Source organism: Macrobrachium rosenbergii, chromosome 37 (assembly GCF_040412425.1).
Source record: "Macrobrachium rosenbergii isolate ZJJX-2024 chromosome 37, ASM4041242v1, whole genome shotgun sequence".
Lineage (NCBI taxonomy): Eukaryota > Metazoa > Arthropoda > Malacostraca > Decapoda > Palaemonidae > Macrobrachium > Macrobrachium rosenbergii.
In genome coordinates this window covers 29729037-29954036 of record NC_089777.1, presented here as the reverse complement: position 1 = coordinate 29954036, position 225000 = coordinate 29729037, and the positions used below count along the sequence as shown (strand labels likewise).

At 36.7% G+C, this 225000-nt stretch overlaps 3 protein-coding genes across 8 annotated transcripts in view; 1 reads left to right on the top strand and 2 right to left on the bottom strand.

Annotated features, from left to right (window-relative positions):
* Window positions 1-3413: 3413 nt before the first annotated feature.
* Window positions 3414-29728, bottom strand: LOC136825443 (peroxisomal targeting signal 2 receptor-like). Of its 2 annotated transcripts, none has more exons than XM_067081893.1 (8): window positions 29651-29728; window positions 26359-26503; window positions 24909-25081; window positions 23791-23904; window positions 13476-13584; window positions 6735-6925; window positions 6403-6488; window positions 3414-4096 (listed from the first exon to the last, which is right to left on the bottom strand). In XM_067081893.1, the coding sequence occupies exons 2-8, from the start codon at window positions 26477-26479 to the stop codon at window positions 3922-3924; spliced, it is 969 nt and encodes a 322-aa protein (XP_066937994.1). In that variant the 5' UTR covers window positions 26480-26503; window positions 29651-29728; the 3' UTR covers window positions 3414-3921. The 2 variants fall into 2 exon arrangements, with proteins under 2 accessions (XP_066937994.1, XP_066937993.1); XM_067081892.1 differs by lacking the exon at window positions 29651-29728 and adding an exon at window positions 29613-29639.
* A 962-nt stretch (window positions 29729-30690) lies between these two features.
* LOC136825442 (uncharacterized) lies at window positions 30691-128953 on the top strand. 3 transcript variants are annotated; one of them, XM_067081890.1, is made up of 41 exons: window positions 30691-30828; window positions 38436-38546; window positions 39338-39467; window positions 41784-41931; window positions 49819-49928; window positions 52920-53143; window positions 57763-57892; window positions 59917-60088; window positions 60572-60681; window positions 65334-65532; window positions 65823-65950; window positions 69048-69188; window positions 71835-71969; window positions 74073-74232; window positions 77471-77700; window positions 79586-79775; window positions 83638-83865; window positions 86269-86438; window positions 87929-88056; window positions 89783-89879; window positions 90250-90375; window positions 92343-92448; window positions 94274-94441; window positions 97915-98105; window positions 99121-99313; window positions 100606-100769; window positions 102805-102991; window positions 104151-104263; window positions 106077-106296; window positions 107885-107991; window positions 108426-108540; window positions 109717-109931; window positions 110194-110374; window positions 113028-113185; window positions 115812-115918; window positions 116657-116820; window positions 117190-117311; window positions 121415-121525; window positions 122037-122195; window positions 128155-128319; window positions 128691-128953. In XM_067081890.1, the coding sequence occupies exons 6-41, from the start codon at window positions 53064-53066 to the stop codon at window positions 128856-128858; spliced, it is 5538 nt and encodes a 1845-aa protein (XP_066937991.1). In that variant the 5' UTR covers window positions 30691-30828; window positions 38436-38546; window positions 39338-39467; window positions 41784-41931; window positions 49819-49928; window positions 52920-53063; the 3' UTR covers window positions 128859-128953. The 3 variants fall into 3 exon arrangements, with proteins under 3 accessions (XP_066937991.1, XP_066937990.1, XP_066937992.1); XM_067081889.1 differs by lacking the exon at window positions 30691-30828 and adding an exon at window positions 33014-33105; XM_067081891.1 differs by lacking the exon at window positions 30691-30828 and adding an exon at window positions 33095-33180.
* Window positions 128954-138095: 9142 nt separating this feature from the next.
* The window catches only part of LOC136825441 (sodium/mannose cotransporter SLC5A10-like), a 405606-nt gene continuing 318701 nt past the window's right edge, over window positions 138096-225000 (bottom strand). For 2 of the 3 annotated variants that reach the window (XM_067081888.1, XM_067081886.1), the window contains 12 exons: window positions 222103-222162; window positions 165117-165221; window positions 163460-163649; window positions 163116-163327; window positions 159874-159982; window positions 157518-157803; window positions 152713-152881; window positions 152490-152609; window positions 152058-152153; window positions 150673-150784; window positions 143482-143567; window positions 138096-140103 (listed from right to left, as the gene is read on the bottom strand). In XM_067081888.1, coding sequence (XP_066937989.1) covers window positions 139885-140103; window positions 143482-143567; window positions 150673-150784; window positions 152058-152153; window positions 152490-152609; window positions 152713-152881; window positions 157518-157803; window positions 159874-159982; window positions 163116-163327; window positions 163460-163649; window positions 165117-165221; window positions 222103-222162 — 1764 coding nt within the window. In that variant the 3' untranslated portion in view covers window positions 138096-139884. Of the gene's footprint in view, window positions 140104-143481; window positions 143568-150672; window positions 150785-152057; window positions 152154-152489; window positions 152610-152712; window positions 152882-157517; window positions 157804-159873; window positions 159983-163115; window positions 163328-163459; window positions 163650-165116; window positions 165222-176907; window positions 179398-183249; window positions 183339-198339; window positions 198452-198790; window positions 198887-200692; window positions 200813-203364; window positions 203534-209897; window positions 210184-212050; window positions 212160-216320; window positions 216533-217365; window positions 217556-219168; window positions 219274-222102; window positions 222163-225000 lie in introns of those variants that run through there. The other variant, XM_067081887.1, reaches the window with a different exon arrangement.

Sequence of the window (225000 nt, the reverse complement as noted above, 5' to 3'; positions counted from 1 at the left end):
AGTAGCTGTCCCGTCGTACAAAAGAAGGATACTGGAATCTGCTATCATCAATCAAACCAACAATATGAACCTGTCAGGAGGACATTGGAAATCGGATGACATCAACACCTTAATCCTCAAATCCCTGGGGCGAAGAAGATGACCCAGGCTTGCGATGATCGCCAGATCCATTGCCAAACGGAGCTAATGAGGCCAAAACCACAGGGAATTTGGCCATTCTCCTCCTTAAGAAACGCCACCTCCATAGCATCGGAGGACTAGGGCCACACCTTTATGTTTTTGTATATATACCATTGTAACTTTCCACCTGTCCATATTCTACAGTGAAAGGGGCAGAAGCTAGTTGAAATATATGGTTTCAACGTTTAAATAGTGTTTTATGGGCCTTCTTATATTCATATTACACTGTAGTATTACAGGAAAAGACATTCATATATATATATATATATTTTATATATATATATATATATATATATATATATATATATATATATATATATATATATATATATATATATTATATATATATACATATATATATATATATATAAAATATTACAAATAATCCAAACATTTAAACAATTACAAGGACAAAACTGAAAAAAAGTATAAATTAGAGATGCACAACAATTCTAGACATATAAAGTATAAGACTCCTGGACACAAGAACTTTTTAAAATACAGAAGATATGAAATGCTACAAAAACTAACATAGCAAAATGCTCCACCAACCACTACTATCACTGCCACTACTAGACATGGAAGGGACTGTGACAAAACTTGTCCATTACAATCGCAATGGTGGGGGAAGGGAATTAGGCCATGGAGGGTGCAACCAATACTGTACTCATAAAACACAAAAAGAAATCCATTTAACATGCAACCGATACCCTTCTATCCTCGACTGACCTACTAATTCCCACAAGGACAAAATATAAGCGCAGGAATCTCGACACACAGGTAGATTCTATTGACAGGATAGGAAAATGCGATGTAGAAATGGGAGATTCCAACAAATGTAATGAAGAATAAGATCAAATTGATCTTACTTGTGGGAGTGGGGTGTGGCATTTTCCGGTTAACCCAAAGATCTTTGCTTCAACAGCGAAATATTCTACTGATCATTATGTCAATCTCAAATGAGCACGAGCATATAAACTTTATTTGTCAACCACAAAACCATACAGGTGTAGACAAAATCTAGTTTGTGCATTTGTTAAAAAATTCACTATAATTTTACCATTGTCAATTTTGGAAATAATTCGTCAATCACATAATAACAAAGATGAACACATTCTATCCTAAATATTACTTATACATCCCTGGAACTGCATGAGCATCGGTATATTACATGCGTAGAAAATATGTGTAGTCTTCCTACCACGAAGGAGTATTCAATTTTTATTGAGATAAAACCGTTAAATGGTTAAAGAATTTTTTTAACGCAAGCGCAGTCTATTGGCAATGGCCAAGGTACAATATGGGTTGAGGATAAATTACAGCTCAAAGCCAATATGGAGGAATCCTAAGAATACAGCCACTTCCTTAGAGAAAGAGTTTGTTTTCGCAGCATTTTGTACAACAACCACGGAGAAGATCGGTCTTATTTCGTATGACCTACCATCTGGAAACTAGTTCCATATCTACCTTGTAAAAGTTTAACAGCCGGTTTCAGCTTGCGCTGAAATTAATCCTATGTAAAGACCAATGGTTTTTATTCGTGTAGGAACAACTAACATTGGTCAAAAAATACATCAAACATTCACATGGACTCTTAGAAAACAAGAACATATGCTATGAGAGCAACAAAGACCTTGTGGATAAGGCTAAGGTAAGGGGTCAAGATGACAGCTCAACACAAGAAGCATGATGGCTCTGGATTTATTAAAGCATCAGGATGAAGACATAATTTCATCATTTTCTTCAACTGTGATATTATTGGTTTCCAGAAGGAAATCTTGGCCTAACTGCTTCTTCACTCTGGAGGCTGACTGAGACCCAAAGATAAAGTACATATTTATACTGTACATATTTTTTAAAAATCTGGCATGTTCCTTTAAATGTGCTTCTGAAAATGCATTACCATTAATGGAAGGCTTTAAATTCCCAAAACCTGTAGTATAAAAATTGCCTACATAATACACATTGACATACAGTATATACTGTATATGTACAATACATACTACACACAAGTGTTATACAGCAGCCCTTAATTTATAACAAATATGACTATCCATTTTAATGACTATTTAGTAGTCTAATTACCTGCTGTAAGATGGCACTGAGTACATGGGAATTTGTAGCAGTTGAGCATCTTGTCAATGAGCTTCAGCAATTTTCCCATTAACTGCTTTAATTCATACCCATACGCCTCTTTTGGTATGGACAACTCAATGCATGTACACATGAAAGGTTAACAGGTGATGCATGGTGTGGCAGAAGTCAAAATTAATTACCTAATTCTTATTTATTGCAAGTTTGGTTGATAGAAATATTTGCACAGTTTGACAGTGGATACCCAGAACTTTACTGTATGCCAATCAGAGAAAAGAAGAGGACTCCCTGAGTAAAAATGACTAGTTTGTATTTATGGAAAATATAATCTTCATAATAAAACTTCCCTACTGTTAAGGATAACTTACCATATATCTCCTTGCTTGTCGGTGTGGAGATATAAAGCTACCTTCAACAGTAGGTAAGATTCATCCTAAATACTGAAACTAAATTTCTCATATTCAAAAGATTTACAAACCCAATAATGCGAATCTAACGTTTTTATGCACTTGGTGAGAGATAACTCCTAAAGTCTCAAGTTACCATATTACTCATTTCTTTACGTCAACTGTAGATAATAGCCTCCTATGGGCTTCATGCCCTTTAGTGTGTTTATTGGCTGCAATGAGCTCCAACCTGTTGAAATGCTATTTCTTAGTGTGACATGTTTCTCATGTCAACTCCCTCATTTGACAATCCTTGTAACTTCGGGTATGCATAACATATACATAATCATTGCCTCTGAAATATCACCAAATTATGAGAACATTTTCAGCCACATGACTGACTGTTTGTTGACAAGCTCTAGATAGTCTGTCAGTTGCCCTAGTCTTTGCTACCTTTGTAACCCTGCTCCTCCTGAGAAATACTAGGAACTACCTTCAGCAAAAGAAAAATATCAAGTATAAGCAACATTGAAGGCTGGAAAAATACCAATACATTTGTAAGCAATTCTACATGCCAACTGACAATCTGTCAATTATAACTGAGCGCAGACATTGGAATATGGCACAGGTGGATGGGGGGGGACCTGGGCATGTGCTCCCCCCATGAAAAATAATGATAAAATAATAATATTGAAGATTTTGATGATAACATAAATGAAGAAGATAAAAATGAGAAAGAAATAAAAAAATCGGTTAAAGAAATATATATATGTATAATATGAAAATTGGTGTCCCCCCATCAATATAAAGACTTGAAAGAAAAAAGAAACAGCAATTGGGCATCCTACTTTATACATCCCAACAAAAGAAACATGCATCTACTCAAACCACACAAAATACTCTGTATTTTTATTAATTAAAGTATATGAACAATTTCATGACTGAAATGCTAACTGAAAAATAGATTAAAAAATATATGGTTACAGAAGGTCTGATGAAGAGCACCTCTCCAAAAATTGGCTAATATAAATAGTAAGAAAAAGGGCAAATGTTTTTGGCGGAGGAAGGGGGGTCTTTCTAGAGGGAATGTCTCATCCACATTTCAAGTACCATTTCATTCACAGGACAGTACCTTATAGAACTAAATGTCATTGAAAAGACTAGTTTTGCATTCTGGAATAATCAACTTTAACTTACAGTTAGAAATTAAGGACTGGCTTTAAAAATGTAAAACCATGAAAAATGTAAAACAATGAAAACGTTAGTTAGATAAAGTTGGTGCGGCAGGTGGAAATTTATATATTCCAACAGTTTGATCCCATGCACAGTCTGCCATGAGCCCTTCTTCATGGTTTGAAAAATCTAAGCCATAAACAAATTCTGTGTGTTTTTTATTAACTGTTAAGCAAGGAGCAGGTAGCTTGTAGTCCCACACTCTGAAAAGAAAGTACAGTAATGCAGTTAAAATTATGAAGAAATCCTTCAATCACTCAATTTAAAGATTTAAAGAACATTACAAAATGATCATACTGCCTCTTTAAAAGCTGAACCACACTGGTAAGCAAACACCTCGGTATTCCAACATAGTAATTTATAATTAGGACACTGTTGACTTACCCCAGCCTCTTGGAATATAAGCTATTTGTAAACAGGGGAATGTCTACCTTTGATCACTTACTTATGATGTACATTCATACATATTACTAATTATATTTATGCAAGAAAAACATACATACAGTCGGTCGACGACCGGTACCCGCGGGGGATGCATACCACTAACCCCTGCAAATAGCTAAAATCTGTGAATACTTATAACCCCTCTAAAATGTTTATAACTGCCTTTTGATAGTTCAGACCACCAAAAAACCCCTTTAAAATGGTTGTACCTGAATATTTTAATAGTTTTATCACAAAAAGTGCATCTAGTCACGAAAATGATATGAAAATACAGTAATCTGTGAATATTTCTCTATGAAAAATACCACTAACAGGTGAATTTTCCACCAATAAAATATATATATGTTCCACAGAGAAATCCGCGAATAGCTGAAGCCGTAAATCCAGAACTGTGAATAGGCAGGGGTCCACTGTGATAAATTTTTATGAATCACAGCATAGCAGTCCTTCAAAGGGCAATAATTTTCTTTTCTGCAGCAACCTCTCTAAAATAACAATCATTAAGCAATTATTACTAAAAGCACTGTAACAGTCTTCTGAATTGTTATGAGAGATAAAAATCATTGATTTATGTATAAACATCCCATTATTATCTAGATAACTTTTATTAGTGATAAGTTCACAATTAATCCCACAAGCTTGTGAGATTACATTGAACATTATATTATACCCAAGTCTGATCCCCCTACTACTGTATTTATATTGCATATGCTAAAACATTAGATAGCCCAGTGTCCTATCCAGTGTCTGTTGGAAGAAACAATTTTATCCCATGCAATGACTTCTCTAACTTCAACAACTTACCTTCTGAAAGACAAAGACCTCAGTTTGTTTGCACAAACCACACTCCACCATTCAATAAAGCTTCATTCTTCCATGCCAACCTCAAGCACATTAGCCATGAGCAACCTGAACTGCAATTTAACCCTTACAGACTAGGCTAAAATACACATTAAGAACACCCGAAGACAGGGCAAACTCTTAAGGTTGACCAATTTATAAAAAGACACACACATCAGTAGAAAGAAGAAGATATGCAAATGCACATGGTATAAGAAAAAAGTTTTAAAAATTTACTATACCTTCTACGGGAAGTTAAAGTGAATATTGCCAACCTTGTACAGGGCCAATTTTCCAAGACACTCATAAAAATATGTATTTTAATTTTTTTGTAAAATTACAATCACAGCTCACATAATATCATAACAGATAAGAACTAAAATCAGTAACAATCCCTGAGTATGTTCATGGTAAAATATTTACTGGATACTCTGGGATGGGGAGATGCAGTATCTTTTAGTGGGTTATACATGTTTTTTCCATACTTCTTTGTACTTTAGTTTGCAAAATTACAACTACAGCTGACAAACTATCATAAAAGATAAGAACTAAAACCAATAACATCAATGACAGACTGGAAGCTTTCATAAAGCAGTGGGTTGTAAACAGTGGTCCACAGCTCCAGGCAAGACACTCACCAATTGCCTGAGGTGTGTGAATACATACTATAGAGAAGCAGCCATTCCGTTAGCACCAGAGACATAAGGAATAAGCATCACATAGACGATGAGGATGAATGGCCCTCATCCCTCTCAACTAACATAAAAAGCAGTCCCAATGGGTATGCATCAAAGACTTATGGGTTGCATTACACACATAAAATCTCAAAAATGTATTATAACCTTGATCCTCTTTCAAAGAACTTAAAATGACAAAAAAAGCAATGCCCTTATGAGCCTTGATCTTTCAAAGAAATGCTGAAACTGTAAATGAATAGCACAAGTATTTTTAAAATTCCCAGAAGACAGTATGCAAATCTACAATTTTTTAGCTACTGATAGAAAAATTATATAATAACCTCATGACCAAGAGTAACAAGTAGGATCTACATGGTAAATTTGGAAAAGTAGTCAACTGGAAGCCTGAATTGCAGGTTATCTAAGGAAATAGGCTGTATGATTTTATCATAAAAGGGCTAACTTCATCTATCTAAAATTTTCTTCTCTATCTTGCAAACACTTTGTGCAGCATAGGTAAAATAACTGGAAATATTGTTATACTATACCTTGTGGTGAAATCATAAGAAACACTAGCGAGCTGTGATTCCACAAATGGTGAGTACTTTATTCTTCTCAATGGATACTCATGGCCCTGCAAATATATGAAAAAATGACATAATGGTAATGCAAGCATTTTATACATACTGTGCATAGTATATACATACATAAAATCTACAAAAATCAAATTATTATTTACGGTTGTATGAACAGTAGACAATCCTGCTTATTCATACAGTAATGTGAAAAAGGAGGGGGAAAAGGGTTCAAGGTGATGTACCTTGCAAATACCCTAATAATCAAAACATTTATACAAAAGACATTTCAATTTATGTCTTACCGCAAGTCTGCAAACAGGCTGAACAGTATTTCGAAGATCCCACACACTTATGGCATTATCTGTGCCAGCAGTGGCGATGATGTTTTTGTTATATTTACACCAGTCACAAGTTAAAACCTCTCCTCCACAGGCATGGATAGTAATTGAGGATTTTCCATTTCGGACATTCCATATTTTGAGCGTTCTGTCACCTGTTAACAGAAACAACCTGAGATTTCCTTAATATCGTATGGTCTTTGGTTCTAAACAGTGTCATTTTATTAACCACAACACCACAGACTAAACTTTGAAGACCCAAGGACTTTGTGTTTTCTTATTTATAAACCAATAACTAAAATAAAAAAAATAGATTGATAAACATAAAAACAAATACTATATATGAAGACATATCTTATTAGACAATTGTGTAAATCTGATACTGTACTTTCAAGAAAAATTTAATTAAACAAATTACAAATTCTTAAAATATGACTGTATTATTAAATATTAAAACAATACAGTATCCACACATAAAAATCAGTCCTGTACCGCATTACAAGGTCTAGGCTGTGGTAAAAATTTCACTAATATACTAATAATAACTAGGCCAACTTAATATTAAGGTTAGAGTATATTAAAAATGAGGTAAAACACTTACATAATAGGTAAATATAATTAGCTAAAAGTACTTGCTTACAAACAGAAAATATTAATGCAGTATTCACATTATTCTCATATACTGTATAATATTTAAAATCCTAGGCTTGCATACCAATTCATTGCTACAGTACAGAAGTTACAGCAGTGTAGGCCTTCATGAAAACATCATGGAACAAACACTAGGATAAAAAAAATTATTTTTATAAGACAAAAGTACATTTTTCAGTATATACCCATCACTCATATTCAACCAACATTCATTGTCTCTGAATATCCTAGACACTACACTTTTGTTGGCAAGAGATAAGAATATCAGACCCACTGTGCATGTATACCAATAAGAAAACAAGAACCCCTGGTACCTATCAACCACATGCCTTAATTCCTGTGCAGTCAAGAGATATAGTGTGAGTTCAGAAGGGAACTATCATATGAGTGATGGGTTTGTGGGCCCCCGCCCCCACAAAAATTTTTCTTTTTATAAAAATTCAATCTTTCATCCCTAATTCATTATTTATGTTCAGCCCAAATCCCAATTTAGGTGTGGAGCTGAACTGTTATTTGCTTTAGACTGATGAGTGGTAGCTTTAGGAGCCTTGTAAATAAGCTTCTGTGAAGAAGAAGAAATGGAGGGTCCAAGAGATTCGCCTTGAGTAGAAAAGCTTATTAGACAGAAGAGATCTTTTGCATAGTAAAATTAAATGGATTTATATAGGCATTAATTGGTCCATTAACATTATTATTCAGAACATGAACCTATTCATATAAAACAAGCCCACAGGGCCAACTGACTTGAAATCCAAGCTTCAAACAAATTTGGTGTTCATTTGAAATACAGACAGAAGAGACCAGTCATTACAAAAAAATTAATTAAATTAATCAATAAATAGATAAATACAGTAGACCCCTGCTTAATTGCGGTTCTGGATTTGCAGACTCACCTATTTGCGGATTTCTCTGTGGAACATATATACACATTATTCATGGAAAATTCACCTATTTGCAGTATTTTTCACTGGAATATTCACAGATTACTGTATTTTCATATTTTCATGACTAGATGCACTTTTTGTGATAAAACTATTAAAATACTCGGGTACAGGGAGTCCCTGGTTAATGGCATTTCGGTTTTATGGCACATGGCTAATGATGACATAACTAGATTTTCGGTGCTGGTAAGTGGTTTATCGGTGCCAATAAACTGCTTATTGACGCTGTTAACTGGATAACGGCACTGTTAGCAGGTCATAGGCACTTTCGGCATCGTAAATGCCATTTATTCGGTTAGCAGCAATTTTCAGTTACCAGTGCTCAGCCGATAACCAAACCCTCGCCGTTAACTGGGGACTATCTGTATAAGCATTTTTAGAATTTTTTTTTTTTTTTGTGTTTGAACTATCAAATAGGCAGTTCTGAGAGTTTTTAGAGGGGTTTTAACTATTTGCAGATTTTAGCTATTCGCAGGGGGTTGAGGCGCATCCCCTGCAAATATCGGGGTCCACTGTATTCAATTACATTATTAAAATGCATAGAGAACTGTTTTAGGGTGATAATGCACTGGATCTCTGCTTGAACTATTGAAGTTCTAATTGTGCAACATCCTCAGTGTAGGCACATGAAAGTCATATTCAGTGTGATGTATGAACCTTTATATATATGTATTACATTCATTTATATTTCATGTCCATGCATATACCTCCCTAATGTATTAAATGTATGTTATTCTTAAATGTATTATGTACAATATGTTACACCCAAACCTCGCCCTTCTGGCAGTAATGTCTTGCCAGTACAGGACTGCCTCTGGCATTCATTGCAGCCACATAATTGCACCTCTGTGAATTTGTTATTTCACTTAGACATTAAGAACCTACTTTGTGTATTTTGGTGTTTCCTTTATCCCCAACCCCTAGTGATAAGGATACCACACTGAACACACTCATGGAGACTGTACCACAGTCCAATGGTGTGAGGAATAAAAACCTCTGGAACTGTGAAGTTCATGAGCAAGGCACATTTACTGCATATTCTGCTATTCAGCATATCTGGTTACTCTCAGAGGGAAAAAGGAGATCAAGGATCAATTGTGAATATGAAAGATCTCTGTTAAAATACAACTCTGAAAAATGACAAACAAGAGACCATCTATTGACGGTCCAAGTCATAACTAATGTTAGGAAATAGAAACCTACCACCACAAATCACTCTACCTAAAAGAGATAAATCTTTGGCAGAAGCAGACATCCACACCAGAGAAAAGTACTCTAGTAAAAGAAGGACAAATGACATAGAACAGGTTGCACTGATTTTATCAGTTATAAATATGTGAGGCCTTATGTACAATACATATAAATTTTGTGCGGCATTTGCTGGCACTTCTATCAGATGTTTCCCTGAAGTAAGAAGTGAGTCAAAAGTTACACTAAGAATATTTAAAGATTCAGACTCATTCAGCAGAGTCCCAACCACCTGAAGGGAGGTTAATTTGGAAAATCTGTTTGAGGTCTGCTAATCAAAAGTGTTTTAATTTTACTGGAGTTCAGGCTCATACCCCACCAATTACACCATTCACTAATCCCCTCCATGTCCAACTGAGACTAAGGGCAACTTCATTTCTCATAAGTGGAGACTTGACTGCACCCACAAGAGTTGCATCATTGGCATACTGAACAATCTTGTTTTCCAGGCCAACAACCATATTGCTTGTATATATATACTAGAAATAACAGTGGACCAAGAACACTACCCTGTAGATCTCCAGACGCCATAGGTTTTGGTTTACTAAAGATTCCATGAACAGTAACTCACTGCTGCCTTAGGCAAAGTACTTACTAACTGAAAAGACTATTTTAGAAATTTTAAATGATGACGTTGAGGTAGATAACCTCATGGGTTATCTGAAAGAATCTGGTTATTTTAATGAGATATGACTTCAGTATATTTAATAAAAATTTTGGTCATATTTATTCTTATACTCAGTATATATTTTGGAATATAAAAGTTTAATATATACTTATTTTTTGTTGGTTCTATCTAATACCATTCTTCATTTTTTACGTTCATATTTTAACACTGAATTTTACTAGTATGTCATCATTCACCTATTTATTATCAATCATATCATTAATTTATATATTTTACCTTCATTACGGTGCTGAATAATCCTGATGGATTCCAATGCTTGGTCTTCAAGACCTAAATTTCATATATCAATCAATCAATCATCCTGTAAGGTAATCTTGAAGTAATCCTAAAACATATCCACCCAATCCAAGATTCTGAAGTTTATAAATACAGTGAGTGCCTTGTGATTTACTAAATCAAAAGCAGCATGAAAATCTGTTTGAATTACTCTACACTCAAAACCCTTGTCAAAAAGTTCTCGTGCAAATGGCATGCCAAACCTAAAAGAGCATTGCAGGTACCTATAACTGCTTCCTATATGCTTTGACTATCAGCCAACAATCCTTTAGATTCCACATACTTATATAGTGGCTTAAAAATAAGTTTTTCTGCAACTTTGGACAGCACAGAAAGAATAGAAATCAGCCTGTAGTTACTGCAGTCTGCAGATATGCTACTCTTTGGGACAGCCACTGGATTACTAAGCTTGCATTCATCTGCAAGATATCATGTTGACCTAAAAATCTATAGAATCTACTAATCTTGGGAGACAATACACTCGAAACCTTTTTAAAAAACAAAGGGAAGAAATCAAAAGGATTTTCTCCAACCCAGCTATCAAGATTATCAAGAATAGGTTCAGGATGACAAGTATCATGGAGAAGATTCAAAAGCTCCATGAAGCTGTTCAGCCTTTTCCTTAGGCACAGTAACCAATCTACCATCATCTGTTAGTAGTGGTGGAATGGAAGATGAGCCTGACCCCAAAAATAAAGAGAGATGATGCGTCCCATAAATGAGGAGACATAGTTGCTAATAACTCCAAATTCCTATCCTATGATGCTGTAAAAGAAAGGAAGAAAAGTTACAAAGAACAAGATGAAGAATCCCTTATCTCCATCCTTCAAATAACCCCTTGCCCTTCAGCTGCTACCAGTTCCAAAGAATACATGTCCCACATGTCCCACCATTTACATGTGCAGTGGTCTCCTATGAAATTTTCTAAAGGAGAATGCTGAAGTGCAATTAAGGTAACATTTCTTCCCCAAGTGTTGCCACAAACATGGGAAAGTGCAACAGCAACATAATACAAACAGGAATGAATATGCAGAGACAGACAGCAAGGAAAATGTTACTGCAAACAGAACAAAAATCAGAAACCCCTCTTTATGTGTTAAGAGAATAATTCATGGTGAATATATAAAAGTATATTCTTTGAAATCCAAGCTTATAGTTCAGTACGCATAGCATGGATAATTTTCCAGATCTTGTTTACCCTGCTCCTGTGTATTTGGTTGTCACAACTCTTGTCCCGACACTCACTCCCACTTCCGGTGCTCATTACTTATACAGTAGTTCAGTAAACCTAAATAAATATGCAAAGAATATTAAATTAAAAATACACACAAACTGAATATACTAGATACATAATTCAACACTGGAAAAGTAATTAAAATCCAAAAAGAAGGAAGCAAGGGCAAACGGTGCTCTAAAAAAGCCAAGGAAAGATAGAAAATGAATTACAAAAGGAGTCTATAAATACCAAAAGAAAATCCAAACATACCGACAGGCATGTGAGGAAGATGTGATGAGATGAAGCCCACCAAGGCAAAATGGCCCAAGAAGGGAAAACCCACCAAAAACTAGGAATGAACTTGGTATAGACTTTAGACACACCACATAAGTACAGTGCAACTTGAGCTAAACAGAAGAATGACAAATGCTGCAGGCAGACAGTGGAATACCTGCTGGGCATGCACCATGGAACCTTTCTTTATTCAACTCTTGAAGTCAGTGAAACTGGGTTTGTTTTACATACAATATTAAAGATCAATGGGTTTTCATATAACAAAAAAATATAATGACATAATAAGACACTTTACAGACAATGCTTACAGAAAAATATCACTACACCCTTGGCAGTCAGCAAAGGCTTAAAGAAGTTTACCACAAATTTTGCCATGGCCTAGATATTTCACTGAGTTAACAGACTCTCCTTCTTGTGCATGCTGTTGACAAAGCTCTCTTTTAAAATTTGGCAAGACAAATGACAGACAAATATGGATAGAAACATAGTTCCATATTCTAGAATAAATGGTCTGAATGACTGATCACACCAATTGGCTTGAGTTTACAACTTCCACACTATATTCCTGGGAAATACGTAAGCTGATACATACAATATGGCCAAGGAAGTAAAGGTAAGGGTTCCAGCACTCTTGACAGCATTGCCTGAGGTAATACTTTATCTAGAGAAGTACAAGCAATACAGGCAGTCCCCAGTTAATTATGGGGGTCCCGTTCCTGGCTGTGCTGCTAACCGAAAATTGCAGATAATTATGGTAATAAATTATGTTCACAACATCATAAGTGCCAATAAATTGCTTACTGGCGCTGTTAACCACTTATCGGCACCGATAAACTGCTTACTGACGCCAATAAACTGCTTACCAACTCTGAAAATTGCTTACCATCACTGAAAATCTGGTTAACGATGTCGTTAGCAAGCGTTGTAAAACCGGAATGCAGATAAGCAAGGACTGTCTGTATCATAATTATGCAGAAGCTCTTGAAATATATCAAAAAGACATGAGAACAATTCCCTACATGTACAGTACTGGAATACGTAATTTTTGCTTACTTTACTAAGTGGTTGTGATCCTGTCCCTTAGAAATCTCTTCTTTTCAAGACATTTTACGTTTTGATTTACTTGTGACACACCCCTTAAGGACTAAGACTTTAACTTGACAGTCTGCATAAACTATTCTTATAACTAACTTCATCAATAACCATTTTTAAAACTCTGGGTGTCTTGCTCAGTCATAAAAGGTGATTCTCCTATTGGAAATCATCTTTCCTTTCATAGATTTGCTCTTCTTAAGCATCACTCTCAATTACCTTAACATCATGCTGTTATATTAATACAGGATTTGTTACCTTAAAAGAATGCACTAAAATTTACTCGGTAATAAACTAACCTGACACAGATGCAATACACCCTGGGATATGAGGAGACCACATGGCTTGATATACTAATGCTTCATGCCCTGATAATGTTATTAGAGACCTCTCACGTTTTGGATCCCACTGAAAATTTTGATCTAAATTTAATCCTTTTAAAATATGAAAAGTTTCAAATACAGTATACATCATGCTTCATAGACACAAAAAATGCTATTTGACAAATGGTTATGTTGATGACCAAAGCACAGAGAAATGTATTCAAATGCTATTGAAGTGATGAGTCTGTGGAAACTGTATGAACTCATTCACTACATTTTTTTTTTTATGAGTTGACCCAAATAAATGAAATCATGATAATGGGAGAGAGGGAACAAAGCAGTAGAGAGAGAGAGAGAGAGAGAGAAAAAAACTCTATTGCTGGCAAATATGCAGTAGAAAAGGGGATATACAGTACTTACTATAATGTCAAAAGTATAGATAGGTTAGATTGTTTGAGGCACAGATGGGTGTGCAAGCAAATTGTGAATAAGTTAAAGAACACCTGGTACCATCCAGGGAAAATCCAACAAACCAGTATGACAGTGAAAGCAGCAACATTCCAAATCATGTAAAACCCCCTGTCTTACCTTCTGCATTTGTCAATTCTCTCCTCTACCTCTGGAACCAACAAAAATTGAGCAAATAATACGGGTTGGGAGGACAGTCTTCTGAGAAATCATCAGTTTGTAGCAACAAAATATAAAACTTCTTTGCTACTTTGTATAATCATAAGTAAACCAAAGTTATTACTCTTCAACATATGCCAGACAGCAATGCACAAGGGAAATGATAAGAGTTCTTTAGCATCACACCTCTCTGTCTGGTGTTCACTGTTCATATGGTATTTGGTAAAAGGAAGCATACCATACTGGTTTTATTATTATTTTTTTATTTTTATTATTCAAGAAAGGAAATTAGGAAGTAAAGAATAAGTTATGAAAGAAATATGAAAAATGATATAAATAACAAATAAGAGGAGTCTACGTAAAATAAATAAAATGAATAACAAATTAGCTATGAAGTGAGTCTAAGTAAAATAAATAAAATAAATAACAAATTAGCTAGGAAGTAAGACTCATTCAGCCCACTCAACAAAAAGATACCGGTATTTGCATTGAGTCTGAACTTCTAAAGATCCAATGATTCATCTACAGATTAGGGAGGATCTTTCCACGATTTTGTCACAACAAAAATAAAACTTTTAGAAAAATGCTATTTTTATAATAAAATTAAGTTTTATACTTACCAAGTAATTACACAGCTGTAGTTTCTAACTAGCACAGCAGCTGAAATTCAAAATTCACACTAGTGCTTCAATTGTTTAGTGCAGGTCACTAGTCCCGCCCTGGAATACCAGGAACGACTTAGCAGGCAACCTCATTCTGTTTGTGCCTTATGTCCATCAGAGAGGAGGAGAAGGGTTGGCTTTGATTCTGTAATTGCTTGGTAAGTATATATAAAACTTTTTTATTATAAAAATAGCATTTTATATAAGTAACTTACCAAGTAATTACATAACTGAATCCCATACTGACAGGGGGTGGGATACATGGACATATTCTACTCCAAAACATTAAGTTATGTAATGAATTTGAAACAGAAAAGTTCCTAGCGCTGAAAACAATGCTTGTCATTTCCTTATCAGTTAAGGGAGCTACTGCAGAAGAATACTGCCACTGGTTGGTGCTCATCTTAACCTGTTGTGGCATGGCGTTATAGCTGTGGAGTGCCTCTAATTAAGTGGGAGCTTTGCAGCGAAGGAGTATTCCGATGGCTAGCAAAGCATTTAGTGGAAGTTTTGCAGCGAAGGAGTTATCCGATGGCTAGCAATGCTTCAAAAGTGCCTTTGCCCTAGGCGCAGTACCACAATAAAAAGAACCCGACAACACTGTCACCTACACTGAAATAAAAACCACAACCCATCCACTGAGAGTGGTGGGTGCTCCAGGTACACTGTACCCCCCCCACACCCCCGCCTCCCCAAAACTTGACACCTTACCACAAGTTGAATAGATAGTAGGAGAAAATCCTGTGCTTCCTGCTGCGATACCAAGCCAGTTACTAATAATGGTTACAAGGTACTGCAGAATTTTAACACTGTTTTAACTTCATTAAAAATAGTGAGAAGCGAAGGTCGATTACACTTCAAGTAGGTCGATTGCAGAATGGAAGTAAGGGGCATGTAGTGCCTCCAAGCTAATGAGGTACATGCTGCTCTGACATCCTTAGCTTCGCTTAAAAGTAGGCAAAATGCTCTCCTGAACCTGAGAGTGGTCTCAGAAATAAAGTCAGGATGAAAGACAATGCGCTCTTAGTCAGAGGTCGAAATGGGTCCTTGCCAGAACACTAAGTTATAGATGACCCCCTGCTCATCTGGTCTTGCTCAGGTAATACCTGAAAACTCAAACTGCACAGAGGGCTGTCTATTCTTCTTCAGAGCCAAGGATGTCCGTTAATTATTAAGGGAGAAAGAACGGATTAAGGGCTTGGATGGGTCCTCGTTCTTGGTTAAAAACCCAAGAGTAAACAAGCAAAAAACCCACTCTAAAATGATGGCTTGAATCTCGTTAATATGTTTTAGCAGAGGAAAAGGTCACCAGGAAGGTATCCTTCTGGGTAAGGTTTTTCAGAGAAGAACATCGTAGGGGATCAAAAGAGGGACCTGTCAGTCACTTCAGCACTACGTCCAGGCTCCAGAAGACCAGGTTCTCCTTCCTTGGTTGGACTTGTCAAAGTACAAGAAAAGGACGATAATATTTAGGTATGACGAAAGGTCTACGACCCTTGCTTAAACAGCGAGTTAAGCATAGTTCAATACCTTTTAATGAGAGGTTCTACATCTCCTCAGATAAAAGAGGCAATCCGCAATTTGAGTCATAGGTGTCTCAGAAGAAAAGACTCCGAGACTAAGACACCCACTTCGGAAAATTGCTCACTTAGTCTGGTAGACGGAGCTAGAAGATTGACATCTGCCTCTTCAGTAGCCTCTTGTAGCATGTCTTGAAAAAAAAAACCCTTCATTCTGACATGCTCCTGGATAGTCTGAAGCCTGTCTGAGTAAGAGTGGACCACCCATGGTGGTATCTCTTGAAGTGAGGATGATTGAGTAGATACGGATTGTGGAAAGAGTCTTGGAGAGTCCACCCACAACCGTAGCAGGTTCAGGAACCATTATTCATGGTTCAGAACGGGGCTAAGAGGGTCATCGTAGCGTTGCGATGAGCCTGAAACTTGTTCAGCCCTTCTTTGACTAAGCTGAAGGGCGGAAAGATGTAGGGGTCCAAATTGGACCGAACTGCAGCATGATGCCTCCTGCTCATGCTAGAAGGTCTGGGGCTGGAGAACAAAAGAGAGGAAGATGAAGGTTCCTGAAGGTGGAAAACGGGTAAAAAGTTGGCCATAGTCTAGGAGTGAATGAGGGTCGAGAAGCACTGAAGCCCTAAGCAAATCACTTTCAGCTCTTTGATACAGATGTGAAGGCTCCGTTTTTCTTGGGGACACGTCCCAGAAACTTCCCGGTTTCCTGAGCGAGCTCCCCCAATCTAGATCAAGGAGCTGAGAAGAGGTCTAAGTCTAGTCTCAGAGGATGAAGGAACTTCCGAAAGTCTAAGTTTGAACAGCCACCATTGTAGGTCTGACTTAAATCTGGGGCTTTGGGAAAAAAAAAACAGCAGTGTTCAGCTGTTTCCCTGCCCAGTTGGTCTAGTGTTCAAAAAACTTTGAGGGGAATCTAAGACGTTGGTCATCCAGGAAAGACTGATGTAAGAGGAACAAGGACTCGAGAAAAGACTTAAACCGTAGAGACCGAAGCCTAGATCCATGAACTGGAAGATCCTGTCTCATAAAACAGACCTGAGATACTCTCTGGAGTCTGACGTGAACATGGAAGGAAGTATCCTGCATATCCAAGGTCTCTATGCAATCGCCCTGGAGAATGGACGACAGGACTGTCTGGTTCATCTCCGTCTTGAACTTCATTCTCTAATCAAAGAGAAAAAAGGGAGCTGTGGGCTATGCAAGCTCGCTGATGACTCTGCGGACTTGAAAGTAACTGAACGAACTTGCAGATCATCGTGCAGACTTGCAGACAACTGAGCGGACTAGTTGGTAACCCTGCTGATTCTTGATGGCGGTGTGGACACATGGACATGTGAGCAGGATCAACTTCTTATTTAGACTCAATGACGCATTGGTTGGACTTGATGACACCTCGTACAGACCGAAAGAATATGTAGAACTGTACGTAGCTGAAACTAATATCTGGCAAGCTTATAAAAAGCTTGAAAAGTCTGGAAGAGACACAAAAGCCTAGGCATGGAAAACAGTGGCCTTATCCAAAACCAGGTGTGACGAATTCTTCTGCAGTCAGGCACAAGTCTCTAAACAAAAAAACAGTCTATGAGCAAGGGCTAGGCGTTCAGTGGTGGGAGACTAGTACCGGCTAGATAGTGCCGAGTGCTCTGGAACAGGCGTTGGGCATATGGGAAACGGCGCCAGGAAGTTGGCACCAGGAGCTCAGAAGTTGATCAAGGCGCTGCTAGGAAGCGCTGGTCCGAAAGAGTTCATGGCGGTTTCTCTTTTTGCTTGGAGCCCATCTTTCAATAAAAGAATGCTCCGGAGAGAAGATATAGCCATTCCAAAGGAAGTCGGACCGAGGAAGAGACAAGGGGAACAGCAGCGAAACTGCAGGAGGGCTGTGAGATGAAGCTAGCCGGAAACCTCAGAACTGGATGAAAACCAGAGGAAAAGTTACACAAAACTCTCCTATGAAGTCTGTCTAACTTAACTAACATCTCAGTGGACGACAGAATCCCCAGTAGACTCATCCACTTATGTTCCAAGAAGGAATAAAATGGGGCTAGAAATTAGCAGACAGTCTGAAAATAGCTGTGATTCTCTTGGCAGACAGAAAACCCGAAAATTCCGAGAGTTGAGACTGACATTAAAAAAACTGACTTGCGATGGAAACAGTGTTCTGAGGAAGAGGTGATGTAGGTCTGTAGGCGAAAATAACAGGGCTGATTGCGACTGTGTGGCTCTCTCAGTAGTAAAGGAGCACCAGAGGTCTCTCTTCTTGAGATTCCAAAGAAAAGAGCAGAAATATCTGACAACTATCTCTAATGGCCTTGTCCACACAGGACAGGACTAAGAGACAATCTGAGGCAATGCCTCTTGGTAAACACTTGGGAGTTCTCTATCTTCTTGGCCATTGTTCCTGTTGCCAGCCATGAAAAATCTTTTACTTCAAAATCTTGACAAGATCTTCCACAAGGAGGTCTAGTTCTGTCGAAGCACCAGAGAGGGGAAAGTCGAAAAACACTTGTCTTGCTCCCTTTTCAACAAAAGTCAAACTCCAAACTCCCTGAGAGACTTCTTGGAGGACAAAGAAAGCGCCAGAGGTGGGAGCTTCCTTCAACAAGCACAAATTCAGGATACAAAAATCCCTGTATGCAAAGGACAGGACTCTGAGACACTAATTGTTGCTAAAAAGGGAGCAATGTCGGCTTGCCTTGAACTTTTAGGCAAAGGTGGAACAGACTGAAGAGAGACAAAACGCTTGTGGGCAGGCTGTACGGCACTCAGAGGCGGGAGTCTGATACTGAAGAGTTAGTGCCTGGTTGTCTGGGACTGGCACCGGTCAACTGAAAACTGCAGCCATGTGTTCAATTGGAAAATGGTGCTCAAGAACAACAATGCATTCTTAGAAAAGACGATGAGTACTAAAGAGGAACTGGCGCCAGACTAGTAGGCTGGCACCGGGCGCATGAGAGCAGTCACTGGGAGTTCTGTAAGTTGGCGCCGGGTACTAAAGAAAGTGCGAGCACTCGGGAATAGGCGGCGGGTGAGCAGGAACTGGCGCTGGATACTAGTAGGCTGACACCAGGCGCTCAGAAAGATGTCAATCTGACGAATGATGATAACACTACACATCCATCAAGATGCCTTTCCATTGGTTGTTTAAATCTACACATCCAACAAGGTGCCTTTCCAGTGGCTGTCTGTCAATACCTGGGAATTTACTACAAGCTCGACTGAAGGGGCAACTACCCTGGGGCAAACACCCTCGGACTCCCTTGGACCACTAGTATGCCTCCTGCCAGGTTTAGGGAAGTCTGACAGTGACTTTAGGTCTAGGAGATGATGTGCTGGATAGCCACCTCCTCCACTACACATCCAGCAAGATGCCTTTCCAGTGGCTGTCTGTTGATACCTGGGACTGGACAACAAGCTTGACAGCGGGTAACTACCTGTGGGTAGACCCCACCAACCTCCCGACTCCCAGTATGCCTCCTCCCAGGTTTAGGGAGTCTGACAGGGACCTTTGTCTATGAGAGTCAGCAGGACGAACAGCCACCTCCTCCACTGCACAACACTGTTACAAGATTAATTTTCTGTTAACCCAGACACAAGACTGGCAAAGGCACGGGAGTGAAGTGAGGGAGCTAGGCGTGGGAGCAAGTGAATAAAAATAAGAGGGCTAGTAGCAGGAGAGAAAAAATGGATGCAGGGAGAGTAGACGTCAGACGACCAGGAGCTGGATGCTCTCAGCTGTAGTTGACGCCAGGCGAGCTAGTAGCTCAGGAGCTGGTGAGTGCTCCTTGGCACTTGGAGCTGGTTCTCAGCTGTCAAGAATGTCTCTTCTTCCTAAAGCCCATTGCAACCAAAAATAAAGCACAATTTCTCTCCTTATTACATTCTGCCCTTACACTTTTTCAGTTCTCTGCAAAGAAAATTATGATTAGATGTTTAATCATGACTGCAAATTTGTTACAGTAATAAAAAAGAGAAACTTGCATCAGATCTTAATAATAACAAAACATTCAAAAACTGATCCTGAAAGCTGATAAGCTTCAAGGCTACATGAAATCAGTGGTAATACTTCACCTGCTGCAAACACCCGATGTTTACATCGGGCACAGCAGAAACAGAATGAGGTTGTCTGCTAAGCTGTTCCTGGTACTCCCGTTAGTGGGTGGGACTAGTCACTTGCACTAAACAACTGAAGAGCTAGCGCAAATTTTGAATTTAAGTTGCTGCACAAGATAGAAGTTACAGTTATGTAATTACCTGGTAAGTTACTTATATAAAACTGTAAGGTATTCAATTGCAGAAGAAAATACAAGACTGGTAGAATGAACTCCATTTGTAGTCAAGGAAGATCTGAATATTTAATACAGCATGCACAATGACCTAAATATATGACAGTTCAAGAAATGAATACCAAGATCGGGGTTAAAAATTTAACACAACTCAAGTTCTCATACAACAATTTACCGTACAGGCCAGCCGCTGAAGACCACAAAGGGGATTAATATTCAAAACATGGAAGAATGAAAGAATCAAAACATTCCTCAGGAGCATCTTCACAAATCTTGAGAGAATTTCTTAATGCTGTATAACAACAGTTTGTGCAATTAAAGAAGTTTCTAAAAGTGAATTTGCAATTAAGAATGGCACCTAGAATTTAAAATTAGATAATGTAGTTAAAGAAACACTATCAATGACAAGCTCTGTGTAGAGGAAATCCAGCATCCTAGATCTGCTAACAATCATACTCTGAGTTATTTCAGGGTTTAATTCCTCTCATTATGTCATGTGCTGATTTTAGTCCAGTGATTCAACAACCACAGGTCCAAAATGAGGAAATGGAATCTAAGCAAAAACAATAGCATCATCTGCATAACCAATTCTGTACGGGGACTGCTTGTACAGAATATTGCTTTATGAAAAAATCCGTGAACGGGTGAGTTTTCCTGCGAATAATTTATAGATAGGTTCCACAGAAAATCTTGCGAATCGCTGAGTCTGCAAATTGCGATCCTGCGAATCCAGGGGGTTGACTGTACTTACTTTACAGTTGTTAAATCTACACTTCCTACAAGAAGAATGGGGGTCTTTCATGAAGGAAGGTAGAAAATGGGAGCAAGGATTGTCCTTTGAGGCTTTGAATGATGGGAAGGGATGTGGGATTTCATACCATAAAAACAGAATCACAGGTCACAACACAATAAAAAGAAGAAAAAAACCAGGATTCTATGGTGTAATGTGGGCAGGAAGTTAACAAAATATGCTACAGACAGAATGGGCAACAGCACGACCTGCTCTGAGGCTTTCAACCGGGGATGAGGTGAAGAAGGTCAGCTCTGCCTCCCCCTCACCGCCATCTTGGTTATCTCCTGATGCCACTAAATTTCTTGTAATTTTTTTTAACTGGACCCCAGCAGGTGCTAGAGAATTTTCCCTTATGTTAAGACCCAAGGTTTGTTCTGTATATGAACAAACATAGCCAAAAAGGTTGCCTTTTCTTTAGAACAGTGAATGACAGAGCCATTTGGCTTAAGCAAAGAAGGATCCGTAGAATCTGCACCATATGAGAGTATCCCACTATTTATGTTGCTGAGCTGTTACAGAAATGGTTTCTTTTATGGTCAAATTGTATTCATATCCAACCAAAGCATAAACTCTGAGTCACAGCTCCTAGTTGAGAAAAGTCAAATATATCTATTACTTTTCCAAAGATTATAAGCCTCCCATTTCTCCAAGTAAGCACATCTCGCTGAACCAGGCTTGCCTTTAATTTGGTAACTCAGCATACGATAAGGAATCCACCTATATATTACAGTATATTGATAAAACTATCAATTGAAAGAATACTTATACAAGAACAACAAATGCAAAAGTGAATGATCACTCAGAATTCCATTCAAGTCTGCTTGAGATTTAATGTATATTTTACAAAAGTACAATACTTCAGGGACAGTTTGCTCAGTTTTAATCATTACAGAAACTAAAGCCTTATCAACAGCCCCAACTCAGGGACCCACAGCACTGGTTATAAAAGCAAGGGAACCGAGGAATACTAAATCCAAGCAATTACCAGACTTGTGCTTGGCTTCACTTATAATGCAATGGCAACAACTGAGAGAAGAAAAATAATTCATCAATTCCCTATTTTAAGCACTGAAATCACCAACAAACACACAGGAGGCCTTTCTATCACCTTCCCATGTCTTGGGTATAGTGATGAGAAGACAGTAAAAAAGATTATCATCTAAGTCTGGACTGCAATAGAAGGAACACAAATAAAAGTTGTTATGTGTGCCACAAACCTTTATAACTTGGACCTCACAGCACCCACATTCATAAACAGGTCTTATTAAAGCTGGGTGCTCATTCAAAAGACACTGCCATCTCCCTGCCTTAGAAAAGGCATTATACAGTACATTTAAGCAGTAATGGTTTCTTAAAGGAGGGATTTAGGTAAGTCTCATCTGATAAACCAAAGTTTCTGTGCAAAATAGAATTTAATACTGTTTGGAAACAATTCAAAGATCACTAGTACTGCATTTCTATGTGGTCCACAAACACTGCAGTACTTTACAATATGCTGGAATGGTCTAGAATGCACATGTCCAGGATTTTGCAATGTAATGTATGCGTATGTAAAGAAAAAGGACCATACCTAGAGAGAAATCCAACATCAGACTTTCTGCCCAATCCTTGAAAAATTCAAGAGTTTCTAATGATAGTACCTCAATTGGTGGTGGGTGCCTTGGCCATTGCTTTACCATTGTAAATTAGCGTTTCAAGATCCAAATGGTCTTCCTACTCTACAGGTCTTTGAAAGATATAGCATGAAATAATAAGCACTCATTGTTTAGTATTAACATCAACTGACAATGTGAACTGCTTGAATGACATCAAATGGATGCCAAAATAAAAGATGACAGCAGAAGACAAGAGATTAGTGGTCTGCATGTCTACAGGCAACAACAGGAGCTATCATCAAAGTAACCAAATACCTGAAGTTACAATCATGAAATACAACTAAGAGAAATTGATGTTTTAATAGACTACTGGAAAAATAGTCATGAGAGTATTTATCCATCAATTCACTTTCCCCAAAAACAAATCAAGAAGTAGCCACATTTATGCAATAAAGGTGACTCTCCTTACAGGAAGAGTTTCACCCACCATTAACCATCACTTCACAAGTTCAGGTAGCATTTAACCTCTAGGTTTGTTACTCTACCCCAGGCATCTAGGCATAAAAAAGAGTGTTTGGAATATACACCCAAGTATGGATTATAACAGCTCAAAGGATGCTAACCCAGCCCTCTGAAAGAAGCAACTCAGAGAATGAGAGAGAGAAAAAAATAATGAAATGAGAACCATGAAAATATTTCAAATTAATAGTGGGGAGGCCTAATTAGTTTGAGGTCTTTTCTAATATTATATCACTGTATTTTATGAAATCTAATTCTTATAACAATGAGATGGTATACTTACAACTTTCAAAGTTGCATCCCAGGATGCTGACACAAATATTTGTTGTTCACGAGTTTGACACCAGTCAACACTATATGCTTCCCTTTTATGTTCTGAGTACACTGTCACTGGAGCCTATAACAAAAAAGCAAATCACAACAAAATTATATGAAACATCTCATTTAAAGGCCTGGATACCTCAATTAGTCTAGGGACAATCTAATTAAATTACACCATTTATCCCATATTAACAAACAAAATGATCTGGCAGTGAGGCATAACTGTTCAGCTAATGTGATATGAAAATCATGACTGGTATTTCATAGCATACAATAATTTCTTGCTGGTCTTGTGAATATACTAAGTTGTCTAAGAAAGGTATCAATCTACTTGAATGAGTCATTCATTATCAGTGTCTGCCCCTCAAAAAGGTTGTGAGGTATGTCATGCATTATTTTTCACCTTTCATGACCTGTCTGTCTGTTTCAAATTTGTTGAGAATACTGTACCCTAAACATTATATTTCAAACTGGGAGCCATCTAGTCTGAGGTCTGTTTTATCATTTCATATCTGTAATTATCTACAGTTATTGTACCGAATATATAATTATTATAACATGAGTTAATTTTAATGTGATTTTGTTAGAAGAAATCAATGAGCTTGAGTTTCTTAACAGTGAGTTACAGGAATGTGAATTAACCGTAAAGTCAGTGTGCCACGTTGTTATATCAGGGGACAGTAATCAAGATACATTTCAATTGCAGTGGTTGTGGCTTTCATCACAGATACTAATGACACTATAAACATTCGTAAATGTTTCTGTGACAATGAAAGCACAAATGATCTTTGTGAATGTGGATTGTTAAGTTCCATAACTGACCATCTGGTAGTGAATAGTGTAATTTTAATTATTCCTGTTAATGCACTGGGTAAAGTCGTTCATTCAGAGTCAAATAAGCTAGTTTTAATAAATTATATATACAAAGAACAATTTACTGTGATTTTTAGTACAGCTTACAGAGAGCTGCTGAGTAATTTGACATACAGTACTTTTCAAAAGCTCTTACACTAAAAAGGTTGTACTGTACTGGAACCTACAAGAAAACAGAATTTCAGTAAATACGACAGTTCATATTACCTCTGATCTGGCAGTATTCCACAGCTGCAATGAACCATCACCTGATGCTGTGACAGCATGTGAAGGCAAGTCCTCACTCCATGTAACATCAAACAAGCCATCTTTCCATGTACAGTCACAAACAGTTCCATTTCCAGGTCCAGTAAGGTCGGTTATTATCAATTTACCGTTACCTGAAAATAAATCCCTTAAACAGTTATAAACAGTCGTTGAGAAAAAAATAATTAATAAAAATAGGACCCTCTTTAATTTCCATGCTTTTCTCCTTTATCAGTATGATTTAATTTGTAATTAATAATCTATAAAACATAATTCATCCCTAAATCACCTTAAATTCCTTAAGCCTTGATTTTCCCCGTCCTCCTTGTTAAGATGAAGGTTATCTGGCTACACATCTCACCACAGTTATATCTGTTCCTCTCCTAAGTATATTGGTACTGGCAATCAGTAAATCAACACCCAATATCTAATATCCTCACTTCCTCAAAGTTTCCCTGACCTCCATCTACTTCTTCTTGATCAATGGCTAGTCTTCCCATATTTGCTTCAGCATTAATTAATTATAAATCCTAGCTCATGTGAAACCTTCCTTACCATCTTGAAGTTCTTATCTACAAGATTTCTTTAACCTCTTTGAAACTTATTCACAGTCATTATTAAATTTATGACTCAAACTGTTTTCTGCAATGAAACAATTAATGCTAGACTTATCAAGCAAGCATATCAACATATAAGTGCAATTTATTTTAAGCACACACACTACAAGTTACTCAAGCCTGTGCATACTGTATTCACTTACTGACCACATAAATTTTAAGAGAGAAAAAATTAGCTCTCTTCCTCATATAAGTGACTGTGAACGGATAAACAAACCACCCAAAGTATAACTACATTTACATATAAGAGCAAGATGTAAGGAAGCCTATATCCATTATTCCACTACTATACAGTAGTTGGAACATGGCAAATACTTTTCAGTACTGTACTTCTAACTTAACTCTATGACCAAACTATCAGTGGGAGTAACATATGCAGTTTTAACCATGTCATTTAAACTACCATAACCATTATTCAGATTTTTCAATCATATATACAAAAATATATAAAAGTACTAAAACAATACAGAACTCTAATGGACTTCTGAAAACTTCCCTAGAAAATCTAAAACATGGAAAGGTTCTTTTCTGTGTTGAAAGCCCATGAAAATATTGAGAACAAGTAAACAATATCAGACCAGAGTAGGTAAAGAATGAGTTAAAGATATAGAAGAGTAAAGTATCTGACATTCAGAGTCATCATACAGCATTTTAATTTAAACAAATTTAATGTATCCTCTGCTTCACTTAGTTACTCAAGTCTTTCAAGATCAAGAATATGTTTTATAAGTACAAGCCAACTAAATACATTTTTGCATACATACTGAGCAAAATAATTTATAAAAAAATCATACCTGAAAGTCCAAAGTTCTGTCCAGTTGCAATAGCCAAAACATTTTGATTGAAAGGACAGAATTTCACACTGTATCCATGATAATTCGGGGTCGGAACCAAGCGAACCAGTGATTCAGACATTCGAGCAGTACTTATCGCATGTACCTAAAGTCATAGAAAATTTTGAGGTGAATAATCATGATGCTTAAAAACAATAAAAACCTCTATCATCAATATAATTCATCTGACACTGGTTGGAAAGCCAGAAAATTTCAAATGATAAAACTACTGGTGGTTCCAGGCCAAGGAAAGCAACCCTTGAGTATGGAAGGCAACCCGAACAATTTGTTATGATTTGTTATTCTTCTGTGGTCACACAAAACATGTATATGATTGGAAGACTAGCTTCTACATAAATACAGTGAGGATTTGTAAAGGTATCAAATATGAAAAAAAAACTGTAAAATTTAAAATGTTTATATTCCAAAGCTACAAAAATCTCAATTTCGGTTATATTCAATGTCAGGTAATGGGCAGAAGAACTGCTCTGGATTGCTGCACGAACTAAGTGCAGACCACAGATGACCTATCACTTCCATAGGCTGAAAACATGCTTTGGATTGAGGTGAATCAAACCTGAAGCTTTCAGCTGTTACTTCATCTGATTTTAGATAATCAAACTGTTAATTAGCATCAGTAATTCAGTCTAGATCTATAGCTATTCACAACATTGCATTTCTGGTATATTAATCTAATAAGGTGTCTTAATTGTTTAGTTAACCTTGACCTAACATATGCTCTATACAATACTTATATTTAAAGTTATAAATAATATGGGAAATTCTGACATGGAATATGTTAAGATAATGATGACACACCATTTCTAGTCACTACAGTGTGCAATGTCAAGACTTGTCGCAAAAATTTTGTAGTATTTTAAGCCTTTCAAAGTTATGGAAATAAAAGGCAATGATGATGTTGGTATCTCAATAATTACCTGCTCACACTTAACTACTGGCCATAATGATAAAGTTCTCATTAATTTCAAAGTAACACCATACAATACTATGAAATAAAGGATGGCTGGCTTTTCCAGGAACATTTAACAGTGCAGCAATAAAAAATATTGTACAAAATCAAAAAGGTCACTCGATAATTTATCATTTCCTTGCCACATCATATGCCTTCTCTTTATCTAATACAGAGGTACATTCTCCCAAAACTATAATACAGATAAAAAATACAGTATTAGCTAATCCAAGGGAATAATCAGGAGTAGGTGTTATTAATTCACTTTCAGAAGTCTCAAAGCATTAGTAAAGCTAAACACTCAGTTTTTTAGTTACATATTTCATCTCAAAATGGTTCTTGAAGCTCAGTAACAAGGTATTGTAGTTAAATGGTGGAAGGTGGTGAATTCACTTTTACATTTAGCATCAGTGACTAGCATTTCTTCCTTTGAAATCAGGGACTATGTGGTGTGGTTGAAATTAAATTATGATAAAGGCTCTGGTCTGTATAACTATGAAAAATACAAATTACTGAATAAAACTGTCACCTTTTATATACAATACTAACTCCTGAGGTGGGAGAAAACTCAAGACTGATTAGCAAATGTCATGTTTCTGGTTATGAGAATGCACAAAGGATCAGAAACTCCTATAAACTCCTATACAGACTGGCATAGGGATGCAAGGTTGATAGACCCTGTAGTTATAAAAAAAAACACTACAATCATTAGTCACGCATTAGCACTAATTTATTCGATTCAGTGCTATAAAGAATTTTATTGACTACACCTTAACCAATAACATTAACCTACTTCTTTTGGAAAAGCTGAGCATATCTTGTGCATACAAATATATAGCAAAGCTTACAGTCAAAAACACCCGTTCAATAAAATTTCTGTTTTATAAATCGTTCAAGAGTAATACTATAATTTAATTCTTCACCATCACCAAATTTAATACAAGAAAATAATCAAAATGGTAATTTGGAGTTTTTTTTCATGTGAAATATAAAAGGCACGTGAATAATAAGTTAAATATTTATCAATGTAAATATGAAGGCTTACATCACTATCTGAGACCACATTACTGTTTTGAAGATTTTCTAGTCCAAGTTCTTGAACATTGGGAGGAGATTGACACTTGTAACACCTCTGCTAAAGCAGCCATTTAGGCAATCTTGTATGTTTTCTCTTACATAATAGTAAATAATGTTTTGCCCAGTAAAAATTTCAAGATTTCTCCTGAAGCTATTCCAAGATATTTTCTGAACCTCCCAGTTTTGAACACCATATGTACTCTATTTATTAAATGGCTGCCTTGGGTATAAGAATTTCCAGTGGCAAGGGCAATACCTATATTAAACATCATTTCAAAATTAATTTAAATCAACCCTTACCAATCTGGAACTGCCAGAACTGCCTCTCTTAAGTACAATGAATTTCCATAACTGAGACAAGAGGTACCTCCCAATCTTAGGGTAAGAAATTTTCTGTGTGCAATGCTTGAGGGGAGGGGAGGAGGGGATCATGGATGGACAACTGACAGTTTAGGCCCAGTGGCTAGTGTGCTAGGTCAGGATGATAGGAATGTCTATACTGAGCTTATTATTTATGGCACCCATGTCAAGTTAGGTTGGAGGGTGTGGCCTTGGCATCCCCACCCAGGTACAGACCTGGCATCCTAGGATGGGCCAGATGATGAGAGAATGGTTAGAATGTACCTATCCTTGTATTTTTCTCGATGACTTGCAGTCCTCTAGGTCAGGTCAGATGGGGGAGGGGATATCTGAAACCACCCCCAAACAATAAGGACCCAGCCTCCCAGTTAGGTTGTTAGGGAGGCTACAGTTAGGATGCATCCCTGTAACTGAGCTTGCAACATGATCATTGTCTTTATAATGCATTTTTTATTCATACTGATTAATTTTATTCATAATGATTAATGACATGAACACTATATTTTCGACTGCTTATCTTGTGGTTCAGCCCTATACATTTTTTTTATCGGTCACCCCTTTAAAACCAGTTTCCCACTGGTCCACCAAAAAATATTTTATATATGCGGCAAAGGTAACAAAAACAAGTGGTTTGCACCAAAAATAATGAATAGAATGCTTAAAACGAGTTAAGAGGTCCGAAAAATATAGACGGGTGGGCCTGAGGTTCATGTATCTAGCAACGAAGTAAAGTTTCATAACCTAGTATTAGTGTTTTAAGAAACTTGGCAAATGAACTTAAATATTTTACACAAATTGTGAACTAAACCTGAACAGCCATTGCAATTAAGGAAATCCATCCTCTACCTTAGGTATAGTGCAACCTCGGTCGTAACCCTCAACCTTTTGGAGTCTTGGGTACGATATTTGTAAACAAACCTTTGCACCACTGATTTCTTTAAAAAACCTAAAGCGCAAGAATAGATTCTTAAGTTTTCTGACTGTCTTACACAAATAAAAGATATATATAAAAAAAACTAATGAGATGAACCGCATGCCGAGGATACTATATGTATATAATATATGTATTTCCAGAGTTTATATTCATATGATAACATTGAAAACCGAAGGAAATGTTTTGAAATCTGCGTGGGTCTTGACTACTGGTCAACTTGGTTGGTTGGCTGAGATTAAATCAAGGTCTAATGATAACTCAGGCGGGCGGCAAGTGTAGCCAGGTTTGAAAGAGAATTTGGAGCCTGGTGTGAACCTCAGGATTCTTTACAACCAACAGAAACCAGTGTCAGTATTATAATTACAGCAAGGTTTAAGAGAGAAGGTTAACAAGTGTATCTGCTTGTTATACAGTACTCTACTAAATTTAGTCTCTTCACTACACTCGTAAACCGTGCACTTAACATTTGTTCAAGTTATTTTAGTCTTCATCCAGAATTTCAGTTTATAAAAGAAATGCCTCGTAAAAACGGTTTTATCATTGCTTTCCTAGATACATATGTTGGCAAACAGTTAGAAAAGCTATTGTTCCCGAAAGTTTCTATTTCAAAAGCCAATACAGCTGTGCTATATTTGACTATGTATTTTCTATTAAAGATAGACTATTATATCTTATGAGGGAATTTTATCCCCAAGTTAATGTCAGGGTAGTATTTAAATCTAAGTATACCATTGGTAGTTTATTTAAGTACAAAGACATCGTACCCCCAGAACTACAATCTTACGTTGTTTATAAATACGAGTGTATTGTTGTAATGCAATTTACGTTGGAAAAACAAAGCGCCAAGCACCTGTACGATGGTTTGAACACTTAAGATCTGTTTAGAACAATCAGTCCCATACGGGATCATGCAGAAAATAGTGATCACAGTTTATGCTTAGACTCATTTTCCATTCTCTCTAGTCGAGTGGCTCCCATGGAGCCTGCACACTTTACAAGTGAAACCTTCCCTCAGTAACGACGAGAGTTCCACAGAGATGATGTGTTTTTTAATTTTTAGAGTATGTATGCGTATGCCTTCATGTTGCAGGTATGTGTTTCTTTTAGTATTGTTTTGTTTCGTTTTTTATCCTTGTACATTACCAGTTTTTATATAACCTTTTGTATAACATTACTGTATTCCAGTGATCATTTGTGATTTAGTGATTTTTTAATTTTTCTTTCTGTGGTTTTGTTGTCAGACCTGATGATGGAGACATAGATACTCCGAAGTTGGTAGTCATAACTGAATAACAGTACTGGTTTTACTCTTTCTATCAAGACCCCACTTTCCACAGGATAAATCAGATATGATATATATGATATATATATATATATATATATATATATATATATATATATATATATATATATATATATATATATATATATATATATATATATATATGTATGTGTGTGTGTGTGTGTGTGTGTGTGTGTGTGTGTGTGTAATTACAATCACTCTGACAGGTGATTTATACATCTCATTACCACAGGGAAAAATAAAAGACTTGGTGTGTAGGTTCTGCCTGGGTTTGGCTGTATTTCTAAGCCAATGACGAGGGACAGATACATGGTGGCAGAAATTCATAATATATATGCTAGGGACAGTACAGTACAAACAAACATACGACCGTTGAAAACTAAAAATCCACACCTGACAGATGCTTGGGGGTGGAGTCAAACACTCATTTGTGCTTGAGTAAGGTACTCTGTTTACAAATCTGATTATCCTTTTCCCATACATATCATACGTATTGAAATTAATGGAACAAGTTTATTCATACCTTGACTGGTATTCCAAAGCCTTACAAAGGCTTTCTTTTACAAAAACTACACTCAATTATAAACTATCTTTTTTCATAATCATGCCCAGTTGATTGTATGATTGTTTTCACTAACATGGACAGATACTCCATTGTTTACCTATGCATATCCTAGACATTTTTTATGCTTTCCTTATTCACGTTTCCTGTGTTTTTCCAGTTTGACCAATATAAAAGTTATCACAAGACTTACAAGTAATTTGATGTCCCAATCGTTTAGCATTGTCGGGAGATTTCCTTATAAGCGCTGTGCATGTTTCTTAGTTTTATTGTTCTTAAATTCTTTATTAACTCCAAAATTCTTAAGTAGATAAGGATATCTCGACAATATCATTTTATGGTAGCACAAGCCCGATTTTTGTGTTGTAGAGATATTTTTCCAATACTGTATTCCTAATGTATTTATTTCATCATCAATGTATTCATGGCTACATATATGTAACACTGATTTCTTAATTGCTTTCACCAGAGTAAAAATGAACTTGGGGTGAAATATTGGTAGGTTTTCTGTAAACACTGTCAGCACATTACTGTAATTGTATGTATTAGGCAATCCAAAAAGGGTAGACAAACATCCCTTGCCGTTTAATGGTGAATTAAATTGGTGCAAATTCATTTGTCAAAGATATTATTTTCATTTTCGTTCCCTGGACAAATGCACACATCGTCAGGAATGATTTTGCCTTCCTGGTAGTAAGTTGTATTAATTGGGGATTATTGCTTTAGGAAGTACTAAAGGTTTGGGATACAGATAAAATGCACCTTAAGGCAAAGGTGTGCCTAAATTGTCGTGGACCCCTCCACGGGAGGAAACAACCCTAAATGACAGATGAGCCTTTCCCAGGGTCAATGACAGTCCTTCCTCTACCCTCTTATAGGATGATTATATATATATATATATATATATATATATATATATATATATATATATATATATATATATATATATCCTACATATAATGATAAAATATTGGAAAGAATAAATGTGTTATTTTTTCCTACACTTTGATTTTTGGTTATTTTTGTTCCTTTCAGTTACAGAAAATGCTACTACATTGCATCAAACAGATGGTGCAAAGAAGTGTATGACACCTGTAGTTGATTTTTTTTCATGGAGAGAATACAGGATGTGTCTGATCACGTTTTTGCTCTCAGTGAGAGAAAGGACAAAATAATAATAACCCAGAAAGCTTGGTTTATGAAAAACAGAAACTATGCTTTGAGATATTTTGCTATTACTTCCATTATTCCATACCAGGGGCCATCTCGCTGAGCAGATCCCGGTCTAATATAGGGAATTATCCTTAGTCGTATTATATGAATATTCAAATTTCAACTTTGAACTTTTTATCGATTATTATAGCCACTTTGACAACGGTCAACTGAAAAAGACCTCATTACTTGTTTCGAACTTCATGTAACTTGTAGTTGGTAACGGTGACCCTCTTAAAGAAAAGACACAATTACTCCACTCCACGTCCACGCCACACCACTCGGACCTCGTAAGTAACATGCCTGTCACTTACCTTTCCCTGTTTTCGTAGGTCTCTGTTTCTTGGAAGAACGGAACGGCTCCAGTAAGTAGGACTAGTATAGTAAGAGACGGTGAAGCATTATATTATCAATGAATAGAAGATTTTGATTATTGAGCTTTGTTTTTTGTGTTTCAATAGTTTTTGGTTACTGACTGTCATTCTTCCCACACCAGCTGGGCCGAAACTGTTAATAATACATTGTCAATGTACGCTGTATCTTAAGTCCATAAAGTTAAGTATACCTTAGTTTAACCAGACCACTGAGCTGATTAACAACTCTCCTAGGGCTGGCCCGAAGGATTAGACTTATTTTACGTGGCTAAGAACCGATTGGTTACCCAGCAACAGGACCTACAGCTTATTGTGGAATCCGAACCACGTTATACCGAGAAATGAATTTCTATTGAAACCCCGTGGTAGGCCTAACCTTGGCATACCAGTGAAGATTTAAAAGTTACCCAGAGGCGCACTGTCGAAACTTTTGAATGTGGCAGAGAAACTGCCTTATTATTCTTCAAAAGGTGAATCTTGTTCATATGGAACAAGCCCACAGGGATCATTGACTTGAGATTCAAGCTTCCAAAGAATATTGTGTTTGTTACGAAGTTCCCATAGGGAGTTAGTTTCGTCAATGCGCCTCACGTGGTGCACTGTAGGCATTTCTTAAGATTCTTTGCAGTGTGCCTTTGGCCCCTAGCTGCAACCCCTTTTTACGGTACATCCTTTCATAGTCTTTCATCTTACTTTCCACCCTCTCGTAACGTTTGATTCATAGTGCAACTGCAAGGTCTTCTTGTTATACCTTTCCAACCTTTTACTGTCAATTTCCATTCCAACGTAGAATGACCTCATAGGTCCCAGTGCTTGGCCTTTGGCCTATATTCTATATTTAATTCAATTTATTTAGGAAGAAGTAAGGAGCGCCTACAGTTTTGTTGGCCAAGGTTTTTCTGACTGGTTCATGTGTTTTAGGAAACTTTCAATCAATTTCAGGTAATTTAACGGTTTTAGCTAACGCCTGTTTTTACCTTGTTAACTGGTTTTCCGACGACATTTAGGGCTTAAACACATCAAAATCAATCAGAATGCATTTGTTTGTTGTGAAACCCAAATGGAATGTCCTCTCACAGAAGTACTTAGTACTGGCCCGGAGGGCCCTAACTTGCCACGACTGACAGGTTATTGCTAACTTATGGACGTGATACGAAAAAATAAGGTTCAATCCAGTCCGGCAAGTGCTCTTGTCTTGTATGGGTACCCCCCAAGATCACGGCGAGGGAATTCCTTGTTTGGTGGACAAACACGGGGTTCTGCCAGTATCAGAACCCGTAAAAGTATTAAATTGAGAAAATAATCCAACTAAAAACTATCAATTTCCGATAAGAAATGCAATTTGTGTGAAACATCAAATGACCTAGAAAAGTGTATTCTTGCCATTTAGATCTTTTACTGCAATTTTACAAACAAGACAGTTCATTTTCCTTTAGTAAGCCAGGTCCTGATCAAAAGAAGAACCAGATTAAAAAAGAAAAATAAATTAATAAATTAACAGATGGTAAAAATGTAATAAAATGGGAGGGGTACTGTGTTAGGGTCCCCTAGGGATCCCCAGAACTTCTGAAGTTAAAGTTGCATGACTTCCTCTGGGAGGGTGTTCCAGAACAACGGTGTGAGGAATAAAGAAGCTCTAGAACTGAGAGAGTTTGACAGTAGTCACATTTACTGGATATCAGTGCTGCTTTTCAAGTGAAACTGTAAACTACCCAGAAGTAAGACAAGGGAAAGGGTCAATACAGAAAGAAGAGGATCTCTTATTGAAAAAAAGATAAAAATAAATAAACAAGAGACCAGGTAAAAATGATGGTGCAAGGAGAATAGTACTGTTATTTGGATAGTAAGGAACCAACCACATGAACCACTCCATCTGAAAGAGATACAGTTGCATGACTAAACACCTCTGGGAGGGTAGAACCACAGTCCAGTGGTGGTGTGAGGAATAAAGAACTTTTCTAGAACTTTTTTGTTTGCTAAGCGAGGCACATTTACTGTTCATTTTTGGCGCTCAAGTCTAATTAAGTGAATCTGGTTGTCCATCCAGATAAAGGGTTTCAGGGATCAACAAGAATGTGAGAGATCTCTGTTTGAAATACATATCCCGTTATAAAAAGTGGTTAACAAGAGACCATCCATCGATGGTCCAAGTCATAGCTACTATTATTTGGAAGCAGATGAACCACCAGTACCATGAACCCCTCCATCTGAAACCAGGATAAATAAAACTGGCAGAAGCAGACATCCAAACTGGAGAACAGTATTCTAGTAAAGGGAGTACAAATGACCTAAAACAGGTTGCATTGATTTTATCACTTGTTATAAATATATATAAGGCTTTACAAACAATATCAATTGCCCAAAAAACTTAGGGTTAGATGCCTGACCTGCTTACTCTGCATTCAAGTCCAAGATTTCTAAAACTTTTAAGGCTACCCTTGTTCGAGGGGGTCCCATGGGGCAATGCCCCCAGTTAAGTAGGATGTGGTTCTAAAGCTCAGATTTGCTTAGTGAAAATTAGACTTTCTTGCAAATAGGTTTAGTGGTTATGTGCAGTATCATATATTTTTTTTGCTCTTTTCTTGTTTTAGCATAAAGACCTAGGTATTGGTAGGCAGTTTTGGTAAAATATTAAAAATTTTACTTTAAAACTTAATCTTATTTTGGAGTTTAAAATATGATTTTCTGATGGTCTAGTGTATTTTTAAAGTTTTTTACATTAATTTCAGTAGTTGATAAATAAGTTTAGATATACTAGATCCTCCAATATTCAACAATCATGGGGGACCACAGTGGGAAAGGGGAACTTTTCGGTGGATGAAAGTAAAAGTGGAATACATTTAATCTAGCCTAATCCAGGCCACTGTAAAGTATACAGTAGGGTTGCGACCTAACCATATCTAACCCAACCAATGGTGTTAGATTCTTATCTGTCCATTAGAAGCCCCCTTGTACCCCCAATCTAACCTAGGGCATTGAAATTTAGAATTAAGGTTTTTGTATTTAAACTTTGTTACCAGTTCTTGATTTTGGAGGCTTTGGGCTGTGCACAGATATTCTATAATAAAAGGTTTTTGATTGAACAATATAGGACAGAGGTATTGTGAAATAAAGAAATTAGATTTTTAAAATTACCAGTGTTTCTTCCTTTTCATCTACTGATACTAAACATGGTGTCCTCTAGGTAACAATTAATTAGAAATTTTCAGTTACCATTCTACATGCACAAAAATTTAATTGATAAGAATATTTGTAAATTAACAAGAGGTTTTTATTTTTTTCTCCTTTTGTATGCAAAAAGAGTTGTATTACCAAAAATACCAAAATTACTTTCCACATGGACTTTTATCATTTTATTGTTTATTTTGACATTATTGCTAGGCCTCGTTTTGCAGTGCAACAGGTTCTAGATATTTAGAAAATCTTTTGGTATTTTTAAAAAAATTGTGAAAAACTGGTTGGTTCTTTTGTTTGAATACTAAAGTTTACCCATTGTGTTTGTATTCCTTTATTATGGAACTTTGTTGGATTATAATGATATGTTTTTGAGCATTTGTAACAAAAAGAACATCTGTACAGTTCTGATTCTGATTAATTTAGAACATTGTGCCTGGATTCATGGGAAGAACATATTTCTTCAAGATGAGATTTGAATAGTCCTGAAGGTGACATGGTCCACAGACACAGAAAAGCACAAGGTATACTCAAGATTAAAAGGGACAAGTCATTGGTGGTATAAAGGAAAGTTGACAGTTTAATTACCCACCTCCTGAGAACCCTCTAGGTGATTTGTCTTCAAAGTATTAGTTTGGATTATTTTTTATTTTCTTCCTTCTCATCCACCTACCCTAGAACTTCATTGCACTGAGGAATATTTTTATTGCTTTTTTTGGCCAAAATCAAATGTAAACATTTGTGGTTTTGGAGTGGCTTGCACAAATCTCATATATAAAGTAAAAATTTCAATTGTTTGATAAAATGTTTATTTGCAGAGTGATGGAGTTTTAATTTATTCACGGAAAAGTGGAGAGTCAGGTGGTATAAAGGGATTGGCAGTTTAATTAGATGCTGGAATTCTTGTTTGTCTTCTTATGTAGCTATGGGTTCCTTACCCTAGAACTTTTTTTTTTTTTTTCATGTAAACATAGTAAAGAATTTAAAGTTTGAAAAATATCGATGGAGTTTTAATTTATTCATTTTGAAAAATTGGGTTTTTTGAAACTTAGTACAAGTATCGAAGATTTGAAATGTTTGAAATGTTTCATAATTTAACAGGGGAGTGGATTACTAAAATAGTGCTACATTATTATAAATGATGGAAAAACCAACCAGACATAGAGGTTCAGTGAGATAAAGTGACTTTGACCCTTGGAAGTGGGTGAGGAAAGGAGGAGTCAGGATGGTCACACCCATTTCTTTCCTTTTGTGATTGATAGAACAGTATGACAAGTAAGGGGAAAAGAAAAACAAGGTCTTAAGAAATGTATGTCAAGGTCCAACAGTAAGTATATAGTACTGTATATAAAAACATTTCTCTAGCTCAATATTAATAAAATGAATGAAAAGGTTGGAAGGGGTAAGAGGATTAACGTGAGTGCTGCTGCATCTACTGCTATGGCAAGTTAGTCATATGCTGCTGGACTAGATTAAAATCTTTTGCTATTGTGTTAATGATTTTGTTAATCATGTTTCATTTACTGTATGGACACAGTATCGTATGGTGGAATTGCTTCAATCCAAAAGTTGAATGATCAAGTATTAAAAATGCTGATGCTACTGCTAACTGATTTTAGAAATATAGTGAGGGACATTCATATTTATTACACTCTTGCTATTCTTAATATAAGTTTTTTATGTCCATTGTAGAAGTGACCCAGGTAGCTGTTGAAGGCTCAATTTTACGTTATATATAACAATAGGCTTTGATCATAAGATTGTGAATGTGGTGTGAAGGTCAATATTTTCTTGAACATAACAGTATGTTCGATGAGAATATCCACTTTGTGTTTGGTTTATGTTTTAGTTTTCTTTTTAAAACTGGTAGAGCTCTGAATCAGTAGTTGCTGGTTTATGTTTTAGTTTTCTTTTTAAAACTGGTTTATGTTTTATGTTTTAGTTTTCTTTTTTAAAAAAACTGTGAATAGTAGTTGCTGGTTTATGTTTTGAATCTGAATCAGTTGCTGGTTTGTGTTTTAGTTTTCTTTTTAAAACTGGTAGAGCTCTGAATTTTTTTTTTTTTTTTGCAGATAATGTTGACCATGGGCAGGATAGCAGCACACATTTTGCTATTCATGGTGACTACTACTGCATTGGGTGCAGAAATTTTAATACCTACGATGCCACTGCTTTCTGATATGGTATGTATTGATAATTGCTTCTTTGTTTCTTGTGTCAAAATTAGCTGTAACATGTTTTCAGATTTTCTTGGGCAGCCATGGTAACAAGAATGTTTTTTTGCATTTCCTATCTTTTTTTCTTTTAATAATTGCTTGTCTGTCAGGTGGAATTTCATAAGTACAGTAGTTGTGAAATTAGAATTATAAGCTGGTCATAAATTTCGGGTACATTATAAGTTTCCTTTGTGGTGAAGCCTGCAGATCCAGACATGCCTACTCGAGATAGTTTATTGCAGGGTCGTACTTCATAAATCCAAAGTGACAGCTAAGATTGCCAGCTTGTTTCCTTTTCAGTTGGGATAAATCTGGTTCAGTCATACAAATGAATGGAAAGTTGTATTCACAAATGGTTGCTTTGTTCTTCTCTAGAATTGAATCAGTATTGTTCACAAAGAAGAGCAGACTATGTTAGTTGAAACTGTTCTTAAACATAAATCCTCAGATTGTAGGTTACAATTTGATTCTGAGTAATTGTCTTACTTATCTTTGTCTTGCCCCAGGTTTCACCAGTTATTTACTCTCCTCTTGTCTCTCTCCTGTTTCATGTCCCCAATTTATAAAAACAGAACCCTTTAGGTCAGCCTTATGAGAGAAGAGAAACGAAGTTAACTTACGGGTGTGGTCAGACTCGTTTTATTAGTTTATTCAAGATGAGTCCCTCATACAGCCATCTATCCATATATTTTTGCATAAATGGTCATTGTTCTGATGATCCCATGCTAATGAGTATTTACTTTTTTTTATTTCTTCAGATAAGCAGTGAAGATATGCCAGTGTTTAGGACTGTTAATGATGTAAGGAACTTCATAAAAGATCTGAAAATTAAAGCAGATGCTGTGATTGCAAATTCATTTTCAGAACACACCAGGAAACATAGAAGTGGTATGTAAATTTTATTGGATTAGAGATCAGTTTTAAGTTGTGCAGTGAGGGAAAATTGAAGTTCCCATTATTCCTTCAAGGATACAAACTTTCATATGTTTATATGGAATGCTTTTGGTGATGGCCGGTCTGTCATTGGAGCTCGGTGACAAAGTAGTTAACTCATGGTTGGCGACTGGGGTGAGAGAAACCCACCCCCTTGCTTGGCAAGTGACTATTTTTTTGCTGCCATGCTGCGCAGATACTGTATACTGTACTGGTGTGTGCTTGTGCTCTTCATTATGTCTGTTGAAGATTGAAGATGACCTGCCAAGTATTAATTTTCTCTGTTTTAGCGAGTAGTGTGTGTGCAGTTTTTTTTAATGTTAATCTTGTTGATTTGATTATGATGGGAATGATGTATCTGATAATTCTTTTTCACATAAGAATGATTAACACAAGTGTGCTCAGTTTCTTTTTAACTATGGACTGGCGTAGTCAGCTTCAAAGGTTGAGAATCAGCACCAGGCTCTATAGCCCATGAAGGAGTTGGTTCATTGATTGTTGCAGCTAAAGGGGAGGGAATGACAGAAGACAAGGCAGAGGAGGCTCTTAAGTAGCACCCCTGAATAGGTCATAAATGGTGTCCTGGTTATTGGATATCCTCTTTTAGCATGGAATTCTTGTACCTTAATATGTACTCTTAAAACTTTCAAGCTGTTGAAATTAAGTGTAGTCTCCTGTGCCTCTGATGCTTTCTTCCATGTCACTCCAAGTTGTTGTTCTCTCCTTGTTCATCCTTGCTGTCTTCTTGTCCTTAGTATGAGGGACAGTCACAATCAGGAAATGTGTTTATATGATATATCTTGATTCACCCAGTACATAACATTGGGCTTTGTAAGCTTGCTCCAGACAATACTGGCACCTTGGACAATATGTAGCTTTTGTATTCACTTCTCTTTGTCCTCCTTTGTCCAGATTTTGTAGATATCATTCTTGAAAATTGTTTCAGTTATGTCACTTTTGCACTTTTGTAGATATATTTCATTGTTTGCAGATACATTTATAACATCTGTATACATGTTAAGAACTACAGTTATGAGGTGGAAATTTCATTCTTAAAAACAAAGAAATGAAATGTGTGTATGGATTTGTAGTCAACAAATTATCCTTGACACAGCTTTGAAATTTTACTCCTTTTACAGGGCCTGCAAATAAAATAAGCAATCTTCATATAAATGAGCATGATATTCTTTATTCATTATAAAGTTGGCAGGATTTTGATAACAGATTCATTCATAGAGAAAATATACTACAGCCTAAAGATCAGTTCAGCCAGGGTGCTTGGAAGCAGTATTCACTAGACATAAAAGACTTAATTCTGGCATCTGTAGGAGTCTCTTTATGAGGCAGACAAACACAAACTGTGCAAGTGACTGGGAGATAGACAGTTATTGCTTGCGTTTGCTTCAGGATCTGGTGGGACTTGCTCTCTTACTGGGATTATTCTGTTAAGATTTTCTCACTGGACTCTGACATATCTGATAAGTTGTGAAAGCAGATGAGTTGAGTTGCCAGTTTTTCTCTTTATCTAATCTAACACCCAAATGTTCAGTTACAGTAATTTGTTCAGTTTAAATACCTGAACTCCCTTCGTATACTGCATTCTCTTGCACTTGTTTGACTTATTTGTTGACATCCTCATTATCTGAGTTTTTTCTTAGGGTTCATTTAATCCTACTTAGACACTCACCTTGAATGTTTATAGTGAGATTTTTATTAACTGGGATATTTACTGGAGAGGTAAATCACATCAAGTAGCTAATAGTACCTGTAAAGGAGTTAATGGATCAAGTTCTTGAATGAAGAAGTTGCTAAAGAACAGACACAAAACTGTTAAGTGCATGACAGTGATGATGAGAGAAGTGACTATAAATAGCCTGAGAGAGAGAAAAAAAAGAAACAGGGCAGGTTATCTGGTTTAATGCTAGGTTAGTTTTTGGGAGTCATAAACTCACCATTTAGAATTACAATTTGTCATTCAAGAAAATCACTGCTGAGGGTTTGATTAATAAATGAAAATTTTATTTTTTTTTTAACTGTGAGAAAATCATGGGTTCTTTATGTAATGAAAAAAATGATTAAGGCATGTAGGCTATTTAATTTAATTTTGGTTTTGCAGGTTTTGACAGTTCAAAGACTTGGGTGGTAGAATATTAAGCCAAAAAAAAAAAAAAAGTACATTAGTAGATTACAATGTAAACTATAATTTTTTGGGAGCTAAATCCCTTAATTGCCTATATTTTGTGCATTCATTGTAGTGTCTATCTTTTTCAGTTCAACATACCCAGTCATTTGTAGTGAGCGAATCAAAAGCTTTTAAATTTGCTGCCAGTGATGATATTAGACATTACCTGAAGGAAAGTTCTTCATATGCAATCATTGAGTCAGCACATATTACCTACATGGTGTTAACCACTACAAGGTAAATATTTTTTTGTAGAGTGCTTAATTGATTTCTTAAAACATCTTTCAAAGCTGACGTTACAACATTTGGTTAATATAAAAAACCTAGTATGTAATTTATGGAACTTATTGTGAACCAAACACGCTAAGGGTCTCAACGTCAAGCTTTACAGAATTATATCACAAATAAAACTATGTGAATAAGAATTAATTGGAACTTTTAGTTTCACTTATACAACTTACCCGGTAGTTACATATAGCTGTCGTCTTTGACGTCACGGCAGTATTCAAATTTCGCGCTAGCGCTTATCGTTACAAAGGTGATCCCTCTACCCCCGCCCTCTATCGGGGTATCGGGAACCGTCCCTAGAACACGTCATTAGTTTTTGCCGTGCCGAACCGGTAATACGGTTCTGCTGCTGGTAGTATTTCTCAACAATTCGAACTTCTAATTCCTTTTTGGTGAAGTACTCGGTTTGTTGTTTTTTGCTGGCGCTAGTTATTGCTTGAGAGTTATTATTAGTTAGACTATTATGTCTGATTCTGGTTCTAGTGGTATCCGGTTTTGCAGCAAAGGCTGCAAAACCAGGCTTGTTAAGCTTAGTCTAGATCCGCACACTTCGTGCTTTTCATGCAGGGGGCAAAAATGCTCTGCTGATTTGACTTGTAACGAGTGTGAACTTCTAACTTTGTCTGACTGGAGTGCTTTGGGAAGTACATGAAGAAGCTAGAAAGAGATAGGATTAGGAAGGCCTCTTCTAGGTCTTCGAGGTCAGGAGGTAGTCAAGAGGTTTTGTAAATCCTATTATCCCTGCTCCCCTGTAGTTCCTGTAGTTTTACCTACCCGGACACCGTTTCTCCCAATCCTGATACCGTGTCAGTCCTTAATGCGTTTATGTCTTCCATGCAGAAAATGGGGGCAATTTGCAGCGGTTAGTAGACCGCAGTGATAATGCGAGTGTTGTGCCTTGTGTAAGTGTTGTGGAGGAGGTAGCTTCTCGGCCCATTCACGCTCCCAGGTCTAGGCCCTGTCAGGCTCCCAGGTTCCAGGGAGAAGGCATGCCGAAAGCCGAAAGGAGGTGAGTGGGACCTGCTCCCGAGTAGTTGCCCCTCAAGCAGTCCTGTTGCCGCTTCCCAGGCTGCTGGCCCTCACCACCGAAAAGGTGAGGAGCGGAGAGTGTCAGTGGATCCAGTTGGAGTTCCTCCCCGCCTAGAGGTTGGCGTTTTCGCGACTCTTCTAGACCTTTGAAGAGGTCTCGTCTGCTTTCTCCATTGAAGATCCTAAGAAGAAGGCTCTTCTGGAGGATCCTTCCCCCCCTCCTGTAGCTTTTTGGGCAGAACCGAGAGGCTTTCTTCGTCGGACTCGTCTCATTCGTTATCGGCGGATCCTCCCTATCAGACGATTACATCTGAGAGGCCTGCTCCTTTGGCGCCAGCGACTCCTGTGACTCCTGTTCCTGTGGTGCCTGCTCCAGCATTCGATGAACCTCAACAGCTTGTGATTGACGGAATTAACGCCCGTTTGGACTCGATTTTACAACTTTTTGTCTAAAAATCAAGTCTCTTCTTTGGCTCCTCCTACGATGCCAGCGGCGCCACCTCAACTCCTCGTTCTGTCGCCCGGTAGCGCGCCGCTTGCGCCCCGTTGGCGCCACCTTGGCTGCTGTGCCGATTGCGCCTCCTTTGGCGCCTCCTGTGATACCAGCGGCGCCCGCCTCGACGACTATGTCTGCCGCTCCGGTAGCGCCGCCGCTGCGCCTTCATTGACGCCTCCTGTCGTTGTGGTAACGACGGCTCCGCTTTGGCGCTACCTTCGGTTGCTGTATCAACTCGCCTCCTTTGGCGCCTCCGATGGCTCCTCAACAGGCTCAAACTCTTTCGGTGACACAGCAAGAATGTCACTAGCCTTCCAGCCCCCGCTCGTGTAACTCAAGTCTCAGTTCAAGGAGACTTGGATGAAGATGTTGTCCAGCTGGACTTATCCCCAATTTCTGACGAACTCCTCTCGGGCTTAGAGGAGCAGTGTAAGGAGGAGAAGTCTCCGCAACTCTCTTCCTACAAGAAGCTCTTGAAGTTCTTTATTGAGAACTTCCCTGATTCGTTCTCGCCTGCGGCTCCTCCGTCTCCTGGGTCCCAGTACAAGAGGGACAAGGCTTCTGTTTCTTCTTCGGACTTTACCAAACTTGTCCTGTCCGTCTCGGCGAAGAAAGGCCTTAAGAAGATGGATGCTTGGCTGGCCGAGAAGAGGGAAAGTGGAAAGAACGTCTTCTGTCTTCCCCCTCCTCGTCGTTCCTTCCGTAACCGGAGTTGGTATGAGACTGGGGAAATGTTTTCCCTGGGTGTGGCTGCCTCCGCACAGGGGGACTTCTCCAGTCTCATGGATGCCAGTAGGAGGACCGCACTTAATTCTGCGAAGGTCTTCTTTACGTCCTCCGAACTGGATCAAGTTTTCAAGAGCGTATTTCGGACTCTTGAAATTGTGAGCTTCCTGGACTGGGCGGTTATGCCTTAGCCAGGAAGATTAAGGATTTTAATCTTCCTTCCGAGCTCTTGGATGATGTGGTAGGAGTAGTGGATTGCATGGATAGGGGCATCTGCGACGGTGCAGTAGAACTGGCCTCTTTATTTACGACAGGGGTTCTCAAAAAGAGGCAACTTTGGTGCTCCTTCCTAGCAAAGGTGTTTCTTCAAGCCAGAAGTCGGCTCTCTTGTTTTCTCCTTTAAACAAGGCTCATCTGTTTCCGCAAGAGTTAGTTGCTGCAATTTCCCAGGCGTTAGCCCAGAAGTCAACCCAGGATCTTTTGTCGCAGTCTGCCAAGAAAGCTTAAGAGACCTGTGCTTTCTACCGCTTCTGTGCGCGGTGTTTCGCCCCCGCTTTCTCGTATGGACAGTATAAAGGAAGACCCTCGAAACGTGTTTTTGGCAGGGCCAGAGGAAAAGGCAAAGCCACGCCTAGAACCTCGACGGCCCCAGAGAAGAAATGAACCTTTGTCCTCCATTCAGCTGTAGGAGCCAGACTGCAAAGGTTCTGGCAAGAGTGGCAACAGATCTCGGCAGACCCTTGGACGATCCAAGTTTTAAAAGAAGGATATGCCATCCCCCCTTCCTTTCCAAACCTCCTTTAGTGGAGGCTCCAGTTTCTTTACAGGCGTACTCGCACAACTCCATGAAACTAGACGCCCTTCGCTCAGAAGTCCGAGCCATGCTGGAGAAGGAAGCGATAGAACAGCTTCATGCCCCTCTATCTCCAGGTTTCTACAATCGTCTGTTCCTGGTTACGAAAGCATCAGGGGGATGGAGACCCGTCCTGGACGTGAGTGCGTTGAATGTCTTCGTTCAGAAGACAAAATTCTCTATGGAGACAACTCAGTCGGTCTTGGCGTCTTTACATCAGGGGATTGGATGGTTTTGATAGACCTCCAAGACGCTTATTTTCACGTCCCGATACACCCAGCTTCAAGGAAGTTCCTGAGGTTCGTCTTCGAGGACAGGTTTATCAGTTCCGTTCCTCTGCTTCGGTCTGTCGACAGCCCCGCAAGTTTTCACAAGGATCCTGTTGTCAGTAGCCAGACATCTTCACCTGGAAGGAATTCGAGTTTCCATGTACCTCGACGATTGGCTGCTCAAAGCTGCTTTGAGGGAGAGCTGTTTGGAGGACCTATCAAAGACTCTTCAATTAACGAAGTCTCTAGGCCTCGTTATCAACGAGAAGAAGTCTTGCCTTACTCCCAGTCAGCAGATTGTCTATTTGGGAGTGAGTCTGGACTCTCAGACTTTTCAGGCTTTCTGTCCAACCAACGGATAGCCTCATGCCTGCAGAAGATCGACGACTTTCTGCAGAGGAAGATTTGTTCCTTGAACGAATGGATGAGCCTCGTGGGAACCTTAACTTCAGTGGAGAAGTTTGTAAAACTGGGGCGCTTAAACCTGAGACCACTGCAGTTTTACCTGCAAGAGAAGTGGCCCAGGAAACAGTTCCCGGACTCCTTCACATTCGCCATTTCGGAAAAAGATAAAGGAGTGCCTCCGTTGGTGGAGGTCAGAAGGAAGGCTGTCACAAGGACTTCCTCTTCAGCTTCCGAACCCAGACCTAACTCTTTTTCCGACGCCTCGGACAAGGGCTGGGGAGCGACTATGGGGACAAAGAAGTTTCGGGCCAGTGGCAAAGAGAAGAGAGAAACTGGCATATCAATCGAAAGGAACTAAAAAGCGGTTCACTTAGCCCTGTTAGCCTTTCAAAAAGAAGTGGAAGGCAAATGCGTCTTGGTCCAGGCGGACAACACGACCACTCTGGCATACATTCGGAAACAGGGGGCACTCACTCGTGGTCCTCTACGAGACCTCGAGGAGCTTCTAGTTTGGACGGAGGAGATCGGGACCAGACTAGTAACGAGATTCATTCAAGGGGGAGAAAAATGTAGCAGCGGACCTTCTCAGCAGAAAGAACCAGGTCCTATCCAACGAGTGGACTTTACATCCCCTAGTTTTGCGAGGAGCTTTGGAAGATATGGGGCGCCCGCTCATAGATCTCTTTGCAACCGACAAAACGACTCGGCTGCCCCTTTACTGCTCTCCAGTTCCAGACAACAAAGCGGTTTTCGTGGATGCAATGTTCATGGACTGGTCGGACCTGGACCTGTATGCCTTTCCCCCGTTCAAGATCCTGCGGCAAGTAATCTCGAAGTTCTCAAGCCATCGAAACGTAAGGATGACTCTGGTGGCTCCATTCTGGCCGTCCAGGGAGTGGTTCCCGGACCTTCTAAACCTACTGTCAGACTTTCCGAGACTTCTGCCAGAGAGACCAGATTTACTCAGAGAGGCTTTTCAAGAGAGGCTTCGGAAGCTATCGCGAAGCCAAGAAGAGAATCCTCCGACAATGTTTACCAGGCGAAGTGGACACAGTTTAGGTCCTGGTGTCGAAGAGAAGGCGTGTCTTCTTCTTCGACGTCTATAGCCCAGATGGCCGATTTTCTCTTGTTCCTCCACAGAGAGAAAAAGCTTGCTGTACCTACCATTAAAGGGTATAGAGCCATGTTAGCTTCGGTCTTTCGACATAGGGGTCTTGAAGTGTCTTTGAGTCAAGACCTTTCAGATCTGATTAGATCATTTAATACGTCAAAGAGAGACCAGAAGAGACCAGTGGCGTGGAATCTTGACGTAGTGCTGAGATGGTTACGGTCTCAGTCCTTTGAACCGATGGCGAACATCTCCTTGAAGGATCTCACGAAAAAGACTCTTTTTTTTGGTAGCTCTGGCTACGGCCAGGAGAGTAAGTGAGCTACATGCGATTGACAAAAGAGTAGGCTTTGCTAAGGGGAAGGCAGTATGTATGTCTACTCTTGGTTTCTTAGCCAAGAACGAAGACCCGTCTAGACCTTGGCCAAGAGAGTTCGAAATTAAGGACCTTTCCCAATTGGTCGGTCCCGAAGAACCCGAAAGGTACCTCTGCCCTGTGAGAGCTCTCAAGTTCTACGTTCAGAGAACGAAGAAGCTCAGAGGTCCCAATGACCACCTCTGGTGCTCGGTTAGAGATCCTTCTAGGCCTCTCTAAGAATGCCCTTTCTTTCTTTTTGAGAAGCCTGATAAAAGAAGCTCATGAGCAGTGTGCTGACTCGGAGATGAGTATTCTTAAGGTAAAAGCGCACGAGATTAGAGCGGTTTCGACTTCTGTAGCCTTTAGCAGAAACTTATCTGTGAAAGACTTGGTTAAGTCCACCTTTTTGGAGATGCAAGTCAGTGTTTGCATCGCATTATTTAGTGGACGTGCAAACTGTTTTCGAAGAGTGCAGTACGCTGGGGCCCTTTATTGCGACTGACACGGTGTTGGGGGAGGGTGAAAAGGAGTCTGCTCCTTAACTAACATTTTCACCTTGGTGTTGGGGTTATTGTTTTTTAAGGTTGCCTGGAGATACATGGTGTGTTAGTATCTTCCAGTTTTTAATCTTTGGTATTGGTTTTATGGTAATGTTAGGTGATCCCCTCGTTTTGTTGTTCGTTGTACTGCGCCCTGATCAAGGGCATCAGACTTGTCCGCACGCAGCCATGTTCTCACGGCAGGTACTGTTTTTATTGTGTCCGACACACGGATCCCTTTATATCCTCTCGGCACAATATAAAGGCCAGCAGACTACAGAGGCAGTAACCACTGAGTCAGCTACCTTTAAAGGTAAGGAACCTATGTCTAACTTGTTGCAAGTAGATAATTCCAAGAATTTTATTAGCTGCCAGTGCCCCACCTCCTCAAGGTGCCAATCAGCTATATGTAACTACCGGGTAAGTTGTATAAGTGAAAATGAAATTTTTATGATAAAATAACGTTTCACTTATACTTACCCGGTAGTTACATAATCATAACCTCCCTCCTCCCCTCACCTGGGCAGTTGGGCAAAAACTTATGACGTGTTCTTGGGACGGTTCCCGATACCCCGATAGAGGGCGGGGTAGAGGGATCACCTTTTGTAACGATAGCGCTAGCGCGAAATTTGAATACTGCCGTGACGTCAAAGACGACAGCTATATGTAACTACCGGGTAAGTATAAGTGAAACGTTATTTTATCATAAAAATTTCATTTTTGATTATTTTAACAATAATCAAACTATAAACAGTTACACTGTCTTCATAGACTGTGAACTTGTACTGTATCATTACTTTCCCTCCTGAAAATCAGGTGACATACATGAACATAATACAGAAAACTGAGTTTACATACTGCATGTGACTTGAACTCATAGGAATGAGAAGTGATATCAAATGGATAAGTGAACAATAGAAACAAACCTAAGTTTGTACATTTAAGGTTTTAGGTGTGTAAAAAAAATATGGTAGTTCTAGGGAAAAACCCAAGAATTTTAAAGTAAATACAATATCTCCTTTTCAGTTTTTTTTATTAATTGAATTGCCCATCATTTGATAAAACCTGATGACCACCATTTTATTTGATAAGATAATGATAACTATTAAGTACTACACTAGGTACAGCACATGGCCTTGAGAAGGCTGCTCGACACTGTATCTTATCTGCAGCACATCTTAATGGGTCACACAAGTCGTGTTCATGTTACAACAAAGATGCTTATATGAAAGACAAAAAAAATCTTAATGTATAGAGCATTGCATTAAAGGTGTTTGTAAAACTTTGCGCTATGGCCAACCTGACAGGTTCAATAGACACTACATTCTGTTAATAGTAAGAAACCCAGAAGACATTGTTTTCCTTTCTATAAAGTGGAATAAAAACCAAGTTCAAGACTTGAATGGCATAGCAGACTACTTCAAAGCTGAAGGTAATGAAATCATCTTCATGTAGACATACAGAATACATATGTTAGTATATGTACATAGTATAATAGAGTTTTAAGTGCATTTAGAAACTGGTTCCAAGAAGGTTTATGCCATAATAGATAGCAGTAATTTAATCTTGAGTATTGTCCTTGTTTAGAAATAATTTTTTATAAGTTCTACATGATTAACTGTTCAAAGTCCAAGTGGGTAAAACTGCCTGTGCTTAAGTTTTACTGTATCTTGTTTGGTTATGGGTCCTTTGTGATTTTTAATATTCATATTTTGAAATAGATTGTATGAACATTTGCATTATTAGTAGTTCAAAGTACAGGTGGGTAAAACTCTCTACAGTATATTAAAGTTATCCTTTTAGGTTTTCAGCCCAGTGTGATTTTCTGTTTTCATAACTTACATAATGCATCTTTCAACCGAGCTCTATTGACCATAGAGGTATTGAGATATAAAAACCTAAAGCCTTCTTGAGAGTTACTGGATAAACTGTGTTGCTGTGCTAAAAATCACATTGTCTGTCCTTTGGTTATTGGTACCATGCTATTTTACAGATTTTTTTGAATTATAAAAAATATAAATGACATTTATTTTATGAACTTTAACTTTACCAGAAATGGCCATCAAGTTATAGCTGAAATAACACATCCTGGGCAGAAACCAGAGTGTGTTATCAAGTTTTCACCTTTCTCCTGGAACTCAAGAGGTGCTTGATATAGTGACGGTAAGATTACAATGAATTTTATTAGTATGGGTAATGCATGGATAGGGTTGAGTGTTTGACTTAATGCTGTATTTTATAAAACTTGAAAGAGAAAGAGAAAGTTCCCACAGTATATGTAAAAATGCTTTAAATCTAAGAAGAAAATTCTCATCCAACCTGGGGTGCAGATAGATGAATATGATTGTTGCTGTATAAAGCAACTGTATTGTTGTAGACCACATATAAGTAAAATAATATTGATTAGTATTTGATTTGACTCTAGAGAACTTGAGTGCTGCGTATCATACTGGAGAAATGAGAATTGGTCTTGGTGCTCTTAAGGTCCCTGCAGGCTGGTATTATTGACCTGATAACTTGGAGAAGTACACTAAATGCAGGCATGGGTCTCAACCACCAAGTGTATATCACCTGAGAGACACCCGTATACATAGTCCATCCTCCCATATTAGAGCTAATTGACCTAATAGGAATGAAGAATAGAACTTATTCCTTCAAGGACTGACAGCAAGTTTTAAATTTTTGTCTATTATTGATAGAAAAATAGTGTAAAATACTTAGGTGGGTTTACTGGAGACCAGGGTTTATGACTCCCCCTCCCCCCCAAATTGTCAGATCTTGGAAAACGTCGTTAATAGTAATTTTCTACTGAAGCATTTTCTACTGAAGTTAAGTATACCTTAGTTTAACCAGACCACTGAGCTGATTAACAGCTCTCCTAGGGCTGGCCTGAAGGATTAGACTAATTTTGTGTGGCTAAGAACCAATTGGTTACTTAGCAGTGGGACCTACAGCTTATTGTGGAATCCGAACCACATTATAATGAGAAATGAATTTCTATCACCGGAAATAAATTCCTCTAATTCTTTATTGGCCGGCCGGAGACTCGAACTCGGGCGTAGTAGAGTGCTAGCTGAGAACTCTACCGACTCATCCAACAAAGAACTGAAATGGATGCAGTGTCTTCCTGTAAGAGGACTTTATCCTTACTGGACAGCAAATCCTGCCTTGCAAAGGATACCTTGTAGTGATATGATTGAAAAGGCCAAATCTGATTCTCAGTTGAAAGACTACAGAAAGAGGCAAGACAAATGACAAAAATAAATTCAAAATCAAGTAATAGACAGGTTTATCACCCTCAGGGTCATAAACAGTTTGCAGGGAGGTCACACTTACAAAGACATCCCAGGCCACAATCACAAAATTTTCTAAGTTAGTGTGAACAAAAATATATTCTGGGAAATTTCAAGTAAGGGGAAGTAAAGACATGAATATCATGATAAAGTTGGGAAGTAATTTCCATAAAAATTCCATTAAGCAATATGTACATAATTTTGGGGAAAATTAGGATAGGCTATATATAAATATTTTTTCTTAACTAGCTAGCTTATTCCTGTAGATATATTATCATTGAGACACATGAAAAAATGAAAAATAATTTTTATTTTTCCTAGGTTTACAAACTAGTCTTTTGTATAGGAATATCCTTCAGTGAAGCTGGGGCTGGACCTTGAATCTTGGTAATGGAACAACCAATGAATGTCAATTGTTTGGACTCATTGGTTGGGTTAAGCTATGTAATAACGATGATGATGGTACACTAATTAAGGTGTCAAGGAAGGATGGAAAGAAATTTTATCCTAGAGATTACAATGCTTCCTAGAGACTGATGGTTATGTTTTTCATAGGCCTATCCTAACCTAAGAGGAAGGTTATCTTTCTTAGACAGTAACCAAAACTCCTGAATATGACCTCTGAATGAAGTGTATAAATTACACTGTTGAAATAGTAAATACACAAAACCATTTTTTGAAAAATTGTATAGTCACAAAGATTAGTGTGGACAGTGGATTAGCACCTGAATGTTGTATATCGATATTACCAGTATTTCCTCCCTCCTCAAATGACTCTTACTTTAAGAGAATGTTATTAGGTAACAAAAGTAAGCTGTATTGAGTTAAATGACATTACAGTACTGGTAAATCTTACTGTAGCAAGAGTATTGTAATAAAAAATGTTTGTCATGTTCGAGGTGGTGCTTCTACAATGTTCAAAATATTTTCAGGTTTTGAAGAATAAAATGGGTTTTCTCATTTGTAATATCTGTATTGCGTGTTTTAATCTGTATTATCTTTTTGTATTTTTGGGGGATTTCAGTTTTATAGGGTTGTTTTTACTAAGTGTAACTGTATACTATAAAATGTTATTCCATCCATCTAATGTTTACTATTTTGGTGGTTAGTTTTTCCTCTTGAGATATAAAAATATTGTTGTGTACACTTCTGCCCAGTACTATCAAAATCTTAAAATAATGCACCAGCTGAAGACCCATCAATTTACTTGCACTGAGACACTGTTGCCCAAGAAAACTGGTGGTTTATAATGCATATATTACTTGGTAATCTTTATGTTTTTCCGTTTCAAGAAGCTTATTAATTATTATAATCGATGAACTTAAAAAAACAAAGTATATTTTTTAAATTAATCATCTGAAAAATGATGGTAATCAGTAACTGTATCAGGCAAAGCCATACTAATGTACTGAGACATTTGAGTATGCCCAGCACACCAAGTTACAGCTTTCAATTTGTGATTGTGATGCAAGTTTTTTTTCTAGGTATTTTTCAACATTTTGTGAGTAAAAAATGGTGTCTTCAACATCAGAGATCTTCAGTGCTAGGGGAAAACATATTTAAATTGTCTTTGCTAAGATTCACTTTGTGATTACTGTATATATATACAGTACATCAGTAATAAACTTTAGTGGTTTTTTATGTTGTACCTCGACTTCCTTGGGGCTGGTAATAGCTGTGCCTTTGTCTTTGTCATGTGTGTTGAGGTTTTAAATTTATTCATGACTTTATACCAACACTTTATTCTAACAAGGTTTTATGATCTTGCCATGAGTAAGATGTCTTTTTAGGTAGGTAGGTGTTTGGAATGAGAGAAAGTAAATTTATGAAGTTATTTTGATTTTGGGTTTCTTTTTTACAGGGGTCATTATATGGAAACGCGTTATGGTTAGCTTTGGGCTCTACTTCAGCAAATTTGGTAAACATTGTGACTCTTGATATAGTCAGTGGAAGAGTGTTCCTTGCACCTAATATACCTTTACAAGGATTTGTCAGTGCTCTGTACATGTTTCAACATGGAGGTAAACTTTATCTTGTTACTGGAACAACTCAACATGGTATCTCTTTATCATCAAATGGAGCAGTGTAAGTTTTTATCTTCATAATACATTATACTTTAATTTCAAAGATACCTGGTGGCTCTGTACAATATTCAAGTTTATTTTCATATTTTTTTTTTTGCATTTCCCTTAGGGGAAATAGAAAATATATTTTCATCATAAATTTTATGATGCTGTACATTGATAAAAGTATAGATGAATATTGAAACATTGTAAAAGTTAACATAGTGCAGTACTGGAATTTTAAATTATGAAAGCTATTATTAAAAGGATTAACTTCTGTTTTATATTTATTGAATGCAATGCACAACATTAACTTTAGAATGGGTTTGGTTACAAGAGAAATGCAGTATATTATAAAATGAAGTCACGGTAATATATATATATATATATTTGAAGTTTTTATGGTAGTTTTTACTTGTATTTTTAAAATATAACATACAACATTTTATTGACTTGAAACAGAATTACACTCATTTGTTTTCCTGTTTTTATCTTTTCTAATTATGTATGTCTCTCGTAGTATATATTACATTGATATGAATGCAGCACACTTCATACATTTAGTATGGTTATAAACACTGGGATAGCAGATTTTGCTAAGCTGCAAAGTTTTCCTCTACAAATGTAGCTATATACTAACAAACCACTGTGGCTGCTATTTAGTATTGTATATATTAATTACTAAGTGATTTAATGACTCTAAAAACAATCTGAATAGTTTAGAGAATTTCCATACATTTTAATGTAAGAGAACAGCAGACTATGAAAGATATGGCTGTGGTTTGGGAAAGCTCACCTGTGGAAAATCGCATTTTTCTTGAATCACTTGTAGCAAATTTGCTTTTCATGGTGTATTGCTGGTTTTGGTCTCATTTTGAAGGTGAATACTTTTATTTAAAAAACGGCAATAATTATAAGTCAGAATAAGTAGTTGAGGTTAGGGTAGCCTACTGTATGGCTTGACAATGCACAAACTTTTTCTTTTTTTAGAGATCTGCCCTCCCCAGATCTTTGAGGTTTTACTGATACTGTATTCCAAATAATATATTGTAGTTGTATAGCCTTATGTTTAGAACTTTGACTTAATTAGATTTGACCCTGAGGGTGAAAAAATGTGGGGGTATAAAGAACCTGCCACTTTAATATAAGTAACTTACCAGGTAATTACATTGATATAGTTTCCACTCGCTCGGCAGCCTAAATTTAAAAATTCGCTGTAGCGCTTTTTTGTTTTTGTGTAGGTGACTACTCCTGCCTACTATCGGGGAACAATAAGAACAACAAAGCGGAAGAGCTCAATTCGTTTCTGCTGGCCTCTGATGCAACATCAGATGTATGCAGTAACTTATTTTGCTTTACTTCATCAGTATTTTGGTCAAATTCTCCAGGATTCGGTGAAGTACTCTTGCTTTTGTGTAGCCTTCAAGCTTGTTAGCTTTGGCTTGGGTTTTTCTAACCTTTTTTGGATTAATTATGTCGGACTCAAGCTCCTGCAGTATTCGGTATTGTCAGGAGGGTTGCAAGACTAGACTCATGAAATCGACTTATGATTCACATACAGTTTGGGGTAATTGTAGGGGCAAGTATGTACGAAAGAGCCAACGTGATGAATGCAAGGACTGGGATGGTAGACAGTGGAAGGTGTTCAAATCCCATCTGGATAAGCTTGATAGGGATAGGAAGAGGAAGGTGGCCTCTAAAGCCAAAAGTAGGGCATGTAGCCTAGAATCTACACCTAACCCTAGTAAGGTAGATATTTCCATTCCTCCTTCCCCTGTTCCTGTCCTGTCTCCCATCACCAGCCCTCCTACTATTGTACCACCTATTCCCGTGCTTAGCTCCCATGCTTCCGACTCTGATCCCATTGCCAGTGAGTCCAGGTTCGATCGGAAGATTGACCTGGTTGTGAATATTGTGGCTGAGTTAGGGGCATCCCTAAAGGTCCATATGGACAAAGTGTTTCACAAGGGTGTGAAAAGTGATAGTGTTGTGCAAGTATAGGGCGTGGCTGCTCATCCCGCCAGTTTCCCTGTCAAAATCCCCTGACCCTGGGAGAAGACACTGGAAGTCCAAGGGAGGGTGGTGGGGTTTGCCCATGGGTAGTCGCCCCTTCAGTCAAGCCTGTCGTACACACCCAGGCTTTGACAGACAGCCGTTGGAAAGGCGGCTCAGTGAATGTGTGTCAAGTGTCCTCCAATCCTAAGGATTCTAGTCCAGACAAGAGGCCGTTGGCTCTTTCCAGGTGAGTCTTGCCCTCTGTAGAGACGTACAGACGACATGGACTGCTCTCCTATGCGGCCTTGCAAGTGGTTTAAGGAACCATCTCAAAGCCCTCAACTGTCCTGCAGTGCCTGGGTTAGCCCAGAGTATTTTTCGCCCTAGCGTCTGATTTGGAGCACCAGTATTTGGCTCCCAAATGTCAAGTGTCAAGAGGCACCCATCTTCGTCTTCCAGGTGCCCATCCTCTCACAAGCACCCAATGTCTTCTCCCGAGTGCCTAGCAAGCAGTTCCAGTTTCTGAGTGCCGGTTGCCAGCTCCCAAGCACTCTGTGCCAGCTGACAAGCGCCTGGTGCCAGCTGAGTGCCAGGTGCCTCCTCTTCCAGCTTTGAGTTCTTTTGTGCCCGTGGTAGATGATTCATCCTTGGCACCCATCAAGCGACAGTTGGCAGATATTACGGGCTTGCTTCATAAAGCTCCTGCTATGACTAAGTCGTCAAAGAATTTGTCTCTGTCTCCGGTCTCTTCTGAAGAGGAGGAGTTAGACCAAGAGCCTGCCTCTTCAGCTTATGCAGCTCTTCTTGGATATATCCTGGCAAGCTTCCCATCGTTTTTAGCTGCCCCAGTCTCACAAGCTTCAACTTTCCTGATGAGGAACCAGCCTGCTGTCAGTCCTTAGCTCCCCAAGATTATTCTCCTCTTCAAGAAAAGCCCTTAAAGAAGATTGAAGAGTGGCTCTCTGCAAAACTGTGGGGCACCAACCTTGAGGAACCATTGCCTTCCTCTTCTCTTCAGTTCTCTGGCCCTGGACGTACTGGCCATGCTTCAGAATTGGTCAGACTTAGACCTCTACTCATTCCTGCTGTTCAGCATGATCAGGGAAGTGCTCAACAAATTCCAGTCACATCATAATGTGACAGTGACCCTGGTAGCTCTGTTCTGGCCTCTGAAAAAGTGGTTTCCGGACCTTCTCAGACTACTAGTGGACTTCCCAAGGCTCCTTCTGCAAAGACCAGGTCTACTCAGACAGCCTCACTTCAGGTGGTTTCACCAAGGATTATCTGCTCTTGCTCTGACAGGCTTCAGATTGACTGGAGACTTGTCAGGGCGAAAGGATTTTCAAAGTCATTGCAAGATGTAGATGTCAGTGTTCTTGAAAAGTTTACCAAACCAAGTGGGCAGTCTTCCGCAGATGGTGTAGCAGACATAACATCTCTTCTTCTAAGACATCTGTGACTCAGATCGTGGATTTTCTTCTCTATCTGAGGACCTCTAGGGGCTGTCAACTCCCACCATTAGAAGGTATAGAGCCATGCTGAGTTCCAGAGCAGTCGCTACCTCATTCACTTTCAGGCATAATATGTCGCTCTCATCGATTTTACAGTCAACTTACTGGAAGTGTAAGTCAATCTTTGCATCGCACTATTTAAGAGAAATAGAGAGAGTGTTTGACACCTGCACCCTGGGACCTTTATCAGTGGCTGGCATGGTATTGGGGGAAGAAGCATAGGAAGCATTCCTTTTATCCTCTGTCTCTTCGCCTTGGTGTAGCATGTCTAGTCATTGGGGAACTTGGGGGTACTATGTACCTGGAGTACCCACTAGTTTTTAGTGGACGGGTGGTGGTTTTTTATTTCAGCATAGGTGACAGCGTTGTCTGGTTTTTGTTTTTTGGTACTGAACCCAGGTCAAGGGCATCTGTTTTTAAGAGGTGCTAGCCATTGGACATTTCCTTTGTTGCAAAGCTCCCACCTAAAGCTGAGGTGCCCCACGGCTGTACCGCCATGCCACTACAGGTCAAGTTGAGCACTGGCCATAGGCAGTATTTACCTGCAGTAGCTCTCTTACCAGGTAAGGGAACACAAGCATTGTAGCAGTGCTAGGAATTTCAGATTCATTACCATAACTTAAAGTCTTGGTTTAGAATATGTCCATGCATCCCACCTCCTGTCAATGTGGAATTCAGCTGTGTAATTACTTGGTAAGTTACTAATATGAAAATGTTATTTTCATGATAAAATTAAGTTTCATATACACTTACCAAGTAATTACGGATTGGAGCCCTCCCTCCCCTCTCATGGACATAAGGGGACAAACAAATTGAGCTCTTCTGCTTTGTTGTTCCTATTGTTCCCCGATAGTGGGCAAGGCTAGTCACCTACACAAAAGCAACAGAAGCGCTATCGTGAGTTTTTAAATTTAGGTTGCTATGCAAGTAGAACTACTATAGCTATGTAATTACTTCGTAAGTATATATGAAACTTAATTTTATCATGAAAATAAAATATTTGTAACCTTGCAGTGGGAAGATCTGAAACAGTGATTTATGGTGGCTTTTTATATTTTTTAATAATATCATATTTAATCATGATAGTGAGGGAAAGGATTGATTTACTAAACCCTCTTAATTTTTGTTTTGACAGGTTGTATATGTTACTAGGAAACTATTTTGATGTTATGGAATCAATGCCTTTAAAAGCTCAAGAAGTGTCTGATATAACTGGTTTTGCTGATGGAACAAGTTATTATCTAGTTTTAGCCTTGAAATCTACGGTAAGCTCAACTCAAATGCTGCAAGTAACTTTTTTTTTTTTCAATACCAAGGAGCATAGATTTTTTTGGTATGCTGTCAGCCAGCCTCCAGTTACAACTTAAGATGTTTAATTAAAGATTTTTTGGTTGTGGAATCCCGATTCCTATAAATGTGAAAGATCAGTTACTAGTAAATAAGGGTAATTTTAGAAGGGAGATGTTTAGTAGGGATTCCTAGTGCTTTTTCTTCAATTGAAATATGAATGTAAGAGGTGGTACACTGGGGGTTCCCATAGCAGGAATTGTAAGGTTCTTTCAGTCTTCACCCCAGCTGCAGCCCAATTGATTCTTTTACTGTACTTTTGTTCATATTCTCTTTCTTCCATTCCACCCTCTCCTAACAGTTGTTTCTTTGCAGTGTCTCCTCGTAGAAAACCTTTCTACTCTGTTCCCTTTCAGTGCTGATTCTTTTACTGCATTTGGCCTTTTATGTTCATATACAGTTCTGTTCATTATAATTCTTCCATTTAGACAACAAGAAACCAATGGATAAGAGAACAAAACTGGGGAGCATCATTTGCAGACATAACAGTTGTTTACCCATTTAGGTGCAGAATCAGTGCATGCTTCCAATAGGAATACTTAGTACAGGACTCCATGTGTAAATGAGATGAAAAAATCATCAAAATACAAAAACCAATTTTCAAAATGAGGAACAGATCTAATCAGATCCCTTTGCCAACCTTGTGCGCTAAGAACCTTACTGAAGGGTTAATCATTTATGGTTCCAGCATATTTTGGTATTAACCTTTTTTGAAACTACTGTACTAAATCTATTAGCAAATAATTTATATTACAGTTTTCTGTTTGATGTTTATAAAGGAAAAAAAATGTATCTTTGGAGGTCACTGGTGACAGGAAAAGTCCAAACAATGGATAAAGAGAACAAAATGATGCAGGGAGCATCATTTGTTGGAACCAGACTCACATGACTAGCTGCAGCGAGGACTAGTCCAATTCGGTTACCTGGTCTTTTAATGAATCGGAGTTAGCTTCGGTAACCAACAATCATATTGTTCTTACCTTTCCTTGTTGGGGAAGACCAAAAATTTTAACAGGACTCCATGTTTTCCTAAATGTCTGCCCTGAGCGGAAAAAATGGTTTCAAAATACAAAGAATTCCTAACCTAATTCATCCACAAAATCATTTTGGTGGCAGAAAATCTGATCAGATACAGGCTTATTTAGACAGGACCAATTTTGTCATGTCCTCTCTTTATTTGAAAAGAATTGTGTCTGCTATCAGGCTGCAAGGGTCAGGTTCAATTCCAAATGCTCATTGATCTTAAAAGTGGCCACTTACATTATTTTCATTACATGAATTTTGGAGGAAAAACATAATTCTCCCTTTTTCAACGTCTCTATTTAAAGTCTTTAATGCCATAAGAATGATATTTATTTCTCTGTTATTAAACTTCTGATCCAGAAAAAATTTTGACAAAGGAAAAATCTATTTCTATAACCCCTGTTTTTCATTCTCTCCCTCCCATGGTAAACATCATTCTAGTGGGGTGGGTGCTAACATGGCAAATAATTTATCGGCACCTCTCGTTGGGACTTTTGACATTGGGTTTTCAAGGGTCCCGTGATTGTGACAATTTAAGACTTTTTAGTTTTGATGTTAGACATCATAAAGGAAAAAAATAAGTGCTGAATGGTATTTTTGACACGGCCCCTCTTAATATTTCCTTTTCAAAATTTTGCTGGCATGTTCACAAGATTAGGATGTGTTTTTGACTTAGAATTTTTTCAAAACAGAAAAATTCATTAAGCAAAGGACTTAAATTCAGTATTTGAAAGTATACTATAATGAAACTGAAATTGGGAAGTATAATTTCTCCTCAATTGTAATAACAATTCTCATGGAAAGACAAAGCATTGTGAAAAGAACTTCATGATCATCATTATGATGTTTGATTTTCCTTTTTTTTTTTTTTTTTGTATTTCCTTCATGTAAGAGTTGTAATGTTTCTTTAAATGTACAGGAAGGAGCAAAGGTATATCGATTTAGCTCGGACATGGAAACTTTAAAGTTAATACAGGAGTTACCAGACAAGGAAACCTTTGAAGTGACGTATTTTTACAATCGACATAATAATAGGAAATGGATTCTGACCTTGAGTATTGCGAGCAGCCCAAAGTTGTATGTATGGGAAAGTAAGTGAATTTACTGTTATAAAATTGTAGAGTACTGTAGTACTTTGGCAGTTTAACTTTATTTCATGCATAGAACCTGTAGTATCCCAACCTACTAAAACAAGCATAGGGTTAGGCCATTTGACAAACTTGAGATACTCCTGGTTTTCAAGGTGAGGATGCCCTGTTCTATCTCCTTTTTTCTGGTTTTCTATGGTTACTATAAAACTCATTTTTCTGTCTTTATGAGAATTTATGATACTGAATTATTTGGATTGTCAAAGACAATTGGAGTCCATGAAAAAAAAAATATTGCAGCAGCTCGTTGAAGAGATGTTTCAGATATTCTATTTTATACTTGTTTACTTAAAGTTTAAAGTCATCTTGTTTTTAATCACCAATTTTTCCTGTTTCAGAATTATTTTATTGTAACAGTAAAAATCCCATAGATCTATTGTGCAATTCTTCTGCTTAATACTTGATTGAATAGGGATTTTTTTTCAGGGGAACGCTTCTTCTTATGGCAGTCCTTGTCTTCAAAAACTGTGCTTCCTGAAGATTCTGTCAGCATGTTGAATGTTAACTCGGAAGTAATGATTTTCTTGTCTCAAAATGTAAGTGATGCTTGAATAGCTAGGTAAATTAACCTTTTTAACCCGGACTAATAATTATGACACGCGGACCCATGCATACATAAAATTGCATGTTATTTTGGAAAGGTGGGTCTTTTTTCCTGTCACTTACCGTATGTTAATTATCTCCCAAAATATAGGTGGTTATATATCAATTTAAAGTTATGAACTGTATTTTAAAGTGAAAATATCAGAATTGATGTTCCCTGTAGGATTAAAGGGTTCGCTGTCAGGCATCAGCAGACAGCAGACATCAACTGACGACAACAAACATGAGAAACTCTTTACAAAACCTTATTTACAACACTGTCCGAGCTTGTCACTCTTATATAGCACAATCTTTATTCTCTGTCATTAATGATAACTATAAAATAAGTGTATCTTATGCATTTCTAATATAATATCACAAAATTTACATGTATATATGCGATAATCACTCGAGACTACAGCCATGTGTGAGCATGAAAATGTAAACAAACACAAGATTTTGGGGTAATATGGCGGCTGAAAGATGTGCTGTCATCTGATTGGCTTTCTTGGAAAAAGGAGGGAGATGATCAGCCAATAAAAAGTAACCATCTCCTGATCTGGGTTGGGCTTATTTAAGCGCATAATTTGAAAGTGACTATATATCGCCATACGAGTAAACAGTAAAAGCCAGTATATAGCCTTCATGGGTTAAAAGGGTTAATATTCCATTATATGCTTCCAGGAGTTTTTTCAGTCTTTAATTATTAATGTTTCTTATAATTATTCCATGGCCAGTTGCTGCAATGCCTTTCATTCCGTATACAGTACTGTACTGTAGGAGTACCTCCATTCATATTCTCTCTTCCATCTTGCTAATCACCATTTCCTAGCCCTTGTTTCATAGCCCAACACTTTACTTCTTGGTAAAGAGAAAATGGGAGTTGGCTAGTAACCCCCCTGAGCTGTCTTGTTACCAGATGGTACCAGTTTATATCACAATATTTTCAGTATAAGATATGGGACGCTGCTCTATTGTTTACTATTATTTATGTCACAAAAAGATCTTAGTTTTTAGTTTGTCTCCAGTAGTGAAGGGTTGGAGGGCATCGTGTCAAGTTCATATGTTGCATCTGAAGTGTTATTTACACATGACCATTTGACTGCTGGGCAAAAAATGAACTGAGGTTAGGAAAATTTCTGACAATGATATAGGATTTAGAATAAGTGAAATAGGAATTACAATAAAAATTCTGGATGTTGTATTCTTTCTGTCTGGTCTCTCTCTCTGAGTCTCTCTCTCTCTCTCTCTGTCTGATATCCTCTCTTTTGTTTAAAGGTTTTCTAAAATTAAAACAATACATACTGTACTGTACTCCAAACATTTAGCAAGAATGTTGGGACTTGATTAATCCAGACAAGATGAAAGAAGTTAAAAGTTTTGAGATGATCGTTTGGTTCTTTTGACTGTGAGGCATTTGTATGTTGAATACCCCTGTTAAAGAGATCTTCGAAATCAGTTTATCTTCCAAAGCTTTGATAGAGATGCCTTTGTTTATTAAAATTAAAAGATCATACTGAAAAGTTTCATTTAGCAAGAGGATGTTGGGACTTATATAAAATAGTTAGTTTTAGATGCCATTTGGCTTTGTACTGTATTTAAAGGGATCTTAGAAATCAGTTTATTTGTTTGATGGAATGCTGGCCTTGAAAAGTTTTTTGCATATAAAATACTGTGCCATGCGTTTTTATTTGGGTTTTGTTTAGCTGGCCTTTTGCATTTAGAGTATGGCTTGTTAAATATTACAGCTTATTAATTGATAGTGACATCAGCAGCCATTCCCTTCACAATAGCAGATTAGAAAAATCTGTTACTCAGTCCATTTATCCAGTTATCTCATTTTTAAGGAACTGTAAGTTATTGGGTAAAATATCAACTCTTATTATTAAAGACATACCTATACAAGGTAGTGAGTAAGAGGCAGAGCCAAGGTGTACAGGCAGTCTCCAGTTATGGGTGGGCTCGGTTATCGGCAATTCGGTTTTTCGGCGCTTGTCTAGCAATGAAAATCGGCAATTTTCGGCACTGATCTGCGCCAATTTCTGCTTATCGGCGCTGATACATACCAAATAGAGGCTCTGATAACCGAAAATTGGCGATTTTTGCTTAGCGTCATGCCATCGGAATGGAACCCCCACCGACAACCAAGGACTGCCTATATTCTAATTTGACACAAAATCCCTGACAAGTGAGGAACCCTTGTGAGCTGGAAAGTAGCATTTGATGTTACAGAAAAATAAGGCGACATCTATATACAGTCAGATCTGTTTTGTCACACCTGAAAAATGGTGAACCATTCTATATACAAATTAGGGAGAGATTTCAAATACTGTACATATGGTTGGAAAGCTTGCAGTGTCTAACATACATTAATAATGACTGTTCTAACAGTGATGTAAGTAGCTTCTGAAACATGAGTAAAAGATTACTTGTATCAGGAGCACTGGATCTGTGTTTCTTTGGAGTGCTCAGTGCATCATGTAGATTTCTGTGTTGAAGTGAGAATGCCCTGAGGGTCCCTGCAACTGATCAGGACCTCTTAGTATTCCTCTCCCCCAAGTAGGCCTGGGAGGGTGGGTCGCTGTCTGGGATGTAGGCTGGTTTTAATCTGTCAGTGGAGACCCAGGTGATTCCGTCCACCATCAGCTGATACACTTTTCTCTCTCCTTTGCAGTGTGTGGTGTGGTCCTGAATAGGCTTGAGAGAGGGGGGGTTGCCTTTGTATGTGTCTATTCTTATGAATGCATATTCTGCTTTTCTGGGACGTATTCTTTTCCTACTTTGTCGTATGTTGTCTTTGCTGGCATGACCTCTTTCAATGCTCTATGGATGTCTTGAAGAGGTGTGGGCTCTGTCGGGTTTTGAAAAACGTTCACTGGTATTGTCAACGCTTGCCTGTAGAGTGCTTCTGTGTGGGATACATTGAATGCTGCGTGTGGGTCTGTTCTCAGTTCCAGTAAGACCCACAGTATTTCCTTTCTCCAACCCCTGTCTTGACATCTGGAAGTGAGTTTCTTCCAAGTGTTATGCAGTTGTGTGAATGAGTTTTGTCCTGAGGCTGGGGGCAAGGTGAAGTTGGCTCCTCTGTTGCTCGTTACATACTGCGGTACTCCGTGCCTGCTGACTGAGCCTATTAGTACCCTCACACAACTCTCTGCTGTCTGCTGTCTTACTGGTATTGCTTTTGTCCATCTGGGGTCCCATGATGTCAATGTGGATGTGGGCCAGTCGTCACTGTGTTGTCTGGAACTCTATCCCTGTTTGTGTGTGCCTTGTTATTTTTGATGTTTGGCATTGGAGACATTCTCTTGCCCACTTTTTGATGTCCGCCTTTATTCCCCATCACTTGTACCACTCCTACAGGGTTCAGGTGGTGAATCTTCCTGATGGGTGGGACAGGTTGTGGGCGAGGTTGAAGGCTTTCGTTCTCAACCCTAATGGTAGGTATGGGTGAGGTGTCCGGTACGCGTCTCACAGACGATGGTTCTTTTCTGTCGTTGATTGATAGGTCACTCCACATAAGGGCGGAGTTCTCCTGCTGAAGTCTCAGTAGGTCCTTGTCATCCTTCTGGGCCTATGCTATTTCGGGATGTGATATCCTGATATGGACAGTGTTGGAGTTTTGGGAAAGGGTCCTTGTGGCGAGGATTGTAACTAGCTGTTGTAGTTAGTAGATGTGCGATGGTCACTGGTCTCTGAGTATTGCTGCCCCTACGTTTTTTAGGAATTTCCTAGCTCTGAGGGTGGGCAGCATGCTGAAGGATGACCTTAGTTGTGCCTTCAGCACTTCATAGGTGACGGTGGTCTGTTGGTTGGCAAGCCATTCTGCAATCTGTTTGAAAACATTGTCTGGCAGGAACTCTAGGATGGCGTTGGCTTTGTGGGATGAGGAGGAGATAATCTTAGGCCTGAAGATGGTCTCTCCTCTGAAGAACCAGGCCTCTGGGTTCTGAGTTGTGTAGGGCAGTAGGCAGATGCTTGCTGCTGTGGCGTTGTCGTTGATGGGCTGGTGCTGGTGGTGTCAGTCATCTTTGGGGTCACAGCATACAAGGTAGCGAGTAAGAGGCAGAGTCAAGGTGTATTCTAATTTATTGGCACAAAATTCCTGACAGGTCAAGAATTCTTGCAAGCGGAAAAGGAGCATTTGACATTAGGGAAAAATAAGGTGACATCTAGTCAGATGTGTTTTCTCATACCTGAAAAATGTTGAACAGTTCTATATACAAATTAGTAAGAGATTTCAAATACATATGGTAGGAAAACTTGCAGTGTCTGACATATGTTAGTAATTACAGTTCTAACAGTGACAAAGTAGCTTCTGAGACATGAGTAAAAGATCGGTTGAATCAGGAGCGCTGGATCTGTTTCTTTGGAGTGCTCAGTGCATCTTGTAGGTTTCTGTCTTGAAGCAAGGATTCCCTGAGGGTCCCTGCGACTGATCGGGACCTCACAGACCCATTACTGTAGTTAGATCTGTGAGATTTTGTATTTTGTCTTTGTGGTATTGTTAATTTACATGATGATAAGTGTAGGTTTGATTTTCCTTTTTTGCCATTTGAATCAAAAGTGCTGTTCTGGTTATGATCCTAGTTTTTTTCTTTGACAGGGGAATATTGATGTGTTTTTGACTGACCACACAGGACAATACCACCCTACATTTAATGTGAACACCAACTGTTCATCAGTCCACAGTTTGGAGAGTTTAAAGTCATTTGATACAACCATTGTATCATACATATGTATGAATGAAAATGGAGCTTCAGAAGGTTACAAGGCAAATATACTTAAGTTAAAGCCACTTGTAGGTGAGCCATTAATATTTCCACATGCATCGTATATTGCAATACAATTTTTCTGGCATCATAAACAGGTATATAGTACCTGTTATTTAAGGTTATAGTTATTTCATTCATGATTAAACATAATAGTTTAGAGGCAAAGAATATTTTTTCCATAGATAACATAAATAATTTAAGCCATTTTCTCTACAAGAAGTAGATTTTTTTATGTTTAACCTATTTTATATGAAATTTTTATGAACTGTAGGTTGGAATGTTGCACTACTTAATAATTTTAAAAAAGAGACTGTTTGCAGGTAAAACTGAAGATTATTCCCTCCAGACATGCTTGGATACACTAACTGATAAAATTGAAGAGAGGAAGAGAAATGTTGAAAATGCACAAGGGCTTTTACCTTTCATTATGACAGCTGAGGGCCCTCAGGTAATGACTTAGTTTGCTGTGTATAATTTTGATATTGTTTAGTTGAAAATTCACACAAAACAATGGACAATATCTTCATACAATGATACTCACAAATAGATTTTCCCCAACAGGTGGGATAAATCCCTTTTCCATAGATAACATAATATAATGTTGAGATTTTCATACAAAAGTTTTTTGATGTTTAAGACATTTTATATGAAATTTTTGGAATCTAGTTGAGAATGTTGCACCCTTCTCTTTTGTTTTAAAAAATGATTTTACTCAGGCCTTAAAACTCATGGGTTCTTCCCTCAGCATTTTATCAGTAACTGATAAACCTGTAAAAAGATTGTAATTACATAAGGGCTTTTGTTTGATTATGATAAGTTATTCAGGTGATGACTTGTTTGCTTGTATTTTTTGTTAATTTAGTTGAAAAAACTCTAAACAATGGACAATATCTTCACACAATGACTGTGCAATTTTTCCCATTTTTTGTATGGGTGTTAAATACAATATGCCTTCATTTTATAAGGACTTTGATTAAGCATGAAACTTTGGGGGGTTTGTAGTCTCGATTTAATGACTGCCTGAATCTAGGAGAGGCACCCTTCTCTTTTGTTGTTCAAAATGATTTTACTCAAGGCCTTACTTCACATGGGTTCTTCCCTCAGCATTTTATCAGTTGCTTGATACCTGTAAAAGAGATTAGGTCGACATCAAGTTGTTTGGTGTCTGTTAAGTTTTCTAGGTGTTGGAGTGGCTTTTTTTGTTAATTTGAAAAAAATTTAGTCTACTACTACTTTTAATTTGCTTTTTCCCATTTTTGTATGGGGTAAGCCGATGCCGTTTCATTTTGAAGGACTTTATTTGGCTTTGGGGTGTGTAGTCTCGACGGATGCTGCCTTTATATCAAAAGATACCTATATGCCGGCATATAAGATGACCCCCAATTTATTAAATTAAATAACGCTTATCAGCTGATGTAAGTTAGTTGGTACATTAATAAAATTAATAATTATTGGAATTATCATACCAAAAATACGTAAAATCAGTATCTTTCAGATTTTAAAATGTTTGGCAAAGCTCACCATTATGAGAAAATACTTTTGTATTCCTTTAGGAAAAATATAAACATCACGACAAATGCTCAAGGCCTGTGACGTCACTATCGGCAGAGTAATACCCATTGAAAGTAGATCCTTTAAAATTGGAAAGAACTCCTATACTGTATTAAGGATAACTAGGGAACTATCAATATCACAAAACCCTTTAGTTTGATTATAAAATATTACCAAGGTAATATTGACCTTTAGTAAACAACAAGGCTCGTAAGTCGAGCACGACTAGGAACTATGAACACTGCTATGTTTTATAAACAAGAAAGTTAGAGTACTCTGATTTACCCTTTAGGTAACTTCAAATTATCTATCAATATTAAAAGGGCATTGTACAAAAAGTATCAATAACAAAGTCGTCTAATATTATTGCCTTATAATAATAGTACTACACTGGATAAAACTAGTAACAAAGTGAGAGCTCACTCATCCTGATGTCTAGTTATGGTCCTACGGTAATTACTGTAATTACAGGTGTTTTGTTTACAATATTGATAGTTGTCACTAGTGATTCAATTGAATGACCTACACTGTTTACCATTATTACAGCTTTATTTACAGTGTCGATAGTTGTGACGGTAGTTAACTATTGACACAACTATCATCACTTCAGAGGGTAGCCTATCATTAAAAATCTCAGCAGGATTTAAGGTTTTCTTTTTAACTCTTTGCATATGACCCCCATTTTGGAGGAGATTTTTTAAGGTTCAAAGGTCACCTTATATGCTGGCATATGTATGGTATTTAGCTTTACATCAGACAGCACTCCAGTTGAACCACAGTACTTTTTGCACTTTGGATGACACAATGTATGCCAAATTGATGAACAGTGTGTTGACTAGGAAACTTGGTCTAATGTCAGAGCTACTAGAAGTCATTGCTAATGCTACAGTACTTGGAGGTTTTTAGAGGTGTTATGATTACTCTGAATATCATCTTGGGAATGAAGGGCAGGAAATTCTGGGTTCTGGCAGGGATAAAACACCTGCAGGACATAAAGTCCCTTATGGAGTCGCATCTTGCACTAGCAGAAATTGCAGAGGTACCATAAAGGTTGAGAACAGGAGGAAATTAAAAGGAAAACCAGACTTAACACTTTTATTTCTAGCCACAGTTCATTAACTCTTTTGCCTTTTGGGAACTTTTCCTTTATTATTTTGTTGGCCCAGTCCCTTTGGGATCCTGTTATTTCAGACATAGTGTAGCATTAGTACTGTAGCATTGGTAGTGACTTCTATTTTTCTTAGTGGTATAAATGCTATTGTTGACCACCACACCAGGGAATGTATACCTTGTAGAATAACTAGAGAGTGTTGACAGTTCTTATGCATAGACTTTTTTTCTGCAATGTGTTGGGGATTGGCATTTTTTTCATACTATGTCAGCCCAGGGTGTTTGTATGATTTGAAATCTTTTTGAATTGTTGTTTATGGCTCCAGGATGTGATGATACATTATTTGGAGATTCAGCAAGTTTTAGATATGTATGACTGGTTGTTGGAAGCAAGTTTTAGATATGTATGACTGGTTGTTGGACCAGATCTAAGGCTGATGGCAGAGGTGATGTAATTATCAATCTTTTAGACATTTACAGACCTAAGAGTATTATTACATTTGAAGGATTTTTCTTGAGACTGGATGATCAAAATGATTAGAGCAAGAGGGTGGAGAAAGAGTATTGGGAATGCCCTTAGTCCTTGTTGGCCCACATTTGGCTGGTCTGGTACCACTTGAAGGCTACTTTTGAACAGTGGCTAAATAATGGAACACCACTGTACATTATCTTATACTTTTAGAAAATGGCCATTAGAAATTGGCAGACTGGTGATATGACTAATGTTTGCAAGCACATAATTTTAAAACTTGGTCATTAAAAATTATCTTTTTGCTGTCAGAGCAAGGTAACGTTTTAAGAAAATCAAGTCTACGCTTTTAATCACACCCACCTAGGCAATATATTTACTAAACATATTGATATGTATTTATATATTTTTTCAGGAGTGGTCAACTTCAGTCGATTTTCCTCATGGGTTACATGTGATGGGGACAACTGAATTCAAAGATAAGTTGATTTTACAGGACCACGACAATGTTCATAAGGAGTTGCTGTTGCTCAGTTCAGCTCTGGAGGATGCTGAGGTATTGTATAAACATATCTGTTCGTGTTGAGATGCAGTAGTTCATTAGTTATTGTTTTTTTTTTCTTAAGAGTCCCTGGTCTTCAGGGTAAGATTACATGCACAAAAGTATTATACATACATTATTTAATATAGTTATATAGTTTTTGACATGATGCATTGATGCAGTACTGTCCTTTATATATTTTTAGTCCTTGTACATGCATGTATAAATGTTTAAATTAGGGAACCATGCACTTTTTATGTACAGAATGTTGGGTTACTTTCGTGTTGAAAATGAGGCATACTAAAATGATTATGGTATTTTTTGTATTTTATGAATTTTGCCTTATTTTACATCTTTTGATAGTGTACTAGATAGACCTAGACAATTATGTTATGATAATTATTTTGCTAGACCATGTGTATAGAAGTAATTCATTCTGCAGATAAATCTCTGGGATATGTTAATGAATCTTTGAAATTGATAATTATGAAATATGGGGTAGTATAGGTTATTAAAGCTTGATTTTTGGCTCTGGGGTATTGTGTAGGCTATACTACATGGCCTTCATTACTTACTGGAATAGGATACATATGGGGAAGCCAGTACAGAGCACAAGAAAAATATCAGAAAGTAACAATTATAACTCCAGTACATCCCCATTCAGTACATCTTGAACTGTCCATTAACCATTGTAATTGCAGAATGTAAAAAAAATTATTAGAAAGGAGTTTGCTAAAATTAGTGTATTTTCAACTGGAAAAAGGCAATATGATTACTTTACCAAAAATCTGTGTAATAATATCATCCTCTTTTTGAACTAATTTTTGTGGCGAAAGTTTGTTCTTGGGTTGTTGTTAACATATACAGTATTCAGCCTGGTCTGTAAGGGTTAAGTTGAATGCAACTGTCTATATTATTCCTGTCCCATAAGAAATAACAGTAACATTCAAGTAACTTTGGCAAGTTAGGCAGCACTTTAACATTGGATTAGAATACATTGCTGGTTTATGAAGTTAAGAGTTTGACTGAGAAATAATTTAATGAGCTGGAATTATATTATCATAAAATCCCTGTTGCAACCCAGTACTTCTTGTATATATGTGGCCATAAATATACTCAGGGATTACTTTTAATTTTAGTTCTAATCTTTTATGATAGTAGCTAGACAACAGTGAGAACTCCTGTTCCTGACACTCTTAATGATGAACTCCTGTGTTATGATGAGGTTAATTCTAAGTTAAAATAAGTAAACAAATGTAACATACAGACAAAAAATATATGAATGTATGTATGTAATCACAAATTTATTCCCATACAAACTTATTTTCGTAATCAAACATTTTGGTATCAAGTTTTGTGTTATTTTCTCAAATGGTAACCATATGCAAGCTGGTTAAAGGTTTTGAAGATAATTTTTTTGTGTGGATTTTAATCTTTATTCAGTTTTTATTTTGTTCTGATTAGGATGTCATATTTGTGTGATGTTTTGACAAAATGTAACTGTTCAATACAATATTATTTTGCATTTATAATAGTTGCTATTATGGCATTTAATTTTCCATTGTCTAACATGACAAAATAATGCTTAATCCTACATCCACTGCTGTCAAAGTCTTGAAATACTGTACCAGGTGCAGCCCTATCCATTTGCTTGCACTGAGACACTGTTGACCAAGACATTTCTAATGAAACTAAGTTGGGCAGTTCATATTGTATATGTTACTTGTTAATCTTTTCAGTTTGTTAGTATGAAACTTCAAGAAAGCCTATTAAACATTAAAAAAAGTATTTTTAAATGAATGGAAAAAAGATATAATAATCAGTACAGGTATGCTTTAGCAGCTGAAGCCATGGTACTTATTGAATTGAAACAGTCAAATTCATGCAGTAAGCCAACCAAAACAAATCCATCAACTCTTAGTAGTGTGACACTTTTTCATTTTCTGTCATTATTGGGGCTCATCCTTGATGTAGGAGCATCTTTGGCGCTAGGAAATAGTATGATTAAATACTTGAGGCGTTTTTATCACGTGGAGTATTTTTATTGTGAAAATGGTGAATGCTAATGTTATTATTACATAGTTAATTGATATGATGATGATGATGATGTATATGCCTATATTGAACAAGTCCAAAAAGGCAGTTGAGTTGCCAAGAAAGATTCCATTTCTTGCAAGAGAAATAGTTAAAAATTTGGTGTCCAAAGATAATGTGTGGATTAGAAGCCTCAGTTCTTATTGTATTAAAGCCTTAGTTAACATAGCTTTTGTTTTTATAGTTTGTTGACTAACAAAAGTGAAATATTTTATATACTCGCTTCTTATAATTTGGAATTTTACCTAAATTTTTATTTTTCTCCCAAAGGTTTGTAGAACAGTTAATTAATGATGAATTTTTTAATAATAAAGAAACACTGGGGTGTGGGTTTTGTTGTTTTTACATTTGTACTGTTGGGTGGTTTCTGACACAGCAGCATTCATAACCCTTGATGTTTCTTATTCTTTACCCATTTATGAATACTTCAGTGATATTTTAAGGTGTTGATTACATGTGTTAATGTAAAGTATAAGGGGGAAATAAATTGAGTTTATATGTACTGTACTCATATATGGTTATATTCATGTACATTCATGAATGTATAATGTGATATTTTTCCAACAGGTGTTGGTAAAGGACATTCCTGAAAATAACCGTAATATTCTGTTTTATAATGGTGATCAGACTATTTCTGGATTTGTGAGTGTGCCATCTATAACAGCAGATTTTGCTAATCTTGGAATTGTGCAGTTCAAAGAGGTAAGTTTGTATTGTATGATAGTTTTCAGCACTGTAGTATGTCTTAAATTTGTTATATGTACAGGTATTGCCCTATTTACGATGGGGTTAGGTTCCAAAAAACCCATTGTTTGTTGAAAAAAGCATATCTCGAATATTGCCTGGCCTACACTAGGGTAATCAGTCCCATCTATACATATATGGTAGCCTAGCCTACACTACACAGTATACTCTATACATGTACAGTATAGTAATTATTAGTGTCAGCTAATTCTGCAGGTTCAATGCAGATTGACATATGATAATTCAGTATAAAGAGAAATTGAATAACAAACAAGGCTTAGCCTACACTATGGTATATCGTATACATATACGGTAGCCTAGCCTATTATATTCACATATTAACATTGTATTATACAAAAATCAACACAACAAATGTGCATCTTTTCCATGGCTCTTTTAAAAAGTTATGCTTTACTACACTGTATCCAATAATATTTTATATATTCTCATATTGGTTTTGTATTATAAATTGTAATCATACCGATCAATGTTTTGGTTTATTTTGCCACATTTAACTCAGTTCAGAGCTCTTTTCTTGTTTCTAGTTAGCATAAATGAATTCTCTAGATACTTTGTTTATATGGGGCAAGGATATCTTTTGTTATATGAAGTGTTTTTAAGGCGAAATATAAGTTAATTATGTCTCGTTGTGAAATTAATTATTTTTTCGTTAAAGGATGACGTTGGCGGCTGGCCGTTTGGGGCCATGTTTGTTTTGTGTATAAAAAGAAAGATTCCATTCGTTATTTTCCCTTGATTTCATCATAATATGAGCTTTACGTATTTATCTTTTATTGGCGTGAAAACAGCAGTGATATTGTTCTTTCATGCTCAGTAGTCTTGATTAGAATACTTTCAAATTTTATTTATGGTCAAGTTTCATCCATGTTGCTGATGCACAATAATTTATACAGTAGTCATTATCAGCTTGAACATTGTTTTCTCAGCTTTAGCTACAACTTGCAGCTTAAATGTAGCAGTATATATCCTTGCCGATCTTTTCTCCAAAACAAATAAGGGTATAATGTAAAATTATATCAGTCCTGTTCTACTTAATGTCATTTGTAACATAACTACATTAATTGTTTACTACCATACGATGGTTGAAATACAAGCAAAACAGTTGTTATCCAGTTCAGTTATTAGCAAAACAAGTTTTTCGTTCGGTTGTTTATGGCTGAACGCATTTACGAAAGGGTATACATTACTAACAGTACTTTTATCATTCTCTTTTACTTTTTTTAACCAAAAGATAGAATAGAGGTGGAGGAAAAGAAGTTGGTCTATTGTAAGCTGGTCTCCCTCTCGCTGCCTTTGCCCACGCAAAATTTCAAAATATTTTCCAAATATTGTCGTATCAGTGTTAATTGCTAACCCCATCGCAAAATCGAATTATCATAACTTGAGCACTACCTGTACTGATACAAATTTGAGTCTTACAGTTTACTTACAAATGCACAAAAATTGCAAATGAACACTGACCTATTTTAACTTCCTACAAAGTGAGAGCAAGTGAGGTCGGCTCATTGAATTAATATACCTATTCCAGCCTCTCGGGCCAACGTATCATACACCGTATGCTGCCTGATTGTTTGCTGTTGCCTGTGCCAGTTGCCCGCGAAATTTAAAAATACGTAATTTCAAAATATTGTTGTATCGTTATTAATTGCTAACCCCATCATAAAAACGAATTATCGTAAAACAAATTATCATAACTCGAACACTACCTGTATAGATGTATTCTGGAGATTGCATTTTTTTTTATAAAAACATGCTACTGTACTAGTAAAAAGATGATAGAGCCATCAGCTAATCTTACATACTGTATATATGTAGTCTCAGTTTCCATTGCTTTCTCATTGGAAGCACATTAGTAAAGGTCCCCCAATTAAGTGATATTGCTTATTTATGCATTGTAAAAAAATATACACTAACTGTAAGTGTGTAACTGTTATCTGATTAAATGCTGTGTAGAATTTGAAACCATGATAATGTGCTTTGATTTTGGTTTTGAACTTTACTTTTATTTGCAAAGGTTTGAATGTTCTTTTTGTTTTGCAGATGAAAGGTGTGGATATATTAGACTTCCCCAAGAAATTTCTTATGAGTGATGTTTATCAAAGCATTGGTAATGATTTAAACATTACAGAATTGACTGTTCAAAATTTTATTGCCCAAGGTGGAACATCAAGTTTGAAAATAAACAACATTTTTATGGAAGGTTAGTCTTGTGGTTTTTCAAGATTGTGCATGCTCCCTCATGCAAGGCACTTTATATAAAGGAAATGCACTAAAGCTTTAATTTGTCTTTCATGATCTTTTTGTAACACAAGTAATGTGCAGTTTTTGAAAGTGTATAGCTGACTCAGGAGTCAGCCAACATTGCTTTTGATTCCTTTCCTTAATATCACTTCCCAGATGTATTTTCTGAAGATTAGCAGACCTCATATTGCTCATTTTGGCTTTTGTTTCTTTCCTGCCACCACCAGGTTATAAGATCTACCATTATTTTCTAGACTAATTTACATAATCTCCTATGAAGAATGTGGTTTGATGCTCTTTTCAGTTAAGCTTCATTAGTTTTTCCTGTTCCATTTTTCTTAAAGTGTGGACTAGGTAAAGACATTGCACTCCATCCTGCTGGCATTATTTTGTGAAAGACAAACAATTGTCTTACAAAATCTTTAGGTTTGGTTTTGAAGTGGACAACCTGCTATATGTTGAATAAAAAAGATTTTGCTGCAATTTTCATAATTTTTTTGATTGGTACTCACTTCCATCCCCTTTTCCTGCCTTATTTAGATGTTTTTCTTCTACCTTTATCATTTGATGTAAATGCCAGTCAGTATGTGACACGTTTTTTTTTTTTCTGATGTTTGAGTTTACATTGTGCTAATGCTGTACTACACCAGTTCTTACATAAAACATGCTTTCAACCACATTTTCCTCTCACAAATAGTCTCTGAAGAAATGAAGAAATAAAGTTGATACTTTATAGGTTTTATTTTTTAAAATGTCAAAAATATCAACATTCCAGTTTGTTTATAGATTTTATTTGTTAAAATTTCAAAAATATCAACACTAGTTTGTTTATGTTTGCAGAATATTTAGATAGTGTATTAAAAGCAGTTTCTTGTGAGGTCATGCTCAGTTGTAGAAATGCCAAGGCTTTGATAGCCACAAGTGTTAAAAGTTTGTCACCAGTCAAAATGGATTCTCACAAGATTTGCTTCCAGTGTAGGAGAATTAATTTAGTAGATCATTTTTGACTGGTTAGGAGTTATGAGTGACGTTTGCACCCCAAAAATGATTAGGACATTTTATGGTGGAACTATGGTGTAGGATGCTTTCCTAAAGTCCAGAAGCCCATTGTTACAGAATAAATAGAGGATGATGTCGTTTCCACATGGGGTCTGTCTTAACAAGTCGATTTAGCTTTCTGTGTTTCTATGTCTGTTTGATGCTATACTGTATCGGTAGGGTATGGAGTGCACTGTTGGAAAGTCAACACTTTGCTATGCCAGTCATGGAGAATGTGAATTTCGTGAACTAATGATACTGCTTTATATTCTCAAACAGTTATGATTTACATTTTTTCTTTACATTTTTTCAATTTTTATGGATCCTTGGAAAATTAATCCCCTTCTGGATCTGCTGATTTCCTCAGCACTGTTGCTGACCCTGCACATTCTTCAGGTGACTTTAACGTGATCAAGACCAAAGTACTAATATGGACTCTGACTTCCACAAACCCAAATCACCAGGATGCATAAATAAAATTGTTTGTATTGTGATGCACATTGTATCCCAAGGTCATTAGATTATGAAGTTTTTTTTTTAACTGCAAGAAACTTTGTGGCTTAGTGCAAAGGGTTAGGCTTAAAGTTACACTTGATCATAGTACATTGAAGCATATGTTACTTGCTCACAGTGTAACTGCAAATCACGCTTTTATTTAATAAAAAAAAAAAATGTTCAGTGCTGCAAATCAGGGTTTTTTCCCAGAAGAAATCAGATTTTGAATGCTAAATCAGGACTGCATCATTGAGGTCTGTAATGCCCTGAATGAAGAACACAATTTTATCCAAAAACTAATGGATGCGTTTGATGTGGCATATTACTTAGTACAAAGAAGAACTTTTGAAGCTCACAAGTCTCTAAATGTCTCAAAGGAGGATTGGCAATACCCTACCTCAGAACATTAAATACTGTTGTAAGAATATTCTAGTCAAGGCAACTTTGCAGACTTAACATAAAACATTTTTCAGGTGGAAATGTGGAAGCAGTTACCCATCACAGGTCCTTCAACACCCAAAAAATGGGGTAGTATTCAGCAAAGGCTTTTTGACTTCTCAGACCAGATTTCCTTCTTTCTCACATCATTAAACCTTAGTGAGTGGGTGTTGTCAAATGACGACTATTTATAGCTTTTAAATTCGGTATCGCCCTGTGATGTAAATTTTGCCCAATCAGTTTGAATGTGACCACCCTAAATGACTCAAGGATCTTAATGTATTTTGCCAGTGATATGGTTTAGGTCAAAGAATTTTAAAAACACTTAGAATGAAAAGTGTTCATTTTATCAGTTTTATCACAAAAAGTGGGCATTTATTCATAAATGACTCAGTGAAAAATACCGCGAATGGGTGAATTTTCCACGAATGATGGCTAGATATGTTCCACAGAGAAACCCGCGAATGCAACGTCAATTATAATACGGGGGTTTACTAGTCGGTACGGGAGAGATCAGTTTGCTTTGAGGTGTCGAAGGGGAATGTTGTCCGCCATTCCCATCCAAGGATGTCTCATAAATAGTTTACAGTAAGTGTACAGCAATCAGAATTTGTTACTGATTTTAGTTCTTATTTGTTATGATATTATGTGAGCTGTAATTATAATTTTATGAAATAAAATTAAAATTATTAGAGAAAACTTAACTTGGTAAAATTAGTTGTAAAGAGGCCACACACAGTGTTGGAAATTTTTATTTTCAACTCCCCATGGAAGGTTCAGAAATTTGTTTTGAATTTTTTTCTTATACAATGTGCATATGAATATCTTCCTTTTTCTATTGATGAGTTTTGTTTTAAATTGGCTATCCTTAAATTTAGCCCAGTCTAGGGTGTACTTAATATATATTTTAGCCTGGACTGTGAGGGTTAAGTGGTGGTAACATCACCTTAACCTTCTCTTCTAAAATTTTGCTTTATTACTCTATTGGAGATGTGCTGATAAGACATTTGAAAGTATTGCCTAGCCAGTGCTTCAAGTGTTGTGAATATGGCCACACTGAATTAAAGTGTCAAATCAACAGAAATGCTGTTACATAAACTGTCACATATTGTGTATAAAAAATTTATGCAGTATACAAGGTATTCGTGGGTTTTAAAATTTTTTTTTATTTATTCACAATGATTGATGTCATATACTTGGCTTTGTCTTAAAGTCTCCATTTGCAGATTTCATGATCAAAACACGCAAGGATCAAGTTGTTTCTGGAAAGCATACATTTGGATTTGTGTCAAGTAAAAATTTGATTAGCAGTAAAGATTTACATTCTGCACTTCTGATCAACAATGTCAAAACTACTGCTATCCTTTTACGAGATCAAGATGTGTCTTTTGATCAACCCATGAATCTGAAGTTACTAGATGTTCAGAGAGCTTTGGATGTGGATGTAATAAATAAAGTAAGTGTTTCTTGGTTCATTTTCAGTTACATTTTAATACATGGTCATCTTTTACAATGGTAATTGCTCACTTTTATTTTGACAGTTATTTTAATTTTAAGAAAATTTTTGGAAAAATCAAAATTGATAAGGGAGGACCATGAAGTAATAGAATTTCGTTTGGGCAATGTTATTGTAAGTTGTTGTTATTATTCAGAAGATGAACCCCATTTATATGGAAAAACCCCACGGGGCAATTGACTTGAAATTCAAGCTTCCAAAGAATATGGCATTCATTAGAAAGAAGTAAGATGAGGTAGGGGGAAATACAGAAAGATGAGTGACTGGTGTAACTCCTGCACTTTTGAATGACTGGTCATTATAGTAGTATTTGTTTTTAGAATAAAAAGGGATTTTGACAGAGGAAAAATCTATTTTTTCGGTGAAATTCCATTGAATTTCTGTATAGCAATGCTAGATATAGCTTTCAGGAAAGCTGGGGTTACTACCCCAGTCGATTTTGAACGTCGGTATAATGAAGGGTAGTGAAATTACCACGGAAATATTGAAAATCTCTTCAAAACTCCCTAAAAAAGCGGTTGAAGGATTAGTTACCAGATTTGAGTAAAATTAATTGCCTGTGATTGCCTTTTTTTTGTTTTTTTTTACTGCAGTTTGAGGACTTCGTTGATGGCTTGCATCTATTCCATTATACAGTATATTGCTTCATGGATATTATGGCTTTGAGAAAGGGATTGGTACAATAGGCAAAATATTCCCCATATGGCAGGTGATAGAGAATATTTCATATTCCCAGAAAAGGGCTTATGGTATCAAGTACCTAGATACCTAGACAGGAAGTGTGGAGAGGTTTGAGGGAGTTGGGGGACACCAGAAAAATGTGTGAGATTTGTTATTGAGATGTATGGAAATATAGCAACCACTGTGGTGATAACTGCACCAGGGATCAGTGCTGACCCCCTCTTGTTTGATGTCGTACTGGATGTAATGGCCGAGGTTGTAAGGGAGAACCCCTTTTGGTGTGTGTTCTATGCTGGTGACATAGTTTTGATTGCAGAAGCTGGAGAGAAAGGTAGGTAGGTGGAAGTATGCTTTAGAGAGTAGAGGGACAAAGAAAATTTGAACAAAGAGGAAATAAATGACAAATGGGATGGATGATGACCACAGTTAAGCTGGGAAAAGTGAAAATGAATTGTGTTGAAGTACTAGGGCTTGGTAATAGACTGAACGGGTGATAGGGATAAAGAGGTTAAACAATCAAATTGAAACTGTATGTAACAATTGGATGATGGGTTTCAGGCATTCTCTACAACAATAGTAGGCTTAAGTATAAATACATGAGGTGGTGGTAAGTCCTGCCATTTTGTATGAGCTAGAAATGGACCAGTGAAGAAACCAGAACAAAGTAAGTTAGATGTAGTTGCAATGAGGGTGCTCAGATGGATGTATGGAGTAATGAGAAGTGATAGGATAAGAAATGAACCCCACGCCAGTAGTCAGGACTGCAATGGTTTGGGCACCAGATAAGGAAGGGAGATGGTGAGTGACATGTTGGAGAGATCAAGGAAGTGGAAGTGCTAGGGATACAGAGGAAGAGATGGAGTATGGGTCACATTTTTGGATGCCCTGATGACAAAATTAAATTAGTTCTTTATTACCATGGCTGTTATGTGTGTAGTGTTAGTCCAGACATCAAGCTTCTAGGTATAAAATCTGATCAGTGTTCCTCACCCTTGCAGGTGACTAAAAATATTTGCCAAAATTTCTATTTTCTTGTTATTAGGTTAAATATTTGGTAAATGCATTTTTTTGTTTTTTTTTTAAAATACTAAGTAGGTCAGTGTAAATGTTTATAAAGTTAATAAAGATAATAAAATTTTTTCAGGTAAGCTTGAGAAGACTATCAGATAGTGCTGTGTACACTGACATTGATGAGAAACATACACTCCCAGGAAGCTATTTATTTGATTATATTCATGTGACAGGGAATGTGGATGTTAAATCTATAAATGGTCACAATTTGCAACTTCTTGATATGAATGTTTTAAAAAAGACTGGAGACTTCACACTTAGAGGTATGTTAGATAGTCTTTTTAGATTTTACCAATCTTTTTATTTCAAAAACCCTATCTCTAGTTTTAACAGGTGAGGCCACTTTAAAGTTAAAATTTTCAGTATATAGCATTTGCAGTTAGCAAGTGAAGCCATGAAAAATTTGGATGTTCTCCTTTTCATTTGGCAGTGTATCTTCACTTTTCAGTGTTGGAAAAACATTTGGAAAATGCTGAATATCCTTCATTGCATTGTTCTTACATTTGAGAGACTGCATTTGTTGTTGTCATTGTTTTCTTCTCAGCTTAATTCCTGTTTGGGTAACTGTTTCTAATAAAAATTTTCCAGGTGTTTCTATCATGTCCTCCTCTCATGTATTCCTATATCTTTCATGTCTTATCGAATGCAGTTGCCATCTTCTTCTAGGCCTTCATCCCCTTCTTGTCCTTATCACTTCCATTCCCATTAACTCTCCTGCAACCTGTCACCCTTCATCTCCCCTCCTCATCAGGTACCCAACCCATCTTAATCCTGACTCATGGTCTTTCTTTGACACCACAGTCACTTTTACGTATCCTGTCTCTTCTCAGCACTCTGCTACTTTTGTCCTATTTTCTTCAGTGGTGCTGCTTCGAGCCCATATAGCATAGCAGGTCTAACCACCATCTTATGTATTTTGCCTTTTAGCTTACTAGGGACTCTCTTGTTGCAGTGGGTGCATTATACCCCTCTGCCAATTATTCCATCCAGTTCGAATTTGATGGCTAACCTCTCTATTCATGTCACTCCCTGCTTAAGGCAGTATTCTACTTACGATGAGGTTAGGTTCCAAAAAACCCATCGTTTGTCAACAAAAACGTATCTTGAATAGAGCCTAGCCTACACTAGGGTATTCAGTACCATCTATACATATATGGTAGCCTACCCTACACTATAAAGTATACTCTGTACGTCTACGGTACAGTAATTATTAATATCGGCTAATTCTGGAGGTTCATGCAGATTGACTTATGATAATGATTAGCTTAGTTACACTATGGTATATCGTATACATATACGGTAGTCTAGCCTACATTATACTGTACTCTACATTCACAAATTATATCACATACAAACATCAGCATAACGAATATGCATCTTATCCATGGATCTTTTAAAAAGTTATACTTTACTTGACTGTATACAATCATATTGTATGTATTCTCATATTGCTTTTGTATTATAAATTGCAAACATAGTGATCAATGTTTTGGTTTGGAAATAGATTGCATGGTAAGTTTATGTCATCATATTTAACTCAGTTCAGAGCACTTTTCTTGCTTCCAGTTAGCGTACATGAATCTCTAGATACTTTATTTATATGGGACAAGGTTATTTTTCATTATACGAAGTGTCTTTAAGTCGAAATACGACTTCAATATGTTTCATTGTGAAATTAGTGTAGCCATTTTTCTTGTTAACAGATGACGTTGGCCTTTGGGGGCATGTTTGTTTTGCGTAAAAAATCAAGATTCCGTTTGCTATTTTCACTTTACAATATTTCATCATAATACGAGTTTTACGTATTTATCTTTTATTGGCGTGAAAACAGCAGTAATATGTGGTCTTTAATGCCCAGTACTTTTGATTAAAATACTTTTTGCCTCAGTTTTATTTATTGTCGAGTTTCATCCATGTTGCCGATGCATGATAATTTATAGTCATAGTGGCTTGGACATTGTTCCCCAGCTTCAGCTACAACTTGCAGCTTAAATTTAGCAGTATATTTCCTTGTCAATCTTTTCTCCAAAGTGAGTAAGGGTATAATGTAAAAATATACCAGTCCTATTCTACTTAACATCATTTGTCACATAACTATGGTAATTGTTTACTACCGTATGATGGTTGAAATACAAGTAAAACAGCTGTTATCTGGTTTGTTATTAGCAAAACAGCAGTTTCTCATTCGGTTGTTTATGGCTGTACGCATTTATGCAAGAGTATAACGTTGTAGTTTACAATACTTTTATCATTCTCTTTTACTTTTTAACTAGAAGATGGGATAAAGAGATGAAGGAAAAGAAGTTGGTCTATTGTAATTTGGTCTCTCTTGCTGCCTGATTGTACGATGCAGCCTGCACCCGCGTGAAATACTTAGATTATTGTCGTATCGGTATTAATTGCTAACCCCATTGCAAAATCGAATTATTGTAACTCAAGCACTACCTGTACAGTGGTACCTCGGTTTCCGACACTAATCCGTTCTAGAAGGAATGTCGAGATTCGATTTTGTCAATTCCAAATCAATTTCGACCATAAGAAATAACTGAAAATGGATTAATCCGTTCCTGACCACCAGTCACTACTCCAACCTTGTCTTTTTATACAAAACACTACACACATTACAATTAAATAAGTTCAGAGTTAAATAACTTACCTTATTAGAAGTCTTCTTACAGTTTTAAATGCATACTGTATCAAAAAAATTGGCCTACCAGTGGTTGCTGCAGGCTAGGCTAGGCAGCCCATATGCACTCCAGAATGTACTGTAACGGTGCGCACAAAAACTGTTGTTAATGATAAATACAATGAAAAAAAAAACCTGGTCATTACATTAAATTAATAAAACAATATTAGAAATAAGCCGAATGTACTGTAGAGTCTGTTATAAAAATTAAGAAAAACGTCTTAAGTTACGTCGGCATCGGCAGCCTGGCAAGCGAATGTAAACAAACCAGAGCGCCGTCCTGGTGGCGTATCGGTACTACTGTAATTACATAAACATTGTGTACGTTCAGGATTGTATTAATTTATGGTAAATTCCATTCAGAGTCTACTGTAAGTGCTTTTAAATGTGCGTGGGAAGAACGCCACCAACAACGCCAACTAGCGGCGGCCAAACACTTTGTTTACAAACATCATATGTTTTTCGTCGACGGGTCGGATCGCGTCGGGTCGGATTCCAGTTTGTTGTTCGGGAACCGGCACAAAGTTTACTCGGCATTTCGTGTCAGAATCCGATTTTGTCGAGTTTCGGTACGGTCGGAGACCCGGGTTCCACTGTATATTATTTGAGCTCAGGTACACGCATTCCTGATCACTTCTAACTTAGTCAGGGTCCATTTGTCATATATTCAGGCTTGTTTGCCATATCTTCCTCCTCCTACTTGCTAAAACGTACTTTCTTCTATCTAAGCGTGTGTATAGCGCCATTCATTACTTCACGATTCATTACTTATTGAATTTTGATGCTGGTTAATTTGAGTGTTGTGTTGTATGCTTTTGCCTTGTTACATGAAAGGTTTGTCTTGATTGTAGCAAAAGAAAGGCAAAACAGAGCCTGTGACCAAATGTTAAACTGTCCTTGTTATTTTTCCTTTTCATTTTGTAATTTTCTTTGAGAATCACCAGAAAAGGAAGACTTGTTCATCAGAAGACACTAGAGATTTGAGATCAAAATTAGTGCATGGTAACTCTCTCAGACCCAGGCATAATTACTGTGGAAGTGGGCTAGTTTTTCTTGTAACTTAGTTGGTCTCTTTATATTGCAGCATAGGTGTATTCTTTTTCTCTTATTTTTTTTTTCATAGTGGCTATTGTTACCATTAGAATGCCTCATTTCTTTATATGGAAGTTCTTTGTCATTTTGCTTTGTTTTTAGTCAAGTAAGATTTTATTTGTCCTGAATGATTTTCTGTGTGTACACTTCAGGACTGTGCATAACATTGAATTAAGATTTTTTTCTAGCAATGCCTGATGTAGTTGTATTTTGAGAAATATATTGATTCAGGTGGAATTAAACATAATTATCATGGATTAAATACTTAGTTTTCGAGTTATTACTTGAAGATTACATACAGAAGTGAATAATTGAATACATTTTAGAAATCAGTTTGTTTTCAACAGGAATCCTTGAATATGAAAATGATTTGGTTATTGCGGATGCTTCAAGTGTCAACTTCATCAATGGTATTGGTCTGGGTGACTTAGTTGACTTAAATTCTGAAGGAGCCGTTCTTGGAAATTACCACATTAAAACTGCTGTGATTTCTGAGGAACTTCTTTGTGATAGCATAAATGGTGTAGATTTGGGGAGAGATGTGGTGATAACAGACAAGGATCAGGTGATCAGTGGTAAGTTCCTATCTTTTCTATGTTTTTAACTAGTTGACAATTCCAACAATGGGTAGCTTGTGTGTGCAACATTTTGCATGTTCAGATAACGATTGACCATAGCTATATCTTTATGTTGTTACATTTTTGTTATATTTAATATTCATGGAAGTCGGAAAGTACAGTGTTTTACATGTTAAAATATGTTTTTCATACTATCCCATTAAACATAAAGAGCCTTACTTCATCCAAATAACTCTTTAATTGGACCCATCCTGAAACACAAAGGCCCCTCTGTGCATTTTAGACTTATAATTACCATTACAGTATTTTGTATTGTGTAGAACCCTTTGTTTACGTTATACTTATTCTTCATTATGGTTTGTGGTAATCTGTGAATCTCTTGAGTTTTTATTTAGTGTTTTTGCTTTTTAGGCTAGTGGCATTGCTTGGTACTTTGCAGCAGTGTTATTCTGTGTACTGCTTTTGTTTTCATAAGTGTTTCCATTATTTCTTAGCAGTTGGGGATTGCCTCTGCCTCTTGACTCTCCATTATTGTAATTAGTGTGGAACTTTCAATAGTATTTTTATTAATGGTTTTAATTGCAAATTTTTATATTGACGAGTCTTTTTTTTTTCTCATGTTTCACTATAATGGGTTACTTTCCATTCTCCAATTTATTTACAGTTTTTATTATTTACAATGCCATAATGTACTGTGATTTAATTATGAGAGTAGTTTAATCTATTATTTGTCAAATTCAGTATTTTATCGGTGTTGTGGTTTCTGGTATCAGTGGACATCCATTTTCAAAAATTCCTAAAATGTAATGTGGTTATTTTTAAGATACTGCATTATATTTGAATAAAGTCTTTTATGTTTTTACAGTAGAATTATCTGCAGTGGTTTTTTTGCTGAGATTATTAAAATTCAGTGATTCTAGAAGTGCTGCAGAAGCAGTTGGAAATTATTACCACCAAAATTCCCTTGTCCAACAATCAAGTACTCTTGATAAAATAGGTAAAGCTTTTATGAATGTAGGCTGATGCTAGATCCATGCTTAATAAAGGAAATGCAGGTGAAGGCAGAGCAGCCGAGCTTGCAGCAGTTATGAGTAGATCAAAATTATATTTTTGTAATGAACCTTACCTCTCCATTATGTTGAATTGTGCTTCTGCGCCAGCTGTAGTTAAAACTATTTAATGGAGAGGTAATTATTAAAAAATAAATCTTGAATCAGTATTTATATATTCCTATAGGTGATAGTGACATCGCTGCAGTCCATTAAATGAATAAATGTCAGGGTTTGTGGTATAGGCAGTCCCCAGTTATTGGCGGGCTCGGTTATTGGTGATCCGGTTTTTTGGCACTTATCTAGTGACGAAAATCGGCAATTTTCGTTGGTGATATGTGCTGATTTCCACTTTATCGACACTGATAATTGGGTACTAGTGCTGATACAGTTACCAGTGCTGAAAGTCGCTGATTTTTGGTTATTGGCACCGATAAGCTTCTGAAAATTGCCGATTTTTGTTTATCGGCAATTTTCGCTTATTGCTAAGCTGTCGGAACGGAACCCCTGCTGATAACCGGGGACTGCCTGTATAATGAAACAGATAGAAAAATAAGCAGATGAAACCCACAGTAGTATTATGACAGCAGTCAGTACAAAAAGAAAATTTTGAATTAGTATCATCCTGCATGAGAAGTTGACTCACTGTTGTAACAAACAGTTGCTGTACGACATTTTGTAATCCAATTCTTGTGAGAATAAAGTGTAATACATTAACAGTAAAATGCAGATTTTTGTGCAAAAACAAAATTGCAATTGAAAGTGTTGAATAAAAATCTTTTATATTTTCCAGAATCTTCAGTTTCTGTGTGCAGTTATAAAGTTGTGTGATTTATTAGATATAGTCTAAGAGAGCATAAATATGCCTTTTGTAGGAACAAACATTCAAGGCTAGTACTGTGAAAGATTTAAGATTTTAGATTAGCGGTCTGGTTAAACAGTCCCATTTTACTAGTTTTTTATTTTACACATTTTATTAGTAAAGTGTTTTAAGCACTTTAATAACACTTAAAAATATTCTACTGTTATTCAGAAGTTTGAAATAGTTGATGTATTTGCAAGTTGACATATATGGGCACCCAGACAGTGATACCATGTCTTTAAAAAAAAAAAAAGATAAAGAAAATTGGATATCTAGGTGGCATACCATAAATAACTATAGTTCCTTAATTAACTAGATGAATCTTTTTGGGATGTATACCAGGTGTACAATTTTTTTTTAAATCGGGAGAAAAACACTCAGGGGCTTGGTATACTAATTTTCGTGCCTAAGTTATTTGCAAGTTTACTATTGCTTGGTAATTTATTGTGCTGTGTAACTGTAGTGTGTGTTGTTTTTCTATCCTTTTAGGTCATATTGGCTTTGCAAGTGATGTTTTAGTGTACGGTGATAGCGGTGTGTTGATGGCTGATGGGACCTGCATTAATCACTATGACATTTCAGAATTAGATAGAAAGCTGAAGGATCAGGTTCAAACTATATTGATTAAAGAAAGCTCAAATTTCACAAATCCTCTGACTGTAAGTATGCTCATATTTTGGTTTATAGAACGTAATTTATGTATATTGCCTCAATACAGTATCTGGATGTGTACCCAGAGATTTCTTCTTGAGAAAAAACCCTGCCATAGATCCAAAGCCTCTTGTATGTTAGTTTGGTGGGAAATCTCTACATTTTCTGCATGAATTCCCTTGGAAATGTTACAGTTACCCTTGTTCTTTATTAGAGGTCATTTGCTTAACAGTACCAAAACAAAAGCACCCATTAGCTTTAAAATCTCCCCATTTGGGGAAGACCCTTTTGGTAGTCAGTTCTAGTCCCCATAACATATGGGGTATGGTTAATGTAGAATTAAATGGTATATGTCAGCTTCTTGATAACAGCTATCAAGATTTGTGGTAAAAGCTTGCATAAAAAGAAAATTGGAGTGGTTCAGCACAGCAGATGTAAAAAAAACTAAAAACTTATAACAGTGATTATAAATTACCATTATTATTAAACACTTATAATACAGAACAGCATTCAGACAAGATGAAAGGCTTCATTGAGCTTAAATGGAAGGATATAACACCATAATTGGTTAGTCCTTTATGAATACAGTAACTGTAAAATCGTTTTTAAAAGAATGCAGGTTGTCTTATAAATTTTATGAAGATAATTAAGAATTATTGTAATAAAATTGACTACTGTATTTGGGACATTGTTACATTGTTATTGCAAATTCAAGTTATTAGAGAGTAGAAATTAAATTAGTAAGAGTACAGTAGTATGTATTACATTATTAAAGTAATTTAGCGGGATACTCAAGTTACACAATAACAGATGGGGAAGTAAATCAATCTAAAACATGTTACAGTATTTGCAAGCAAACCAAGCATTAGACAGTGTTATGGGTTAAAGCCAAAATTACGCATATGTATATATTTGAAAATGAGAAAATATACTGTACTGTAATGGCAAGTAATTAGAGAAAAAAATCTACCGTCCAAAATACTGATAATGCCAACATGTTTCGTTAATGTTATGGTATAAAATTTACCTTGTACCATGTACCATATGCGATATTACCTGTAGGGGGTAGTGCCATCAATGCACCTGATGCGCAGTGCACTGTAGGCATTACTCAGGGTTCTTTGCAGTGACCCTTCGACCCTTAGCTGCAACTCCTTTCATTCCTTTTACTATACCTCCTTTCATATTCTTTCTTCCATCTTACTTTCCACCCTCTTCTAACAATTGTTTCCTAGTGCAACTTCGAGATTTTCCTCCTGTTACACCTTTGTAACCTTTTACTCTGTTTTTCTTTCAGCCTTGAATGACCTCATAGGTCCCAGTGCTTGGCCTTCAGCCTAAATTGTATATTTTCTATTTTAAATGAGATATTGTTATTTTCATTTAATGTTTTATACTGTATATATAAATTTTTCAGCAACAGTTTTTCTGCAAGTATAGAATGGTGAGCTATTCCATATGCTAACTGTATGAATAAGTATATACTTTTTTTATGAAGGTACTGCATGATGTAAAGGCAAGTAGTATAAATGGCATTCCATTGGAAGGAATAGAAGAAAGGTTTTGGCGACGTTCTGTTCCTCAGGTTATTGAAGTACCTGTGCAGCTAGATGATGTGGTATTTAGGTTGGTATTTTTGCTTTTTCATACGAGCTGTTAATCACACAGTGGATCCCAGCTGCACCCTTATTTCCCAATCAAGAAGGAAAGAAGCCCAACTGCACACGTTGAGACATCCTCACAAGGAGCCTTTTCAGTTATATTATGATTTGTTTCTCTTATATACATTCATTTCATGCATTTTTGCTTCCATATCATTAGGGGTTCCCCAACACTGGAGGTATCATAGTCAAGTAAAAGGATTTTCTTTGTCAGGAGATTATTACTGAGGTTCAGTCCTCAGAAAGGTGCGAGTCATCAATGTCTTTCTTTGTTCTGCTTGCCATCCATTTTTTGTGACGATGCACTGCTATGCTATATGAGGGCATGTGTAGCATAACTTCAGCTGGCTCAGGAAGTTAATTCAGCCTCCTCTCACCTCTTAATTTGCATGGGGAAGTTGTCAGTCTCTGGTGTTGTAGAATACAGTTTCCTGTTGGCTTCATTGTGTTATCTCTGGAGCCTGCTCTCAGTCCCTTAGGATGACCTTTCTCAACTAGAGATCAGTGCAAGCAGTGTATTTACAGTCTCTTCTTCCCTGGCCTTGAAATTGAATATGGAGCTTGCTGCCATTCTGGCACATGTGCATCCAGAGCACCTCACAGTTTTATCTTTGTGACATTACTCTTAAATACTTTTGTTTTTTCGTTGGGTTATGTTTGTGGTGGACCATGTTTTAAAGGCGGGGGATTGTGTTTCATGTTCCATCAACATCATCCTGATTCTGATCTTGTGTGTGCTGGGTTTACTAGGAGTGTACCTATCCAGATATTGGTAGTCATGCCATATACCAATTAAGCAGTGTACCTGCTGTCTGTTCTTTGTGAAGAGTATAACCCATTGCTTTACTGCATGCTTGGACACTTTTGTGTTGATTGTAAGCTCCTGCTAACTCTTAACTGGGCCTGCCTGAGAGAGATGGGTTTTCAGTTCTTGATGTCATCCTTTCTCTTTCCTCTTCTTGTCTGACTTTTTCCCATCCAAGGTAGTCATTCTAGAATTTTATGTTGTAACAGTTCTATATGAAGATGTTTTCATAGCACAGAAAAATGTTATAAGAATCAGATAGTCATAGATTTTAGTGCCTTCCTCTCTTCCCTGCACTTGTCTTCCTTTGGGAGACTGAGTGAGTTACTGGGAGGTTCCTTGGGGGATGTCTGGTCATGCACAGTTGGTCTCCTTTTCTTCTTTATCAGAACAAGTTTGTAGGCCTGGAATCCACTGTAGGGAAGTTAAGGAATTACTGTAGTGGGTGTGTTTTCCATATTTCTGGATGATGCTTTGATGTAGACTTTGACCTTATAAATATTAAAAGCCTGAGACTGTTTGTCTGCATCTCTTTTTATATTGATATGGCGTCCAATCCTCCTCCTGTTGAAAGTAGTTTAGACTTAAATCCCCTACCCTTATATTATATGAAACCAGCTGTGCAATAATGTATCCTATATCCATTTTCAGATTTTGCCACATATGTACTTTTATTTTCATTTCAAGGTTGTGGGTGTGGGTGATGCACCCATAGCTGGACTTACAGACCTTGAATTTTTCCCTATACTGTTTACCATCTTTTTCTAATTTGAACTTCTTTCCCTTTAAGTTTGAACATTATTGCACTGGTAATACTAGGTTGTAACCAAGTTCTGTGATGGTTGAAAAACAATTTTGTAACCCCTATCTATTTTTAATTTTGCAGTGATGCTGTTTTGGCAGATAGCATAAACAGAAATGCTATCTCAGACTATCTCAACATTGACAAACCTCAGACATTGTTTGGTCAGTTTGATTTCAAGGTTAGTAAGTAGATTATTTTTGGAAATGGTGTTGATGTAGTTTTGACAAATTATAGTGACCTTATTTTTGGTTGTATTGCATTAGATAAAAAAGAATTAAGGAAATAGAGGTATAAAAAATTTTAGGGCCCACATAGCCAAATGTTTTTTTATAGATCATTGTCTTGTGGAAAGCTCTTATGATACTCTATGTTTGATAATGGTTAAAGGACATGCTTATCACTTTCAAACTGGTTTTATTTGTTAAATTTAAAATTTGATATCCAACTTTGATATGGTTTTAAAGATTCTTTTCAAAAGTGATAACATTTTGAAAATTCTTTTCTACACTGATATTTTGATTGATAGCTTTAATACTATCATGTTACAGGGCCATGTAACAGTGAATGGTAACTTAGATGTAACAGAGGGACATACTATTGGTGGGACTGACATATCAAACACTGCTAACAATACAGTAACTCTTACTGGCAACCATCATGTGATGGGTTACACGGTAAGTCGATTCCATACACTTTTTTGATAAATGTTATCTTTAATATTTATGTCTTATTACTCTATTCAGCATATTAGATTCAATCAATTTTTGAATAAAATAATGCCCTAATAATGAATTTTCTGCTGGTAAAGTGTGTCAAACTTGTTGGAATTAGGAAGTGTCAAAAACAATGAAACCATCTTTGCAATTTATTGTTTAAAAGAGATCTTGGTTAAGAGATTTCTTTTTGGATATGGGTACATAAATAGGCATTTGAATTTTGAAGCTAAGAATGTGGAACGACAGAATAATAATTTTTTGAGGGTAAGCATTTTGATTTTGATGTACTGTACTCTTTGATGATCAAATGCAGTTTGTAAATTGAAGTGCCATAATTAAAAACAAAGTGTTATTAGAAATCATACCTTCCAGCACACACAGCCTATGTTTTATTCCATATATGATCTTGAAATAAAACCAGTCTATTGATACAGGTAGTGCTTGCGTTATGATAATTTGCCTTACGATAATTTGATTTTGCGATGGGGTTAACAGTGAATACCGATACAACAATATTTAGAAAATATTTTTAAGTTTCATGCAGTGCAGGCAGCGGCCTACAACCAGGTAGTTAGAGAGACCAAATTTCAATAGACCAACTTCTTTTCCTCCATCTCTTTATCCCATCTTTTAGTTAAAAAAGTAAAAGAGAATGATAAAAGTATTGTTGTAAGTAACGTTATACTCTTGCGTAAATGCGTCAGTACAGCCATAAACAACCGAATGAGAAACTGCTGTTTTGCTAATAACTGAATCGGATAACAGCAGCTGTTTTGCTTGTATTTCAACCATTGTGTGATTTTCCAAGTGGTTTTGCAAAATCACATTCTGGCATAGCTTTGGAACCAAGGCTGCTGGAAAATCAACAGTGAACACATACTACATAATTTCAGAAGTCATAGCTGAAGTTTGCATGAGAATTGCTTTACAAATGTGAAGCTAGTAAAGATACTGTGCTCAAAACTAGGGGGATTGGAAATCTCAAAGATTTTGATAGTTTAGTTATAATATGAAAAGGAGAAAGGAGCAGTGATGAATATGCAGACGCTACCCAGTGGGAAAGCCCAAAAGTTCGTGGAGGGAAAACATAGAGGAGGACTTGGCATGTGTGGGTAGAAAGTGAAACAGAGGGAAGATGAAGGTGCTCATGGGACATCTAACCCTTTAATGTGAATGTAGAAACATGATTGGTGATAAAGATGCAGTTCAGATAGCATTTCTTACAAAAAGCACAACATAATGGGGTATTGTAACCTTGACAGAGTGAGTGATGACTTTGCCGGGGGAAAACTAGAAAAGTACATCTCATCTTTCCAATGCCAGCTTCATATTGTAAATGGTGTCTTATTTATATTGATAGTTAAAAATGTTATTAAAAGTTTTAACAAAACTGCCATTACAATAAAATAGTGGCATGACACTTTTTATTTTTTAATGTAATAGAAAGGGAGATAGACGTTGATAAATTTTATTTTAACAACAGTTTTTAGGTTGTTTTAATTTGGTTATTTTTAATTCCAAAATTTTTTTACCCCAAAGCTCTAAGATAGTTTCAAATCAGGGGTCGGAGTCAGAAATGCTGTGGCAGGTGCCATATGAGCTCTTTACTCGGTATCTTTTTCATAATGAATGGAAGGAAGCTTTTGAATTTACCACTTCAGCTAGTAAACATTGTTTCCATTCATTTACCATCCTCTCCTGGGTCTTAAGGGGTTTTAAAGTTTGCAAGGGTTTTTTAAAATCCTAATTTGTTTTAGCTGTGCATGTATATGTTGTAATCAAGGTTTCTACAGGTGACAAGTATCATAGACAATATATTTAGACATGTGGTTGTTTTATTTTTTGTTCAACTCTTGGTTTGTTTTCAGGGTGTAATTGGTATTATATGTTGTCAGAAAACTATCTTATTACCTCATATTTTTCAGATAATTCAAAAGCTTAAAGTTGATGGTGATCTGGAAGTTAAATTCCTTGATAAGTGGAGATTTCCAGATGATTTGATGTTCCTAGATCGATCTCAGACAATTAATAGTAAGTGTCTTATATACATTGAAATCTGTATTCCTATGGGATTTTGCAGTTTTAAGATTTCAAAGTAATTTATTATAATCCAATATTTGCTTGATTTAAGTGAAGTTAGGGTGGTACAGGTGGTGGAGGAATTTTTTGAGAAAATGATTTAAAATTTTTAATTATCAGGCATGGCTTTATGCCAAAGAAAACAGCAACAGAGGCAGTCATTATGACAAGGCAGAGTTCTGCCAGAGGAGTAATGTATTATACAAAGAGTAAAAGAGTATACCATATGTTTATAGATCTGAGGGGACGTTTAGCAAAGCACTCAGAAAAGGAATTAGGTTGGCTTTATTAAAACAGAAGTACCAGGAGGACAAAACACAAGATCTCTAGTGAAGATGCCAGTAGATTTATTAAAATTTTACATTACTGTTTATCAAGATGATGGAGGAATTTGCAAAGGAGTGCAGAAAAGGGGGTCCAAGGGAGCTGCTATATGCAGGTGCCCAAATATTAACAGCAGAATCAAAGGAAGAGGTCGTAGAAATGTATTAAAGAAGGAAGAGTGGAATGGAGAGGGGGTGGGGGGGCGATTGAAGAAAAGTATAAGCAAAGGAAGCTTGTGACAACTAGACAGGAAGCAAAGGTTAAGTTTGGTAAGAAAGAGGCCTTCTGGATACTGCAGGAAGGGTTTGGGTGAAGTCTGTACTGTTCACTGAATGTAACTAATGTCACGAGAATGACAATGATTGAAGCAAAATTTAAGTTTTCAGAGATTATGATGCCCGAAGTGTGCAATAACAAGTGGGGGAAGGGGGAGGAGGAACACCACATGGTAGAAGGGCAGGCATTGATAGGTCAAATGTTTCTGTTATCATGGGGACACTGAAGTGAAACCTAGCATTGAGATAACAGTAGAAGTAAGAGTAGCAACAGTCTGGGTGAAGTTGAAAGAGATTGCTACACAAAGGTAAATGAGCGATCCTGTAGCAAACAAAGAGTTTTTGATGCATGTGTAATGCTTGTACAAGGAGTGGTGAGAAAAGTATAGGAGATTTTGAAGGTACAGTTAACCCTCACTTATTCGCAGTTCAGCATTTGCGGCCTCATTTATTCTTGGATTTTTCTGTGAACATACATCCATATATCCACGTTATTAGCGTAAAATTCACCTATTCGCGGATTTTTTCATAGAGCAGTTACTGTATTTTCATATTATTTTCATGACTAAATGTTTTAGGATGATAGTTTAAGGTATATTTGGTGTTTTGAACTATTAAAATAGGCAGGTATAAGCATTTTTAGAAGATGTTTCTGTATTTGCGTATTTTCAGTATTCATGGGTAGGTGTGGTACGCATCCCCTGCGAATACTGGGGGATGACTTGTGATTGTCATTGTGATTGTGTAGTGTATTCACATACAAAGTTCCATGTTGAGAACCTGTGTTGAATATCATTTTTCCTAAATATTTGAAAGATTTGACCTCATTAATGCTTTCTCCATCCAGTGTTATATCATCCTGTTACATATTGTCCCAGTTACTTATGTTTTTCTTATATTTATTTTGAGTTCCTTTTCTTTAGATATACAGCAGGCTCTGTAAATCATGTGTTATGTAGTTGAGGCACAGGAATTTCACTGTGGCCCGTGGAGTTGCCTGGCATTGATGATGATTTACACACTTTTTGTATCTGCATAGCAGTTATGTATTTTTTAATTTGTCCATGTATTGTACAAAGTGTTTTTGACTTTGGCTAATCAGATCTATGTATACTTCCTTGGTACACATAGTATATTTTATAGGAATAATTACCAAGTTCTCCATCCTTGTTTTTCAGACTGGACACTTTTGGGTCATTCCAAGGCATCAGTTCTAACAGCTGGCTCTAAGCTTTCTGTGAAAACACTCAGTGGCTTGAATGTGAAGGTAGCAACTGATGAGATAGCTTATAAAGATGAAGATGCTGTAATCAATAGCCCAATATTGTTTATAAAGGATTTATATGGTAAGAACTTTTGTCAATGTATTTGTGATGTCCTTTTTTCAGCAATGTGGAGATAGGAAATGGAAAACTTGTTTATTGTAAAATATTTGTATATTATAAGGGTCTTGGAACAATCATTGGTGCTGACCCCCAAGAGAGAGTGGCAGAATAGTGAAGAATGACTTTCTTTAATGTAGTTCTCCTTTGCATTTTTCATGTGCAATACTACTTTCAAACATTTTTGCTTTAATCCTAAGAATTCCTTTAATCTAAGCCATTTGTGCAAAGTAGATTGGGTACTGCCAACTGCACAGCTTACTTGATTACTGCAGGTGTTATCACAGTGTAAGTTTTATTATTAGTGCTAGTGAAAATCTGCAAGGTTTTTAGGGAAATCTATGTAAATCTCAATTTTTAACGTCAGAAAACTTGATGATGATGTTGGGAGTAGACCCTCTTTCAAGCATGCTTGACAGGTAAAAAGCAACATGCAAAGCAACTATGGCTTAAGGGACACTAATCCATTCAGTATTATCTCCAGTGTGTTACACAAGACTCACTGTAAGCTGTACCCCTTACAGTATGTAGATAGTGTTATAGTTCTGTGGAGCAGAGCATCATTGTGGCCCTCAGTTGCAAAGTATTTTTCTGTTTTTATGTATTTCTCTATTCCCTTTGGTGTTGTCCCACCAAGCTGTCCCACTTCTTCCGACTTAACTCCATTCCAATTTTGACCTCTTACTGAGTAACATATTCTTTGAGCAAGCTCCATGAGTAGTGAAGTTTGTCATAAATAATTTTGTTGAATTATCAAGAAAAAAGAAAGTTAAGTATACCTTAGTTTTACCAGACCACTGAGCTGATTAACAGCTCTCCTAGGGCTGGCCCGAAGGATTAGACTTATTTTACGTGGCAAAGAACCAATTGGTTACTTAGCAATGGGACCTACAGCTTATTGTGGAATCCAAACCACATTAAAGTGAGAAATGAATTTCTATCACCAGAAATAAATTTCCTCTAACTCTTCATCAGCTGGCCCGGGAATTGAACTCCGGCCTATCGAGTGACAGTCCACAGCTCTACCGACTCACCCAACGAAGAGCTTGAATTATCAAGAGATTGCAAGCTTTGTTTAATAATTGAATTTGCTTTGTTTTTGTTTATTTTCTTTTCATGTTAGGACAAATGTAAAATTAACAGTCAAAAATTCATTTTTTATTCTATAAGAATGTTTTGAGTTGATTATAACTAATCTTCTGTTCAAACTACACTGGTACCTCTACTAGATGGACCAAGGTATTAGATTTTGTTACTTACTGGATATTTTTTAGTCCAGAAAAGTAAAAACCAAACTTCATACTTGACTGGATAGTCCATTAATTGTGCTATACATGTGGATGCTGAAGTGAACACCACCAATACTTGCTTGGCTATCCTAGCAAAGTAGCCTCTTTGTTTCCAGGGTAAATAACAACATCTTGTCAAAGCTCTGTACCTTTCTCCCATTCTTTTGAAGTGTGTGTGTCTTTCCTTGTAAGGAAACTGCACTTTATATCAAAATTTGATTTTTTTTTTATAATGGATGAGTCTAGGGTCACATGTGACCATAGGCCTGAGGATAGGATTTTAGTTTTTCAGACAATTCAGTGACAGCTGAAGTGCTCCAAGCGCGAGTACTCCTTACTTGATGTGAAAGCGTAGGTTTGTATATTAGGAAAAAATACAAATTACTTAAGAATTTAATACTTTTATATGTCTAGTGTAGTTTGCTGCATATCGACCATCGGAGCTAGTTTAGTGCAGATGTGTTTATTGCCACTACTCTTGAGTGCGTTTTCAGTGTGCTACCTGTTCTCTTACACGTGATTGAATCTGTAATCAGAGTATTGGTAATTTCACAAAATTTGTAAGATCTGAGAGTAATCTCTATTCATTTCATTTACACACACACACACACACACACACACACACACACACACACACACACACACACACACACACACACACACACACACACACACACACACACACACACACACACACACACACACACACACACACACACACACACACACACACACACACACACACACACACACACACACACACACTTTCTTGAGTAATTGTGCCCAAATTGGTGATTATTTTATGTAGTCATATAGAGTTTATTTTCCTTTTACAACTCTGCTTATTCAGAAAATTTGACATGAGACCTTTGTTGTTGAAGTAGGGCATTTCAGCATTTCATTTCTGACAGCCAAGCTTTTCGAGGTACCTGAATATGAACCCAGTATATGATAGTAGGGAAGGAAATAATATTGTACAGCAGATATTCTTATACTGAAACTTGTTTGAGCAACATATTTATAGCAAAATTAAAGTTATAATCGGCAATGAATGTCAAGTTTGGGAAAAATCAGGTAAATTTTGTCAGAATCTCCATTCTCAGTTAACCCATAATTTATTAAGTAAAATGTAAACCCTACCATAAAGGCAAATTGTTTGGGCAAGTTTTCTAGAGATAAAAATAATATAGCACAGGGGTCTGATTAAATTACTTCAATAATAATAATAATAATAATTAATAATTATTTTAATAATAATTAATAATAAAAATTAATAATAAAAATAACTAATAATAAATAATAATAATAAATAATAAAAATATTATTATTATTATTATCTGAAAATGGGGTTGCAAAAGAAGGGGTGGCCGATATTTCATTGGTCGGTCATAATCCCGGAGCTTTCTTATTGGCTGCGAGTCTGGCAGACTGATACGGGTGCTGATTGTTTAGCGGCGGGGAGACTGTTTGTTGTCTCAGGGGTGTGTCTTGTCCTCCTGATAGTGGTCAGCAGGAGGAGAGTTTCCTGAGTAAAATGTAGCATAGATTGTTTGGCACCTTGGAGGCTCTGCTTGCAGCTCAATGAGGAGAGCGGTTGGATCGTTGTCTCAGGGGCAAGCCTCACCTGAGAAAACGATACTGCCACCCCCCTCCTCAAGCTTTGAGCAGATCCCCTGCTGGCAAACAATCAGTGTTTCCATTGGTCAGCCAGACTGGCAGCCATTAGGAGAGCTCGTGGGATTATGGCTGACCAACAAAAACACACACACACCCCCCTCCCCCGGGGTCTTTTCTAAACCTGTTTTCTGGTATAAATAGTCCCTACATGTACCCTGGATGCCATTCACTTCCATCAGTGTTAGCAAGCAACTACCGATGTGCCAGGTAACATATGAACTTCGGGCAGCTGCTTTATAATTTACCTGTTGAAATGAAGAAACTTAGACGCAAAGTTGAGAAGGCAAGATATAAGCTCAGCAGCATACAGAGTGCCATTCTTTTAAATAATACTAATAATAATAATAATAATAATAATAATAATAATAATAATAATAATAATAATAATAATAATAATATTTTTTATCAATTTTATGAGCTAATAGTTTTCTGTGTGTGAAGCTTTCAGTTTTATTACCTCATTTATTTCAGTTAATGAGGTCTTTGTTAATGGGAAAATTGATGGAATAGATTTGAAAGAAGTATTATCAAATACTTTAAAGAGATCATCTGGAACACAGTACATCACGGGTCCTATGGTTGTTAGCGAAACCTTGGACTTTCTTGGCAAAGCAGAATTTTCACAAGTTAATGACAAGGACTGGATTTCTCATCTTCTTAATGTAAGTACAGCACACAAAATTGTACTTTATACTGTAGTGCACATATGCAAACTCAGTTGTATATGGTCCTGAAATACTGAACATTAGGTTCAGCTAGTTGAAAAATCCAGTTTTAGGTAATCACAAAGATTTATGAAGCTTTAGAGTAACAGTGTACTATTAAGGTTACATTGTCTCCTTTTTTGGGGGGATACACCATCTGATCTTTGAGTCTTTAACTGTTTAATAGGAAGCAATTAGCATTATATATGGAAGCTAATTGCGCTTGGATCTTACTATAGACATAAAATGAACTGATTCTCAAAAGGTTAGTTAGACATTATGAGCTAATAAAGACCTCCATGCCTAGTAGGGCAGCGACTGGAACTTCTGCGATTAGTGTTTCATGTCTTACCCCACATTTATTGGACCCTCATCAGGTGCTCACAGCAATTCACATGTGCATCTCTTTCATGTAACCTTTGTTACAATCTGAGTTCATGTTTGTTACCATCTTGCTTCAAGTGTCGTAATACGATGTACAATAATAATTTTACTTGGAATAAATCTGTGTATTTTTCCTCGAGGAAAAATGTAGTATTAATGTTTACCATAGTTTTTCATTTAATGTACAATACGATATTAATTTTTTACGTATGACCTCTCTTAGGTAAGCATTCAGATCGAGTGATTGCTTCAGGGTTTCCAAAATTCTTGGCAAAAATACACAATAGGTTCACAACCATAACAGTCATCAACATGGGCATCTTCCTAAGGCCTGTCTTTTAGATTTTGATTAGTAATTCTCTTCTTGCTATCTACTGGAATGGATTTCTTTTAAAGAAAGACTCACAACTAGATGTCTCTTTCATTGAATTAGTTTCAGCAGAGATGAAGGCTGTGGGGATTTTGTTTTCAATATACCTTTAAAACAGGTAGGAAAGACATAAAATTATTTGGTATCATAAATTTGGTAATGTGTGTTTTTTGGTTGGGGGGGAATGGAACAAAGTTTTATTCTCATTACCTGTTTCAGGTTGTGCAAAGGAATTTTAGTGGGAAGATTGATGGAGTCAAGACTTTTCTCCAGCCTATGGAAGTGAAGAAAAAATTTGCTCCAGATAGAATTAATAACATCAGTGTGATTGATTTGTATGATGTAATTCTCTCGAAGTCACGTGATCAGACCGTAACTGGTTATTATACATTTGTGGGAAATCTTAATGCTGGTAAGAACAAAATTATTTTCATAAAGTGATGGAAATAGACTATTTTTGATAAATACAGTTTAACCAGACCACTGAGTCAATAGATTTTCTCATAGGGCTAGAGTGAAGGTTTGCACCTGAGTCTGAATTGTATTTGACATCCATAGTCTAGACATAACAATTGCTTCTACAGTAGTGTCAAGTTTGTCAAGTCCCAATTTTTGTGAGGTAATTTCTTTGTCAAATTTGATGCATCTTTGCATTTGGCTGTTATGTAGGTTTATATTTAGGCTTTCTAGTATAGGTGTGTCAGAAATTAAGCCTGGGAAATTTTTTGCTTGACTGATGGGTATTTTGATTATCTCTAATCTTTAATGTCAGTCTTTTCTTTGTCTCCAACTGTACCTTTTTTTATAAAACAATTGCTGTTGTCTCTTCTGTTGGAATCGAAAATCTATTGATGAGGCTTGTTTGTATGTTTTATAATAGCATTACTGATCTGTTTGTGATGTACGTTTGATGCCGAGTAGTAAATAGCAAAATTGTCAGTGTAAATATTTTTGTGTTCTGAAGGGTATTTTGACTACTTGGGTCATTTATTGTTAGTGTAAAGAGGGTGCCATTAAGTACGTATCCTTGTGGAATTCCATCTTCAAATGGGGAAAGTCGGAATGAATATCAATTTGTGCTTGTCAGTGTGTATAGGAATTAGTTCACTGACATTGACCCATGTTGTCTCAGTACACAGAGGAGGACTGACAAGCCTTATGTTCCGAGGACCTTAGTAGAAGCCTACTTTTTGGTCTTTTCTACATACAAGGCCTGCATGTTGAAAGAAGTTCCATTGGTTCTTTTGGCAGGAATGGGTTTTTTAATTTTGGGTTCTTTACCTAGGGTTCTGCAAAGCCCACTGAGTATATAAAACTCTTGACAGGATGCTATTTAAGATTATGTTCATAATGAACAAATGATACATATTTAGAATAAATTTTTTGTTGTTGCTTGATACCCTCATTTTCCACTCCCCCTTCCTTTCAGAATTATGGATCATGGTTTGGGCTTGCATGGTGGGGTCTTTGTCTTTCAGGGTTTAGCAAGTTGGAGCAGCTGGGAGAGCCATTGCAAAGGACAAGACTAATTATTGTTAATGAAAAACATGATTTAGGATGGAAAATACTGTAAATCACTTTTTTATTTAAGTACAAAATTTTGAATGTGTACTTGGATAGTGATACAGTACGGAAAGTGCTGAAATGTTGCTTTGCTGTGCTGTGATTTTTTCCACAATATTGCCTTATTATATCTTCTTTCAGATACAGTACAGAGTAATGCCATTAATGGCATTGATCTTGGTAATCTCTTGTTGGTTGACAAACTCGCTGATACTCAAATGAATGTCACTTTCAAAAGTAATGTGGAATTTGCTGGAGGCTTATCTACCAGTACAACTATATTGAATGGATGTAATATAACTGAGGTAAGTGTGGTGTTAGTGAACTTGAAATATTTAATTTACATTATTGCTGTTAAACTTTTGACTTTTAATAAATGCTGTAGCATATGTCTTGAAAGGAACTTTAGCTAGTTCATGTTTTGAAAGGAATTTTTGCTGCAATATTATTTAGTAAAGATATATACAGTACAAGGAACTTGTTTGTTACATTGTCCAGGGCTTGTATTGAGCATGACACCTTTTTCTGTGAGTGATTAGGTCAATCGTTAGATAGTGGGGTGGGGATTGCATTGAAGAATCAACAGTGGCAAGAAACTGGGTAAGAAGTAACCAAAAGAAGAGGAAAAGAAGGCATGATCAGGTGGTTGGGGAGAGAGTTGAACAGGAGGCATGAAGGTAGAGAAAGCATATGGAGCAGGTGATAAGGCATGCAAATCTCAACCAGGAGTTGCTGAAAGACATTGGAAAGAGGAAACATCCTGAGGGTGAGAACTCCTATGGTATGGATATTGTGGGCATCAAAACAGTGAGGCCCACTATGGTGAGGCAGATCCTTATGGTAACGGAAGACAGAGGAAACTTCATCTAAGGATGCAAGGGACTTGATAATTGCCGTGACAGAGTGACAAAACAAATTTGGTTACTCTCCAGCAGCCAAAACAGAAGAGTTACTTGTATAATGGCACTGTGCATATTTATATCATTGACTCAAGTGGGCAGTCCCTGCACGTACTGCAAGTGAATTCAGGATCCCTGTTGCATGCTGGGCACTGTAAATGAGTCCTTATCATAGGGTGCCAGAAAAACCACAGAACTTTCTGCCCATTTCAATGCAAAAAGTGAATTACTCAACAGTACAGTTCTTACCACTAAATCATCAGTGCAGCACCATGCAATTAGCTGTGGTAGAATGGAGAGAACCAGAGGTGTGCGTTATCGTTAAGGAGTAGCAGTTAAGCGGACATTTATGGCGTAACCAAACAAAATCCCCACAAAAGCAAGGTGAGGATAAACATTCTATACAGCCATAAAATGCTGCAAGAGGAAAACTCCAAACTTTTTACATAGGAATCCAAAATTGGCAAAAAAGTGACTGTGACCAACATTGCTGAAATTTACTTACTTAATGGAATTATGTTAAAATTAACAGAACTGCCATACACTAACAATGGAAGGGTCAGCTTTCTCAACCCAGTGACAACACTTGCCAGGAGAAAGGTAAAAACCAAGTCAGTCACTCAGTAATAGACATCATGTTAAGAGGGTGAGACAAAATTAAGGTGATGAGAAATGATAAACCATGACTAGCTCAGCAAAAGTCATCTGATAATCACTTTAATCACTTGGTCCTGGGATGAACAGCAGTGCATCATTTTGAATTTAAAAAGACAGAAGCAGTCTCACCTTGCACCCCAGTGGCGTTGAGTGATGTATGCACAAAGGGGATCTTTCTTCTACTTTTGAAAGTGGTGTACCAGGATGCTTGTTAAAAAAAAAAAAAAAAATTTATACTCTGAAAGTTTTTATTTAAAATAGAATAATTGAAGACCAACTTCCATGTCTTGTTATTTTTACCCCTAATACCTGACATTCTAGATTCAGGGAAAATTTAGGTAAAATGGGCTGTGTAAGTTAATTGCTAAATTTATGCTCAGATTGAATGTTCTCTGCTTATGGAACTATTTTATCGCAGCGCACAGCACCTGCCCTTATTTTCTGTTGAGTTAGTGTTTGCTGAAGCACAGTAGACTACTTGAGGTATAAAATTGCTGACATTATAAGTAGGGAAACCTGAAAATAAGACTGTTTGTTTACATCTTAAATTATATTTTGTACTAGTTAGTGAATTCCCAAACAGCCACATCTTATTTCTAGAACATGCAAGACTGATTGCAGTTTTGTCATTTTTGTTGGCTGTGAATAGGAAAACTGCTGTTCAGTAACAGTTTCAGACCACATTGGTATGTGAGATAAAAGTGTGCAGTAGTATTGTAGGACAGTGATGTTATAAACATTATGTTAATTTCTAGTGTAATATTTATGTATGGTACTTTTGCAGCTGAATGTTACGAGCTACCCCACCAGCCTGAATAGGATATCGTTTTATTCTCCAATGAACAATCATCTTCTTCACGTCACTGGCAATGTTACAATGCATTCAGGAATGAGTCTGGGAATAAAACAGTTTGATCCAGAGTCCTTCGTTCATAGTCTTGTTTCAAAGTCATTAGATGAGGATATTTTAGGTATGATATTTGATTGAACAAAATATGCAGGTTTATAATAATATTTATGCTCGTTGCAATATCTGTACAGTAGTACTTGATGTAATTCATAATAAATTGCTCTTAGCTGGTCTTAGCTTACCCTTATAATTATGTTTTGGTGGTTTTGCATTCATGTGTGTTATATTACTTTATATTTTACTTGTATATTTTAAGCCTAAACTGTATTTTTGTTTGGTGGAGTTGGTTTTATAACCTTACCAGAAATATAGTCATAGAGAAGAACAATTTTAGTATTAAGGAGCAGTCAGTTTTAAGGGGAATGCATTTACATCAGGCTCTATTTTGGGTTTATTTTGTTGTAAGTATTTCAAGATTCTTGTTGTCTTTTGTTTAACCCAGCCAACACCTGTTCAAGTAATGAAAAGGATTTTAACCATTGACAAACAAGATACATTTTCTGATCAAAAACTTTCTTGATTGTTTGACCCAATTGGATGTTGTTGCATGTTTATGGTAATCATACGGTAGTATCTTGCTTGTTTTGATGGGTGGGACACGTGGGTAGTTAGACATAATTAGTGAGTCCCTAGATAGAAGTTGAATGGACAATTTGAAATTTAGGTATGTTTAATATTACCAATTGTTGGATCTATGTGAAAGTCAAGGGTACTGGTACTGAGGGTCAGTCCTCAGCGCAGAGCAGATCCTACAAGCCCCAATGGCTAATTTTATGTACAGTTATATTTTCTTGTGAAAAGATGGATTTTTTTCCAGTAAAAAACTCATACATTGCCGTTTCTTGCAGTTTCTGATGGTAATGGCATTTACGGACTTGAGGATTGTCCTAGGCATACACAGTTGTGGCTGCCATCTTAATTCATTTTAGTCATTGGTTACCATGAATTTAGCTGATTATAAGTAATGGGTTTGTGTAAAAAATTAATAATAGGAAATACATAAGTAAATTTTGTTAAAGTGGGTTCTGGAAAAACTGCTTTACAATAAAGATATTGTCAGTTGTACAAGCACTATAAGTAAACTGAGTGTCAACAACAGCTGCTATTCAAGTAGCTTTTATTGAAATCTTTATTAAATATTTTTAATACGATATTATTGTCTTTTTTGTAGTTTATAGTTAAAATATAAAGTTCAGTAACCAGATTTTATTTTTACACAGGCAAGGTTACCTTTAGTGATGAAGCTATTGTAGATGAATTTTTTGCGGAGTCAAGCTATGGTTTTGGAGTATCAAGATTACTGAATAATTCAGTGAGAGATGATGAGGACATAGTAAGTTTTAAAAAGCTTAATGTCTTATAGTTACTGTTTTGAGAAATATTTTTTCATGGTGCTTGCAAAGAATGGGGATACCTTTTTCATCTTAGAGGATATGTGTAGGAAATTTATTTAAATGTTAACATAAAAAATGGTAACATTATTTTCGTTACTCTGAATACTGTTCATATTTGTTTAGTTTCATGTCAAGGAATGTTTACATAGCCTTCATTACTATACAGTATGTACCTTATAAATGAAGCTTGTAGGTTTATTTTTATTACAGAGAATTACATTTAAAGAATTCAGCAAAAGTTTGGTCAGTGATTGACAACTTAAATGCACCAGAGGGGCATGTCTATATTTACAATCTTCCACCATCTATAGTTGTATAGCAAGCAGCAGTCCATAGCTGCTTGTAGCACCTGTAATATGAAATTTATTAAATAAATCTAAATATATTTATATAAAATATCACTATCAAATAATTGATTACATACTGCATCACAATTAAATACAACCCTCATGATCAAACTATATTGATAGTCTTTAGGATGCATAATGTACCTTCATAATATATATACTAAGGGTTCTGATAGTCAAGGTAGTTGAATAAATATAAATAAAATAAATGGTATGAATACTGTAGATATATATACATACATGCAAAATACACAACATTAGCTATTAGAAAACTTGATCAAGCAGTTCAGCTCATTATTGAAGTTATGATAGTATGAACCTTCATAAATTAAAAAATTTTTCTAAGTTTTTGAGCAACCATATCAGAAATTTATTATCAGTTTATTTACAAAATTTTCACAGCTGAAAATAAAATCTCTACCTTCCACACTATTAATTGCAGTTCAAGAAAATTGCCTGCATGGTTAAGATTCCATACGTATGTCAAGTGGCATGTTAGAGTAATAGCAGGAATTCTTCGTTTTTCAAAATTAAAATCTCGTCTTTTAAACTGAACTTCAGTTAAAAATGTATTAATAATTTTAATACCAAATATAAACCTAAATGTATTTTTAGATCTGAGTCTGTCTTCGTAGGGATTATTATGTAAGAATCAGTGTTCATAAAAATATAAATAGAAATGGGCAGTGTTAGGGTTGTCATAAGCACTCATTGGGTTATCAAGTTTTGGCTATAGATTCTGTTATCAGATTAACTGTTGTCAATACAGAATTGTAATATTTTAAAGTAAATTTTGTTAGTAGTGATCTTATGGTATTTTCTAAATTTAAGGCATACATTTATCATATACGGTAACAATACATCTAATAAGAATATCATATTCATAAAATTTGTGTTTGTGGTAAAATCCCATTGATTAACGTGATGAAAAAAATGTAGATAAAACCAGAAAGACAGAAAGTGGAAAATTAAGAATCTCCCCTCACACTCATCCTAAGGTGAGACATCTAGCTAGGCCACTGGGTGAAATGTTAAATCTGTCTAGTAGTTTTTTCAAAGAATATTTCTTTCCTTTTTACTACAGGCAGTCCTCGGTTATCGGCGGGGTTCTATTCTGGGGGTGTGATAACTGAAAATCGGTGATTTCTGGCTCTTTTTTGCCGATTTTCGGGCTTATCGGTGCTGAAGTGCCGATTTTTGGTTATTGGCGCCAATACCCAAATATCGGCACCGATAAGTGGAAATCGGTGATTTTTGGCGCCGAAAATTGCTGATTTTCATTGCTAGACAAGCACCATAAAACTGGATCGCCATTAACGAGCCTACCGTTAACCGGGCACTGCCTGTATTGCATAATTTACTGAAATTTTATCTATTCTTAATTGCTGCCCTCTCAATTTTACAGACTGTTGATTGCCAGCTTGATTTCCAGTATCCAATTGACACAGAGAGATTGACTGTCTCAGATTCAGTCAAAGGCCTTGATAGTAAGGGGTTTCTGGTAAATGGGATGAATTTATCAAGGGTCCTTTCAAACTCTGTTAGACCAATAAATGGTACCTATCTTGTGCAAGGAAATGTCAACTTTACAAAAGGATTTAGGACAAGTAATCTTAGTGTTACAGGCAAGTGTCAAGAATTCTTAAGTTGTAGATTAAATGATATTCACAATCCTGTTTATTTTTTATGACAAAGATTAGAAAATCTTCATTAGCATTCTGTTTGCATTAGATATAATACATATAATGCTTACTGCATTTTGTGGCTACACTTGGGTCTGTTATGTGAAGTTAAGGTATCTGGTAGGCTAATGATTAACCAGAGCCAAAGATTACGAGTACTTTTGACAGGCAGTAGAGAGACTGAAATTATGAAAATATATACATAGGCAGTCCCTGGGTTATGTCAGGTTCGGGTTATGTCGTTCTGGACTTATGGTGCCGTTAGCCCTGGCTTACGGCACCGTTACCCAAACTTAGGGTGCTGTAAGTGCTATTTATTCCCATTATAATTATGGTGCTTCGGGTTACAGCGATTTTTGGCTTACGGTGTGCTGCCAGAGACGGAACCCCTGCCGTAAACAAGGGATTGCCCGTATACTGTGCTTGAAGGTCTAAGTAAGGTCCTTATGCTCTATTAATATTTAATGTAAAAGAGTTAGTGTAGGATGAGAAGGTATAAAGGTGCTAAATGAATGAATGTTAATAATTAAACTTTAATTCCCATTTTCTGTGAAACAGTTTTATAAATCACTGTTATTTTGATAATTCAGAAGCCATAATATTTTACAGTACATGTGTATAAAGAGACCAGTAGTTTTTTTAACTTTCTTTACTACTTTCATTACTACACGTGTAAAAACAGTAGACAGCCATGAAGATATGACATACCCTAATTCTAGAACGTCTTTACACTAAACCATTCATATCTACATTTCTAACACTCATTTCTAACACTCATTTCTAATTGCTCTCACCATAGCTTCTAACACAGTTTGTCAATAATAGTTATATTCTTTTGCATGCACACCGTTGCCTCTTCCACTTCATCTATGAGGCATTTTGTAGGTATTCTTCTTCCCCATCTTCTTGAGTAACCCTCTGCCATTAGAGATCAGATACAGGCTCTCACAAAATTGAGGGATAACGTTTATATAAATGATCCTTATGGCTAGTCAAGTAAAAAAAAAAATCTATTTTCTGAACCTGAGAGAGATATGCAGGGTAGGCAAATAATTTATTTTCTCAGCACATTTATGATGGATGCACAAGGTAGCAGCCATGGAGGAAACTTGAATACAGAGAACTACTGTATTGTAACACTGAGGACAATTTTAAAAATGCAGAGCATTTAGCCTCTGCTATAGACCAGCAAAGAGAAATACCAGTTGTTTGGGCTTGGAAGCAGCTTTTTATAGCTTGAACCTTATTTAATGCCTGAGCCCCAATGACGTAGTGGCAGTGTACTTCATAGTACAGGAGCCTTTATAGAGGTTTAAAGCTGGAGCGCATCTTAGTTTGAATCTCTGAATAGGCAACTAAACTCTGGGTAGTAGATAATCAAAGTATTCCTTTACTTAAAAGTGTTATGAATATATTTTTTGTGATTTCTTATGCAATGTTTTTAATATCTAGGTATATGTTATTCATTAATACATTAATAGGATAAATAAATAATGGATAGTTTTTAATTATATACTTTGCTTTATTTCAGGTAACATTGGTAATGTAAGGATTTCAGATTTAGTTAACATGCTGCAAACTGACAGAGTTGCAGATGTGCACTTTTTGTCTCCTGTCTACATTAAAGAAAATCTGCAGGTATGTTCTGTAATTTCATCATTTCCAGCATGCCTAGACACTGGTATTGATCTTGTTTGGTACAGATGGTGACCAGGCAACACAATTATCTTTCACTCATTCATAGATGTGGAACATTATATTAAGCTGAAATTGATTGAGTATTTAATTTATTCATTCTAGCTATCTGCAAACATGTAAAAGTGTGAATGAAATTAATTTTTTTCATGTTTTAAAACCATGAAATTAATTTTTTTCATGTTTTAAAACCAGGTGTGAATTATCAAAATTTAAAAGCATAAGCAAACTAAGATTATGAAATGTGAACCGCCCATGTTACATCAAGCATCTACAACCCTTGTCCCCAACTATGTTTATTACTAGTATAGGAGCAGTAATGTTTACTCAAGATTTGATAGAATGTGTAATTAGGATAGCATTTTTTCTCTGGACAGGTGCATGGTCTTGTTGATGGCCTTAATTTAGAGAGAGAGTTGGAAAACAGGATAGCCCTTTCCTCAAGTGATACTGTTCTAGGAAATTTTACATTTGATAAATTGATTATCAAAGGTAAGGGGTTACTGTATGTCTCTTGTGTAGTATGATATTAAAGGATTTGTCTCTTATTTTCATTCAGTTTATCCAAAACCTGAGGTTAGTTAGTTATGAATGATTTGTTTAACCAGACATCTGAACTCTTTTAGGGTTCTTCTCGGGCTGGAATGATTATCCAAAACCTGAGGTAACACTGTGTAGTAGTTCAGTGCAGTAAAAATAAAGGTATCAGTAGAAAAAATTGTGTTCAGATAAATATACCAAAAAATTTAAAATCATTTAATTACATTGCCTTGATTTTAGTCGTAACATTGTCTATGCTTGGTTAAGAGGATGACCCAGTCTATGCTTGGTTAAGAGGATGACCCAGTGGAAGACAGTATTGTTATGTAGTGATAAAAATGCACAAAAATATGAGTAATTAAGTTGCATAAAAATGTTGCATTTTCATTATTTTGTCATAGTGCTAGAAAGTCTTTTTGGCATTTGGATTCAGACCAAGGAAGCTTCCTAGAGACCAAGATAGTACCATGAGCTGTTGGTCAGGACTTTCTGAGAGGAAGCCTTCCATACCGTCTGCTGGGAGGCCCTTGTCAAACTACTGATTATTAAAGCAACTGGGTGTCATTCATTGTTTTTTCGGTTTGGCATACTTGACTAAGTTGAACAGACTTATTATTTTCTGTGAAAAGTACTTGACACGAACAGTTGACTGGTTTCCATTTATATTGCTGTGAGTTTGGACATGAGATAGAGGACTTCAGTTGACAGCTGTCCTGGAGAGTTTAAAATAGGCAAGTTGTTGCTTCATTCATACCGATACAAGTCCTACTAATAAAAGAATTAATCCAGTAGGTGAGCATAATTCTCATTATTAAATGAGAACTTGGAAATATTTAGACTACAAACAAATTTATAAAAGAAAAATAGCACAGCAGAAAACTCACCCAGTGATAAGCGCGGGAAAAATGTGTTGTACTCCAGAGTCTCGTTATAATAGCTCAGTCAGGTCACAATATAGTGAATTATGTTGCGTTAGGGTTTAAATCAAGGTTCTAGTGTAGTTAATAGTGTCCACAGTTCAGTCCTGTTGTTGATAAGAATCTACATAAAGAAGCTAGATGTCATTTTAGGGATTGTTAGAATTGTTACTCTATCTTCTCAGTAATTTATGTTTTTGATTTTCAACAGGTGATCTAGAAGTGTCGCACATCAATGACATTCAAATAGCGGATCTCGTGGTTAAATCTGGACGATCATCTCAAGAAATTACTGGTCAAAAGACCTTTAGCCACTTGAATGTGAATGGCAACATTGAAGCTCCTATTGTGGATGGAATAGATTTTGAAGACTTTCAAAACAGAATCATAAGAAAAGATAAAGATAAGACATTTACTTTGCCTGTGGTAAGTTTGGAATTAATATACTTTGCTAATTAAGAAGATTCAAGGTACATTAAACAGTCAGTTTTCTGTGATGATTCATCCTTAGTCCCTCCAGGTAAATGATAGATTTTATTTTGAAAATTTTTCCTCTTGTATTGTAGAAAGAACTGACTGGAGTGAATGCTAATAAATATAACATTACTATATCAACTTCAGTATCAAAATATTTGTGTAAAGCTTCCAGTGTGAGGTCATCTTTCATTTAGAATTATCTTATTTACAGACTTTTATGAAAGAAGTTCGTGCTGCTCGTTTGATTGGTTCCCCAGGCGAGAAGCAGTTGGAGCATGTGGTGCACCACATGAAGTCGGTCAATGAATCATTCATAGATCATAGGGAAAGGATTCACAATCTCTATTCTTCTATTTATGCAGAGAATAAAAAGAATTATTTTTATGCCCAGTGTAAGTGTTAATTATTTTTACCAAGTAAAATATGTTGAGTAATTTCATGATAAAAATTTTAGTCTTCATGCTCAGCAATGTTTTTTATTTTATCAATATTGAATATAAATATGTACTCAATGTGTTGAGGTCTGGTTTTGTTTGGTACAGTATTGTCTTATTCCTTTTGTTACATTGATTTCAGGAAATGATTATGTAGTGTAGTGGTAAAAACATTGTGCTTGAGTAACCTTGGAGTTCCAGATTAGTGTAGTCACCCTTTTTCGTTGATTGGAGATCTAATTGTGGGTAGGCGGAGAAAGGCAACTTGATAATTGTAAATCTGCCTGTGGAGGCAAAGTCAGGTGCAGGATATGCTGCAAGGAGAGAGAATTATCTGGTAACCATTCTGTTTGTACTGTTAATGATAATCTGTGGGGGATATCCATGTTCCACACTTGTGCAGTGTGACTGTTCTCTCTCAAAATCATGTTAATTTTGAATATAGACAGCTATTAGATTTTAGAGAAGTTGATTTTATTAAACAAAATTTCATTCAGTGCTGTGCAACAAAAAATTATATAGTTTATTTTATTTACAATTTGGGTTAACCCTGAAATTTTAATATTTTAACTCAGTGGTATAATTAAACTCTTGTTTTTATTATTATTATTATTATTATTTTTATTATTATTATTTCTTATTTATTATTATTTTATTATTTTATTTTATTTTATTATTTTATTTTTATTTTTATTATTTTTATTATTATTGTTTGATTACTGATCTGCATGACCCATTCCCAGAAAGCAGAATAATACCATTTAAATGTGTTTTATGTAACTGGCCAATTTTCAGCCAGGAGTAAAAATGAAGCCTTAGAAACCAAAGCCAGAAAGAAGTGTATCAGAACCTTTGGCATTTTCAGTTTATCCTCATTGAATTTTCAAGTTGTATTGTAATTTGTTAGATAAGATCTAATGCATTTTAAAGAAGGCATCGGTAGGCGGTGTACAGCATCAGAAGACACTTTATCGGCACCAGTAGGCAGTTTATTGGCGTCAGTAGGCAGTTTATTGGCGTCGGTAGGCAGTTTATTGGCGTCGGTAGGCTGGTTATTGGTGTCGGTAGGCGGTTTATTGACATCGGTAAGTGATTTTCGGTGATGGTAAGCAATTTTTGGCGTTGGTAAGCGATTTTCGGTGTCGGTAAGCTGTTTTGACGGCGTTGTAAACACCACTTTCTACCATAATTACTATAATGTTCCAGTTATCAACGATTTTCAGTTATTGGCACTCAGCCAGGAACAGAACCCCCCACTATTAACCGGGGACTGCCTGTATTGATAAAATAATTTTGCCATAAAACAAATTCCACAAGCTTTTCTTTTTTTCACACAATGTGTCAGTCAGTAACTTGTCCAAATTCTTTCATACAGGCACTGATTAAAAATTGATACCCCTTACCCTTTAGGGGGATACCACGTGAAGGGTGCCTGATGTGGCACACTGAAGGGTCCTTAGCAGCATCCCTTTGGCTCCAGCTATATTGTTTTCTTACCTTTCCTTTTCAGCCTCCAGTTGGTCACTTGTTACACATATGTCCAACTAGAATTGTACCCTTCTCCAATTTTCATTTTAATTAAGAACAAATCTTTTTGGGTGAGCCCTGTGGGCCTAGAATTGTGACACTGTTTTTGTTGAACTACTTTATGTCCTACACACTGTTGATCCCTTTTTATTCACTTGTGATTGCAGTGCTTGCAATTAGAGATTGAGGGTCATGTTCATTAACAAATGTGACAGCTTGAGGGAACCTCACTTGTGCATATCAAAATTGCTGGGAAATTATGTTCTCCCAGGATTCAGATGAGAGAGCTAGCACCCTTTTGGTTAGAGATATTGAATTACTTGTTGGTCTCTGAATTTACTGGATTTTCTTTTGTTGCTGATTTTTAATTCAATTCAAAAATCAATTACAGTATTCTATATTAAAATAGCCTTTAATCCAAATTTTCTAATTAACATAAAGTAAAGTATCCTTTATCTGTAGTTTCTAATCGGTCCCATAGGCATTGAAATTTTGTTGAGTTTTCCATAATTTGTTTATGATTCTTACTGACCATCCAATAATTGTTGATGTATAAATTTAAAGGGATAGTAAAAAATTAATCTGTAGATGGTGTGATATGAAATGTGACTACTAGGAGCAGATTTGGGCTTATTAGATAATCAGATTAAGACACTAAAATTTTTTTATTCTTCAAAGGTTGTACAGTCAGTAAGGCTGCTGTGTGAGAATAAAAGTATTTTTACTCAGTGGTCTGGTTAAACTACCCAGTAACAATAGTTATTAATGAGGAATTGTTGTTTTTTATGAATAGTAACTTTTTGTTAGTTTGTCTTATGTTTTTACTGTAATGTATGTGCATGTCATTGTCCTTGAGTCATTGTTTAATGCTTTGGCAGCAATAAATTTCAGTGTATTGCACTCAATAGCAAAAACTAATAAAGATTTTCCATACACTATTGCTTGTGAAAGGCTACAGTAACTATGGAATCAAATGGCAGCTCTGGAATTAAAATTTTCCTGGTATGGTATCTGTTTAATGCTGACAAGTATGCAGGAAGTTTATTCTAGGAACCATTCTAATAGTCATTAAATATTTTTTCAGCTATGTTTTGTGAATTGGCTTTCATAGAAAAACTGAATTATCAAAATCCAGATAGAATTGGAGAGCTGGAGTTTGTTAATGCCACTGGTAATTACCTCATAATTAGAAGCTGCTTTAGTTTACTGTGTCCTGGAGAATCTGTAACAAGTTCACATAAGGTGAGTGCATTATTTTTTCATTAGTTGCAGTTTATGGTTGGGTGAATAATATAGATATTTTTGGCTACAAGAAACAACTATTGATGGGTTGCAACTTCATCTCTTATATGAAATGTAAACAAGTTTTTCACTCCTTGAAGTCACTTGTTTCAGATGAAGTAGCTGGTATTATAGTAGAGAAAATCTTATGGAACAAGCTTACTCATAGGACTGCTGCTCCCTGTGGAGTGTTATCACTTACAGTATGCCTAGTGTGGTGCACTATAGATGGTAGAAAGGTTCTTTGTATGTTCTCTCAGCTTCAGGTCCCTTCCTACTAATTCCTCTTTCAGATGCATCAGTTTTCCACCAATCACCATGTGCAGCTTGGCATTGTATGTTTCAGGGTGTGTTGTCCATACTCACTCTACTGAATGAGAATGAACATTTATGCAATACTTTTAGCACTTTGTCTGATTGAAAAACCATGCCTAAACACCCATGGTAGTATTTGATGGGTATGGCATTGAGCTATAGACAGGAGCCGTTGGAAAGTCAGTGCATGTGAAGTAGACTTTAGCTGCCCAACTGAACTATACCTTACCCCAATTTTCAGTTCTCAAGACCATGTGGAAATGATGGGCATTACATTACTCGGGGGAGGGGGAGGTAATAAAGAAAGCAACAAATTGTAGTTGGGAGAGGCACAGAAAGAGTGAAATTGGTTTATCTCTTGAAACACAGTAGACTTGTTGTTTTAGTTGATCCAAAAAGGTAGAATCTGCATCTCACGAGAGGTCCAGTTAAGGTGATAGGGCAGCAGTGGAGAGCACAAGCATGAGAGAAACTGTAAGGTAAGAAGGCAGGATGAATATAGATGACAAGACAGTTGAAATAGGATGATATTCGTCTATGATAAGAGGATGGTCCTCAAGGTCAGTTGACTTCTTTGGAGGCAGGTCTTTTACGGGATAGAACACAAGGTGAAATTAGGTGGCAGAAGATGAGGTGTTTTGGTTAGTGGACTGTGCATGCTAGTAGGATGTTCTGCTTCCAGCTCTTCAAGTTAGTTATTTGAGTTTCATGTAAAAAATGCCATGTACACAATACCATCACCATTCAGGTGTGCCATAAATGTTTGCAGACAATCTTATTTTATTTGATACTTGGGCAAAGCAAGGTTTCAAGACACAATATTGGTCTTGTTATTTATTGATTACTTATTTTCATAACATTAAAATAAAATTTTGATTTCAAGAAAGAAAACATTGAAGCTATTCATTGATTGAGAATACATCACTTAAATGTCTTGTTTGATTTCACTACACTACTTTGAATTAGGTATTGGACAAAATTTGATCTTTTGAAAAGTAATTTTATTAGTTTGTTTTTAGTGTTCAAATGATGTTGGAAATTTTATCATGTGAAATAATTGTAATCTGATAAATTTTATACTGAAATTGCTAGAATAGTAAATGTAGACAGTATTTATTACTAATAATGTGTAAAATAAATACAGAGTGCACTTATCTTTCTCACTCTGCCCCACCCTACCTCATCTGTGACTAATCACTCAACCATTCAGTACAGAATTCAACTTACTCACTCAGCTCTTCTCACTGAACAGTGGTTATCATGTAGGGCTCTCTCACTCAAGCATCTTTGCCTCCTTCCAAGTCAGCTTTACAAGTCTTCACCATTAGTTGCACATTGAGTTATGAAATGCACTGTTGGATTGTGGTGTTCATTCCAAAGCTAATGGAACAATGAAATATTACCATTGTTTAGTCTTTGAATTAGTATTACTTGTTTGAATCATTGGTAGTGTATGTAATGACAAATTCCAGAATGCAGATTATGCTTCATTTTAAGTATGTTTTGTGTGATTTTCTAGCTGTTTTTTTTAACCAACAATGAATATTATATATAGGAAACAAATCATTGATGGTAATGTCAATCTTCAACATTTTCAATTTATCCAGTCAGATTTTTAAGAGATTGTAATTTATCAAATAAGCTGCAGTATGCTGAATTTATCAAGAACAGACTATATGGGTCTACACTATAATATAAGAATATCAACTCAGTTGTTTTGGTTGAAGCATTTAATAACAATACAGTAATATTGTTGATGTATTGTGTGCTTGGTCAGGTACTTTTCCCCTGAGAAAATACATTGAATGGTGTAATGTGAACAGTGCCTCACTCATTCTTTGCAGCATCCCTTTGCCCCTAGCTGCAACCCCTTTCATTCTTTTTATTGTAATTCCATTCATATTCTCTTTCTTCTGTCTTACTTTCCACCCTCTCCTAACAATCGTTTCATTTTTTCTTCAGCGCTGAATGACCTCATAGGTCCCAGTGGTTGGCCTTTGGCCTAAATTTTATATTCAAATCAAAATTCCAATTGCATTGCCCCTCCAGAAGCATCTTGACACTTGTTGGAAAATTTTTATGATTGATGATTTTCATCTTTTCATACTTCCTTGATACTTTTACCTCCAGAAAACCTTTCTGGATCAGCATGCTCTCTGAGAAGAGACTAGACTGATACGTTACTATATGCCAAAAATATACTTCATGGAACCCAAAGTTCCACTTTTATCTCTCCATATATAGTCAGTTATTAAAATATGGGGTATTTCAGATTTATGACAATGGAAATATCGAGATTATCCCCACAGAAGAGACATCAGGTTCACGTTTTGTGCTAACTGACCCATCAGCTGACATTTATGTAACCATTGATGTTACGTGAGTATTGCAATCATCATAGTATTTTTGTCATAAAATTTTGAAATGTTGTACATGCATTGATATTTCTTTTGTGGATTGGCAATGGGATGCAGAGTTCTGTTTGTTAGATTTTGTTAAATAAATTTTTTCTTTGCTACTTCATCATTCATTCATTTTTTCCATGGTGTATTTTGTGCAATATCTTACTTTGAGAGATCTTTACAGTCTAAGGTTGTGAAATTTTTGAACTTAGGTTTGAGATAGGTTGTTTATAAGTGCTCCTATAATTCTTGATGTAATAAGAAACAATCAGGGACATTCTGAAAATCACTTACCCATCCAAAGCTCATCTATTTTTCCTAAGGTAGCATGGAATCCATAAATGTGATTTACCATGCCAGTTATTATTGTTTTGATTTTGCTGAGTATTATATTGTAACCTTTTTTACTCTTTGCAGTATACAGTAATATGAACATTATTGGGTTTTTGTTTTTTCTTGCAGACTTGCCTTTGACTTTTTGGATTAACCTCATTGCTTGAGGCAGATACAAAGTTTTTGACATTGCTACATTTAAGGGGAAGTAAATCATTCTTAAACTTCAAAATAGTAGAACTCAGATTTTTTTTATTTAATATTTGTGCATGGACTTACGTTTATGCAGTTAAAGGTTTTTTCTCAGTATTACAAATTGATAATGTCAGTAATATTATGGAAAAAAATTTCATTCATTAAAATATATTTTCATGTATAACAGTGAAGCTAGTCAGGTGAATTCCATCATATCTACATGGCAACAGAAGGATTCTGGAGCTGTTATCCTTGCGAAAGAGATCAAGCATATTGGACTTATTGCTGATGCTGATATGTTTGTGGTGCAGCAAGAGATATTCATTGTAACTGTAGCAAGATTTCATGTTGGTAAGTAAAGTTTATGTAAAATATGTAGAAAATGTATAAAAACTGGGATTTTCTTACATTTGGAAGTTAAATCAAACCATACAACTGTTTTTTTCATTTGCTTCAACTTATTTTTTTTAACCATTTTGGAAGAAAACCAGCCCTACCTCTGGCTGATCTGAGTATGAGGAAACTGGCATTTGTATGTTCATTCTCTTAGGGTTCTGTGGACCTGCCTCTTGAGTTAGAGGATATTTTAAGATGAATTTGAGAAGTAACTAAGGATATCCAAGCCTGAAAGTTACCATAAAAATGTTTAAAGTTGTTATTAAAAGTCAGTGCATCAGCAAGCTGTTTACTGGATTGTAATGCTTTTAATTTATGATGCAGGAGGGGAGCCTTTTGAAAGTGCCAGCATTACTGTAATGAAATATGATAACTCTACCAGCAAGTTTTTAAGTGTTTGGTCACACTTCACTGGAAATAGTGCCTCAAGTTTGGATTTGATGTGGGTAAGTGTGTTGTATTTTTTTCTCAGATATGGGTAAGTGTGTTTATTTTTTTCTCTCTGATACAGGTTTATGAAGTAGTTGATTTGTCTGTTCTTTAGATGACACTCTTTACTACCAAGAAAATGTCTAGGCTTTTCAGATGTGCCAGTTCCAGAATTTATGGAGTTCCATGAAATTACAACCAAATCCATCTCATAGAAACTTGAAAATCCTCTGAAAAATGTCAAAATCCAGAAATTTGAATTGTTTAAAAATCTCCCATAAATTTTAAATTTTTAAAAATTTTCCAGGAATTTGAAACAAAAAGTTTTTGTCAAATTTGTTTTGGTTTTAAAATAAGAAACTTAATATTTTTGACATTAGGATTACTGTATTGTTCCTTCCAGTATCTCTAGATGGCACATTTAATTACACCAGATATGGTTTTCAGTGTGGTTACAGGAAACAGTATTATCTTTAGACCTAGACTTGAGTTTGGTGGAAAGTTTCAATTGCTTAGGAAAGTGACAACTAAACCAGAACACCAGAAATCATGTTTTTATTTTATTTAAATCATATCCACTGTTAAAGTCAGTGAAGAAAGAAATGTACTTGTAATTATAAAAAAAATTAATCAAACCAGTTTGATTTCCTTTTCCAAGACATTGACATTGGTAATTGTAGGCAGAAGGTAGCAGTCTTCAGCTATGAGTTGAGAATAAACATAGCCACAGCAGTGCTCACACAAATTATTTGATTTCATGATCATCTATTATCTTAGAGAAGCTGGTTTTTCTGATTAAAGATTAGGTCTCAACAGCCTTGTTTGTATGCTGGTTTTCAGTTGTAAAAGGGGAGAGTCAACAGGTCATTGTTACATTACAGACAAAAAGGCCTTGATTGGTGATATTGAAATTTACAAATTGGTATTACAATAACCATGGTTATCGATATGGAAAAGTAGATTTACTGAAATGATTTTTAATCAAATATCTTTATACAACGTAAATTTTTCACAGCACTCCCTTAATTTGTACATGCAGTACTTACAAATACTATGACAGTTTAACCTAATAGTTATAGATAAAAAAGTACAAAAATAAATACCAATAAGGTCTTGTTTGGCATTGAGAGGGTATTAATAAGTAATTCAATAACACCTCTCAACTTATTATTCATCTCTGACTTATTAATTATACAGATACTCTGTTCCCAGATTCAGTGAACTGTTGAAAATTTAAATGTGAATAAATCATATGTAAATTAAATGATTAGATGAAATACACACAACCAGTAAAACATTACAAACAAGGGCTTCAAGATACAGGGTCTTCTCAAGCTTGACCCAGAATTGACATCTAGTACACAGGTAAAGGGCATAATATCATACGGTATGTATTCAAACCTTGGTAATCTCTGACATGGTGTGTAGACCTTGTTACTACATATTTGAGATTGTTGTTGTTCCTAGTAGAAAAATTTCATTTTTTTATTTCCTCATTTGTTAATCTGGCTGATCATTACACTACATGGCTATGCCATATATGCTGGCATATAAGGCGACCTTTTAACCTTAAAAGATCTCCCCCAAAATGGGGGGTCATCTTATACGCCAAGTATAAAAAACAAACCTTAAATCTTGCTAAGATTTGCAATGATAGGCTAACCCCTGAAGTGTCAATAGTTGTGTCAGTAGTCAAATACCGCCACAACTATTGACTATGTAAAAAAAAACTATAATTAGGTAAAAACCATATCTTAATGTGAATCACTAGTGACACAACTATCAATACTGTAAACAAAACAGCTGTAATTACAGTAATTACTGTAGGTAGTTGCCATAGTTAGATGTTAGGATAAGCTCTCTCTCTCTTTGATACCAGCTTTATCCAGAGTACCATTATTATAAGGCAATAATATTATACTAGTTTTGTTATTGATACCTATTATACAATACCCTTTTAACATTGATGGATAATTTGAAGTTACTGAAAGGGTAAATAGGGGTAGTCCAACTTTTTTATTTACGAAACCTAGCCATGTTCATAGTTCCCAGTCATGCTTGACTTACGAGCCGTGTTGTTTACTAAAGGCCAATATTTCCTTGGTAGTATTTTATAATCGAACTACCGTAAAGGGTTTTGTGATATCGATAGTTCCTCAGTTATCCTTAATATCGGGGTTCTTTCCTATTTTAAAGGAATACGTTCATGCGGATCTACTTCCAGCTGGTATTACTCTGCATTGAGCATTTGAAGTGATGTTTACCATATATTTTTCCTAAGGGAATGCAGAAGTATTTTTTTGTAATGGTGAGCTTTGCCAAATGTTTTAAAAACTTGAAGATACTGATTTTAAACATTTTGGTACAATAATTCCAATAATAAATGTACAGGCAGTCCCCGGTTATTGGTGGGGGTTCCGTTCCAACTGCTTGTGGGGGTTCCGTTCCAACTGCATGATGATGAGTGAAAATTGCTGATAACCAAAAATTGGCTTTTTTGGGGCTTTTTTTGGTGATTTTCAGTTATCGGCGCCTCTGTTAGGTCTTTTTTGCTACAATACGCGATTATCGGCACCGATAAATGGAAATCGGTGCATATCGGTGCCGAAAATCGCTGATTTTCGTCGCTAGACAAGCCCAGCACAACTAGATTGCCAATAACTGGGGGCTGCCTGTATTTATTTATGTACCAATTAACTTTCATCAGCTAATAGTGTTATTCAGTTTAATAAATTGGGGGTCGTCTTATATGATGAACATACCTCTGAATCTATATTTTTACATGAAAAAGGGGGGTCGTCTTATATGCTGAGTCGCCTTATACGCCAGCATATAGGATAAATGTGTTTGCTGATGCTCCCATTGCCAATCGATCTAGTTTTACTTATTATTTGCAGTTAATAAGTGACATATAGAAGAAAGTTTACATAGCTTTTAACTGTTTTATATCTGCACATATCCTAAAAGTGCAAAAATGGCATAAGAGGAGAAGTGGTCTTTATCATATGATAATCATTATTTTGCACCATGATATTTGAATGAATTTTGTGGAAAAACATTCACATCACTTGAACGGGCTATAAATGACTATATGGCAACACTTAACTTCAGCTCAGGATACAAGAGAGAATAGTCTTGAGATATCTTGGGGGAATGTGCTACACCTCCCCATCCCATTACATTTTTATATATATATTTGCCCATAAAAATACTCTGGGAGTGTTGCTGGTTTTAGTCCTTATCTTTTACAATAGTATGTCAGCTGTGATTATAATTTTGCAAACTAAATTAAAAAAATATCAGAACATATATAACTCACTAAAAGGAGCTACATCTTCCCATCCCAGTACATATCATAAACATTTGTCCATAAATATACTCAAGGATTGTTGCTGATTTTAGTTCTTATAATTTTTAATGTTATATGAGTTATAATTGTAATTTTACAAAATAAAGTGAAAAAGAGTGTTAGCTTATTTTTTGAATGTTTTGGAAAAGAGGCCTGACACAGTGTTTGAAAAATTTACTTTCAACTTCCTAAGAAAGTTATGGAAAATTTCAGAATTTTTTTTTCTTATACCATGTCCGGTTGCATATCTTCTTTCCAGTCGTGTTCTTTTTTAAAGTTGGCTGACCTTAAAGGTTGCCCGATTTTGGGGTATTTTTAATGCATACCTTTAGCCCAGCTTGAAAGGGTCATCAGCAATTTTAAGAGACTATACTGAAACATCAACAATTTTAGTTATCCAGCAGTTCAAAAGGCCCCAAGATGCCAGATATTTAGGGTTTTACTGTAATTAGGTAACTGTGATATTTTCAAGTACTCTGATAAGTTTCTTGGATTAAAACAGGTGCCAGACTGCCTAATTTTGGAAAATTGACAGAACTGTGTATACTGTTCTTGTTAATATAGTTTTGTGGAGGGAACTGAACTATGGTACCAAGAATTTAGCCAAAAATTTGTTGTTACATAGTCATGGTAAACATTGTGTAGTGTAGTTGGAATTTAAGAGTTGCAGTATTACTGCAAAGCAAATCATGTGTGCTCTTATGATCTTTACAGAAAATTCATTTTTAAAGAGAAATGATGGTGAGATGGTGATAGTTTTTGTATTTTCAGATAAGTGGAACACTGTACATGTTGGTTGCTAATCATCATCAAAGTATTATTAAGGCTGTTCCATATAGAGCAATCTCACAGTTGTATAAGTGGCAGCATACTGAGAGAAAGGCAAGTTTTAAAAATGTTTTCTATGCACATGTAAAGTAAGTGAAGCCTTATGTTTTATGAAAATTAAAAGGAAACTTAAGCTAGCACTCAGCATCAAGATGGTATCTGAAGGTACATACGTGTACATTGCTTGATGAAAACATTATTCTTATATTCAAGGTAGTATTTGGAATAAAGATAACAATTGATGGAATTATATTGAGTATGGTGGTACTGTAAGTGTGAATTTTATGTAAATGAAAATTTATAATTTAAATATTTTGAAAAATTTTAATTGAGGTGAAATTGAGGTGGATAGGTAACTAGTTTTTAATACCCAAGTAAATATTTTGGAAGAGTGAATTGTATTTCATTTGGTCTAGTTTATAGCCTTCTGTGAATACTAGGCTGTGTCTGACAAAGTTTTCTAGAAAACTACTGAAGTTGAGGTAGACATAGACATTCTGTTATATTCAAGATTCTTAACCTTCATAAACATGACACTTTTGATTGATAATTTCTTGTATTTTAGTTTGTATTGGCAGAGCAATTTGCTGGTGATCATGTAACTTCTGGTTTATTTATGAGAGCATTATTTCCTGTGGAAGAAGTTTTCATCAGTCTTACCCAGTTGAAAGTAGCAGACAGTGAAGTTTATGAAGAGAATGTTCGCTATGCTAAAGAAGTATTGGTAAGTAATGATGTTTTTCAGACCAAACTACATATTTATTATAATTGAAGCCACCTTAACTGTTGCAAAAATGCTCCAAATATTTCTGAGCAAGGTCATATGGCAATATCTATTCACAGATCTTATGTAAAAATATGCAGTCAAACCTTTTTCAGGTAACAAAATTTGTGAAGGAATAATAGTACACTGAAGAGTGCCGATAGGTTAAAATCTGATTGTCTTAAGGAGGATGCCAGGAGGCAGGGGTAAAGGAGAGTAGGGAGGAATAAAATTAACCTCAACACATTCTGCTGCATAGCATAGCACAGTAAAGGCCTTACATACCCATCATAAGTCTATGCTTCCTGTATTAAAGGGACATTTTGATTCACAGGTAGTCTATTTTCATTGTAATTCATTCTGCAGCTATTTTCTTTCATACTGCTTTTTCACCTGTGGCTTCACAGTCCAGTGTGTTCCCAAAGTAGCACAGGTGCACTACTACTTCCAAGACCTGTCCACCAATCACATTTCTCTACTCCCTTCTCTTTCCCCATTTGCTCTTGTATTGATATCAGTTTTAGAAATCTCACTTCATGTGTATACATATTGTGTAATCCTAAGGACCTCTTATAATGCTGTGTGTTATATTTGGTACACACCTTTCCTACAACAATCACATAGTCACATATCTGATTGTGGTTATTCCTTTGCTTCCTTTCCAATTTTTACCATAAGCTTTATTTTGATTATGTAGTCAGTCCTCTTCTCTTCGGTGTTTCCATCACATCTTCGTCAGATTTTGTCGTTAACACTAGGTCGTCTGCATAAAGTAGCTCCCAGGGACCCCCTTTTCTGCTTTCTTTTGTTGTTCTCCAATTACTGTGGTAAACAAGAAAGACCTCTCTGAGGGGCACCAACATTTATTGCAAGTTGTTCTGATGCACTTGTCACTATCTTCAGTACTAGATCCAGTGCTATGTTATAGTAACAGCACTAGCATATTGAGGCTTATTGGTACCCTCTGCCTTTGTTAATGACCATTCATTTATGACAGCACTCTGTCAAATGCTTTTTCATGATCCACAAATAAATGATTTAGCATTCTCATCTTTTTGCTTGGTACTTATCTTGCAGTTTCCTCCAGCTGTTCATCTCTCTGGCATAAAATCCAAATGAACAGTTATTGATTTTAACCATTTTTCTCAGCTGTTCTTTCAGCACTGTTTCCAATATTTTCAACTTGCTCACATAGTTTAATTGCTCTATAATATCCACATTACAGTGCTTCCCCCCTTTCTTTCATATACCAATACTGTAGATCACTTACCACCCTCCCTGTCTTATCTACCCCTTTATAAATTTCTCATGTATTCTAGTAAATGCTTGGATGACTGGCTCTCTTGTTGCTTTTAGCAAGTCACATGTTATTCTAGATGGTTATGAGGGTTCCCCATTTTTCATCAAACTGAGAGCCCTTTTAACCTCTTGAGCCCTTATTTTCATTATCACTTATTATTCAGATTTCATCCAGTTGAAGTTCATTTTCTTTATTCATGTTTTTAAAATACTGCCTCATTGTTTTAATGTACAGTATCTTTGTTTTGATTGTACATTTAACCATTTTTAGTTTTCTATAAAAGAAAACTATTGAGAAGGCTTTGTCTGTCCGTCAGCAATTTTTCTTGTCGGCCTCAGATCTTAAAAACTACTGAAGCTGGAGGTCTGCAAATTGGGATGTTGATCATCCACCCTCCAGTCATCAAACATACCAAATTGTAGCCCTCTACCCTTAGTGGTATTTAAGATTAAGGTTAGCCATGGTTTGTGCGTTTAACGGTGCCAGCCGCCGACGCATCTTCACTTTACCACATCTGGGGAGCAACTGAGTGGTGCCCGGTCATGGCCGAGAGTTTCATACTGCAGTACATCAAGAGTTTCGTACAGCATTGTATGCTGTACAGAAAGCTCGATTGTGCAGAAGAACTTTGGCGCATTTTTTACTTGTTATTTTTTGTGCCTTGCCCCTTGTATATCTTTCCTCAGCCACTTTGTTACCCTAAGTATTGTGTCTTTTGCTTTGAGATAATGATTTTATTCCTTATAACATTTGTTCTTTGCATTTACCACCTCCCTTTTAGCCTCCCTCCTCTTTCCTTCCAGGTCCTGAAATCTTTTCTCCAGTTGCCCTTTGCTCTTCTTGATTCCACCAGTGTGTCTCTTCAAAACCTTTTCTTGATGTCACCCTGCATACCTCTACTGCATTTTGTATGCCTTCTTGTAGCAGTTTCCACCAACCACTTTTTGATGCTGTATTTGCAGATGCTTTGTTGCTACTACTTGACTTCATTTTCAATTTTTGACGGGGCCTTTTTGCCACCATCTGTCTTTCCTTCAATGGTAAATTAGTATGCAGCATTCTGTTATTTTAAGTAAGCATCACCCATATTTTTCATCATTATGAACTCAGTGTTTTAGCTTCTCTGCAATTGTTTTTTATCAACATTTTTCTTGGCTTAAACATTATGTTTAGAAACTTCAACACTTTACTTTGAACTCGTGTGACCTTCTTTCCTGATTTCATTCTCGTAAACTAAATCTGCCCATAACCCCAAAACAGCCCTGTCCATTCCTATGTGGTCATATAGGTTTCCTCCTATTAGTATCCCATATAGCTCTGCTCCTCTGACACTGCATCTGACAGCCTTTCCCAAAGTTCTTGCTTTCATCTTCTGGTCTTCCTAATTGTGGTGAGTAAACCAAAAGTATATAATTACCTTCTTTCTTACGTTCATCTTTTCCATTTATCTTACTACCACATTATCAGTCATTTCATCTCTTGCCTACTCCATTTTGTCTAGTTTCACTTCCATTCCATTTTTTTTGGGGGGTGGGGGCATCACTACCAGTGGAATTGGGCCAGCTTAACACCTTGCCTGCTGAACACAGAAAATGCCTGTGTATCATCCTGTAAGCATTTCCATCTCCACCTTGATTTTTTTCTAACTTTGTTCCCACATTTGTAACCCCCATTTTCAATTAACCCTTAAACGCCGACTGGATGTATTTTACGTTGACAAAAATTGTCTGTTGGGTGCCAAGTGGACGTAAAATACGTCGACTACAAAAAGTTTTTTTAAATATTCGCGGAAAAATACTTATAGGCCTCGTTTGCGAAAAATTCTAAATCGCCCCTTGAGGGATGCTGGGAGTTCACGGATCACGCTGTTGTTTTGTTTACAAGCGTGACCCAGCTGCGCATGCGCGAATTTCTTCCTTATCCCAAAAGAAAGCATCGGCTAACTCTGTTGAAAATCTCAGAAATTCTTTAGTCACTTTGTCATAATTTTTGCACCGTTTTCTATTAGCCTTTACATAAACTTTTATATATGAAAATGTGTGCAATTTCATGTAGAATACAACAAAAAATAATTCATTGTTGTAGCTTTTATCAATTTTTACATATTTTCATATAAATCACGATGTGCCAAAATTTCAACCTTTGGTCAACTTTGACTCGATCGAAATGGTCGAAAAATGCAATTGTAAGCTAAACCTCTTACATTCTAGTAATATTCAATCATTTACCTTCATTTTGCAACAAACGAGAAGTCTCTAGCACAATATTTCTATTTATGGCGAATTTTTTAAAAAACTTTTTCCTTACGTCCGAGCTAACTCTGCTGAAAATCTTATAAGAGCCTGACGCCGTCTCTTCCAAACGTGTGTGTTCTTGTGTTCATCGTCCATTGGAGTGGACAAGACAACAAGAGCATCTCGTTTTCTTTCTCTAAAGGAACGCGATTTCAACCATACAATATTTCCGTCTGTTTCTCCCTAACCATTGTTGTCTTGATGTATGTACAATCACCACTACTTGCATTGCCATGCAAGCACTCTGATCATGTACTCATAATGTTCCAACAAATCATCTGTATCAAACTGTGTATGTTTCTGTTTGTGAAGACGCCAAACGTCTCGCCACTCCGATGGATGACGAACACACGAACACACACGTGTTTGGAAGAGACGGCGTCAGGCTCTTACAATCTCAGAAATTCTTTAGTCACTGTCGTAATTTTTGCACAGCTTTCTATTAGGCGTTACATAAAGTTTTATATATGAAAATGTGCGCAATTACATGTAAAATACAACAAAAAATAATTCATGGTTGTAGCTTTTATCAGTTTTGAAATATTTTCATATAAATCACAATAAGTGCCAAAATTTACACCTACGGTCAACTTTGATTTGACCAAAATGGTTGAAAAATGCAATTGTAAGCTAAAACTCTTACATTCTAGTAACAGTCAATCATTTACCTTCATTTTGCAACAAACGAGAAGTCTCTAGCACAATATTTTGATTTATGGTGAATTTTTGAAAAAAACTTTTTCCTTACCTCCGCTCGCGGTAACTCGGCTGAAAATCTCAGAATTTCTTTAGTCACTTTGTCGTAATTTTTGCACCATTTTCTATTAGGCGTTACATAAAGTGTTATACATGAAAATGTGCGCAATTTCATGTGGAATACAACAAAAAATAACTCATGGTTGTAGCTTTTACCAGTTTTGAAATATTTTCATATAAATCACGATAAATAGAAAAAGTTCGACCTTTGGTCAACTTTAACTCGACCTAAATGGTAAAAAACTGCAATTGTAAGCTAAAACACTTACAGTCTAGTAATATTCAATCAATTACTTTCATTTTGCAACAAATTGGAAGTCTCTAGCACAATATTTTGATTTATGGTGAGTTTTTGAAAAAAACTTTTTATGTCCACACGTTACGAATTCATGTATCATTTTGTGATATTTTCTCTGTGTTGCTTTGATCGTTTTACAATTTGTTATATACCAAAATCATTGCAATTTCGTGTACAATACAACGAAAAAAAAATTACTCATTAGCTTTAACCGTTTTGCTCACAGCGCGATTTGTATACAATTATATATGAAATTTCTTTTTCGTGCTGTCATATATTCCAATATTTATATATGATAATGATATTTTTGTTCATTTCTGATGGTTGCATACTAAATTTCAGGCAATGACAAAAAAAGGAGCCAAAAATGAACTCTTAATCTTAAAAACTAAATGTGCTGTGATTTTTTAAAAAAAACTTTTTTTCCGCTTTGGCGCCAACTCCCGAACGCCGCCGGCATACGGCAGACACTTTTGTAAATAGAGGCTCTGCGTTTAAGGGTTAACCTGCCTTATTTTTTTTATAGATGTTTAATTCTATATTTTTATCTCCCTATAGATTTGCTTTACCTGTCTTTTATAATCATAAATGTCCTATTCTAGATTCTCTCTACCTTAGATATGTAAAATAAATATTTTTTTAGCCTTTTTGTGCAATGAGGTTACTGAAAGTCTTCCATGTGCACTTACATCTTGATTGGAACCCTATTTTTGTGTGAAATGTGAATGGCTTTTTGGGGAAATGAAAATTTCTGGTAAATGATACTAGTTTAAATTATGTATATCACACATGTATTTGTTTGGGTAAATACTGTGATATATTTATAGGAAAATTAGAGTTATGTTTGTGGGAAACAAAAATACAGTTACTGTATTTTGTTTTGTTGTAATTGTAGAAAATTACTACATTTCTGAATCCAAAGATTGTGTCGTAATTAACTGGAAAGCACTTTCCATATGCAAAATTGATGAAATACAGTATATTCTACATTTGATGCAGGTTAGAATTTTATTGTCAAGAGTTTTTCAACAAAACTCCTTAATACTTCAAGCAGTTTTCTGTATTCCAAATTGCACATTTTTTTGTCCAGTAAAATTTTTTGAAATGTCATTGCGGGATTGCCATAATCAGAATTTTAAAATTGTCAGTATGGTGGATTATCCCAGTGCTATATAACAGTTTGTGTTATGGTACTGTACTTATTTTATGAATCACCAAGTTATAAACCCCTCATGTGTATGGGTGCATCTAGTAAAAAGTTTATCTTTCCAGATATATCAGTATTCAAAAAAGGCAAAGGTTTTTGAAACTTTCCAGTTTATTGAGGCCTATGGTATAGTGGATCAGGCCAGCTTTACCATTGACAGTACTCTGTATTTATTGTTACTGTCAGAGATAAACAGAGCACTGTATGTCTATGAGTACATCCCAATTGAGGTAAGTTGAAAAATAATGTCTTACATAATTTTTATTTCCTCTTCTGTTAGACTTTGTGCTTGCATCTTAACAAGATTACCTACTTCTTTCTTATTCAGTGTTCTTTACAAAGGTATTGTCAGATTAGCATGATTTGAGAGAAGAGCAGGGTTCTTTGTCATAAGATATTATATTAAACTTTATTAATACATTAGCCCTAAGCATATCTGAGCCTGTAAGTACATTGAATAAGTTCTTCAAGATCTTGTATGCAGTACCATTAATTTTATTAATTTTTGTTTTTGATATAATAAAAGAGTTAAGTATGGCAGCTTAGTTTATCCTGATCAGTGCTGTTTAGTATTGTAGTTTATATACCTTTTAACCAACAGGGATTTCGTCTGTACCAGGAGATACCAATTGAAGATGGTGTGAGTCTGGAAGTACTTTACATAAAAGATAAGAAGTTTATTGTAATATCAACAAAATCCCTGGATGGTTTAATTACGCTTGCTGTAAGAACAAAGGGACTTGACCCTAAAGGGCTTAGTTACCCATAGTAAGATCTCACTTTAGTACTGTAATGTAGTTTTAAAATTATATAACATGCAAAATATTTTTTTTATTCTTAATAATATATTTAATTTAACTTTTATTATTGTTTATTTTTAACCTTAACTCATTCATAAAATTTTAGAATTTAGTTTTTATTGAATTGTAATTTTGTTTCTGGATAGTCTTGCATGCTAATAAATATTGAAATATCACTGTAATTGACTGAAAAAATCAACACACTTCCTTGGACATGGAGTGATATATTTTGTAGCAGTTTTAAAAAAGTTTTCTTTTTATTGTGTGAAGCTTGCCATTTTATGAGTATTTTCTTGATTAAAGAAGTATTATTAGAATGAGAGCCTATACAGTACTATATGAAAATAGAGATTTTGAGTAGGAAAGTGGTATCTCATATGGTTTTATTTTACAAGTATTTTCTTGATTAAAAAAGTATCATTAGATCGAGACACTATATATGAGAATGGAGATTTTGAGTAGGAAAATGGTACATCTTATGGCTTGAGAAGTCAGATCTGACATATAAGTTTCAAGTCTGATATAGCTTTTGATTACTAAATGTGACTGATGCAAACATTTAATAATTTTGTTTGAATAAAATTCATATCTTCATTGCCATGCTGGTACTGAATGGCCGTCAGTGCCACAGTACCATACCATACTGCCCTAATGTTACATATTCATTCATATCAGCCAAAAACCATCCTAAACCAACTTTTTTTAAACGTTTGTGTCTACATTTTGGTCTTACAGTTTAAAAAGCACATTGGATTGTGATCAGTAGGAAAAGGATCAGTAATGAAAATTTTGTTTACTTTAGACAGAAATCTGTTCCCGTGCTGCTGTCCTAGTTTTTACCTTTTATTTAATCAGTGAGTACTATTTAGAATAGAATTCTATGTAGAAGTTACTTAAATTATTTAGCTTTGTGTAGAATGCATTTCTTTATATGGTAGGTATGTTTTATATTCTGTAGTGCTCAGTTTAATTTGATCATGATATTTGTGTACACATGTAGTGTTCATATTTTATTTCAGTGTTAAACCTTTATTTTGATTATCATAGGTCAGGATTTCTTTTGAAATGAAATTACTGATGGAGGTATTAATTGTGAGATCTACTGGGTGAAGAAAATTAATACAAACTGGAGGATGTATCCATGAAAAAAAAAGTATAACATCTGAAGAGGTTTGCAAAATGCTGTGCAAGATGAAAAATGGAAAAGCTCTAGGACCATCAGAAGTAATTAGAGGGCTTCAACACTTCTGTGTACTAAGGTGGAGTGTAGTAGTGAATGTTAACAACCAAAAGGTGACATTTGAATGTCTGTAGCTGTTGACTGTCCTTGGCTCTTAAAAGAGATTCTGTGCATGGTGTACTTCATTATGGAGCCTCGGCTAGTATGACCCATCAGAACAACCTGTGTTTATGAGTGGTGATCTGCTTCAAAGGAAGATGCCACCGGTATAAAATTCTGAAATGGACTTTAAACACAATATCATCTTGCCAAAATAGAGAAGATCTGGCAACTTATTCAGGCATATGAGCTTGATTCCACTTTGAAGGATTAGACATATTTTCCCCAAGTGAAAGCTGCAAAGGATACCACATAGTGCCTTGCCTTCCTTGATACCTGGTCAGTTATGTCAGGCCTAGGAAATCATGGAGAAATAGGATGGACAGAGGCCTGAACAGAATGGGATTTCAAGTAGAAAGAGTACAGAATAGTGAAGCATGGAGTGAACTTTTACATCTAACCCCATGAATCTTTACTGTGGATGAATTAACAAGATTAAAAAAGATAGAGAAACTCGAGAGCATTACCTGTTTGGTCCAGTTAGTAGCCAACTCAAACCAGGTTTGTAGCACATTTCAGTTTTTTCTGTAAACAGCCATGAGCACATTACAGTTTTTTCTGTAAACAGCCATGAGCACATTACAGTTTTTTCTGTAAACAGCCATGAGCACATTACAGTTTTTTCTGTAAACAGCCATGCCCTCACAGTCGGTGAGAAAATCTTTGTTTTACAATAAACGTTTGAGGTTATAGTACTTGGTTTGACAGCCTAAATTTCAAAAGTTACAATCAAATCAAACCTTTGGTGATATAAGCTCATAGTAGGATTAGTTTGAGATCATCTTGGATATGGGTGGTGAATAATAGCATATAGAATTTAGACCAAAGGCAAAGTGCTGGGACCTATAAGGTCATGCAGTGATAAAAAGGAAATTGGGAGTAGAAAAGTTTGAAAGGTTTAACAGGAGGAAAACTCTACAGTTGCAGTATGAAACAATTGGAAGAAAGAGAATATGAATAGAGATACAGTAAAAGGAATGAAAGGGGTTGCAGCTAGGGGCCGAGGGATGTTGCAAAGAACCTTAAGTAATGCCTACAGTGCACCATGAGAGGTGCACTGATGGCACTACCCCTATGGTTTTGGGTGGTGTTGGTAGGTAACTTGCAAGTTTTTAGAATAGTTCGCTCATGTGCTAATTGTAAACCTGTTTGGTGTTGATAACTTTAGTTATAAATTTTTGTTTTGATAAGCTAGTTTATCTTTTCTCTTTTTTTAAGGTTTAGTGATATCTTTGTATTCCTGTTACCTGTAATTTATTTCCTATTATTTGTAATTCTGTTGTCTTTTTGCCTGATGTATTTATGGTGCCTGTGTTTTGCATGACATTTTTTTCTACTGTTACTGTATCTATTTTTTCCCTAAGCTAATGTGAATATTGTAAGCATACTGAATGTTTTCAGTATAACTGGTATAAGTGTTGTGCCTCTAGTTAACACTTAAGTCAGGCCACATAACCAAAATACTCGAGGACTGAAAAGGATTATGCGAGCTATGTGGAAGAAGTGTTATTTAAAAACAACTCGAATAACTACTTGAAATACTTTAGTTTCGACTCAGTTATGGTGGTGAAATCTCACTCAATTGGTAATGAAAAAATCAATTTGAAACTTCAAAAAAAAATTGTACATATGAACAAAAAGAACTATTATAGAAGGAATAAATTCAAGTGTGATGAAAGAAAAGAATTTAATTATATGGCAATATGCTCAACCAGAAACCCTTCTAACTAGCAACATAGACAAAAAAACCCCATAATATTACTAGCCAGCAGACAATTTGCATAAATGAAAATAAGGACTAGGATTTGTGAAGACCATAAATATGGCTAATTCTAAGAATGTTTTTATGTGAAAAATTCTATGGGGTGCTTTGTGCCCTTGTGAGACCCATGGTGGTCCATTATTAATGAGTTTTCTCTCAAAGATGTATCTAGATCCAAATGCTTCCTTCTTAGAAGCTGATTGAAGCACTGTGCATAGTACAGTTTACAAACTCACAATGGACCATATGCTGTTAAGTCAGTAGGGAGAATCATAGACTCGGTAAGAAACCTTTGTCCTGTTATATTTTATTCATTAAAATTCAAACTGGAAGGTATTATGTATGTTTGTATCAAACAAATGAGCTTAAGAAAAACCGAAAATGAAATGATTATACACTGCAACATTGGAAAGTTTGTGATCACACCTTCCAAGAATTTTGTTGTAAAACACAAAGGTCAAGAGATCTGTCAGCAGATAATAATGTTTATACCGAATAATACAATACCCAGGTGCAACCTTCTGTTTTTGTAATTTTTAAGTACAGCCAGCCCCTGGTAAATGATGGAGGTTCTGTTCCCAGCCGAGCACTGATATCTGAAAATGGCGATATTTATGTGTACATACGATGTCATAAGCGCCATTAACCACTTATGGTGCCGATAAACCGCTTGCCGATCCCGATAAACCACTTGCTGACACTGATGAATTGCTTGCTGATGCCAATAAACCACTTACCAATGCTGAAAATCACTTACTGTCACCAAAAATTGGGTTAACAATGTCATTAGCCAAGCACCATAAAACCGAAATGCTGATAACCAACACCGCTGATAACTGGGAGCAGTCTGTATTTCAAGTAAATACACAAGGTAAATAAAATGATAGGGTACTGTACTAAGTACAACCTTCCCCTCTCTTTGTAATTTTTAAATATTATGACTAAATATACAAGGTAATTCTAACTCTAAATTGACTTCAATTATCATCAATACCATTAGCGTACTGTTTTGTTTTTATCTTGGTCTGTACAAAATACTGTAAGCCATAGCTACAGCGTATTAAATTCAGTGTGAAGGCAAATAAGGGCTTTAATATTCATGGAAAAACATTTACAACAAATTTTGTATTGAGTGCTGAGTTAAATATTTCCAGCAAAGCTGAAATTATAAATGAGCACAATTGTTGTATGTACTTCATGGTTTGGCAGAGGGTTTCTTGAGGACTATTGTTTATTACTTATGGCTTTATGGTTACCTTATCAGCTAGCAAACTACTGCAGTTATCTCAAGTGCTCCAGGCTCTGATCCCTCCCATCTCCCAGTAGAAGGGTACCACCTACTGTGCCTTTAGCTGCACTGATTTTTGCTTTTAGTTTTCTTAGGTTCCCTTCAGTTTGTTTTCACTCTTTTTGACCAATCATTCAAGAACACATCCTGCAGGTGAACCTGGGGTCTAATAATGAAACTTAAGTTTTGTAAATTACTACATAATAATGTTAAGACCCTCTATTTGGTGAAGCAGTTGCTGAATACCTTACCTTGCAAAGATTAAGGAGGGAGCTAGCCCTTGAGTAAGGAGCTACGTAACTGGTTTGGTTGGAATTCTCAGTTGTAATACTTGACAGAAGAGAACTGGAGGTGGATTCTTAAGACAAGTCAGCCCAGTCTCTAGCCATTAATGATTTAGAACAATGCCTCCTAAAAGTTACAAGTACTGATAAGCCTTTTAAAGCCTAGGTGGCATTTTCCAGCTTTTAGGTTTCCTGTTGTTGGCAGCTCCACTCCCAGCAAGGATTTGGTAGTTTTGTTGTGGGATAAGGTAGTGTCCTACTTCCATCACTGTTTACATGTATACAAACCCTTGGTCTTTACATAGGGGATATTTTTTCAGCGCAAGCTGGAGCCGGCCATTTAAGCAAAAACAAGATGGATATTGGTAGTTGGCTACCGATGGTAGGGGAAGTATCCAGTTGGTATGCATTCACTTTTCCTTTTGGCCGTGTCTGAGACAGATGTGTCTCTTTCGCTGCCTGCCATTCAATTTGATTCTTAATTATTCTTTCATTTTTGTTTTGAGATATTTTGCCTATTTTGGAATAATGCAACAAGTTATATTCTATTACATTTTGTTGTTTCGCTCTTTCTTGCTGCATAGTTGCTGTTAACTCGTTTTAGCCTGAGTGTCTTTCTCTTTAATTCCCTCTCTAACTTGGTCTTACCTGTTGATATAACACAAACCCAGCTTAGTCTTAGCCTTGGTGTTTGTTCTATTATATTCTGTTATATCTTCTTTTCTATTATGCACCCAAGGAGAGTGTCCTGTTTTGCCACCGACCATTCTATCTTTAGACATCCTCTCAACCTTGTTTTACATCTTTTTCTGTTTGTTCTGAAGTGTTTTCTCTCTGAACAAGCAGGTTTTTTCTTTCGAATACACAATTACTGTACTTGGAATGTTATAATATTTTAGTCTTTCAGATTATGTACAGCTCAAGACGCATTGAGGTGGAGGAGGGTTCTCTTGCTACAGTGTGGTGCCTTCCAGCATGGATTCCCCCTCTTCCTTGACAGGAGGAAGAAGCGGAGATTGATGTTGCGGGACCTTTAAACAGTTTCCGATTTTAGCAAGTCGTCTCCAAAAACAGCAGCTGTTCTTCTAAGGTTTTTGCTCCGCCCCGAGGGGGGTGGCTTTGTGTGCTCCCTCCCCATCCTCTTGTTCCTGTTTTGAAGGCTGAGAAGTCCCAGGAAGCTTTCCTTGATGAAGTTTCTTCGTTTCTCTTCCTCTTTTTGTCGTGTGCTGTATTGCAGTTTCTCCATCTTCTTTCTTACCTTTCAAGAGATGATGGGTGGAAGAATACATGGTGACTGGAGAAAGACAACTCACCATTGGAGCGACAGCCAGTGTGTGGAGTTCAGCTAGTCAATTTCGGTTCAGGTGTTTGTGCTTCTTTGGTGTGTGTCATGGCTATAAGAGCTGCTCCCCCTCCCCCCACCTTTCAATGTTGGATTTGCTGAAGTCAAACCTTTTTGTTCATCTTTTGCCATAGGCCACAACTGTCTTCCCCAGACGTTCCTCCCTGTCCGTGCATCTGCCATCAATGCTGCTTCCGCCCAGATTATCTTCTTTCCCCTTCCTTCCTTCCATTGTCCTTTGGGACACGGATGAGCGTATCTTCAGTGCCAGAGTAGTTCCTAGTGTACTTGGACCTCTGTTCCTCGCATTTTTCCTTCAAGAATAGTTCCTGGTTGCCGTTTTCAGCAATGCCGTTGCAGTTTTCCGGATGTCTAAGCTGAAGACATGCTCTCCAAGGAAGGAATAATTTGCAGCCATGCAATGTTGCACAACCATGTTTTTTCCTTTGTTGTATGAAGAGGAAGAGAGAGGCCTTGGGTAGGCAGATGTAGCCTTGCCTTTGCCATAATGTTGCACGGCCGTGACTTTTTTAACGTTGCTGCAGTTTACCGAACGTCCTTAGCCAAAGATTTGCTCTCCAAAGACGAAGGTGCTCGATCGTACAGATGTTGCACTACCGTGTCCTTTCTACAGTTGTTGCATGACCAAGATACAACTCTCTTTGGTTTTTTAGCTGTTTTCTTCTTCCACCTGTCTGTGGACATAGAATTGGAGATTCTTCTACTAAGCCTTAGTGAGTGTCAAATACAGTAAACCTCCTGTGTTTGTGGGGGCACACACCCCATAAATAGCTAAAACCGAATACTTAGAACCCATCTAAAAGCACTTAGAACTGCCTATTTTGATAGTTGAAACACAAAAATAAAAATGCTTATAGAACCTTACGAATGAGGTTAGGTTCCAAAAACCCATCATTTGTTGAAAAAAACATAAAACACTTAGGGAACTGCCTATTTTGATAAAGTTGAAACAGACAATTAAAAACTAAAAATGATAATTCAATACAAAGAGAAATTGAATAACAGACAAGAATTATTATCCTACTACATATATACGTATACGTAGCGTAGCCTACATTGCAGTATACTGTACTCTGTTCACATGTAGGTTCAACGTAATGTTCTTTTAAAAATGCCTTAATTCACTGTATCATTTGTTGTTAGGTTCCAAAACCCATCGTTTGTTGAAAAAAACATATCTCGAATATAGTACCATCCTAGCCTACACAGTATACTTTATACTAGGGTATTTGGTACAGGTTCAATGCAGATGACATGATAAGCCACATATATGACAGCCTAGCCTACATTATACTGTAAAGTATACAAACATCAAAATATATGTGCATCTTTTCCATGGATCTTTTAAAATGTTATAGTAATTATTAATATCAGCTAATTCTGGTCTTTAGATGCATTTCATGCAGAGTCACTTATGATAATTCATTTACAAAGTTATCTGAAGTGTTTTTATGTCGAAATATAACTTAAATATGTCTCATTGTGAAATTTATTTTTTCGTTAGTAGACTTTTGTTTTGTGTAAACAAAAAAAATCAAGAATTATTTTCTCTTGATTTCATTAACACTACACTTTTATATGAAAACAGCAGTATGTGTTTTTTCATGTCCAGTAGTTTTGATTAAAATACAATTTTATTTGCAGTCGAGTTTCATCCATGTTGCGATAATTTATAGTCATTAGCAGCTTGAACATTCTTTTCTCAGCGCCAGCTACAACTTGCAGCTTAATTTTGCAGTATAGTGTACTCTGTTAAAACATATCATGTAATTGTTTATACAAACAAATCAGTTGTTATCCGCGTAATGAATAGAGTATAAGGTTACTAACAATCTTTTATTATTTTTCCTTTTTAATGGATGGAATTTTAAAAGTTGGTCTTTCGTTATGCCTTAATTCACTGTTGCTTATCCAATAATATTTTGTAAATATATTCTTAATCCATTGCTTTTGTATTATAAACGCACAAAATTGCGATCATTGAATTAATGTACCTATTCCAGCCTCTCGGCCAATGTATCGCATACCGTGACGATGCCTGATTGTACGTTGTTTGGAAATTTAAAAATACGTATTTTTGGAAATCTGTATTGCTTTTACGATCAATGTTTTGGTTTAGTGGTTATTTTCGCCATTTTAACTCGGTTCAGGCGCTTTTCTTGCTTCTAGTTAGTGTAAATGAATCTCTAGATACTTTATTTATAAGGGGCAAGGTTATTTTTGTTATACTGTATGAAGTGTTTTTAAGTTGAAATATAACTTAAATACGTTCCGTTGTGAAATTAATTTAGCTATTTTTTTCGTTAACAGATGGCATTGGCCGTTTGGGGGCATTTGTTTTGTGTAAAAAATCAAGATTCTGTATGCTATTTTCACTTGATTTCATCATAATACGAGCTTTATGTTCTTTCATGCCCAGTAGTTTTGATTAAAATACTTTCTCTCCAATTTTAATTAAGGTTGAGTTTCATCCATGTTGCCGATGCACGATAATTTATAGTCATTAGCAGCTTGAACATTGTTTTCTCAGCTTCAGTTACAACTTGTAGCACAAATTTAGCAGTATATTTCCTTGCCGATCTTTTATCCATACCGTATAAGGGTATAACGTAAAAATATATCAGTCCTATTCTACTTAACGTCATTCTTACTATAACCTATGGTAATTGTGTATTACCGTACAATGGTTGAAATACGAGCAAAAGGGCTGTTGTTATCCGATTCGGTGATAAACAAAACAAGTTTCTCGGTCGGTTGTTTATGGCTGTACGCATTTACGCAAGAGTATAACGTTACTAACAATACTTTTATCATTCTCTGGTACTTTTAAAGTAGAAGATGGGATAAAGAGTTGGAGGAAAAGCTGGTTTATTGTAATTTGGTCTCTCTCGCTGCCTGATTGTACACTGCTGCCTGTGCCTGCGTGAAATTTTAAAATTTCATGGATATTGCCGTATTTGTATCAATTGCTTATCCCATTGCAAAATCGAATTATTGTAAGGTGAACAATCGTAACTCGAGCACTACCCCAGTATTTTAATAGTTTTATCTCTAAAAGTGCATTTAATCATGAAAATGAGATGAAAATACAGTAATTAGTGAATATATCTCAGTGAAAAATACCGTGAATGGGCGGATTTTCTGCTAATAATGCGTATATATGTTCCATAGAGAAATCCGTGAATAGGTGAGTCCACGAATCGTGAGACCGTGAATACGAGGGTTTACTGTATATGGATGTTTCTTCATTCCTTCACATAAATGGCCCACCTCTAGCCACCACTCATTCTGCTTCCTTGGCCAAAAGGTAAAGTGAATGTGTACCAACTGGATGGTGGGGAAACCTCCCCTACCATTGGTAGCCAACTACCAATATCAACCTTGTGTTTAGTTAAACGGCCGGCTCCAGCTTGCACTGACAATAAATCTCCTATGTAATGACCTCAGGTTTGTATATTAGGAAAAATACAAATTACTTAAAAATTTGTCATTTTTCAATTAGTTTTCTCAGTGATGGGGAGGCTTCAAAACCATTCAAGTAGTTTTGTGCAAGTTAGAGGTTCACACCAAGTACCTCTCTTAACAATGAAGTTCTGTCCTTTCCAATGATTGAGCTTTATTTTTGTCTCTTCACATGGGAAGTCACATCAGGTGTGGAAGGTAACTTACGATACACAACAATAGATGATAGGATACCCTTTAAAAAAGGTTTGGGAATCCCCTGCTACTTTTCTGAAGAAAGCCAGAACATCATACCATGGGAAAGTTGCTTACTTGTTAAAGATGACATGTTTGTGAAATTTGTAGAGCTATCCAGTAGACAAAAGATTTCACATCCGACAGACATATATTCTTAGGATAAGGATCATCATCTAAATATTACCACTAAATGTAAAAGATTGAGAGGTAAATTCTAGTTTTGTACAAAAAAAGCTTCTACCAGAAAGGCCTGGGTTCAATAACATTTGTGACATAACCTTACGCCACTTTGGCTTGAGTTACAACGAACAATGTCAAAAAGATTCCAAAGTTTTGCAAGGAAGATAAGCTAACATCTAACATTTAAGGATATAAAACCAAAGAGTTTGCTTATAATTCAATACTATCAACTTAAAAACTGGCAATGGCCAATTACTCGGCTAACATCTTAAGCCCACTGGATAGTTAGTATTACAGTATTCTGTCAAGGCAGAAGTCAGCGTTGCATGTACATATAAGCTCTATGACCAGATGGCTGTTTTTCACCCTGACACCCCTAGTCACACCACCAGTTAACTATACCACTGCATGTATGAGTCCTTGATATCAAAACTTATGAAGATGTTATAAAGTCATACCATCTTGGGAATAATATACACTGGAACTTTTAGTACATATCAGCATAACAATTACTGCATTGTATGATCATTTCACTGAATCACACTACATAAAGAAATTTTAACATGCTGTCACTATTGGTAATACTTTTTTACTTAAGACTGAAAACCTAACTTCTATGGTAGTTAACTATTTTTTGCACAGGGACATCTATAATTTAGACCTTTAGTCTAGAACACTGCTAGTCGAAGCTTTTGAAAACTAAAATTCCATTAATGCAATACTTGAATGAACCAATGATTTCTCCATGAAACATTACAGTTTATGGTATGTTTGGAATGACTTTACAACAATTATCACATCACTGGTGTCATGGATGTTACGTAAACTGATAGAACTTATATTTCTATAGACAGATAAGGTAACAAATTTTTTTTTAGACCATATGCCTACAACTACCTCTTATTTTTCCTCATCATTAGTTTTAACATCCAAAAGTATTATCAAAACATGTTTTGTTTGATTGAGAGGAGTCCTGCAAAGCAAGGTGAATGGCAAGCACATGGAAAGGGGAAAGCTGCAAAATATGCAGGTTTCAATTTGACTTAGAAGTTATCCCTTGGAACAGGATATCCAGTATTTTCACTGGAGAATATTTTCATATCCAAGCTCCCTCAATTTGTCTTGCTGAAGTTGGTGAACTTCCTCTTCCGTGAAAGGGTTGATAGAGAAAAATGTAAAGAGAACCCCGGCAAGAACGAGGATGGAAACCAAAATGGTGTTTAGTACAATCTTCTCCCAGCGCTTCTGATGCAAGTTGGTGATTTCGACCAGATGAGCATTCATGGCATTTACCTGCTCCTGTCATTTGTAATAAAACAAAATTACAGACAAGTTCTTAGGTGACATTAAAAACAAAGGAGCAAATACAGTAAAGGTGAAAATAGTGGGAAGGTCTTCCAAGATAGAGTGGGGGAGAAATAAGGAATGCATAGATGGTTAATGAGTGTTGCACAAAAATTACACATTACTAAGGTTAATGGCAAAGTTTGTTTTTATGATAAAGACCCTGTATGTAATAATTTCATGACACACATCAATTATAATTAGCCTCATTCAGTGTCAAATTTCTCCAGACACTCCTGATGTTCTGAAGACAGAAGAACCACAAAAGTGAGAAATTACTGTCCATGTATATACAGTATGCACCTCTGACCCAATGGTAGTTTGTAACTACTCCCTCATTCTTTTGTGTCTTGAGTTGTAGTAACTCAGCATAAGAAATCTCTGCAACTTTCCTCAATAGTTGGGTTTAAACTCTTCAGTTTTGTATTATTTGACTCTGCTCTTGTTTTCATACTTTATACTCTCTTAAAAAATGTATTAGTAATCATCAGTTACTTAAAAGGTTATCTCTTGCCATCTTCCTATAAGTATTCCAACTAGTTAATAAAAGTCTGTATCATGTCATCAGCCTGTAAGCATTTATGTATCTTAGTAAATTGGACTTTTTTTTATTTTTCCCTTCATGTTATTAAGAGCAAAATACTGTTACTGACTTTATATAAGTCAAGTTTTGATATAAAAACTGACTGTTCTCTATTAGCATCATGATTTGCTTACTCTAAAACAACTGTGTTAGTAATTAGTGGTTACAGTACTCAAGACTGTCTTGCCATCTTTCTGTAAGTATTATTTCTTAATTTACAGTAATTTTTTATATATGGCAATTGTTACATTTTCATTGTTTTATGTTACACTTCTACTGAATGACTAGTCAGCAGCTGACACCACTTCACGCTAATTATTATATCAGATTTTAAATATATTTTATTTTGTTCTCTCCAGATAACGTTCATACTGTGTACTCTGCTGCTTAGATTTGGTAGCTCCTTATATACTCTTAATTTATATAGCGTATACTCTTACTTGTTAAACAGTATAGATGTTTACATCAGCATTTGTTTGTTAAGGTAATCATGAATTTCTTGTCCACTTACGCTGTCCATTACTGATTCCACTTTGTATTTTTGACTGTAAATTTCTGCAAAAACAGTGCAGAAGTTTAAATCAGCATTTGTTTGCTAATGTAATCATGAACTACTTGTCCATTTATGCCATCCATCATGGGCTCCACTTTAGGTATTTTTTTAATAAATTTCTGTAAAAACTTTTAGCGTCATGAGACGTATTTAGTAGTGAAGGTTGTGCATACTTACAACTTTAGAGTACAGTAGTCTGCTAACTGGTCCCAAGCCTAGGTCTACATGCACCTGTAATTATTCGTATGTTTTTGTTACTGATGTGCTGAATCTAGGTCTTACCACTACCTTAACCATGACCATGCTATCTGGCATACATCTGTTCAGTCACTTCATCACTGACTGCTCCTTCAACTGCTTGCCTGCCTGTCCTGCCTGATTGCTGGACCATTCCCTCAACTCGGCTGCCTAGACCTGCCTCTCTGCTTGCCTTCTCTACTAATCAGTGTGATGCTTCACCTTTGACTGCTTCTGCATCATTCTGTTATGCTGGCTTATTGATGTTAACACTATAATCTCTTCACCCAACACTCCTATACCTGGTTGCAAGTGCAATGCCTTCTCTTCCAGGGTCACTGTTGTTTTACTAACCTCTGGCTCCTGCTCTCCCAGACCTTTCTGAAGTCATGGAGTAACTTCAACAAAGGAATACTTGTTCTATGCCTGTTTATCAAACACGTGTGCTGCTGATGTTACCAGTCCTCCTGCAATGAGAAGCCTTGGTGCTCCCACTGCCCCTGCTGCACTAATGATTTTTCCAACCCGTGTTGTTGCTGCTTACCCCTGTCGAAGAATCAGCAGAGGGAGTACATTTCCAAGAATATGATGTTCAAGGCTGTTATGCACATGCTATAGGTTTCTGCAGACAAGGGTGGCTGGTTTAGGGGCAGTGCATGAGATTGAGCTCTCTGTTGCCTTCAAGAGGCTAAAAGCAGGTATATGGAAATGTCCGTCTATCTTTGCTCATTTTTCTTGCAGTAGCTTCAGGCACAAGGGAATAGGGCTGTTCATCCCACAACTATTCCCTGAGATGTGTTCTTGCCAGGTTCACACTATGTCCCTTCCTAATCACTGGTTGATCTCTGCATTGCTTTAAAGTATCACAATGTACAATCTCAAGACTTTAATATTCATAGAGCCTTTTGAGATCACAAAGAAATTTGATTTTATCCTATCCTGTCTTGAAGAGCTCTGCTAGACTCATCAGGGCTTCACAGAAGCTGGGTCTCAAGTAATCTACCTCCCATGTAAATATTGATTCAGGCTAATTGTGAATGATGGATTTTTTCATGAAACAAATGAAGTGTTCATAACAATTTATATATATACAAACACAATCCTAAACAAAAGTACCCACATCTCAGTCCTTTCTTTCCTGCTGAATAATAAGAATGAGGAAAACAGTCAATACTGTACTACCAATGGGTTAGAGGGACAAATGCTTGAACACAAGTTTCTAGTTACGCTTCTATTCTCAGTACAACAAAAGATACATTTAGGGAATTTGTCACACTGAGGATAAGGCTAATTATGACTGATGGGTTTGGGTGAAAATAAAAATAGTTCTATGATAAACTTTTATACGTTGTTACTATTAAAGATGTCCTAACCAAAACATTTTAATATTATATAATTTGTGTTTTTGCATGATAAGTTACTTAAATGTAAGAAAAATATAGGCTGTACTGCAACAAGTAAGTTAAATCTATGCTAAAATGCATATCTCATCAAATCCTAACAATTTAGGCATATTACTCAGTCATTAATCCCTTATTTGGCATTTAGTACTTTTTATTTGAACTTTAGTGTTCAAGCACAAAAAGTTCCAACTATACTGTACATAAGATATTACTTGTTCAGACTGTTTAGTTTATAAAGGGCTTGTTTCCTATAACTATCCATCCTCTAGTTTGATAGGTTATTGAGAAATAGAGTACAGAACTTTTCAATGTAAGCTCTTTTTGTGAGTATACTGTACAAGGCATTCAAGTTTTAATCTGTATGTGAACTTACAAAATGTTATGTTCTGTAAGTTGTAATTCAATGTAAAGTTTTGACAAATCGTACATGCCAATTTACAAAATAAGATCTTTCAAGTAGGAAACCTAAGTACATATTTCAGAATGAATTCTCAAGTACATTGCAGTTTACAAAAAAGATGTAAAGATTGTTTGATATACACAAATGTATTCATTACCTTTGCCTTTGGAGAGTTATCAAAACCAAAAAGAAAATTGTAAGCTCGATGATACCATCGTACAGGAGTTTTAGCTTCTCCAGTTTCTAGAAAGAGTAAAATATGTTTGTAATTAGTAGTACTGTACAATACTATATTGTAAATTCATTAAAATATGATCATTGTCATACTCATGCATTTTTGTAGGTTTGTTGATGATACCCTGCTACCAGCATTATAGTTTGGGTTTTGTAAATACCTTTGTACTTGCAATGCACTTGCCAATATCTGTCATCTTGCAGCTCTCTTGATGAGCGTTAGGCACATATGATCAGTTTAGATTTTAGTGCAGCCTTAGACTGCATGAATCATAAAGCTCTTATCTTCAGGCTAAAATTATTGGGAATTGGTGGATCGTATATTATTATTTGGGATGAATCTTGCTGTTAAAGTTACCTTACATCTCTGCACCGATAGGCGAGGAGATGTAAGATAACTTTAACAGTAGGTAAGTATCCATATAATAAATTTTATGAAAATTTATATTTTAAATTATTTTTAATAGGCAAACCAAAGGGTCTCTGCTGATGGCCAGTGTAGTAGCTTTAGTAATGTAATTGCAGGTGTTCTGCTAGGTAGTGATCTCGGGCCTTTGCTGGATAATATCTGTACTAATGACATGTGCAAGATTGGAGGACAAACATTGCATATGCTGATGATGCTTTCTTATAGCTGTTGTTCCTTCTCTGTATAAAGGTCTATGGTTGCAGAGTCCTAGAGTAGAGATCTGGCATGTCTTCGTGAGTAAAGTAGGCTTTGGGGCATGAGGCTTAACCCTTCTAAAACACAAAAGTATGATACTTTGTCGATGCAGATCACTGTTGTTTTTGCATCCCAATTTACATTTAAATGGTATTTATAGTTTTAAATGGCAGTGACTCATAAAATTTTAGTTGTACATTTGATAATAAACTGGCAGAAATGTTTTTGAATGTTTCACGATGAATCTGTCATATCTAATTGTCTTAACTTTTTCCTTGTTTGGAGTATTGTGTTCAAGTGTGGTCTTCAGATACTGACTATCATCTCAAACTCTGAGATAGAGGTATGTCATCAGTCAAATCTATTGTGTCAACTCTCATGGTTGATTTGTGGCATAGATGAAGTGAGTTCATTATTTTTGTTGCATACAATGTACTACGACTAAACGCATCCTCTACACTCTTTACCCAACCTAGCTGTCTTTGCTTACACCACTAGGTAGGGTGCTGCTACAACAGTGTGTCATTTTCTAGTATCAGATTCAATACCACTCAGTTTACTAGGAGTTTTATCTTGGTTACAACTAAAGTGTGGAACAGTTTACCTATTGCAGTTGTGGAATCTTCTGATCTCCCTATGTTTAAGCAAGTCAGCAAATTCATTCCTGCTTTCTGCTGATGTCTCCTAAGTTCAGGTGTATCACTTTTATTTTTATTTCTGTCATATTTATTTATTTATTTATCACCTTACCTATACAGGCAGTCCTCAATTATCGGCGGGGGTTCCGTTCTGGGGGTGTGATGACAACTGAAAATCAGCAATTTCCGGCACTTTTTTGGTGATTTTTGGGGCTTATTGGTGGCGAAAAGTGCCGATTTTCAGTTAGCAATGCCTTTGTTAGGTGTGTGTCGGCGCTGATAAGCGGAAATCGGCGATTTTTGGCGCCGAAAATTGCCGATTTTCGTCGCTAGACAAGCCCCGTAAAACTGGATCGCCATTAATCTAGCCCGCCGTTAACCGGGGACTGCCTGTAACTTGTTTCTCCTGCCAGGCTGATTTCCCTTCGGAGCTCTTTAGGTTGACAGTCTGTCAACTGTCCATAAAGGATTTCAGCTGAAGATTTACAGTAAGAATAAAAAAACTTTCCTGCAGAATTTGCAATGTAAGTTGTTTCATCACAAACTTATTACTGCACTTTTACTTACGGTACTTTTACTTAGCCTGTTCGTGCATCTGCACAAATCCCCACACTGCAATCCCAGTGGGTTAGTGCATACAAATCTGGCTCCCTTAGGTCTCCTGTGTTAAACAGTCTCACTTTAGTAATCAGTGTATCTTTATGTCCATTAACCTGATATAGAGTTCTTTACTTGGGGATAAGTGATTTGGGGGTATTTCATCATGTTTCAGCACATTTTACATTCTTTTCTAAAGCAAGCAGTGACTGTGCAATCTTAGAGGATTTTCAGGTGTTTTAATATTTTTAGTGGTCATTTATTGCCGGCGTATTCTAATCTGAGTATATCTGTGCTTATCTTTCTATGGTTAGGATTTGTTTAGGTTTATGCTTTAGTTCTCAAAGGCTAAGTTAATATGTTTTAGAATATTTTATTCTTAACTCAAGACAGTTTTTCTTTTATATTTGTATGATTTTTGTATACTGCAATTGGAGGTTACACTTGTGTATGTACTCATGTTTTTGTCTATTATTTTTGTATGGTACTATGGGTATTTTGATAGTCATTCAGTAGTATGTGGGTCGGTATTTGATGGTCATTCATATTCACAGAAAATACCTTTCGTATACTGTACTGTAGTTTTAGTGTCGTGCTGTATTTGCAAAGTTTGCAATGTGCTGTCGTCTTCTCAGCCTGGTCCCTAGATGGGGTTGCCATCTTTGATAAGCTTTTCCCAGTTGCTCAGTACATGTATTCAAGGATAGTACCCTATTTGTCAGGATGCATGAGTATTCATGAGGGCATGCTATTTATTTGTACGTATTGTGATTTCATGTTCTTTGCAACATTGACTGTAGAATTTAGAGTATGTGTACAGTATTTGTTTCTGTGCTAGTGGTATTGTCTGCACACTAGATAATTTTTTGCTATAGGTATTTTTTTTGCAAGAAGCATTGTCTGCATGAGTAATTTTCTTAACGCATGTATTTTTGCTAGCAGTCCTTTTCTGCAGTATTGGTAGTGTTATTTTTTGTATGATTGCAGGACCTTACTGCTTTTTAATGTGCCCCAAACACAAGTGATTAAGTTTGCTAGATGTTTGACTCACTTATGGCCAGTTTCAGTAGATCCCCCATCCTCTCCTACGGCACCAGGCCCCTGTCGATCTCCATCCTAGGCCAGAATTACTCCTGGGACTTCATCGTCGCTGACGTAGGGACCCTGCTCCTGGGTGCTGACTTCCTTGCGCACTTCGGCCTGCTAGTCAACGTGGGGCGTAAGCGCCTCCTCGACATTGACTCCTGCCGGTCTCTCCTGTTGACAGCGGGACCCAAGGCACCCACCATCAGCTTCGTCGCCCTCCACCAGTATGCACACCTGCTGACGGAGTTTCCCAAAGTGTTCAAGACCGAACTCCGCCAAGTCCCTGGGGCCCCAGCCAAACATGGCATATACCATCACATAACAACTAAAGGGCCCCCTACACATGCGAAGTTCCAAAGGCTTCCCCCACAGCACCTTCAGGAGGCGAAGAAGGCATTCGCTGAAATGGAGCGGATGGGAATCTGCAAAAAGGCCTCCAGTCCGTGGGCCTCCCCCCTCCACATGGTGCAGAAACCGGATGGCTCCTGGAGACCCTGCAGCAAGTACAGGCGTCTCAACATTGCAACGGAGCCTGACCACTACCTCTTGCCGAACATGCAAGACCTCACGGCCTCCTTTCACGGAGCCACGGTATTCACTAAATTAGACCTTCTAAAATCATACTTTCAGGTACCCGTCGCACCAGAGGATATACCAAAGACCACCATCATCACGCCGTTCGGGTCCTACGTGTTCGCCTTCTCCACTTTCGGATTGAGGAATGCCGGGGCGACCTTCCAGCGGCTCTTGGACAGTATCCTCGGGGACCTGAAGTTCTGCGTCTGCTACGTTGATGACATCGTCATATTTTCCAGATCTCACAGTGAACACCAAAAGCACATCCGGGCAGTCCTGCAGTGCCTCCAAGAGAATGGCCTCGTAGTGCGTTTTGACAAATGCACCTTCGGCGTCCAGAAAGCTGACTTCCTTGGCCATGAGGTATCCCTGGCAGGCGTCCGCCCACTCTCATTAAAAGTAGCAGCCGTCACCAGGTTCCCCACCCTCACCTCCGTCAAGGCCGTCCAGGAGTTCCTTGGGATGGTGAACTTCTACAGGCGGTTCATCCCCGGGGTCGCGCACACCACGGCCCCCCTGACGGAAGTTCTCAAAGGCCAACCAAAGTCCCTGTCTTGGGGACCCAGCCAGCAGCAGGCCTTTTCCCTGACGAAGGCTGCCCTCGCCGAGGCAACCGCCTTGGCACACCAAGATCCCAAGGCCCCCCTCCAGCTGACAACAGACGCCAGCAACGTTGCCAGTGGTGCTGTCCTGGAGCAGGTTATTGATGGCGCCCCCCAGCCCATCGCCTTCTTCAGCAAGAAATTCAACCCCGCAGAGACCCTCTGCAGCACCTTCGACAGGGAATTCTGCGCGATGTACCGCGCAGTCCATTACTTCAAGTTCCTCCTGGAGGGGACGACCTTCACAACCTTCACGGACCACCAGCCACTGGTTCACGCTTTCACTAAGCAGGGGGACGCATGATCTTCCAGGCAGCAGCCCCACCTCTCAGCCATCACTGAATTCACCTGCTCCGTCAGGTACCTCCCCGGCAGGAAAAATCCCGTAGCAGACACCCTCTCCAGAGTCGAGCTGAACGCAGTGCAGCTCTGGGTAAACTACGACGACCTCGGCAGGGAACAGGCCGCTGACCCGGAAACCCCAGCCTACCGCACCGCCATCACGTCCCTTAAGTGGCGGGACGTGACCCTCACCCCCAGGGGCCCAATTCTCCTCTGCGACATCAGTACGGGTCAGCCCCACCCCTTGGTTCCAGCCTCACGCCGCCGCCAGGTATTCGACATCATTCACGGCCTCTCACATCCCTCTGGCAGAACTACGGCCAAGCTGCTGTCAAAGAAGTTCTTCTGGCACGGGGTGCAGAAGGACACCACATCTTGGGCGAAACAGTGCCTGCAGTGCCAAACCAGCAAGGTGGGTCGTCACACACAGTCCGGGATAGGCGAGTTCCCGCAGCCAGAGCGCCGTTTCGGCCACATTCATGTTGACGTCGTCGGGCCCCTTCCCCCATCAGGCGGGTCCAGATACCTCCTGACGGTGGTAGACTGCTCAACAAGGTGGCCCGAAGCCACACCGATGCAAGAAGCCACCGCCAGCCCTGCTTTCCAGTTGGGTCAGCCGCTTCAGCGTCCCGGACAACATCACAACCGACAGGGGCCCCGCCTTCCTGTCTGAGTTATGGTCCGCCCTGGCTCAGCTGCTGGGAACCACGCATCACACCACCACAGCATACAACCCGGTGGCCAATGGCCTAGTTGAGCGGTTCCACAGATCCCTGAAGGCGTCCCTCATGGCCCGCTGCACCGCTGTGGACTGGAAACATCAGCTGCCGTGGGTCCTCCTTGGTTTGAGAACCGCCCCAGAACCGACGGCACCCCATCCGCAGCCGAAAAAACCTACGGAGAGTCCCTCGTGGTCCCAGGCGAATTTGTGACAGAAGATCGCCACATCCCATCACTGCAAAGGCTCCGCGATGTGGTCGGCAAGTTCGCCCCTTGCAAGCGCATGTACACCGGCAGGTCGGCCACCTTCACACTGCCAGGACTGTCATCCGCCACCCACGTCTTCGTCAGGGTCGACGCCGTCCCCCCGCCACTGACCAGTCCCTACAGGGGCCCCTCCTGCGTGCTGGAGCCGAACAGCAAGGTGTTCCTGCTGGCACTCCCCGGGAGGAATGATTGGGTTTCAGTAGACCGGTTAAAGCCCGCCTTCCTGGAGGACAGCACAGACGTCACTGCAGCACAACCCCTGCCCAGCCACCCTTCGCCACAGCCAGGGCAAGCGGCAGGCGCGCGGCCATCCCAGAAAGGGCCTGCCCGCACCAGCAGCCCAGCAGCCTCACGTGCGGGCCGCCCCTCCGTTGTCCTCAAGAAGCCGTGGCACCCTTCAGCGTCCCAGCAGATACACAGATAAATCAGACGTGTCCCACGTCTTGAGGGGGGGAGTATTTGTAAAGTCACCACATCGCCGCCAGCGGAGTCTCCTTCGGATGCATCATTCATTAAGTCTCCACTGAGCAAGTTTTCTTGGGTGACTTCCCACTTTCTTCGCCACACAATTCGCTACGCCTAATGTGCCAGGTCACGCATTTTCTACCATTTAAACTTTACATGTATGTGTTCAACTGTCACAAATTATGTATCGTGTGTTTATTTATTTGCAGGCATCAAGATTATATCCATATTGGAATTCTGTATGTTTTTGTATTGTGAATTGTACTTGCTCGCTGTATATTATTGTTAATTGTTTTTGACCTCAGGTCACACTCAATCTCATTGTCTTCCGCGGTTTGGCGCCAGTCGGCCACTATGTAAACTGCCTGAATCTGTAATAAACCAGCAGTAACTTTTACCTGCTCGTTTCTTTTGCACCTCTTACAAGTCTAATCGAGGAAGAAGAGATAAAACACACAGATGTAATATCTTCATTATGAAACAGTTGAAAAAGATACCAACTTTTGAGAAACAGAGGAAGCAATATTATTTATATGCTTCTCAGAAGTCAGTTTATTAACAAAATTTACACCTAAAATCTTAATAGTCACTGACATTTAAAACCATACCATTTAAATAGAAATCAGGATGCAAAGGTAAATGTTCTGGATCAACTATCATAGTACTTTGAGTTTTTGAAGGGTTGAGTTCCATGGCCCAAAGCCTATTCCACTCCTGAAAAAATGCCAGATTGCCATTATTCAAGGATTCTGCAACCACACACTAAAGTGCAGAGAAGGAACAACAGCTAGAAGAAAGCAGTATGAGCATATGCAATCAGTTTGTTCTCCAGACCTTGCCACATTTCACCAGTATATTATTAAAGATAAATAGCAAAGGTCCAAGAACCCTACCTACAGGAACACCTGAAATGACACTGCTAGAGCTATTATACGGGCCATCAACACAGGCTCTTTGGGTTCTGTCAATTAAAAGTTCACAAAATATTAATTAAAGAGCCTTACCTGTATTCCTATGCTTCATCCTTGATGGCACACATAAAATGTACCAAAATATATTTTGGGGCTCTTTATAGTAGCATCATTAAGCAACTGAAACTGTAAATTATATCTGGGGTTAAGAATGTGTTATCTATCATTTTGTTATGAAGATGTTACCTGATAATGCCGGTGAAGCTGAAAGCAGCTCATTCTGAAGTCTTTCTTTCATCTCCAGATCATCTTGACGCTCGGAATGATCAAAGCGAGTGAAGAAAGTTGATCTTATGAGCTGAAAAGATATAGAAGTAGCATACTCATGTGAATTAACCCTCCCAGATTTCAGCCACTCATCATTTTTGTGTCTGCTGCATGCACTTCATGTTTAGTCCCCGCTTTGTAATAATTCATTAGTGGTGCATTATTTTCATGTTAAAAAGATTATTTTTATAACATATAGGGTATACTGTACAAACTATGTTTTTACTGTATTTTTCCATTTTAATTGACTTACTAAATTCTTCAATCACTACTGTCATTATTTTTTACACAACTTTTTCTTTAAGATGGTCAAACTTCATTCTTGAGCACTGTTTGAATCCTATCTGGTCCAAGCCCTAAATTACTCCATTTCTTCCACATTCTCCTACATATATTTCCAAATTAACCACTTCCCTGATAGCTCAATCCCCATTCTCAGTCTTTGAGATCTCAATTTTTCCCACATCTCAATATCAAATTCCTATGTCAGATTTTCCTTTACAGAGTTAGACATGAAAGAGGCACCTTTCACTGTCTTATGTGCAGCTGGTTTGAATTACCATCTGGCCTTCATCCTGTTACTTTCATATCTGCTATATTTCTCACCAACTTCTCCTCATTCCTATTTATCACAAAAACATTTTAATTTGTGATATAAGTCTATTCATCAGCTGCATGCATCCCTCCACACCCACCTCATTTGTAATGTGATCTTTCCACTGGCCATTAGCCATGAATCATGGCATTCTGAGACAACTCTTAAATCTCCTCCATTTCCTTTCAGTGCCCAAGTGTTCTTCATGAAGTAGTAAATGCCTTAGGCATGCCTCATAATTTCTAACTGTTTACAAACAGGATACTGTACTTGATTTACCATTTTCCCCAAGAAAAATATTCTTTCTTCCCTTTTTACTCCTCTTGTACATTAAAGGTATCAATAATCACTTATTTCACTAATATTTTGCAATCCTGAACATCTGCAATGTCATCCATCATACCTGACAGTTATCCCCCAATCCTCAATTTTTCACTTATGAACACCACATTAATCTGCTGCTTCCTTATTAGTAATATAATCATCCCACAGCACTCCAGTTAATAACTTTCAAGTTTTTTGTAGATATCTCCTAAGAATCTTCTGCATTTTATTTGCAGTTGCCCATGTTGCAACACTATAGATGTGTAAATATTTTAAACAACTAATGTTAGTTTTCCTTACTAATGGAATGCTCTATATAAAAGTAGCCCAGCAATCTCTCTGAATATAGCCTGTAATAATGTATATCCTAAATATTATCACTTACCCTCCAGTCTTCAGGCGGCTGTGTGATTATGCTTACAATGACAGCTAAAATAGCAGTCAACCAAAACAGCAGTGTTGCAAAGTACATGTAATGCACCTGAGGGAGAGAAATACAGTAAATACTGTAGTAAAAGAATTATTAATCTTGCATCCTGAGGACTATGTAGATTTCATTTTTCAAATTAAATTTTTTTTTTAAATCCATAGCTTTTTTGAAAACCATAGAGAAGTGTACAAATTATTGTACATTATAGAATTATAAAAACTAAATGCTGTATTCTGAACAGCTGGCAGTAATGAAGGAAAGATAAATGTATTCATGTTCATCCTGACACCTATGCACTGTAATGGAATTTAGGTTAGTGTTCCATTTCTTACAGTCCACAATCATACTGACAGAAATATTTTAGGAAGAAAATAAAATTCAACTTACATTTGCAATTATAGCAGGCCTGTTATCTTCTTCATAACATGCAGGCTCACCATAATAGAAGTCTAATGCCATACGCACCAATCCGACCCAGAATCCACTCATGAGGCCCCAGAAGGCTCCCTAAAGAAAAGAAGACTGTGACTGAACAGGATTACAAAATGTTTCTCTGAATATAAATACAAATTTTGTTGTAAGAAAAGAGATGTATATTGAAAGCCCCTACCGCCTCAGTCATTCGTTTCCAGAAGATTGCCATACTATATATTGCAGCAATTGGTGGCGCCAAGTAAGCAGCAATAACTTGAATGTAGACAAACAACTGACCCCCTTGTGTTCTCTCTATGATGGGAATCCACAGGATGGATATACCAACAAGGATAAGTATAAAAATCCTGAAAAAGGCATACAGCTTGGTAAACATAGTTATGTATGTACTATGAATGTTTATATGGTACCTGAAAACCCTGATTTCATTTTTTTTTCAGAACTTACAATACAATAACTAAAGGTCAATTATCTAGTGCCTGAGCTTCTACCCTAAATATCACTACATCAATTTAAATTGTCAAAGGTCGGGCAAATACTCCCATTTTCCCTATGTCACAATGAACTATAACCTCAAATATGAGTGCAGATGCAGTCTTGGTAGAAAGACTGTTACTGTTACTCTAGTTAAAGCTTTTGCACTAACTGCTTACATAACGTTAAACAGTGATTAAATTATTCAGCTAGTTGACACAAAACTGTTATGACTTCTTGCATTCATTTATATATTTATCAGGAATTGTATAACCTTTTATGATATATATGATGGTTTCTTGCCAGGACATGAATACATAGTCAACTTACTTTATGGAAAGTGCTCGAGTTAATTGGTTATATAGTACCATTATACTTCCGTCGAAAGGTAGCTTAAACATTTAATGCACTAGTGTCTGGTGTATAATTAGGTTCTTGTAGGGAAGCATTTGGATCCAGAAACTTGAAAAAAATGAGAAGTAGACCTTACATGGCACCTAGAGCCATCAGCCAGTGTATTTGCTGATGGAACCAACTGACAAACTTCCAAGATCAAGTGATTGATATTTTCTTAATATCTATAAGGTATCCTAAGACCATGACTCCAGAAACCAGTCTTGAATCTTTTGCTGCTGCTCTATGTTCTTCTGCAAAGGACTCAAGATTAGCTAGTTGTGTGCTAATGTTCTTGAGTCGGATAAAATAACTCACGCTGAAATACGCTTACATCAGGACAGTTGGTAAGTGTATATTGTAGTTTAAAACTAAGTTCCAGTTCTTTGTGTGTGTTCAACTGTTCATTCCCAAGACCTTCCATCGTGAGTAAGGAGGACGAGGCCTATGGAAACAGCCTCCATAACTTATTGTGTCCAATTACTTAATTACTCTGTTCACTTGTTGGGAATTCATTCTTTGTCTTTAGTGACTACTTTCCCTTCTATTTTATTATTACTAGCGGGCACTGCCCGACGGGCAAACACTGTTCCCATAACCCGTTCCACTATATTGAAAGACCGAGTATGGAGCCAGAATGATGTGATTCTCTGGTAACAATGCTTCAGAAGTGAAAGAAAATATAAACAGCCGGAAGTGCCCGACGGGCATGCCTCCTAGTGTGGACAGGCCATTAGTAATTTTACTTTTTTTTTTTAATCTGAAAATCATTACATATAATAGCCCACATTCATTGTCGGAATGAATCCTTTTTGTAATGAACAATAGAGAAATGGTGGTAGCCCGGTGCCTTATAGAATTCTTATAGAATTCTAGATCCCCAGTAGTTAACTGACTTGCTTGCCACAAGCCTGCAATACTGTTAACAGTTACCCGACTTACTCAAAACCTTCCTGTTGTTGCAGTTCTTCATGTTACTGAAAAACATTTAAATTAACTACTGTACCAGTAATTTCACTTAAAAATCACTTTTGTCCCTTTTTTTGACAGTGTGATAAGTAAATATAATAACTTGAAGGTAGTTTTCTCTTAGGTCAGCTTTTATAAGTTGTTCTTGTCTTTGAGAGAAAAGCACTACCTGTGCTTTGTCAAGTATCTTCTTCTAGCATTTTTTAGTGTTCTGATTTACTATTTTGGCAAAAAGTATTTTGGTATCAGATATGAACTATGTACCAAACAGTAACCTAGTTAATTTTTTGAGTAAATTTCAGTTCAGATAATGTGTTATTGCAAACCAAGCCCTCTGGGAGACAAGAGAGTGTGAAGTAACCTTACAGTAGTGATACTGTGGCAATTGAAGCCCCTACCAAAAGATAAACAAACAACACTGCAAAAATTTACCAACCACCACAAACACACTATAGAATGTAGTACTCATCATATAAAAATGTATGATCAATAAAAGTGAATAGCATATCAAACAAAATGCAAAAAAATTCTAACCATAGAAGAGAAGCTTAATTATGTCTGCACTGAACTGAGTCACACAAAAGAATATTTCGTTGGAAGATGGTGTGTGATAAGGGCATTCACAGTGAGGTCTTTGTCAGTTCTTTCTAGTTGAAGTGGCTGGGGAACCCTTTGCAAGAAATAAATATGGATATATATGATTATCATGTCTTTGAAGCCCAAATGATGCAATCCCAGAATGTAGAGAATGTAGAACAACACTTACAGGTGAACTTTTGTCATGTGATGTCCAATTTTCAATCAACAAAGAATACTGTATCAAACTTCAGTAAGGAATCTCTAAAAGGAAGTTTTGTCAGAATCTCCTATATTTTCAACTATGTCTCAGTGTTAGATTTTTGAGAAACTCTAAAATATTAAATAGCACCTAATAAGTATATAAAAAAACAAACCTCTTTAGGATGCTCCTACAATTGATGGGTTAGTATGAAAATTGTTTCAATGTACTGTACAGGTAAAAACATTTAATGTGGGCTTAATTTATATTTACCTGTGGTCTGTATTTCTTGCATTTTTTTATTTTTTGCATTCGGTTTTAATTCCAATTCTTAGCCAGCTTTTTAAGTACTTCCTGTATAATTTTCCATTATGTATTAATACTCATTGAGAATTCTCCTCATGTTTACCCAGTTTATGTTATTGAATTGTTTATCTCTTACATTTTATGTACTGTATTCTGTCTCTGTATGTTGGTGGTTGTCAGGTGTTTTGTCCGTGCATTTTATTTACTTTCTCATCTTATCATCTTGTATTGAAGATGCTGTAACAAACTTCTGAAGGTTTATTTAAGCTGTGTCATGTTTGTATGTCTAGTATGTGACTGGGATCCCTGTCAGTTGTGTCGTGTTTGTCGGGGCTAGGTTTGTACCCCTGATCATACTGTTTGACTTTCCAAGGTTGGTTGCTTTCAGTGAAGTCTGCCTTAAGAGGAAGGCCTACAGGAGACATGCGTTGGGTGCCACAGCAGATGTTTCTCTTTCTGCTTTGGAGCTGTCAGCTTTTTGCCCTGCAGCAATTCCTTTATGAAAGTAGCAGTTAAGGACCTTTACTTTTTAGAAGGTATTTTGGCAGAGCTGTCAAGTGTATGCTTAATGCCTTCCAATGTGTATTTTCCTATAAGCAACACCTAAGTACACACCTAGCTCCTCCTGTGGATGTCATTTCATGGAAAGGAGTATCATAACCACCTGCAGCAGTAAAATTTCTACTGCATGTCTCCAAGAGGATATGCAGGATTCCCTTCAGTGCCTGTTAACCGTCACTCCACTTCTCCTTTTTCACTCTTTGCTTGTGAGGCCCATCACCACTCCTTCAGTTCCAGTTTTTAGGCAAGGACGTTTGCTTGCTTCCTTGAGATAGCCAATCTGGTGTTGGAGAAATAGCTGTTGCTGCTTCACCATTTTCATCTTTAAAGTATAAGATTCCCACTCCAACAAGAGCAGCAAGCACTAATCCTTATGCAGCTAAAATTGAGGCCAGGAAGAGAGACAGGAACTGCTCTAATAGATGGCTACATTATAGGATCATGACAGTGCTGCTTCCAAGACCTACAGACACAGTAGCAGAATGATGGTTCTGCTGACCTTAGGAGTTAGACATGCTGACATTTACCACACAGGCACAAGGGTTTGGGACCATGGCTGTGGTACCAAGCATTAGAGTTCTTCCAGGACAAAGCCACTTCAAGACAGACCACACAGGTACCAGGACTTTGGAGAACATAGTCATGAGAAAAGGCAACACTGACGTGAAACAAAACAGCACTTTAGCAATGAGATCAGGCCAGGACAAAGGACACACACTGAGTCATTTAATGAGCCAAGTATAAGTATAGTGGATCTGTTCTATTCCCTAGTCATAGGTTCACTCTTTGGAAAGGAGTCAGCACAAAGCTTCCAGGATTCTTGTTAAGATTACAAACTATGAACCATCAGCAGTTTTGGTATCCTTGAATGTAAGGGACCACTTCTATATAAAAAAAAAGTAAATAGCAACCCTACAGTTGCTGAATGAAGGATGAAACGAAAGCATGATAATTTAAAAAGTTAAAAATTAATGTCCCATCATCCTCTCAATAACAAGCTTCATCATTAAGAGATAATGTAACTTAGCTGGTTTGTTATCTGCTTAAATATGGCACTGGTAGAAGGGTCTTTTCTATATTCTTCACTTTTTGCCAGTGGTCCATAACGGGTTAAATACTATTCATGGATACCATCTGGTATCATAAGGTTCCTATGAGCACCTGAATGGTGGGGGGGATATGGAAACAGATTAATCTGTTTATTGCTACACAATCCTTAAGAGGTCTGCAAGTAATGTGGGCTCCTTTTATTCAGCTTAGGAGTTCATCCTCTTCAATATATTTTTCTTTCTGGAAATTTTGATTAAAGTAAATACCTGGGCTTTATAAGCAATCCATCTTTTAGTGTTACACTTCATGAGTGGTATATTTGCTTTTGCACTTCCTATTTTTGAAGCAGAAAAGCAAGAGGAACATATATAAAGCAGTGATCTCAATTTGATGTAAATAAAAAATGCATATCTAAGAAAGAGTAAAAAGAATGACTAAATCATATTTCCTACCTTCCAACCATTAGCTGTTCTTTACCCTTTGCTCTAGGTCTGAAGTAAGACCAAATATCCATTGTAAATAGGGTAGATGCAGAATTGAAAATAGAAGTCAGATTACTCATGATTGCTGAAAGCATGACACACAACATGACACCTCGCATCCCAGTAGGTAAATACTCCAGCACAAGCTTTGGGTATGCTGAATTTGAACAAGATTTGTATGAGCCACAAAATCTGTAGCACTCTTCAGGAACCACACATCCTATTTCATCAGGAAATAACACCCGTGATATCATTCCTGTGAAAAAAAAAAAAAAAAACAGTCAACAAGGTTGGATGATAAATATGTTGCTGCAGGCAGTATGTTATGAAAATTGACCAGCAGAGTAAGACAACATAATCTAATGGCACATAGCAAAAAAATTACCTGATAACTTGACAATCTATTAAAGCAGGTAGTCCAAGGTCTGTACATAGAAAATTTGTTTACTGTTTAGCAATTTCTCATCATTGGTTCTATTTGTGTGGGGGTGTTTGATGACATTGTTCTTGGGACTATCTTTCTCATTCATTATGTAATATTTAAAGGCCCAAGTCACAATAAATGCACTCTGATCTGTTTTCATAAATAAAATACTGTGAATTTATCCTCATTCACTGGAAACTCACTCCATCAGGTTCTCAGGCGCTGCTGTGACCCATCTTATTATCACTCAAAATACCCACTGGAAGGGTTTGCTGTAAGATTCTACACAGTGATTCTTGTAGTGGCATTCCTAACCCCATGCCCATGTCCTACTAAGTGGCATTAAAAAGAGGTCCCCTGTAATTTTCACATTAACTTAGCATTGATGTGGTGATTTTCAATCCTCAGTACTGTATATGGTCTCTCCAGGAGATAATTTATCCATTGCCCCTTTGGTTTACCCTGTTGTCTTCTTGTCATCACCCCATTACAGTATTAACATCTGTGGTACTGTTTTATTCCCTCTTGTCCTGCTTATGTTCATGATGTATAAAGTGGTTGTTGGACAGAAGGCTGAAGGTCCAAGTGGCACTCGTGGTGTGGGGAAGTATTCCTCCTCCTTTTGTGAAAAAAAGATGAGAGCCTGAAGAACATCTTGTATCACAAATGAGGGCTCAAGATTTTTGATGGGCTTGTGATGAATCCTTCAGTAACCAATCAAAAAGAAATATACAGGCAGTCCCCAGTTATCGGTGATCCGGTTTTACAGTGCTTGTCTAGCGATGACAATAACTGGATTTCCAGCAACGATAACTGGATTTTTGGCACTGATATGCGGCAATATCCACTTATCGATGCCAATACCCACCTAACAGGCGCCAATCCCTGCTTATCGGCGCCATATTTGTCAATTTCCGGTTATCGGCAATTTTCGGTTATCGTCACGCCGTCAGGAACGGAACCCCTTCTGATAACTGGGGACTGCCTGTATATGTAATCAGCAAGAGGTAGGTGCAATAAGGTACTGTACAAAAACAAATGCTGATAAACACTGCATTTGATGAGTGTAGCTCTAAAGATTTAATTATCAGAACCAGCAATGATAAAGAGGTTTGACATATAAGTTTCCCTCTTTAATCAACCATGTTAGGTACTCCAGTTCTACAGTTCCTCGCTGGGTGAGCAGGTTCCGTTCTCAACTACCACTCTCTTGGCCGTGAGTTCGAATCTCCGACCGGCCAGTGAAGAACAAGAGGAATTTGTTTCTGGTGATAGAAATTCATTTCTCGCTATAATGTGGTTCGGATTCCACAATAAGCTGTAGGTCCCGTTGCTAGGTAACCAATTGGTTCTTAGCCATGTAAAAATAAATCTAATCCTTCGGGCCAGCCCTAGGAGAGCTGTTAATCAGCTCAGTGGTCTGGTTAAACTAAGATATACTTTTTTTTTTAACTCCGGTTCTACAGTTAGAAAGGTGAGCTGGCTTGGTGCCCCTTCATAAAATCCAACATGCACTTAAAACCTGATCAGACTTCTTGTGGTGGTTGTCAATATGATATCAGTTCAGCAACAAAATTATTGAGGATCAACACAAGTCATTCTTAGTCTGGATGCTCTGAATTTACCTCAGCAATGCAGTTCCACTTGCTGGGCTAGACCACTCCTTCACTGCTTTTGTATAGTTCTTTCTTGTGACACACAAGTCTCCCCATTATACTAAAGTCGAGGCAACTGACATGCATTTGCGTGCGTATGTGTGTTTTCATGTCCAAGTCTATGGATTCATAATTAATCTGGTAATCTGTAAATATGGAAATGTTATAGAAAAACTTGATCTGTCTGTGTTCATAAGAATTAAGAACATGCATGAGAAATAGACTGATGAAAATAATCATAAATTACCTGGTAAAACAATGATGAATAATGGCAGTAACTTTGTGTATCCAGCAAATAGTGTTCCTCCTTGTGCATGGGAAAGGCTTTTTGCTGCCAGTGCCCGCTGAACAATCATCTGTAAATATGCATATTACTGTACAGTCTACATATTTTAGTATTATTATTAATTACTACTTCACCCAGACCACTGCTCATAATATATTTGATCTTCATTTCAGTATGTGGCAAATCCTTGAAAAATTAACAATTGGATAAACTGAAAATGCTGAAGGTCTGACAAAAGAATTTTGTGTCTGATACTTGATATACATACAGGCAGTCCCCGGTTTACGACGGTTCCGGCTTACGACGTTCTGAGGTTACGACTCTTTTCAAATATATTCAACAGAAATTATTTCGCGGCTTACGACGCATGTTCCGGGGTTACGACGCGTCGTACTCCGATCCGACGGATGAAATTTGGCCCCAAAACGGCAGAATAATCATAATTTGAAGGTTTTTTTGATGTAAAACTCAATAATAATGCAGTTTACGTCCGTTTTCAATGCACCCAGAGCATTAAAAGTAAGGTTTTCTTATGATTTTTGACGATTTTCGACGATTTTCCGGTTTACGACGATTTTCGGGTTACGACGCGGCGCAAGAACGGAACCCCCGTCGTAAACCGGGGACTGCCTGTAGTTGATTGAAAATTGGACAAAAGATGTGTTTGATTTTGAGTGTTGTTCTGTATTCTCTGTATTTATTGATTGGGTCAAATTGGTTATTCATCAAACACATAGATCAGATGAATGTGACCAATTTGCGAGGGGGGTGTCTTAAGAATTATCCATTTTTTCCAGTGTTCCCCATCAGAATTAATTTTATGCAATAGGGGATGTACATTCTTAACATTCATCCAGATTCCCAAGCCTATGATAGAGCTACATTTGAAGGGTCCCATGCGTATTACAAAGCTATATTATACCAAGATAAATGCAATGCTCTTAGTACCTTGATAGTCCATTGAGGTTAGACCCAGCCCTAGGAAAAGTCTGGCATTAGAGTTTCAAATTACTCATCCAAATCAGTTACCTACTCAGGTTCTATGGATGAGTAAGCAAACTGACAAACCTCATCCTCCTTAATTTAAAAAAAAACGCTCAAAATTGTATTAGAAGCTGTGCGGGTCTTAGCGCTCAAAGGTCAGTGATAGTGCAAGGAGAAAACAAAAAGCGAGTAAAAGGTAAGAAAACCAAGCCAACTCAGTTAATCAGGGCAAAGTTATGAGGCTGTACTAGTCAGCTGCTCTCTTAAGACCTGCCCCCACCCAACAGCAAGGTGCTGAGATTGGGGAGAAGGGAATTATTTGCAAGATAATATCTGACGTATGTGTAAATATTTAGAATGCTCGTGAATATGTATAAAAAATGATTCTGCTAGTGTTTTGAAAATATTAAACATAATATAATTAATATAACCGGACAACTGAATAAAAAACGGTGTGTTGCCTTGAAGGGTTTTCATTCTAAAATAAAATTTAAATTTGATTTAATTGCAGTTTTTTAAAATACTGAAAATTGAACACATAACAAAGATGAATATTCAAGTAAATTTTCTAAATTTGTTTCCAAAATTTGACTTTTTTTATTGCACATTCATATAAAATATGTTGAACTGCTATTGTTGTCATTCTCTGCATATGGGGAGTCGGGCTCTTAAACCAATCTCCATGGATCAAACATTTGTGACCAATTTCGAAAACTACACACAATCACTTCAGAACTGATTTGTTTTATTAGACAGTAAGGTAACAAATCCTACATCTGATGGAGATTTGGAACCAACAGTATAAATTGCAGTGTGAACCTTTAATTCTTATATATTTTACTGTGTGTTGTTTATCATGGTCAGGATTGTATGCACAGTTTTTGTATATATATGTATGTGGGTATATTTGTGTATGTATGTGATGTGTAATATTTTTATATTGGTGTCTGGGTGTATGAAGTTCTAATGTACTCGTGTATATCTTTTTTATAATAAATATTCTGAACTCCTTATATGTAGAAATGTATGCTGCTTATGATGTTCAAAGTTTAAGCCTAATTTTTGGATAGCACAAGTGTGCACAAACATATACCAAACAAATAAGTAATGGAGAGGAAAGTCGCAGTGCTGGAGAAATGCTTTTACATTTACTGACTCAAAAATTTTGTTAGCTCTAACTGTTGGGTCTTGGCATTCTTTCCAGAAAAGAATGCCACACTTTAGAAACATTATCCTGTCTTTGAATTGATCACACTCATCTGACCCTTGAGTATTTGATGATATCAAGTACTATGTATTAGAATTAAATCCTTGAAAGAATTTTCTCAGACCCTTTGCTATTTTAAAGTTATCCACTCATTCAGTCTAATGAGTTGATATATTCAATAGGAACAAACCACCTAGGCCAGGCTTACAAGAGCTACGAATGTTGACCTAGTAGTCTGGTTTGATTATTTAATAATAATTTGCTTGGGACTTATCCAGGATTAACTGCAGTACAGGTATAATTATGGCACTGCCCCATTCATTTAAGTAAGCTTCTTAGCCAAATGTGATTGTACAACTGTAATTAATATAATTTGCCACAGGTGCTGTGTTCTATCATTTCAGTGGTTTGCATTTGATCCTAAGCCTAAGCTTGTACAAGTGGAGATAGCCTTCTATACCTCTCTTTTTACAGTGCTGAATTTACATTATACGTACAGTAATTTATGTCCTCAATTTTTTCAGAGCTTACTGTGATTAAATTCTAGGCTTTTGGTACTATTAACTGTCTAAAAATATCTTCCTTAAATGTTATAAGTACAGTACTGAATTCTATTTCACTTATGAGAAAAGTGTCTTGGTGAACTAGCAAAACTTATCTTAATCATGTAAAATCGCTGCCATATTTCTCAAAGAGCAATATTGCTGGATATACCAGAGATATATAAATTCTTCCTCTTATTACTGTACTACTTTTACAGATTTTGCTGATAGCTTGTTGTATGTTGGTTTGGCCTCTTTTGTATGTAATGTATTTGCCAAGGGTTGTTTATCATGCAGTTTCTTGTACTTTTATTTATCTAAATGTATGTCTTTTGAATGCATTTGTTTTATTAATTTTGACAATGTTTTAGACACCAAGGGACCCTGTGTTTGGAGGGGTTTCATAAGACTGGGGCAATGTGTTTTATAGTTTTTTTTGCTATGCAAACACATTCTCACAAGCATCTTACCTGGTCAGTACACCAGTACCAAATGGAAGCAGGCATTTGTCCTAGTAAAAATGCAGGCCATGGCATATCACTAACAGTAGGATCTGCATTTCTTAGCATCTGCCAGGAATCCACTCTAGGGAGTCCACAGGTTGAGTTTTCTATCATCTTCTCAGGGATTGAAACCAAGTATTTTGTCTGAAGTTCTGTGTAACCACCTACTTCTTGGAAACCTTAAATGAAAACATTAATGGGATTTGGCATTATCATTGTCTACAATATGTACTTCACTTAATTCAGGTATGTAAATACTGTGCAGTACATTAATAATTAATTTCAGAAATAGCTTCTCGTTCATGTTTTACCTTTAACAACAACAAACAGGGATCCACCAATCATGACAAAGAACTGGAGTGTATCAGTATAAATGACAGCTGTCAGACCACCAATCAAGGTGCAAATGGCAGTCAGTAACAACATAATTATGATGCAAAGGTACAAGTTGCTGACTTTCAGTGCTTGCTGAAGGAAGATGGCACCTGAATATAGGTTCACCTGTGAAAGGACATTTTTTTTTTATAAAATTGACTTAAACAAAACTGCTGACAAAAATTATGATTAGCATGCCAGAATGATTACAGACTGGTAATAATCACAGCAGAACAATGTAATAGCAACAGCTCCTATGTGGTATTGCATTATTGCCTTGAGCTCAGGGTGAACCTTCATTCATATCTAACAGTTTCAAAAAGTCAAAGCTCTTGTGATGAACTGTTTGGTTGTGGTATATATATGCATATATAAAATATATTGAGAGAATTGAAATATATATATATATATATATATATATATATATATATATATATATATATATATATATATATATATATATATATATATATATATATATATATATATATATATATATATATTGTACTAAAAAGTCAGGTAAAAATAATAGCTTGGGTGAAATTGAACATATGTTTTAAGATGGCTTGAACATGGAAAGATAATGTGAGACGATAGGTAACTGAAAAGTGTATTATTTTGAATTTTTATGAGTTAGTGAGATTGTGTGAAGGAAATGTTAGAATGGCAAGGACTCTGTAACCGGAAGCACAGAAGACACAAGATGAAAGGCAAATGATGCAGTGAATGCAGAAGGCTTATTAACAACTCTTCCACCTTAGCAAGAAAGGCATCTAGGAGAGTAATAACAGACCAATACTTCGTAAAATGCAGCTGCAGAGACCTCATTCTGAAGTGACTGTGTGGAACCTATGTCTTGAGTGAGCACAGGTAATCAGTGAGACTGTCAAGGCCTTTAATATAAAAAATATACAAAAAAAAAAAAAAAAAAAAACTGAGACACACACACACACAAATGAGCACAAAGGACAGTTTTTACCCAGTTCATCTCCTTGACAACAGACTTGACAGTAATAATCAACAAAAAAAAAAGCATCACTGGAGACAAAATTAACCTTGACTCAAAGGTGGAAGTTAACTTCATTGTTAACTTTTATCCTGTGAACAAGTCAGAAATCAGAAACAGGTGACATATGTTTCTGAATTTTAGGACAAGGGAGAATAGGGATTCCAAAAATGAGTTCTTGAGATTGTGCAAAAGAAAAGTTAGAATGGAATGGCAGCAGTGTCAAGGAGATACAAAACAGGAGGCAAGTGATGTGGTATATATGAGGGGTTTGATGTGTAGCTTTATGAAGTGGCTTAGCAAGGGGTTAATTTTTGAATTTGCAGTCAGAGTGTGAATGTACAGTAAAGTGACTGTTTTTTTTTCTCTGAGGCCCTACACTAATGAGTTCACTAGACTACAGTTATTAATTGCCCCATATTTCATTCCAATGAAAGTGACCTCTGGTTTTTATATCAAGACAGTAAAAGTAAATTTATATGCCTAAAAAACTACATCTGTTGCTTTTACACTTAAAAAGAGTAATTGGAAAAACTGCAAGATAGGTCTTCACTGATTATGTGTAAGATAATAATCAAATAACTTACAGATATTTTTGTAAATATGTACAAAATGAGGGAGAGCACAGCAAGATAGATCTGAATTCGTTTTCCGCCAAATCTTTTCTGGGTGTATTCTGGTAGTGTATTCACCTGAAAACATGAAAATAATAATAAAACCAACAAAAGGCACACTCAAATTTTGTTACGATCTGGGGAACCTTTTAATAAATAATGTCAACAGAAATTTTAACATCAATAGTAAGTTGTTTCTTGTGGATGTGACATTCTTAAGCACTTCATCTTTGGAAAATGGACACTATTAAAAAGATTAACCATTAAAAATGTACAAGTTCAGTATAGAAATTTAACACTTGAAAGTTCATCATAACAAGAAAACTCTGGTAACTTTCAGTAATATTTAGCTATTATAAAGTCTACATTTTATCTGAAGTGTCCTTGAAAATCACTACCCATAGTAACAAAAAATAAAGGTAAAAGAGAAAACTTGTATGTCAGAGGTTAACTATGAATTTCATGCAATTTAGTTTAAGGAATTTTTCACTGTTGCTATTTTAAGGCTAACATATACACTAATTATGTATCTTATTCAGAGCACAGTGCAACATAACCCTGTAAATGTATAAGTCAATTTATACCAAAGAATCACTATCAAAGGAAATAACACACTATTAGGTTTTAACATGTTCTTGACCAACGTCTCTATTTAAGTCTTTAATAGCTTAAGAATGATGTTTAAAATAGGTGTATTTTCACCCGGTGACCCATAAAAATGACAAATGGTTAGGACTCGGCACCTCTCTCGTTGGGACTTTGACATTGGGAATCCTATAGGATAAGGTTCCATGTTTTGACGACTCCATCTAGTGGAGCGCTCTGGGGGTGAATGCATCATTTAGCTTTCTCTGGTATCTAGCAACGGAATTACTAGAAATAAGTGCAGTATCACGGGCCCTCTCCAGAAATAGATTTTTCCTTTGTCAAAATCTTTTTTAACATGAATTCAGTCTTTGTATCAAATAGGTGTATTTTACGCATAAAAATGACAAATGGTTAGGACTGCTATCACACTGCCAAGTGTTGACTACCCAGTGTAAGTGAATGCATCTGCTGATTACAAACCAATTAATTATAATGGACTTAGTCCATGCAGCTGGTCTCTTAGCCACACCAGTCTGCTAATTCTTGAAAGATGAAGAACCCCCTGTGCATGCCCAGACCACACTCTTAACATTCCACAAGGTCACATTCTTTTGTGTGCAATGTCTTCCAAAATCAGCATCTTTCTGCATTTCGTGTGATGTACCATTCATTTTCATTCATTCATTTATTATTGACCTCTTTTCATTTTGACATTGTTTTGTAGTGCATTGTGAATTACTAAGTGCATTATTAGTTATTTCACTAGCTGCTAAGAGGTTACTATTAGTATTGTTTTCCTTTGTTTGAGGAAATAGCTTCAATCTTTCCTTTGCTTTTGGGAACTGCTTGGTCATCCTTTTGCTTTGGGCTTACTGTATTTGTTTGAGCAGCCATGGAATTACATTAGTTATACTTTTCAGTATGAAGTTAAAGTAACTGTATTCTCTAGATATACAATTGTTTTTCTTGCCAATTTCCCGTTAAAGGTTACCTTCCCGGGTCAAATTTCTCTTCTCAACATTATTTACTGCAGTGCTAGTGCTTCCTTTTACATTTGGCATGAATCATTCCCAAATAATTAAAATATTTTTTTTTATGTTGGTTTGTTTTCCTTGGTCCTTGGGGGGTTGAGTGATTCAATGGTCTTTATACTGCGAGAGAAAATCTCTTTGCTCTGTTTTCCAGAACTGATGATACATGATCCAATGGTTGGGATTTAATATATTTTGTGATGCTTAGTGCTAATTCAGTCTTCTTACCTTTAGATCAAAACTTTGTACTGTATTGTTTTTTGTTTATCCATGATGTTGAGGTGCATCTGTAATGACTCCAGCCAAAATACTCAAGTGAAATATTATTATTAAGATACCTATAATTAAGGCACAGTTGCATTAGAAGGACAGTTCACCACTGAGATTATGTTTTGATGTTACAGTATTTACTATTCAATATAAATTAGTCTGTTGATAAATTTAACTGCATTCATCTGGCTAATCCCTTGGTATTCTTGTAACATTTCATTACTGCAGTGGTTTCAGATTAATAGCCCTTCATTATTGCTTAGAGAGTGTTAACTCCCACTTCTGTGATTTGGAAACTTTACATTCAGCAATACAGTTATTCAATGTTTACTCGGTTCCTCGCTGGGTGAGCAGGTTCCGTTCTCCGCTACCGGCCAGTGAAGAACAAGAGGAATTTGTTTCTGGTGATAGAAATTCATTTCTCGCTGTAATGTGGTTCGGATTCCACAATAAGCTGTAGGTCTCGTTGCTAGGTAACCAGTTGGTTCCTAGCCACGTAAAAATAAATCTAATCCTTCTGGCCAGCCCTAGGAGAGCTGTTAATCAGCTCAGTGGTCTGGTTAAACTAAGATATACTTTTACAACTTTCTGCTTATTTTGTGATTTTTATGCAAGGGGTATGCTTGCAACTCCACGTCTTCTTTCGATAAGGATCTACATTTAGTGTCCTTTATTTTAGGACGTGTGTTTTCTGTGGCAAACATGGACAGAGTGTGTGTGTTTGTGTGCAAACTGTTGTGTTGATCAGTGGTTTTTTCTATTCTTAGAGGAGGGATTACTTATGTTAAGCTCCCAAAACCTTGGCTGACGACTCCTCAGGCTATTCTTTAAGCTGTGTTCCCACTCACACAATCAGGATTTGAGTTTTTTCTTGTGTGTCTGCAGTGCCACTGCCTCATTCCAAGAGCACTAAGGGTAGGATGCACAAGACTTTGTCTCATGTCTTGACTCCTACTGTCTTCTCATGATGAGGACTATGCTGTTTCCTCAAAAGCCCCCTTCCCTAGGGGGGGGAAGAACTCTTACTACCCCAAGGAGGATTTTTTTCCATCATTGCCTAACTCCCCCTTATTTTTCAGTTTCTAACCACCTGTTCATTTCACAATTTCACCCATACTGTGCCTTCCTCCTTCATCTCTATGTCCTAACTGGATTTCCTGAGATCCGTCAATTTGGCTTTTGTGGATCATTTGAAGGTGTTTCAGTGTATTATGATAATTCCAAGACCCTCATTATTCATCTATAGCCATGCTGATTGCAGGCAAATCACCTTCAACAGTGCCTTTTCTGAACTCTTGAGATGCTTTTGGCCTCCATGTCATCTTGAGTGACATTGTCATCAACAGTAATTGCCATACCTCCCAAATCAACTGGGGTCACTCTATCCCTGCTGACCATGGCTTAAATTGCAGCCATTGCTTTAAGTCTCTGATTCTGGTTTTGTTCCATTGTCTTTATTTATGCCTTGTCTTCTGCTGGTGCTCACTGGCTTCATTTGAAAGACATGACTTTCCTTGTTGTGACTAAGATCCATTCTCTTTCCAAGAGTATTATGAAGTGCTGCCCTGAGGAACCATCCTCTTTTGAACCCATGAGGAGACTAGTGCAGACCCTTCTCACTGTATAGTCAAGCCTTCTGCTGTTTCAGACAGTCAATAGTCTCATATACATTACTGCTCTTACTCTTCGTGATGAAGTCACAAATTGAGTCATCTGTCTCCTAAACCATGCAATAGAAGCAGCTCTTCAGAGTCCTCTACCGTATTTCCATGGTTCTAAACCGGACTTTACTGCACATCATTCATCAGGACCATCTTGTCCTGCTGTTAGCTCTGTAGACAATTCATGACCAAGAGTTTTGCCACTGCCCGATCTTTAATACCTCTGTAGTCTCCTTCAATGATGTTTCTCCCCCTCGTACTTAGATCAAGAACTTACAGTTCCCTGCTGGAACTATCATTGCCAAACAAAAACACTAGTTACACAAAATACCCACTTACATCCTCCACAGCTTCCGTTGTTCACTTTTCTGATTCAAATTCGTGTTGAAAAAATGCACAAATACCATACATACAATAAGAAAATTATGAAAGAAGATTCAACATGGTCAATGCACAGCAAAACTGCTCCACTGTGACCAAAGAATAAGTGCTGGCTAACAGCAGGTGATTGGGATTTTACTCCCACTTGCCTGCCTACCGTTATCTAATTAACCATCTTGTTTTTAAGTTTCAGTGACCATATCTAATTTTCCCTGAAGAATACTCCTACCTAAAAGGCAAAGGTTTATTTCTGTAAGAACCAGTTTTTTTTTATCTACATTTCATATTTCTAATACTGTTCTATAAAACTTTATCAAGATATGTTCCCAGAAAAGGAATAAACATTTAGGTTTGAATTTTTCTCTCCTCACAAGGCTTCAACAAGCTGAATACAGTGCTGTTATTGTTATGATTTTTGTGGATTATGGCAACATAGGGGATATTTTAATGTTCATATAGATTTTCCCTATGGCTACGAAAAAGCTAAAACTTGGTACGAATGAACCCCTCTCATGAGGGAACATTGTGAAAAATATATTTACCCAATCTCACCAAGAATGCTGCTTTGTTACCAAACAAAACATTAAAAAAAAACCTTTACATTTACACACACACACTCAGGAAATTTAGAATACAGCAAACTTTATCATACCTAATTAAATAAACATTAAGTAATAAGCAAGGTAAACAAAAATGTATGGGTTAATAAAATACAAACACAGTATTTTCAGTACCTTGACATTTATGGAAAATGTTGATATTACACACACTTCTGAATAATAAAACTTCATTTTAGATATAACACACGGTTCAAACACCATTTTCCTAAATACAGTATCATGTATAAGCAAACTATTTTACAGCACAAAATAGAGAATTTTATCAGCTCTAGGCTTATAATAAACTTAAGCACCCTTGAGATTCAGGTAGTATTTTACAGCATTTCTCCTCGACTATTATTAGTAGTCAAATCTAACCCAATATAAAATCCACTGTCATTTCTCAGTAAATCACTAAGAGGGCTTTTGAGTTAACAGTATGAAGATTCATGCAGTTCTCAATGTTTACAGTAATATTGCATCCAAGCATTTTACAGTGTGGTTATTGTGAATGATATAAATATGCAGCAACTTTGGCTGCTAATAGTGCATTTACATGTCACCTTGTGAATAAAGTCCTGTAATTATATATCAATATTTTTCATATTTATCCTATATTCCTCATGATGATTTCCAACCATTTAAAATACACAGTATAATGAACTCATAAAACTATGAACTCTCACTTGTGTTATTCTCGAACATACAAATCACTCCTAAAAGATCACAACAAATCACATCACGGGTTAAACCACTGAAGAGTAAAATCTCACGGCCTTTCTAATTACCTGAGGTTCACTTACTCTTCAAACCACATCTGAAGTAGGACTTTTGTTTAAATTCAGCCAAAAAACTTCTACAATTTATAAACAAACAAAAATCTTATGTTGCAGACTGTGCCTTGACTAAATTTTCAACATAAATACACTTAAGTTATTGATCTGCAGGCACTACTGACCAGAGATGATGAGTAAGAGTATTCCTACTAATGGTTTCAGTGGTTTGTTAGATGTGTGACAGATTCTCATGACAGAGCAGTGAATAGAGGAAAGAAAATTAGTGCAATACAGTTTTTTAAACCTAAGCAGTAAACAAAAAGACAAAATACATTGCAATGTACATTTAAAGAGGAAAATAATACAGTACTTTCAAGGATTGTGACTATGAAAATCACTCTGAAGCACTTTGAAAATGAAAAACAGTAATACCCTGTAATTGATCCTACATTAAAAAGAAAATGATTAATAAGTAAGCTTATTGCAGGCACCAAACCTGAGGTCTATAGCAAGGAATTAACTTGCAGAACTAAAAAGTGAATTTTTAATTTTCAAATTAAGAAGCTCAGTAACAAATACATAATGGGATATACTTGTCTTCCACACTATAAAAATTATTTACATTTTCTATGCGTAGTGAAAAGAGAAAATTTGTCCTGGTTTTAATAAATTTACACAAATACTGTATCCTATAGTTTTTCAAGGACAATACAAAATAGTGTAGATATCAAAACTACTATTTTCTTGACAAAGTAGTAATCAGCTTCAAGAAATTGTTCCAATAAGTATGTCACACAGTATAACCAAGCTTTAGTGAAAAAAGCAGGTCCCTAACTAACATTTCAGGATAAAAGCTGTAATTATTTGTTAAAAAGACAAGTAACTTTTATAGTACTGTATGGTATGTTCAGTTCACACATTTTAATTACCTTGAGGAAATAAGTGAATGGTAATATAATTATAATACTGCTCTAAAAGTCATATAGTAGTGCAAATGAATGGGAAGTATAGTAAAAAATGTCACAGCACTCTCAAATAGAAAATTATGGAATTACAGCTCAAGAAATAGAATGCAAATTACAACTGATATCTGGTCCTTTGCCAACTGATTTAGTTTGAATTAACATAACACTCTTCCTAAGTACAAAGAAAATATATATATGATGATGAGCCTATTGTCCAGATTCAACTTAGAGGTCTAAGATGTACATAACCAGTTAGAGGGGAGATTAAAATTTCTAAGGGCTATTACTATGCTAACATTCTACTTTTTATCAAATCCTATTCAGTTTGGTATAAAATTTTATTGAATAAGGCATGTGTTTTACATCTCTGAGCCTCTGTAACTAGCCTCATGTCATTGTCCTTTAATGTCACATATATATTGCCTTAAGTTTTTTAACAAGTGCATCAATCTGTTGAGGTTAAGATATTTCACTGCGTTTCAGACATTTTTCCCACTTCTTATTTTTAACTGCCAGTTGAACTCTTGCCTTATAATGCTGTATTTTACGTTAATTTTCATCTCAACTCTACAGTATGTAATTTAACTGCCAAAACTGCTATCAGCAGTGTTTGATCAATGGTAGTTAATATCTCTGCTTCTTGCGTTTTTTGAAGTCTTTGCAAAGCATCCGTATCTGATACAAGCAACCAATCCAAGAGTATGTTGGATAAGCTGTCTGTTACTCATAGCTCTACCTGGTTCCCTGATTTCTTCTGTTAAAGTAAATATCTTTCATCACAATTACTAAGAATTAAAAAAAAAATTAAGTGCTTCCTAATTATTTGCATTAAAATTATTTTAATGAAGGACATTACCCATACTGCTTTATGTAATCATAAATACCCTTTATCTTGGAATCTTCCAAAAGTAGGCAGAAACAGCAGTTTCAGAATGGGTTTCCAAAAATTATTACTTTATCAGAATTTTTGGTAAAAACTGCTGAATAGATATGTTTCCTTTGACAACCACTAAGGACATTTCACAGAGCAATGAATTTCACTTTCAAAGATGCTGGAAAGAACATATCATTGATATAAAGTTAACCAAAATTTTAAGCAGTCATTAGCTTTAGACTTTAAATCTGGTATATCATGATTTGGATAAATCTGGTATATCATGATTTGGATTCTAAGGCACTTACTTTGTACAGGATCAGATTGCTAGATAGCCTTGTCGTATTAGCGCATAAGCAATAACATTACATAGAGGTATTAGAATAAAATCTTTTAAATTTATTCTTCACATCCACCATTTTCTTAACCTGTTACATAAGAGTAATCAAATGTTCTGTTAGGTATAAATCTCTGAATATCTGAAGCTCTATGAAAATTTTAACTCTTGTGGAAAAACTTATTGTTTTCCTTAAAAATTTATTTACTTGTTATTATTTGGTAGTTTAACAAGACCAGTGAATCAAAGTTTGCAATTCTAAAAAAAAATTAACACTAATTAAATTAATATTATGAAAGGAAAGCCTGATAAACTTATGTTTCATAGTCAATACTGTGTTATTTTCTCTACTCACTGTATATGGAATGATTCATGAAGTGTGACCATTAGTTAGTTAGTTATAAATGATTTGTTTAACCAGACCTCTGAACTCTTTTAGGGTTCTTCTCGGGCTGGGAAAAGAATGGGGGAAAGAGTACATAAAAAAAATTAAGTAGTTAACTAAATAAATAAATAATAAAAAAGGAGGGGAATTAAAAAAACAATCAAAAAAAAAAAAAAAAAAAAAAAAAGGGGGGGAAGATTATATTTTACTTATCAATTTAATTTTGTTTAGGAAGAGAATGATGTTATTAATTGAAAAGTTATTACCTTCTGCTAGAATATCCTTTATTGATTTATTTTGTAAATAAGTCTTTCTTTCATGATGCCATCTGGGACAGTCAATCAAGATGTGTTTGATTGTTACTGGGATGTTACATCTTTCACAAGTTATTGGGTTTGTGTGCGGAGTTGACATCAGATGACCATGTGTGAGTCTGGAGTGTCTATTCTGAGTCTTGTTAAAATAACCTCATTGATTCTTTGCTTTTGGGTAGAAGAATGCCATTTTTAACTTCGTTCTTAATTTGTTTTAGTTTGTTTTTGTATATTTGTCTAATCATTTTGCCAATCCCTATAAATTAAGGGTTTAACTGATGCTAGCCAGTCTGCATATGGGTGCTTTCATAGTAGTTGGGGGGATTGTACAAGCCAATTTTGCAGCTTTATCTGCTTTCTCATTACCCTCAATGCCTACATGGGCTGGGAGTGTGACCATTAAATACATAACTGTTTATTGTTGTACAACTATGTCTGCTTGTTAGACAGCGATACCACTTTTATATGTCATTCTTTTTGTATTGTTGATTTCCAAAACTGTACTTTTAAACTGCTTTGATTTGTTACTATCAGCTTCATTCTGCAAATTCTGTTATCTTTTCATTACAATGAACATCAGTAGTACCACAATCATTTTCACAAATGTTGAAGTTAATCTAGGGTTTTTCACAAAGTTTCTCTGACCTTCAGCTGCATTTTCATAATCTATATTGACTTCTTTCATCTAGCAGTACATCTGTTTTCACGTGTCTCTTGCTCCACTTTTTACTTCTCGAGAACAAATCTTCTGGCAAGTCTTATGACGGTCAAGAAATGTGACTCTATGATCTCAAATCGATCAATAGCAATAAAACAAAGTTAAAAACTTTGGTTTAGGGGATATTTAATGATCTTTACAGATAAAACTGCAGAAAGCTCTGATAAGAATACAGAAACAACAATAAGTGTTGAGGACTAAGTTTCCCTACCTGGAGATATTGCAGCAAAGCCAACACCAGTGGGATGTTTGGAACCCTCAGTAAATATTAAGAGGCATGGGCATTTAAAATGTCTACATTATACAGGGTTTGGCAGCAGAGGGTGAGGATCACATCCTACTTGAGAGGATGAAGCTCCCAAAGATACAAGAATGTTCAAAACTCCTCATGAGCATAGACAGCTTCACCAAAGAGGAGAGATCCAGGCCTTTCAGTCTGGGAATCTAGCTCAAGGCTGATCATCAATAGCCTTTCACAGAGGAAACAGAGAAGCTTGTCTTGGCAAAGGTGAACAAGAAAGTCTGCTGAACAGATGCTCCAACCAAAAAGATCCCTTCTACGACATCAATCACAGATAGTGACCCACTTTCTTTGGTTCATGTTAACAGAGAAATGATGGAGGTACCCAAACATCTTCACAGTCCTGCATAAACGTGTCTCTCTTACAGGATACACTGGATAACCTCCAAGTGTGAAGCTAAAGGGAGTGGACTGCCTGATTTTACCTCCTGGATGTAACTGACACAGAACAGTAGGCCAAGGGGGAATTTCCCATGATGCCTAGACAAGGAGATCTGGATAGCACCTGGCTTGAGGCCAACAAGGAGCAACCAGGGTGATCCTGAAGTTAACCGTTGATTGTCCAACAAATCAAGCCAAAAAGTGGAAAGGTGTAAACATCCACTTTGTTGGTGTTGGAATACATCTTCCATCACTGCTTAGGGAAAATGGAACACTGGAAGCTTCCCGGTCAGCCCAGTTACAAATAGGTCAAGCATATAAGAATCCCAAAGCTCCAACAGCTTATCTGCTACTTAAAGAAGTAAGGACCTCTCTATCCTCAACATGAAGTCACCCCAAAGGTTGGCACTTGGGTTTAAAACAAAAAGTGTCTTTCATCCCAATACCAGTAACCTCAGGAACTTTTCTCTCCCATCCCGAGATGGAAAAAACTGTCATAGTGAAGTCTGCCATGTTCAACCAAGGGTTGAGCCACAAGGCAGCCTGGAGGGAAGCCATAGCAACAAGCTCCATGGCACCAGACTTGGCAGCCAAGGAGGGTGTATTTCAGGGGGAGTCTTTCCTGCAGGAGATTGTTCATCAGCCTGCAGACTGATGAGCCAAATGCTAAAGAAATAGTCATCGCATCTTGCGGAAATCGAGATTTCACTTGGCCCAAGACACCAAGAGTAAGCTGGGACCATAGCAACCTGACCAAATGTCTCACTTTAGGGGTGCACCAAATGGCAAGCTTGATTAATGAGACAAGGGCCAAGTGTGGGGCCATGGAAACCTACGAGAGGTTTCAAAATCATACTTATTTGCAAATGAGTATGATTATCTCTCAGAAATCCTGCTCCAGCTTGGTCTACTGAAATTCTGGAGGAGAAGGACCGTCCAGGCTCGTCAGATCCTCAGAAGCACAAGCTGGATCCTCTCCCAAGAGAGAGGAAGACATGCTTAACAACCCCTTGACCATCCCAGGGATCATGGCATCTGTCCAGTACTATGTGTATCAAGGAAAACATCACATACATGGAAGTCAGTGTATGCACAGTATGTTGTAACAGGTTGTTCAACAGTGTATATATGATATGTCAGCCAAACATCCTGGTTGTATAATACCCAACTGACTGGAACATATCCAAGACATTAAGCAACACAGCACTGTAGCTTATTCTTGTAAACTGAATGCTTTCCAAGGTTCTCTGATTCTTTAAACTTCTTGTTATGCAAATCAAATATCACTGTTGAACTCAACAGTCTAGCTGAACTGCCTAGTAATAATTATGATGTCCAAATGTACTGTCTCCAGCTAAGCTGTGGATGTTCTATCAATTCTGCCAGCCACTAGTTTATGATTCCCAAACTCCTTAAATTATTTGAAAAAAGGCTGTTTACTGACTGTAACAAAACTTACGGCACCAAGAGCCATTATTCCATGAGTTCCCAGGAATTATCCTCCAAGTTTTATAACAAACTGCAAATAAATCACTATTATAAAACCTACCTCTCTAGTTACAACTAAGAGAATTTTCGTAAGTTACAATGTATACCTACAACCATGCTTCCATGAAAATTTATATTCTCCAAGGTCATATACAATACCAGCACAAAAACTGGATGATGATTTTGGCAATGTGGGTGATACCAGAAAACTCACCAATAAATTAAATGGCAACATAATAACACTCCTATTTAAGATAGAGCTCTTCAAAATTGCATTCATAAATTGGTTGTGCTAAGTGACAAAGAAATCACTTCCTCAATCATGGTTACGTAAATGGGCAAGAGGAAAATTTATTTCCCACAGTCCCATCACCAAAACCACTTTCACAAGCTTTACCTGACTGTTGTTAACACACAAAAGTATTATTAAATTCATGAGTCTGTCATCATCAATAATTATGCCATAACAATAAATCTTAGTCCCATGCAAATATACTGAATATAAAAATCTTACAAAAAGATATACAAACTTCATTGCAGTTTGTGATTAACACACATCTTGAAATATTCTTAAATTCATGCGTATGAAGCCATGACAATAAATCTTATTTTCATGCAAATGTATCAAAATTTCTAAAAAGATAAGCAAATAGTTTGAGATTATATATATGATCAAAAAGGCTTAATATACAGTATTAAGGATAAAGTGTATTTTGATAAAATTCAAGACATCTTTCCAACATCACAAGTCTTTAGTGCAAATTATTCAAAAGATAATCTATCACCTTAGTAAAACTTCTTAGTTCTTAACAATAAACATTCCTACATCTTATGAAATGAAAAGAAAACCCTTGAGCTTTTAGAAGCCATTGATAAACTCTTCACAGTTAAATTATAACAATATATGTACATCACAAAAAGTAGCAGTGTTTTTGAAATGTTCTCAAGAGATTAACATTTTAACTTTTAAGTATGCCAAGTCACTGAATTGCATTCAGATCAAAGCAAATCCTCTAATATGCTGTGCACTCTTAATTAGGAAATATCTGAAATATATTCATATGTTTTGTCTAACGAATGACAGATAAATAGCCTGACAGTATATGAAGTCAAAAGGGGAAGGAACTGAAGCCTATATCTATCATATATATCTTGGCATTAAAAAGTTCCTGTTGCATCAAAGGAAACACGGCATATTTTAGTGTAGGCCCCTTAAATCTTTAAACTACATGACTCAAGAAATCAAAGAAATACTAGTACAAAGTGCACATCTTCAAATCTAATCAAGCAACTGCCTGAACCTAAGAAGTAACCTCCTACACATGAAAAAACTTGAATAAAAAAACTTGAATTGCATCTTTTATATAGATTAACAGTCAAACAAGAACGTTTGACATCGAAATCTCATTTTCTTGTCGTTTTACAAAATATCACCGATTCCTCCTAAGCCTGAAACACTATAGATTGCAATCAATCTAAGGATAAAGAGAAGGACAGCAAAAACAGTACAGTAATTGTTTGCAAAGTACATCGGTTAACCTTCCAGGAGGACCAACTATCACAGACTATGTACATACTTAATCACTTGTATCTGTGAAACACAATGTTTTTCAAAATTTCTCAAGTATAATGGTTAATATTCTCCAATAGTATGAACCATGGTGAATTTATTACAAATTCTAACAGTTCAGCTTATTAATAACAGGGAACTTGTTACAACAGCCGACAAATTACAAATCACAACACTTACTTTGTAAAAATGAAATGTAAATTACCCAATAATCTTTTATGCTTGGACATTGCCATGATGTCTGTATGACTCTTTTCACAGAATTATCTAATCTTAATTACATTCCTACAAGTCTTCATCTGTACAAAGTGGAGAAAATATTACAAAAAGTAACTAAAAATAATTAAAAGGCACTAAATGCATGCTAATAACACACATTCAGTAAAATATGATTGTATGATTGCATATCATTATTAATTAATATGAATGATGATGACCATATGCTTTCAAATTATTATTATGAATGGTTGTATTCTTGCATATTATGACATAATGAATGATGATGATCAGACTACAATGATATGCTTATAAAACTAAGGGCTCAAAAGAATCTTAGACAGAATACCAGCAACTTGAAAAAGTGACAAAAAAATTAGTCAAAATAGCTGATTATGTAAGATATTTTCTTAACTATGGCACTAAGGAGATTGACTCTACAAAAGGATGATTTACTTTTCAACTAGAACTCTGAGATGCTGATGATTATATGTATACTCCTCTTCTATTACCTTTTTATAATTATTCACTGCTTACCTGTTTACTCTGCCATTCAAAGAAGTCTTACTGACAGGAAAATATTAAATGAACAATAACTGTGCTTGCAATCATCTAATAAAGATAATCACATTGAAACACACATGCACTACTATAAAGCTGTATACCAAGTTACTTACAAACCTGAAATTATAAGCAAAGTTTTTTTGACAAATGTCTATGATTTCAACACTTAACCATCACTACAAAAATATGATTCTTGTCTGCATACTGTACTAATATACAGTATTTAGTCTTAACAAGTATTCTTATGGATGGAAAAATATAGATTCAAATATATAATGTGGGTTTTGTAAGTAATAATAATCACAAATAATAACCGCTAACTTGCCCACCATTGGACCCAAAGACTAATATAAACTTCCTGACTATAATCACTGACATTATAATAAACACTAGTCTTTTAGATAAAGTATTAATGCAAGTAAAGGCAATTTGTATCATGGAACTACTGTACATGTCAAAACTACAAAATCTAGTCTAGAGTAAGATGCTGTAACAAGACTTATCACTGTTACAATTCAAGTGTGTTGGTTCGATGATATTAAGGTACATTTCAACTCATCATGAGAGTGAGTAGATTGGGTGAATCACGAAACAAATACACCAGACATGAAGAAAAGACTTACAATATACCAGAGTAACCTAATTCTTCCAATCTTTCCCGTTGAATTTTGTACACTTCTTCTTTGGTAAAAGGATTGATGGAAAAATAGGTATAAAGCACTATGGTAATAATGATGATGATGAAAAGCATTGTGTTCAGTAATCTGCACTCCCAAGTCTCTTGATGAAGGTTTGTTAACTGAGCTATATGCTCATTCATTGCCTTGTTTTCCTCCTGTAAAATATAACATTCAATATTTCACTACTGCAGAAGACATAATGTATGAGAGATTGATTACCTTTCCAGGTTTTTAAATGAGTGAAAGTAATAATCATAATAATAATAATCATACTCCAGTATTGAGTACTGTACACAGTTTAACCAGAACACTCATGTAATTTCTCAACTCCCATTCAGGAAGGAGGTTGGGACATTTGTCAAATCACCATGATATGCTATACTGGAGAAAGGAAGGGAGAATCTTGACCTCCATGAAATGGCAAAAAAAAACTGGGAAAAGACTGTAAACATGGACATCAGGAATCTAGATGAGCATTTTTGCAGAATGGGAATTGTAATTTAATCAAGCTAACTAACTAGGTAGGTTTCAAACTGACAGAAGATGCGTACTGCAATGGAGAGTTAAGTGTGGAAGAATTAGATTGTGTCCTTTCACACTGTAGCAAGTCTGCTCCTGGTGGGGACACTTGATTTGAAGTGATCAGACATGTAGCACCTTCATCTTAATCATACAAATTTAAAATTTAAAATTTCATAATCATTTGTCATACAGAAATTTTCCATAAAGATTAGCATAATGCCTTATTTTTTCTATTCTCCAAACAGGAATGGACCCAAGTAATATGAAGAGTTACAGACCAAATTCCCTAACAGGTTGCTTCTGCAAACTGTTGGAGAGAATAGTAGGTGCACAACTTGTATGGCACATATGTAAAAGTATTCTAAGCATTTATAAAAAAATACTTTGATTATATTTAAGTTTTTGCTAATACTGTAGTAAATCTTAACAGAATTGGTATGCATAGCTCTTCTTCATTACTGAATTGAATTTGTGTTTCCACAGCTAACTGAGAGTTCTTGCATTATTTCATTGATAAAATTATTGTTACTTTGTGAAATAACATCAGAAAGGGTTGGTACAGATTTGAAGCTGGTGATAGGCCTAATGTTAAGCTAGTGATAGCCCTAGGGTTATTAATGTTTTCTAACAAAAAAAAGGTGAAGACATTTATTGTAATAATTAAATTTGTCTTGCTTTTCCTTAAATTTCTATATTTGTCGCTGTGTCCTTTGCACAGATCTAGGATTAGAATTGTAGGTTAAAACTATCTAAAGGAACTTTTAGGCATATAATAAAATAATAAAAACAATAATAAGAATAACCAGATAAAACACAAAATCATTATTTCATTCTCTGAGCTACACCTCAGCACAAAAACACAAACATCACTTATTCCACCGAGGTGAATTTTGTCAATTGTAATTTGGATATTCACAGAAAATGTTCAACTCTTAGTGTCAGTCTGTAGTATCTCTGTATATATATATCTATGGGTCAAACAAGAGTGACCAATTCTAAGATGTGTCACAACTACTTGTTTATATCTCTTCTTCTGATATGATGAATGCCATAGTCCAATATAAGGCTTTATCTGTTTTGTTACATTCATGTTCACTGTTCCGTATATATGGCCTTCCAGTTTAGGTGCGTCAAAGATTATGACTAAGAACTCTGATGTTTTTGGCTTCTGGGTATATGATAAAGTCTAATCTTTTATTCACTCTTCATTTGTCCCACTTTACATATCTATAGAACATAACTCCTATTGTCTATTCAGTGAAGAACTGTACATGTACTGATAAGGCCTTTGTGTCTACTTCTACTATACAGTAATATTACTGATGACATGTTTAGGCTGTCTTATGTTTGATGCTGTGTAGTATATAGCAAAATCATCAATGTGTATTATTTTTTATCCCACCTGGTAGCTAAATAGTAATGTCATTTATTGCTAGTGTGAAGAGGGGGCTACCATGGACACTATCCTGTGTAACTATTTTTTCAAGTAAAAAAGTCTTTGGATGAATATCATCAATTCAAACTTAAAAGGTATGGTCTGTTAGAACGTTTTCAACAAAAATTGGCAACTGACCACATATATTTTTTTGCATAATGTTTCCAATATTGAATATCTACATGTTTTAAAACAATCTTTCTGTATAATAAAAAATAGCTGCTATTATTGGTTTGGGTACAAATCCTCCATGGATGCCATCATCTACTGTAGATAGGACAATGAATGTAGTGGATATACTGACATACAAGTTAGAAGCTAGATTTTTTTAGCATACAATAAATTGAAAAATTTTCCCATCTGTACCCATCAAAAGTTTTTCTAATTCTGTTATTCTAAGGCAAAATCAACCTGACCTTTTTATCATGGATTAAAAAATTCACCACAGAGGAATGAATAATGGGTAGCTGGCCTCTTTTTGTTCCCTCTTTCTGTTCTTTTCACTGCAGATTAAGAGAAACTCCCACAGAATAATAATGATCTTTGTATATTCCTTAATGAGACTACTGTATCATTTTGTTATACTTGGGTTAGAGGGGTTACAGCATCTGCTTTGGTGTAAAAAAAATCTACAGCCAATTTTAGATTTTTCAATGAAGAAAGCAAGGTTTTTTTCAGTAGAGGGGGTTAAAGGCTTGCCTCCTGATGTTACTGGTTACAATCTTAACAGAAATTAGCTCGGCCTTCATTTAGTTTATTGCTCTAGCTTTCAAATACCAAAATTACAAAAACAGTAATTTGGATAGAGGGAGGGTTAACTGGCTCCTCATGTTACTGCTTATCATCTTACATGAATTTTGCTTAGCTTTTGAGTACAAAAAATTATGATACATTACTTCTTTGACCACCTGATTTCATTCTCTCTGGAGGTCTCATGGATACCATTAATCCACTGTAGTGTTGTTCAGTATGTCTTTACATTGGAAAAGGAGGGAAAAGTTCCTAGAAATGATGACTGGCTGCCTTGTCAGCTGTAACATTGTTTTAAAAGGAAGTTCCTCATCAATCTGCACTACACCACCCTCATGGTGTCACAGTGCATTAACAGAGTGGGATCATCAGTCTCTATAGTTCTGAAGATCCTAAAAGTCACCAAGTTCCAGACACAATATAACACTAGTACACCAAAGTCCCAAACTGGAGACAAACACCCTAGGTTGTCAGGAAGCAACATGGTACTGTTGCTTTTACAAAAATGTAACTAGTATAAATTTTTACCATCTAAGAAGAATTAATGGATCTTCTTATACAATATGTCTAACCTTGACCTAAAAGTAGAGTCCTGTATGGTATTCATACAATGTCCCATGTGGGGGTATAACCTAGTGAGATTTATTGAGCACATTGTAGATGGTACAAAAGAATTTTGTAGTGGCCCTTTAGCCCTCAGCAATACTGCTTTCTGCATTTTACTTTCCAGTTACTTCCTTTTGGTCTGTTTACACCTAGTTGTCCAGCTCATTAAACTTTTGTCTCCTTTTCACTTAAAATAAAACTGTTTGGGTGAGCTATATTCATTTAAAAATGAGGCACAGTGGTCTTGTTAAACATAACCTTCAAATAATTCATTATTCATGTCCAGTTATGATTTTTATAACATTGCTGGCTACTTCTGTAAGTATGCCAAGTCTGTCCTTTTCCTACCTTCCGTTCAGTTCATCCCTAATCAACTCATGAATGGAAGTAAAGTTAGATTATTTGGGTTTCATAGTGTACAGTTTTGTTACAGATTTGTATCAACCAACAATCCAGGATGCTGGGAATGCTCTGGCTATGCTCAAGCTTATACTGTAAACCCCAGGTAGGTGATTTGAGCTTATGAACAAATCAATCAAGTTAATTATCCTCCAATTCTGAGAATATGTAAGGGGTTAATTTCCTTTTATTAAAATGCCACTGGAACTAATAAAGACTTATTCAGAAATATTTGCAATCAACACTAATATACAAAAGCAATATAAAAGTGTATCACTGCTACCAGTAATCTCACCTGAGCCTTTTTAGAATCATCAAATCCACAAATACAATTGTAAACATGACGATACCAAGGTAGTCGAGGTCTGAACATCTTATGATCATCTGAAAGAAAGAAAAATTGTTAGATACAAGAGATAATTTCATAATAAACTCCCCACTTCCCTCATATCCTCAACAAAAAATTCCTAGGATAAGGTTTATGACATGACAACAAAACTCATAAATTATTTACTGTAATTCATTTCATACCATTCCTAGTGACAACAGGTAAAATAAATTTTATTTTTACATATGCTACTTTCTATAAATTCAATTCACATCACATGTATAAAAGATAAGAATAATGTATACATTAAACCCATTCAACAGCTCTTTCCTCAGACTTTATTTTATGGATACTAGTAACAATACACCAAATATCCTTATTATTTTGAAGAATAATCATTAGGTTCTAAATAGTCTTACTCAACCCTCAAGCTGAATGTTTCCAAGGCTAAAAGCATTAATAAATTCCAAAGCAACCTGATCAAATTGCATTATACCAAGCTTTAAAAAAGCATATAAACAAAAACTCATGTCCTGTACATATTTAATCCTCTTTTGAAAAAAATCATTCAATGCTCTATACATGTTCTCTGTTCTCACAAGCATCCAATGCTCTTGATCTTTTCCTTTCATTATCTTGAATAATTCACTCCTCTTCTACACAATATCCTCCTTTCTTGGATCCTCCAACCACTGATTTCTTATATAACTTCTTCAGCTTCTTAGCCATCAATTCCCTCCATAATATAATAGCCAAGCTATGGTATTTTGAACCGACTCATTTTTCTCTTCAACTTTCCAAGAACTACTGTGTTGTTATCTATACGCTCTTATGATATCCATTATCAAAGCATATTATGTGCCTTCCTCAGTATTTAATATTTCCTAAGATTCACCATACTCTTATTATTTACTTCATTTACAAGGGAGGAACTTGCTGCTATAGTACAGTGCTTTGATTAAATGGAATTTGCATCAGTTACTGTAGATCAAAATTTCCTCCCATCATTCATCCTGACTGTAAGTTTAGCTCACTCTTACACTGAAAAGTATAATTTTATATTAACTGCTTAGCTAGTACTTTTGGTAAGCTGTTTCATTATTTCCGATTCCCGCTTTCCAGTCTCTAATCCTATGCCATTACAATATTTTCTACTCACAAAGTATGCAGGGTTCTTTCTACAAGTAGATTCTAGGTAGATCAATTAAAACGTTTTTAATTACTTACTGTGAAATCTTTTGTAAGCCCCTCTCAATGTTGACCACTAATCCTCTAAATTACCACAGCATTACTTTAACTTTTACCATTATTTAAAGTACTGAAACTAAGTTTTCACTTTAAAGTTTTTAATAGTGTGGACCTGCACCTACTCATGGTTCAGGATTTCTCTGTGGAACACACACACACACACATATATATATATATATATATACATATATATATATATATATATATATATATATATATATATATATATATATATATATATATATATATATATATATATATATATATATATATATATATATACATATATATATTATTTTTATAAGAGAAGTATCCACAAATTACTTACTGTATTTTCCTATCATTTTCGTGACTAAATGCACTTTGTGGTAAAACTATTAAAATGTTCCGGTATAAGCATTTTTTGAGAGGTTTTAAGTATTCGTGGATTTGAGCTATTTGTTGGGGTAGTGGTACACATCCCCCGTGAATACCAGGAGTCAACTGTACCACTTTCTTCTTTCAGATCAGTATAGCTTCCACATAACTTTACTGATAACCTGTTTTCCCATTTTTCCAATATTTGGTCATTTTCTTTTGAGGGGCCAAATAGGCATCTTTATGTACTGTATTTTATATTCTTAGGGTATGCTTAAGTCTTCAACACAGAACGGTTACAATGCTTACTATTGTTTTCTGCATCACTCAGTAATAAAGGCTTTTTGCAGTAGGCCTTTGCTTCTAGCATTGTTTCTCCTTTTTAATTTTTATCCAATCCCTATAGTCCATCCTGAATTACCTGTCAAACTTCTTTTACTTTAACTTGCTCAAATTTTTACTCAAACAAGAATTATTCCTTTAGATGAGACCTAAGAGTATCTGGAAATGTGATTCAAAGGTCTTGGTAAACAACTTTATTGCAACATTAGTAACTAATATAATCCTTCTAAAGGCTGTTAGCAGGTTATAGCTTAGCTCCTCTCTGTAAATTCTGTGTTGTTGCTGATGCAACATCTGCTTCCTTATTCATTGTTTATTAGTGGTGGTGTTCCTCAGGATTTTATTTTCTCACCTGGTATCTTCCTCTTCTATAGTGACCATTCTGGTTCTCTTCCTACTTTCGTCAGTGATTCTACCTTCAATATTTCTTCCCCTCTTTGTACTCAGTCTATTCACTCCGATCATTAGAGCATACCTGAATAGGAACCCTGTAGATTAAGTCTAGTGCATCCAAGACAAAAATTCTGCTTATATCTCTATCTCCACTGCAATTTAATTCAACAATTTCAGAAAATGTAATTCTGCATGTATCACTTATCAGTGATTTGAATGTGATTATCTCAATTTTCTTGGAAAGATTGAATACCTTAAATTGCTCTGCCTTTGAAAAATTTAGATTAGTAAACATGACAGATGTTCTTTGCATCACCCAGACCGATAATTCTGCCACTGAAAAATTTTTATAAGTAAACATGACACTAAGTTCTTTTCATCCTCCCAAATACCAAAGATTCTAACTTTCCTCAACCACTCATGTGAAAATCAAGTTCTTACATTTAGATAAATTCAGCTTTCGTTTCCCTTATCCACATCCTGTTTCTCTCTGCTGCGAGGTATTATCTCTGATTCTGTCAGTTAAGTTGCCATTCAGCCCATTATTCCACTGAACTTGAGTTGTTTTGCCTCCTCTCAGGTAGCCTTGTAATACCCATCAGGCCACTACTTCCCAGATTTACTCTCTAAATATCACTAATCATCAGACTTAAGGGTTTGGGCACAGTCTCTATTTGTCCTACCAACTTTATGAAATTTTTCCTGCATTCATTTTCCCCAACAATTAAATATTCCAGCATTTTGAGGGGTGATATCTCCCTTTATGCAGGCACTTCCTAGATATGGCATAAGGTGCCCCATTTCTGAATTAATACAAAATTCAACAAAACACACTTCAAACACCCAGAGGGTTTCTACCAGGCACACCCCTTATCTTTTACTGGCATCATCTGAAAATAACAGTAGTCAAGCAACAAGTACTTGATCTTTAAAGCCAGACTGCTAATATTGTACTTTCTCAATAAAGCACACAGTGCATGATTAAGTTTTGGCTTGCTTGCAATAGTGTGCTATAATGACCATTGTTACATTCAAGTTTTCTTGGGTGTTCTGTGCAATTTGTATGGAATGTGTATCAAATTGTGCAGTGTTTACCAACTTAGAAAGTGCTGTACAGTATACCAAAGAGCTCATCTGTCAATTTCCTTCATGAAGATGAAATGCAATTGAAATACATCACGGATGAAAACATTACAACTTCCTTTACAAAATCAGATAAAAAATAAGATGAGAAAGTGCCTACAAAATATTAATTACCTTCCAAGGAACCAGATACAGTGACCAACCCGGTGACTGGACCCACTGGTTGCATAAATGTTTCTACTGATGTTTGAAGACAGTGCAGGAAATAAAAATTCTAATGAGTAAACTTTTCCTAAAGTTCTTTAGCAAACACTTGTAAAAAACAGCTCTGGAGACTTATGTGTCAGTGATTATAATAATTATGTGTATACATACACACACATATATATATATGTATGTATGTATATATATATGTATATGTATATATAATATATATGTATATTATAATATTATATATATATAATATATACTATATATATACTATATATATAATATATATATATATATATATATATATATATATATATATATATATATATATATATATATATATATATATATATATATATATATATATATATATATATATATACATATACATATACGTGTGTGTGTGTGTGTACAGGCAGTCCCCAGTTAACGGCAATCCAGTATTACGGGGCTTGTCTAGTGACGAAAATTGGCAAATTTCTATGCTGAAAATCACTGATTTCTGCTTATCAGTGCAGATAATTGGGTATTGGTGCTGATACATACCTAACAGGCACCGAAAATTGGCACTTTTCGGTGCCAGTATGCCCTAAAATCGCCGATAACTGGAGACTGCCTGGATATATATATATATATATATATATATATATATATATATATATATATATATATATATATATATATATATATATATATATATATATATATATATATATATATATATATATATACAGGCAGTCCCGATTTTTAGCGGGGTTCCGTTCCTGATGGCATGACGATAACGGAAAATTGCTGATAACTGGAAGTTGACAAATATTGGCGGCGATAAGTGGGGATCAGCACCTCTGTTAGGTGGGTATCAGTGCTGATCTTTGGTTATCAGTGCTGATAAGTGGATACTGGCGCTGAAAACCAGTTATAGTCACCGAAAATCCTGTTACTGTCGTCGCTAGACAAGCGCCGTAAAACTGGATCGCATATGACCGGGGACTGCCTTATACTGTATACAAATACAGGCAGTGTTACTGTTCGCCACGACGTTCCGAGGTTACGACGCTTTTCAAATATATTCATCAGAAATTATTTCTGGCTTAAACTGCCGATCCGACGGAAGAAATATGCCCAAAAATGGCAGAATAATCATAATTTGAAGGTTTTTTGATGTAAAACTCAATAATAATGCAGTTTACATCGTTTTCAATGCACCCAGAGCATTAAAAGTAAGGTTTTCTTATGATTTTTGACGATTTTCGACGATGTTACGGCGATTTTCGGTTACGATAAGAACGGAATATCAGTAAACCGGGATATATATATATATATATATATATATATATATATATATATATATATATATGTGTGTGTGTGTGTGTGTGTGTCAGTGACTATAATCATGTATACTATATGCATATAATTTATATATATATTACAACAGGATCCTTCTTAGATATTACCATTAAAATACCATAATTAATAATAAATTTCTTACTAAAGTTTACAATAAAAGAGATTTTAATTTGGAAATACTAGGAATAACTGCTTTTTACTCTAATAAACCACTTAATGTTACTGAATTATTCATAGTCATTCTTGCAATATTCTAGATGTGCAAATATTACCAATTTTGTCAGCTTTTTCTTGATAAACTGAGTGATAATAAATTTCCAACATGACTGCCTAAGACACTAACAAATAAATTTGAACTTTAAAAAGTCTTGTGCATCCATAAACATAAAATCAATAAGTTTTGTTTGATTGTGTTTTATAATGGCTACCAGTTTATTATTCCTGTACTATTCTTATATAAATATTGTGACTGCATATGCACACAAATTTAAATATTCATATTTATATAAAAAATGACAATTACTATAATTATATTATGAAGGTACATTTCGTATTCTGAAAACATTAAATTTAGTAGCTGATAAGACTGCAAGAGTTAATTATTTAGATATTTATAAAAAAATTCCTTCTATTAATTGTATGCATATCTCACTGCATATTATATTCAAGTTGTAATAATTTTATATTACACATGGTGTAAGCAGTTGATGACTCGCCTGATACTGCATATACCCTGTGGGTAATAAAATGAACACAATGATGGATCATACAAGAAATGTATGTACAGTATATATAAGCACCTCTTGTACAATTATGTCACTCATAACGGTCTCTTTCCTTTTGTACTTTTTATAAATTCTGCAAAACCTACAAACTGCATGATTCATGTATTAATAATAATTGTATGGAGAAAATTTCAGACTACAACCTGGTCGAAAGTCCAGGTCTGCAAGCACAGTTAATGGCTTGTATGTTTCTGTTACTTATGTTGCTTATGTGAATGTATAATAAATTATAAGAATTTTTATTTATATATATACATAATTAGCTACCACTATCATATTCATCTTTGTACTGCAGGTCTTCATGGTAGGTAATGTCCCTTCTTAACATTATATACAATATACAGTAATGGTTGAGAGAGTTAAGGTAGTTATATACCTATTCATATTTACATATATACAAACTTAATCAAACAAATTTAATTATGGAAATCATACTTATAGATGGATGATAGAAAACTTCTTCAATTCAAACTTACTTACAGGTTTCTTAAGCAACCATGTTGGAAATTTATCATCAATCCGTTTATTAACATGAAGTTGAGAATTGTAAGGAAAATCTTTACCATCCATACAAATATTTGTATTCTGCAACACTATCAGCTAAGAATTCTTGCACCACAGCTCTCTCTATTGGCTTGAAATATGAACAACAATACACTTGCAAAAGTCATTTAGACTTGGACCATGGAATTAATTTCAGTTGTTCTAAAGCCCCCTCAACAAACTTGGCTGCACCACTGAGACAAATGTACAAATTCATGGGGCATTTTTAGAAGATGTGACTATCCCACTTCGTCACTTGAAAGTATTGTAAGCGAACATTATCTAGACCTGCTTGAAAAGTGCCATTACTTAAGAAGCCTTTCATGAACTTTTTCGAGTGTCCAAAAATATAATTTCTGAGTCCAGTCCCGTGTCAGCCGGTGAAATTCCATTACAGCACGAATTTCTAGGTATAACATTGCTAGATATACCAGAGAAAAAGAGCTTTCAGGAAAGCTGGGGTTACTACCCCAGTCGGCGTCTTCCAGGAAGGCGTCGGTATAAGAAGGGGTGAGTGAATTACCACTACCACGGAAACCTACTCGAAAGATCTCTCCTATCAAAATCCCCGGAACAGAGCGGTGAGCCGTTACAGCCCCCACACCAAACACCCGCCAGGACGGCGACACCAGCGCCACCTACCTCATTCCATTTTCTAGCACGTGAAATCGCTGTTTCTTTTGTGTGCTCATCTTCATTATTTTGATTTTTCTGCATCTGTGATGGCGTCGAGCAGCTTTACCATTTCAAGTTAAGTACCATCTTCTTGTGGGGTTTTGTTCTATTTTTTGGCTGTTATGGTCTCGTATTTTCATAAATATTGAGATCTTATTATGTCGCCACGGCGTCCCCAGCCAGCCATGTCGACCGCGAGGCGTCTCCTTCTGTTCTTTTCAGTTGGAGTTGTCTCCTCGTCGTTATAGATATATTTTGCCCCCTTGGTTCCCTTCCTGGTGGTTCCTTGCGGTGGCTCCCCCTTATGAATTACGTTCATTGGCCTACTGGCCTTTGTGGGAGTGATGCCCCGTCTAGGTACCCCCCCCCAGGTTGGGTTCCTATTGTTTTTGGTCTTACTAGGCTAATTAATTTTGATTGAAGATGGTGCTCTCTTGTAGTTTTATTTTTATTTTTATTTTTTTTATTATTTTTTGAGTGGTTTACCTCGGTGCTGGCGGCAGCCTCAGATCTAACCGCTTCCCGTGGTAGGCTACGCTCTCTGTTGAGCACATTTTAGTTTTTATGAGTGATGGTTTTTTGTGGAGTAGGCTTGTTTGCTTCCATCCCCTTGCCCTGGGTGGGAGTTCAGGTTGAGGAGTTTTGTTGCTGTTTTCCTCCGGGATCGTTTTTTGGTGGGCAGAGTGAGCCCCTTAGTTCTCTTCCTCCATTTGGGGGGAATCGAGTTCTTGGGATGTGTTTCCTCTAGGCTAGTCGCCCCCTTGCCCGCCATTCTCGATCCCGGCTGGTTCTCGGCACAAAATTTCTCTCCCTGTTGCTTCCTCCTCCCTTTGCCCTCCTTTTCCTAGCCTATACTAGGTTAGGTCCATATTAGGCTTCGCCTAGGTAGGAGTCGGGCTTGGGTTGGTTGCTTCCAGTCATACCCCCTCCAAGATTCATTGTCTGGAAGGTATGGTGCAGTTGAGCGGGTGAGTTTCTCCCCGTCTCCTGTTCCTTCCTGGTAGCCTACTCCTCCTCCTTCCCCCCCCTCCTCTCTCCAGCCTTGCTCTACTCGTGCGGGTGACGCTAGATGGCGTTTTCTCCGAGTTCAGGGACTTCTCCTGTTGGTTGAGGATTCGCTCCCTCCCATATCGTCCCTAGCATCGCTGTATTGGGGTTGGTGGTTTTGTTTACTCGAACGTGTTCGAGTCACTATCCTCCTCTCGTCTCCCGTCGGATTTACGTTGATACTGGTAAATATATTGCTTCAGCCTATGTTATGAACATACGAGCATTTTACCCGTCTTGTTTCTCCGGCGGGAAGTAAGGGCGGAAGGTTTTTCATTATAGGGGAGCGGATCCCTCCGTTCTCTTGAGTTCTTACCATCACTTGTTACTATTTTTATTTTTATTTTTAGATAAGTCTATTTATCTACAGGAGTACTCTCCTTTATTATTATATATTATATATATACGTGAGTCCGGTCCTATACCCGGGGTCTCCGCCGTTATTTTACTGGCAGCCCTTATGGTTAGTTCCTGGTTTCTCTTTCCTTCATTCCCGGAGTACTCGGGTCTGAAATTCTACCTTCCACTCTGTGTAATTTAGAGCTTATTGGCCCAGTTTATGATAGGGAGTTCTTCTCCGCCGGAGTATTCGGTTGCAGTTGAGTTCCCGGCCTTGCCAGCTTTAGTTTGCTTAGGTGGGAGGTTCATGTACTTTTCTACTTACAGACTGTTCGCTGTGAGGAGCAGGGTGCACCGCCTCCCCTCCAACAACCTTACGGTCATGTAGTTTGCGGACCCACGCTGGTTGTGCGGTCCGACTGGATGACCTGGTTGTTTGGCACCTGATGGTTGTGAGGTTTGCTTCGCTCTCTGCACAACTGTCCAGGATGAGTTGGTAAGTGACAGTCTTTACATTACCCGCTTTATGCTCCTCATATTGTATATTATATATTGTTTATGAGGTTCCCGGAATGGTTTTCGTCCTTAGCTAATTGTTGGTTTTCTTACAGGCGGACGAAGCTTCCAAGAAGTCTGCCTTGGAATCCCTCCGGGCCTGGGTGGCTGGGTTTGGAAGGAACGTTCCGTCGGGGAAGCCCTACGTCCTCGACGCTAGGTTGAGGGACTTGCTCTACCCCGGCGCACGGGTGGCGGCCGCAGTGCCTGAAGACCTTGCCACCCCTATCATCCAGCAAATCCGGGATGAGACCCAGCCACCCCAAGCGGATATCCTCTACGCTGAGGTCTCGGAGGATGTTGCCGCCATTAATCTTAACCTGGAACCAATGAATATAGAGCAGGACCAGGTGGTAAGTGGTGAGGTAAGTGAGGTTGTTGGGGCGGGCCCCCCTTTATTTGACTCCCCTGCTTCATCCATTTCTTCCTTTGCAGGTTTTGTGAAGTCTTCCTCCTTGGGTGATAGAGCTCCGTCTGCTATCCCCAAGTTGAAGTTGAAGACTTCATGGAAGGCGAAGGGCTACAAGTCCTCGACTTCCAAGAAGGCATTGCCCTTCCCCCCGTCGAAGGCTAAGGTCTCAGGACCTGTAGCCTCCGGGAGCAAGTCTGGTTCCTCCAGCAAAGGCGCGAGTAAGAGGGCTGCAAAACCAAGCCCTCCTCGCCAACCTGCTTTTGACGCAGAGGCCTTTGCCAATCAGCTTTATAAGCGTTTTACAGAGGACCTGGATTCGAGATTTAATAAAATCTCTGAGAAGTTGGCCAGTCATGATAACATACTGGCGGGAATGGCTCACCCACCCCCAGCCGAACCACAGTATGTTATCCCGACACTGCGGACCTCCCCGCCGTTCGATGTCGGTAACCCTTGGCGGTCGCTCTCCGGGCCATCCAACATGATGGCAAGCTGACACTTGATGGTCTTGGCACGAGGCGGTTGGAGGAATTGGAGTTCTTCCCCGATCTCCTGCCCCCTTACCCAGGCTTCGTGGAGGCTTACGGAGGAAGCTTGGATTCGGTCAGACAAGGTTCCTAGGGAGACTGTCATCGTCCCTAGGGACCAAGCTCAGTCGGCTCTCCTGCGCACTCTGACGGAGTGGCAGGCAGACAACACGAAGTTGACTCCTTTCAAGGGCAACTTTACCATGTTCGCCCTGGGAGACAACCTACCCACCCCTTGCTTGGACAAAGTCGCTCTGGCTACGGCCCGGCGTGTGCCGATGGTAATCCGTTACCACAGCTAAGGGAGACAGACCCTACTTCCCTGGTATTCCCAGGAAGTAATGAGTTCTGGTCAGACGCCCCGTCCACTTTCACGGTCGGGAAGCTGGACCCCTTCTGCGCTTCCACGCAATTCAGCGAGCAGCTCCCAAGCTGCGGAAGCTCTTTGAAAGCGGAGTTTGATGCTCGGGTCAAGTTAGCCCGGTCCTTGAACTCCGTATGCCTTACTGAAGCTACTGCCGTCTCCTGCTCGGACGAACCATTCTTTCAGGTTTTGGCTAAATCCTTGCTGGCTGGCTTCCAGTCTGACCTATTTGAATTTATCATGGCCAGACTGGAATGTAGGAAGTTCATCTTCGCCGATGCGACTATCCGCCACGAGCCTAACAAGCTCGTTAAAAGCTCGATCTGGGGACCTAACCTCTTCCCTGAAGAGGAGGTCACGAAGTGTTATGGCCGAGGCTACACGGGCCAACCAGAGTCTTCGTTCTCGCTGGGGCATTTCTGCCTATAAGCGTAAGACCCCAGAATCGGCCGGCCCCCAATCGAGAGGAGGCAAACGCTTCAGGAGGCATAAGAGACCCCACCATCAGGCGGTAGTCCAAGCCGTCCCGGTCTCGGCAGTGGCGCAGCCTTCCACTTCAAGGCTCACCCCCAACAGTATGTGCTGGTCCAACCAGCTGCACCCTCCTATGTGGCTTCACCGGCATACAACCCCATATGAGGGCCGTGGTTATTTTCACGGCCTTAATAGGGTTGCAAGGGGAGGAAGAGGCAAAGCCCCCTCATAGAGGGAAGCCCAACACCACCCCAAGGGGAAGACCTGGACGTGGTAGGGGAATAAACCCGCTCCCTCCCACTGAGAGAACACAGGTAGGCGGTCGCCTGTTTTGGTTCAGGGACCAATGGACCTTCAGCCCTTGGGCACACAGCATTGTGTCCAAAGGACTAGGATGGAGCTGGATCAAAAACCCTCCTCCTCTAACCAGGTTTTACCAGCCACCACATCAATCCTAAAGGATTATGTGACAGAATTGCTCAACAAACGAGCAATAAAGAAAGTAAGGCACCTAAAGTTTCAAGGCAGGTTATTCACTGTTCCCAAAAAAAGACTCCGATCAGCAAAGAGTGATCCTGGATCTGTCGCGTCTAAATCTCTACATAAAATGCGACAAATTTCGCATGCTTACGGTAGCTCAGGTACGGACTCTACTTCGCGTGGAGCCGTCACCACCTCTATCGATCTTTCAGACGCTTATTATCACGTCCCGGTTGCGCGGAACTTCTCTCAGTTCCTCGGTTTCAGACTCGGGAATCAAGCCTACTCCTTCAGGGTCATGCCCTTCGGTCTGAACATTGCGCCCAGGATATTCACAAAGCTGGCGGACACGGTAGTACAGCAACTCCGGTCTCAAGGGATATCCCTAGCAGCATATTTGGACGATTGGATAATTTGGGCACCAACAGTTCCGGAGTGTCAGAAAGCCACGTCCATAGTCATCAGTTTCCTGGAGTCGCTAGGTTTTCAACTGAACAGAGAGAAGTCCCGCCTGACTCCGAGTCCCGGTTTCAGTGGTTGGGTCTCCAGTGGGATCTGTCATCTCACACGCTGTCCCTTCCGCCTCCCAAGAGGAAAGAGATAGCATCTCTCACCAGGAGATTCCTCAAAAATCCATCAGCATCCCGCCGGTCCCAAGAAAGGGTCCTTGGATCTCTTCAGTTTGCCTCAGTGACAAACCTGCTCTTAAAAGCGAAATTAAAAGACATAAACAGAGTGTGGCGGAGTCGAGCCAATGTCAAGCTCAGAGACAAGGTCTCCTCTATTCCTCAAATCTTAAAGACAAGGTTGCGACCTTGGACCTCGGTCAGAGGCCTGTCCAAAACAGTTCCGCTTCAATTTCCCCCTCCGGCACTAGTTGTTCACACAGACGCTTCCTTAAGCGGCTGGGGGATATTCACCAAAACAAAAAGTACAAGGAACGTGGTCCACAATGTTTCAGCAGTTCCATATAAACACCCTGGAAGCTATGGCGGTCTTTCTAACTCTGAAGAAAATCCGCCCCCAACCGGATTCATATCAGGTTGGTATTGGACAGCGCAGTGGTAGTTCATTGCATCAACAGGGGCGGCTCCAAATCAGGCCGAGTAAACCAAGTAATGGTTGCTATCTTCTCCCTGGCGAACAAGCACGGCTGGCACCTGTCAGCCACCCACCTAGCGCGGGTACGGGAACGTGGTGGCGGATTCCCTGTCCAGGACTACTCCGTTGGAGACGGAGTGGTCCCTGGACGTGGAATCTTTCAAATGGATTTGCCGCCGGGTTCCGGGCCTCCAAGTGGATCTGTTCGCAACAGAGAGCAACTTCAAGCTCCCCTGTTATGTGGCCCCCAACCTGGACCCTCAGGCGTCGCCAGACGCAATGACAGTAGATTGGAACAGTTGGGAGAAGATTTATCTTTTCCCCCAATAAATTTACTGCTGAAAGTTTTACACAAACTCAGGACATTCAAAGGTCAATTAGCCCTAGTAGCCCCTATTGGCCGAAGAGCAATTGGTTCCCTCTTCTTCAGGAACTGGGATTACGGAGTCTTGATTCCCAAGCCCATTCTGACTCAGACAGTACAAACCAAGACTGTGTCAGCTTCCTCAAGAATTCAGAATGCCCTAGTTTTATGGACTTTATAAAATTCGCAGCTCAAAAAGGAGCGAACATTGACCCTGTCAACACTCTGTTTTTAGAATCAGATAAAAGAGATTCTACTATTAGACAGTATGACTCAGCAGTCAAAAAAATTAGCCTCCTTCCTAAAAGCATCTGAAGCCAAAATCATGACAGCTAATTTAGGAGTTTCCTTCTTTAGATCATTGTTTGAGAAAGGCCTTGCTCCGGCCACTATTACCACAATCAAGTCAGCATTGAAGAAAGTATTTCTTTACGGCTTTAAAATCGACCTTACAGATTCCTACTTTTCATCTATCCCCAGAGCATGCGCTCGTCTGAGACCAGTATCACGCCCACAGTCTGTTACGTGGTTTCTCAATGACGTCCTCAAGTTAGCATCAGAGATGGATAACTTTCATTGCTCTTATCAGGATCTGTTAAGGAAGACTTTATTTTTGATTAGCTTGGCTTCAGGTGCTAGAATCTCAGAGCTGTCGGCTCTCACTAGAGGTGATAATTATGTGAACTTCCTCCCGTCTGGAGAGGTCCTCCTTTCCCCTGACCCTAGATTTTTAGCTAAGAACGAAGACCCACAGGACAGGTGGTCTCCTTGGAAGGTGGTGCCCCTTCCTCAAGACCAGTCTTTATGTCCAGTTTATACACTTAAATCTTACCTTTTAAGAACTCCACAGAGTAAGTCGGGTCCTCTTTTTATCAGGGAGAAAGGTGGTACTCTTTCACTAAATGCTATAAGACAACAAATTTTATATTTCATTAAACAGGCCAACCCAGATTCAGTTCCCAAGGTTCATGATATTCGAGCAGTTGCTACTTCCATTAATTACTTTCATAATATGGACTTTTCGGAGTTATCTAAATTTACGGGTTGGAAATCACCTCTAGTGTTTAAACGCCACTATTTAAAATCGCTTGAAGCCCTGAAATTTTCTACCATAGCTGTGGGAAGTGTCATCTCCCCACCTTAATTAATCATATCCTTGTCCTTTCCTTTCCCCCGCCCGCCTGCCTCATTTACTTCTCTGCTTATTCTCCTGGTTGATTATACCTCACTGCCTGGCTCCTCATATTGATGTTTCTTGTATCTGTTGATGGAAAAAGTGTAATCTGACATGCCATGATTGTTTTTCTTGTGGGGTACTGGACAGTTTTTATTTGGCTCCACGTACCCCAGATAGATGATATGTTTGTATATATTAATGCTCATTGATTTTGTCTCTTACGTGTTTAGCCTAAGTTTACGTGTATAGTATTAAGGTTATATTTGCAGTTATTTTGTGCGCTTTTCATGTTTCACCTTGCTTTAAGTAATTTTAAGGTTTTTGGGGCTTTTTCTCCGTCGTACCGGGACCTCCCATGTTTCATAGTATTAAGTTTTTTGATGTGCCTTAGATTTAGTATGCCTTAGTCTTAGTATTCTTGCTACATGGAAGAGATTGCTTAATTAAAATTATTTTGGTAAAACTTTTGCCTTTTCTTCAGATTACCCCCATTTCTTTTTCCTGGTAGTTGCAGCCTTGGCATGATTCTCTATCACTATTTCACCGGCTGACACGGGACTGAACTCAGAAAAGGGATTTTGACAAAGGAAAATCTATTTCTGAGGAAGGTCCGTGTCACCCGGTGACCCTCCCCTGGATCACCTAGTACTCTCCCCCACTTGCACATGCCAAGTCTGGGGTTAGTGCTAGCATGGAATGAGGTAGGTGGCGCTGGTGTCGCCGTCCTGGCGGGTGTTGGGTGTGGGGGCTGTAACGGCTCACCGCTCTGTTCGGGGATTTTGATAGGAGAGATCTTTCGAGTAGGTTTCCGTGGTAGTGGTATTTCACTCACCCCTTCTTATACCGACGTCTTCCTGGAAGACGCTCGACTGGGGTAGTAACCCCAGCTTTCCTGAAAGCTCTTTTTCTCTGGTATATCTAGCAATGTTATACCTAGAAATTCGTGCTGTAATGGAATTTCACCGGGTGACACGGGACCTTCCTCAGAAATAGATTTTTCCTTTGTCAAAATCCCTTTTGTGCAGTGTTTTTAAAACAGAGTACCTCCATAATGTGTTCTGGTTATAAAAATTTTTTTTTTTTTGTAGTGTTATTCTAGGATCAAATTATCTACAGCCATGATACAGTAGGAAAAAAAAAAGAGCTCTAATCTAGATTTACTGTTTTAAATGTCTAATATACTGGAAAGTGGGCTTTAGGTATGCACTCAAAATTTAAATCTAAAAATACTAACCTTCCTCTTGATTTTTCTCTTGCAATAAACTATTTTCTATCCAGTCTGTCATTTCAACGTCATCTTGCCTTTTACTCCTGTCGTACCTTGTGAAGAATGTTGTTCGAATCAGCTGGAGAGAGAGAAAAAATAATTATTCCTGCTCTCACTACAATAGTAATGTGTACGAAAATAAAATACAAACTTTTCTACATGATACATAATTTACACAATGTAAGTACTCATTTCACGGTGTGCCTGAATGATAGAAATAAGGAAGAGTTTAACATCTAAAAGATAACTTGAAAAATACTCCTGGAGTAAATTTTTTCACTAATGAAAACAGTAAGACAATTTAAAACTAAATACATGTACAGTATTAACAACAATGTTCTTTGCAGATATTCCTCACATCAAATAATTAGTATTACAAAGTTTGAAAATACCATGGAAAAGCTTTACAGCAACTCACCATCCACTTCTCTGTAGGTTTTGTCAAGAGTGTCACCAATACAGATACAATGACTGTTATCCAGAAAAGTATAGTTGCAAAGTACATGAAGTGAATCTGTTAGAAAAGACAAATGTTAAACAATTAACCAAGCAACTCAAAAGTACTAAAAATTTACAAAATGTAAACAAATTACATATATAATATTCCATATATAAGATAGTTTATGTTATTAACAGTAACACAAACTAAGTAATAACAACATTCACACCCAAATATGTCTAGGAAGACCAAATTCTCCCACAGGCGTATCACAGAGCTAAAAGTTTTAACTGAGCTGTGAGCTAGGGAATCTCACTAGAGAGCTTACAAAGGCACTTATGAAACATCTCATATTGTGTGCACCAGAAACACCAACTATGACCACCAAGAGGTTACTACTCAGTACAGTACCTTCTTTTAAAAATTCAACATGAACATGCTAGAGAAGTTTTGAGGAGTAGGAAAGTGTCTTTTTGTCAGCTTTCTGAAAGATGCAATGATTACAAACGTGAAACTGACAAGTTTCTGTTTAGGAGAAAATTGCACGTCCATTCCTTCTATCACAAGCTTTCTCTAGTCAAAGTTAACATAAGTAATCCAGGAATTATTCTTTTATGCTGTGGAATTGCTTTACCATACTTACCCAGAATCCACACACACAAACATGATTTAATAACAATATGTCATATTTTTAGTCTCTCACGGGGCTCACCTGAAGGAATTTTTTTTTCCTTGAGAGAAAAAAATAGAGTAAGATAAAACTGAAGAAGGTCCACACAACAGCAACAACTTTCAAAAGCTCCTGACAACCAATCATAATTCAGAACAGGCAGAAACACCACATGGACAAACCACTCACTTTAAATGGGTAGCATTGCTTTGTGCTCCTTAGGTTATTTATCAAAACAAAACTTCTGGTTAGCTCTAAGAGTCAAGAAAGTTCTCCCAATGATGTGGTTAAACTATTCAGTGGTGATAATGATTATCTAATACTGGATGGAATGTCATGCTGAAACTTACTGACTCAAAACCTGTTGAGGTCAATGGTTGATTATGTTTTTTATAAATACTGTGTGTAACTTTGACTGAAAAACCCTTTAGCTGGCAAGTCAATTGGCCTTGACTTATTGCACCGTGCACCTTTATTAGATCACAGTGGAGTGAGGAGAACGAGTGTGTGACATGGGAACAGTTTCACCCTGGTGAAGTAAATATCTCTTTGTCAAGGACTTCCCATTTTCATGGCACAACAAATGCCCATGTCTAGTGTTTTTGCTTTACTCTTCTCACTCTCTGCCTAACCTGCAACCCACAACAATCAACTAACTTGTTGGTATCTCATTCACTGCTTATGTCAACAGAAGCACACTGGATATTAAGAACATGGTCATGTCATCCCTTCTCATCAAATCTGAGAATCGAACACTTGACCCTCATTTTGTGAGTCAAGTTTGCTACCACTTCACCATAAGACCACAGAAGGAAAGAAGAGAACATTTTTTAGAAAAACATAAAGAACAGGGAGGGGAGTCATTTTAGTTCTTATAAGCACTGCACAAAATAATAAAAATTATCTGAATTCATAGGCAAAAACCTAGGAAAAGTTACTCAGGTCAAGATAAGATCAAAGATAATTACCTGGGGCACAAACATGGAAAAAAGTCACTCACACTGATGCCCATTTACAAGGGGGAACATGAATCAAAGGGACGCTGGTGACTAAGCCTGGCCATTTTCTCTCTTGAATGCTATATACCAAATTATAAAAGAATCCTTTATACAAAGAACAAGAAGTGTCAGTAATAAATGCTAGTAAGCCAGCTGTTTATAATTTATATATGTATATGATCCAATTTGGTAAAATTATTGACGATTACTTACCTTTCTAATAAAAGGTGGTCTATGATCTTCCTCATAACAATGTGGCTCTCCATAATAAAAATCGAAGGCCATACGAGTCATGCCAACTGAGAAGCCAGCCACTAAGCCCCAAAATGCACCCTAAAATGAATACATTGCTTTAGACCACAAACATTTTAGCGCAATGTTCTGTACATTTTAAAATGTCTACTCATTGCATTTGGTATTCAACTACAATTGAGATGCATATACAGTATATATATATATATATGTATATAGTATATATATATATATATATATATATATATATATATATATATATATATATATATATATATATATATATATATATATATATATATATATATACATATATATATATATATATACTGTATATATATATATATATATATATATACATATATATATATATATATATATATATATATATATATATAAATATATATATAGTATATGTATATATATATATATATATATATATATATATATATATATATATATATATATATATATATATATATATATATATATAGTATATATATATATATATATATATATATATATATATAGTATATATATATATATATATATATATATATATATATATATAGTATATATATAGTATATATAGTATATATATATATATATATATATATATATATATATATATATATATATATATATATATATATATATATATATATATATATATATATATATATATATATATATATATATATATATATATATATATATATATATATATATATATATATATATATATATATATATATATAGTATATACATATATATATATATATATATATATATATATATATATATATATTAATATATATATATATATATATATATATATATATATATATATATATATATATATACATACATATATATATAATATTATATACTGTGTATATATTCAACTAAAATTTCAAACTTTCATATCATTCTACATAACATGTAAATTAACACAAAGTCTGTTTTTGCTAATTTTAAGAGACTTACTAGTACAGTACAGCACTGTTTGAAAGAAATGTCTATTTACTACTGGAACTGAGCAATTAAATTCATATCAGGGATCAAGGACACCATACACATCAATCTCAATAAAAAAAAACCCTGCTGCAACACTGACTTTTCATTCTTAATTACGAAAAGAAATAATTGCTCTTTATAAATTAATATGGTACAAGGATCTTTATAATAAATTTTATATAAAATCACTGATTTTGAAGTAGTCCAGCCCTTCAGTTTTGCTGTCATCCCCTTGAAAGGGGAAAAATCATCTGCTAAAATTTAGTCTGTGCAATAATAAACAGTTCTATTTTCTTGAGATCTATGAATTTTTTATTTTCCTTTTCCTCCCCATTTCTGTTACATTCCTTCATTTTTTCATTTAATTTTCCCTTTTCTCTTATTCTTTCCTTTCTTCAGTTCCTCCTCTCCCATTCTTTATTTTTCTTCAGTTCATTCCTTAATATTATTCAATCACCTTTTCCTTTTCTTTCATCTTGTAATTTGTTCCACTTCATCTCACTCCTTTTCTTCGATCTCCTGCCCTTCCCACTGTCTCCCTGTTTTCTGTCTAATCATTCTGCTTTCCTTATTTCTCCTCCTTATTTTACTCATCCCTTTTATTTCTCATTCCTTCTTGTCTTTGGTTTTTCATCCTCACTGTTCATGCTGACTCCTGTCCATCTCTTTTCTTTATAATTTCAATTTCTTAATTTTTTCCATCTCATATTCTCTTACATACATTTTTTTTACATTAATTCCTCTTAGCTCTTAATCTTCTTTCTCTTTCCTCTCCTATCATTATTCAAAATCTTTTGTTTCATTCTTCTCTCTCTTATATCTTCTATTCCTTCTCCACACTTTCTTTCTACTCATCCTATATCCCATTTTCCTTCTTAATCATCATCATGCATTTCCTCTTATTTCATCCTTGTTCACATATCCCTCCTTTTATCAATTCTCATTCTCCTTCCCTTCTAGTTCTTCATCCACGTCATCTTTTTACCTTTTACCTTTTGTTCTTGTGCACAATTTTTTTTTATGTTTGCACATATTATGCCAAAAATGTGTTTAATGTCAAGTTAAATGTTTCTGAGGTGTGAGTTACACCCCACAGAAATCATAACTGATAAGTGTTTCAACACCAGGATTCAAACTGTTGCATGGATTAGAAATGACAGACATAAACTTTGGGCTAGGTCTATTGTTGTTCCCAAACCAGACTACAGTTTGAATTCCACCAGGGAGACAGCACTTATCAATTATAATTCCCCTTGGGTGTATGTGCACAGAACTTTGAGACGATAGAGGCATACCAAAATATTGAGTAAAATATCAATAAATGATCATTATTTAGCTTGACTTCTACAACATTGCCACTAGACTGCTCCACATTTTTTACTTGAGTAGTGACACATCAAGGCACATGAACAGGAAAGGAACAATGACATCCTGTGAAATGAGAAATCAAAGATGCAAAAGACTGAAGGGCAAAACACTTCTCTGCTGATCAAAACCTTTATGAAGATTGCTAAGCAAAAGCTCCTCAGATGTTTAGATCACAATTACCATTGTTTACAAAGAAAAGAACTCACCACAGAGCACTCTGTCTACAATGCAACTAATATTATATTTACCGGCTCATTCATCCTCTTCCAAACAATAGCCATGCAGTAGATTGCAGCAATTGGAGGTGCAAGGTATGCCGCAATGGACTGAATGTAGATATACAGTTGTCCACCTTGTGTTCTTTCAATGATGGGAATCCACACTATTGACAGTGCAACAAGCATAACAATGAAGATTCTGCAGGAGATCAGATTTTTCACATTTTCAAAACAGATGAACTATATTTCTATGTAGTTAGTAATCATGCATCTTACAAACTAGTGTCCTTTATATTCAAATGACTTTTTTAAGGTCAATACTTTTGTGCACAAGTAAAGTGCATACTTTCCTGACTTGCATATGGAAATAAAGGTAGATGCCAGTGATTCATTAAATTCTCCAGTAAAGCTTTGAAGCATAAAAGTAAACATAATTTCCACACTGAGTTGTAAGGAGAAAATAAAATATGAAAGTGATTCATTAAATTTTCAGTAAAGCTTTTAAGCTTAAAAGGCAATACAGTATAACTTTCAGTAAAAATCTTCAATATATCTTGAGAATTTAGAAATAACTTCCTAAAAATTCTAAATTCAGCATTACAGATTTAATAATATTCTACTGACTTTCAAAAGTTACTATTCTTATGCAGGAGTAAATGCAATTCAAGTACGGGACACAAATCATTACAGACTTTAAGCATAAATTCTGTTACATTTGTAAGATAGCATTTCCCAAGCTCGTACATCAGTATTGGCTATCTGATATCAAAGAAATCTTTACTTTTAAATCAGTACGTCTAAAAACATCAATACAAACAACAAGGGCAATCCTTGCTTAACGTTTTAACAAATGGAACATTAGGCATCAGTTTTCTACAACAGCCTTTCTTACAGGTATGTTTTTTCTAAAAATAAGATTTTCAAAAGTAATTGTGTTTTTCCTACATATACAAATCAGAGCCTTCTCCATAAGAGTATCCTTCACTGTGAGCTGGAATCAGTTGTTGCAACTTGGTAACAAGGTAGTTAACTGGTGGTAGGTAGGTGAATGAGGGATATCCCTACTAGCCTGAAATCACCTAGCAATTTTCCTTCAGCATCAAGGACTACGCAAGATGGAGATGGGATTGATAAAATACTCTGATTTGTGTACCTATGAAAAATACTAAATGCAGTACCTCCAAAAATATTCTCTGTTCCTACAGGGATACAAACCACATTGCCTTTTAGGTAGGAAACTCACTCCTTAGGTGGTAGGTATCTCTCAACACACTAGCATGTGGAGTCTTCACCCAGGAATGTCACATTCCCAGTCACAACAGTGAGCAAGGAAGCATTAACTCCAGAAACCTCCTATTCAATCTACCAAAGGGCTGACAGAGCAATAGAACCCTAAGCCTGAGTTTGAAGTGTCAACTCTCGCTCATACAGGAAAGCCTTGGAGAACCAAGAGTGACCCCTGACAGAGGTAACACAGTCAGAAAGCAGCTAAATTTAGCAAATAAAATTGAAGGATTTGGATTATATCTCTATCAGCTCCTCACTCTGTTAAAAGGGAGAGCTCTAAGACTGGGTGCTTGATTATGTCGCCTATCTGCACCTTCAACCAATCCAACACATACTTGGTTCAAGCTGCTGCTTCACAGAGGGATGAAACAAGAAAGAGGGAAGAGAAGCCTTTCACTCTACCATTCAAACCCTGTCTTACGCCCTCTGAGTACCTTAGGAAGGAAGCTTTTCTGTACTAGAACCTGGGTGACTAAACAACCTACTGAGCTGCCACCACTAGTCCAAAGAAGGTATCCAGGGACTTAGGTAGGATGAGGGAAAGGTGATCTGACATCTCCAAACAACTGCCTTCAATTGCCTGTGCTATTGAAAAGTTACTCCAAAATGCAAGGGATGGTCCCAAGCACTTGAATTTGTGGGGTCTTGCCCCAACTGTTGATTGACTTCTTCACCGGAAGAGATGTAAGCTTGTTGATTCAAGCACAAAGCCAGAAAGAAAGGGTGTTCCTGGACACCACCAGCTTGCGCTTGCTGGTACTAACAAATCGGCACTGACACTGTCCTAAGAGGCTGGGTCCCTTTAACACCTCGCACTAGGCATATTATGAAGTCCAGGAGAGAGAAAACTGAAAAGGTCTTGTATCTCTCACCATAAACTCAGGAACAAACAAGAGCAATAGAGATTCCCAACAATTTGAGTGCTGTATGGGAAAAAAATGGCCATATAAATTACCAATATTCATCAAGACTATGGTTAGCAGGAAGACAGCAAGTGTGAGATCTTGGTTTGAGGCCTCCCCAAAAGCTCATATGTCGCCTGAGTTAGGCAGTGGAGAATCGTGAGTCATGTTCTGTTTTGGAGGCCAAAGGTCCAAGGAGGAAAGGACTGCTCAAAGCTCCTCATGAGCAAGAATAACTTCATCGAAGAAGAGTAATTCATGAATTTCAGTCTGCAGACCTGGCTAAAGGCCAAACAATATCTTTTAGTGCAGAAACTGAGAGGAGCTTGTCTCAACGAAGGCTGACAAGGAATTCAGACAATCCACTGAACAGAAGCTTTGGCCAGATATAGACTCCTCTACTACACCAATCAGAGGATGGCCCATTTCCCTGGTAGACATTACATGAGGATCTTTGAAGGTACTCTGACATCTGAGCAGTACTGAGAGACAAGCCTTTTTCTCGTAATTATTACTTGATAATATCCAAGCTTTTAACTGGAGGGTTTATACCAACTAATGATACCTCTGCATGTGTAGCTGATGAAGGAGAGTGGGCCACAGGAGAGTCTGTGTGTGCCTTCACCAACAGAACCAGCATATCATGAAACCTCTCAGCATGGGGGCCAACTAGGAGCTAACAAGGTCATTCTTGAGCCCCAGTGTGACAACACTCAGCAGATCATTCAGCAGGTTTGACTGAACAGAGGAAAGTCATAACTGTCTATACTGACCAAGGGGTGTTGGAAGTCATCCACCGGAGCCATCAAGGGTTTTGGCACAGGGGAGCAGAACACCAGGAGCTCCTTGTTTAGCCACATGGTGACCAGGTCGATCATCGATGTTCCAAAGAGCTTAAACAACCTTTCTGCCACAATAGGGTTTAAGGACCACTCAGTCCCTACTATCTGCCTCTGATGGCTGAGCTGATCTGTCATGTTCTTCCTGCCTAAAATTACCTATCTGACAGCTCAGTAGATCAGAGATCCCTGGATGTTGGTACTTCTCTTCTCCAAAACTGTTCCTACATTACCTTTCGGAAAGAGTACGGAAGTTCACAAAATCAGACTTTTCCTTAGCTAAAGACTACTCTCAATTTGTCTTGAGAAAAAGACAATGTCACATCTTTCCATAATAAAGCTAGCCCAAAGTTGGTACTCTAATGTGGAAGGAAAGTCAAAGCCTCACCTCTCTACATTGGCAATCACCTGAACTTTGCCTTTTCATCCTCTCATGAGACACCAGTGATGGCAAAGCCAGCATTCGTGTTCAACCAGAGGTCAACCATGGTTCATGACTCCATTACCAAGAAGGATGTGCCTTCCTGTAGAAGTCTTTCCATGGGATGGTTGCTCACCGGTGAGCAAAAAAACCAAGTCTAACAGCAGGGGAGTAGTCTCAGAAATTCTCCATACTTTCCTGGGTCAACAGTATAAAAGCAGCATGTTTCATCTCCAGGCCAGCAGGGAACCTTTTGATCTGTATATCAGGCTGTTAACCTGAACTAAGACACCAAGAGCAAGCAGCAACTACAACAGTCACTCTCACTGCTTCACCTCCTGAGTGCACCCTGGAGTGTGCTCTTTCAATGACATGGGCTCAACATAGGGAGTGTGTTTCCGTCCCTGAGATTAAGCTCACAATGAGCCAACAAAGCTCTCTGTTCTAACTCCGCCTAACAAGATTCTGAAGAAGAACCCTCAGGTTCTAAATTCCCCATGCATAAGTTGGATCCTCTCCCCAAAGAGAGTCTGACACACCAGTCTGCCATGGTGAGCATTCTTGGACTCAAGGCAAGAATAATCAGATCTAGCAGCACCAAACACTTAATTTGAGGTCAAGTAAAACTGCTCAAAACCATAGTCCACATTCCTGTAACCTTTCCTATGATCAGTCAAAACTGGACTGGAAGCTAAATATTAAGCGCTCACGTGTGCTAATGTAATCTTGGACGAACCAGACACCCTAGTGACTGAACATCACATGCATGCAGTTCACCATGATGCAGTCGACCCCTGGTATTCACAGGGGATGCGTACCAATAACCCCCAAGAATAGCTAAAATCTGCAAATACTTGACACCCATCTAAAAATGCCTGTAACTGCCCACAGTATTTTGATAGTTCAAAACACCAAAACACCCTCTAAAAATGCTTATACCTGAATATTTTAAAAGTTTTATCAAAAAAGTGCATTTAGTCACAAAAATGATATGAAAATACAGTACTGCAATTTGTGAACATTTTTCTATGAAAAATACCGTGAATAGGCACATTTTTCTTGAATAATGTGTACAGTATATATGTACCACAGAGAAACCTGGGAATAGGTGAAGCCACGAATCTGGAACCGAGAATAGGCAGGGTCCACTGTAATTATGAATCAAAATGCAACGACCTTCCGAGCGCGAACCCTTTGTTGCCTACACATGATCTGGGGATCAAGTATGCATACTTTAGCTCTTGACACATTAAACACCATATGAAAGTTTGCACAATCATACACAGAAAAGTCAGCACTACCCAGCGCTATCATATACCAGCACACCTTTTGCACATGGAACTCTCTTTCTGTTGTGCAAAGGCAGTGCTGACTCTTTACACACCTCAGCAGAGGTATGGACAGGTGACAAATCTGAGAAAGCCCTCATGCTTTAAAAGGTATACAGGGCGAAAATGGTTCACAAGCACATCCAGAGAGAACTTCCAAGACCCCCTCCTCTTCTTACCACAGAAAAAAGAAGGACAAAAAGACAAGGAAGAGTTTAATGACGAGGAGGAGGAAGAAGACCATATATGCTTGCATTTCTTCATCCTACTCCATCCACGAGTCTTACTTTCCTCAGCTATAGTAGAAGACATGCCAAGGCAGGAAGCAAGTATGAACAGGGGTAGAATCCAGGACAGCCTTCATGTCTCTGAATTAAACGGGGAGACACTATTTCATGACCTTGCTCAAAGAACCCTGTGTCAACCCCACCTACAGCAAATGTCCTAGCTCCTAGTTGAGGGAATGCCATCACCACCCTTGAAGGAAGGAAAGAAGGCACTCATTTGAAGTCTGATGGAACTTCTTATAAGGGGGTTTCTGAGATCTCTTCTTCCTCTTCCCATGGAAAAAGAAGAGGCAGAAGATGAGGAAGAAGATAAGTTGAGCTTGACAAAAAGGAGAAGAAAGATATACTACTGCATTTCTTCAACTTAATTGTCAAAGAGTCATACCCTCCTCAAGGAGTAGCACAGGAAGAGCAAAGCCTGTACTGAATACCAAATACTAACTGGTAGCCTACCCTACGATGGTTACAGTAACATCAAGGATATAAAGTAGATAAATACTGGCTTATGCACTTTACATCATTTGTTGTCCACTCTTTGTGTTCTAAGTAATGTTGAACAAAAACAAAAGCACCCTACATACAATAAAAATGATTATAGAAGTTTCAACTTGGCAGGAGCAGAGCAAGATGCCTCTCTTAACAACAACTGAAGAAAAGGTGCTAGTGACAGCAAGTGAATGGGGCTCCCCAATTCACCCTCCTACCATAAGTTAACTCCCTTGTTACCAAGTTTCAATAACCAATTCCAGCTCGCATACTGAAGAACATTCCTACATAAAAGATGATTGTTTGTATTCCCATAGGAACAACTTTCCTTTGAAGCACATAGCCTATATTAATGTAATGAAACATTTTCTACATTCCAAATATATGTACTATATCTACAGTATGTAAATACCTTTAATGGTAGTTTTTCTCTGATATGTATGCATAAGTTTTTTTCAAGATTTAGGTGCTTAAGAACTGTTCTCAATCTTTAAAAGAAGATTTGAAAAGGGAAATTTATTTTAAGGTTAGTAAGGAAAATGGAACTATTATATAGTATTCACCAGTCAAGAATGTGGTGCAAAGTAAGAGGTTGACAGATGGTATCAAGAGGGACAAAAGAGATAGTCACTGTGACCTGGAAGATTCTTCTCTCTTCATACAACTGGTGGTCGTCTTGGTTTAAAAACCTTTCTTCCCCAATACTAACTTCTGGCCATGATGTGGATGTCTTACCCTTAACTGCAGAGCAAATAATTTGGATTATACCCAGTTTGAAAGCCCTTGCCATCTACAAAATAAAAGAGGTGCAAACTCATACAGTATTACTGGATTCTTCAGTCTACATATAATCACTAAATCTGAAAACAAGTTTATGCAAGACAACGATGAGCAAGGAAAACCCATAACATATTATCTATGCTTAACAAGCAAATCTAGATTTTAATATATTACAGAGTTTCAATGACATCCAACTACCTTTGTGATATCCTCAATTAAAAAATATTCCTTACCTTCCAACCATCAATTTCTCTCTTGTTGAACTTTTTGGATGAAACAGTGACCAAATATCCATTGTAAATAAGGTGGATGCAGAATTAAAGATAGATGTCAGGTCACTCATCAGGGCTGAAAGCATTACTGACAGCATGATCCCACGCACACCACTTGGTAAAAACTCAAAGACAAGTTTTGGGTAAGCAGAATTAGAGCATGAGGTAGGAGACCCACAAAATTTCAAGCATTCTTCTGGATCAACGCATCCAACTTCATTAGGATACAACACACGTGATATCATCCCTGCAAAAAAGAAAATATCTTTAGGATTGCTAAAACTGCACAACAAACTACCAGAGGTCTTTACCTACTACAGTATTAATTGTGATATCAGTGAGAATATTCATAACAGTTCTTTACAATGGGAAATGACAAGACACGAAGTCAAACAGTATAATACAACAACTTCTTTTCTATTCTACTGGGCACATAAAATAAAAACTTAACTTATTTCCAGTGCTTTTTTATCTTAGGAGTTCAAGCCGCCCTCTTTCACTTTTAGTGATTGCTATTTGAGGTTTTTTAAAAGTCCCTGATTTCCTTATAGTATTCACTCCTTGGTGTTTGTGGCTTTACTCTTTTTATCTTTGAACTTATTTCTAGGTTTCAGTGTAACTACTTCACATTGGACATTGTTAATGGCAAATCCCCATTTTCTATTGCTGGCAGTGTGACCTAAATGTACTTCTGTTCTGTCACCAGCAGTTTTCTTCCACTATCAATATCATCCAGGCTACCTGTTCTTGACATCCTACTCAAGCTTATTTGATTGCTTTATGAATATTTGGCTATAAAGGCAAGCACTGAGGCACTTTTGGTCATTCAGTGCTTTAGACAGTGAACATAAGAAGTTGGAGAGGCTGGACAGCAAGATCGAAGAAAGGAAGCGGAATAGACGTGAAGTAAATTGCTAAAAAGTGGGCACAGTTGGGTACTGAGGGGACATTGTAAACAGCCTTTAGTAATGCCTACAATGCCACATGCGATATGCACTGACAGCGCTACCTTAGTAAAGCTCTGTCTTATGGTGCTGTTCCTCTGAGCTCATGTTTTCCCACATTTACTCAGTGGAAAATCAATAATCTTTAACTGTAAGGTTTGGTCACTTTCAAGACTGCCTAGCTTTGGAGCTCTTGATTATTTTTCCTGAAAACTTATAATCACCCATCCTTCAAGAGGCAGGTCCATTACTTCCTGTGGCTGTTAAAACCTACTTTTTACATCCAAATTTTTCCATTTTTCTTCAAGTTTGGGCTAGATACGGTTGTCAGCATCAAAATAAAACAGATGGATTATTTGTCCAATATTAAAAAAGTCAATCAGGGATTCTGAGTTGTGCTCACTAATACTTCAGAAATTACAGGGATACATCCAATTACACACTGTATTTCAGAAAAGTTTAAAAGGCAATCCATCTTGTTTTCTTTAAATTTTCTTGGGCTCCAACCAGTTTAATCACAAGCTTCTTGCATGGAAAATAAGTATTAAGATAATCAGCAAAATTTAATTCTGAAATAAAATACTATTGCTATATAAAATTTTGTCTAGTTTAGTAATTGGCAAAACACAACACTTAATGGTGAAAATGTTTAGGAATTTCCATTGCATTTTCTTCTTGTTTCCTTCTTTAAACATCTTTGTCTCTTGCTGCCATGTCCAAACATCCCAGCATTCCCATTTTGTTTATGCTTTTATTATAAGTCTGAAGTATCAAAGCTTGTTTGTAATCATCTTCACAGATCAATAATCAAAATAAAACTAATGATGATGTGCTTACCTGAGTAACAATTTCTTTCAGTTCGCATAGAATGTAAAACCTAGGGAATTTAACACCACTGGAATTTTGGAATTTCTCTGATGAAATGATCAACATGAGAGGCACCTTAGCATCTGGTGGAAATTCTACAGCTAGTATGGAATTACAGTAATCATGTTCTGACATGAATCAAGTTCAAAATATATACATCAATGAATTAAAACTACATGTCCCCTAACCACATCAACCACTACAGGAACTATGCCTTGTCACTGAACAATCGTGCTACTGTACTAAGGGAATAAGAAAATAATTGGAATTATCTAACAACAAAACTAACTGCAATTATCTTACCTGGAATAACTACCATAAATAAAGGCAAAAGCTTTGCATATCCTGCAAAAAGTGTACCCCCTTGTGCATGGGAAAGACTGCGAGCCGCCATCACACGCTGAACCATCATCTAAAAATATTAACAAACACTAGTTAATAATTCATCAGATGGACTACAAACATGTAAAATAAATATATTCTACAAACATGTAAAATATTCTACAAACATGTAAAATAGATATATTAATCCCACCAAAATACTTGGAAAATACTGAAAATGCCATATATTTAGATTACAGAGGTATGCAGTGAAAGGCTTCAATATCTATAGTTTTTTTCTCAAACACTTTCCAAGATGATACATGAAGTGTGTGGGGCATGTGTTTTCTGGCTTCACATACATATTTTAAGTGGCTTAGATGAGATGATACGGGAATGAACTCAATTACTGAGTAGATTATCAGTGTTATGTAAATGTGTGCTGTAGCTGATGACTGGGTATTTGCCTGTACTTCTTGCTAAGATTTATATTTTTTAAATGTCTAACCCCCAATGAAACCAAATAAAAAAAATACTCATTTTTAATACAAAACTCATTTATGTTTGTGCAAATTCATGGACCTTGAATTCCAGCTAGGCATGATTATCACTTTTTGTGTAGTCTACATGTATAAGAGTGAGAAATGAGCATGACTGGGAGAAGGGAATAGAAATGTAAATACTGCATCTGTATTCAAAATATTTCATTCTAAAAATATCAATTTGTTTAACTAACAAACATACCATTTACAAGAAATCAAGATTTAGGTGGGAGGATCAAGCTGCTGCAGAAACCACAAAAATACCTAATTGGAACACAGGGTCCAACAGAGAATTCATTGGCTTGAGGTTACCAATGAACTCTGTGGCCTAAGGGTTGAAACCTTTTGCATGCATTAAAATACCATATCTGTAACTGTAGATTACTTACATCTGGTAACCATGACTACATAACCCTGATGTATAATTTCATAGTGACAAATTTTAAGCACTCACACTTATTAATCTTCTAGTTCTACATATACCATGTACAGCTTTTTCCCTGAACTTCCAAACTTCTCACATACCAGGTTCAAAACAAGAAACATAAGATCTTCACTGCTGAAACAGATGCCATTCCTCCTCTATCACTCGTCTTGCTTTATCTATCAAAATCCAACCACATGTATTCCCTGGTACATTGGGTATTGTTATGCCTCTACAATTCTCACAGTCCCTCTGTCACCTTTACCCCTTTGCACTGGAGCAATTACACTTCTTACCCATTCCTTCAGGACCTTTACCCAATCAGGCATACTTTACAAATCCTGGCCATCTTGCAATTGCAATCTCACCATTGTACCACAGCCTCTCATCAATTCCTCTGTCTTTCCATTCTTTAGTCTTAATTGCCATCTTTATGTCTTTAAAAGTCATTTACACAAGCATTCTCAAACTTAAACTAACCACTTTTATATAATTAAGCTCTTATATCATTAACCTATTTAAAACTCATTCCACTGACTAAAGGCTGCATTCCATTCCAACATATTTCTATTTTGAGATCCACGCGTTCATTATCCTTTCTATTCACTGACTTCCTTTTAGAACATCACTTCCTCCCTCAATTTCTTGCTCATCTTTCCAATTCTATTTTTATTGCTTGCCAATTTTTTTCTCACTCTCTTTTTGGCTAACCTCACTATCTTCCTGCATCCCTATACGGTACGTTCTCTTCTGTAATGCAATTAACGTCAATCTCTTCTACCTTTACTAAACCCAACATTTCATCATTTCCCTCCTTAGTGCCTTTTATTCCCTCTCCCTAGCCTCCTATAACCACAACCACTCCCTGTTTTCCATATGACTACATTATTGAATTCCACATATTACTCCCCCCTCATCTTTCCCTAGCCAAATTGTCATAAATTTTCTCTTTAAATGTTTCCACTTCCTTATCATCAGGCTCAATTAGCCTTTAATTTAGTTTTCAGTCACACTGTCAGCTCCTCCTCTCTAACTTTCACTTTTATCTATCTTGACTTTCTTTTCAACCAAATAAGCATCAAGTATACCTTCAGCTACTTCTCTTTTTACCATTACATCTATCAACTTGCTCTGCCAACTACTGCACAATAAAACAACTAGAAAACTTCTTTCCTCATCATTTTGTCTTGACCAAGTTCACTCATATCTTGTATGGTGGTTAAAACCATATTTTATACATCTGAAGTTGGTGTACAGCCAGTCTGTGATATGATCTGCAATTATGTTTTTTTGGGCCTAATTACTTTCTAAAGGTTTTGGTAAAGGATTACTTCTGCAGTATGCTCTGTCTAAAGAATTTCATCTTGAAAATACTGAATGTACAATTGCAATCTTCTTTATCCGTTATTTTAAATATTTTAAGGCCATGTTTTGTTACTTTAACATTTATACCACTGATTTCTTTTACAGTTTGAAAAGAAAAGTACAAATTCTTTTTAGTTTTGGGTCTTGTGTTTACATATTAACTGAGCAATTTGTTCTCTTAAGCACAATACAAGTAGTCTAAACTAATTTTTTGCTCCAAACAGGCTGTGAAAATATACCAGAACTGGGTTTAATGTGGTTCAGTTTCCTCCTTTCTTGTTATGATTACTTTGTCTCAGAGTACGTTCACTACACTTTTCAGGTGTTTCTTGTGGGAAAGTTGGATGGGGATGAGGAATAGATCTATACCTGTAGTTCTAATCAAAATCATCCAGGATGGATCCCAAACATCCAGCAGGGCCCTAACTTACATATACCCTATGCCTTACAAGATCCACCTAGGTATACTCTTAACCCTCAGTCAAGACTCGATCCAACACTGGGGACCATATTTAAAGTATTGTTCAATGGCATACTAAGTGAAAAAAGATAAGTAGAAGGTAAGAAAGCCTTTTAGTAATGAGCAACTACACAGGGTTGAGTTATGGGGGCAAGATCTAGCTAGTTGATATCTGATGTCCCCCACCCAAAAATCAAGGAGCCTGGGAGTCTGGGGAGTATGAACTTTATAAGTCAGGTTATCCCCCTTACTGGATCAGACACTGCATTCAGCAATCAACAAACAAAGTATTGTTCCAAAGTATAAGCTGAAAGGCTAGAGGAATAATTTCTTAATAATTACACTGAATAAAAGCAGCAACTACTTATGTCTATCTTTACTTTACACTCATATTTCAAGGGGTCTATACTCACACTCAAATGTAAAGAACAGGCATCCCCACAAGGTTTGCCCTGACTCTCATAGGGGTGTCAGTCATCACATAACTACGACTGATTGCAGTCTTGTCATCATTACTTAAGATTTTAGGATTCTTCCAAAAATACTAAATGGATTTAAGATCCCATCTGTGTTTTAAACAATTACAGTATCAATTTTGCTTAAGAACCAGACTATAGTTCTATTAACATTCTCTAAATTTAATTCAACTACAGTACTTACATTCTCTCAAGTCTTCATCCCTAATGTATCCCCCCACATATGACCACAGGCACAGACAGTATGTGCATCACATTCATACATAATGTCTGTATATTCTTTTGGGTGTGTTATAGTTTTTGTCTTATTTCTCAGATATTTTTGTTTAATCACTTTCTCATTTTGGTTTACCTTCACTGTCACATTTTGGTCATGACCAAAATATTAATCCATAATTTTTATGCCTTGGTTAAATTCCTTGTCTTTACTTATGCTTCTTTTACCTATTATAAGCTTTATGCTTCCCATTATTGGGTCGTAACTGTCATATAACTTTTACTCCTATTAAATCTGCATAATTTTACTCACACTGACTGTTCATTTATATTACATTTTTGAACAGATCACTAACCCTGATGTTGGGAAATATACATGATGCCCAAAAGCTTTACAATGGATTTGTATAATTTATGTAAATCCTGATGTTAGTTACAATTTTGCTTGATTAAAAGATTTTTTTGTCGACAAATATAGTACTAATACTTTTGCAAACTATCTATACCTCGTAAGATCCTTCCTACAAGGGAAAGCTTAAAATTACTGAACAAATAAATATAAATGAGAATCCTGATATGTACAGACACTTTAAAGTATCAGTTACTTTTTAGCCACATGGCTGCAAACCTTCATGCATGCTGTGATGATTTAACCCAAGTGCTGGATCTCCAACAACAAACAAGAACATCTTATACCTGTACCATACTGTCTGATTTAAACCATACACATCAGAAATTCAACTTAAAAATTCTTAAAATGTAACCTTACCTGATCCGTGCACCAGTACCAGATTGACGCAGGCATCTGACCTGTAAGAAAAGCAGGCCAGGGCATATCACTGGTAGAAGGGTCTGCATCTCTCAACATTCTCCAAGAATCAATCCTTGGAAGTCCACAAGTAGAATTCTCAACCAATTTGTCTGGAATTGCTGCGAGGTACTTTGTCTGGAGTTCAGAATAACCACCAACTTGTTTAAGACCTAAGATGAGTAAATAACACATTTAATGATGGCCAGAAAATAATGGCCTTGAGGCCTATTAAGATATTCAAATTTACTAAAAGTACTTATGAAATTCACTCCATAGAAGTCAAAATGACAAATATTGTATTAGCCTTCAAACTTACTGAGATGTTAGTCAAACTAATCTTCTCCTAAAAATCTTTTAACTTCATGAAAAATAAAATTACAGATGTTTTCTGGAAACTGGTCTAATAGTGCACATAGCATACCCAAACTCGGATTTATTTCATGTAATGGAACAAAACTTTTCTACTTTGGTCAAAGTCACACCAGTCATTAAAAATACTTAAACAATATTTACAAAAACTACATCATGACCAGTCCCAAGTAGTGCCAAACAGTTATGCACCCCACTCAGAGAACAAAAAATACTGCTTACAATTCTTTTAGCTTCGTGGTAGAAGATTCACTAGCTTTATGATAAGCCTTCCAAAAACATTGTGCAACTAGAAAGGCTGAATTTTCACCCAGTTTTAAATGCACAATAAAATTAATTTTTTTAAACGTTTCTCAATTCTCATTAAATGAAACTTTCTCCTTCAAGATGAAATAATGTAAGATTTGGATATTACCCAGCAAATACTCTACATAAAGGAAACTTTTTAACCTATGATACTTATCTTTTTACATTATTTCTTCAGTAAACAATTACACAAAAAGTTCCTTAAATACTCAAGATATATCTATATTCCTTCGTCTCTAAACTGGAACTGAAAGACAAAAATTATGCTAAATTTGATGCAATATACATATATATTTCAAATCAAATACAAAAATCCTTAAACACTTGCCTTTTGCCATGACAAATAGTGATCCCCCAATCATAATGAAGAATTGGAGGGTGTCTGTGTAAATAACTGCTGCAAGACCTCCCACCAAAGTACAGATGGCAGTCATTACAAGAAGGAAAATAACTGACCAATACAGATTTTGTACTTTCAACGCTTGCTGGATAAAAATAGCTCCAGAGTACAAGTTGACCTGCAAAATAATTTTGGCAGTTAGACAAAAGGCCTAATGAATATAATCATAAAAGGATATACATCCACATTCATGGCTTAATCCCTAGTCAGGCTTGCTGTTTTTACTGAGCCTCCTCCAGCTGTTTCTATCTTGAACAACTCATTTAATAATTGGTTTTGCCCTGTGTTTTATGGATGGATGCCCTTCCTGACTCTAACCCTCCCTAGTTATCTGGACTTGGGACCAACATTGAATTGGCTTACCTCCCCAGTGCCAAAGAGAGTCTACTGTTCGGTGAGTATAGTTTCACTTGCTTATGGGTATACTTCATGGTAGCATGAGATACTATGGAGCTGGTCCAATTTCTGAAGGTTCCATAAGAACCTGATCATAGTCAATTTTCATACTTGGTGGTTCTCATGCAAGGCTTCATTGGCTGAAGATTTTCAATGATGGAGGCAGGAGAAGTCATCACACCCATGCGAGAGTCATACCTCAAAACTTTACCAATCCAAACAGAAGACTTTTTGCAACTGGTGTGACAGAAGAGACCCAACTGACCTCTTTCTTCAGAAACAAACAACGAAGTCCCTCCTGCCACCAAGAGATATCTGTCATACTTAATCCAGATTTTAAAGTTTCAAATTCTGGATTTAGGTGCTTATTTCTCTCCAGAAAAGAAATAGCTGCCTTGTTGGGATCTACTCTGGTGCCGAGAAGTTTGGCATGATCGCTTGTGAACCAACTGAACAAGCAAACCTCTTTTGTGGACCTCACTCCAACAACCCCATTCACTGTGTCAGCAAACTCTGCACCCCCTCGAGTAGTTACTCACTAAGATTAAGGACTACATTGGTCCTTCGTTCCTCTTAGATTTTATCACATAGAAGAATGGAGATTTTAAGACAGTTCTTAAATTTTTTTCTCCATTCCTTCTCTTGCCTCTCAAGCCTGGAGTAAGGAAGACTTCCTTTTTTAAGTCCCAGTCATCAGAAAGTGCTTTCAACAGACCGAGGTTATCAAGAAAAGTATTTCCTGTTTTTTTTTTTATGTATGCATGATATCAGGAACCAGGTTAAAAAAACACTTGCATTTTGGCTAATGCAAGTATTTTTGAATTTTATAAAAATGTCTGAGAAGGTTGGAGTTATAAAATCATGGTACTATCACAAGGAATTTTGGATGCCAATATCTGGAAGTACCAGTCTCTTTCAGCCAGAATTTATTTGAAGAATATTACTCTCAAATTAACAATTTTTCTTTAGGACATGGCAGTTTGTCTAATTTTATAAATTGGGGTTTCCGGGGACTCATCCATATCCTCTTAATTATCCATTTTTTTATCACAATTGGGCTTAGATCTTTCAGGTCATCCACCACTGTGGGTAACAGGAAGGCTGAATGTGCAACAGTCCTTCGAGTCTTTGGTTTTACATATTACAATTCATATCCTCAGAATCACCATAAATTACCTATAACAAGGGCATTACCCATTTTGATAAAAAAATATACGAGAAACTCATAAATTTATAATGATTATACAGTTGTTAGTCGGGTAGCAAAATTTGAGATGTTTATCATACAAAACCCATCAGTGCCAAAACTTCAAACTTGGAGACACTTCTACTTACTGATATTTTAGTGAAGATGTAAAGAATGAGGGAGAGAACGGCCAAGTAGGTCTGTATCCTACGTCCTCCAAACCTCTTCTTTGTGTACTCCGGAAGTGTATTCACCTGTTGAAAAATGGGAACTGTCACAAACTCTTTCAAATACAATCAATATAAATCATACATTACATGCAATAAAGTTGCAACAATCAACTAACTTTTAGAGACTTTTATGAAGCATTTATTTAGCAAGTATCAAAGCAAAGTACAACTTTTAATTTACCTTCACAAGCAAGGGCTGCTTCAATGCAGGTCAATTCTCCTTTGCCTCCATGCATTCCAACATGCTGGTCAAGTATCCATGCAATAATACATGCTACTAAAGAGGGATACAATATGCAAAAAGTGGGGAATATTCATCTAAAAGGATACTGTAGCTCGTTCAGCAAATTTAAAAGCCATGCAACAGTAAGTGAGCAATAGTGAAGTACTGTATCTGGCACTTATTTTGGTCACATTTTGCCATCAATATTCTCAAAATCTGAGGACAAACTGTCTGACAGCAGTCAGGCATGCAAAAGGTATACCACATCCTGAAATATTAATAAAACTTTCTGATCTCAGGTCACAAACCTCCTGCACTTTAGAATGACACAAAACAATGAGCAGAATCAAACCGATATGTATTAAATTCTTGTGGTGGCAAGAGTTTAAACTAGAAAATGCATAGAAGACTCAGAAAAGCTTATTTACAAACTGTTACCCATGTAACAAGTATCACTGAGGAAGCTAAATTAGCAACAAGAGGCAAAATGTTCCCGATACTGCAACAGTTTATAGAAATTGTGGAATCGAGATATTCATTCGTGCCTCACCCATGTTTCCTAATCAATCAATCCGTCAGGAGCATTTTATGAATAACTTGACCAAACTCCGTTTAATAAACAACTTGTTAACACATACGAGAAGTATTGTACAATTAAACATGACATAGTTTTTTTTAATCCATTAAGTTAGCTTGACCCATGCTTTTCGTGGTCTTCTACATATATAAAATGGACAAAACCACAGTGCAGAGTACTATGGCTGGAACTGGTGTTTCAGATTTGGAAACCTCATGAGCTGACTATAAATGCCTTTATGTGGACGTTTCCATATAAAAGCATACAATAAAAGTAAGCTAACAAACAGCTTCTATATTTGGAAATATGAAGTTTTCACATTCAAGCATATGGTAACCACAAAGTATCATCTGATAAATACTGTGCTGTATTTGGAAATATAAACCACAAACTCAAAAGAAGACAGTGACACACTGGCCAGAGCTTATGAAATTTAGGGGATACATTTAGTTTTCTACAGTATTCTTCTTTGTTACAAATGCATTAACAAACTAGTAAGCTGATTATTCAATGCCAAAATTTGTTTTGAAGGGACTTCACTTTATCCTTAACCCTGTGTTTTGACATGTTTATAATTGCACTTAATCACAATTTATAACAACCATTAACCAGATGTAAATTTGTTCCTACAGCATCCACAAAGACGACTTAAATATTTCTAAACCTTCCAAATTGTATTACACTGGCAAATAACCTAAAGTTTCCAATGGAACCAATAGTTCTTATAAAGATCACAATTATCAACCTATGTCCACACATTATTATCCAAAGACAGTATCATCGTTTGAACACCAGTGACGTGATTTAATTCTTATATAAGTTTATCGAATATAAACTTGAAAGTACCTTACTATAACATTACATATTCATACTCTGTCTCAGTCGTAACAAATCTTTTACATTTTTTTTTTCTATTTAAATCTGGATGTACAGTTCATAAGAACAGATTAAAACAGTGTACAGATTTTAGGTTTTGTAAATTTAACTGAATGATGATCATTCTCTCACCGCCTTACAAGCTAGAGAAGGCAGACAGCGAAAGCAAGGGCAATCATTTTTACAATCCAAAATCTTTTCAGTACATTAATATTATCAAGTAGTAACAAGACATTTCATACCAACAAACTGACCAAAAAATATTGACAATGTTTTAAAAAAAGCAATAAATTCAGTCTACATCCACAGTGAAATACACTCATAAATATTCTCGTTTATTAGAGTTGAATAAAACATTAGAAAACATTTTCTCACACAGATTCAATTTACAAGGTAAAATTCATCGAAAATCTTGAAAAGTCAGTTTCAGTGACTTTGAAAAGCAGGAGAGAAAATCAATCTGTAACCTTATATAAAATAAAATACACACTTCAGCGATAAAACACTTAAATGTAATGGTAAACGTAAAAATTCACAAAATTAACATCCAGAGATACATTTATCTGCTATAAAATGTTTTCTTCGAATTTTAATATCAGCACATCAAGAACATGATTTTCTTTGCTATCATTAAATGGATCACTCATTTACAACAAAATCAATTAACCTAATCAAGGGAATCATGCCACCAAAACCAATCACCATTTTAGGTTGAAGAGACAATGATTTACAAGCGATTAATATAACAGTACGTTATCATTTGCTTCCTCTATTAAAGGCCATTAAAGAATCATATGAAAGAGTACTTCAGTGTACGTCATCTGCAAGCTTCATTCACCAAACATTCACTACACGGCAATCATAAATTCTTGCGTGTAATTCAAGCATTTATCTAAATAAAAAGCAAAGCAGCAGCATTCTCGTGCAATTGGGATTATCACATAATTCTCTAATCTGCAGTGGGATACAGCGATACTAAGAGAAGAACCTTAAGCCTCAAATATAACATTAAAAAAAGGCTTTGTTTTTCTTTAGCAAATCACAAAATCAGAGAGATATTGTAAAGCACAGGTGTCAGAATGCCATCGATTAAATGTATCACTATTCAGATACGTGGTATGTATGACTAGAAAACAAAAAATAACTGCCATGCAACTTAGTTCATATTGGTACTTACCCCACTCGCGATGAACACAGGCAAGAAGACCCATCCTAAAAGTTGCAGCAAGACAAGTGCCTGTGAAAGCACAGGAATAAACAAGGAATTATGACCATGAATGCAAAATGCAGTGAAAGTACTTCTTCAGATAATATGTACAGGTGTATTTCTACTGTATTTTTTCATTTCTACTGTATTTTCTACACCCTTTTCAAGATTCCAAAACTACAGAGAATTAACAGTTTTATAGAAATGGTTTAAGTATTTATAGTTTCTAAAATTACCAAGTACTTGTAGAAAGTAAATGAGAGAGAGATGAGAGAGAGAGAGAGAGAGAGAGAGAGAGAGAGAGAGAGAGAGAGAGAATGTTATCTGGAACTGCAAATGCTGTACACACCAAACTTACACAAGAACAGTTATCTCGTACTCTTCCTCTAAATAAATTTTTTGTTTGGGCCAAAAATTAAGTTATCATTTATGGCTCTTGTTAACGAACGAATTTCTTAAAGTTTTTATAAATAATTCCAACCGGTGATAAGACTGACATCCTTCCCTTTACGTCTTGGTGAAAAAATACAGGAGCCTTCGAGGATTGGCTAGACAGCATGGTGCCGGAGTCCCCTCTGGGTACAATCCTTTTCCTTTGCCTATATTTGCACTAAACAGTCTAGCATTTTATTTATACACATTCTCTCTTTTCCCCATAACTGATACTACAACTTTCACTGCGACAGGTAACAACTAATCTATAGCTAATGTATTGCGGAATGGAATACAAAATTTTGGCCAAAGGCCAAGCGCTGGGACCTATGAGGTCATTCAACGCTGAAAGGGAAATTGCAAGTAGAAAGGTTGGAAGAGTGTAACAGGAGGAAAACCTCGCAGTCGCATTACGAAACAATTGTTAGGAAAGGGCGGAAAGTAAGATGAAAAAAAAAGAGAATATGAATGGAGGTCCAGTAAAAAGAATGAAAAGGGTCGCAGCTAGGGTCCGAAGGGACGCTGCAAAGTTACTTTTTCAACTACAGCTGTATCTTTCAACTATTATTGCACAACCACGTCACACGGAAAGTTAAGCCCATAAAACCACAAGGAATTGGTTTCTAAGTTACAGCAGAAGTAGCAGTTGTAGTATATACACTTCTGGCTTCGTATTTTATTCCACCACCATGTCCCTTCCCGTCATACATCAGTTCTTATCACACATAAAAAGGAGAAATCGCTGGTCTTTGCCGGCAAGCAAGGACGATAATAATCGTACCTTGGTAAGATTAAGTCGCATGAGGTGATTCCTTTGCCCCCGTCTCGATTACATACCAAGCAGACATAACCACTTCACAGTTAGCAATGTCTGCTAATTTCAAGAGGAATATCTGGGATCCGTGAATGGAATGGAATATAGTTTAGGACAAAACCCAAGCACTGGGACCTATGAGGTCATTCAGCGCTGGAAAGGGAATTGAGAGTATGTAGGTTTGAAAGGTGTAACGGGAGGAAAACCTCGCACTATGAAATAACTGTTAGGAGTGTGTGGATAGCAAGACGGAAGAAAGATAATATGACTGGAGGTACTGTAAAAAGAATGAAAGGGGTTGCAGCTAGGGGCCGAAGGGACGCTGCAAAGAATCTTTAGTAATGCCTTCAGTGCACCCCATGAGGTGCACTGGTGGCACTTAGCCCCCGCCCCCCCAGCGGGGAGGGTTTCCGTGAAGTGGAGGTGTCAATAATTCGAAAGGGAGATATAATTATATCCCTGTATGGTTCATTAAGTTGCGTAATTGTTCGATGACCAAATTACTACAATATATACAATTAATAATTTGCCATTTTTTATTCTAATCTTACAATGTACATTAGTTTTTTCCCACTTATTTGAAAGTAATCTACATTAAAGAAAATTGCTCTTGTGCTTGTTACTCGCGGACAGAGAGGTTAAGATATTGAAGCGATCAAGCGACCAGAAAATATTATCTTGAAAGTCGAAACTAGTATCTTGACCGGGAGAAATTACTCTTATGATACTTGATAACTTCGTTACGCCTTCACAGCCTTACATTCATTCAGAATTCTCCCTGACCTAAAGGAGCTTGAATGACAAATATCAATACAGCCGAAAGGAATGCTGAAGAAATAAGGCAGAACTTTACGCGAGAACACACGCATTATGACTAATGACACAAATCCTGCAAACACTAAATATTTACACGAGAAAAGTAGTTAGAAATAAAACAAGTAAAAAATGCGCCGAAGTCTCTTCCGCGTAATCGAATTTTCTGTACAGCCGCTACAGCGTATAATCAAGGTCACAGAAAACAGATCTATCTTTCGGTGGTCTCGGTATAATGCTGTATGAGCCTCGGCCCATGAAACTTTAACCACGGCCCACGGGTGGCCTAGCCTATATCGTTGCCAGAAGCACGATTATGGCTAACTTTAACCTTAAATAAAATAAAAACCACTGAGGCTAGAGGGCTGCAATTTGGTATGATTGATGACTGGAGGGTGGGTGATCAACGTACCAATTTGCAGCCCTCTAGCCTGAGTAATTTTTAAGATCTGAAGGCGGACAGAAAAGTGCGGACGGACAGACAAAGCCGGCATAGTAGTTTTCTTTAACAGAAAACTAAACGGTACACAAAATCACGTGAGGAATAATCAGCCCTCGTAGCGATATATACAGTTCCTTTGCAAAGGCCATGTAGAACTGATTCAGCTGTCTGCTAAGCAAAATGACAGGGGGAAGTCGAAGCGGGAACTAAGCGTGACGAAACGGAAGACTCTTACTTTTCCTGTTCGTACAATGAATCACGAACTTAATGTCACTATTGCAATTTTTTCCGGAATGAAAGCCATTGCTTAATATTACGCCAATTCCCATAATTATATCAATAAATTCATTAATCAGTTGAATAAGAC

Coding starts and splice junctions, on each gene's coding strand:
- LOC136825442 (XM_067081890.1), top strand. CDS start 53,064: ATGTTTCAACATGGAGGTAAACTTTATCTTGTTACTGGAACAACTCAA. Junction 60,089..60,571: donor AAAGTTGTATGTATGGGAAA/GTAAGTGAATTT, acceptor ATTTTTTTTCAG/GGGAACGCTTCTTCTTATGG. Junction 89,880..90,249: donor TTGGTCAGTTTGATTTCAAG/GTTAGTAAGTAG, acceptor ATCATGTTACAG/GGCCATGTAACAGTGAATGG.
- LOC136825443 (XM_067081892.1), bottom strand. Junction 23,905..24,908: donor GGAATACTGCCAGATCAGAG/GTAATATGAACT, acceptor TTTTTGTTATAG/GCTCCAGTGACAGTGTACTC. Junction 6,489..6,734: donor AGCCTGTTTGCAGACTTGCG/GTAAGACATAAA, acceptor ATATATTTGCAG/GGCCATGAGTATCCATTGAG.